At 38.1% G+C, this 216,558-nt stretch overlaps 2 protein-coding genes and 2 long non-coding RNA genes across 20 annotated transcripts; 3 read left to right on the top strand and 1 right to left on the bottom strand.

Moving 5' to 3' along the window:
- The first annotated feature begins 9,670 nt into the window (after window positions 1-9,670).
- Window positions 9,671-53,339, top strand: STAT1 (signal transducer and activator of transcription 1). Of its 7 annotated transcripts, XR_002338995.2 has the most exons (26): window positions 9,671-9,811; window positions 10,135-10,276; window positions 13,215-13,343; window positions 14,062-14,206; window positions 15,943-16,041; window positions 22,990-23,079; window positions 24,087-24,165; window positions 25,498-25,589; window positions 25,796-25,947; window positions 28,841-28,999; window positions 31,391-31,483; window positions 33,833-33,892; window positions 36,371-36,400; window positions 36,500-36,593; window positions 37,740-37,781; window positions 38,945-39,028; window positions 39,468-39,566; window positions 40,668-40,803; window positions 42,457-42,506; window positions 43,216-43,310; window positions 44,049-44,194; window positions 45,970-46,155; window positions 47,103-47,178; window positions 48,093-48,192; window positions 49,666-49,913; window positions 52,192-53,339. XR_002338995.2 is itself a non-coding variant. In XM_021074662.2 (25 exons), exons 3-25 carry the CDS (start codon window positions 13,216-13,218, stop codon window positions 52,204-52,206), a joined length of 2,250 nt encoding a protein of 749 aa, XP_020930321.1. In that variant the 5' UTR covers window positions 9,671-9,811; window positions 10,135-10,276; window position 13,215; the 3' UTR covers window positions 52,207-53,339.
- A 3,963-nt stretch (window positions 53,340-57,302) lies between these two features.
- On the bottom strand, window positions 57,303-142,172 carry GLS (glutaminase). Of its 11 annotated transcripts, XR_014829396.1 has the most exons (20): window positions 141,553-142,172; window positions 123,957-124,053; window positions 123,481-123,602; window positions 119,411-119,540; window positions 118,316-118,395; window positions 114,953-115,116; window positions 110,649-110,707; window positions 103,107-103,140; window positions 102,305-102,337; window positions 102,160-102,218; window positions 100,225-100,291; window positions 99,624-99,674; window positions 97,232-97,408; window positions 95,198-95,329; window positions 93,552-93,644; window positions 64,700-64,761; window positions 63,530-63,606; window positions 63,382-63,445; window positions 59,993-60,151; window positions 57,303-59,878 (listed from the first exon to the last, which is right to left on the bottom strand). XR_014829396.1 is itself a non-coding variant. In XM_021076050.2 (19 exons), exons 1-18 carry the CDS (start codon window positions 141,939-141,941, stop codon window positions 59,995-59,997), a joined length of 2,013 nt encoding a protein of 670 aa, XP_020931709.2. In that variant the 5' UTR covers window positions 141,942-142,172; the 3' UTR covers window positions 57,303-59,878; window positions 59,993-59,994. The 11 variants fall into 11 exon arrangements, 7 of the variants coding, with proteins under 7 accessions (XP_020931709.2, XP_020931708.2, XP_020931711.2 ...); XR_014829395.1 differs by having other exon boundaries at window positions 57,303-60,151; XM_021076050.2 differs by lacking the exon at window positions 103,107-103,140.
- Window positions 59,830-62,552, top strand: LOC146396050 (uncharacterized). The gene is made up of 3 exons (XR_014829422.1): window positions 59,830-59,963; window positions 60,569-60,670; window positions 60,782-62,552. It is a non-coding gene; the product is annotated as an uncharacterized LOC146396050 (long non-coding RNA).
- Window positions 142,173-142,375: 203 nt separating the features above from the next.
- LOC146396049 (uncharacterized) lies at window positions 142,376-214,954 on the top strand. Its single transcript, XR_014829410.1, has 4 exons — window positions 142,376-142,670; window positions 145,566-145,598; window positions 146,320-146,422; window positions 211,438-214,954. It is a non-coding gene; the product is annotated as an uncharacterized LOC146396049 (long non-coding RNA).
- The last annotated feature ends 1,604 nt before the right edge of the window (window positions 214,955-216,558 follow it).

The raw sequence follows: 216,558 nt of genomic DNA, 5'->3' as shown, positions 1-216,558 counted from the left end.
CTGTGGCTGTGGCGTAGGCCAGCAGCTACAGCTCTGATTCGACCCCTAGGCTGGGAACCTCTATATGCCACAGGTATGGCTCTAAAAAGACCAAAACAAAACAAAACAAAAAACAAAAAACAAAACAAAACAAAACAAAAAAACCACCAGCAGGAAGGCCTGATGGAAAAGCCAAGTGAGATAATGTCCTAATTTCTACCAGGTAAGAGTCCTCACATTAGCTACAAGATGGAGCAATGACGGGGGCATTAACAGCAGCATTTCACATAGTGTCCCAGAGTGAATTAGGAAGCCTTCTGATTGTCATGTCGACACTGTCCCAACTTCAGAATTCACAGCTACTGGTACTACTTGCAGAAACATCTCTCCTTTTAAGGGCATGTATCCACAGTCATTCCTGATAGTGTCCCAGGCAAATCATTCTGTAAGCAGACTAATGGGTAAAAATCTCAAGAAATGAGGACTGGAAGGAAAATAACAACACTGACCTTGGGTGAGCGATTTAATTCCTGGGTTGTATGTTCTTTTTTTTTTTTTTTTTTTTTTTTTATTTTCCCACTGTACAGCAAGGGGGTCAGGTCATCCTTAGATGTATACATTGCAGTTACAGTTTTTTCCCCCACCCTTTCTTCTGTTGCGACATGAGTATCTAGACATAGTTCTCAATGCTATTCAGCAGGATCTCCTTATAAATCTATTCTAGGTTGTGTCTGATAAGCCCAAGCTCCCGATCCCTCCCACTGGTTGTATGTTCTTCATCTCTAGAAGAGTTTGGGCTAGGTGGGCTATGGTACTTTCCAGCTCTAATAGTCTGGTCCCATGAAGCCAGCCTAAGCCTGGGGGAAGGAATTTAGGATAAGTTCCTGCCTGGTATACAGGAGGTAAGATGGTTTACTGAGCGGTGATGCACGCAAATGAACTGCAGGTCTACTTTGATCCTTCCCTTGCCTGGACTGGATGCTTACTATTGCCCAGCTCCCAGCTGCTGCCCTTAGTAGTAGTGGGAGCTCCCCATGTCTCAAGACCTAGAGCCAAGGCAAGGAAGTCATGATACCCAGGCCTCTGCCACGACCAGCCACAAAAAGTCCTGAGGCTGGTGTCCAAGGTGAGTCCTGATCACAGAGTCAGATGACAGTCCCCAGTGGAGTGCTCCTCTCTATCTTCTCTCACCCATCTCTCATCCTCCAGGCAGACCAAACAAGGAGAAGCTAATGTTTGATGGAAAATATTAAAAAAAAAAAAACTTTTAATATAACCTGCCTTCTCACTTAGAGAGATTCCATCCCCATTCATTATTCCCACCCACACGATCCTGGCTTGATCCTATCAGACAAACTCTGCACCTGTCCCAAGGCCAATTCTCTTACTCCTTTGTAAGCTCCTGACAGTACTCTTTGGGTGAAGGTGTTTGTCTGATTTAGGGCCATGGGCTAACTCCAGGTGCCAGTCTCTGCTTCTCTTCACAAGCCCAGTGTTCTGAAATTCAAATATATCCATTGATAGTATAAGTAGAGGAAATAATTTTAAACTTGGCTTAGAATTTTATATATTTTGATGGATATTTAGAACTATAAAATGATCATTATAGTTTTATCTTTAAAGAGGTAATTTCCTACCAGGAAGTGCTCGTAAACAATTGGATTTATATACCAAAAAATATTGCAGAAGCTTTTCATTCCCTGGAAAACGTATTAAAATTATGATGGGGAGTTCCCGTCGTGGCTTAGTGGTTAACGAATCTGACTAGGAACCATGAGGTTGTGGGTTCGATCCCTGGCCTTGCTCAGTGGGTTACGGATCTGGTGTTGCCGTGAGCTGTGGTGTAGGTCGCAGATGCGGCTTGGATTCTGCATTGCTGTGGCTGTGGTATAGGCCAGTACCTACAGCTCCAATTCAACCCCTAGCCTGGGAACCTCCATATGCCGCAGGAGCAGTCCTAGAAAAGGCAAAAATACAAAAACAAACAAACAAAAAAGTATGATAGACTTTTACTTATTTTAGCAGAAGTTTGAAAAGCCGGTCAATATAGAGCCTGACAGAAGCATGTCAAGATTTCATATGTGATCACAGCCATCTTTGCTATTTTTGGGTAGACAATACAAGGACATCTATAGTTTGTTTCCTATAATAGAGGTAGAGGCTTCATAGTAAGAATAAGAAATCAGTAAGTGGCTATTCTTTATTTAGATTCAGAAAATCAAAATCAAATCCTTGATCCCAGGGTTAAGAGTTATTTCCAAGGGTGTGAGTCTTGCATTCCAGAAACTATCTTTGTGGGAATAATGGGATTTTATCAGGGGATTCCTGGGGATACCTGTTTAGATCAGGATAAGTGTGCTGCATGAGATGAAAATGCAATGGAGGTGTTCCCTGGTTGCCTTGTGGTTAAGGATCCAGCATTGTCACTGCTGTGGCTTGGGTTACTGCTGTGGCCCAGGTTCAATCCCTACTGTGGCCCGGGAACTTCTGCATGCCATGGGCACAGCCAAAGGAAAGGGGATTTAGATCGCATTTCCACCAAATCCCACCCGAGAACATTTTTTTTTCTGCCAGCTAGTAGCAAGTAAACAACATTTAATGAAGCAAAATGTAGATGTATTTTCACAATATTAATCACATTTCCACATCTATCCTCACCCATCTAAGACCAATCACAGATGTCCATTTTACTAATCCTTTTCAAATTCTTTTTTAAAGTTTTTAATATAAAGACTTACTTTGATCAATTGTCTGAGTATTAATGTCTTTATCTAGAATAGAAGGTATAAGGCAATTGTCGGTGGATTTTTTCAAAGCCTTAAGACAGCAAGGAAAGTACCCCAAAGAGCCATAAAGAAAGAGAATACTTCTAGCAAACCCAAGGCATTTTTCTTTATCTCACACAGTCAGGAGGCCCATGTACTCCCTGCAGTAGAAAGAACAGAATTAGGGATCAAGGCATCCTAGTACCGTGCTCTAACTAGCAGATAACTGTAGTCTAGACTTAGCAAATTGGTCTCTGTGTGCAGACATACCACTTTCCTTTTATTTTTCCTTTTTGGCTATACCCGAGGCATGCAGAGGTTCCCAGGCTAGGGACCAAACCCACACCACAGCGGAGACCTGAGCCACAGCAGCAACAATGGTAAATCCTTAACCTACTGAGCCTCCAGGGAACTCCCAGACATTCCACTATCTAAGATGGAGATTTCTTCCTTTTTTCAGATAGACTGTGATCATTGATTGATTTGACTGACTACACTTCTAAAAGTCTGACTTATTGAAGCATAATCGATACATGAAAAAATTCATCCTTTTCTGACAAATCCATACAGTTGTGTTACCCCCAATGTAAGACACTGAACCTTTCTACCAGAGTCCTCACAAATGCAACAGATGATTCCATGTGGCTTCCTATGTAGACAGAGTGCACTATTTAAAATAAATCAGATCATTTTAAAATGCTTAAAATCTTTGAAGGGCTCATGGCAGTCTGGATTAGCAGTTCTTATCTGGGTCGTATGGATAGAATTGTGGAGGGTCATGAGTTTGAATGGCAAATGTTAGGGCTTTATTTTCACAAACGACAAACCATAAACCTCACTACAGTTTTGTCATATTACAGTTGTTACAGTTATCTCAAAATATTGCTTATGCTAAGCACGATTTTGAAATTGCATTCATCAGACCCACTGCTAGATCTTATTTAATGTCAATAATATTAAGGAGCACTAATTACTACAGCACAGAGTTGGTTTTAATATTGTGAACTCTGTATCTAATGTAATCAGTTTCCTTTTTAATCTTATGTATTTTATCCTTTGAAAGCATCCATAGGTTTCATCAGACTGCCAAAGGAGTCTGTGGCACAAAATATATCTAAGAATCCCAGTTTTGGATGAAGACCATAATTCTCAACAGATCTTTCCAAAGTCATACGTTATTTAGTCTCTTAGTCTTCATTTCTCAACACTTCCACAAGAGTAGCTCATCCTACAAAATATACACAAGACTGAACTACTTTCAATTTCTTTGATGGGTTATGCTCACTCTTATCTCCCTCCGCTGTATCTTCTCAAGTCTCCAACCCCAATCCATCTACCCTCTCACCTCAATAACATTCACACATCCTTTAGGCTCTAGAAAGCCTTTGTGCCCAACACGCACACATTGGGCTCAGGCCACTCATGCTGCCTCCATATCACCCAGCACCATTCTTATCACTTTGGTTGTATATGCATATCATGTGTCTTCATTAGACTCTATGTGTAAAGCTATGTATGTACAGGGACCAAGAAGCCCTTGTACACAGTTACCTCCCCAAAATTTAGCACAGTCTGCCTCTTAATAAATATGACAGTAATCAGTTCCTTTCTTTCCTTTGCTCCTTGATCTACCTGCAAGACTGAGCTAGACTTCCCTTTATAATCCTCCTAACTCTAAAATTACGGAACTGTCCCCAATATTATACTTCAAACTGATTAACCAAAACACACTTGGCATTGCTCAAACAATGCAGGAATTTCTTCTATGTCACCTCACTCATGACTTCCAAACTCTCTAAAAATAGTCTACAATTAGACTGTTCATTAGCTTACTCTAACTTCCCTTTTAGCATCTCATGTGTGGCTAACATTCCAGACATCTGGCCCACTCACAGATGAACCAACTATTCTTGAAATTTCCCCTTAACTCCTTCTTCATTAAACTCATTAAACTCATTGCCTTTACTACCATGGTAAACGTCCCACAGCATTCTCTTACTTTAGGCTCAGTAGCCATGCAGCCATCCACTTAGATGTCTCACAGGCTTCTGCGGATGGAAAGAACCCTAGAGGTCGTCCAGACATGAGGAGTCGAGGAGGGGTGTGGAGGTGCTCCCACTGAAGTTTTCCAGAATACGCGTGCTTTTAATCCTCCTCCCCCTCAATTCCACCTTAACAGGCCCGAGGCCTGTGAACTCTGAATGGTTGCTTTAACCTGTGGTTCCTGATCCCAGTTTTGTTCAATGATGTTATTCATTCATTCAAAAACATTTTTGAGACTACGTATCAGGCATTGCCTTTCTCTGACTGAGGTTCTCACCTGAACCACAAGACACAGAAAGTGATTTGCTTGACTGTTTTCTCAGTTCTCCCAAGGATGGTACATGGTGCCAGTCTAAATAAATAGTCTAAATATACAGGATAGGAAGTAATTAATACACAGATGCCTCAGTCATTAGGCTAAATTCTCTCGTGGAAACTGAGATGAAACAGAGTCCCTCCTATTGCGAGGAGAGATGAAAACAGACAAGCAAATAATGAACAGATTTAATAAGTGCTATGAAGAATGTAAGTGTGATACAGAATAACCAGAAAAAACAGGTCAGTAAAAGTCTCTGAGAACACTGGAGCTGAGACCTAAGAATGAGAAGCAAGTCCATGACACAGCAGGGAACACAGCATACTAAAAGAACAGCATACAGATACACAGGACCCAGGCTGGTAAAAGCCTGCGGTGACTGAGGAACAGAAAGAGGCCACGGGGGGGGGGGGGGGAACAGAGGGAAGAGAGTAGGACAAGATGTGTAGGAGAAGGAGGCAAGCTCAGATGCTGTAGGGCTCTAGAGGGAGAGCAGAAGGCTCTGGGCTTTTATGCAAGCACCATAGGAAGGAGTGAGGTGGTAATTTGTTTCTTCATTATAGTTTTCATTTGTTTTAAGTAAACATGTAACAAATTTTCTAGAGAAGAAATCTCCCCTCCCCCCAATCCCCCTACTAGGGACCTCACAGATGTGCAACATGTGCATTTGCACAAGGCAGAACACTCAGAGGCTCCATACTTGGTTTAGCCCTCTGCCACTGCCTTCTTGAAATTCTTAGTATGTTTGAACAAGGAACCCCTTGTTTTCATTTTGCCCTGGTCTCTGCACATTACACAGCTGATCCTGTCCTCTTCTTCTAAGAGGGGAAAATAAATGTCCACTTGCACTCTGGGAATTAAGTGCACTTGCAGCCCTGGGGACTGGTGCTCACTCCCACAAGGCTGGAGACTGGTCCAGTAAGGTGGGTGCCTTCACACATTGGAGGTCCTAGGTTGGTCCCCAGGTCACCCTAAGTACATAGAGCCCTTTAAGAAAAACCCAGCCCATGCCTTCAGGAATCATTCAGTAAGTCGCACAGAGAGCAGGCAGAGCCAAAACAATTTTTCCTTGGTCTGCCAAGCTTTTGCAGTCATGGTTTAGTGAGTAAACTATTGACAGTTATACTTCTTTCCCATTCCCTCTGGTATAATCACCATTAAGCAGGGAGGGGGAAAGAAGATCCCCAAAGAAAGAAGAAAGCCCCCTTTGCAGATCTAGAAAAGGACAGCTGAAGAAACAGCCTGCCACCTTCATCTCTAATAAGATCTGAGTTAGCAGATTGGGTAAACAGCGAAGTGAAGGAGAAAAAAGAGGTCGCCAGGCCACAGGAAGAAAAAAATAGACTTGTGGTTGCCAAAGGGAGAGGGAGGGAGTGGGATGGATGGGGAGCTTGGGGTTAATAGATGCAAACTATTGCCTTTGGAATAGATTAGCAATGAGATCCTGCTGTGTAGCCCGGGGAACTATGTCTGGTCACTTATGATGGAGCAGGATAATGTGCGAAAATAGTATGTGAACGTGTATGTGTAACTGGGTCACCACGCTGTACCGTAGGAAAAAAATTGTACTGGGAAATAAAAATAAATTTTAAAATAAAAACGAATTTTAAAAATTAAAAAAAAAAAAAAAAAAAAAAAAAAAAGACAGAAAAGAATGGGTAGGGTTTCCGGCACCTTAGGCAATCAGAAAACGTGTCCCATCTTCCCTCTAAAATTAAGAGGCACTCAGCCCGCCTCTGCCTTCCCGTTCAGAACTACTAATCTGGGCCTGCAGGATAGGGAAGGCGCAGGGCAGGCGCTAGCGGTCCCGGGCAAGCGTGCGGACCCCGCCCCCGTGAAGGCTTCGGGGAGGGACCTGCACGCGGGGCAGGCAGCCAGCGGGAAAACCCCGGGCCTGTGCCTGCGTACTGCTCCCTCTTGGTCTCTCCTACTTTCGCTTTTCGGTTTCCTCTCAATCCAATGCCTTCTCGCTCCCGGGCTGTTTCTCCGAAAACACGTGGGGCGGCTCTTCCGAGCATCCACGTCCCTCCCGCCGCGCGCCGGCCCAGCTGTTCGGAAACTTGACAACTTGACGATCTCCATCTGCTGGAGGGTAGCCCATCCTGGGCAGGCACGGGCTGCTGTTCTGAAAACAAAGGACTTCAAAAGGTGTTCGTGAAGGTGTTTGGATGTCGAAAGTCACGCTCCTAGCAGACATTTTTGGGAGGAAAAGAAAAAAAAAAAAAAAAAAAAAAAAAAAACAAGAAAAAAGAAAATCATAAAAAGTAACCCAACACCCCAAAACATGTTAGGGACATTCTGTAGAGGATCCAGACTAGCAGGCAAAGTTTGTGTTTATCATAAATGCAATGAGAATTGCCAAGACTTGCGCAGGCAAGGACTGTATAAGTATAGTGCTTTAGAGAATTTAATCTGGCAAATACAGAGAAGGGGAAAGAAACGGGGAAAAGGTAGTGTGACCGTTGTCTGTTGCAGCATTCCAGTTCTGAAGTAATGAAGGCCTACAGTGGGGTATTGTCACTGATGGGAAAGCTAAGAAGGATAAAAGCATAGGGAAGGAAGACTCCATAGAACTAGAGGACATCCAGAATGTGGCGATCCAAAGAGAAACATTCTTTTTGCAGATGTTAAGATTATTTAATTCCCCTGTTGGTACTGAAGGTAGTTTCTGTGCACAAAAACAAAAACAAAACCACAGAAGCAATGTGTTTAATATGTTATCTACTCTTCCTAGAGTCAGCTTTTCTCAAACATTGTTTGAGCCCCTAGTGCAGGTAAGTAGAACTGGAAGGGCTTTATTTATTTTTTTTTTTGGTGGCCTAGCATCCATTTTCACAGAAGGCTGCTACTTAAATACCAATGGTCATTGCTATCACCAGTTCAGCACTGCCTTTGTGTGGGTGAATATGTGACAAGAAGAAGGAGCATATAGATGTGAAAAGGGAAAAAAACACTGTAAGAGGAACACATATAAGCCCACCTCTCGGAAATTATTTAGATCCTTTTCCTACCCAAAGTTGCTTTATTTTTCTAGGTTGATTCAAGCCTCATCTTCTTGGAGAAATCAATTGTTTTTATGGGCCACACATTCTAAGAAGACCTAATCTAGGCTGGCCTCAGGGATTCCTACCTGGGGAAGTGACTTTTAAGCTTAGGTTTTAGCTAAGACATAAAAGATGAGTAGCTAGCAAAAAAGTTGGGGGAGGGGGATATTGGCTTAAGGGGCTTTCCAAATGGAGAACTGCTGGTGAGAAGGTTCTGAGTTTGGGGAAAGAGCTTGTCTTATTTGAAGAACAAAACTGCTGAGGTAAGGGAAGAGTGGCACAAGACGGGGTTAAAGAAAGTGACAGGGGACCAGGGCTTTGTAGGCTACGTTAAGAAATTTGGATTTTATAAGAAAAGCCATCAGAGGATTTTCAGGTTGGCAACATGCGATGTGCTTTGCAAAAAACACACACACAAAAAAAAACCAACCCACCGGAGCTGCTGTAGGGAGAACTAATTAAAAGGGAGTTAAGAACTGGAGTGAGGCAGCCATTTGAGGGCTGAAACGAATCCAAGTCTACTGAAAGAATCCAAACTGGGGTGGGGGAAACAGCATAGGAAATAGCAAGAAGTGATGAGACATTTAGGTGGAAGAATCAAGGAGGCTTGAGGGCCGGTGTGAGGGCTGAGAAAGCAGTGTCAAAGGTGGTTCCTAGTTATCTGGCATACACCATTTCTAGAAAAAGGGCAGGTTTGAGGAGGAAGATGATGAGTTGGTTCTGAACATAACTAGGTTGCAGAGCTTACCAGACATCTAAGTGGAGAGTCAAGTGCAGGCTGTACGCGTAGATGTGGAGCTCTGAAGGAGAGGTGTGGACAAGGTACACACGCAGAAGTTGTCCATATCTAAGAAGGACATGGAAGCTGTGAATGAGGTCATCACAGGAGAGCGTGAGAAGTGTAGGTAAAGTAAACCAAGATCTGGACCCTGACAACACTTAAGTTTGAACAGTTTGGTGGTGGAGATGGAGCAGAGATGGAGAAAGCATACTAGAGAGAGAGAGGAAGAAACCAAGACGTGTCGTCATCGTGGCCAAGGACGAAGTGTTAAAGAATGGAGGGGTCAACTGTGCCTAAGTTTCCTGAGTGGTCAGGTGAAGACAGAAAAGTGTCCCCTGGGTTTAGCAACATGTCAGCTGCTAAACTGACCTTCTATAATGACAAAATCTACACCTGTGTCGTCTGTCTTAGGTTCTTAGGATTGGGGCTAATATAACGATCTTAAAGTTTGGGCAGAGGCAAACACTGAACTTCCTGTTCTCTAAAATATGTGTAAATATAACCCGCAATTTACATCACGGAGCGAAGCTTCCCGTTCTCTACCAGAGAGCCCCGCCCAAAGGCTACGGACCGACCCTTCGGGTTGGCTGAACAGCGGCACCCCTGGGGGGGGGGGGTGGCGCGAGCGTGGAACAGCCGCATCTGATTGGTCGAGAGAGGTAGCCTCTGGGTGATTGGCGGGAGCGGAAGGAGGTGGGGCGTCTGGCGCTGCCTTTTCTCCCAGCAGGTACTTTCGTTTTCCAGCGTTGGGTTTGCGGAGAGACCCAGCCACACCAAGAAGGACGCTTGTCAGACCCTCAGATGGGACAGAGGTGACTCGGCGCTCCCGGGAGAGGTTGCACGGCCGCTCCCCGTCCCGTCCCTGCGGGATCCAGAGTACAGAGTGAGTGGGCGTGTGAGGTTCCTGGTGTCGGGGCGGGAAGTGACTGGACTGGCGTCGTCGAGGCCCTGGAGCCGGACGCCGGGCGAGGGGGGACTTTTAAGTGCTGACAGATTTAATCCGAAATCAGGGAAAGAACACATAATCTCAGGTGCTCGTTCTCGGTGATAGCAAGGTTGCCCCAGCCAGTCGTTCTCTGGCAGTAGAAAATGTCTTGTAAGATAGAATCCCCCCCGCCCCCGGAAACACTGCATTTTCCCATTTACTCTCGTTTTCCCCTCCTTCCTGCCCCTTTCCACCACAGTCACGTTTTCTTCTTTCTGCAGAAAGTTTTTGTTTGCGTGTGCCACCCCCAGAGAGCTAAGACGCTCGCACCCTGTGCATGCAAAACAGTCTTGGCTTCTGACGTGCTGTGTGTAGCCGCTGCTTGTGTGAATCATCAGCCCTTTGCTTGGGCACAAGGTGAAGGTTAGTAAATGTTCATGGAAACTAATAAATGAGTACATGGCTTCGGGACTTAATTATATATCTACGTTTAAAGGTAAAAGAGCTTAATTTGCTCTTGGAATGTAAAAGTGATAGTTCTGCAGACCTCCGAATAATAATTAGTCTTTAAAAAAATTCTAACTAATATCAAAGAGCTTGGGGGAAGAAAAATAAGTGTATGATTGCGCTTTGAATGTCGTTTTTATAAGTTGGATAGGTTGTTTTTATGGTTCAGGAATAAGACATGAGCTACCAGCATACTCCAGTTTGCAGTTTGGTGCAGGACTCAGATTTGTTGAATCATAATATGATTTTCCCTTTACTTTCTAATTCAATCTGAAATGTGTTGAATTTCAATTCAACAAACTGTCGAATACATACTATGTGCAGGACACTCTCCAAAGTGGAGATGATTTTTTTTTTTTAAAGACATAATTCCAGAAACCCAGGGTAGACATCACAGAGCTTTTTAAGGGAGAGAGTGACTGATGCTCTAATGGAGGTACAAAATGCAGTGAGGCGTAAAGTCAATGAAAGCTTAATTGTTTCTAGGTAAGTGTCAAATAGCTTATGGAAGAAGGGCATTTGTACCTACTTTTGGATGCTGGTAGAATTTAGAAAAGCAGAAATTTGTGAGGAAGCTCCTTTAAAGGGTGAGTGACAACTGGAGCAAAGCAGAAATGTTGAGCATAGCCAAAAAAAAAACAAAAAACAAAAAACAGTAACAAAAAAGTAGGTAATTTGGTCACTGGGTTGCTTTATTAAAGGATGAAAATAGGGTCAGGGTGGAAATCAGCCTGGTAATGGGGCAAACTAGCAATTTGGAGCAAGAGAGGGATGTGGCCAAAACCCATGTCAGCAGAAGACTAGCTTGGGAAATAGTGTTGGAGGCAGGGAGGAAGGAGACCTTGGGACTGGAGAGGAGGAAGTCAGGTGATTGGAGGATAGTCTTGCTACTCCCTATGTTGGTAACAAGTTTAGTGGGAAGATAGGGTGGATTTGGGATTTGTTAGCATGAATTTATTGATTGCTGGCCTTGTGCCAGGTGCTGTGTCTGTATTACCTCATTCAGTCTTAACAGCCAACCTGGTGATAGGGATGGGAGTCACCTGTGGTCACTCACCCAAAAAGGTGTTGTAGCTCCTGCTGGTTGACATTCTGGCCAGTATATTTGCTTTAGGCATATCCGTATTAGACACCTAGTAGGGAAGGAAAGTGCTGCAGATTTAGAGTCTTCTGCTCAGGTGAAATAAATTTGAAGTGAAAAATCAAATTGCTGCAGCAAGTGTACCAAAGGAGTGGACTTGGGTCCATTTTTGCTGGTATTTTGTGATGGTAACTAGCTTTGCAGTCCTACCACATCCTTTCCTTTCTTTGGAAGGAAATTTGTGGCATAGACATGGCTTCATGTCTTCATGCCCGCACCTGTGTGCTTGCTGCAGCATGCACACACGCTTTCATGCCCTGCTGTAATTTTAAAAATCCAGACTCCTTCCCCAGAGGCCTGGTAGGACAAGATTCACTTATACTCGTTCTGAATATTGTCAGCTGTGTGCTTATGTAAATCCTAATTTATGCTCTGGTGAAGGGAGGTTCTTTGTTTTCCTTGTGAATATTGGGACTTCTTAAAATCAGGTTTTTGTTTTAATTTTTTTATCTTCAAAACTGCCATGTAGGAGTTCCCATCGTGGCTCAGCAGAAATGAATCTGAGTAGCATCCATGAGGATGCAAGTTCGATCCCTGGCCTCACTCAGTGGGCTAAGGATCTGGCGTTGCCATGAGCTGTGGTGTAGGTTGTAGATGTGGCTCAGATCTGTCCTGACTGTGGCTGTGGTGGTAGGCCAGTGGCTACAGCTTCCTGCGATTGAGTCCGCACGGGGTTGACCAGGTGTCCCGGCTAACTCGGTCACTGGGATTGAGTCTGCACGGGGTCAACCAGTTGACGTACACCATAGCTCATGGCAATGCCAGATCTTTAACCCACTGAGTGAGGCCAAGGATCAAACTCACATTCTCACAGATGCTGTGTGGGGTTCTTAAACCCCTGAGCCACAATGGGAGTTCCCTATGAGAGCAATTTTTAAAGAGGTGTTACTTGTCCTAAAGCAAATCTAATTAGTATTTCCCATTTGTTTATTCGATAAAAGTGCAGATTCATTTTAAAGGCAGGTGAACGCCTACTATGTCTAGCACTGTTCTGAAGATACAGCAGTGAACAAAGCCATCCCTCCCTACCCCCCTCCACCACCAAACCTGCCTTCGTGTGGGGAGAACAGACAGTAATCAAAATAGAAAAGAGAATACATGCTAGGTCAGATAGTTGTAAGGGCAGTGGAGAAAAATACGTCAGGAAGGAGGGATACTGTTTTCCAGGGTGAGAGGTGGTGTCGATTTAAGGAAAGTGGTCAGAGAAGGCTTCCCTGATATGTTGGCTTTTGAGCAAAATCTGAGAATGTGTTTTTTTGGAGAAGAAAAAAATACCGACCCCAAACTCAATTAAAAAACAGGCTTTGGAATATAAACACCATTTTAAAAGTATGTTTCAGGAGTTCCTATCGTGGCACAGTGGAAATGAATCCGACGAGGAACCGTGAGGTTGCAAGTTTGATCCTTGGCCTCACTCAGTGGGTTAAGGATCTGGCATTGCCATGAGCTCTGGTGTAGGTCGCAGATGCGGCTCGGATCGTGCATTGCTGTGGCTGTGGTGTAGGCTGGTGGCTACAGCTCTGATTTGACCCCTAGCCTGGGAACCTCCATATATCACGGGTGAAGCCCCAAAAAGACAAAAAAAAAAAAAGTATATTTCAGAGACAAATTATGTTTTGAACTAAGCGAGATATTTAGAAGCAGCACAGTGCTGGACGGCTTTCTTTGGCGCTGTGGGCTTCCTTTCGTGATCTTTGTTCTGTTTCCCTATAGGATGTCCCAGTGGTATGAGCTTCAGCAGCTTGACTCCAAATTCCTGGAGCAGGTTCATCAGCTCTACGATGACAGTTTTCCCATGGAAATCAGACAATATCTGGCACAGTGGCTAGAAAATCAGGACTGGTAAGGAAATCACTTGACAGAAGAAGTTGTTTTTCTACACTTTGAAAATGACTTGTGGATTGAGTAACTTGGAGCCATGTTGATTGGAAGATGAATCTCACCGGTAGCTACTGGGAACATCTGTTGCAGAAAAGTGTGTTGGCTTGAGAAATGGCACCGGTCTCTATAAAGCTAAATGCATTAGTTGTTAATTTTATGTATTTGTTGATTTAGTTATAAATCCTCCTAAATACTTTGGACAAGTTAGATAATGCTAATACTAATTATTTTGAAAGAAAAAAGAAAGAAATTAGTGGAAATAATTAAAGCCAAGTTATGGGAAAACACTGATTAGAAGTATGAAGAAGGTAATACAGTTAAAGAAATATCTCTTAAAACCGATATGGTTTTGTTTTGAATTGAATTGTATTGTTCATTCATTGCAAATGTTTCAAATGTTCTGAAAGTGTTCGATATAGAAAGCGAAAGCCCCTGTTGGTTTTTCACTCCAGAGATAATCAGCGTTAACAGTCTTGGTGCTAGAATTTTTCATGGTAATTGAATATAATGGAAATATTGTACAAACTCTTGCCAAAAGCATTGGCAGTTTCAAAGAAAGAAATAAAACCCAAGAAAATACCTTATTTTTTAATAATTTCAGAACAGAAAGCAATGTCTGCTTTTGTGTGTTTTTTTAAAGTAGTATCTAAATGAAGTGTGTAAAATTTGAATCTCCTAGGGAGCACGCTGCCAATGATGTTTCGTTTGCCACCATCCGTTTTCATGACCTTCTGTCGCAGCTGGATGATCAGTACAGTCGATTTTCCTTGGAGAATAATTTTTTGTTGCAGCATAACATTAGGAAAAGCAAGCGTAACCTTCAGGTATTACTTGGTTTTTGCATTTTAGTTGAAATGTTCCCATGTTCACATAAGAGGATATTTTCATTCAACAGATACTATTGAGCACACGCCATTGGTATTTATAAAAGTACACAGACTATGTATAAACTGCCTTTTAGGTGGTTAGTATCTTATAGTAGAAGTGAAATAAAATATCAGTTCATTTTGTAGCCACACGGAGTGTTCAGGCTTAAGAGTATTGCTTCAGCATAAGTAATTCTGAGAGAAATTCAGTGTTACAACCTTGTTTTATTAAAAATTATTAATAGATCAAAGAAGAGTTATATTTTAAGAGCTGTGAATTTCTGAGAGAAATTCAGTGTTATAACCTTGTTTTATATTAAGTTGTTAATAGATCAAAGAAAAGTTATATTTTAAGAGCTGTGAGTTATATTTTAACATAAAAGTTATATGTTAAAGTTCAGAGAAACTTTAGTGATGAGTCCAGTCTAAGTGCTTGGTATACGGATAAAGATTAAGTCCAAAAAGGTTTGACATCTGTCCTTGGAAGCGAAAGTCAAGCGGAATCCCAGGCGGAGGAGAGTATGCTACAAAGCTGTAGTTCTTCAGAAGTATTCCCAGCATCCCTTAAGCCTGGGTACCATTTTTATTTCTGTATTAATGGAACTTTTCTGTTTGAATGGGAATGAGCACTCTCATTGTATGGTTTTACTCCTCACAATCAAACTGTTTAACTTGGGTAATTTAGAAGCTTTTTTTCCCCCTCTGGGAATGTATATGTGATGTTATAATACCAGTGAGTGGGAAAGCCAGAATAACTTTACAGAAATTTGCTCTCCTATGGAATTTGCTTGATTATACCTGTTACAAAGAGGCATGATTGGAGTTCTCTTGTGGTGCAGTGGGTTAAGGATCTGGTGTTGTCACTGCAGTGGCATGAGTCGCTGTGTGGCGTGGGTTTGATCCCTGGCCTGGGAACTTCCACATGCCCTGGGCCAAAAAAAAAAAAAAAGGGCGGAAGCGTGATAGTCAGTATTTTGCAAACCAGCTTTGACAAGAAAACAGAAAAACTGAGAAGAGTATCTGTGATCTAATTCAAAGCAGAGACCAACAGATAAATTAATAGAGGAATACCATGGATGATTTTAGTTATCATTTGTATTCTCTCTGGGTCCTAACAAGATAATTGGGGCCCCAAACAATAGAAATTAAAAATATTATGGAAACTATACAGGAGAGAATCTTATTTGATTTTAGGGCCATATCTGTGTCATATGGAAGTTCCTGGGCTAGGGATGGTGGAATCGGGGCTGCAGCTGCTGGCCTGTGTCACAGCCACAGCAATGCCAGATCCAAGCCATGTCTGCAACCTGTGTCGCAGCTTGCAGCAGTGCTGGATCCTTACCTCATTGAGCAAGGCCAGGAATCGAGTGCACATTCTCATGGATACTAGTCAGGTTCTTAACCCGCTGAGCCACAATGGAAACTCCAAGAATACTTGTTTTTTTAATCAAGAAGTAAATTAGGTACCTGCACTTAATTAGAAAGTTGAAGCAGTTTTTGTTATAATTTGTGAAAAGAATAGTTTGAATTTACCAAAAATAGCTTGAATTTACCAAAAATAGCTTATGTAGAGTTTAGTTTGTGCAGGATGAGGTTTCTTAATGAATACGCACAAACTCATTTCAGTGTATAAAACACAATGGTTTAAACGTTCTGAAATTTAATCAATTTTTATTCTGACAACCTTTGTCTAGGATAATTTTCAAGAAGACCCAATACAGATGTCTATGATCATCTGTAACTGTCTGAAGGAGGAAAGAAAGATCTTGGAAAATGCCCAGAGATTCAATCAGGTACTTTTTTCTCTTTACAATTGAACGTAAAGATAATAATGAAATAAAAACCCACTCCTTCATCCAGCAAATATTATTGAGGCCCTGTTTCAAGGCAGTGGTGACTAGTCCTCTGATCTTATAGCCCCAAGAAGTGGGAAAAGTCAGATACAGAGATTTTATAGACCCGGGGTTTGAGAAAGGACTCTGATCTAATGGAAGTCATTCTAGCGAGGAAGGTAAACAACACATCAAATCTTTTCAGATAGTGTTGGTTGCTGTGAAGATAAGAAAGCAAGATACTGTGTGGACAGTAGTGGAGTATAGCGGGTGGGGTTGTTTCTTTAGATCAGGGTCAGGAAACCCCCTGAGTTGCTGGGGCAGGAAAGGAAGCAGCAGATAGCAGGCTCTTGCAGCAGACCAAGGGAGCGGAGGGTGAAGTGCGTGAGATAGAGGCTCAGTCAGTAGAAGTGGAGAGACCTAGCCAGATTCCATTATGTTTTGGACATGGTACCAATAGGACTTACATTTATTTATTTATTTATTTTTGTCTTTTTGCCTTTTCTAGGGCCACTCCCACGGCATATGGAGGTTCCCAGGCTAGGGGTCTAATCGGAGCTGTAGCTGCCAGCCTGCACCAGAGCCACAGCAACGCAGGATCTGAGCCGTGTCTGCAACCTACACCACAGCTCACGGCAACGCCGGATCCTTAACCCACTGAGCAAGGGCAGGGACCGAACCCGCAACCTCATGGTTCCTAGTCAGATTCGTTAACCACTGCGCCACAACGGGAACTCCCCAATAGGACTTACATTGAAGGACGGGATGTGGGAGTGAGGAAGCCGGAAGAGTCAAGGATGACTGATTTTGTGGCTTGCATCATTTGGAGATGTTTACTGAGCTGGGAAAGACAGGAGTAAGGTTTTTGGAGGGCACTGTAGGTCTTGGACAAAAATGGATTGATGGGGAAAATCAACAGCTTTGTTTTGGATGGTACTCAAATATCTGTTGAACATGTAAGATATCCAAACAGTGAATGAGTCAGAGTTACACCAGAATTTTTCTTTTACCATGATTTTTCTAATACAAATACACACCTTCCTGGTGGTCAGAGTCCAGCAGGTTTTTGAAGTTGCCATGGCGTTTATTTGTGCTTTTCATTGAGTGATGGGGTGGTGGAAACAAGCCAGCAGGCAGGCAGTTGTGAGATTACTAAAGTATGAATTATTCTGGTGGAGAGCACTTATATATGGAGGGGGGAGGGTGGCAGAGTACACAGTAGAATGTGTCCTATGTGCCTTTCTCTGGCAAATAACTAAGAGAGTGAGCTGTGAGATTATGGGGTGGGGGCATCTAATTTGAGTGGTGGTAGAGAATGCTGTTCTCCATGCACTTTCTGAGCATTTGCTCCTGTCCTTGGTCCTTACAAATCAGCTGCTTCCCTGGCCATTTAGTTTCTGTCTCCCTGTCACACTGAAAGCACCTTGTGCACCAAGCAGGTAAAGATACATATTATTTGTGCTAAATTCAGGCTGACTAGTTCAGAATGTTTATCTTGGGCCAGCCTAGGAAACAAAAAGTGTCTCTCGGGAAGAAAACTGGCTATATTGTCTCCTGTGAGAGAGCTGTGCCTTCTTCAGTATGACCTGCACCTGGGAGATTTTTCAGCAGGAAATTTTGATTATTATGTGGGATTTTCATCTTAACGACGTGAGGCAGTGAGCTGCTCCTGTATCTTAGACTTGAGGGCACAGCCAGGAGCAGAGATGGGCAGAAGCATGAACTGTCCCCCTTGGTACCCAGGCATTTCTCTCCTTGCATTTAGCCCCTGGTCGGCAGAGTAGGTGATTTCTGCTCTCCCGGGTCAACCTTATTTCCTGGATGTGCTTTGGGTCTTGAAGGCTTGTCAGCCTTGGGCTCCCCCTTAAAAATGTGAGTTTCCTGGGGAGTGGTTCACTTAAGCCTCTCAGAGAATGCCTGCCTTATCAGTGAACCCCCCTGAGGAGGTTTAGTGGACTGCCCAGCTGCGAGCAAGAGAAGCAAGTCTGCCCTGGGGTTTGAGGGAAGATCCTGGATGTCTGGTGAAAAACGGAAAAGGCACCATAGGTGTCTCCTTTCCCAGGTTACCCAGCCCACTGCTGGCTGGGAAGTTTAGAAACATTTCTTGGCCATTTCCCCCCTTGTTGAAGTAACTTATTTTAGTCATGTATTTTCTATTCATACTGATGTATGTATGTATGGAATGATGTGATGTCTGTTACTTGCTTCAAAATAACCCAGTTTGAGGGCCAGATGAAACAAGAGTGTTCATGAAGTGATAGTTGAGGCTGGTTGATAGTTACATGGAGCTGCAAAAATTTCAACAAGTTAAAAACCTGCAAAATTCAGAGTTGGTTCAGAGTGTTTAAAGAGCACAGAATTCTGTAGAAATGTTGGTATAGGAAAATATTTTCCATATTACTACTTTGTTTTAGTAGAAGAACTTTAAGAAAATGTTTGAGAATATTATATGTAGATACTTCTTGGACTATAGGTATTTTATCTGCTTCCATTATAGCACCCTAAGCTTGTTTTTCTTTTTTCTTTCTTTTTTTTTTTTTTTTTTTTTTTTTTTTTTTGGTGTGTGTGTGTGTGTGTGTGTGTGTGTGTGTAGTGAAAAATCTTATTGTACATAGGGCCAAAATTTAGGTCCGGAGGGTCCTAAATCACTGGTGGGTGGTCATCGTTTCCTTCAGGTTTTGAAGGGAAAGACGTGAAGTAGCTCCAGTTTTCTCTTTTCTGTCCCATCTACGTGATCTTGAGTAATAAGTACTCAGCGTATGGTAACTCTTATGTGTCAGACGCTGTGCTGAGCACGTTTATAAGCGTAATTTCATTTCAATAAATGCTTTCAAAACTATCCCTGAGGGTAGATATTCTTATCCCCATTTTACAGATGAGAAAACTTAAGATTTAGAAATCAAGCACTTTACTCAAGTCACAGAGCTAATGAGGTTTGGCATTGAAACTTAGGATTGTCTGACCCTAAAGCCCATTCACTAGAAAAGTCACTCCGTGTCTCTGCAGTTTTGTGATCCGTGAGGTGAGACATGCAGGTATTCTGACTGGGGTTTCTGACACAGTCCCTGTCCTCTATCCTTGAACTTGGACAGCTGCTCATTCTCTTGAAGAGAACAGCCTCCTTAAACAGAAGGTTTTTCTTTGGGGTGTATAGTAACCGAATTCTAATAAAAACTCTCTAATACAGAGGTTCAGGTATGAAATGAGAAAATGGCAATAGATGATGGCTAAGGTCCCATCCAGCTTTAATGTTGGGTGTTCCTGTGGTTTCCTGATGTTTCCTGGTTTTAAAGAAACTTTAAAAACTTAAAAACTCCAGGAAGCCAATGCATGATGTTTAAAGGTGATAAATCAGTAACACTGGGATTTAGTGTTAAGTTTAGAAATACGGAGGTAACTAACCACTATTTAAAAACAAACAAACAAACAAAAAAAAACAGAAATTGCCTCTGTTTTTCATTTTACAAGCTTTTGTGTTCACTATTTTTAAACAATATCCAAGTATTATTTTGATAATGTAAACATTAATTTTAAAATATGAAAAAATATGTTGTTAATAGATAATATGGGCAAGGAAATGGGAAAAAGGTAACCATTAGGGGAAATGCAGATTGAGGTAAAAATTGGGACCACTGCAACTACCCAATTTAAACCTTCAAGGAGTGCCCGTCGTTGCTCAGCGGAAACGAATCTGACTAGGATCCATGAGGATGTGGGTTCAATCCCTGGCCTTGCTCAGTGGGTTAAGGATCCGGCAGTGCTGTGAGCTGTGCTGTAGGTCACAGACGCAGCTCGGATCCCGAGTTGCTATGATTGTGGTGTAGGCCGGCAGCTACAGCTCTGAATTGATGCCTAGCCTGGGAACCTCCATATGCTATGCAGACAGCCCTAAAAAGAAAAAAAAAAAAAAAAATCCTCTAGCCAGACACTTGCACTTTTAGGACTATATTGTATGAACACTCCCACAAATTTTCAAAGACATATACACAAGAATGATCACTGCAACACTGTTAAAAAAGAGAAGCATCAGAGCATACCAAATATCCACTAATAAGAGAAGAGTTGGGTGATAAAATATGAATAAATATACCCAACGTGATTTCAGCCTTGTAAGACCCAGAGCAGTTAACCCTGGGCAAGCCTACCTCACTTCTGACCTGTAGAACTATGAGATAAAAGTGTGTGTTGTTTTGGAGTTCCCATAGGATCTGGCATTGTCACTGCAGTGGCTCGAGTCACTGCTGTGGCATGGGTTTGATCCCTGGCCCAGGAACTTCTGCATGCCATGGGTGCAGCCAAAAGAAAAGTTGTTTTAAGCCTCTTTTTTTTTTTTTTTAATAAAGTTAAAGACTCACCGTGGACATAGTGTCAGAATCAAAAGTGTAGAGTGGTCACAGTGGTATGGTTACTTTTTAAGTGCATGGTGGTAGGGTATCAGCTAAGCCACTGCTTACTAGATGGGGGTAGGGAAGTGGAGGAGCAAGGGGAACAACAGGAAGGAGTAAGGGAGTACTGAAGGAATAAGGGAGTACCAAAGTGTTTGGGTAACTTGGATGTACTGTTGCTTAAAATTGAAGCAGATTTCTTTCCACCAAGCATCCCCCAGTGTGCCAGCAGGAAGGGAGTATAGTAGCTGGGAGGGCAGCTGCATGGTCACAGCCGTTATTGTTTATACCTCTGTCACTAAGCCAGCCACTGTGACCTGGTCCCTCATCTGAGTGAAGTGTCTCAGCTGTTACCAGAGCCAATAGGCCACATCCAGCTGCCTCAGAAAACAACAACAATTTCTCTGCAGAGACAGGAAGCCCCAATGCTCTGCTCAAGGTGACGCCTCATTCTGAATGGCCCCAGCAGCCCCATTTGTCACTTAGTGACTTGGCATCTGAGGATAACCATATTTTCATATATTTCTAATGCACACTTTATTCTGATATCATTCACATGCTTTGAATTTTACCTATATATATATATAGGTACGTATAAAAATATATAAAATACAGAATATTAAATATAGGAATATATAAAACATAGGGATAAGATATAGAAAATATAAAATATGGAAAATATAAAATATAGGAAAATACGTAAAATGAAGGAAACTTCCAGACATCTTCTGTGAACAAAGAATAACTTTGATTACCTAAACCTAATACGTAGAACAAAAAAGAAAATTGGGGATGAATTTCACCTATGAGTGTCAGTGTAAAAGCCCTAAATATTAGGGATCAGAATTAAATATTAATTAGGAAAATAATACATCATGACCAAATAGGGTTTATTTCAGATTCAAGCGTAGATTGTGACTGGAAAATCCATTAATGTTATTCATTGTATAAACATACATAAAGGGAGTTCCCGTCATGGCTCAGTGGTTAAGGAATCTGACTAGGAACCATGAGGTTGTGGGTTCGATCCCTGCACTTGCTCAGTGGGTTGAGGATCTGGCGTTGCGGTGAGCTGTGGTGTAGGTCGCAGACGCGGCTCAGATCTGTTGTTGCTGTGGCTGTGGTGTAGGCCGGTGGCTACAGCTCCAATTAGACCCGTAGCCTGGGAACCTCCATATGCTGAGGGAGTGGCCGTAGAAAAGGCAATACAAAACAAAACAAAAACAAAACAAAAAAACAACAAAAAACATACATAAGGAAAAAAGCATAAGCTTATCTCTATAGATGCTGAAAAGATATGACAGAATCCAACACCCATCCTTGATAAAAAATATTCAATAAAATAGGAATTGATGAATACCCTCTTAACATATTAAAATATACTTCTCTCAGTTCCAGAGATAGGATCTTACTTTATTGGGAAAGCGTCAATCACTAAGAACCCAAGCAAGGATGTCCACTATTTCCACCGCTTCTTAACATTGTATCAGTAGTATTACAGTTAGACAAAAGAGAACCAATAGAAGCATAAGAATTAAAAACAACATCATAAAGATATTGGCTCTTCCTGAGTTTACAATTTTAATGTGATCCCAGTATAACCAGATGTTTTCTGGCTATCAAGGATGAAGACTAAATGTACCCAGTGCAGTTGTGTTGATATTTATTATTGCTGTAGAGTAGCAAATATTAATTGATGTCCTACTGGCAGTACTGTTCAGTTTTTTTGTTGTTGTTTTTTTTTTTGTTTTGTTTTGTTTTTTTTGTCTTTTTGCCATTTCTTGAGCCGCTCCCGTGGCATATGGAGGTTCCCAGGCTAGGGGTCGAATCGGAGCTGTAGCTGCCAGCCTACGCCAGAGCCACAGCAACGCGAGATCCGAGCTGTGTCTGCGACGTACACCACAGCTCACAGCAATGCCAGATCCTCAACCCACTGAGCAAGGCCAGGGATAGAACCCACAACCTCATGATTCCTAGTCGGATTCGTTAACCACTGTGCCACGATGGGAACTCCAGTACTGTTCAGTTTTGATATGCCTCTGAATCCTCTGGGATCTTGTCAAAATGGGGTTTCTGATTCAGTAATTATATTAGGACCTGAGAGTTTCCGTTTCCAACAAACTCCCATGTGGTAAGATGCTGCTAGTCTGCAGAATTACATGTCTTTGAAGTACAGGGTTAATGAGAATAATCTTGTTTACAGAATTTGAGAAACCCTGAAAAAAATTTCTCTGTGGTCCCATGCAACTGTATGAGTTAATGGAAAATTCCAGAAATAATATTTATTTTAGGCATGAATTGACCCTAGTATTTCTGTAGTCTTGTTAACAGTTTGCCAGCATTTTCCAGGGCCTTGGGAACTGAGCTGTTTTCTTGTGCACACTCGTGTGGGAGGCCTTCGGGAGGTTTTGGAAGGTCTGGGAGTTAGGTGGGGCACAGGGTAAAGACTTGACTTTGGAGTTTCACCCGCAGGTAAATACAACGGAGAAAATAATGGCTGTTAACCATCTCCCTTCCATTACAGACTCAGTCAGGGAATATTCAGAGCACTGTGATGTTAGACAAACATAAGGAGCTTGACAGCAAAGTCAGAAATGTGAAGGACAAAGTTATGGTGAGTGTTTAGTAAATATATACATCTTCTCTTTAACTTTTTGTAGAGAAAAAAAATTTCATTTGCCCTAGTCTAAACGTTGTAACTGATTTCTGTCTTTTAAGTAGTTGAGAAGAAAAGTTTTGCTCAAGTTCCAAACCGTAAATAAACACATTGGGGAAACCAATGAGTAGATGGACATTTATGGCCCCTGTTATTACTTCCATACATTGAGCTTATCTTTTCCTTCCTTGCAAGATTGTGCAGTAACTGTTGACTTTGCCCCCATCACCCATTAAACAAGCTGTTGCCACTCTAAGTAGCCTTTTATGTCTGCACCTCTGAAACTGGGGCATTCCCGGGGTTACATAGAGCCCCAGGATAAACATGGCCCATCCTCCTCAAGCACCTGTCTTATTCTCAGACTTGCGGGGAAATAAAAACATATCAACAAAAGAAATTTTGATACATTTCTGTTCAGAATAAAATATCCACAATAATTTTAAGATACAGCTTCCCAGACCATTTATGGAAGTGGTGTCCTTGGTGGTGTGTGTTCACTTCCCTCCACGGTGGGGCTTTTGGGGGCAAGGGTGAGGAGTCCAGCTTTGCATCAGGCTGTGTCTCTGGAAACAGCCTTCCTGCTAAGGGACGCACTCTCCTTTGGGTGTCTGGGTCACACGAGCATGGCCTTGACTTTGTGCTTAGAAAACATCTTGCCACACTCCACATTCTTTGGAGCAACTTCATCTTGCTGCCTCTGAGGGAAACACGTCATTAACGTAGATATCAAGTGACCCAGTCCAGAAACAGCCATATATTTTTTTTTCTAAAAAGGTTATTACATACTTATTAATGAAATAGAAATTATTTCATGTTTGGGATTAGAATTTTGGAAGTCTGGTCCATCTTCGAGGGAGCAGGATTGTTTCCATAGTTTTCTGGGTCCTGTAGAAACAGTAATCTGTTTCCTAAAGTCTTTGTCCTAAATATAGTGGAAAACTTGTTTATTATGTCTTTATTTGTAGTGTATAGAGCATGAAATCAAGACCCTAGAAGATCTACAAGATGAATATGACTTTAAATGCAAAACCTTGCAGAATAGAGGTAAGAGTTAACATTTAAAGCAGGGTCCATTGGCTGCAATTTTTTTTTTTTTTTGGTCTTTTGCCATTACTTGGGCCGCTCCCGCGGCATATGGAGGTTCCCAGGCTAGGGGTCTAATCGGAGCTGTAGCCACCAGCCTACGCCAGAGCCACAACAACACGGGATCCGAGCCGTGTCTGCAACCTGCACCACAGCTCACAGCCACGCCGGATTGTTAACCCACTGAGCAAGGGCAGGGACCAAACCCGCAACCTCATGGTTCTTAGTTGGATTCGTTAACCACTGTGCCACGACGGGAACTCCGGCTGTAATTTTTCATATCTGTGCTAGATAACAAAGGCAAATACTCCTTCACGTTTGCCACATATTGTATGACTGAATTACTAGTCTTGGCTTCTTGATAACCCAGGCCAGAGTTTCTTAATAGTGCTGTTGACATTTGGGGCCAGACAACTGTTTTGGGGGCTGTCCTGTGTGTTATAGGTTGTTTAGCAGCATCCCTGACTTTTGCCCACTAGATGGCAGTAGAACTAGCCCCTGATCCCCAGTAGTGACAACCAAAACTCTCCAGACTTTGCCAAGTGATCTCTGGGGAGCAACCCCCACCCCCAGTGATACCCACAGGTTATGTATTACTCATTTTGCTTCCTATGCCTAGCCCACTGATTGACACAGACTGACAGGTGTGTGGCGTTCCTCTGCCCTAGTACTGAAAGTTCCTTCAGACATTCCAGCTCCATGTCTATATGTCACAGGTGAAGTTCAGCATTTCCCCCATATTTTAAAACAGTTTTGCTGTAGTTTGTTGTTGTTGCTTGTTTTTAATGATGACAGGACATCCACTGAAAAGAACCCAAAAGCGTGCATTGGGTACTGCTAGAACTCTGGTAGTCATTTGGAGAATACCATGGTTAAAATGAGAGATTATTAGTAATAATTTGAGTAAAAGTTTGAGAGAAAGAAACCTCAACTACTACTTTTGAATTGTCTGCTTCTGTTTCCAAGCCACATATGCTTTGTGTCAGTTTTTTATCTGAGATTTTGAATTTTGTCACTTAGGTAATATTCTAAAAGTGGCTTAAGAACCAGACAGTACTCTTTCCTGTTGACATGAGGGGGTCACTAAAAACAAATACTTTGTTTCAGTATGTCCAGTTTTTGTACTTATCTTAAAGTTTGGTCTTCTTTGATCATTATTAAACAAAAGAAAAATGTCCTATCTCCAGATAGAATTTGGGTCATATTTCTCCTAAATGTATGTGACTCTTGGCTTTAGTTGGTATATCTTCTTTTATACTTTTTAATTTATCTGCTGTCTCTCCCACTTCCCAGAACATGATACCAATGGTGTGGCAAAGAACGATCAGAAACAGGAACAGATGTTACTCCAAAAGATGTATTTAATGCTTGACAACAAGAGAAAGGTAATGATTCACTTTCCAGAGTAACACATTGCTTTTGTCACAGACTAAGTCATGGACTTGAAGTTTAGAATAGAGGCAGAATTATTTTTATAACCACTTGGCTTAGAGCCCCAGTTGAGACCAAAGAATATTTGTTTTGCTTTAAAAAAAAATCTTTTAAAGTTCAGTGATGAGTTTATTCACTTTGTTTCTTTCTCTACCTTTAGGAAGTAGTTCACAAAATAATAGAGTTATTGAATGTCACCGAACTTACCCAGAAAGCCCTGATTAATGATGAACTGGTGGAATGGAAGCGGAGACAGCAGAGTGCCTGTATCGGGGGACCCCCCAACGCTTGCCTCGATCAGCTGCAGAACTGGTGAGGGTCTCCAGAGTGGAAAGTTGGCAGCTGACTGGCTAATCATATAAGCTCGTAAAGTACACATTCCAACTGTGTTAGTTGAACAGACCCTGTCAAACCTTTGCTTTAGAGACTGACGAAGTCCAGCTGCTTCTTGACCTGGAAACCCTCATTTGAAAAGCACAGTCTTAATCACACCCATGGCTGCATTCAGTCACGTTCTGCTTGCTGTATGTGCACTGTGGGACGTGTCATTTGATTGTGTCAAAATACCAGCGACATGGTCATCACACACACATTTAACAGCTTGAGTCCCAGTGTTTTACTATAAACAGAAGGGCTTGAGGCAGTTTCCAGGCTTACATAAAACCGTAGTTGGTGGGCTCTTCATTCAGTCACCCATCTAGTAAATACTTATTAAATGCCGTATGCCAGGCACTGGGCTAGGACTTGGGAAATCCAAGGTAAATGATTCTTGGTTGTTGCTGGTTCAGAGCTCTCAGTGTGGAGGCAGGAAGTGGGCATTTTAATGACTGTGCAGTGAAAGGTTGTCAGGCTTGGACAGAGTCCGTCCACGGTTCATGGAGGATGAAGGAAGGGGTCACCAGGAAAGATTTTTATTATTATTTTTTTCTTTTTAGGACTGTATCTGCAGCATATGGAAGTTCCCAGGCTAGGGGATGAATTGGAGCTACAGCTGCCAGCCTACACCGCAGCCACAGCAACACCAGACGTGAGCCATGCCTTTGACCTATACCACAGCTCATGGAAACTCAGGATCCTTAACCCGCTGAGCAAGGCCAGGGATTGGATGTGCATCCTTATGGATACTGGTCAGATTTGTTCCCATTGAGTCACAATGGGAACTCCTTTTTTGTTCATTTTAAATTTTGGGGTTTTTTTTTTTTTTTTTTTGGCCACATCTGTGGCATGAGGAAGTTCCCTGGTCAGGGATCAAACCCTTGCCATAGCAGTAGCCTGAGCTGCTGTAGTGGCAATACTGGATGCTTAACTGGCTACACCATGAAGAAACTCCAGGAGAGATGAAATCGAGAAGTTGTACACCAACCTGAGAGTGAATAGGAAAACTTCCTGTAGACCAGGGAGGTGGGGAGGAGAGGTGAGCAGGGCCCACTGTCCTCCTACTGGAAGGCTGAAGAGTCAGGTGCTGGGGGGACAGGGAGAGAGTGGGGCTGGCAGGAGCTGGGGCCTGGTGGTGGTTACCCATCATGCTGGGAACTCCAGGACTTCACCCAGGGGCACTGGTGAGCCATCCTTTTATTTAAGTGGAGGTTTATTTTTCTGAGTCTTCATTTACATCACTCTGGATGCAGTCTGAGGATGTAGCAGACAGGAAGGAGTTGGTCTGCTCTGAGCGTGCTCTCAGAGTCCAGGGGAGGGCTGACAGCTGAGTGAGGAATCGAGCGGAGAGGGTGGTAGTCTGAAATATTTCTGAAGGGCGCGAGGACCGGAGGCCTCATGGTTACTTTCTGGAGTGCTTTTTGGGGGGGGGGCGGGTGCTATCCCATGGCCTAAGGGAAGTTCCTGGGCCAGGGATCAGATCTGAGCTGCAGTTGCAACCTATACGCAGCTGTGGCAGTGCCAGATCCTTTAACTCACTGTTCTAGGCCAGGGATTGAACCTGTATCCTGGTACTGCAGAGACGCCACCAATCTTCTTGTGCCACAGTGGGAACTCCTGGATTGCTGGGTTTTTGTTTTTTTTTTGTTTTTTTAATTCAGTTAACATTCAGCCATTTATTTTTATTCTGTTAGTCGCTACTCCTTATCCAAGTTTTCTCATGGACAGGAACGGAGCTTCCCAGCCCACTGCACCCCTGTGCGCCTTGTGTGACCCTGAACTCCATGCCCCCTAGGTGCCAGAGAGATGCCAGGCTGTTTGGGGCCCCCAGTGGGCACCTTAGGCCACAGGGTGCCTCTTGAGAGGTGAATGCCCTCCCCTGCCCCCCACCGTGCTGTGCAAGGATTGTCATTTTCTTGTGTCCAGAGGCTGGGAATCACTGGGTTAGAATTCCTCTGGAAGTCACAGCCCTCCCCCCACCGTTCTCCTACCTCTCACTTCATGACTAAGGGCTCTGCTCTTGGTGCTTTGTACTGGATTCAGGGAATGCAACCACTGAGTGCAGGAGGTGTTTTTTCAGTGGGGAGTAGATGTCCTTACTCCAGGCCAATAACATAGCACTTCTGCAGCCGGACTTGGTTCAGAGGCTACATCACCTTTGGTGTTTATTGTCAGGATGGAGGAGCCTGAAAGCGGTCACTGGGTTTCCTCCTTGGTTCATATATATCCTCTGAGTGTGTAGGTCATGCACATTGCCTTCCCTTTTCCGTTCGGTGGAGCAGTAACCCTTTTTTGCTCCTCTCCTCCTGACTTGGCCTGCACCCCACTCTGTACCTTGTTTCTTGGGCTCCCAGGCTGCCCTCTTGCCTCTCTCTGCACAGTGTCACTGTCCTGATAGAAAATCTGCAGGGGCCCCTCACTGCCTCCCATATCACCTCTGGTGGCATCTGCCTTGCCGTGTCCCCTGCCCCTCCCCCTTTGCCCTGTCTCTTTAAGTCCCAATTATCTTACAGTTCAGTTGAAGTCACAGATCCTCTAGAAGCCCCCATCCCCACCCATCTCTCTTCTGGCTCATCTCAATCATATGCTGATTTTTTTTTTTTTTAAACCTGAACTGTAATCGTTCAGCGCACCTCATTTTTTTCTTGAAAATCACAGCTCCCTGCACCAAGACAAGGTGTGTTCTCTGTTTCTCCTGGCAGTGCAGAGCTGAGCAGATAATGGCATGTGTTGTCTGTAAAAACGACTCGTGGGTTTCCGTGGTTCTCTGTAGTCCAGGCTGCTCTGGGACTGTTTCTGACGGAGACTCCTGTGGCTTGTACCTTCCTAGGTTCACCATAGTTGCAGAAAGTCTGCAGCAGGTTCGTCAGCAGCTTAAAAAGCTTGAGGAATTGGAACAGAAATACACCTATGAACATGACCCTATCACAAAAAACAAACAAGCGTTGTGGGACCGCACCTTCAGCCTCTTCCAGCAGCTCATTCAGAGGTAACTCAAGGAAGATGTTTCTGCATCTTTTGCAATAATTTTACCCAGAGGAAAATTCTATGGTAATTCAGGTAATCTAAAAGGGTTTAATAGCTTATGTAAAACTTTTTATGGTTTCCCTGAATCAGGGCTTCCTGAATTCCCTGTTTATGCCAGTGGTCTGTCATTCTTGTGGACACCTAGACTGCTGTCTAGTCTTGTTTCCCTGTGGCCAGTCTGTGACAAGACCTCTTGAGTCCAGTCTCAGAGTATTTGTTCTCCCTTTCCCATTCTGTGGCTGCATCACATTTCACACCCTCAGATCCTCTCTGCTGAACCCTTACATAGTAGCCTCCAAATGGCCCCTTTCCAGCCCCTTCTTCCTTAGTCCCTGTGACCATGTGCTGTCCCAGACCAGAGTTCAGTCTGTGTCGTCTGCTAATCTGAGGGGACCCCACCACACACAGCCTGGCCCTTGCCAGCCACCCCAGAATTAGCTTCTACAGGTACCCCATTTCTAGGCAGACCTGACCCTGCACGTTTGCTTCTCCGTGTCTCCCAGTAGTATTTCCTCTGCTCCAGAGCCTTTTCCTGTGCCTCATGTCAAAATTATGATTCCTGAAAGTTTCCGCTTATATCTCATCATGAAATCATCCCAGAGTTCCTAAGGAGATGTCTCCCTCCCAGATCTACATAATTCGTTCTTTATTCTTCTCCCATTCTGGGCTTTATTATATCATTGTCTGTGTATTTTTGTTTTCTTTGTTGTAAATTGGAAAATCCTAGTAGACAGAGACATGCCTTTGTCATCTTCTCTCCCCCCAACCCCTGGCCTATGCAGTGCCTTGCTCATGGCTGTTACTCTTTACCTTCTAAGCATGTCTGGGGGGGTTCCACACATGCTTAGTAGGTAAATCACAGTGGCATTATGTAGAAGAGTTCTTAATGCAATTTTTTAAAATGCTAACTTGACATAATAGAAATAAATACCTTTGGCTCCCTATGGCTAATATTCAAACAGGAGTGCCTAGATGTTGAATTTTGTAATAATTAAGGATGTTTACTTGGTTTTAGAATGCAAATTTCATTTTTTTTAAATGAAAAATTATTTTTGGAAATGTTTATTAGCTAATAAATACTACTAAACAGTTTTACCGGAAGAGCAATTTTCCAATGCATGTCGAAATGTCTGTTTCATATTATGGTGGTACACTGTTCATTTTCGACTATAGCAAAATTTATTTTGTTATTTTTTTAAAAATTTATTTTTATAGCCACATTTGTGGCATATTGAAGTTCCCAGGCCAGGGATCAAATCTGAGCTGCAGCTGTGACCTTTGCTGCAGCTATGCCAGATCCTTTAACCTAGTGCGCTGCACCTCTGCAGTGACCCAAGTTGCTGCAGTTGGATTCTTAACCTGCCGTGCCACAGCGGGAACTCTTTTTTTTTTTTTTTTGTCTTTTTGCCATTTCTTGGACCGCTCCCGCGGCATATGGAGGTTCCCAGGCTAGGGGTCAAATGGGAGCCATAGCCGCTGGCCTATGCCAGAGCCACAGCAACACGAGATACGAGCCGTGTCTGCAACCTACACCACAGCTCAGGGCAACACCTGACCCTTAACCCACTGAGCAAGGCCAGGATCGAACACGCAACCTCATGGTTCCTAGTCGGATTTGTTAACCACTGCGCCACGATGGGAACTCCGGAACTCCTGTTTTTAACTTGAGACATTATTGGTATGAAATATCATATGTTTCAGATTTACAACATAATGATTTGATGTTTATATATGTTGTGAAGTCATCACTGCACTAAGTTGCAGTGTTGATTGTTAATGCAGATTTGTAAATGAACAGAATCCAATTCAGGATTTTTACTGTGGAAGGGTATCGCAGGTCACTATGATTACTCTGATTTTGTTGAGTGCAAATTAGATTTGGGAATTTCTTTTCTTTTTTTTTTTTTTTTTTGTCTTTTGTCTTTTGTTGTTGTTGTTGTTGCTATTTCTTGGGCCGCTCCCGTGGCATATGGAGGTTCCCAGGCTAGGGGTTGAATCGGAGCTGTAGCTACCGGCCTACGCCAGAGCCACAGCAACGTGGGATCCGAGCCGAGTCTGCAACCTACACCACAGCTCACGGCAATGCCGGATCGTTAACCCACTGAGCAAGGGCAGGGACCAAACCCGCAACCTCATGGTTCCTAGTCGGATTCGTTAACCACTGCGCCACGACGGGAACTCCGGGAATTTCTTTATGACTAGAAAACCTGACTTTATTCATCCAACTTGTTAGAATCTTTCACACTATTTTTTAGCTTGTGCCGTCTGACCACCTCCCCTCTTTAAGGAAAATAACTTTTTACTCTCAAACGTTAATGGAAATGCTTATTTACTCTTTGCTGGGAATTTACAGCTCATTTGTGGTGGAAAGACAGCCCTGCATGCCAACTCATCCTCAGAGGCCATTGGTCCTGAAGACTGGAGTACAATTTACTGTGAAGTTGAGGTAATAAAGAAAAGAGGTAACTCCTATATCTCCCTTCTCAACAGTGTTATATAGGGTGCTTTAGAGGAAGTGGTTTTGTAGTAGGCATTTCAATATGAATTCTTATTTAGAATACCTGAGAATCTGTCATTTCTCTTCAAACTGGAAATATAAGAGAGATATGTGTGCATACCTGATTTTTTTTCCCCAGTTGTAATGGCATATATCCAGACAAAACTATAATTTAAAAAGATACATGCACCTTTGTGTTCATATCAGCACTGTTCATAATAGCCAAGGCAAGGAAAGAACCTTGATGTTCATTGACAGATGAATGGATAAAGAAGATGTAGCACATATATACAATGGAATACTACTCAGCCATAAAAAAAGAATGAAATAATGCAGCAATATGAATGGGACCCAGAGATTATCATACTAAGTGAAGTAAGCCAGAGAGATACCATATATATCACTTATATGTGGAGTTTAAATATGATACAAATTAGCATATCTACAAAAAAGAAACAGAGTCACAGACATAGAGAATAGACTCCTGGTTGCCATCATGGGTCGGGTAGGGAGGGAAGGATTGGGGGTTTGAGATTAGCAGGTACAAACTATCATGTGTAGAATGGATAAACAACAAAGTCCTACTTTATAGCACAGGGAACTATATTCAGTATCCTGTAATAAACATAATGGAGAAGAATATGAAAAAGAATATATGTATAACGGAATCACTTTGCTATACAGCAGAAATTAACACAAATTTGAAATTTTAATATGCAATGAATGCTTACTGTAAAAAGAATTCACAATTGCAGAACTGCATGTAGTAGAGGGTAAAAGTTATCAGCAGCTTTAATCCGTCTGAGCATAAGCTCATATCCTGAGCTTTACATACCCACCCCCAAAATGTATGCACTGTGTGTGAATGTGGACTTAGGACCATGTACATTTTTCTGGTGAGTTGTGTTCATAGTTCTCATCAGATTCTCAAAGTTGTATGTAATCTAAATATCTGTAGACCACCATGGTAAACAGCTTGGTGTCAGTCCTCCTTGAATTTTATCCATGTCCACACAAATATATAAACAAACATGTTGTGTTTATGTAGATGTCTTTTTTCATGCATAGACACACAAACATATATATGACATATAGTATTTCATTGCTAAAAACTAAGGTTTTGCTGACTATATTATTTGGCCACCTGTTTTTCTCTATAGTAAATCACAGAAGTGACAACATGTGGCTTTACTTTCTTCTGTTGCATGGCTGCATTCATTTAGCTCTTCCTCTGCTGATGAGCAGCTGGTATCAGAAGAGCTGGACTTGCCTTCAGAGTTGGCCCAGGTCCTTTTTTTCCTAGGGTGCTGCTGGATTAGGTCCAGGTGCTGCCTCTTGGCTGACAGTGTTATAGCACCACACCCTGGCACCCTCAGGGTCCTAGAACTCACAGTTGTCAGGGACTGGAAATCTAATCCCATCCACTGCTTCACTAAAGGGAGCCAACCAGTGAGGGGCTCCTTCCCCAGGTCTCCAGCCTCTTGTCCTAGCAGAGGGATGCAGTCGTCTCAGCACAGGGCTCCTGACTTCCATCTTCCCACACCACCATGGAGTGATTACAGATGTGACCCTCATTCTCCTGATCATGGGTGATACCTTTTATTTTCTCCCGACAGGACAAGCGTTAGGTACACATTTTAGTAAAAAGTAATGCTCACTGTTTTTACCCATAGAGTCAGCCCCGAAGTAGGCATTTTGATAAAACCAGTGTCGGCATGGTACACTCACTGATGGCTGGTGGGAATGTAAGATCACTGCTGCTCTCTGTCAGAATTTAATGTGACAGTTTTGTCCCAGCAGTTTCGCAGCTAGGAATTTATCCTGCAAATACATTTAAAAAAAAAAAAAATCCAAGTAGACATTCAAGGATGTCATTTCCATTGTTTGTAATAACCAAAAACTATGGAGTGGGGGTTGCTCTTCATTCATTGATAAAGAATTAGTTCAATAAACTGTGATGGATGTTTTTTTTTTGTTTGTTTGTTTTGTTTTTTGTTTTGTTTTGTCTTCTTAGGGCCGCACCCACGGCATGTGGAGGTTCCCAGGCTAGGGTTCGAATCAGAGCTCCAGCTGCTGGCCTATGCCAGAGTGACAACAATGCCAGACCCGAGCCACATCTGTGACCTACACCACAGCTCACAGCAACACCGGATCCTTAACTCACTGAGCGAGGCCAGGGATCAAACCCGCAACCTCATGGTTCCTAGTCGGATTCATTTCCGCTGCGCCATGGTGGAAATTCCCATGATAGATGATTTTTAAAAGTAATTACGACTTTTATTTTTTTTTTTTTTGCAGACTGTTGGTGAAGTTGCAGGAGCTGAATTATAATTTGAAAGTCAAAGTCTTATTTGATAAGTAAGATATCTTTAATATTACCTAAGGTACACGTACTATTGAAAATCTGCTTTTGTTAACACAAATGTGGACTGATGCATCAGAGCAGTTTGTGAGTGATCCCAGTAGATTTAAGTTCATAGCTCCTATTCTGAGTTTTGGGTGCTTCCCCTAGAATTAGTAACATGCCTGTACCTTTTTAGATGATAAATGAACAAAAGAATAGTGCATTTTATGCATATGAGCTTGTAAAGATCAGGTCTCCAAGCAGCTGCTACCTCTCCTAGGCCAGCCCCAGAGGAGGGAGCCCTCCATCAACACAGGCTGAAAATCCTGTAGGCTGCCGTGATTCTGCAGCCAGTATGGCCTTGTTTCTGGAGTGAAGCTGACAGCATTCAGGGGCCTATGTGGAGCCTGCTGGCTTCGTACCTGACTCTTCTGGGCAGTAGGGACCCAGGAATGGACAGGGTCTCCCACAGGGTCTAAATGGAGCAAGCCAATCCTATTTTGTCCTTAGATCTTGGACCTGGACTAGCAGTGACCTAGCCACTTATATTAAGGAACAAGATGGCTCAGCATCCTTCCAACCCCCCCCCCCCTTATATACTTAATGCTTTTGTTGGTATGCATAACATACTGGTTTACTAAGTTTCATAACCATTTATAATAATCTAAATCCTTTTCTTCTGGCTTTTTGTCTCTTTCCATTCCTCTGTAGCCTTCTTGGTAGCATGGTCTGTGCCTTTGTCTTTTCTCCCATCATCTTTGGTTTCTCTGTGTATCAGTTAGTTTTTGCTGCATAACAAATCACCCCAAAACTTAAGTGGCTTAAAACTAAAAAACATTTTACACCTCTTATTCTGTAGGCTGTGAGTGGTCCTTCTGGTCCAGGCTGGCTTGGTTGTTGCTGCATCTAGCATAGCCTTGTTAAATTCTGTGGTCTTGGATGGGATAACTGGGCCCTTCTCTGTGGGGCCCTCAAAGAGGCCAACCTGGGCTTTCTCACATAGCACCAGTGTTCCAAGGGGGTCAGAGCAGCAGCATGCTAAACCTGTTAGGCTAGACTTGGAACTTGTACAGCACCACTTGCATCCATTGTGTTTGGAAAAGCAAGTCAGAGTCCCTGGAGATTCCAGGGACAGGGAAGGACATTCTGTCTCTTGAAGGGAAGAGCTGCAGAGGTTTTATGGCCACTGCAGTTTAGCATACTCTGCTTAACTCAGTCTCTCTTTCAATTTGTTCTTGCTCTTTTGTCTTTTCTGTCTGATCCAGTCCTGAGTTTTCTTCTTGGCTTTGACAAGGTGGTTTTGTGTCTATAATTACACTATTCCTTTTATTGTAAATTCTTTTTTGGTGCAACAATGTAGTTATATTTAATGCTGTGGAACTGTACACCTAAAATGGTTGAAATTGTAAGTTTTGCATTATGTGTATTTTACTACAATTCAAAAAAAATGAGATGCCACATTAGAGAAACTCACATTGAAGGACATTCTGTAAAATCCTTGAGCAGTGCTCCTCATAACTGTCAAGAACTTCAAAGACAAATGTGAGATACTGTTACAGTCCAGAGGAGGCTAGGGTGATATGACAACAGATGTGTTTTGGGGTCCTGGCAGTCCTGGGACAGGAAAAAGACATTAGGGGGAAGCAATGATGTTCAAATGAAGTGTCGAGTTAGCTAATCATTGTGTACCAAGGCTGGCTTCTTGGTCATGAGAAATGTTCGTGGTAATCAAGTGTAATTTTTTTTTTTTTTTTTTTTTTTGCAAACAGGAAAATTAGACACTCTCATAGCTGATGGTGATTGTCATTCAAAAAGTGTTGAACCCGTTGAGCTGAGAAGCTAATTCAGCTGTGAGCGCTAATGATTTCTGACTGATGCCTACACCTAACAGAGGCATCATTTGTCTAGAACATGACATTATTGCTGAATTTACATGAGATACAGGGTCTCTCAAGATTTTAACCTCAGACTTAAATAATTGATTACTTAAGTACTTTCCTGAAAGCATTAAAAATAACAATAAAAATAAGGATCGAGCTGTCACTTTGGAAGGTCCTGTGGGTTCTGTAACCACAGGGCAGGGCTCTCTGCTTGGTTCCTCAGGGCTTGCTCAGCACTGCCCACACAGTGAGTAACTGCTCAGTGCATAGCAGTAACGCAGGCTTGCATTAGCTGAGGATGTGCTCCGTGCTCTCATTACCCGTTAGCTAGTTGACTCCTCCCCACATCCTGTAAGGTTGGTGCTGTTAGCGCAACATACAGATGAGGAAGGCGAGGCCCAGAGAGTTGATTTGCCCAAGGTCACTCAGCAATCCTTGGCAGTACTAGTGTGGGCAGAGTGAGTGAATGAAAGGGTTGCAAACCCACAGGTAGAGATTTGTTATTGATCTTTTACTTGTATGTTTATATTTTTGTTAAAACTCACTGCACATTTTAAATACACCTACATGATGGCATGTATATATGTGTTTTTTTTTTTTTTTTCCTTGCAGAGATGTGAGTGAAAGAAATACAGTAAAAGGGTACGTGACGTATTTTGTGCTCTATTTTGCCATCTTCTTTGTTGATGTGTTCTTTAACAGTTCCAAGCCTTCTAAGTGTGTCTACCCTGTGTTGTCTAGGTTTAGAAAGTTCAACATTTTGGGCACTCACACGAAGGTGATGAACATGGAGGAGTCCACCAATGGGAGTCTGGCGGCAGAATTCCGACACCTGGTAGGGGCGCCAGTTTCCCCATCTTCTGTTGCGCCGGGCTTATTAGGACTTGATTTGTGACCGAGAGGCATCGGGTACCTTGTGTTATGGGAAGGACGTCCCCGAGGAGACCTAGAGTTCATGGCTGTTGGCTTTGGCAGTCCCTGGGGAATCTTGGTTTCTCCTCCTCATCCAAGACTGTTCACTCTGTTTTCTGCCAGCCTGTCTCCCAGAGAGACTCTCTTTGAGAAGTAGTGATTTCAGTAAGATATTCCATAAACCAGTGTGCACGTAAGGTATCTGTACCCCAGGACTGCAGGGATCACTCTTGCAATCTTGCTGTTTTCTCGAAGGTTATTTTTGCTCCACATGCTGACCATTCCTTCTCCAGACCTCAGGAATCTCTGCTCAGCCCTTTCTTTACCTTCTTGGGGTCTTGCCCACAACCACTGTCTTGAGCGCTTTGTCTCAAGGGGAGTAGGGCTTGGGCACTGGGCAGTGACATCAGCAGAGAGGTTTTAATGGGCGGGGGTGGGGGGGATGCTTCTCAACTCACTCTGTAAAAACCCATGGCTGCCAATTCTGTGGGTTTATCGGTGCTGAGTCCTGTGTGTTCCCTGGGCCGGAGCCCACAGGAAGGTGCAAGGCACCCTTTCATTGGCAACCATCTTGTGAACCCCCAAACTCATAGTTAGGAAGCTAGGCCTTGTGTGAAAACCTTAGTCCAGCCTGGGAGCCTGAGGGTGTCCACAGCTGCTCTTGGGGCTCCACATGCTTCCTTAAAACCTCAGGGATTGAGGTCCCTGGAGGGTACTCTTTGAGGCCTGGAGTCACTGGGCACAGCCTGGGGGACTCTGCCAAGGGCAGTGGGAGGCTGGAGAAGCTGTGCCCTGAGCCCAGGGAGCACGTGCTGACGCAGGTGATGGGGGACAGGAGCCAGATGCCAGGATTCTTCTGAGTCCTGCCGTGGTCCCCTGGTGTCAGGCTGCTACAGAAAGGCCCCCCTCTCCCCTGGCTCACGAGCCCACACAGGGGTCACTTCATTATTCTGAAAATAATCTCACCTCCTTCAGTCTTCCTGAGTCCTCACTTGGGTTTGTTTTGTAGATGAAAATAGCAACTTTGGTGATTATTGTGCTGTTTACTAAGGTGGTTTCTTTCTTGTAGCAACTGAAAGAACAGAAAAATGCCGGCGCCAGAACCAACGAGGTGAGTCTTTCTCTGTTGTGATTGGCCTTGAACTAGCAGGTCTGTCCACTGAGGTTGGTTCAGTGCCCCAATGGCTATGGTGGGACACCTCGCAAAAGGGTGCAGACCCAGCAGAGAAGAGCAGCAGATGAGCTTTGGGTCGTGGTGTATCTGAGATAACAGTAAAACCACTCTGTGCTTGTGCTCTGTGGTTGTCAAATGATTTTGCACATCAATTTCCCGGACCCTCACAGACAGCCCAGCGGAGTAGGGGGCTGCGTTACTCAGCGTTTCACAGGTGAAGAAATTGCATCACAGGAAGATTGCAGGATGTAGCTTAGGGGCACAGGGAGTTACTGTCAGAGCAGGAACTAGAGGCCAGCTTCACGAATGCCCTGCTGAAAACGGTGTGTGCCGAGAGCGTTTTCCTGCCGTTGCGTCACCTACTCAGGGCCATCATCCTTCTGTCAGTTTCCTTTTCACAGTGGATCCTTGAGGCACTGTGTTTGTGATGCATTCAGATGTGAACGGTGGGCAGAGGACAGAATACCTGGAGTTGCTTTGGAAGAGTTTTCATCCTTTGTGCCTGCCCAGCACGCTGTCCTTCCTTCCCCCTGACAACCAGCAGAGGTCGTGTGGAACAGGGGGACAGGTACTGGCCTGGGCCTTCTTAGCCCTGGTTTGGATCTTTGGCTCTTCACGGCCTCCCAGGGACTTAGTTCCCACTCCCTCTCTGGTTCTGAGTTGCTGTGATACTCGCACGAGATGATGTGTGTAAAGGCACGTAGGGCACTGTAACATTTCTGCTGAAAGCAAGTCACTTTATGACTCACCAGGCTTATGCAAATTGGCCCTTCTGCTGAACACTCTCCACCCCACCCACCCCTGTGGAGGCCTCAGGTCATGAATTCCACTAGGAGTTGCTATTTCCTGTCGACATTTTTTTCCCCTTAATTCAAAACCCTTGCCATGATGTTAGAAATCTTATATTTGAGAGAACACTGAGATAGATACCTGGGGTAATTAAGTCTGGGATAAAGGGTCAAAAACGGGACTCTTTCTTCTGAATTGTAGTTGGTGGTTTCAGGCTTTCTGCAGCCCGTTGCCAAAAAAATGCTTAGTAGGCTCTTAAAAATTGCAGGGTCAGTCACTGTATTGCTTTCGTTTCCCTTTTCTCTGTTAAGGGTCCTCTCATCGTTACTGAAGAGCTTCATTCCCTTAGTTTTGAAACCCAATTGTGCCAGCCTGGCTTGGTCATTGACCTTGAGGTAAGACTTACATGTTCCAAATATGGGAAGCTTTATTTATTTTTACTGTAAACTGCTACATGTATTAATTTTTATTTTAGACACATTTACCTGATGGTTGGGGAAAAAATCGTCTTTTTTAGCCGATATTCCCTTGATGTTAATTTAACGGTTCAGGCAGAACCGAAAGGAACTTCAGATACTATAAGCTTAAATGTTCCAGTCGAGATGTTCTGTGTTAATTTTTTTTATATAAAGGATTGAAACATGTTCCTTAACTGAAAAGGTATATGAAAGATAAATTGTGAACACAAGAATGTAACTTGACGTTTTTAATTTTCAAGCATAAAATATGCGCACATGTATGATGAATCCCTTGTTTACTTGTGAGGCTGCAATAGTGGTCTGAAGGGGATATTTCTGTGATTCAGATGATTTCAAGGTCTCTGTCATCTTTTAGACCACCTCTCTGCCCGTCGTGGTGATCTCCAACGTCAGCCAGCTCCCGAGCGGTTGGGCCTCCATCCTGTGGTACAACATGCTGGTGGCAGAACCCAGGGTATGCAGAACACATCTACTTTCATACCAGGAGTTAACGAGAGACCCCCATGCTCTAGCTTCTGCATATCTGAAAGAGCCCCTAAGGTCCAGATACAGGGGGGCAGGGGGAGTGAACTAAGTCAAGGGGCATTGCTGAGGGTCTGAGTAATTCTGGGAAAATGAAGCGTGTGTACGTATGAGAAATGAGAATTAGGACTTTCCTCGCATGTGAATAACCTCAAACAGCAGATGATTTCTCATAACTTTTCTTGTGGAAGAGGTCCTTTGTAATTCTTTTTAACAAAATGTATACATCCGCTAAACAAATGTGCCCGTTCTTAGAGTGCGGATGCTCAGGGTTGATTAATTACAGTCGATTCTCTGCTTATGTTCTTTCAAGTCACTGTGAACACCACACTAGCCAATACTGAGCCATTGCACCCGCCACATTCAGGGTTTGGTTCCTGTGAGCCTCAGGTCACAGTCTTTGTATCAGCTGTTCACACAGCCATGTTTTGTTTAAGGATTCCTTATCTAGTACATTTGTTGATTCATTAACATCGAACTCATGGCCAACAGCATTATCACTCACATTCACGCCTGAACAAAGCTTTTGTATCTGATGCATTTTCTCCTTAAGGCACTTAGGAACACCAGACAGCACTTCAGCCCTACACTCAGGAGGGGGCATTTTAAAAAGGAAATCACCAACCAAAAACACACAAAAGTGCAAAAACCATGGCACTAGAGACCTCGAAAAGGACACCCGCCTATAGTATGATTATGAACAGGAAAGCAGAGTGTCGATTTGTTTGACCTCACCTGGAAACGCACATATTGAGCAGCTCAAGGTTTTCACCACTGTGTGCCTGGGTGTGTCCACAGATGACTGCAAAAGTGCCACAAGTATTGATTCTGGAGTTAAATTTTAGTGAGTAGATGAATTCACAAATGTGAATCCTCAAGTAATGAGAATCGACTGTATTTCTCTTCTGCTGCTGTGAAAATGTCTGTGTCACAGAGGTTAGCACTGAACTCTGGCACGGCTCCACTTTTCAATGCCAAGCTTGTGACTGGTGACTCATTAGTAGCTCTTAACTTCTGGGTGTTTTCTCTCTAGAATCTGTCCTTCTTCCTGAACCCACCTTGTGCACGATGGTCTCAGCTTTCAGAGGTGCTGAGTTGGCAGTTTTCTTCTGTCACCAAAAGAGGTCTCAATGTGGACCAGCTGAACATGCTGGGAGAGAAACTTCTTGGTATGAACATATTAACTTTTTGTATATCTAACCATTGAAATTCATAAAAATATCCTGACTTGCCCCCCTTTCCCTCTTTGCTCTCTATTTTGTTCAAGGTAGAAGAGTGCTAAAAATCTGTTGGCTTTTCCAGCTGCGGTTTGTTATAGCTGCGGTTTGTTATAGCTGAGTGAAAATTATGCCTCACCTTGGAAGGAGATACAGACCTGATAAAAAATTTTAAAAATGAATTATTTCAGAGTTCCCTTTGTGGCTCGGTGGTAACAAACCCAAATGGTATCCATGAGGATGTGGGTTCGATTCCTGGCCTCGTTCAGTGGGTTAAGGATCTGGCGTTGCCATGAGTTGTATAGGTCACAGACGTGGCTTGGATCTGGTGTGGCTGTGGCATAGGCCAGTGGCTACAGCTCCAATTTGACCCCTAACCTGGGAACCTCCATATGCCATGGGTACAGCCCTAAAAAGCAAAAGAAACAATAAAAAAAATGAAATATTTCCCCATTATCTCATATTAACATTTCTGAGCAGAGTTCCTAAGGGAAAGATTTCTGAGTTATGTAAAATGTATTATTTGTGGCTAGAATATTCTTTGATAAGAAAGATGAAAGTCATGTTAACCTTGGGGAGAAAAAAGCCCCCAGCATGGTAAGAATAAGGTCGTGGGGCCGCCCACACAGCACACACCCAGGTGTCTTGTGTCAGGTGGGCAGAGACACGGCCCACATCAGGAGGATGCCTGTCACCAGCAGTGCCTGATGTGGTCCCGGCCATGCTAGAAAATTCCCTGTCGGTAGCTAATGTCATGGGCTTTTTAGTCTTCCACACTAAGCAAATCCAAGACCTCTTGGCCTCAAGGTCAGATCTTCAGTGCATGGGAGTATCTGAACTATTTCTTTAAAAATCCATGGGTACCTTTTCTCTGGATTTGCTTACTGTATAGCAGAGCTTCATGTACTGCAAATACCAGTAGGCTTTTCCTAACCAAATGGCTCTCAGCAGTGCCTTCTCTTGGCCATGTAGCTGTCACAGTGGGGACCTTGTGCTGTTTTAGTAAAAAGTGAGAAATCCCTTATTTGCACCAAATTAAGACATATCTTTTCCACCTGTGATGGCTTATCTGTGGTTCTCTGTGAGGAAATGGTGGGCTCACTGCCTCTTACAGCCTGGGCCACTTCACTTTGTAGTGATAACCACTAGGCTTCCTTGCCCTCTCTCATTTCGCTAACTTGGCATTTGATTTGCATCGATCTCCCTGAGCCCGTGTCCTATTTGGAGGAGGGCTGAGGGACATGCCTATCATCTAAAATAAGCTTCTAAAGTCAAGTGTCAGTTAAATAGATCTCCTAGGGGCCCATCTTTCATCTTAGTTCAAACTTAGGAAAAAGCTCTGTAGGGTCCCTGGAAGAGGAGCCTACAGTAGAGGGAGAGGGAAGCAGGCAGTGGGAAACGATGCTGCACAAAGAGGGACCAGGTGGAGGTTCTCTAGAAAGTGCAGGTAATTAATATTAGTGCCTCTGGGAGTTTCAGCCAGGTACATACAACCTTCCTTTGTTGAATGTTGGCTTTCTGAGAGCAAATACAAGAGCCATCAGTCCAGCCAAAGCTTCAGAATCGATTTCCATTTCCTGAAAATGCTTATTTGTATTTGTTTAGGTCCCACTGCTGGCCCTGACGGTCTTATTCCCTGGACGAGGTTCTGTAAGGTGGGTACTGTCTGGGCTTTAGACTTTGGAGCTCTTTACACTCTGTGTAAAGGAGTTCTCGCCGTGACGCTGACCGCCCTGTGCTTACTTTGGCATATTCCTCTCTCACCCATGGAACCCCAAGGGCAAGTTGTTTACTTTCCTTCAGCTCCAAAGGTTAGTCTCCAAGTGTGAGCCTGACAGGAAGCACCTGCCTGTGTGATAACATTCTTTCATATCCGAAGTGAGTCTTCTGTTTGCTCACAGTGGCCCTTGGCCTGGCGGCATTTCAGCCCCATCCATGAGGAATGCGCTCTGTGCCGACGTGGCTGGCCTGCAGGGCCAGATGAGCTTGCCCGAGTCTGCTCCAGCAGTGAGACCAGTTGAGGGGAATAATCAGACGCCACTAGGGTCACCAGACAGTGTTGACAAGCTTGTGCTACTGGATATTAGTAGTGCAAATGAAGGCAGCTCATGTTCCGTGATTCACCCTGGAGGTCATTCCTTGGCCGGGTGGCTGCTGTTTGGAGAGGGAAGCAGAGCCCAGCTCAGGAAGTGGAGAACTTGGTGTCTGAATGCTGATAAGAGGGAGGGCCTTCTCTGGAGGGGACAGCCCTAGCTTTGGCAGCTGGGCAGTGTTTGCAAACTAAAATCCCACGGTGGGAGGAGGCATGGTAAGTCACTGTATTGGATTTTGTGGTTCATAATGTGTGCATTTGTATACTTGCAGGAAAACATAAATGACAAAAATTTTCCTTTCTGGCTTTGGATTGAAAGTATCCTTGAACTCATTAAGAAACACCTGCTCTCTCTCTGGAATGATGGGTAAGGGCCATTGATAGATGTATTCTTGAAACATGTTGAGCACACGCTCCCTACTGCAAGGCTGGGATAGGCCTGACCCAGACAGACTTCATTACTTGACAGGACTATGTGCATCTCACACACACAGCTGTTTTACAGGCTGTCCCTTCAGGTATTCATGATAGTGGACCCTCATAAGATTAAATCTATACCTATCATAGTATATGTCTATTTGCATTTTCAAAGCTAAATTAGAAAGCCCTGAGTGCAATTCATGCATTCATTCATTCTACAAAAATTTCTTGAGCACCTAGTTTCTTGCCTCTCAGAAAAGAAGAAAAACCTTTTTTAACTTGGTAAGTTGTTTCTAATTTGTTCCCAGGGTCAGTTGTTATTTCAGCAGAGGCTTTAACCTGGTCATAAGTCTTGGATATGAACATGGATTGTCTGAGCCTTCCTCTTCGCTATGAGATGCATAAATTCAGACATTTTTGTAGTAGAAAATGAAATTAATCCAGCAGGTATTTATTGGTTGTCTGTAGTATTCTACTGGCACCATATTAATGAGCTTGTCCAGGACTTTAGCATGTATACATATGAGTGAAATGTGAAACAGATTTTAAAGCATTTAAAATAGTTGATACATTTTTATTTTACGTTCATTTGTCAAGCTGCAGTCCTCTTGATTTGTAAGTTAACTTGAAAATTACAATCATGACTGAACTCAGAGTAGCTCCATCACTCCCTTTCCACATCCAGGTGTATTGTGGGCTTTATCAGCAAGGAGCGAGAGCGGGCTCTGCTAAAGGACCAGCAGCCGGGGACGTTCCTGTTGCGGTTCAGTGAGAGCTGCCGGGAAGGGGCCATCACGTTCACGTGGGTGGAGCGGTCCCAGAACGGAGGCGGTAAGCGAGGGTGCCTGCACACACACCAATTCCAAACACGAGTGCAAGCCCTTTTGCATTGTTGCACATCAGCTCATGCAAACAATGAGCTTTTGACAGAAAATCTTAGCTCCTATACTTACCCCCAACTGAGCCTCCCTATAGGATTTAATACATCATCGTGAAATTAGTGATTCGTTGCCTGAAACATATTGTGCAAGTGATGGTTTTTTTAAAGACAAGGATGAATCCTTTCATTTTTATCAGGTTTGTTACCTGTAGATGAAGGATGTGAGTCAGTTTGGGAGGAAACCCATCATGTACAAGTGTAAGCCTCCAGACCCACGGAGGGGAATCCTGCGTGGACATGTGCAGATGAGGGCAGGCTCTGCGAAGAGGTCCTGGGGCTGGGCACAGCCTTCCCCCTTTGTTCAGACAGAGCAGATGCACGTTTGTCTGGGTTGCTTACATCTTGAGTTTCTATTTAACCATTTCTATCCATGGCAAGATAATTCCAGAAAACCTTATCATTATGAAACAGGTTTGTAGGGAATGAGAAATGGGTTTCAGTAAGACGAGACAATGATAAAGACAGTTGGTAACTTGACTGTTGCTTAGAGTTTGCTCTGTTTGAAGGATTGGAGGGAAATATAATTCGTTCCAGTGATTTATGCTTTTTGCCTGGGAAGAGGCAAAAAGATGGGATACTTTTCTGGTTGTGTCTTTTCTTCTGGTGAAAAACAGGAGAGCTGGGATTATAGCCCAGTGTGGATGTTCAAGCCTGCCCTTCTCCTGTGGTAGTTTTCTCCTGAACTTGCTGGGAGATAGGGCCAGCAAACCAGGCAAAGATGAAAACCATTGGCAAGTGGAAAGTTCAAGCAGGGTAACGCCAGCTACAAAGCTTTAGTCTGAAGTTCTAGAGCTGAGTCCCCTGGGCACCTGGCAGCAGCCTCTGGAATGTGTGCCCCCGAAGTGAAATCCTGGATCAGCTCAGAAGCAGGATGTGAATGTAGTCTGGGACCAAGTCCAGGAGTGAATTAAACTGACTTTTTACATTACGGACTAGAGAGAAAGATAGCAGATAGTCTTTTTTCTTTAAAAAGTTGTTTTCCATGTATTATCATCATTTATTTTAATTTTTGAATATGAAAAGAAAAAGTTTATCTTCTAGTAAATCTATGGCTTGAGCCAAGATGACCCCCCCAATTAGTAATTAGTTATTTTAAAGGTGTTTAATCAATTTCTTTTGGCTAGATTTACAAATCTAAGTAAATCATGACAAATGCAGTGTTATTGAGAATAATGACTGCCTTTATTTTCCCTGGGTTTTTTTCTTTTTTTTTCGGTCTTTTTTGGGGAGACGGGGGGCAGCATCCATGGTGTATGAAAGTTCCCAGGCCAGGGGTCAAATTGGACCTGCAGCTGCTGGCCTATAGCACAGCCACAACAACACCAGATCCAAACCATGTCTGCGACCTGCGTCACAGCTCATGGCAACACCAGATCCTTAACGCACTGAGTGAGGACAGGGATCGAACCCGCAACCTCATGGATACTAGTTGGGTTCGTTACCACTGGGCCACGATGGGAAGTCCTTTTTTTTTTTTTTTCCTGTTTTAAAGAAGAGATCATAATTTATTTAGAAATAAAGCAGTCTGCTCTTGGTGATGTAACTCCTAGATTGTGGTTAGTTCTTAGCAGGTTCCACGAAATGCATAAACTCTGAAATGTTTTGTTTCTCTCCTCTGTTGTTCTGGGATATTTTGTGGGACTCACTTCGCTTTTCTTCCTTTTAGAACCTTACTTCCATGCAGTTGAACCTTACACGAAGAAAGAACTCTCTGCTGTTACCTTCCCTGACATTATTCGCAATTATAAAGTCATGGCCGCTGAAAATATTCCAGAGAATCCCCTGAAATATCTGTATCCAAATATTGATAAAGACCATGCTTTTGGAAAGTACTACTCCAGGCCAAAGGAAGGTGAGTGGGAGTGTGAGCAGGCGTTGCCCTGGTGAGTAATAGCACAGCCCAGTCGTTCCTGCGATTGTGTTCTCTTTCCAGCGTTATCTGGAGGTTTGCTGGCGACAGAGTTTAATCCCCCACGCTGCCCTTGCCCTCCTATAAATGCCAGGTGCCGGCACAAATGCCACCCGTGCTGTGTCACTCGACCACCTCTTTGGAATTGGTAAAAGCAGGCTTTCAAAACATCGCACAGTTGAAACATTACACTTTATTTGGCCTGATACAGCTAGGAAGAAATGAATAAGTGGTTTTTTATTCTAGGGGTGTTGGAAAAATCCTTTTTTGGTCTTGGCGTATTGGTTACACTTTTACTTCATGGAAGGGGTAAAAGGCCGGACCACTATGGTCACCTGTTTTATGCCAGCTCACTCCTGCAATTGAGGAAACTGAGGCCTGGGTGAAGCGAAGTGGTGCATGCATGGTGACCCAGTGACTGGGTCCCTTCCCTGAGAGCAGGTGCAGGCCTAGCACACAGGTTTCCCAATGCTTGGTCTTCCCTGAACCACATTTGAGAAAGTAGAAGTTAGACTGATCTGGTTTGGAACACGCCAACAGAGTTAATGACTTTTCAGGATCGATCATCTCAATATGAGCACAGTTACTCTGAGGAAAAGATGGGCCCAGCTCACATTGATGGGTCTTTTTAGTCCAACCAGGCCAAGACCACAAACTTCTGTAGGATCCCAAACCTTGGAAAGAGAACCCTCTCCACTTGACCTCTGTGCTGAACGCTCCTCCCCTTTGCTGCTGCTTGTTTCTGCAGCCCCACTGCAATTTCCGGGGACCCAGGCAGGGAGGTGAACCTAACTGCTGGGGAAAAGAGTCCAGTCTTGATCAAAGAAAGAGTTGGTTGTTCTTGTGTAATTTCTCCTAACGGAAAACGTATGCAATGTGTTTGCTTCTAGCCCCAGAACCTATGGAACTTGACGGCCCTAAAGGAACAGGATACATCAAGACTGAATTGATTTCTGTGTCTGAAGTGTAAGTGAACACAGAAGAATGACATGTTTAAAATCCTCAGTCAAGCCCCCCTTCTTGGTTGGGGCCAGTCGAAGATGCTTGTTCTTTGCTTTTCCATTGTAATTTCTCCTACTGCCTTCACAGTTGGAATGTTGGAAAGATCCTAAATAGAGATCCTGGTGTCACTGCCTATCAGCGTTTTACTGCCTTTATTAAAAACAAAAACAAAACACCCAAAATTCAAAAAACCAAAGTTGTGTTGAAGGTATACAGTTTCCCCTCAAATTGATATCTTGGAAAAGTGTGAATAAAATGAACAAAAATTGATCAGAGTGGGAAAGCAGTTCTTTTCAATCTAGAAAAGGCCAGAGTAAATGATTGAGATACTTTTTTTTTTTTCCGCTTGCTTTTATTTTGTTGTTTCATTTTGTAAAAGGTAGAAAAAATTTTGGAAAAATCATTGTCAGTTATTTGGCCTGCAGCACTGTCTTGGGGTGAATGGATGTAGCCTTCATGTAAAAACCCTCGGGAGCAGCTTTATCTGCATACAAACCTCAAGGTAGGGATGAGGGACTCCCCAGACATTTCTCTGGTGCTTCTTGGGCCAGGGTGAGCCTCAGGGTCATCATTGCAGGTGACATGCTGCACACGCTCACACCCAGGTTTACCCAGGCAGAAGCGGCGCAGGATCCAGACTGGTTATTTCTCACTCACCTCTCTATAGAGTCCAGTGTGTTTCCCAAGGGCTGGGCTGGGCACATGAACCTCTTGCAGTCTGTGTTTTTTCGAATGTATTTTACAAGTGTACACATTTCCCTGAAGTAAAAATCTAAAGCAATGATGCAGTCACAGGCCCACAATGAAATGGCTGAGTTTGCACCACTCCTTTCATAGTCAAGATGTTAACATTTCCTATTTTTTTCTCTCTGTTGCAGTCACCCTTCTCGACTTCAGACCACAGACAACCTTCTTCCCATGTCTCCTGAGGAGTTTGACGAGGTGTCTCGAATGGTGGGCCCTGTAGAATTTGACATGGTGAGTATGACACGGGGACGTTCTTGAAGAGCATGCCCACTATTCACTCTTTAAGGCAGGGAGGGCACCTGGCTGACCCTGGGCCTGTCTGTGAGCCATGGGAAGGAGCCCCTGGCAGAGCCCAGAAGGTTTTTTTTTAGATGAGTTGTGACAAGTTGGAGCCTACTGTGTTTAAACAAGCCACGTTGTCACCAGGATTTTTATGCCTGGCACTTAGCACTGCAAAAAATGATGACATTTCAAATATTTAAAAGTTCTCCACTCTGCCTTTTAAAGTTGTCCATGTAGAAATCTCATATTTTAGGGAACTAAGATTTCTCTGATGAGAAAATGTTTTCCATTGGCCTGTCATTTCAGCACTGTGTATAGGGGTGAGGAGGTGTTATTTTTAAGAAGTGAGGAGACTGATGCTTGGTAGGTACAGTGGTCGTAGAGACTCAGCCACGATGAAACAGTTTTACTTGCCTTATGTTTGAAAAGGAATTTGTACCACCAGCACCTGGAGCTGTGAAGGCTTGCCAGGAGTGAAAAGTTCAAGGACTGAACCAGATAATGCGAGTCTGGATAGGGATGGAAACAGGGTGGTCCCCAAAAGCATGAATCTCTCTTGAGGAGAATGTTTTTCAGTGTGTCAAGTAGTATTGTTTGCCTGTCAACCTGCAAGCCTTCCTCTTAAAGATTTTTTTTTTTTTTTGATGGGCTGAATTTTTGCTGATGCTGTTTAATTTTAAGCTCTTTTCCACATGAAGCTTATTCCAGTTCATTTTTTAAAATTTAATTTTGTTTAAAAATGCTCTGAGTCATTACTAGCCTTTCTTCATCACTGTGCCCAGTGCTTGGCACAGACAGTGTCTCAGTGATGAGGCAGAGGATGAGGGAGAGAGGGGGCCGTCCCCCGCCACCCAGGGTCACACATCCATGCATTCAGGGAAGGCGTTTGTGTGCCATCGGTAAGGTCTGCCTAGACTCAAATTTCTGATGTGTAACCTCTTCTCTCAGTCTTACCCCTCATCCAAAGTAGTACAAGCTAAAATCTTTAGAGACTGTACTTTGATTGTTGAATCTGAAAAAAACACTTAGAAAAAAAGCTTAGATAGTGTAATAGCCAAATAGTTATGTTCCTGTTGGCAAGTGAAAAATGAACCTTGTACATGTGTAAAGTGGCATTCTCTCTTGGAAAGTAGCTCCCAGCTCTTCTCCAAAGTGCTTTGTAAGCCCAAACCAAAAATGGAATAAGTGGAAAGCCCTATTCAGAAAACATAAGATAGATGGATGGAACCAGACAATGTCATGATCTTCCTCTTCCTCTTTCTTGTTCTTGAGCAAGTTACATCATCATCATGGTCATCACCACCCTTCGCAGGTGACACTTTTTAAGCACTTACTGTGTACTGGGCCCTCCGCAGGTAGTAAGTTGTTCCTCAGAGCCGCCTTCTGAGTTAGGTTTTTTTTTTTTTCTTTTCCGTTTTACAGACATGGAACAAGTTCTCTGGAACTATGAACCTTGACTAAAATCAAGCAGTTAGTAAATGAGGGAATGAATATTTGAATCCACTTGGGCAGTTTCAAGACTGAGTGTTCTTGTCCACTCTCCTGGAATGCCTCCCACAGAAAGCTGATCTCTGATTCATTCAAAACCTGCACCCCAGAGAAGCTATTTGCACTTGGTACTGAGTGTGTGTTATTCTGGTTTATTAAGACGAAGGCAGTGTAGCCTTTGGGTAAGAGGCCTTGTTTGGGATTTGAAAATCAGAGCTCCATTCTGTCATACCATTATTCCCTATGACCTTCCCTGAGAAAATAAGATGGATTAGTCCCTTCCATCTGTGCAAGCAGTGTGACTGCTTTCTCTGTGCTCTCGGAATGATACTGTGAGAGTAATTTAATTACTCTAAAGAAATGCCAGGAAGTGGCTTTATGGCTCTGGATCCCCTTCTCCTCCTGCCCAGGAGCCATCCATTCTTTTCCAGATGACTTCATTCATTTCTGTGTAGAAGAAAATTAATCTTTTTTTCACACACATGCACACACACATCTCCAGATTAAACCCATAGAAGATTTAAAGAGCTAAAACGAGCTGTAATGCGGGCACAGCACTAGTTGGACAAAATAAAAGTTGGATTAATTTCCGAAGTGGGTGGACTCACCTTGTCTGTCCCAGATTGTCCTCAGCCTTGGCCACAGTTCCCTTTCAGCATCTGCTCTGGGAGTTAGGGCGTATGCTCTGAAATAGGCCTTTCATGGAGCCGGCCAGTCTCAGCCACGTCTGGAGGTTGCATCTCTGGACCTGGGGGAGGGGGGCTGGGGCCAACTCCCAGTGCTGCCTCAGGAGCAGGAGGACGGCAGGCTCCTATGAGACAGAGCACCAGTGTTTTCTGTAGCCTGGCCTCAATATTTGCTCAGTCTGGATTTCCTGTACAAGTAACTTTTCCCTCTGGGACTACATGAGGCCCAGTCTTTTCTCCTTGAGGCCTTTGGGCAAAGCTGGTAATACTAGTAGGAACATTTATTAATTGTCTATTATTTTTGATCTACTATGCTAAGCATTCTACATATGCTGTACAATTTAATCCTTTCAACAAATCCTGTCTGCTGGGGACTATTAGCTTCCTTCGAGTAGTTGAGGACCTTGGGATTCAGAGCTTAATTAACATGGCTTCCAAAAAAAAAAAAAAAAATTGGAGTTCCTCTCACTGGTTGAATAATTTGACTAGGAACCATGAGGTTGTGGGTTCCATCCCTGGCCTTGCTTAGTGGGTTAAGGATCTGGCATTGCCGTGAGCTGCGGTATAGGCTGCAGATGTGGCTCAGATCCCGCGTTGCTGGGGCTGTGGCGTAGGCCAGTGGCTACAGCTCCGATTAGAGCCCTAGCCTGGGAACCTCCATTTTCTAGAGGCCCTAGAAAAGACAAAAAAAAAAAAAAAACCAACAAAACAAAACACATGGCTTCATCACACAGTTAGTAAGAGACAGTGACAGGATTTGAATCCAGGATTTCTCTCTCTCTCTCCAAAGACCACCATCTTTATATATTTTTCCTGTCAACGTGACTGAAACATAGGGGCAAAAGCTTCATTGTGCTTTTTAATCTAAAATATTCTCCTAAGCATCCACTCTGTACTACCCACTACTGAGTACTTGGGTTTGGGGAAAAAAAAAAAAAACAAAACTCAGTTCTCAAGAGGCTTATAGTCTAGAGCTGGGTCTGTTGGTCTGTTGGTGTTTGGGGCTGAATAGTTCCCTGTTGTGGGGCTCTCCTGTGCATGGCAGAATGTTCAGCAGCATCTCTGGCCCCTACTCACTAGATGCTGGTAGCACACCCTTGCTTTAAACCCCAGTCACGACCACCCGGAACATCTTCAGGTGTTGCGGGAGGACAGAACACCCCTGGTCAAGAGCACCTGGTCTGAGGGCTGAACCCAGTATGGAAATGAGACAGGAAGTCGGTGGTGGTCTGGTGTCCTTTGGATGAGCAATTCACTGCCCACGAGGGGCCCCATTCAAGGCAGCTGGGCAGGAGGCACTGCTGAGGGAAGTGTACCTCAGTACACTCTAGCCTGTACCTGAAACACATTCATTTATTATTCCTACTGAGTGGCCTCAAAGGAAAATTCATCATTTCCCCCACATCCCTCTCTCTCTCTCTCTCTGGCATACAGCTCAGCATTGCCTCACCCTTGTTTTGCATGAGATTTGCCACGTTGCTCTGTCTGCAGACTTGCATAACAGCAAAAAGCTTTATGCAGCCTGGATGAATTCACAGAATTAAGCCCGTAGGCTGCAGAGTAATAATCCATCAGCTTAAGAGATATAAAAGGTCTCAAATAGGCCAGGAAAAAGGATAGCACATGCTGAAGGCCCTCTAATCCCATGGTGAATTTTTTGTGGTGGGATGTCTCTTTGTATTGCTCTGTTAGAGAACACACAGTAATGTTAAATATTTGAGGCTGCATTTCACAAGATCAGGGTAATAAATGTAACCACATTTTGTTTTTACAGATGAATGCAGTATAGAGCATGAATTTTTCTCATCTTCTCTGGCGACAGTTTCCCTTTCCACCTGTGATTTCCTCCTGTGCTCTGTTCCTTCACATTCTGTGTTTCTAGGAAAATGAAAGAAAGGCCAGCAAATTCGCTGCACCCTGTTGATAGCAAGTGGATTTTTCCCTAATTCAGAAACATCTGTCACTCTGAAGGGCTTCATGCATCTTACTGAAGGTAAAATTGAAAGGCCCTCTCCACAGAGTGGGTTTTCAGATACACCGAAAATATCAGGACTAGAATGAGAGTCCTTTGAGAGAGTGAGAAGTTTATCAGCATCTAGCAAATGCCATGAGAGTCGGTGCCCAGCTATTCGAGGTGTTAGGATAGATCACACGGTTATTTAGACAACTGCTCGAGGAGGGATTGGCTGGCTTTGTTTTGGAAAATTCTTATTTGTTCTCTCTGCTTTAATTATGGCTGGAAGTTTTCCAGTGTTGACTGCGAAATAGTGCAAAGTTAAGTTTATATATAGGATTACATCAACTCTTTATGGATGGTAACCAGCCATCCTGTATCTGGGCGGGGCATAAAAGTTGTGTTCTCGATTTTGTTGTATCTTCCACACAGGCCATTGAAAGCTGTAGACAAATTCTCTCTCTTGGGAGAATTGACTTTTCTGTTATGGCTTTATGCTGCTGGCTACTATCATTTGAAGGAAGTAAACTTTCCAAATTGATGAGTAGTGTTTTCTGTTTAAACTTTAATCTTCAAAGCTGAATGTATTTTTCCTTCATCGTGGTCACTAGTAAATGAAATTGTCTTCACAGTTCTATCAAGGGAGCCAGACTATTAATGGCTGTCTTAAGGAAAATCCTGTTACTTTTCAAAAAGTTGAAGTTAATTGTAGATGGAGACAAACTCAGAAATTTAATGCATGCTTCTTAAATGTGTTCGCTTGTCTTTATTGTTATTAGCTAGTATTTAGTCATGGTCATAAAACTTTCAAAACTGAGGAGAAACCGTAGTAACTGACAAATCATTAACCAGAGATTATGAGAATCAAATAATTTGAAGACTCATCCTGTGTACCTGCATAAGAATTGAATGTTTTTCACTGATAAATGTGTTTCTGTCACAAATACATTGCAAACGATTCCACTGTCTCTCTTGTGCTTTTTCTAGACTCTTTTTGGAGTGGATGATGTTGTTGTCAGGTGTGTCTTGTTACTTACCTCCTCCTTTCATTAGCACTGACACACAATAAAGTGGGTTAGGGAGTGGGTTTGACAGAGTTCTTCAGGATGAACTTGCACAGACTACTGTCTACAGCTGCATCTTACTTTTCTAAGATCACCACCACAGTCATATTATGTCAATACTCTATTTTTCTGGTGGGGATGAAGTTTTCTTGAAGTCCCTTTTAAAATTAAAGCTCGAGTATATGTACTGTGCTAAAGATAATATGCACCTGGTACTTTCCTTGGTGCTGAACACAAATTAAGGCCTCCTCTCAGTTTTTACATGAGAAGATTGACATGAACCTGACTGGGTGTGCCTCGACTTTTTAAACTGAAATTATGAAGGAAGAAAGGAGACAACAGTTTAAAACACTGTTTCTAATTTCTGATATTGAACTATTTGGCGTATTTCTGCCCTCTTAAGAATGCTTTGGCATCGTTTCATTCTACTGCCCTAGCCAAGAGACTGTTTACTTTTAAAAAGTATTAGAATTATAAAGTTAGTCTCTTATAAATAATATTTGGTGTAAAGATTTTTAAAGTTACTGGCATTATGTGTAGGCTTGATGTTTTTCTCATCTCTCCTTATGATTAAATACAAAATATGTCCTTATTTTTAAGTAAGATTAACATTTTTCTAAGCACTGCCCTTTCTCGCCCAGATTAAGATAGGTCAGTGGAAGAGATCAGAGAGGAAACATTGGAGCAAGCCATAATGGGTACTGTAAAAAGCCAGACAAACAAAAGTCCTTTGGTCTGGGTGACCACAGCTGCTTCCAGATGCAGACATCATTTGGCATTTATTTTAAAATGAAGTTTAGTACTGCCATAATGTAAGTTTTTAATTTTAAAATACATGTAAAATGGGACTCTCTATTGTCTCCATAGCAGCATTTGAAATCCATATCTCCTTGATGAGGTAAGATATTACTTTCTGAGAAGTTACTGCACCCATACAGAAAGTTGACTTTTTTTTTTTTTCTCCAAAGATGTTATAAACTAGAAAGCTGTGACCTTCTCAAAGTAAAAGGCATTGTGTGCAAGAAAAAAAAAATAGTATGGTAAGACAGGATCACCAGGTTAGATGTACATCTGGCAGTTAGACTCAACTGTTGTTTGAAGAGTTATTATCAGGGAATAGTGGTACAAGGTTGAATTCTGGCCTCAGCAAATATGATTGTTCTCATCTCCCTGCCATATTTACATCCAGGAAATAGAGATTCCTTGTAATGAATATCAAGAGCTGTATTTCTCCAGGGAGTGAAGTAGATAATGCCCTGCCTAGCTAGTATAAGTTTGTATGCTTATATAGTTGATCATTACAAGAAGCCACCAAGTAAATTCTGGCTAAGGAATGTTCGTATGTTTTAGGAGGAGCATAAATGCTACAATGTTAAGTCCTACAAATTGTGGTCAACTTGAGCTATGTACATATATAGTATTTCTGGTAAGGAGTTTGTAATGTATTTTATAAGCATAGAACTTTTATGCACCACTCAGGACAAACTTCTCCTTTTTCTGCAGAGAATTTTCTGAGATGGCAGTAAATAGAGTTTGCTGTTTATTTGACATTAAGTGATAGAAGTCTATTTGTTGCATGTACGCTGAGGTGGAATATTAAGTTTTAATTGAATAAAGCACTCCGTTCATATCGGACTACCCAGGAAAAAACTAGGAATTGTTTTGAAAACTCTGGTACCTACTTTTTGAACTTGGATGGTGTTCCCAGAGTGTAAGGGGTGTTTACTGGAGTGCCTTCTTTTAGTTAGTTAGTTAAGATACATTCATTTATTAGCTCATCAGATAATATATTGTCATCAGATAATATATGAGCACCTGCCATGAGCCAGACACAACTTTAGATGTTTGGAAACTAAGTTAGTAAACTAAAACAAAGATCTCTCCTTTTGTGGAACTTAGGATGTACTGAGATACTGGATCATATATCCTACTACAAATATCTTAACGTATTAAAACTTAAGAAAACTTTTGTGAAGCAAACATAGGCAAAAGCTACATATAATTTAAAAGTTATACAAAAATATACACAATTTCAAAGTAATGGCATTTAATGAAGTTTTATCAAGGCAAAAAGATAATATTGTTTTTAGAACCTTCTAATAAGAGTTTATATAGCTCTTAAATGATACTGACTTAAAAGTACTCATCCTGCAGGTTTTGGTGAACTGACCTCAGGTTATGTGTCTGCTCTACTGAGAAATTAAATATCTTTACTCGGCCAGTTGAAAAAACTACACTTAAGCAGTTGTAAACTTATTAAATTTATATTGGGTATACAACAAATGTAAAGGTACCTAAAAGGTACTTTTGACAGAAAACTGTCAAATACCTCTTGTCAGACTGTGCAAATTCTGTATTTCTTAATGGTGTTATACCACTTTGATACTATAGTGTCAGTGTCTGTTTACAGCTTTTCCTTATTTCTTGTACATGAATGAAGTGGTCTTAATATTTCACTATTATGACTTCTTGTCGGACTTACTTCCTAGTAGACTCTTCATTGACTATTTGGAGAGCTAGTGAGAGGCAAGCCTGGGGCACATGGGGGCCTGGAGTTAAGTTCAGGCGCTAGAATGGAAGTAAAATACCCATTCTTTGCCCCTTTTTAATAACTGACTTAATTTTCTAATATTTCTCATCCCCAAACACACATACCTTCCCAATCTTATAGTAAATCACGTTCTTTCCACATGTAACTATAGAGTACCCCTTTCCCAAAAAGCCTTTTTTTTTTTTAGGGCCACCTGACATATTCTAGGCTGCTTCCTGTGATTTGTGAATTTGGTGATTTATGCATTTACTCATTTTACGATGAGGACTAGCAAGTGGAATTAGGGAGATGACCCCAGCCCCTTAAAAACACACAAACAAAAATGATTATATTGTATCAAGAACAAGTATTTAATTTTTCACTATTTGGGATTATGCATCCATTTCCCCTGCACTGATGACAGGCTTCCTCTGCAGGTATATATGTGCATAGCTTAAGTTGACCACAGTTTGTAGGACTTAGCATTGTGGCATTTCTGCTTCTTAAAACCCCACGGGGTGAGCATTTGGCTAATATGTAAGTAGCTGGATATTCCATCCATAGTGGGCACAGTGTGATAGGACTTGGCGGAAGAACACGTTACAAAGTTCTGTATCATGGCCCGTTTTTGAGTCTTAGCTTCACCTATGGAAGGGTGGGTTTAGATGAGAGATTTTGGATGTCCCTTCCAGTTCTAAAATGTCAGTAATGCAGACAAACATTGTTTCACTGCTATAGCAAAGCACATTACTGTGACAGGCAGCTTTGATAGTTGAAAATGCACAGCCATAGTATAAATGGTGTTCATGTACCTTCTCTGTTTAGAAAACCATACCCTAAACCTGTGGACTTAGGGGGTTTGGCATTGGGAGCAAATGCCATTCCACACACCCATGAACCAGACGGGAGCCACCATTACCAGCTGGTCCTACTCAGACCCTGGGTTCTGTGGCAGCACTGGGTTCAGCTCCCCAATTCAATGTCAAGGCTTTGTGAAAATATCCTCTCATCTTTAATGAGAAGCCTCCCAGTGAAAGATATGTTGAATGATTCAATGCAGCAAATATTTACTGAGTACTTTCTACCTATAAAAGGACAATGTTCACTTCTAGGGGATTAGAAACATGCCGGCCCATCTTCTCACTTCAAGGATGACCTGCTTACAGGATTTTGATCTTAATTATTGTGGTAACTCCCACTCGACACCATATATAGTACCTGTCACATAGTGTACATTAGAAATGCCTAGACATAGTCCCTGTGTTTGGTGGCGTTCCTAACCCAGTGATGTCAGAGAAAATTTTAGTTTAAAAAAAAAAATCATTTTTCACAGGTGGTTTTTTTTGATACATGTATTTATTAAGCTGTAAAAAGCAACACTACCTGATTTCATTTAAAATAAATATTTTCCAAATTCAGAATACTTACAACTTATAGTTTTAAGATTAGATTCACTTTGGGAGGTTCTGGAAGCAAATACATTCATAGCCGTACAATCCCCAGGAAGAATTTAAATCCAACATCAGGTCACTCAGTCCCTGCCAGGCAGACAACAGCATTGAATGGGCAATAGCTCATCCAGCTCTGCAGCTAAAGGGCAGCACATTACACTCAAAAGTGAGATAAGTAGAACTGAGACCAGCAGAATCAAAAATGTATACAAAGCTTTAAACAAACACTACCATATAGAGTGCTCATGATACAAAAGCGGAACATATGATCCTAAAGCCAAAACAAAAAGATCTTTGGAGTATACTGATGACAGGAGTTAACAGCCCAGTTAAAAGCATTTAAACCAATTATTACCAGCCAACAGCGAACAGAGCAGGAACCAGTGTACAGTCATAAATAACCTCAGGAGTAAATGAGGGCACATTTATCTAAACCACAAAGATTTCATGAGATAGTTTTGATCTGAGCAAAGATGAAATCACTTTGTTCCCAAATAGAACTCTTTTTACTAGAGAAAAGCCTCAAAATCATTTGTAGTCTTCAAGCTGCATAACTGAACCATCTTAATGTTTCATTTAAATCATACAAAGCAAGCTACTGTTTGAGCGGTTATTTCAATTGATTTCACTTAGAGTGTCTACCCCGTAATATCTTTGAGGAGAGTGCGCCTCCTCTGCAGCATTTTACAAACACTGCCTGTCCACATGGCTTGACAGACCCATGGGGCAGGAACACAGCATATTCCCCACAGAAGCACACATGAGGATGGCTTTGTGCCTGATGCAGCTCAGTTAAGGAACACTGGCCATGGTGCTACCAAAGGAGATGCTGTGTAGGTAGTAAGAGGGTGATTGCTGAAGCCACTGATTTAGACCAGAAGTGATAATCAACACACTTGGAGGCTGTTGGAGTAGGAAAGGAGCCACTAGGCATGATAAAGCTTGGAAAACAAGAGTGTGTGACAGAAAAGAGGAAAAAAGGGAATTTTCTATATTAGTGTAACAACCAGCACTCATGTAGTTGAGGATTCTGCTCATTTCACTAAACACAGCTGCAAAGAAGTCCATTTGTGTGTGTGTGTGTGTGCCTATATGTGCTTAATATCTGAAATCCTCACTAACATGCTCCTGTATCTCTGAGGTATGATAGGATAAAACATATGTGCAGTTTCTCCCCAAAACAAATGACGGGTCTCTAATTTAAGATGAAATGGCCTTTTTTTAAAGCTTATTACCATTTTATTGTTTTTTACAAGTTCACCCAAACTGTATCTCAGCTTTGTTAATTTTAAAAAGGAAAATAACTCTTGAATTAAGTGGCAACAACAACAAAAAAAAAACGGTATTCTAACATATGGATTTTAGAATTTTTTGCAGATAGCAAAAAAGCAGAAACCAAAATTCCATTAAAAGGATGAAATGACCTTTTCTAATTATTAAACTATAAAGTCCATCAAAAATAGAGAGTCAGGAGAAAACTGGAGTGATTGAGAAGTGATCCCCGAAACAGAACTGTATTGATGCAGACTGTTAAAAACAGGTTTAAAAACAAATATTATTTGTAGCAGTTCCCATACCTTTCATGGTAACTTTGGTAGCTTAGAGCACTTCTGGATTTATCTTTATCCTGAAAGCTGAAAATTATTTTCTTTAAGAGCTATAGTAGCATACCCCTTCTTTTTGTTGGCTGATGAATTTGACTACTTTGTACTTAGCTTAGTAATTTGTCTCTGGTTCATCTCCTGCAGGCAAATCGCATAGTTATAGCTTGGATGCCAGATACATGAGGCATTTTCTGATTTATTGTGGAAAACATCAAAACTGCATAGTATGCCAGCACCCTCTTTCCCAGCTAGAGGAAAGAGGCAAAGAGCTAAATATCTGAGAAGAGAGGCTGGACTAAGGGGATATAGAAAAAGGAAATTTTTTCAAAAGTATTGTAACTACATTCACACATATGTTTTGGTCACTGAACATATCTTAAACAGATTCCCTGATAAAGTCTAATCAGATCTGGTCTATCCTACTAACAGTTGTTAACTATTAGGATTTTTAAGAGTCACATCATGAAACTAGGATAATGGGAGACATTTTAAACACATACCCCTAAGTGCATATTGTTCAAACACTCACACTAACTCTATATTTGAAGTCATGAAAATCACACTATTTTGCTTCTAATGGCAGCCTTGACCCACTTGGACAGACTGTACAACAGAGTTTAATTTATAAATGCATATCAGCAGATCATTACTATAAGTTGAAAATTCACAAAATACACAGAAGTAAATCATCAAGACCACACAGTTAAGCTAGCATTGGTAACTATTTCTTTTACATCAAATTATACAATGCACGAGGTAAATATTGCTCACATTATGGAGGGAGTTTGTTTTATTTCTATTTTTTCCCAAAGAGATCAGATTTGTCCTGTGCGCACAAAGAAGATAACTCCAGTAACACTGAAATGACAAATGTTGTAAAATATACATCACTACCAGATAGAAATACACACGTTCTTCATAATCATTTTCCACAATTAAATAGGTAAGTGATTTAAATCTTGGGCTTAATACCATTATAACAATCCATCAAGATTTTTATGGACGGTTTGATTTTCCTTTCCATTGTCGGAATCTCCTTGAGGTGTGTACTGGACTTGGTACTCCTGGAGGATTTTAAATACATCATGGTGCCCAAAGTGCAGTGCTTCATCCATGGGTGTGTTATTCCACCTAAACAAAGTAGCACAGCATGGGCTGGGTCATTAGGTAACTTCTGTACAAAGAAGATAATCAAGCATTCTTAGATTTTAAATTCAAGTTAAAGGGCCATTCAAATTTAGCTATTTAAATACAACATTAAAGAAGTGCAGAAAGGGATTTATAATCCAGAAAGTGTTCTCAGAGACATCTTGGATATGAGGAGGAAGAAAAAACTAGCTTCTGCAAAAGGATCTTGTTCCCATTATCTAAGGATTATGGAGGGGAAGTTCTAGAGTTAACTCCTCTAATATTCCTGAATTTTGACATCATGAAAAGCCCAAAGGATCTCTCTTTAAATAAAATGTTCAAAGGAAATTCAGCTCTATTAACATCCATCACCCTAGGCTTTGATAGAAAATATGTCTTCCTTTCAATGCAAAATCACAGTAAATCTCAGAAGTTTAGAAACAACCATGATCTCATTGGAGCTCAAATATGCATTGGAGGAGCAAGATCAGCCCCGGAAGAACTGACATTTTCATCATCTCGGTAAGAATGGGACTCCAGGGGCTCAATAACATGACTGCACAACCAGAAGAAAAACTGCCCTTTCTATTATTGTAAGTGTGCTTCTGGCCTGTGCTCTTTCTGGTTGTATAGATGAAGCCTGACGAAGATAAAGGAAGAGTTGCCAGCAGCGGTTAATCAATCAGCTAACAGCCTTTTGAAACCGGAGACAACACTGTAATTCCCAAGTCCGTAACAGAGTGATAACTAGCTCTCCAGTACTTCACAAACTACTAAGCTTCTCTTCCCATCCTCTACTCCTGTCCCCTAATTTCTCCATGGCTACCACACTCTCTGACTCCATTTTTTCATGTACCACTCTCACCAGCTTCCAGTTTTCCGTCTTTCAGTCTTTCTCCTTAACATTTTATCTTCTCAAAAGAGGTCATGATGTAGAGCTGAAAGCTTTTTTAAATAGTCTCATTTTAAAAAATACTTTCAAATAAAGTTTAGTAACCTGTTCTTAATGTTTAAAATCAGGTAAGTAACATTTTACATATATCTTTTGCTTCTCAAAAAATGGCTGAATTAAGTTGCCTTTTACTTCTGCATTGGCTTTCACTGACTTAGGTAGTCAGTAGCCTGAAACTAGGATGTGGGGGACTTTCCAAACATCTACAGCATATAATTGCCTGTCTTTCTGGAAAAACTGAATCTTAATTGGAAGTTAACTTTTTTACAACTCTTTCATGAGATAATGCAAAATATCAATTCTAAAGAACATACTAAATTTGTTCAAGCCTGTTTTAAAATGTGAGGTGACACTGACGCTATGAAATAGAGGAAAGAGATGTCTTGGTCTAGCTTAATATTCTCAAATAGTTGAATACCCAGTTACCAAGTTAGTTACTGAGCTGACTTTTGCCTATCAGACGGATATTTCTACTTCCACATTCCTAGAGGCCAGTTTGGGGCAAAAAACCAAAACATTTTGATCCTTAAACATGCAAAAGCACAGTAAATATTTCCAGCCTGTGTTAAATAGCCTTTTACTTGGGATTATAAACCATGGGGGTAAGAGGGGAGCATTCCCTCCAGCTTCTTGCTCTAGAAAGAGCTGGTATGGGTATGACATTTGGAGATACAAAGGGAGGATTGTCATCCTAACATGAAGTTTTAGAATACTGCCAATAAAGGTCATGATTTTAGATAATCAAAATGTTACCACACTTACAAAGTTGCTAGCAATTTTCAGACACTGACGTTGTAACCTTTCTGCAATTCTTGGCAAGCTGAACTAATAAAACCCAATCTCTAATTTAAAACAGTAAAGCTTTACTAAAGTAGATCTAATAGCTAGAGAATAATCAACTTGCTCCAAACTTACTTCATTAGTCCTTAGATACCCAGTCCAAACTCCTAGTCAGACATATCAAACCTCTCCCACCAAGTATTTTTCCTTCCTTTTCTTCTAACCCTTTATTCTCACTCACTGACTCACCTGGTTACATAACTCCAGTTACATAATGTGCAAGTATGTGAGTACAGAACTTGTGTACGTACATGCTTAAGCTGCACTCGTCCCCCTCCCTCGACCGTCCATCTCTTGAACAGCATTTACTTCGGGATGAATGTCAGTTCATTAACTGTACGTTATCTTGTTTAAACTCTACTTTTCCATGAAATAATGCAAAATATCAACTTTAAAGAATACACATTTCCTCAAGCCTGTTTAACAATCTGAGGTGACAGTGCTTCTATGAAATAAAAAGATGCCTAGACATATTTCAGGCAGATTTCTCCCACTCTGTAGACAAACTGCCCTTCTCTTCCTGCTGTGTCCTCAAACCTCATCTTTTCCCAAAAGGCACTGACTAAAATTAAGCTTCCATAATGCTTTCTAAAACTGATTCCAAAAAATAAAGGGAGTTCCTGTTGTGGCACAGTGGAAACGAATCCAACCAGTATCCATGAGGACACATGAGTTCAATCCCTGGCCTCCCTCAGTGACTGGTCAAGGATCTGGCGTGGCTGTGGCAGTGGTGTAGGCCACCAGCTGCAGCGCTGATTCGACCCCTAGCCTGGGAACTTCCATATGCTGTGGGTGTGGCCCTAAAGCAAAAAATTTTTTAAAAAATGACTTGAACCAAATCCATGATTTTTTTTTTTTTTTTTTCCAAATGGCTGCACCCATGACATATGTAAGTTCCTGGGCCAGGCACTGAATCTGAGCCATAGCTATGGCAACACTAGATCCTTTAAGCTATAGCAGGAAACTCTCAAATCCAAAAATATCAACAAACTCAGTACATTCATTTTAATAGTTCTATAACAGCAATCTTATACATTTTTAATATGCTCCTACAAATGTTTATCTTGTCTACCCTTCATAGTCAGAAGTCCCATGAAGACAAAGTTCCTATTTTATCTTTCCAAATACCAGAAGTTATTTTCTTCATACAGTCTACTGAGTGACAGACTAACCTGGAAGATTCTAAGTAAGAGAAATTCCTTAGGTAAGAAAGAGGATGTAGGAGATGATCTACGGAACAGAAACAAGGTTTTGTTTGTTGTCTTTATAAGTCTCCATAGCAACTTCTAGAATGTCCCCAATATACACAGTGAGTTTAAATATACCACCATTTAAATATTATAGCCCTGTATATATATATATATATATATATATATATATATATATATATATAAACCAATGGCTTGCCAATTATATGTTAGAAAGTATTGTAAGTACTCACCTGTCCTTGGGGAAAGGATTTACTTTGCAGGCTTCTAGCAAAAATTTAACAACTTCAACATGACCTACACCCAAAATAAAAACAAGCAGATTTCAGTATTAAGTAGAAATTAAGTCTGAAAAAAAAAGATGAGTGGTTCATATATTACCCTCTGCAGCAGCTACATGGAGTGCTGTCCTAGAATCATAGTCTCTCTGTTCCATGTCCATGGCTGACAGAGCAAATCTGAAAATTTGCAAGCACAGCTCTTCATTATACATAAAATTTTACACTTGTAACATTTACTCTATCAGTTCAGTCTAAGGTCCTGTAAGACAGTGACCTCCTTCTCCAGGCTCACTAATGGAAACTTGAGACCCTGTTCACTCAGTACATAGGAGCCTTGGGTAAATGCCACTGCACCACTCTTCCTCCGCTTTGTTCTTCGGGAGAAGAGGAAACGTTCACCATCTCTCACAGACTTAAGCTTTGTTTCTGTCCAAAACTCGAGAATGATGGCACAATTATACTCCTTTAAGTTTATGCCTCAAAAGGACAAGAAACTAATACCTATAAAGTTAAATGTTTTCTCTAAGATTCCCATTAACATTTTATAGCCTACAGATTACAAGTACTAATCAGACTTTTAAAAAATTTCAAGTGCTCATTTTTATTGAGGTCTACAACATGTTTATTTGCTATATTAATATACTGCAAGGTGATTACCACTGTAGCCTTAGCAAATATCTCCCCCACTCACATCACATAATTATCTGTACTTTTTGGTTGTGAGAACTAACATCTAGTCTGAGCAACTCTGAAGTTTATAATACAGTACAGCTGAGTACAAGTACTAATCAGACTTTGAAACAAAGGTGGAAATTAAGCATAGACATTTTCCACCTTAAAGATTATTTGCAACTCTATCCAAGAGTTCTTATGTTAAGTATACAGGACTATGTGACCTTTCCAACCCTGTGGTCTACAGAACACCAAATGCCCCTATGTGCTCACGCCCTTCACCTCAAAGATGGGGAGTGGCAGACAGATGGATATTGAGAAGGTACTGTTCAATTGCAGTAAAACACTAATACCAATTAGCCAGATTAGCTGAACAGTTGCCACTTGGGAAAACAGAGGACTAGGCTTTTTATAGGAATAAAAAAGGAAAAGATTGTACAGCAAGACTAAGGCCCTGGAAGTGGGAACTTAAGATAAATTTGTTTGATTTTTATTAGAGGGGAGTGAAAGTGAGACTTCAGCCTTAAAATGGCCCTTTGCCCAGAAGCAACTTCACAAACATCTGTAAACCATATGCTAGTCCACCTTGTTAACATACCTTCGAAGTGCAGATACATCTCCAGTATATGCAGCAAATAAAAGGTTTATCACTGACTTTACCTGTGAAGAAAAGAAAGTTCAGGCATCTCTGGGGGAAAACAAATACATGGAATGTACAAGTGTCACCAGTGATTTCCATGTGCTTTCAACACTTCAGCTGGGTCACACACAAAACATTATCATAAGCAGACTGCTGTAACCAAAAAGAATGCCCATGTGTGATATTTGTTAGTAGAGGATTACATGAGGAAATTCAATGATAAAGATGCATGGGGGAAGGAACAGAATGATGATATTAATTGGCAAAAAAGAATGGAAATTTGTGACCTGTGAATCACATAGTTGAGGCAAATGAAAATCATTTGGAACCTTTCTCATTTAGTATGTTTCAGTGCTGTAAGCTGACTTGTAGACTCATAAAATTCACATCACATCATTATTAAAAACTAAGTCATGCTATATAAATGTCTAATCCCTGCCAACAATCACTGTTCTCACCAATCACTGGCTTCTTTGGAAATCTTCAGAGTTAGAGACAACATTCAGTATTATCATCTCCAACTTAAGAAAAGGACTCTCCCTTCACTGGAAAGGCAGTCTTCTTCAATGACCAGGCAGTACAAAGGGGGGCATTCTCAGAGCCTGTGACACTGCCCTTGGCTCAAAAGGTGGGTAAACTCCCCAAATATTCAGCCACTGCTACTGAGTGCTCCAAGACTTCAAAGTGTATCTTCTTTTGACATTATCCACTTTCTTGCCCTTCTTAAGGAAAAGGCTAGTCATCCTTAAGGCCACTGGACTTTGCTTTCATAAAAAATATCCAAATCTGTTTTTGAGAAACCAAACAACAGAACATACATTGTTTGTAAATACTTCATAAATCCCTGCTTTTGTCTTAAACTTTGCAACCTGAACATTCATATTGATGTGCCAATTGATACTGGACTCAATGTGGAAAACAGTTTATCTGGAGGCTTGGAAAGTAACCCAGCTATCCATGAACAAAGCCACGGCCCTGGGAGCTGTGCTTTCTAGATCTTAACCTGGACAGTCCCCATTTTCACTATGACTTGCCTTTCCTACAACCTGTGCACTTTTAAATGGAACTGAAACAAACCACTGCTGCATTTCTCTAATTCAGCATTTTCAAAGTGTGTTCTGCAAAAACCAGTCCACAAAGGCCCCATCAAAAAAAAGGGGCGGGGGGGTTCAAGATATTCTCTTAAAATATTACATCCACTTCTTAGAGATTCATAAGCATATGAAAGGCTCTGTGAAGTTCTGCAGTTAAGGACCCTAACCAGCTGAGCATGCCCTCCAAATTTTACTACTACCAACTATTATTGTTGAGATCACGCCAAAAAACCATACTCTTGTTCTTTCAGTCCATCAGCTTCCCTTCTGGCTACCCTTTACTACCCCTGCACTCTGTGGTCAAACTCCTACCAACCCCAAGTCCAGAACAGTTTTCTCAATGTGGGTGGGGAAATTAGCTTAATGGAATCACCCAGAATGTTCTAAAAGTACACACCTCAATTTGATACATTTTAGGGAAAACAATCTTGAAAAAAAGTCTCCAGGTAATTTTGATATGTACTCTTTTGGGTTATGAACCACTGTTCTAGGTGCCCTTAACTTCTTTTTAAATTGGATCAATTTGGAATTCTCAACTCCCTTGTGCTCTTGAGTCTACAGAAAAACACTGATGGGCTATTACAAATTATTCTCCGTATTTCTAACCCGTCTCTCATCACTGAGTGACAATTTTTTTTTTCTTATTGGTTCCCTTTCATACTTTCTTTAGGCCTCAATATCAATGGTGACCCCCAAACAGATGACCCTAACCACAACCATGCTAAAACAACAAATTGTTTTTGCCTCTCCTTCCTCTTATGCAAAATACTGGCTTTGGATACATACTCTCTCTTCCTTTGCTACAAACCTCAAAACAAAATTTATCCTTCCTCATTTCAGAGACTAATTTTACCCACTCCTTAAATATATGTCCTCCAGACCCCCTAGCCCTGCTCCCTCATTTACCCCTTTTGTCTCTAGTACCTTCTACTTTCCCCTCCTTCACTGGTTCCCTAATCTCTGTCTTAATAAGGACAAAACCATCCTATTTTAAAAAACCAATATATAACCCTATTGTTAACAATATATACTACCCATTGTCAGTGCATATCTTCTGAAAGTAATTTACATTTTTAATTTCCTGCAAATTACCTTCACACCCATTGTTATCTCTCATAGTACTCTCAAAAGCTCCAGCAACCTTCCTAAGCCCTGATCCTTTCTGACCTCTCCACTCCAAATGCCCCATAATGCTCATCTTCCACAATGCTAATTACCAGGATCTTCCTCCTGTTGGCTGCTTTGCAGAATCACTTGCCACTTTCCACTGCCTGACAGTATTCCAAAGGCAGTCTCCATCCTTCTTGTTTTTCAACATAATTTCCCTCAAAGGTTTCATACATCTCTTTGGGCAGAAGGACTTCTCAATCTACGTCTTTAAATCTTTGTTCCTAAACCTAAATTCTACAGCTCCACTTGCTTGTCATGTCATTTCAAACTCAAAAATAGCAAACCTCTCTGCAGTCCTATGGCTCCCCACCTGGCCTCCAGAAGTCCATATCCATCTGCCTATTTGACATTGCCTCTAGGATGTTTAATAGCTATCTCAAACTTATGCTCAAAATAGAATTTGATTTCTACCACCTTTCCTCATCCCAAGTAAGCTCCTCCCCTTCTAGTCTCTCATTTTGGAATTAACACTGCAATTTACCCAGTTGCTCAAGCCACAAAGCTGACTTATGACACAGGGCTGCTGCGTGTCATTGTGCAGCCTGCGACCCCAAAAGGATGCGTGGCCAAGTAGGAGTATTCAGACTGTGCTCCACTCACCCAGCTGTCAGACCCAGCACCCAAGTAACCTGTGGGAGGAAGGGAGCCTTTTTCACACAAATGGGCTGAGAGGGTCTGGCTGACACCAGGAGGCAGAACTAGCTTTTTCTAATTCACACAAACCCACCCCAAAGACCCTGGGGGTATTCCTGGGTTCTATTTCACACAATGCACATCTAGCTGTAATAAATTTGTTCCATCTCCATTATATAGTTGGAATCTCACCACTTACCACCTTTGACACTATCGCCATAGGCTCTGAGTCACCACCTTATCTCACCTGGAGGACTGCAATAACCTCCTAACTGTTCCACTTGTTCAACTCTGCTGCCACAGGAATCTTGTGAAAACAAAGACTGTGGCATTTGCAGGGTCTTTCTGTCAAACCTAGAATGAAATCCAAACTCTTTACCATAGCCTTCAGGACACTAGGTGCTCTACTCCCTGGTTACATTGTGTGTCTCATTCCCTATCACTCTGCCCCTTGCAGCTCTCTCCAGCCAGCCTGTCTTCTTGCTGGTCCAGAGGCACTCAGGGCCTACCCTTGCTGTGCTGCTGCTGGGGATGCTCTTTCCCCAGGTAGTGAGGGGGCTCCCTCCCTCACTTCATTCAGGGAGGGAGTTACTCTACTCAAATGTTATCTCAAGAAGTCTAAAACATTGCCTTCTTTTTTCTCTCTCCTTATGCCAGACCTTGCTTTTCCTTTTCAGAAGACTATCTCATATACCCACACATGTTTCTTATCCCCCCACTAAGCATAAGGTCCATGTGGGCAGAGACCCCGTCTTTTCTCCTCCCTACTATAACCCCAGTGCCTACCACACATAATAGGTACTCATTAAATATGTGCTGATTCAAATCAACACACTGTACACCTAAAAGTTATACAATGTCATAGTCAATTATATTTCAGTTAACGTGTTGACGGACTCAATGAATATTCTCTCTCAAAGTATCAAATATTCAAATTGCTACCACCATTTGGGGATTATATCATTATTTAAGAATCGTAAATTCTTCTACCTCCCTTGATTTTCAGTTCTTCAAAGATCATCACATTTATTCATTCCTAACTTGATGCCTCTGCTGCTAGTGTTTCTTCCACCCTCAAAACTTTTCCCATATGTCTAATCATCGTCTCAAAACATCACTGTGACCACTAAAAGTCCCTCAGCAAAGGAGTATCCAAAAAAAGAATCCTCATGAGAGTTCCCTAGTGGTTTAGTGGTTAAGGACTTGGTCTTGTCACTGCTGTGGCTCAGGCCCAGGACTTCCGGTCACATGTGTGGCCTAACTATCTCCAAATTGCTTCTGACAAAACTTAGCCTGTTCAAGATTCTTCAGTGTGGCTAGCTTTCTCTCAACCTCAACAGAATAAAATTGGTCTTACTACCCTTGTTTTTCTCCTAGTGCCTATGCTGCTTTCTTTCCTGCTGGGAACACCTAGACTCCTAATCAAATCCTTCCCCATTCCCTCAAGGGCTGGCTTGAAAGCCCCTTCCCCAGGCATCCCATGCTGCATTCACTATCCATGTAGCTTGCTGCCTGTTACCCACATAATGCTTTGTGACATAATGCTTCCCAAATCAGAAGTCATCTCTATTACATTTGTCACTATGGCACTACTACACATGTATCTTATCTCTCCCATTATGCAAGAGTCCTTGATATATCAACTATCCATAGTTCTTATTCTTTAAAGCATATTATCCTTCTAAGCAATAAATCCTTGACTTATTTTAGTGCCTGTATGCATGAACTACATCTTTTTAAAATTCTGAGTTTTAAACCAAGCCAACTGGAAGAGAATTTATTACATATAGTATGTATCACTTAGCCACTTATTTAACACTTCCAAAGCTCTATAAGAATATTCCTTATTAGTAATGCCAAATAAAGACTGATTGTAGAGTATAACCAGTTTCTTGAGGGTATACTACTAACACTTTATTCACAAGTATGTTTCAACTCGGAGAGAAATATAAAATAAGCATCATCCACTCCGAGACAGAAAAATACTAGGAGGCAGCACATACACAAGACACCATTTAAAATTAAAAACCAAGAGTTCCCCTCATGGCTCATTGGTTAACGAATCCGACTGGGAACATGAGGTGGCAGGTTCGATCCCTGTCCTTGCTCAGTGGGTTAAGGATCTGGTGTTGCCGTGAGCTGTGGTGAAGGTCCCAGATCCAGCTTGGATCCTGCGTTGCTGTGGCTGTGATGCAGGCCGGTGGCTACAGCTCTGATTAGACCCCTAGCCTGGGAACCTCCATATGCCACGGGAGTGGCCCTAGGAAAGGTAAAAAGACAAATAAATTAATTAAATTAAAACCACAAAAGCCTCTTCAGCAAATATCCACATATATTTTTAAAGTTTGCATAAACCAAGAAATGAGCTATGAGTAGAATGCCAAGAAAGAAAATAGAACAGTTTAGCAGTTTTCAGATAGCAGATGGATGGAGGGTTATTTCACTTAGTCCACTTCCTAGTCTGTTAAGAGTTCCATAAATTCTCCCTCAACTGACACACCCTCTGGAATGACTATTAAGACAAACCAAACTGATGGAGGAGGACAACCTTTAAGATGACTCATCGAGCTCCAAGCCAACTGCTGCAAAGGATGTAGGTGTGCTAACCACTGTTCAAGCCTCATTCTCCTAACTTCCCAATGGATACTTGAGTTACGTTAATTTTAAAATACTTGTCAAGAAAGCCCAGCTCCAGAAGCAGTGAGTTAATTAACAGTAACGGCCAGAGGCACAGATCCTGTGTTTTGATGAATCATTCCTCAGTACAAAGAAACAGAGCTTGTAAAACAGAAAAGTAGCCCATATAAATCAAGGACTCTAATCTTTAATGTATGCCTCCTCTTAGATAAACTTCACTTGGGTAGGTAGCTACTAAAAATTTATAAATTAAATGTTACAGTCTCCTTTCATACTGCAGATTTTCCAGTACTACTGCATTTTCCTTATCAAATCTCTTTATCAGAATCTGCCAGAACTAGACAATCTTACCTTAGGTTACTTGTATAAAGTCAGGATGACAATGGAACAAAAATGTTAACAGTTCACATGCATTCATTTTAACTCTGGCACACTTGGCATATCAAAATTATACTTTTTTCCCCTAAAAAAGCTAGAAGCATTTACAGATCAATTTTACAAGTCTAAAACATGATATTTCTAATTCTCCAATCCTGTCATTCTCCTATTCATTTTAAGCCAGTTTAAAAGTTAAATTTGCCGTGAGCTGTGGTGTAGGTGGCAGACATGGCTCAGATCCCACGTTGCTCTGGTGTAGGCTGGTGGCTACGGCTCCGATTCGACCCCTAGCCTGGGAACCTCCATATGCTGCAGGAACGGCCCAAGAAATGGCAGAAAGACAGAAAAAATAAAAATAAAAGTTAAATTGTGTGGCTTTTGTGTCTTCCTAATACCCTAATTCTGTATAAGTAGCAATTACCAGAATTACATAATCATATTATGTTGTATTTATACAGTGAATGACCTTGAAAACTTCAACATTCAAAAAGTTGTAATTGTTTTTAAATGTCTCTGACAGAATGGTTGTAAACTATAATTATAGATATATTTAATTTATTACTATGACTAAGGTTAAGGGCCTTGGCTCAAGGTCATATAGCATATGAATTAATAATGTAGCTTGGATACATTCCCAAGTCTGTACTAGACCACGATGATATGAGTGCTCAACAGATCTCAGAGTGTTAGCCAAAGGAAAGAAATAAACTAGAGGACAAAACAGCTATTTAGCTCCATTCCATAAAGATCCTTTGCTAAATATTGGACACAAGGAAGGAAATACGGGAGGGAAGGAGCAGAGAAGGAGGAGGTGGAAAGAGATGAAGAGGGAGGGAGGGAGGGAGAGAAGACTGATACCCTGCTTGACACCTTACTCCAAGTATTTTATTTCCAACTCTAGTGCCAACTGCAAAACTATGGTTTCCCTTGTTTTTCATCATTAGTTTCTTCATGCAAAGACTAATTCGCCCTTTTGGAAAGGCTTTAATGAAAAAAAAGCAGGTAACTGAAAAACATCCTTCTGTTTCTGCCACATCCAGTTGGACATAACCACTCTCTTATTTCTAGCTCACTAGGGTATCTGTTGTTGTGGAACGGATACTCTTCTTCATCTGCTAAATAAACCATTATCACTCCAGATCCTATTTTGGTTTAAAAGCTTCCCTCCAACTTGGCCTTTTAAAAGCCTTTAAATGAAAATTTTCAGCCTTCTTTCATAAACATTTTTCTTAAGGCGAGGTTAAAAAAACCACAGGCCTGCTGTAATGTAGCTGAAGAAAAGCTTTAAGTTTCCAGCAAATGTAAATTAAGGTCAGAAATATAACCCTGTGCAATGTGTGTGTAATCAAAGACATTCCCTCTTTCCCTGACTACGGAGTTTATTTAACATTCATATGGATGTGTACAACAAAATTGTAGTACTTTTATGAGTAGATAGTCTGAGTCTGATATCTTATTTTCCTAAGCTTCCCAATGACTTATTCAGACACGATTATTAGTATATAGTCGGCCTTCCATATCCACGGGTTGTGCATATGTGGATACAGAGGGCTGACTGTAAGGGTATTGAGCATCCTTGGATTTTAATATCTGAGGTGAGGCGGAGAGGGATCCTGGAACCAGTCTCTGAGGAGGGACACTGTTACTATACATAGACAAAACTAATCCAACTGACATGATCAGAGGATTAGAGAAAATCCTTTATGAGAACAATTCAGCAATTTCACGACCATATTCCCAAATTTTTACACAAATGCAGGAGGTTCTCATACTATAATTTTAGCAGAGATGAATAAATCAAATGGTAAATTTTAGTCTAAAAAAAAAAAAGAGTATAGAAATTGCACTTACAAAATACTGCCTCAAATACAATAGCTACAATATAGTACCTACTCTCCCTCCACTAAATAAGTGCTTTAAGTACGGTTATCCCTGTTTTTATTCAAAGGATAGGAAACTGAAGGGTAGCACATTTTAATTAACTTGAGCAAGGTAATAGTGCTGGAAAGTGGCAGAATGAGGGCTCAGGCCCAGTCTGCCTGACGCCAGGATCTGTGTTCTCAACCACTACTCAGTATCTACTGGGCGAAGAGATTTCCTAACAAAACCTGAGATCAGATTTCCTCACCAATAGAGTACCAAGACTAAAATATGTCATGGTAGGAAATCAGAAAATAGCAACTAAAAAACAATTTATAGGGAAATCAGAGATATTAATTTTCTACTGAGGTGCTAACCAAAGGATTCTTCTTTAAGAGAAAATAAGGAGACAAAAGAAATCATTCAATTCAGCATATCAATGCCAAAAAGGAAAAAAAAAAAAAGAGGTTATCTTCATTCTTTACTTTTAAGTCTCTAAAAATGAAATGTGAGTTTTGGTTAAGTGAATAGAGCCAGTATGACTGCCACAGCACTGGCAGCAAATAAACAACTTCTTATCTCAGTGGCTCATATTATTCTGGTAAATGCCAATGAATGGTCTAAAAAGATACCACTGGGCTCATAAGCAACCCTCCTTTTATATCCAAGTATAAAAGTAGCTAACAACCTATCTTTGTGTGGGCTGACAAAGAGTACTCTAATTAAGAAGCAAGTAGCAAATAGGAGAGAAACAGAAATGAGCAAGGGTAAAAGCAGCAATTCCTCTGAAGAACAAAAAGTGCATTTTCTATGAGGCTGACCTAAGAGTATCTGCCCTGCACTGACAACTACCAAAGTTTTGTATTCACTGTCTTCCTGGTTCTCTTCCTCTCTTATACAAACAAATATTCATAAAATCCCATGAAGATTAGTTAACAGTCACTAGTGTTCTGTTAGAAAACAAGGTGGCACACTTCTGGCATGATAAAGAGTCATGCTTATTTATAATGATTATTAATTTAAAAAAAACACAAAGACACTAAAAATAAAAGCAAAGAATAAGAAAACAGGAAAAGAAATTGGTCACCAAATTCTTATACATATTACTAAAAAAAAATCAGGATCAGGGCCACTGGAATTAAAAGTTGCTACACTCTCTGGTATAAATTAAAGATAAGGAAATATAAATAAGTTCCCTGAAAGATATGGGGTTCTTATTCTGATGAGAAACAAGCTTTTGGCAGCAATAGGGACAGAATCATTTCCGTTTAAAGGACATGTCTCTCCTTTGCATGCCCTGAATACTGCTACTACAACTAAGCAAGGCATGTGTATATGAGTAATCTACAGGTATTCCAACCACAATACATCCTTAGTGATTGCTTTGATTTTAGGGGGGAAAAAAATCATTTTCACTTGTCTCTAGAGAGCCATACTTAATTCTCTACATTCTCATATGTTCATTTCACAGTTCTACTGTGAAAAATCCAGTGTGTGCTTTATGGACAACACGCAGAGAATAGGTACATGAACAGAATCTCTCTCTCTAGTTCTATGTACTTTTCAAAATGCTTTCCTAATTTGATTCCTATCCAAGTTATGAGAACATATTCCTCCAATATATAAGAAGCTGCTGGAGAACAGGGTATTTTTAGGACCCTCAAAAATAAAGCAATGTAATATTTGAAGGAAAAAAAACATATAAATAAACCTTATCATGAGACTGCTTATACCTATTTATATTTAAACATTTATAATTCTTATCAGTAATATTTTATTCTGTGAAGCAAGGAGGATGGACATAGCATAATTACACCCAGAATTCACTTGCTAGTGTAATCTACATTAGTTGAAAATTCTTTAAGTAGAATGAAATTCTAAAAGGAAAGATGATTTTGGTCTAAAAGACCCTAAAAGCATACTTTCTATGTAGCAAGTGTCTAAAGTAGATTTCAAAGCCTCCTGTTAAAATCACTTTATGGTAAATGCTCTAAAAATCCCCTGCCTGAGCTTCTGCAGTTCTGAAACCCAAATTCAGCATGCAGCCATAGGATACCGCATGGAGTGGGCATGGGGTACAAGAGAACAGACTGTCATCACTATAAATCCACATTACCAACCTCAATGTTATTCTAACAGTATCACCATGTTTCCCTTGCTCTCTCCAGTCCTCCAAGAACAAAGCTCTCTATGCTCCAAAACCTCACAGGCTCACTCTGAGGCCACAACTCATTCTTAGCAGTAAGTGTTCTTTCAGATTCTTCAGGAAAATGGAAACCAATGGACAGAAACCCTCTCACCTCCTCCTATCAGGTCTGCAAACCTACCTGCCTGCCGCTCTTTATCGGAGGAGATGCTCATCCTCCCACAAAACCTAATCTTCCACTTGTGCTGAGAGTTCCATCTGCTTCCAGGGAGCTCACTTTATTGACCTTTCCCTTTCTCTTCTAGCTACTTCAAGCTGTCCTTCTTTACTGGATCTTTTCTATCAGCAGCCAAACCTGCTCTACCATCAAACAGTTCTCTGATATTTAAATCTCAATGTCAATAAAATTTTCTTTAAAGGTTAGGAAGGAAGTTACCAATATGGACTACCAGCGTTTTATTTTTTGAGTACAAGCAATGAAAACAACTCTACCATCCATTATCATTTACTAAACAAAGAGACATTTTAACATCAAAACAAAGGAAATTAAGGACGCCTCTCGTCTTACTCAATGCTTATCTGCTTTGGTACACTTGACTGCTCAAAACTTCTTGAAATATTCTTTGACCTCTGATACTATACTATGTTGGATTTCTTCTTCTCTGGCCACTTTTCCCAAGTGGGAGCCCTAATACTCTATCCTACTTTTAAAATCGGAGTTCCTTAGGATTCCTTCTTACTCCACATGGTCTCCTGGTGCAGTATCACACACCTCCCCAGAGCCTTGAATATACTCTTTCTCTGTTAGGGTTAGAGTGAACCCAATTAAACAACATTCCCCTAGATTCCCTTACATCTAGTCTGGGCAGTGAGTGTCAGATGGGTTCTGGGAAACTTCTTTTACCTGACTTAGGTATCACACTTTCTTCTTCCCCCTTGACTATATAATCAAGGACAAAAGTGGAACAGCTATCTTGCAACTATAAAGTGGCAGGCATGAGGTCTAACACCCACACACACTAAGGATGGTCAGAGTAGGATACCTTACTGATGGCATTAGTCCTAGAATGTCTACCCCTAGATTTGTTATATAGAAAAATAACCCCATTTGTCTAAACCACCATTAACCAACCTACTGATATCTATAGTCAAAGAGACCCTTAATTGTTACAACCAAAATTAACTCCCAAGGTTTGCTTCTTCAGCATTTCCCATCACGGTAAGTGCAGGAGCACCTGCCCTATTACTCCTACTAAAAACTTGGTAGTCAATTTGATATCTTTCTTTTTCATCCACTGAATACTATTACCAAGTGCTACTAATTTCCTCTCATAAAAATCTATCTGCCATTTCCATCTCTAAAATCCTATTCTAAGTCATAACCACATCTCATTTCCAGCCCCAAATTTCAACTTTTGCTGCCCTCCAATCTGTTCTCTACAGAGCATTGTTTAAAAACCAAATCATTTCATTCCTCTTCTTAAAAGCCTTCAAGTTTCCAACTGTACTTAAAATAGGCCAAAACTCTAAACATGGTATATAAAACCCTACATAAATGTTTCCCCAAGTGTGTTCAGAGGACTACCTGCAGCAGAAACACTTGGTTATTTAAAATGCAAATTTAAAGTGCTTATTTAAAATGCAAATTTAAAAAGCAATCTTTAGGGTTGGGCTTTAAGTTAGAACACACTAACAATCCAGATGCCCATTAAGATTAGAAAGCCTACCTTAACACACAGTGATCTTATCTCTGAGACTCATCCAGGGCCAATCTCCATGCACCGTGCCTCACCCTGCTCTCATCATATTTGTTTTCTTTCACCTTTTCAAATGTACTAAACTCCTTCCATTCCTGGGCACTTTAAGCCAGACTAACCTTTTAATCCTACTCCACCCTTCCTCTAACTCATTCAAAATTTACAACTTTATAGCAATTAAAATGAACTAGATCTACATGTATCAGTATGGAAAAAAACCACATATAACCACTTAAATATTTTAGTAATCATTTATTCATTATCTTTATCCCCCTCTAGACTGTAAACACCAAGAGCTGGATCATATTTGTCTCCTTAACCACTGCATATCTTAAGCACTTTGCAGTTTCTCGCCCGTAATAAATAAATAGGCAATAAATAAATACTGGTTGAATGAAGAACTACTTCATAAATGAATAATGAATGAGATAATGCTATGGTTAATTTATACAAAATCTGAGCTAATCCATCAAATTAAATTGGCTAAATATCTTGAACAAATTCTGTTGCATGCTGTTTTAATTGGTTTTTAATGGAAAGAAAAAAAACTTTAAAGGTTATATATATTAATTTATATGAAAGGATCTAATATTGGACATTGGTGGAGGATCTATATAATAGCACTAGAAAAGAAGGGAAAACACGAGAGGAAAACAAAATTCTTGGTATACAGAGGAGATGAAAAATTGGTAACTAAGTAAAACAAGGACTAAAGATAATGAAGAGGAAACCTAGGGAACCAAAAGAGTCTTAGCCACTTTCTTATAGCTATATAAAGTGGGAAAGCAAATTTATAGAAAGAATGGACTATCTGACCACTCTTATACCGTACTACATTATTGTAAAAGTAATTTTGGAAGAACAAGTGAGAAATGCATACATTTACTGCCAATCTGGCAGAATAAAGGCATTGAGATAGGCAGAAGTTATTTTTAAATATGCTCTAATAGCAAAATTGTGTTTATTCATAGTCCAGTATAAATGGCATATTTTTGTGATTTTGCTTAAATTTAACACTGTAATCAAAAAATCAAGTGTATACAAGGACAAATATAAATGGCTTTAGATATGGATAGAATATTTCAGCTTTTCATCACTGACTTATTCAGTTTTTGGTAGTTTCCAAAAACATTTTTTTTTCTTTTTTACAGCTGCACCTGTGCCATATGGAAGTTTCTGAGCTAGGGGTTGAATTAGAGCTGCAGCTGCAGGCCTATGCTACAGCCATGACAACACTGGATCTGAGCCACATCTGCAACCTACATCACAGCTTGTGGCAATACCAGATCCTTAACCCCCTGAGCAAAGCCAGAAATAGAACCTACATCCTCATAGAAGAAACACTGGGTTCTCAACCCACTGAACCAAAAGGTGAACTCCAAAAATATTTTTTAATACTGAAGACAGTATTATTAAAAAACAAAAACAAAACTGTTAGAGGAGTTCTTGCTGTGACGCAGCAGGTTAAGCATCCAATGTTGTCTCTGCAGCAGCAAGGGTTCTATCCCTGGCCCAGCACAGTGGGTTAAGGATCTGGCATTGCCACAGCTATGGTATAGGGGTTACAGCTGAGGCTCATATTCAATTTCTGGCCTGGGAACTTCCATATGCCGCAGGTGTGGCCAAAAAAAAAAAAAAAAAAAAAAAAACCAAAACAAACAAAATAAATGAATTCAGTGAAGTTGTAGTATACAAAATCAATACGTAGAAGTCTGATACATTTCTACACACTAATAGCAAACTATCAAAAAAGAGAATTAAGGAAAAACCTCATTTGCAATTACATCAAAAAGAATAAAACACTTAGGAGTAAGTTTAACCAAGGCGATAAAAGACGTGTATACTGAAAACTGCAACATTAACGAAAGGAAATGAAGACACAAATAAAGAAAAATATTCTGTGTTCATGGATTAAAAGAATACTCTTAAATATCTATACTACAAAGTAATATTCAGATTTGATGTAATCCCTATAAATATGACAATGGTATGTTTCACAGAAATAGGAAAAAAAATTCTAAAATTAATATGGAACCACAAAAAAACCCCAAATAGCCAAAGCAATCTTAAGAAAAATAAAGCTGGAGGTATCACACTCCCTGGTGTCAAATCGTATTACAAAGCTATAGTAATTAAAACAGATAGTACTGGCATTACATAGATCAACAGATCAGAACAGAGCCCAGAAATAAGCCCATATATATGGTCAATTAATTTACAACAAATGAGCCAAAAATATACAACAGAAAAAGGACAGTCATTTCAATAAATGGTGTTGGGAAACTTGGACAGCCACATGCAAAAGAATGAAACTGGACCACTATATACACCATACACAAAAATTAACTCAAAATGGAGTAAGAGCTTAAAGATAAGACCTAAAATCATAAAATGCCTAGGAAAAAACTTAAGGAGTAATATCCTTGACATAGGTCTTGGGGAGGATTTGTTTGAATCTGACACCAAAATCAAAACCAAAGATAAACAAGGGATACCACATCAAACTAAAAAGCTTCTACACAGCAAAGGAAACCATCAACAAAATGAAAAGACAACCTACTGAGTGAGAGAAAGTATTTGCTTATCACAATAAGGGACTAATATCCAAAATTTGCAAGAATTCATGCAACTTCTTAGAAAAAAAAAGTCTGATTAAAAAAGGAGGAGATAGATATCTTTCCAAGGACATATAGATAGCCAACAGGTATATGAAAATATGCTCTATATCATCAATTACCAGGGAAATGCAAATCAAAACCACAATGAGATATCACATCTGTTAGAGTGGCTATTATCAAAAAGACTAGAAACGAATATGGGTGAAGATGCAGAGAAAAAGGAAACCTCGGGCACTGTTGGTGGTAATGTAAACTGGCACAGCCACTAGGAAAAACAGCATGGAGGTTACAAAAAAAGTAAAAATAGAATTACCATATAATCCAGATATCTCACTTCTGGGTGTTTATTGAAGAAAATTAAATCACTAAGTCAATAAGATATATGCACCCCCATGTTCACTGCAGCATTATTTACAATAGCCAAGACCCAGAAAAAAAGTGTCCATTAACAGATGAGTGGATAAGAAATTGTGACACACACACACACACACACACACACACACACACACACAGAGGAATATTATTCAGCCATAAAAAAGAATAAAATCAGCCTTCTCACTCAAATCTGGTAGAAGACAGGGATGCTCACTCTCACCATTGCTCTTCAACATAGTTTTGGAAGTCCTAGCCACAGCAATTAGACAAACAAAAGAAATAAAAGGCATCCATATAGGAAGAGAAGAGATAAAACTGTCACTGTATGCAGATGACATGATACTATACATAGAAAACCCTAAGGACTCAACCCCAAAACTACTTGAACTGATTAATAAATTCAGCAAAGTAGCAGGATATAAGATGAACATTCAGAAGTCAGTTGCATTTCTGTATACCAGCAATGAAATATTAGAAAAGGAATACAAAAATACAATACCTTTTAAAATTGCATCTCAAAAAATCAAATACCTCAGAATACACCTGACCAAGAAGGTAAAGGACCTATATGCCGAGAACCATAAAACTTTAATCAAAGAAATCAAAGAAGATGTAAAGAAATGGAAAGATATTCCATGTTCCTGGATTGGGAAAATCAATATTGGAAAAATGGCCATACTACCCAAAGCAATCTACAGATTCAATGCAATCCCTATCAAATTACCCATGACAATTTTCACAGAACTAGAACAAACAATCCAAACATTTATATGGAACAACAAAAGACCCAGAATCGCTAAAGCAATCCTGAGAAACAAAAACCAAGCAGGAGGCATAATTCTCCCAGACTTCAGGCAATATTACAAAGCTACAGTCATCAAGACAGTGTGGTACTGGTATCAAAACAGACAGACAGACCAATGGAACAGAATAGAGAACCCAGAATAAACCCAGAAACCTATGGTCAATTAATCTTTGACAAGGGAGGCAAGAACATCAAATGGGAAAAAGAAAGTCTATTCAGCAAGCATTGCTGGGAAACCTGGACAGCTGCATGCAAAGCAATGAAACCAGAACACACTCTCACACCATGCACAAAAATAAACTCCAAATGGCTGAAAGACTTAAATATACGACAGGACACCATCAAACTCCTAGAAGAAAACATAGGCAAAACACTCTCTGACATCAACATCATGAATATTTTCTCAGGTCAGTCTCCCAAAGCAATAGAAATTAGAGCAAAAATAAACCCATGGGACCTCATCAAACTGAAAAGCTTTTGCACAGCAAAGGAAACCAAAAAGAAAACAAAAAGACAACTTTCAGAATGGGAGAAAACAGTTTCAAATGATGCAACTGACAAGGGCTTAATCTCTAGAATATATAAACAACTTATACAACCCAACAGCAAAAAAGCCAATCAATCAATGGAAAAATGGGCAAAAGACCTGAATAGACATTTCTGCAAGGAAGATATACAGATGGCCAGCAAACACATGAAAAAATGCTCAACATCGCTGATTATAAGAGAAATGCAAATCAAAACTACCATGAGATACCACCTCACACCAGTCAGAATGGCCATCATTCATAAATCCACAAATAACAAGTGCTGGAGGGGCTGTGGAGAAAAGGGAACCCTCCTGCACTCTTGGTGGGAATGTAAACTGGTACAGCCACTATGGAGGACAGTTTGGAGATACCTTAGAAATCTATACATAGAACTTCCATATGACCCCGCAATCCCACTTTTGGGCATCTATCCGGACAAAGCTCTACTTAAAAGAGACACATGCACCCGCATGTTCATTGCAGCACTATTCACAATAGCCAGGACACGGAAACAACCCAAATGTCCATCGACAGATGACTGGATTAGGAAGATGTGGTATATATACACGATGGAATACTACTCAGCCATAAAAAGGAATGACATAATGCCATTTGCAGCAACATGGATGGAACTAGAGAATCTCATCCTGAGTGAAATGAGCCAGAAAGACAAAGACAAATACTATATGATATCACTTATAACTGGAATCTAATATCCAGCACAAATGAACCTTTCCACAGAAAAGAAAATCATGGACTTGGAGAAGAGACTTGTGGCTGCCTGATGGGAGGGGGAGGGAGTGGGAGGGATCGGGAGCTTGGGCTTATCAGACACAACTTAGAATAGATTTACAAGATCCTGCTGAGTAGCATTGAGAACTATGTCTAGATACTCATATTGCAACAGAACAAAGGGTGGGAAAAAAATGTATACATGTAAGGATAACTTGATCCCCTTGCTCTACAGTGGGAAAAATAAAATAAATTTAAAAAAAAGAACAAAACCTTGCCATTATGACAGCATGAGTGAACTTCAAGGGCATTATACTATGTGATATAAGTCTGAGGAAGACAAATACTATATAGAGGAAGACAAATACTATATGATCTCTCTCAAATTTGGAATCTATTATTAAAAAAAACCAAGTACAGAGATACATAGGACAGATTGGTGGCTATAAGAGGCAAGGATGAAGGATGAGAAAAATATACAGTTGATCCTTGAACAACAGAGATTTTAATTGTGTGGGTAAACTTCTATATATATTTTTCAATAAATGTACCACAGCATTATAGGATCTGCCAATTGGTTGAATCTATAGATGTGGAACCAAGAATACAGAGAGCTTACCATAAAGTTACATGTGGATTTTTGACTGTATGGGATGTCAGGGCCCCAATCCTAATGTTATTCAAGTGTCAACTGTATACACATCTGGTTATGTTTTTGTGAATATATGACACTAAATTTCAAAAGATTCTGCTTGAGCCCCTAAACCAACTTCTAGAACATTAATGAACCTACGGCAGAATCAGAGAGGATCTTTGCAACTGGGCTGTTAATACCAGTATCATTTCTTAAAGTTTTTTTTGCTCCCTATCCTTCACAAAATTAACATTCCAAAAATTTACTTATCCAAGCTGTTATTTTCTGTGTTGACTACTGGGATATGCAGTGCATGAGACTGCATCTCACGTGACCTTGTCAGAACTTAGAATAGTTCCTGGCTTGTGACAGGTGCTCTGTAACTGCTGCATGAAGGCAGATGAACAAATGAACTTTTGCACCTACTTTCTGTTATTTGTAAAACATTTTAAACTTCTCTGGTAGTACCACCTTCCTCCTCCTTCTGTGCATCTCTGCAAAGGGAGCTGTCCAGGGCAAAATAAATTACAGTAATAATTGAATTTGGCACCAAGTGCTGTAAAACCTGTTTGCTTTTGTGTAGTTGGTCCAGCACCCAGCAAATACCTAACGAACACAAAAAATTGCAGTTTTATTTTTTTCCTTTTTCTTTTTTTCAATGGCTGCACTTGTGGTCAAGGGGTTAATCAGAGCTGCAGCTGCCAGCCTATGCCACAGCCACGCCAGATCTGAGCTGCATCTGTGACCTACGCCGCAGCTTGGGGGCAATGCTGGATCCTTAACCCACCAAGTGAGGTCAGGGATCAAACCCGTATCCTCATGGATACTAACTAGTCAGGTTCGTTACCAGTGAGCCAAAACAGGAATTCCTGCAGAGTTTTCTAATAAGGAGAGTGGCACATTGGTTATTATTTCATAGTCTGACTTAGTCCTTTCTCCTAGTGGCATTTTCTGCTGAACATCTACACTGCTGCCATGAACAGTTAACAAGAAGCTTAATGAGATGGTTTGTTTTAAAGTGAACTTTTAAAAATTGATATTTGTTTAGATTCTTAGCCTTATTTAGCCATCTATTTGGTAGAACTGAGTGAAGAGATACTGTTAATTGTACTTTAAACAAATGTTAGGATTTGAAGAGTGAATTTCATTAATTGATCAAATTGGAAATATTTGAGATTTTAAGAATCGTTCTGAAAATCAGTGGTAGATTGAGTCAATATACAAAATTTCCTTTATTAGACTTGAGCCTTAAATTTATGTCAAACTCATTTGGCATTATGTACATTTATAGATAAGTCAATGTCTATTATTATTGCTTATTGAAGCAAAGCTGGCAGTGACATCAAAATACTGGCTATGGTTCCCTGCCCCCCTTGAAACATATTTAAAAGGCTTTTTGGTTGCTATCCTTCATTTTATCTATGCACTCTTCCCAGGGATTGCTTGGTCAGTTATCAAATACCTAGCATTTTTTTTTTCCAGCTTCATATTCTGAAGTTTTCTGGATAAGAAGTGGAATACAAAAACAAAAACAAAAAACCCTCACCAATTTACCATATTTAGTTGACAGAGTAACAAGTTTGTACTAATACTAAACAATGGCATATTTCTGAACCTCTAGCTGTATGGAATTAAGTGAGCCAAACATACAACTGATGAAATTGAAATTTTATCCAGGAGTCCCAAGGCTGTTTAGATGCCAGTGATATTTAATGTGCTTGCTAGTTTATGGCACAGAAAACTTGCCACTGCCAATCCTAAAGTTATAGAACTGAAGCAGCCTCTCTGTCTCTACAGATGATTGTAACCACCACAGGGGGAACGGCCTTGCCTCTTTTAGAGCAGCATCTCCAACACCTAACATACTGCCTGAACACTCTGCATGTGTGTGTTTGTCAACTGGGAAATGAAAAGCAAAGCAAAACTAAGTTCATCCCCAGAGTATATCCCATCAGGCCTCCCACCAGGATCCTATGCCCAATCACCCAGCACTCACTATCTGAGTCTGAAAAGCACTAGGTAGACCAAGAGTTTCAATCTATTAAGAACTTTTGCGGAAGATCCCAAATTCTTAACACAAGATTCACAATGGCACTGAGTAAGAATTTTTACAAAGCAAAAACTACAAATACACAACACACAAACAACAGCAGCTCTCTATCCAAAAGCTCCTACAATACAAAGTAAATGTACAAACACATGAGTAAGTAGATCATAACATGACAAAGCTGAACATGTAAGGGATACCAAATAAACAGTGATGATTCTGTGGCAGACATACATGGTGGATGTAAAATAAAATGGCACAAGAGACAAGATAAAAAATAATACTTCTCAAGTTTTTATTACTTGGCCAAAAACACAGCAATTAGTTTTTTCTCCTTTGTTTCTCCTTCAGGTGAGAAAGAAAAAAAATGTCACACGACTGTTGTAATAGAATGTTTTTTAAACACTTCACAAACAGGTAATAAAAAGTTAAGCTTCACTTTCCTCCTCCTAAAAGCCATTCTCTTTCAGGTAAAAAGAAGAGACATTAAGGCAGGAATATTTTATTGGTATGATTAAAGAGAGTTAGTAGTATTAGTCACCATAGAATTTTAACAAAATCACTTGTCCTGTAATTCCATCAAAGGATGTCAATGAAGTTCCATTTTGCAGAAAATATAGCATTTATTCATTTCAACTCAAAGTAGAAACAATATTATTTAGTTCATTTCTTTATTTAAATTATGAATCTTGTGCATAGACCTGGACCCACAGATATATGTATTTAAAGTTCACTGTAAAATAAATAAGCTATATTATATTGAAAAAAGGAAGTTTAGACTTTAACACTTAAGGATTTAAGAAAAAAACTTTTTAAAGAAAATAAAAGAGTGGCAAAGGTCAACAATATTAAAAGATATGGAAATGAACATATCAGCAATATGAAGATTTGAAAATGAAAACCCATTTTATGAACAACTTTGATATAATTTTTAAAGTTACCTCATTTCTAGCCAAAAATGGACTATGATAGGAAAGGATGAAAAAAAAAAAAAAGAATACTTGAAATTAATAGATTTAAAAGTTTTCAGTTATGACCTTTAATTTTGAGTGACTGTGAGAAAGAACAACACAATGGACCTTGGACGTAGTTCAATTAATAATTTACACCATGGTTTTATATAACATTATCAATCTCACTTAACGGAAAAAGACTCAAATTTTATGTTATCCTCACAAAGGACAAACTGTAATTGTCCTTAATGATGATTTGTGAAAGGCACATACAAAATAATGAGAACTAGTAATTCTAACCTAAGGAAAAGTTTAACAAGAGGCTGAAGATCATCATTTTAATTTGGATTTTATAATGGAATATTCCAAATACGAAGTTATATTTACATAACTGATGCTAACATTTCAGCACCATTCTAATTTTAATACATATAATGTGAAAGCAAGCAGAGTTTATACTGAATAACAGCCAGTCCCTTAAAAATTCAAGTTCTCACCTACACAAACTTGTGGGGAGAAGAGCTTCCTATGACATTTAGATTTTGAGATTTAAAAACAGTACTTTTTTTTGACTAATAATATTTGTTTTAACATTTAAGTCAACTAAGTATTTTAAAAATTAATGCAGTCAAAAACAGTATTATATATTTCCTTCATAAACAAAAAATAAAAATCCCAGAACTATGAAAAAGATTGGTACTGAGGACAATATACACAACAGAGTAACAGACAAATAAGGAACCTTTTCTAAAGCCATTCAAAGACCCAACTATCTAAAATAAAAACAATGGAAGCAGCTAGATATTTTGTATGCTATGTGCTGGAAAAAAGCTAAACTGAAAAGAAAAAAAAAATTTTCTCAGAAAACATCTTGTTTATAACTCCAATAACCTTTTGGTTATTTAAAATCTTTTTACTTATATATTTAGCCCAACTCCAAAAGAATTTATTTTAAAAAGCCAATGGCGCAACATTTATTTTTAGTCACATTTCCGCTACTCTTTACTTTCTTTCAAAGGTTCTGGAGTAATGTTTTATTTTTAGAACTACTGTATAATTGCACATTCACTTCTAACTCTACTAGTCTTTATAAACATGGCATATAACTATATACTAGAAAAATACAATTAAGTAGTTTTTTTTTTCTTATAGCCACACCTGTAGCATACAGAAATTCTCAGGCCATGGGTCTTGAATTTGGAGCCACAGCTGGGACCTACACCACAGCTTACAACACCACCAGATCCTTAGTAGCTTAAATAAAGGCTGATGGGGCAATTAGTTTTCCAAATAATTTACAGTCATATTAACTAGTACTGCCAATTATGTATCTCAATAAAAATAAACAACCATCAAATAAAAGACTGTCTCAACAAAACGTGAAATAAACCAACCCCATCAAAAAAGAGGAAAAACAAGCTAATTGAGAAAGCAAGGTATCAACTGGGAAAGAGTTAGGAGGAACATGAGCTTGCGCCAGATAACCTTTAAGATTACTTTCCAGCTCAATTGTATGATTCTAACAAATTACAAGATTATGGTATATGGAAGAACATCAAAGATCTAGAAAGGTTGAACTATGATTTAAAAATAAAAACTCTTCAGCTGTTTACAGGATATGAATTAAAATTATAACTAAGGGTTCCAAGAGGAATTGCTAGGCCAATGAGATTTTTCATTATATAAATAAAAAATCACCAAAAATATGGAAACAGAAATTTAAAACTGTTTCAGGTAAGAATTTTTCCTTTCAAAAGCTAATAAGGGCTCCAAATAGATTGAAAATATTTCAGCAAAGTAAAGACTTAAGGAAATAAAAATCATCACTTTTAATAATACTATGTCCAGAAAAATCACCAGGTCCTCAGATATTAGAATTTGGCTTTAAAGTAAGTATACCAAGTTGTTCTTTACTACTGAGATTTTAACTAAAATACTTCTGAATTAGTAAATGAGATTCAGAGTTACAAGTCTAATAACAGTGTTAAAAATTCAACTGCCAGAATTTGTCATTTCATTACTCATTCCTAAGAGCCTCCATACTGGACTGCTTACGAGTTCGTCAAAGCACTTGGCATCAAGGATTATTACCTGCTCATTTTTTAATTTAACAAAAACGTAACAGTTCTCAGTAAGAAGTGTCTTGTAATTTATGCCAAAAATACCATATATGCCACCAAAAAAGCAATGTGCCAAGTGCTAATTAGAAGCTGTTTTAATTAAAAAGTTAATGGATTAGGAAGCTGTTATAAAGTTTTGATTAACACTGGTTTTTACACATTTGCATATCTTAATAACATAGGAGTTCCCGTCGTGGCTCAGCAATAACAAACCCAGCTAGGATCCATGAGAACTCCGGTACAATCCCTGGCCTCGCTCAGTGAAGATTAAGGATCTGGTGTTGCATGAGCTGTGGTGTAGGTCACAGACGTAGCTTGGATCTCAAGTTGCTATGGCTGTGGCATAGGCCATTATCTGAAGCTTCAATTCAGCCCCTAGTCTGGGAACTTAACAGATGCCGCAGGAGCAGCCCTAAAAAGCAAAAAAACCCCAAAGAAACCAAAAAATTAATATCATAGATCTACAACCTATGAGACAGAAATAGTAAAGTCAACTTTAAAATAAATTTCCTTTCATATGCTCATAAAATATAAGTAGAAAGGAACATTTTAAACCTACAGTGACAGAAATCAGTTCATTCAATAAAGATTTATGATCAGGCTACTTAACACCTTCTGTTTAAAAAAAAGGTCCCCTATTACTATTTAAGGACTCTAAAAAACATTGAATTTTAATTTTATTATTCACATTAATAAACTATGACTTGGGCAGAGGGAGGAGGAAGAAGAATAAAAGAATCCCTAATTCAATTTAATTCCTTCCATTTCTAAACAGTATAGGAAACAAATACGTGTTACTACCTGAAATAAAAGTGATTGAACTTGATATACTTGAATGTATATGTTCATATGTAATTTTGGTCTTGAACTACATGACAGTGAAAGGACTAAAAGTAAATTCTACTCTGAATAAGTTTAAATAAAAATCTGAGGGATGGCCCATGATGCATTGCGACAAGCCCCATCTCCAACATCTGATCTTAATCAAAAATTATAATATAAAAAAATGCATTCTAGCATTTTCAAGACCATCAAGGAGAAAAAACTAAATTTCTACAAACGAATAGCAAAGCATTCTCTCTCTCTTTTTTTTTTTCTTCCCCCTTTTCAGGGCTGCACCCTCAGCATATGGAAGTTCCCAGGCCAGGGGATGAATCGGAGCTGTGGCTGCTGGCCTACACCACAGCTCATGGCAATGCCTGATCCTGACCCACTGGGCGAGGCCAGTGATTGAACCCATGTCCTTATGGATGCTAGTCAGGTTCATTATTGCTGAGCCACAACAGGAATTCTGCAAAGCAGATTCTTAAAAAATTGCACACAATTTTTGGAATAAAACTATTTTATAAACTGTTCAAACTAAGTATATTAAGTTGAATATAATCCTTCTAGGTAATAATTTTGGAAACAATAAAGACAGCTTCCACATGAAATCTAATGTTCTTGCTCTCCCTTTTGTGCAGTTCTCCAATATCATTATCCTCCTACTCTGACAGTGCTGATAGTGAATGGGAGCAAAACAAAAACCACAAACATTTAAAGATAAACTGAACAAGTACAATATATTATATTTTACAAATTCTAGGGCAACATAAATGTTCAAAGTTCTCCTACAACAAAACTTAAACTAGATCAATGAACCAATTATACATGACATACTATGTAGCAAACACTGCTACTGATTTTTAGGATATAGATGGATAGAGAGGGATTAAAATATAAATACAGAGAGACATATTAGATATACACACAAACACATACATGAGATATAAATTATCAGTATATATATCAGTGGTTCTTTCTATATACATGCCTATGAAATTATACTGTCAGAACAAGATGTCCAAGCTCTTTGAGTTATTCTGTTTCAAATGTACTAAAAAGAGCAACAACAAAAAAACCCCAAATGTATCTTTAAAAGCAAGTGATAATAAACTTACATACTAAATATATCATGACAATGGAACTCCTTACTTAGTCTCAAAAGAATTTTATGAAAAAAATTCCGCAGATAAATACAAATTCCTATAAATAACAAAATTTACCTTTCAAATGGTTTTAAAACTTAAATATATTTGGGATATGAATGGCAGATTTCATCAAACAAAAATTTAAAGTACTATATTTGACCTACAATGCATAGAACCTCATTATAATTTGGACCATGCTGTAGAAATAGCATATTTCTAAGTTTCTTTGGAAAATCAAATTCCTTAAAAAATAATTAAGATGCATTTCAATATTATAGTTATTCAACTCAATTATCAATTCTACTAAGATTAACAGTTCTATTCTAAAGCAATGATACCCTTCATTTGATTTGGCAATGTTTTCCCTACTCTAGATAACAGATCCAACAACAGTTACATAGTTTATCAGTGATACTCTTCCTCAGAAAATAGAACCTGCAAATAGGGTAGCCTTTTTTTGTTAAGTTGTCAAATGGAAAAACAACAAAAAAAATTGGGAGAAAGGTCTTTATTCAAACACTTCTAGTACAACCAACAGAAAAACATCTTCCCCGCCAAAAACCCCACCAATGCTATACTGCATTAAAAAAAAAAAATAAATAAAGTCAAAGTCTTGAGTATTTCTAGCTTCGATTCACAGCAGCCTCAGAATGAATTAAAAGTGTAAAGCCTTTTAATAGTATCTTCATAAAGAACTTTTTTTAAGTTAAAATTCCAACTACTTGTACTTAAAATGCTGGAGTTGCTTTCATTAAAAAAAAAAAAAACAATATTTATCAGCTTAAAATAAATTTATTGTACAATACAAAAAGTAGGCATACTGGAAAATAAAAAGGTACATTAATATACAAAGCAAATAAAAGGAAGCTAAATAACACAAATGTTTTAATCCAAACACTAAGATAAAATGCACAACATTTATGCTAAAAATAAAGTATTCAGAAAGGATTTGCATTTCAAATGAAATGTTAATGATGGAAAAAAAAAGAAACAAGCTAACTTCAAAATGCTTGAATATCAAGAATCAGTAAGGCATAAAACATTAAATCCAACAATACTGGGTACTTTTCAAGAACTTTATTTGAAAAGATATTTAAAATACTGGAAGAAGAATCAAAATAATGTCTTTATGTCTGGCAAAGATTTTCCTTCTTGGTTTTTAAAGTAAAGTTTGGGAGCTTATTCACATCTTTCCTCTTCTTCCATTTATACCTTCCTACAAAAATTTGTGGATGCTCATCCACATGATTCTATAAACAAAGTAGTTCAGATAACCCTACTCCAACAGTAAGTGCGTATTTAAACCTTACCAACATAGTAAGTGGCACAAATTAACATAATTTTGAAATCTATACAAACATGGACACAAAATATTAAATTTTCATTTTATAAAGTAAAACTTCCAAATGAAACAGTAAAAGGTAACAATTAGAGCATGAAGAAAAAAATAAAGCCTTTTTTTTAAACTATCAATTAAGACATAGTTCCCCAAACTGAAAATAGCTCTGTGAAACTAAAACCATAAATGACACTGTCCCAAGGTATAGCACAGGTTATGCTTTCAGACACATCATTCTCCTGTAAATGGCCAAACCAGAAGCATCCAGTTAGGATATGCATCTGTCCATCAGAGGAACTTACAAGCAGCCATAAAATCCTTGGTAATATCCTCTAAAATTTAACATATAATTATTTCAATATATGTTTAATACGTCAGTCCAAAAGGCTTTTGACCAACAACTTTGAGAGGGAGCTTCTTTTTCTTAATATCACAGTTCCCAAACTCAAACTGTCCTATAATCAAGATTTTCTTTACCTATATTTGCATTAGCATCTAAATCATTCAATAAAATATTTTTGCTACACTATAATTACTTTTATAGACCTTATCACATGTATGCCACAACACTAAAAAACTATGAAGTTCTCCTTTTGACCCTATTGTTGCCCCTCCAAAATCTTGAAGCTGTGGGCAACTATGGGGAGAAACAGAGAGGTATATACGGAGGAAGAAAGAAGTGTGAATAGTCCTACAGAATTTTATCATCACTTTGCCAAGCCAGACTTTAAACACTGAATTATTTGAAATTAGTTGTGTAGAACCTATAGTTCTTCTCTTCAAAACAAGTTTTGATTCTCAATATTGCATTTTTATAACCGAACAAAAGAATTCAGATTTAACAGGTACTTTAGCAGTATACTTACTACCTTCACACTGAATTCATTTCCTACTCTAAGAGTTCAAATAGAACAAACTTTATCAGATGTTATAATTTATAATAGATTCATTAGCATTTGTAAATTATGATAATTATTAAAAGCTAAAAACCAACATTCACCATTCATACTTAAATATAACACAGTAAAAGTTATGTGGATATTATGAAAATAAAATTGTTCAGGTAAACATTTCACTTGAAGACACTCACTGTTGCTGTTCCTTCTGAGTAACCATTATAGCTTTTTTAACAATGAAACATGTCATTATCTTACAGCTGAAATTCTTTGGCTGGAATGTTTTAATAACATAAGACAGTCCTATATGTGACAATTCTGACAGAACAAATAAATTGCAAAGTGAAAAAGCAAAGACAGGACTTAAAAGTATCTGATAAAATTTTAAATGAATTCCTTAAAATTTAAAGCTAAAAAAATTAAAGCCAATCTATCACTACAAATGGCATAAAATGTTAAGCTAATTTTATAAACTACTGCTATATTAAATAATTTGGAATTCATTATTCTGCCTTTTTAGTTTTGTATTTAGCATAGAAATACTTTTTACTGTTACTGTAGACATCATCTCAGTTTTAAAACTGGGAAAGAAAAAATGTGATGAAATTTATGAGTTCTAAGTGTGGGTTTCAGAACCAATTATAATTTTCTGTTAATATTTTAAAATAGATTACCTGAATACATATATAGTTAAAATTTTAATTATACCAAGAAAAATTTTAAAGAAATTTTTCCTTTCATTTTTAAAAAATAAAGCAAATTTGCTTTGTCATAAATACTTTTTAAAAGACTGACAAATTCACCTTTTAATCTATTAACTTTACACAAAGGTTAAAAAAAAAAAAAAGCTTTATATGGTTCCAGCACCCAGGTTTGAGAACACAAAAAACTCAAATAAATATAGTATGCAAAAAAGACTAAGATGTTTGAAAGGTTAAATGAAGAACATTCTGAAACTAGAACCCATTTCTTTAGCTTTTCTCTCCCAGACTTTCCATTCTATATACTACAGTTGTAGAGATGTCCTCATTTGACTCAGGTGACACTTTTTTCCATACTGTCTCTTTTAAAGCAAGTTCTTGTTGGAGACTTTCATAGTCCAATGGTCCAAAGGAATGCTAGTTGTTCAAGCAACATACATAATTTATTAGTGCACTTGAGTGAAGAAAGGTCCAAGCTATAAAACGGTATTTTTCAATGAATGTTATTAAAATCTGCTAACATTTTCACCCACTACCATCTGATGTTTTGCTTTATGTTACTCATGTTGACTCCCATGGAAGTTTCTATTCTGTGGGTTTTACATAATTCTCATTTTATTAGAGATTATTTGGTTGGAACTAACAATAGGAAAATTGGTATATGTAAAACATATTTTCTACTTAATAGTGCTTCATACATGTTAGCTTCAAGTCTAATTAGGTAATTTTACTCTAAAACATTGTGCATTTCAGGTGCAAAGGAATTTAAATTCAAAACAAGTGCTCTAGTCCAGTGAACAATGAAAACAAACAAAAAAATCTTGTTCCTGAAATTTAAGTCCTGACTCCTTAAAAAAGGAGTGTATATGTGTAAAAATATGAAGCTAAACACACTGATAACAAATACTACTTTAAAATAACAGTATCAGGAATATTGCATCAAACACCTTTTACAGAAAAATATATTATCTACAGTGACCTTTAAAACTTATTATGAAGCTTTGTAAGGTCCTCACTAATACTACAATCCCTTTCCATTTACACATCCATCCATATCAAGATAAATTTTAGACTATAACTGACAAATATTAAGCATAAAAATTTTCTCTTTACAGCATGTACACTTGCCAATGTGTATTATTTTGACAATCAATTCTAAGAAATATTGCTTAAAATAGCAAAAAAAATAAGGGGAGGAACCCCTGTTCCTAGACTAACCAAATTCAATTTAAATAAAACAACAATATTTAATATCTATGTATTACTGGTCCAGGATGATAATATCAATAATTTATTTACCAGTAAAGATATGAGGCCATTAACAATCAAATTTCATTTAAATCTCATTTTCTCTTTAAAAATCTCTTTTTCTCTTTAAAAAATTACATAATAATCTAAATAAGAATTTTGCTTACCCTTTGATCACCACCTTCTCTTCGAGGATCAAGTTTTTTTGCAAAGTGTCTCAAATTATCATAGTTATGGAAATTACACAGAGAAACAAGATCCTGTAAATAAAAAGAAGTATGAAAAATTGGCTAGTCACTGGCTATTGTTCATATTTTAACAAATTACATTAATATTGTCCAATTTAACTCTATCTCATGCAAAGCACCACTACACATTAATAAAGCAGCATGATGTGTCAAGAAGAGTACTGATGCACCTTCTTCTTGCATCCTCTACCACTGTGTCTCAGCAGTAATGAAACCTGACTAGCATCCATGAGGATGCAGGTTCAATCCCTGGCCTTGCTCAGTAGGTTAAGGATCTGGCACTGCCATGAGCTGTGCTGCATACCACAGATGTGATTCGGATCCCAAGTTACCGTGGCTGTGGCATAGGCCGGATTGTACTCCTAGCTTAGGAACTTCCACATGCCGCAGGTAGGGCCCTAAAAAGCCAAAAAAAAAAAAAAAAAAAAAAAAAAGAAGACTGAAATCAGAATGAGAAGACATGGATACAGATTTTGAAAACACTGCTTACTAACATGTTCCTGGGGCTCAGCTATTCAAATTATTTAACTTTCACTTACTAAAAAATGGGCATTATGATAACAAACCATATGAAAGAATTCTTCTTTCAAATAACTATAAAGCACTATAGAAATATAAAGAAATCTCCCAGTTACAATCTATTTTAAGCTGTAAGAAATTTAATGTCATTCTCCAGTTTTTGTAAAATATGAAAAACTGAAAAATAAATCAGAATTTTAATTGAGAAAGTCTGCAGAAAAATTATGACACTCAGTGCAGACTCTAGGAAGTAAATGTATATAAACCTGGAAGATAAAATATTAGCAAGACTTGGGTAATAACATTAAATACTGAACTAGTTAAGAATAGTAATAATTTTAGGAGTTCCCATCGTGGCACAGTGGTTAACGAATCCGACTAGGAACCATGAGGTTGTGGGTTCGATCCCTGGCCTTGCTTAGTGGGTTAAGGATCCGGCATTGCACTGAGCTGTGGTGTAGGTCACAGATGTGGCTTGGATCCTGCGTTGCTGTGGCTCTGGTGTAGGCCGGCGGCTACAGCTCCGATTCAACCCCTAGCCTGGGAACCTCCATATGCCGTGGAAGCGGCCCAAGAAATGGCAAAAAAAAAAAAAAAAGAGTAGTAATAATTTTAAATTGCAGTGCTTATTTCCTCAAAAAAAAAAAAAAAAGCTTTTAAAGGTAGTTTATGAACAAAGATATTCAACCATGCACATTAAAAATGATACTATAACTGTAACAATCTTATTTATGTTGGGATTTAAATGTCTTCTCCATGTTTAATATTTTTTGCTGAGCTTTTGGAAACTGAAAATTCAATCATGAGAATTAAAATAAAACCATCAAGGAAAAAACCCCATCAAACAAATGTAGTTTTTGTGAAGATTATATGGGAGCTGTCTGATGGAGGAAATTTAAAGCTCCTCTATGAACACTTCCACCACAGCCAGGTAACTGAAAGGCAAAGTGCCAACAATCAATACACTATGGAAAGGAGTATAAAAGTAGAATCACTAGATGGCTCAACTTACATGATCATTATTTTCATTAAGAAAATATGCTTACATGACAGAAGTGAATTCCCTTAACACTGTTGCCCATCTTGTCCAGAGGAGGAGACCAGCACATCATGCCCATGACATTGGGGACAACTAAAAGAATGCCTCCAGCAACTCCAGATTTTGCAGGAAGACCAACCTGAAAATAATTTTTAAAAATGGACATTCATGTTAACATTTAAAATAAGAAAAGTTACGTCCAAGAATAAGAAAATTGGTTTAAAAATTATGGGATTTATTCACACAACAGAATTCGAACACTAAAAATGTTATAGGTAAGTATTTATCAATATGTTTCTAGGAAATGAAAAGACACTCACAAAAACAGTTTGGATATATTTAAATATACAAAAAGTTTTCAGGAGTTCCAGTTGTGGCTCAGTGGGTTATGAAACCAACCAGTATCCATGAGGATGCAGGTATGATCCTTGGCCTCGCTCAGTAGGTTTAGGAACTGGTGTTGCTGTGAGCTGTGGTGTAGGTTGCAGATGTGGCTTGGATCTGGTGTTGCCAGGGCTGTGGTATAGGGTGGCAACTCCAACTCCAATTCAACCTCTAGCCTGAGAACTTCCACATGCTGCAGGTGCAGCCCTAAAAAGCAAAAAAACAAAAACAAAAAACAAGAGAAAGAGAAAAGTTTTGAAACATATACTCTAAGGCATTAAAGCAGATTATATATCTAAATAGATGTAACTGTAGGGCTATGCACATTTTTATTTTATTCTTTTTGACTGTATTTTCTAATTGTTCTGTAATAAATATTGTTTTTAAGTATGAAAAGTTATTTTCAAAAAAACTTGACTAAAAACACTGAAAAATTATATCTTCTGCAAAGATTCTCTATGGTACATTGACAGAGAAATTCTAAAGAACAGAGATAGGATGGTACTAATTCAAATTAATCCTCTTCAAAACACTTAGGTTAACATTATGTAAAACCTGATAATAATTATGATAAAAGACAAAACTAATGTCATCGGGACAGTGTTCATTAATGGCTTACTAACATTCAGACATGAATGCCTCTTGTTAGAAGTAATCTCGCAGAAAAGTAAGCAATACAAAGTAATCACCTGAAGGAGACCTACCCATTTACAGAGAATACAAGGGACAACAGGAGGAATGTAATAAGCAAAATCTAAACTCTGAGAAACTATATGGGCAAAATGATTCAGTTTTTTCAACCAAAAACAACAAGAAAAAAGAGGTCAACGGGGAGACTATAGATTTAAAAAATAATAATAGAGACACAACTAATCGCAATGTATGGCCCTTATTTGTAATCCAAGTCAAAGAAATCATAAATAATTTTTAAGATAATCTGAACATTGACTAAACATTTTGATGCCATAAATGGTTAAAATTCTATTTAGATTGTTATACATAATGATGGTACTGTGGATTTTTTAAGAGTCCTTACCATTGAGAATTACATAATCAACTATGAAAACAGTGGGGTAGGTGTAATATAGGTGAAACAAGATTGGTCTTGTATTGATAATTACTGAAGTTGAATACTGTGTTTAAGTGCATCTATTTTTTGAAGTTTTAAAATTTTCAGAGAAATTTTTATGGCATTACGACTTGACATAAAATGAAATAAAAGTTTATAACATTTTGCAGATGGCAAGTGTACAATGGAGCTTAAAGAAGTACATTTTTTAAGCTTTAACTTTAATATACTTTAAGGCCTTTAAAACACCCATGGTTGTAACCAAAGATGTTAAACATCACTTATGCACTGTTTCTGAACTTAAAGAATTCTTGAGGTATGTAATCACCATAACATTAAACATTAATAACTAAAAGTACCAAAGCTTGTACAATGAAATGCCTTAAAAATAAATAAGTTCTATAAATTAAAATTGAAGTTCATAGACTGCTTTACTCATATTCTGTAACTCTATTCCGTAAAAAATTAACCTTGAAAACAAGCCTCTCTCTCAAAAACTAATGTACAGCAAAGTTCAAACTACATTCTTAAAAGAGCTAGTCCAAACTAGTTTCCTGCCAGAGAAGTTAAGATTAAACAATTACTTACATGGAAAGCAAACTGCCCTGAGAAATCATACATGCCACATGAATGCATCAAACTGAGTGTATTTCGAACTGCTTCAGGGCTCAGTACTCTTTCACCAGTAATTGGGCAGAAGCCACCATTAGCCAGTGTTGCTGCCATCACACTAGCTGATTCACAAGTTACTTCAATGGAGCATAGCTAAAAGAAAGAAAAAACTGAATTCTGAAAATTTAGGCTCATATTTTTAGTATTACAACTGACTCCTAAGATAATTTACTTTATCTGGTATTTCCTACAGAACTGAAATCTTTCTTCCAAAGGGATATTAATACACTTTGATGACCTCACAAAGATTTTAATTTGAACAACATTCTAGCCCATTTAAAGTTTATTCTAATTTGCCCAGTTATTCAGTCTTTTAATGGAAGAACTAAGATAAAAAGCAGCAGCCCCTAAAGCACCAAGTTTTGTTAATTGCCTCATGTGATATTCAAACATGCTTAAAAAATGAATGCTTTCTGAAGGATACACAAATATTTATTTTTAACAACAGGAAAAAAAAAGGAACTATGTTTAAAAAAAAAAAAAAAACTACGTTTTAAAAAAAAAGTTTAAAAAAAAAAATCAAAATTATGGAAACACCACACCAAACCCAAATTTACCCATAAAACTAAAACAATAAACAAATGCTCTATTTTAATTTTCATTAACAGCAACCAAAACTGAGGGGAAAGTGGAAGAGAAAGAGAAGGTAGGAAGGGGGAAAAGGGAGAAAAGACTGCATTCTCAATTTACAATTTTCCTTACTCAAACTTCAAAATCTACTTACTATGTATAAAGGTGATTTAATTATGAAAAGCTTTCTTAAAAAGATTTAAACTCCAATGACCATTTCCTAATTTACAATTAGTGGAAATTTTGTTTGTCGTAAGGTGATATACTTCAAATTTGACAAATTCCAATTTCAGAGTACTATCCTGGTACACTGATAGATGTTCAATTAGATGTAGCCTTTCTCCAAAAGAGCCAAGTAAGGTTTCTATGGCTACCTCTTGATTTGTGCCCTAAAGTATATAAATTCACAGTAGATCATTATTAGCACCTAAGTAATAGCCAAAGTTAAATATATATATCAAAGGAAAAGAAACTTTATATGGAAGAAACACATATGAACTAGGGAAAAATAAGGGCAAAATAAGGGATAAAAAGTAAACATGATGCTATATTCATATTTATGTAACACTCTATAGTTTCAAAGCAATTTCACACATCTCACATAATCATCAATGTAATGCAGAAAGTTAGGTCAAGCATATGCTACAGACAGTGAAACCAAGTCACATGGCTAAAAAGGGGCCAAGTCATACTTTGATTTTATATTGGTAGACTGGATTCCCAATTCACAGTTCTTCAACCGGGCAGCTGCCAAACTGTGACCTGGACTTCCATCAAATCAACTTTATTATCAATTTCTTTATATATTCTTTAAGATAACTAAAAGTTTAAAATGAAAGAAACTTCAAAAATAAGGACAGGAAAATGTAAGGTAAATTGGAAATGAACAATTATTGTTACTATGAGCTTTACATTACAGACTCGGAGGCACCAAATGGTATTAAATCTATAAGAATGAATTGAATCAAAAATATGCAGGGAGGAGAGGGATGTCTCGGAAGGCCACCTTAAATTGAGCTCTATACCACAGTAGATTATGTAAGTGACCCCCTCTCCAACGAATATGGAGAGCTCCTCTGAGAAAATCCACTATGTGACACTATAGAAATGAACTAAACAAACAGAAATAGCCACTTTAGAAGGCTGAATATGAACTGATAAAGAAATAACTCCTTCAAACACAATTTATTTATTTGCTTTTTAGGGCCATGTCTGTGGCATATGGACGTTCCCAGGCTAGGGGTCGAATTGGAGCTATAGCTGCCGGCCTACACCACAGCAATGCCACATCTGAGCCATGTCTGCAACTTACACCACAGCTCAGGCAATGCCAGATCCTTAACCCAATGAGCGGGGCCGGAATCAAACCCGAATCCTCATGGATACTAGCTGGGTTCATTTCTGCTGAGTCACAACAAGAACTCCCAAATGCAATTTAAAAACTAAGAAAGCAGGGCTCAGTTTGCAATAAAGAAAAACCAATTGTTGGAGCTCTACATTATTCTTCACACTTCTTAAATATAATGTTTTCATTTTAAAAAATTGTCCTATTATATTCTGAGACATGACTTTTTGGGAGATATAGACAAGAGATTGCCTTATATGAGGATAATTTTTCAAAAGTCAATGGGAAATGTGTTTTCTTTCAGCCCAGAGCCAAGATTTCAGAGACATCGATATTTTGCAAAATGTGACACACCCATTTATATACATAATGCATACAGCTGAAGTAAATTACCTGGAAATAGAAGTCTAATATACCAACCATGTCTGTGCCTTCTGGAAAACACTGAAAAAATGGAAAGGGAATTAAAAATACAGGCACATGGGGGAGGACATAGGTAAAAGATACATGGAGATTGAGTTAAAATGTACAAAAACATTTCATTTTAATTGAGAACGAAATAGGACACAACCTATAAAAGTATGCAGACATGAAATAATGAATAAGGCAAAATAACATCACATATAGATTTCTAGATACTAGTTTAACCGACAATGATAAACTAATTCATAATTAATCAACCAAGTTATTCTATCAGCCACTTAAAATTTGAAAATCAAGTGTAATCAACAATAGTTAAGCATTATATTTTTGAACATGGGCCAATCCTTAAGGAAAAATTGCATTAATATTACCAGTAAAATATTTAAGACTACCAAATACAAATCAATTGAATATTAACACTCAGACTTTAACTCAAGAGTGTTCTGGAAAAACTTCTGCACCTCAGTTGTATGCTGCTGCTTAAAAGCTATTGTTGAGTTCTTAGTATACATCTTCTAGTATTTTATTAAATAAAAGAATAATTTGAAATAAAAACAAAAATTGAAAATACCTTTTTTTCTTTTAAGTAATATCCTATTGCAAAATTTCGATCTCCACTTTCTCTTTCAGACTGAAACCTAGAAGAAAAAAAAACTGCTCTATTTACTTTCTGCAAAAGCATGATTGTTCTGTAGGTTAATATGTATAGCAAAGTGCAGTCTAAAGAACACTGACCTAAGAGTCAAGGCTGCTGGGTTCCAATCCCAGTTCTGTCAACAGGTTAGCTATGTGGCCTTAGGCAAGTCATTTAAGGAACAATTCTTTCTGCCTTAATTTTCTCAACTGTAAAAGAACTGAAATGAACTAGGCCCTTTCTAGTATTCATATTTTGTGAATAAAGAAGCTAATTTTTAAATTATCAAATATTTTACTATTAAAATATACTATTAGGAGCTCCTGCCATGGCTCAAGCTCAGCAGAAATCAATCTGACTAGTATCCATGAGGATGCAGGTTCAATACCTGGCCTTGCTCAGTGGGTTAGTGGGTTAAGGATCCGGCATTGCCATGAGCTGTGGTAGAGGCTGCAGCTCCGATTCAACCCTAGCCCAGAAACTTCCATATGCTGTAGGTATGGCTGAGAAAAATAATAAAAAGATAAAAAACACGTAACAAATGTGATGCATGAATGTTGATTTGTTCCTTAAAAAAAAGAAAAGACCATAAAAGGCATTTACAGGAGAGTTGAGTAAATGAGTCAATTTACATATTGACTAATATCATTATATTTTAAAATTAATGTTCTTAGTAAGTATGTGGCTGATACAGTTATAAAGGAGAATGCTCTTATTCTTTTTTTGTTGTTGTTCTTTCAGGGCCACAACTGTAGCATATGGATGTTCCCAGGCTAGGGGTCAAATAGGAGTTATAGCTGTTGGCCTCTGCCACAGCAACACCAGATCAGGGCTGTGTCTGCAAACTACACCACAACTTACGGCAACACTGGACCCTTAACCCACTGAGTGAAGCCTGGGATCTAACCCACATCCTTGATACTTGTTAGGTTTGTTTTTGCTGAGCCACAACAGGAATTCCTCTTATTCTTAAGATACATATATGCTGAGTTATTTATGGGTGAAGTTTCAAGAGGCCTACAATTTTTTTTTTGCTTTTTAGGGCCATACCTGCAGCATACGGAAGTTCCCAGGCTAGGGGTCAAATCGGAGCTATACATACTGGTGACGCCACAGCCACAGCAAAACAGGATCTGAGCTGCATCTGCGATCTACACACAGGCTTACAGCAATGCCAGATCCCTAACCCACTGAGAGAGAGGTCAGGGATGGAACCCGCATCCTCAGGGATCCTAATTGGGTTCGTTAATCACTGAGACACAAAGGGAACTCCCAGGGCCTACAACTTAATTTCAAACAGTTCTGGAAAAAACCCCACACATTTGCATATATGTACATGTATGTATGTGTAAAGACACACATATTTTAAACTATCCATCTAAAAAAGAGACAGGTTGAAAAAAAGCAAATGAGACAAAATATTAATCAGAAAATATAAGTGAAAGATATTCAGATTTTCATCCTCTATTCTTTCAACTTTTCTGTGGACTTGCAAATCTCAAAATAAAAAGTTGGGGTAAAAATTAAGTTAGCCAACCACAGAGAGATAACAAGAGGCAAAACAGGTATTATAGACAAAAAGAAAATTGAACAGGTGCCAGTCACTTAAGGTAAACTTGTGGTCCCTTCTAATTCTATGATTTCCCATAAGAAGCTCATTAAAATTTGTTAAAACATTTTAAGTGTTCTCCCTCAGGTAATTTGAAATCATACATTTCTCTCAGTTGACCAAATTCTAAATAATTATTTATTCCCTGAAGTATATATACACTGAGTCATAAAACAGTACTTAAAATTTTATAATCTAGATTTTAAAAATTAATTTCAAGAGATCTGACTTCTTATAAAAACCTAATCACAAATTAGACTCACGTTGCATTACTGAATCCAACATATTCATTACCAGCCATCTTATTCAAAAACTGCATTACCTATAAACCAAAATTACAAAGTATTAGTAATCAAAAAACAAATATAAAGAATGTAGCATGAAAGATGAATTCTCTATCATACTTACATAGTCAAATTTTTCAGCATTATTCACTCCTTGCTGCAAAGAAATGAGACATAAATATGTTAATATAAGCCCCATCCCAGTTAAGCTTTAAGTGAATAAAATATCCAAATTTCAAACTGCTACCATTATAATTAACATACTGTGCATTAGTACTTTTAAATCTAGGAAATACTTCTAAGGTAAAATAAGATTTTACACGTTCTTACATTGACACCCATGTGCTGAGAATGGATCTGTATTACAAAGGGAACGCTTTATTTTAAGTATAACTTTTCCCAACCCAAAGTTAGAGAAATTTTAAATACAAGTTCCTCAAATCCCCTTATCTTTCATAACACCACATAATCTGCTACAATGTATATTAATCATTTAATTTCCCATTTAAAAAAAAACTTAAAATAAAGTTTTACCCTTAGCAAAGAATTAAGTATACATAAATTATGGTTTTCAATTAAGAACGATCTACTTATTATATTTTTAAAATAACCTTAAACCAGTATTAGAGTTAGAAAATGAGTTATATTGCAAAACTAACTATTCTTTTACAATTCTAGTATATGTCAACATTCTGGATACATTTTATTCATGTAGAGAAAGCTCTACCTTTAATATCTCATTTGTTATAGCAATACTTGAAACTAAAAAACATAGCTACATTTGTATTTAGTGTTATGCCAATTCAGAGTACCGAAGATGTATTGTTTCATCACTTCTAGTTCTGACATGTTAGCTACTGCAAATGTCAATAGGAAAAACCTATGTAATGTAGATCAGTTCAAGTAGCCAAATGGTTTCATTTTACCTCGGCGAAGTTTACAAAGCAGTAAGGTGTAGATCTGAAATCAAACGTATTAATTGGTGATATGCACCCAAAAGAAACAATACATCTCTAATTTTTAAAACAGCTTTAAAATAATTTGACAACTAAAGTTTAAAAAAAAATTCAACTTTATCCTCAAAAAACCTAAAACATTACACTTTAAACTTGCATTGGGGGGAGGGGGAAAACCTATACCAAAGCATCATTCAATTCAATAAAGCCAGGTTCACTCTCCACTTTATAAGTGGATTAGGATGCAGCTGATAATCTGTGAAACTTTACAAATTAACTTGCTTATAAAGGAATATGTGATTACACATACAGTCAGTAGCTGGAAAGAGTACCACACTATTTCATCAAAATTAGGCATTAACGAAGCTTAAATGAGATAAGGACAATTCAGCTACAGCCGTACTATAAATGCTATATACCTATTTTCTCTAAAGCATCCTTTGATGTATTTTAAGTTTTCTTTCCTTATAATACACCCGAAATCAAAACGTAGAAATGTTAACTCCAAAGCTGTTCAATGAAAAATAATTAAAAGAAGAAATTACCAACTTCATTGAACTGTTGCAGTTGTCAAAATATTCCATAGATCCTAATGCTGTAAAATATGTAACAACATTTAAACCACAAAAACCTTTTTAACCTTTGAAAAAGCACAAAAAAACAACTCTTTCGGAAAAAGATGTCAGCATTTGCATTGGGATGTCACATGGATAATTACTGGTTATACAATTAGTGTAAAATAAACAAGTTAGATTTAATTTTCAATCTCTGACCTAAACTGTACAAATTTTCATTTAACTGCCATGTTTAATTTTTTAAAAAAATCAAAAACAGTCTCAATTCTTGACTATGGTCATGTTCTTGGTTACTAAAATTAAAATACAATTAGTTTTACTTCTATGATATTTTAAAGAAACAACTGTTATTTATCAATGTCTATCATTATATAACATTTTGGATAACCTACTCGAATTATCCTGGCAGATTATATAAATAGGCAAAATAAGATATGTGAATAATTGTGTTGACTCAGGAAAGTCTCTCAAACTTCCCCATTTAGATGTAAAAGTTCTTGATTAATGCTTTTTATTATCTGCCTAGAAATAGCACTTACATTAAGTTGATGAAATATATGTGCCCCTGTAATATCTTGGAAAGATTTCATGTATCCTAAGGATACGTAGGATCTAGTAATCATTATATCATGTCATTTTCATTTTGAAAAATTTAGAGTATGAAGTTTATTTGCAAAGATGTTATTAAAAAAAAACACACATACACATACAAAAATAACCTAGAATAAATCCCACCCCACCCCCGTCAAAGCAAAAACAAATTGTACAAACAAAAAAACAAAAACCATTATTACTTCTTCAGTAGTGGGATACAGAAGGGTGAAGGAACAGATGTTATGAAAATTGAGCCCAGGAAAGAGGTAGATGAGGGCTGGTTATACTATTCAGCTTATTTCGTATGTTTGAAATCTTTCATATGAAGTTAAGAGAAAAAGTTTACTTGCTAACAATTTTCTACAATAATTACAAAACTTCCTACAGAATATTTTTTCTTCTTTAAAATTATAACTGATTTTTAATTAGTTCATGTATCAGTGGATATTCTCTACTATTTGAATAAGGAATTTAATTCTCTTACTACTCTAAATTTTTACAGATATACAAGTTAAGAAATCTTGCAGACAACAGATGAGTAGATGGAAACAGGGAAAGGTTTCGTTATAACAATGTCAATCAATCCTTTACACATTTATCTTATCACGTACAAATGTTACACAGTAAAATGCAGCCTCGAAAATTACACCTAATACTCTTATTGACTAGTAACTTGATTAGATCCTCTATTTTACTAAGACCAAAAAGCTGGAAACAATCTGGTATATTAAGATTTGTTCCCAGTCATTACAGTGATTCACATCCTCAATACCCATGACTACAATATTTCAAAATGTTCTCTTTTGATGGTGCCCAAGAAGTTTTTACAACGTGAAGCAGTACTGCACCATAGCAAAATTTGGGACATGAGAAGCATGCCTTTCTTTGGGAAAGTTGGAAGAAAACTGGACCAAAGGCAAGCTAATTTTAAGAAAGGCACATATGGTAACAGATTTGGATACTGATAGTCTTAAAACTATCAATACCCTTTTATCTCTTGGAAAAAAAATTACCATGCTCAGGATTATTTACTCTAGTTTTAGATCACTGCACAGGTATTATTAGATATCATGTTATTTTAATCTTAAAATTACAGTAATTTACAGTTAAGTACAGTAGGAACACTTGGAAAAAATAAATTGGACAAAAATATTTACCAAAATTTCAAATCCATTTACCATGACTTTAAAAAAGCAGACTCGGTGGTTTGTTTGAAAAGGTTAGTAATCAGAATTGAGATTAGAAAATTACACAAATTTATTTTTCTATAACTATACCTATTAAGTTAAAGAATTTACATTCCTTTGAGGAAAGCTTTTATGAATGAATATTTAATAAAGAGGCACTGAGTTTTAACATTGGCTATTACAAGAATCAATATAACTATATTAGAGCAGTTTAAGAGCCTATTTTTACAATATACCCATGAACTGAATCATGTTAACATCATAACAAAGGTTAAAAACATCACTATTAACAGGGACATGTGCCAATAAATGTAATATTAAAATGACTCACTTGAAGTCAATGCATTAATCACAGTTGTTTTGTAAGTAAATCACTTGATTCCATTCATAAAGTATGGCGATGTAGAAGCCAATTGAAAGTTAGCTATCATAGAGGAAAAAGGCTTAGAAGAGGCAAAAAGAGGTAACTAAAAATGATCTTATAAACCACTTGGTTTAATCACACTAAAGAAAATGCTTTAAAGCTTAAATAATACATGGAGGATTAAAATAGATATTACAGGTAAAAACTGTTCTACATCTAGTATTTTCAAAGATTAACCCTAAAAATAAAGTAACAGAAAACTGAATTCTGACGACATTACCTGACTTTCATTTAAAAAAACAAACCAAAAAAACAAAAAAACCCTTAAACATATCAACTGATAAAAACATGAAGTAAATAAGCCAATACGATCCTTTCTCTCTCTCTCTCTCCCTTTTTTTTTTTTGGGCCATCATAAGCAGCACCTTGATGTGGGATCTCAGTTCCCAGATTGAACTCAGGCCGCAGGAGTCAAAGTACCAGTAGACTACTAGGGAATTCCTGCCAATATAACCCTTTCTTATGAATTTAACCAAGTTCAAGGAATCATCCATTGCTCCCCAGAGCCAAAAAATGCCTCAAAAATGTCCCTTATAAGCAAGTACAACAGGTTATTGCTAACATAACCAAACTGAACATTACAGAAATATTAACTAAATTTGTCTCAATTTTTTTGGAGCATGATTATTTTTTTTCTTTTTTTGGCTTTTTGGGCTGCGCCTGCAGCATATGGAAATTCCCAGGCTAGGGGTCGAATAGGAGCTACAGCTGCTGGCCACAGCCACAGCCATATAGGACCCAAGCCATGTTTGCGACCTACACCACAGCTCAGGGCAAAGCCAGATCCTTAACCCACTGAGCAAGGCCAGGGATCAAACCTGAATCCTCATGGAGACTAGTCAGATTCATTTCCACTGAGCCATGAGGGGAACTCCCAATTGCTGGGCTTTTTTTGTTTGTTTTTTAAGAGGGAAAAAAACCTCCAATATTTTAAACTCAAAAATATTTCTGATCAAAAAAAAATTGAGTTCTTTAAATGACAAATACCAAAACTACCACTAAAATAGAGACATAAACATAGAAGACAAAGCAACTTACTCTTTAAAAAAGCAGAAGTGTAACAATTACAACATGTTGTCCTCATTTTCCCACCCTAACCCTCAAGCTATAAGATCTTAACTTCTAAACTGAAGCTAGGTAAGATTAAAAAATTACATAAGGATACTGCTATTTTAGCCAGAATAACTGTGCTCCTTTCAGATTTATTTTTACTCTTTCCTTTATTTATTTATTTTGTCTTTTTGCCATTTCTTGGGCCACTCCTGCGGCATATGAAGGTTCCCGGGCTAGGGGTCGAATCGGAGCTGTAGCTGCCAGCCTACGCCAGAGCCATAGCAACGCAGGATCCGAGCCGCGTCTGCGACCTACACCACAGCTCACAGCAACGCCAGAACCTTGACCCACTGAGCAAGGGCAGGGATCGAACCCGCAACCTCATGGTTCCTAGTCGGATTCGTTAACCACTGCGCCGCGACGGGAACTCCTACTCTTTCCTTTAAATCAAGCAACCACATTATCATCATCAAATAAACTGCATCAAAAAGTATTCCTTTAAGTTTAGCAGCTACCACAGAGAAAAAGAACAGAAGTATAGTACCTTTATTTTTTTAATTATGTGCATTTTAAGTACAAAAATGACATTTGTTTTTATGAAGGTATTTACCTATATAGCTTTGTTTAAAATTTTAAATATTGGAGTTTTCCTACAAGTTTAGTAGTTAAGAATTTATGCAACAGGTTCCTTCTGTCCAAATCCTCCTTTTTTCCACAATCTGCTAATCCTTTTGAACATTTGCTCTGCCTCTTGCCCCATTTCCTGAGGATCACCACCAATCCTACAAGGAAAAAATATCAATACTACAAAATTATGAAAGAAAGAGTCTTACTAAAGACTCTATTAATTTTTGTATTTGTGTGGAAGGGGGAATAACACAAGAAAATTGTTTCAATAGCACCATAATAAAGTCCTGAATTTTTAAAGGACAAAAGTAGCCTTACAGTCATCAGTTAAAAGCTAAAAAACAGAATTCACATCTGACATGGTAAAATAGCCACACTTTGAGAACTCAAAATGCAAACTCCTTGAGAAGAGGCCTAGTTTCTTATAGATAGCAAGACAACTGACTAATGTCCAAAGAATGACTATATACCTCACTGAAAACTAGACTGACTTTTAATTCAATAAATTGGTTATCTTTTGTATAAGTTAAACTAGGAAAATAAAATTCCTGCCTTTGTACAATATAACTATGCTAGGTAAAGGTGAAGACATCATCAAGAGATATAGTTAACACCTACACTAAAAATGGCAAGAGTGAATTCTAAAAAACAGCACATAGAAAATCCAGATTTAGCTCAAGCCCAATTCTACTGCTGTTAGAACCAATCCAGTCTGTTTCCTCATCGCACCTATTTATAGAATAAGAGGGCTGAGCTTGAAGACCCCTTTAGCTATAGTTTTATTACTTCAACTACCAATTAATAAATAGGTGATCATAGAATCTGCAGAGATAACAGGTATTTATAAAAGTTTTGAATTCTTTTTTAAAAAGAGTTTAAGGGAAGTATTACATTCTGGAACACTTAATTTACACAAAGTATGTCAGGCTTACCCCTCTAATATTTAGACGAACTTCATTTAAAACAAAAAAACCCTCCAAAACTTGTGAAACACTTTCTAAAAATAAAACAAAAAATTCAAAGAAAGTGCCCTTAAATATGAGCCACAGCCCAAGACCTCATTTCCAACTTTGTCAGTAAATTTAAAATGTTTATAAACTTAAAATCACCAATCAAATTTGTAAATACAGGATGTCTCAGTTAAATGTTTGCATAGTTGGACACTGAACCACACTTATGTTGTGTATGTGTGTGTTTTTTTTTTTTAACTGCTTCTAAGTGCTCATAGTAATGTAGCTCAATATACAGTTTATGGCTTGTGACTGAACATGGTAAGTGAAACTAAAGTAATGATGTGATATGATCAGACATGCATTTCCCACATGCAGCATTTCAGTGTAGTACATTAAGCCCACGAATCATTAAACAAAAGATGTTTAACAGCATGCAGTTAAGCAAGACTTCTATTAATCATTTACATATGCCCTTTCTTGAAAATACTATTGTTGTGCCTTGTAATCTTTCTCCAGTGTAAGAGCTCTTAAACTGAGCTTCATGATCAGCTTCAAAAGGTCTGTGAACTTGCTACCATTTATATAAAATCATGGTAGGTGAACATTTTTTTCTGGGAAGACCCCAAAAAAGGTTCAGAACCATTCTAGTGGTTTTTCTCACCAATCACTAACATATACATTTTATTATCATAACTTTCCTCACCTCTAATTTAAGTTACTTGTTCAAATCTGAATTATTAATGAGACTTTTTTCTCATCATAGTATGTATTAAATTTCAATGTAAGGACCTATTTACTGGTGTATACTCCACACTATACTGTAAGTTATCTGAAGACATGACTACGTCTAGCTCATATTCCTATTCTATTTTTTTATGATAAACAAGTTTCTTTCGCCTCAAAGTGACAATTTTTCTCGTATGTAAAATAGTCATGAATAACTAGATGATATGCTGGGCAAAAAGAAAATTTCCATAGTCTATTAAAATTAGTTATGTTAAAAAATAATACTTGGCTATAATACCTACATCACTGGAGTTACAATGACTACGTGGGCCAGTGCTTACAAAGCATCTGCCCTAAAATAACAACATACATATTCTTACGATAGTACTCCTCTATTTTAAAAGCTTTTTCTCATGAACAACAACAATAAAAAAATTCATGAAAGTTAAAAGAGAATTTTTAGCATACAAATTAAATAAATTATTAACTGGGTCAAGGCTTTAATTTATATTCAAACATTCTTTATGTAACCAGGGTATCCCATCCTCAGTAATGCATCTACAAAGCCATGTAGCTACGTTTTTTTCAAGCATGGAACAGATTTACTGAAGAGATATATAAATGTTCCAAACACAAATGAAATATAATTGAATAGAAACGAAACGAATTAAAAATTAAAAATCACACAATGGAACCATTTTCAAATACGTATTTCAAAACATTAACATTTCCAATTATTAAGTCAAACTAGACACTTAACCAAAAAAACTGAAATACACAATGCAAACCAAAGAGTAGGAAAAATAATATAACAATAATTAGAATAAGTCTTATTCTAGTTATTATATGATTCAAGTAAAACAAATGAAACAAGTTCAAATGAAAACTGTTGATTACAGCTCATGAAAGTACAAAGGACTTGAGAATATTCAAGAGTAAATGTACTTTGTCTTAACACAAAGTACTAGAACATTTGTCCCTACATATGCTGATGAGAAACATCAAACAGTAAAACACTTAATTCTATTTACATCTGTTCATTCTAGAAGAGCCAAAAAGAAGAGAAAGAAAAAAATATTAAAACTTTAAGAAGAAAAACTTCTGTGACTACTGTTCAGCAGACTTCTTTTCTGAATTTTTGCCAGATCTTCAGGTCAAGAGTAACTGCTGGAATTTATAGCGAGTCATCTGTTTTTAATTTTGCCCTTGAAATTACATTATTTATTTTAAAGTAAATTAAAATCCTAACCATATACCATTAAGATTAATTTAATATCAAAAGAAAACTTCACAGTTCTACATAAATAAGATTCAACTTTATGTCTTATTATTTAAAAATTTTACTAGAATAAAAGGAAATGTCAACATTTTACCTTTATTAATGAAGTTACAACAATTGCTCCAGCATTTACCATAGGATTGTGTGGTTTATCTGAAAATACAAAAGCAATAGCGTTAGGTACATGATATTATTTTCTGTGATACATAGGTTATTCCCACCAACCTATACCTATTTTCCTTGTGTAAGCCACTGTTAACAGTTCTTTTTTTGAGGTGGGGGGAGGGTGGATTAGAAAGTGAAGGAATGCATTTAAGTCACTTACATATCAAACCAGTAACACATTCCTAAGAAGCTGTTACAATTACACAGACAAACAGATTCAAGTACAGAAAGGCAGTAAACAGTAGTGTTTGGCACATCCAAATTTCCTAACTCTGCCATTTATTTACTACCTATTTGACCCTGGGTAAGTAACTGAACTTCACTGTACCTCAATTTTCCCATATGTAAACTGGGAGTAATAACAGCACCAATACTTCAGCAAGCCAAAATATTTGAGTGAATTAAAAAACGTGAAGTGTTCAGAAAGTACCTGGCACATCCTTAAGCAATCAAATAATATTACTATTAAAAACCACCTTGGAAAAGGTATATCTGGTGTAGACCCAATTTTCCTTTTTTTAAAGTATTTTATTTTTGTGTTTATGTGTTTCTTACACAATTAAAAAATTACTTAAAATTTAAGTTCATCCAAAATCCTACCTCTTCTCCAAATTCTTATAACAAATAGCATTTCAAATCTCAACTGATTATATGCTCATTCAGAGCATAAATGCCCAACACAAAACTCTTAGGGCACTGAAAACATTTTTTTTAATCTTTTTTTTTTTTTTTACACCCATAGCATGAGAAGGTTCCCAGGAGAGGGGTCAAACCTGTGCCACAGCAATGATAAATGTCAGATCCTTAACCTACTAAGCCACAAGGGAACTCCCTGAAAACATTTATTTGAAAGAATAATTCCTCATCTGTTTGTGGTAGTAATATACCTTTTTGGGGAACAAGTTCTTATTGAACTTGACAAATCTAGCAGAATTCTTAAGTTACTGCTACATTATTGTCTCTTTGAATTTTAAGCAAGTTACCTTCTGTCAGATGAGCCTACAGCTAAACAAGGAAATTCTTCAAACTTCTGAAGAGCTACTATATGATCCAGCAATTCCACTCCCAGGTATATAACCAAGAGAGTATGTGCACACAAATTTTATATACAAATATTCTCAACAGTATCACTGACTGGTTGTCAAAAAGTGAAAAATAACCCACAACCCAAACATCCTGCCAAATGATGAATGGGTAAACAAAATGTTTTTCTGTTTACCCATTAATGTTCCATACAATGGAATATCATTCAGCAATAAAAAAAATGATACCAATACATGCCACAACATGAAGATACCTTAAAAACATTATGCTAGAGGAGATCCCATTGTGGCTCAGCAGGTTAAGAACCCAATATAGTGTCTTTAAGGATGTGGGATTAATCCCTGACCTAACTCAGTGGGTTAAGGATACAGTGTTGCTACAAGCTGCAGATAGATCACAGATGCAGCCCAGATCCACTGCTGCCTTGGCTGTAGCGTAGCCCTGATGCTGTAGCTCTGATTTGACCCCTAGCCTGGGAACTTCCATATACTTCAGGTGCAGTCATAAAAAGAAAAAACAACATTATGCTAAGTAAAATAGGCCAGTTATAAAAGACTAAATATAATATGATTCCATTTATAAGAAATGTCCACAAGAGGCAAATCCATTGAGACACAAAGTAGACTAGTTTCCAGAAGTAGAAATCGGGACTACTATGGGCACAGGTTATCTTTTGTGCATGATAAAAGTGTCCCAAAATTGACTATGGTCATTGTTGTACAACTCTATGAATATACTAAAAGCCAGTAAATTGTAAATTTTGAATGATGTGTAAATTATTTGGTAGGCAGGTCAATTATATCTCAATAAAACTTTAAAAATGTTCATTGAAAAATCAATAATGTATGAGTGTAGCTGGGTCACTTTGCTTTATAGCAGAAATTGACAGAACATAGTAAATCAATAAAAAAAAATTTAAATCAATAAAGATAAAAAATTGGGTAACTTACAGTATACTACTTTCCATCAATGTTAAGATCAACAATGTGATTTAGTAATCACATTGCACATTTGGGGCTGCCCATGACAATGACTAGTTCCAAAAGTTAAAATAAAAACTTAGTACAGGTGTACTAACCTATCCAGTAGTTAGGATTTCACCTATTCCAAATTATGCTAAGAAAAGTCTGCTTTCTTTGAGAGCATGGAAAATAACAGCAACACTATCACAGAAAAATACTACATGGTAAAAAGGGAATCAAAAACCAAAATATTTCCAATTATTATCCATCTGAAAGAAAAACCATATGCAGACAAAAAGCAAAGTAAGGAAATCAGGCTGTGCTAAATTAGTTTATAGTTGTATTTGTATATATTCATGTATCTGTCCTTTTTTTTTTTTTTGACATTATCAGTCATTTTTTTTGTTCCAATACAACACTAAGTCAACTATATTCCAATAAAAAATGGGCTAAAAAAATAAAATTATAAATTATAAAATTTTAAAACAAATTTTAAATAATATGTGTGTGTGTTGATTAACAATTTCTACTATAAGGTAGAAAAAATTCACTATATTAATTTACATATTCATAATATTTACATTAATAATATTTATCATCACGATCTTATAAAGCTAACATTAATACATTTGTTTTAGTTTTATAATGCTAGGTACAGATACATCAGCACATATACGAAGTGCACAGTTCACCACATACCTACCCTTGAAAATTTAAATACAAAAAAGACCTACAAATTGTTTTCTTGTTGGGACTAGTCAAAAACGAAGACTTTAGAGCACAGAACCTATGCAGGACTCAAGAAGGAGTGTAATACTATAGTGAAGCCTTCATTTTCCCATTAGTTCTCAAGATTCCTGATACTGGCTCACGCTTGGGAAAAAGTCAAAGAATAAATATCAAGGCAAAACCTCTTGTTAAACTTTACAGTCACTTATAAAACAGTGCTAAATTCCTGAGTTCTTATGTGATTTTTTTCTTACAGACTTAATAGTCACCAAAATGTACATGGCAAAAAACATACAACTTATAATGTTAAATTCATTTACTCCCGAACCCATTTTACATATTTTTTGTTTCTGAAATACTTCCTCACATTCAAATTCCTATAGTTGTTAATTTCTACTCTTTAAATACCTCTCTCAAAACTATCAATTCCCCAGAACCCCCTTGTTTATTCAACTTTGTCTTTTTGGGAAAATAATGATTTTTCTCGTAAAATGTTTAATCTTGTTAGAACAAAAATATTAATTCTTTCCATATTAAATCTAGATGTCAATGAGTTTAATAAATAAGGTACTCTTCTGTACTTATTGAAGTTGGTAGTTTACAGTAATCTCCATAAAATCAAGTGTAACATCAGGATGCAAAGATTATGGTTAAAGAAGAAAATGCCCTCAAAGAAGCAGCAGCATAAGAAATACCAGTCTTATAACTTCATTAAAAAAAAAAAATAAGAGGTATAAGGCACATTTCATTTTTTATCCAGCAGAAACAAAAAATAAAAAAGCGTATTTCTCACAATCATTATTGAAACCACTGAATTCCTTCACTCCTGCAAGATTAAAAAATAGAAACCAATCTAGAGATTGATATTTAGATTTAAAACCTCTGGCAGATCAAATGCACTAACTACCTTTGCCCCCCCCTTTACTTTTGGATTCCTATAAAGTAATAAAACTTCTGAGTTATTCAACTATTTAACACATATTTCTTTCAAATGCTCAATGTTATGAAAGAGAAAAAGCAAAAACACCATCTCAACCAGGGCCACCATAAAAGCTTTTTATTATGGAACTTTTCAAGAATATACGATATACAAAAGTAGAAAGAATATAAGCACACACGTAACTCACAGCCTCAATGACTACCAACATACAGTAAAAATCATACCCGGCACTCCCAACTACAATCCACTCAATTACCTTAGAGCAAATCCCAGACACGCTAAGATTTTATATATTTGTAAGATATTCCCCTATAGGTTGTCACAAAATGAAAATCTTACTTCCTGAGCCATCTTCTCTCCAGTCCACTTTCCAGAGCTGTGTGATGCCTAAAATAACTATTTTTTAAAGTAGTTGATTAAACTATCTCTATGGGTTTCACAGAAATCCCATGAAAAATAACACAGTGTGAATGCTTTTAATTTTCTTAAAAAAAAAAAAAAACTACTGAAGTAAAATGAAGTACTTCTTTTTCCCAGAAACTTTTATATAATTCTTACCATCTTCATTTAAAAAAAGTTTGTTGAATCTTAATCCACTTGGCTCTTTCCCAACATATCGATGCACATACTCTGTTCCAAGGTCATTAACAGCAATGGCATATTTCAAAGGTTTTACACAGGACTGAAGACAAAATGGAACTTTGGTATCTCCAATAGAATGCCTATTTAAAAGTAGATTTTAAAAATTAAGATAAAAATATAATGATTGGAGTTATTACTTACATGTTAGTTCTCATTTACAACAGTTTTCTCGTAATTCAACAAGTTTACTTGGAGATTAAAGAATAAATATGTTTAAGGATACTGCAATAAAAAGGCAAAAGCTTAAAAGTACTCAGGTTATAGAATGGTTCAAAATTAGACACTAAGTTATGTGGAAAAAATTGCCTCCGAGGGCAAGAGGGTATGACTCCCCTTACCCTCTGTATTCAATCATAAAAAATGAACTAGCCCTTTCAGAAATTAGTCAACTTTTTTACTCATAGTTTTAATCATGGCTCAACTATGGTTAGTTTTTAAATGGAGCTCAGTTTGATTCAATACCATTCCCTGAGACCCTGTCTATAAATGCCTCATCTTGTGAACCATAGCTTTCTACAACCGCAGCCCCATTAAAAGAAATAGCATCCAGTTTTACAAACCTGACAGACCGGTTACTAATGGCAATCATCATCACCATGTAGATATACAACAGAACAAACCGGGAGGCACGTGAAGTAGAGGACAGGTTTGAAAAGGAAAAAACTATGACCGGCCCCATTATAACGTAAGCTTCACAAGGGCCCCATTATAATGTAAGCTTCACAAGGGCAGTATGATATTTGTTTTCTTTGCTCAAGTATCCCAGGTGATCCAAACAATGTCTCAATATAATACAGGGACTTGTTCATTCAGAGGGAAATTTTTTCATAGTGAAACTGGGCACTATAATAACTACCCCTGGACAAACAGAGGTTAATGGAGACCTCAAAGGGCCACCTCACTTCTATGTATATGATGGAAAATAAACATGTACAAATACCAAGAGTTTATATTTTTCCTATCAAATTTATGTATAATTGCTAAGCCTGACTATAACTTCAACTTGGCAATCATTCTAAAACTTGACAAAAGCCTGTCTTACTACCTTTGTTTTTTTGGGGGCCACATCTGTGGCATATGGAAATTCCCAGGCTTGGGGTTAAAACAGACCTATAGCTGCTAGCCTACACCACAGCCACAGCAATGCAGGATCTGAGCTGCATCTGCAACCTACACCACAGCTCATGGCAACACTGGATCCTTGACCCACTGAAGCAAGGTCAGGGATCAAACCCGTGTCCTTATGGATACTAGTCAGATTTGTTTACACTGTGCCACAACAGGAACACCAGGCTTTGGATTTTAAATACCTATGTTCTAATCCAAAGTCAAGTTTTAAATTCTGTAGATGAGGAAATTAACGAAGTATGTTTGAAAAGAAAAAAAGACATATGTAAGAATTAGGTGATAATAATTTCCTCCAAATATAAAAATGTATAGTACAAGATACACCATTTCCTCTAAATATAAAACAGGAATATCACTTCCTACTGGAATTTGCTCCATAAGAATAAGCCATATCTTCTCATGCATTTGTGTCCATTCATAGCACCCAACATTTATTTCAACACACTAAATGCTCAGTACCGTTTCACAGGCCCAGATGAAGATAAAAGTCTGTCATAATGGAGGGAACAACAGGCTAGAAGTTAAGAGACCCGAGTAGTACTAAGTTTCCTACAACTCGGGGCCTCAGATTCCTTATCATAAGACTGAATGAGTTAAACCACATGTTTTTTTAAGTATAAATACTTGAGGAGGACAAGCAGTAAAAAATAAAAAGATTTACTCAGAATGAAGGCACTTAAATTGAGACATTATCTTGAAATATGAAATATAAAATTATACGACTAAATGACTTGTAGTTTTAACAAAATTTAGGATAAAATTACATCTCTGATAAAAATTCATCAAGCTGTGTATACCTAAGAATTGTATACTTCATTTTATGTAAGTTATATTTTAGTGAAAAAAGAAATGCTTATCTTAATAAAAAAACAAACAAAAAGCCAGAAAGATTATTTATACCTCTGAGCTAAAGTCTTCAACTAAGTGAAAAAATATTGCTTTTTCTTTTTTTGGCATAAATTTTCTCACCTTTAAAACAAAATTCAATATGATAAGAAATCTTTATGTTCAACTCAGAGCTTAAGAAGAAATCATTCTTAAAAAAATATTTCAGAGTTTTATCCATTTTTCAAAGGACCTCTCTTGGTGATCATGATACCTCCTTTGCCAGGCAAGTATCCAAGGACTTCTCTTATTTGACTTTTTAAACATTTTCTTTGAAGTGTCCTCACATTGTTACCCTTTTCATAATTCTGCTGGATCCTCATATGTCAGTGGTTATGCCTGCAGTGTGAGCACATTCCAGGGATGGCTTTCCCGAACTTCATGAAATATTGCATATTTTGCAAATAACTGACAGGTAATAGACTATATTATGTTTTACTGTCTTAACTATCATGCTAATCCTATCAGCAGCAAAAGGAACAAAAATAACAGGTTAGGTAACTGATCTCAAACCAAGAAAGGGAAAATAATTTTATTAGTAGTTTATTAGCAAATAATTTCATGTTCTGCCAAGTCTACTTTTCCTAAGCAAATTCCTAACTGCAGTTTCTTGGACAATAAATATTCAAATAGCAAGACTACAATTGTAAGGTAGATGAAACACCTCGCAAGATTTAGTATAAGGTTATTGTCTCAGGTTTGTTTTTTTTTTTTTAAATGGCCGTACCCAAAGTATATGAAGTTCCCAGGCCTGGGATTGAATCCGAGCCACAGCTGTGATCTACACCTGCTGTGCTGGGCCAGGGATCGAACCCAGGCCTCCATAAGAACCCCACAGAGACCCAAGCCACTGCAGTCAGATTTTTTTTTTTTCTTTTTTGGCCACTCCAAGGCATATGAAAGTTCCCGGGCCAGGAATCGAATCCAAGCCACAGTTGCGACCAACACCACAGCTGTGGCAACACCAGATCCTTAGCCCATTGCTGGGCTGAGAGAACTGAGCCTGGGTCCCTGCTGCTGCTGAAACACCATCAATCCTGTTGTGCCACAGCAGGAACTCTTGCAGTTGGCTTCTTAACCCCTGTGCAGAAACTCCTCAGTTGTGTTTTTTAAATTAAACAAAAATCTAAACTTCTTGGCCTTTTGAATTTATATCATGGTAAAGGGCTAATTTCTATTATGGATTATGTTCCTTTCTACCTCATGCTAATTACTGTACAAAATTCAAGGCTTAGGGTTGTTCTGATAGATCTGAAATAAACTTACCTCTGTCCATCTACTGTACAAACAGACACACCCCACAAATCAGGACTGAACTTGGCTAGTTGAGGAATATAATCTGCAACCTATTCAAAACAGTGGGAAAAAAATTAACAGATATAATATGGGCAAATAGTATTTTCTTCTACCAAAAAATTTATCTCCGTTTAGCTTCCACCAGTGAACATTTTATAGAACTCAGTGGCTTTGCAGTCTACCTTTTGTAACAATATTATAAAAAGGGCACAACAGACTTGAGGATTACAAGATCTAAAAGACTTCTCTTATCTCCACACTACCCCACATCCTGTTTTCCAATGCATTCTCTCTTACTAAAAAAAAAAACAAAAAACAAACAAACAAAAAAAACATACTCTAAAAGAGGAACCAGGACTTGATTGATTTCTTTTTTTTAAGGGAACAGAATAGCGAAGGGTCATGCTGATAGGGTTTCATTATCTAAAAACTTTCAATGTGGGAATATAAATAAAACAGCCCATATATTATTAAGTAGAGGATTTTAAAAACCAGAAACATTTTATTTAATGTTTAAGGCTATCATATCTGCAGAAATTCCTAAAATACTTTTTTAATTAAAAATTTAAAAACCATCTCAATTTTGAAAATCAAAAAGAATTCTCGTTTATATTTTGTTTTAGCCAAAATAACAATTATGTTAAATATTTGAAATATTTTAGAATCCACTGAATTCACTTAATTTTAAAGAAAATTTTTTCCCTTTATTTATTTTTTGCTTTTTAGGGCCGCACCCATGGCATGCAATAGTCCCCAGGCTAGGGGTCGAATCTGAGCTACAGGTGCTGGCCTATGCCACAACCATAGCAACGCAGGATCTCAGTCTGCGAACTATACCATAGATCACAGCAAAGTCGGATCCTTAACCCACTGAGTGAGGCCAGGAATCGAACCTGCAACCTAATGGTTCCTAGTCAGATTCGTTTCCACTGTGTCACTACAGGAACTCCCTAATTTAAATTTAATTAGCAAAACACAAAATGTACAATTTTACTCTCTATACCTCAGGTTGAGCTGAATTTATTAAATGACTGGTTTACGAAAATATTCACATCAAAATGTTACCTTTCCTCCAGACTGCTTTTTAGCACTTTCATATAACTCATCGATATGTGATGTAAAAGACATAAAGTCAGGAATGACAAACTTTCTTCTAAAGGCTTGTGTCAGCAAAACAATGTTGCTTTGAACACATCTGCAGAATGAGAAAAAATTAACAGACTGGGTACCTTTCAAGTTATTAGTACTTGCTAATAATAACAATATTAATTAGGAGAATATTCAAACAGAAATTCATTTCATACAAAAGAAATTCTATAAAATATGCTCTTTCTATATGATTTTCTTCCTTCAAGCAGTCTTTCATGCAGTTGCTTGTAAGCTGTTGAACAAGTTAAAGAAATAACTTAGCCTAGAAATTGTGTCTAAGATTAAAACAGTAGAGCATTCCACCAGGTTAAGTATCAAGACCATCTACAAACAAGTTTTTTATCCTACCAGAGTTGATAAGCATTCAGTATGACATTTGGTTAACAAAAATCAGATTTTAATATGAAATAGTTGAGATGCTTTATTTTTCCACAAAGTATCCTCAGACATGTATCCCTTAGTTTGTATACAACTATTACTAGTGTTTCATAAAAACTGAACATTTTGTATGTTAACATATTTTCCCTAAATTACATTTTGAAAAACCTGTACTTTTAAGATAAAAAATGGAAATATCCACTTTGTTTAGTCAGATTTGTCGCATATGAAAAACGTGTTAAAATGATTTTAAAAGTAATTTTAAAAATAATATATGCTAATTATAAATGGAGAAGTAGACACTCATGGTACTTTAATTCAAGTTGTCCTAAATGAAAAATCAAATTAGAATTAAAAGCTAGACATTACATTTTAAATATTAATAAACATTCAGAATATATACTCACTTGGTCAACATAATATTAAATACTGATTTAAAAATAAAATAGGCTATTTTCAGTGATAAAGATGTGCTCTAATTACAACACTAAAAAGTTATAGTCCAAATTTCTAATATTAACCTAAGGACATAAAAATAATTAACATCCAAGAGATAACAAATTATTTATTTCAATAAACTTTCATATATTTTCTGAAAGTTTCAATGTTGATCTAATGTTGTTTTGCCATTGATTTAAACATTTAACATGCTTTGAAAAGCAATTTAAGTTGCACAGAGTTGTAAGTAATATATATGAAAAGACATATTTTTCAGCAAAAAAAGTTAAGACAATTCCTGATTTTAAGTACTGTATCTGTATCAAATCTACATCCTCCTTTTTTCAAGCATTACATGAGAAAATACCAGGACTGCCAAACAAATATAAATTATTAACCTACTACTAACTATGTAACTACTCAAAATTAATCAGCACTTTTAAAAGGAGGCTTTATCATTAATAAAATTGTACAGCGAAACTGAAATTTTTTAAAATTAATTAATTTATTTATTTATTGCTGCTGTATCTGAAGGTGCTGGTAAAGCTGTGCTAACAGCCTTCACTGGTAAACTGCTGTGGCCAACCAAGGCAATCTTCCCACTCAGAAGACTACCTAGATGCATAATGATGAGCACTCCAAATTGTACTGTTTTTCCTGGGAATTATTTTAATACAGATGTCATGAATTTAAATAGAAAATCAGAAGTTATATAAAATGAACTGAGGAGGAAGTACTTATACTTTTTAATAAATCACACCTTCCTCATGTTTTGTTCAATTTTCTCATCTGTAATCTAGTAATAATTTTTCTTTTATTCTTTTTTCTTTTATTCTTTACTTAAATGTTTATGATTAACAACTGTAATGCATATCAATGTTTTACGAAATATCTCACATATAATTTTTCAATAGTAAATAACATAGTGGGTAAGAATTTTTTAAGAAAAATCACACAATATGTAAATACAAAGACTACCATTCATTTTCCTCCAAAACAGAAAAGGTCAAAAAATCATGATCACACATAAAAATAGTTCTAATACTTATATAGCTAAAAAAGCATGAATAAATAAGACATTCCTTTTCAAGACAAATTTTCTACTTCTATTAAGATTATCAGCATTAAAAACAATCAACTATCTACATGGGTACAGGCAGTCTCCAACTTTAAATAGATTACACTTGAAAAATATGCATAGAATTCATTTTCCCATTAAAAAAATTTTCTACATAAAACCTGCTTCTCAGATTACCCCAAAGGCTAAATATATTAACCAAGAATGTATTTTACATAAAATATCAATACACTGACTTCAACCAAATCCTTCCATCTTTATAAATTACTTCTCTAGGAAAATGAATTCCACTGTAACATCTCTTTCTTATTTCCATGGAGGTGAAATAGTTTATTTCTGGCAACTGTAACTAGAAAATTTCTTATTTTGAAAATAGAGAAAAAACTTCTCTGGAGCAATCACCTTTCCAGGTGACCTAAAACAGTCAGAGGTTTTTAATCACCTCATCCTAGTGATGAAAAGAAAAATCATTTGCCTATAGACATGAACTTTTCCATGGCTTGCTCACATACACCACTAAGTATTTGTCAGGTTGGGAACTGCCTATATTACAATCATCAATTTTTAAAAAAAATTCATTAGGGTTTAAAACCATCCTAATTGTTAATTTTTAATATACGTATGGGTGGAAAACGTTATGATTATGTTTTATGACTTCATAATCAGTGTATTTACATTTCTTTTAATTTCACATTTTAATGTAGCAATATGTTTATGAACGACAAAAAAATCTAACCCATACTAAAAAGGTATAAAATACTGCTATCACTTAGAAATTCCAAAGCAATTTCTAATATCCATTATCAACAGATCTACCTACCATCTGACAACTTCATTCTCAGATATATCAAAATAACTCCCCAGAAGTCACCAAATTAAGATACTTTGCATACAAAATTCATGAACACTAAAAATAAAATAATCTTTACTGCAAAGTCACAGCTAACTAGAAATGATTTCCCTTCCTTCACAAAGAAAAAGGTTCTGAAGATTCAAAATTCCTAACATCAATTTCAACATAGACCTAAAATCCACACTTTATAAGGTCAGCTGAGTCAATAGAATCAAGAGCCTTGTGGTGAAAAGACAGAAATCCAAAACTGCCAGCAGTACTTTACAATATGCCAAGAACTTGGGAGGATCTCAGTTAAATATTTATACCTTCAGATGACTTAATACTCCAGGATATTCCCAGGAGATACCTAGAACAAATCATCTAGCCCCCAAAAGATGATAAAAGAAAAAATAAATAAAAATACATATACACAAGTAAGCTTTCAAGGTAGATGCTGGAATTCTTTGGATCTATTTCAACCTAAGCCTATGGCCTGGGAAAAGCAAACGTCTTACGTGTTTACAGTTTTATATGCCAGTTTTCACTCAGTTTTAGAAGTAAAATACCATTTCCCTCTTTGGGATCCATGACAAACATGATTTTATCTGTTAAATCAGCAAGAAATCAGACTAGTAGTAACATATTAATAAAGATAAATAACAAAGATAGGCAAATATAATAAAATCAAATATTCTCATTTAACCAAATTCAAGGCATTAATATCCCAAGTTGGCATTAAATTTTTAAATATTCTGAAAAAAACAGAAATAGCCAAAATGCTATACAGTAATATAGCTGAAGAGAAGAAACAGACAATAGAAATATGTAAATCTAAGGAATATATTCTGAAGCCTTCTCATTTATGATGTCATCTAAATCACCTTGTAGGAAAGGAACAGAAACCTTGCTAAGGAAGACTGCAAGATATGCAGATGAATTAGGGATCAATTTAAGCCATGAAAAAATAGTGTGCTGTATTCAAATGAATGCAATCTCCAGGTACTATAAAGTAGAAACATCCATGGCTACATTTCCTCAGAGTAGTTTCAAAGTATACTCTTAGGCCCAGTGTATTACAGAACCTTAACCATGCACAAGGTTTTCCAAACAATCGATGTTTATAAATCCTCCTCCCCCTCTTTTTTCCTTTTCCAGTTACACTGGGGCACTGGCCTTCAAAGATGCAATTTTGTTTTAAAAGTAAAATGACCATATAACATAGCAAATCACCATTAAAGGTTTGGCAGAAATTTTTACTTTTTAAAAAGATCTTTGTCTAGCATGACACCATCTGATGTTGTTTGAAGAGTTAATCTTAACATATCCATACACTCTTTCAACCTGGGATCAGACGTTCGCAATCCTGTAGATTTGAGTGCCTGTTTTTAAAAAAATAAGAGTTTGTAAATATATAGTGCAAATAATGTATATGCATATTCCAACTCTAAGTTTTTAATTCCTGTATATAAACACTTCTACCCAAGACCTGAATATGTATATGGCATTTTAGTGTCACTATTACCCACTTTCTGGACAAGTTTCTCATTGATTCTTTCATTTTCTTTCACTGATTACCTTGAAATAAGCATGATAAAAATTTAAAAATAAGAAACAGTGTCAGTCAGAATCTATGTGTCCGATGACCTTTAAGACTACATTTTAATATTACCATATTATTGATTCAGTACTACCGATTTAAAATAAAATTAATTTAAAAAAATATATAAACTTACTGTAATAAATTTATGAACAGGTATTTTCTCTTGTCCTTCGGCAATTGTATAGAACAGCAAATCTTCCAAGCTAGGTAACAGACCCTGTTTTATTTTACTAAAGGGGGAAAAAAAGAAGAGAAAATTAACCTTTATGTATACATTCAAGTGGATTTTAGCTATGTCCATTTTAAAATAACCACTGAACCAGACTACCATTGAGCTGATCTATACTCATCACAAGCTACTGTCATAATACTCATTTATCAAAATCAAACCAGTATTACTGAAACCACACTGAAAAACAAGTTTTAAAAATGTTTCATTAATTAATACAGATATTTTTAATTCTAGGTTTTAAAATCTTGACTACCATTTCTAGTGGTGCTAATAATGCCTAGCTATCTGTCTTGGTGATACCTTCCTACACAGCCTAATATAAACACCCAATATTAATTACAGAGCCTAGAAAATGTTCTGTTATTGTTTTTAATATGATGACTGTAAATATATATTGTTCAAACAGTTAACCTGATTTTAAAATTTGGGGGAGAATGTAACCTAAGTATGGACAGTAAAGATGAGTACACAAAGTTCTTGAATCCTGGCTATAATACTAGCTGAATCTTTTTGGGTAAATTAGTTTATCTTTCTATGATTCAGTTTCTTCATCTGAGAAAGGGAAATAATAGCGCCTACCTTGACCTAATACATTCAATACCTTTAGAATACTGCCTGGCAGAGGATAAGTACTCAATTGTTGGTAGCTGTAGTTATTTTTAAAGTGACAGGGGCTTACATTTATAGATCAAATGCCACAAATTCATAAAAAATGTTGGAATAAAAATTTTATCATAAAAATACATTAAATCTTAATTGATTAATAAGCTAGTATAAGATGCTATGATTAATCAAACTTTTTTTTTTTTTTTTTGCCACTCTGAGGCATATGCAGTTCCCTGGTCGGGGGTCAGATCCTAGCCACAGCTGCGACCTACACCTCGGCTGCGGCAACACAGGATCCTTTAACCCACTGTGCCAGTCCAGGGATCAAACCTGCCTCCTGGAACTACAGAGACGCCACGGATTCCATAGCACTTCAGTGGGAACTCCCCAAACCTTTTTTTTTTTTTTCTTTCATTTTTTGCTTTTCAGGGCCACACCCACAGAATATGGATGTTCCCAGGCTAGGGGTCAAATCAGAGTTACAGTTGCCTGCCTAGACACATCCACAGCAACTCAACATCCAAGCTGCATCTGTGACCTATGCCACACTCCACTGCAACGCCGGAGCCTTAACTCACTGAGTGAGGCCAGGGACTGAACCCCCAACCTCATGGTTCTTAGATTCGTTTCCAGTGCGCCACAACGGGAACTCCTCCTCAAACTTTTAAACAAGAAAAATTTTTTCCTGTTCATTAAAAAGCTTTCAGATAAATGAACTATAATGAACCTATTAAATGTCTTTGGGGGGGGGGGCTCTGACACTGAAATGAACACATTTTAATCTATAACTATCCTAAGTATTATAATGATATTGTAAGAATTATACGTCTAGGGCAGACCAACCCCCTCCCCATCCATCACTATTTAGTAAAATCAAAGGTAGAAATATATACACATGTATATGTACAAAATATTTGGAAAAGACTTTACCTATATTTCACAGAAAGGGAGAAAATTAGAGAGAAAGGAAGGAGGGAATACTTGTTTTCTTAAATTTAGAATTTAAAACAGTCAATTCTGGACTAGCCATAGATGTAACACCAACTCTCACAGGAAAATTGTATACATTACTTTTGTAAACTAAACTGTCAGAGTGTAATACTGTTGTTTTTATACAGGTAAAAGAACTTTTCTAGGTATTTTCTCGGTCTAAATATTTCCTAGACTATCCAAATATTATATAATACTTCCATACTTTAATAAACCACATGTATTTAATTATTTCCCAATATAACTATTTCCTTATTATTAGTGGTCCACATATTTCTATTTTGAAAGACAACAAAGGGAGTTCCTGTTGTGGCTCAGTAGGTTATGAACCTGACTAGTGGGGAGCTGCAAGCATGAAGATGCAGGTTCAGTCCCTGGCCCTGCTCAGTGGGTTAAGGATCTGCCATTGCCACGAACTATGATGTAGGTCACAGATGCAGCTCAAATCCCACATTGCGGCTGTGGCTATGGTGTAGGCCGGCAACTTCAGCTCCAATTCAACCCCTAGCCTGGGAAATTCCACACGCCACAGGTGCAGCAAGAAAAAGCAAAAACAAACAATACAACATTGCAGTTCCCACTGTGGTGCGACAGTATCAGTGGGCCATCTCTGCAGTGCTGGGACACAGGTTTAATCCCGGCCTGGCACAGTGGGTTAGGGATCCAGTGTTGCTGTAGTTGCAGCTTGGATCTGATCCTTGGCCTGGGAACACGGCTCTGGGGCAGCCAGAAAAAAAAAAAAAAAAAAAAAAAGACAATAGAATATATACTGTTGCTTCACAGAACAGAGCATGTACATTTACACACACATGCACATATATAATTTCTCTTAAAAGAAACATTAATGTTGGCATTAATACCATTCATATTTGTTTTCCAAGCTATTATACTAATCTCTAAATCTTTTTTTTTTTTTTTTTTTTTTTTGGCCATGCCCGTGGCATGTGGAAGTTCCCAGGCCAGCAACTTTCAAAGTTAACCCTAAAATATAATAATTTCATGTCGATGTTTTTGGGAGTTCCTGTCACGGTGCAGTGGAAACTAATCTGACTAGGAACCATGACGTTGCGGGTTTGATCCCTGGCCTCACTCAGTGGGTTAAGGATCTGGTACTGCCGAGAGCTGTTGTGTAGGTCGCAGATGCAGCTCAGATCCTGTGTTGCTGTGGCTGTGTTGTAGGCTGGCAGCTGTAGCTCCGATTGGACCCCTAGTTTGGGAACCTCCATATGCCATGGGTACAGCCCTAAAAAGCAAAAAAAGAATTTCATGCCAATGTTTTTAAAAAACTAACACATAGAATTACTGTAATTCAGTGATATATCTTGGATATATAACTACTCTCTGAAGCAATTCTGGCTCTTGGAGAATTTTTAAAAATTTGAGATATTTTAATAATAAAACCTAAAATGTACTGACCACTTCTGCTCTAAGTACTCTGCCAAGTGTTTTCACATGCATTCTAATTTAATCCCTCCAGTGATCTTATGACAAAAGATATTTCTTATTATCTGAAATACAGTATGGTTACTGGCACATATCAGAAGCTCAATATATTTATTATTTTCTAGAATAAAACAAATGACTTTATCCCCACTTCAGAGATGCTTAGACAGGTCAACAAACTTCCTCAGACTTCACTGTGATAGAAATGTATTTAGAACTCCCGTTTCTCTGCATCCAGAGTTCAAACTATTTTCCATTACAGTTTTACTGGCTCTCAAACTTACTAGCTAGTTACTTTAATAAGGTACAATTTTTCCAGGTCTTACCTTTCATCTAAAACCATTAAATAGCATTCAACAATACTGATTACTTAATATTTAAAGAAAATTGAGCCAGCTATCAAAAAAAAATCAGTGGAAAATAACATACCAATTATTTACAGAAAATGGTTTGTCAAATTAACTTCAGATAGTGTAGTTTATGACTTTAAAAAACTGCAGAATAAGCTTTCTATGTATTTATCGCACCAGCAAATGGTATTTACTTTGTCTAAAAGCTACGTAAGTAACATAAAATATACACTTCTCAAGCTTATGTTACTCAGAGCAAAAAAATTAATGTGACCGTATTTCCACAGCTAGCAAAAAAGGTAAATATTTACTTGCTTTTGGACAAGAGATCTCTCGCCTATGGATAAAAATTAGTCTAAGTCATCCCTAAAAAATGTGCTCACAAAATAAATGGACAAAATTGATTTTTAAAAAAGTACTACCTATCTCAGCATTGAAAAGCTCAGACTCTGATCCAAGAATGAGTTCACTTCAACAACTGGTGAACAAATGTAGATTCTCCCCAAACTTTGAAACAAGCAAAAACTACTTCAAAGATCTTTCTTGATGTTGCCCCAATTTCTTTGCCCCAATTTAAAATGGCTTTGTGGCAACGCTTCATGATTAATTTATTTTGCTATTAAAACTCAAAAACTAAATATTATAGTTTTCAGACTATATACTAACTAGGAAATTCTTCAGAAATATTTAAGTTTTAACAATTAAAAAATAGACTATAATAGGCTTACAAATTGTTAATAAGCCCTCAGACTCCTTAGGGAAACACATAAAATGGTTATGACACTCAGCAACCAAAACAGGATATATGTAGAAGATTAGCAAATCCAAAGAAAAAAAAAACTTGTTTCACACTTTTATTCCTTCCCTTTTATTCCCATTTCCTTTCTAATTTCTGCATTTAAGATCTTTTCACTATTATTTTCTTCTCTTTTACTCATTCCTTCTCTTACTTTACCCTTACAAATACCTGACTAAAAAGCAGAAATGATTTCTTTAAAAAGAATGAAAAACTCCATGTATTTAACTGACATTTATAGCATAGACAGCATTGTATTAGTCACTGCTTACAGTCTGAAAGGGAAATAGAAAACATAGATAATGAGGAATTACAAGAAACAATGGGATCCAATCATGGGAAAACTACTTCACTACAGACTAATTTGTTTCAGAAGAGGTGGAATTTGAGCCACACTTGAAAGATGGGTAGAAGCTAGAAATATGGCAAGGCAACAGAAGAGGATTTCCGGCAAAGGAAACAGAATGACCACAGCTGTGAAGGTAACCATTCACTGGGTACTTACAAAGAACAGTTAACAGAGCATAGGATATGTGAATTAAGGTGCCTGTTTCCACCCATAAGCTGTTAAAATACCTAATTTTCAGGGCTGAGAGAGATCTATATAAATCAACCAATAAATGAGTAAACTACCAAGAAAATTATGTACAGAGTTTAAATTCAGGGCCAATTTCTATAAACATGAAAAGAGGCACTGTCTTTGTTTAATCACTTTTCCCAATACCAGTGGACAAATGAAACTCCTTAGAAAATTACTCAGTTTATAATTTGGATCCATACTATCTATTCTATCAAAACTTATTACCAAAATTTTCTAAGTAAAAAAATCTCTACTACCAAATCAAAGAAAGACAATGACAGTACGTCTTTATTAAGAACTGCAAAATAAGAGAAAAAAAAATGGAAACCAACTATACTACCTTATTTTGTTAAGTAAGGTTTAATAATACTAGACCTTTCCAAAATATAAAGACTTGGAGTTCCTGTCATGGCGCAGTGGTTAACAAACCCAACTAGGAACCATGAGGTTGTGGGTTCGATCCTTACCCTTGCTCAATGGGTTAACGATCTGGCGTTGCCATGAGCTGTGGTGTAGGTCGCAGATGTGGCTCGGATCCCGCGTTGCTGTGGCTCTGACGTAGGCTGGCAGCTACAGCTCCGATTGGACCCCTAGCCTGGGAACTTCCATATGCCGCGGGAGCAGCCCAAGAAATGGCAAAAAGACAAAACAAACAAACAAAAATATATATATAAAGACTGGGGTAATGTCTTTTGGGGGGGGGGTCAACCCTATGTAACTCAAAGGCATAATATAGTATGGTCAATCTATTACATATGCAGAAACTTTTTTAACGAGGTTAAAAAAAAGATGCACATTAACAGAATATTTTGAATGATTTGGTGTTTCTACTGATGTCTTCACTTTAAAACAATGATATTTAAAATATATGTGGAGTTGTTTTTAAATCAGTTTATCATTTTGATTTTAGAGTAATCTGGTAGAAAGCATCCATCAACACCAGTAAATTAGGAGAGCAAATCTATGAGACTGAAAATTGAATTTATGGTGTTTGACCATTTACTATTACACCACAGTGATAAATTCTGCTCATCCTCATAATAACTTTGCCTCAAGGCTAATATTGGAGAATTTAAAAACACATCTTAAATCTTTTAAGGTTTTACCTTTACAAAGGACATTCTGTTTTATCTTAAAACGCTCTGTGATAAAGCAAGGTAAGTAAACTGTTCCCAATTTACAGATAAGGACAGAGTCTCAAAGTCAATAATATGTCCAGTGTCACACAACTCTTAAGTGGCTGGACTACAATTAGTCCTGGAAAGCCAGTCTTTTGTACCTTGTCCCACATTTTTCCTGCTATATCACATCAACTGTGCTCAGCTGTCATACTGGATTTTAGAAGAATACCTGGAGTTCATTCAGAATAGCAAAAGATGAGACTCCTTATATATTAAGGAATTTCTACTAAAGCGCTTATAGAGGAATTACTTATGTTAGATGACTAAATTTTCATTTTGTCTTGTTAAAACCACATCTTGTACAAAGCAAGAATGAGATTATATTAAATCAGTGCTGCTGTCTTGACTGGACTTTATTTATTTTTTTTTTTTTTTTATCTTTTGTCTTTTTGTTGTTGTTGTCATTGCTATTTCTTGGGCCGCTCCCGCGGCATATGGAGGTTCCCAGGCTAGGGGTCTAATCAGAGCTGTAGCCACCGGCCTACGCCAGAGCCACAGCAACGCAGGATCCGAGCCGCATCTGCAACCTACACCAGAGCTCACAGCAACGCCGGATCGTTAACCCACTGAGCAAGGGCAGGGACCGAACCCGCAACCTCATGGTTCCCAGTCGGATTCGTTAACCACTGCGCCACGACGGGAACTCCTGGACTTTATTTAAATTTATCCAAGACCGAGTCAAAGTAAGAAGCACAAAAGTCAACTTTACATGAGGAAGTGGCCAGGCTGTCCACATCAGTTGATGGCCATCTGTCCATATGTACAGCTTAGAAGTCTATCCCAGAGGGACAGTCTGCCCAACTCAGGATGAAGTCCCTAATGTCCAACTCTGTTAGTCCCTCCAATCATGTATATGTTAATAAATCATGAAGTTATAAAAATACAGACGTGATTTCTGTCACTGCTATCACTTTGATATCACACTAGGATGACTTCAAAATAACTAAAATACGTAAGTAGAAGTTAATGAAAGGCAGACTTCAGCTACACATTAGGAAAAACAAAACAGGTCTGAAAATGGAATAGGCTGCCTTCAAAGGGAGTGAATTCTCTCATCAAGAAGTATTCAAGCAGAGATGAATTAACAACTTGTAGAGAGTATTACAGGAGAAAAAAATATCAGCTGGGGAACAGGTTTTTAAGGTCTCTTCTAATACTGAACCTAAAAAAGGAATCAATTCAATAAAGTATATCATTAATCTCCTAATATAGGAAGAAAAACAAAAGTCCTGTTGTACACTGTACGAACTTGGTTAGGTCATTTAATATCTGTAACAAGTTTATAAAATATGTAAAATGAGGTGGAATTAGATGTTTTAAAGTCACCTCCAACTCTAAATTCTCATTTTTTGAGCTCCTAAAAATAGATATCCTCCAAATTCCTATAAATCATAAAGTTTACTCACTTAGGACCTATACTTACACATTTTACATATAAAGCTTAATTACCTGGGTCTTTTTTTAATAAGGGGGAGTACTTAATACAACTGAACTGTATACTTAACAATGGTCAGATTAGTAAATTTTATATTGTATATTTCACCGCATTTTTTTAAAAGCTAAGGGATGGCTCCAAAAAGATACTGAGGCGATTTATATCAAAGAGTGTTCTGCCTATGTTTTCCTCTAGGAATTTTATAGTATCTAGTCTTACATTTGGGTCTTTAATCCATTTTGAGTTTATTTTCGTGTATGGTGTTAGAGAGTGTTCTTATTTCATTCATTTACACACACCATTTATTGAAGAGACTGCCTTTACTCCATTGTATATTCTTGCCTCCTTTGTTGTAGATTAATTGACCACAGGTGCCTGGGTTTATTTCTGGGCTTTCTATCCTGTTCCATTGGTCTGTATCACTGGTGTGTGTGTGTGTGTGCACCCATATAGGCATGTGCACATGTGCACCAGGACCATACTGTTTTGACGACTGTAGCTTTGTAATATAGTCTGAAACCAGGGCACTTAATTCTTCCAGCTCCCATTTTTCTTTCTCAGGACTGCTTTGGCTATTTGGGGTCTTCCGTGTTTCTACGCAAATTAAAAAATTTTTTTTTGTAGCACTGTGAAAAAAGGCCATTGTTTATTTGATATGGACTGCTCTGAATCTGTACATTGCCTTGGGTAGAATATTCATTTTGACAATATTGATTCTTCCAATCTAAGAAGATGGTACAAAGAAAAACATGAAGAAAACAAAATGACAACCTACAGAATGGGAGAAAATATTTGCAAATGATGTGACCAACAAGAGATTAATTTCCAAAACATACAAACAACTCATACAGCTCAATATCAAAAAAAAAAAGGAAAAAGAAACCCAATCAAAAAATGCACAGATCTAAATAGACATCTCTCCAAAGAAGACATACAGACGGCCAAAAGTCACATGAAAAGATGCTCAACATTGCTAATTATTGGAGAAAAGCAAATCAAAACTACAATGAGGTATCACCTCACACCAGTCAGAATGGTCATCAAGTCTACAAATAATAAATGCTGGAGATAGTATGGGAAAAAAGAAAGCTTCCCCTATATTGCTGGTGGGAATATAAGCTGCTACAGCCACTATGGAGGAGTTCCTGAAAAAACTAAAAATAGAACTACCATATGATCCTGCAATCCCATTCCTGGGCATATATCACAGAAAGCATTAATTTGAAAAGATACATGCACTCTAATGTTCACTGCAGAACTATTTACAATAGCCTAGACATGAAGCAACCTAAATGTCCATGGACAGATGAATGGGTGAAGAAGATAATATATACAATGGAGTATTACTCAGCCATAAAAAGAACAAAATAATGTCATTTGTAGCAACATGGATGGACCTAGAGATCATACTAAGTGAAGTCAGACAGGGAAAGACAAATAACATGTTATCTCATATGTGAAATCTAAAAAGAAAAAAGATAACACATGAAGTTCAATACAAAACAGAAAAGGACTCACAGATATAGGAAACAAATTTATGGTTACAAAAGGGGAAAGCAGGGGGGAATAAATTAGGAGTTTGGAATTAACAAATATACACTATATATAAAATAGATAACTAACAAGGACCTGCTGTATAGCACAGAGAATTGTTCTCGATATTTTGTAATAACCTATAAGGGAAAAGAATCTGAAAAATACCTGTGTGTTTTATACACATATAAAACTAAATCATTTTGCTACACACCTAAAACTAACACGACCTTGTAAAGGAACTATACTGCAAGAAAAAAAATTTAAATAAAAGAGATTGGGAGTTCCCGTCATGGAGCAGTGGAAACAAATCTGACTACAAACCATGAGGTTGCAGGTTCAACTCCTGGATTCGCTCACTGGGTTAAAGATTTGGCATTTGTGTGAGCTATGGTGTAGATCGCAGATGGGGCTTGGATCTGGAGTTGCTATGGCCGTGGCATAGGCCAGCAGCTGTAGCTCCGTTTCAACCCCTAGCCTGGTAACCTCCATATGCTGTGTGGCCCTAAAAAGCAAATAAATAAATAAATAAATAAATAAATAAAAGGAGAGAGAGAGAGAGAGAGAGAGAGAGAGAGAGAGAGAGAGAGAGAGACAGAGAAATTGTACATACCCTCCCCAAATGAAGGGGAACTGACTGAATTTAGAAGGTGAGAGGGAAAATAGCTAAAGGGAAGACATGAGGTCCAAGAACAAAATACAGCAACTAAGATAAGATACACAAATCCACAGAAGAACAAACCATTCAAAGCAGAACGAATCAGAGGAGAGAACACCTTACACAAATAAACAGTTTAGTGCAGGGGTCACTGACAACAAACTATAGCACTGGCCACCTGTTTTTTGGGTTTCTTTGTTTTTGTTTTTTAAGTTTTACTGCAAGACAGCCATGCCTACTCATTTACCTACTAACTATGGCTTTTTTGCTAGAACAGCTAATTTGAATAATTTTAATAGAAACTACAGAACCTGGGAAGCCAAAAATATCTGGCCCTTCATTGAAAAAGTCTGCCAACACTTAGCCTTAGAGCATCATCACTGTATTTTAGCACAGTATAGTAATGCACCCTTACAGTAAACATAAGTTGAACAAGAAATGTTAAATCCTATTCATTATGTTATAAAATGGCAGAAAAATAGGCAACTTTTTTTTTTTTTTTTTTTTTGCTTTTTAGGGCCGTACCCACGGCATATGACAGCTGCCAGGCTAGGGATCCAATCAGAGCTACAGCTGCCATTCTACGCCATGGCCACAGCAACACAGGATCCAAGCCGCACATCTGTGACCTATACCACAGCTCACTGCAACGCCAGATCCTTAACCCAATGAGCGAGGCCAGGAATCAAACCTGCAAACCTCATGGTTCCTAATCGGATTCATTTCCACTGTGCCATGATGGGAACTCCTAGGCAACATTTTCTCTGGAGACTTTTCCCTCCATTACTTTTTCTAAGAATTGTTAAAAAGCTTAAAACCACTTTAGATCAAGCTACATAGAAAATTCTGTATTATTACTTTCGACTTAACATTATATTCTTATATTCCTAAAAAGCATGTGCATTCATTTTAAATGAATGAATAAGAAACTCTCATATGGATGTACCACATTTACTTAGCCATTCCACTTATGCTGAACTCAAGTTTTTCTGCACTTTTCTGTAATAATCATAATACTATGCCAAAATATTAGTGAATAACTCTTTTTACACCTCAGTTTGTTTTGTTAGCCTAGACTCCCAAAAAAGATACGAATATAGTTAAAGCTTTTCATAGAGTTTAAAAATTGTCCTGGGAGTTCCCGTCCTGGCGCAGCAGAAACAAATCTGACTAGGAACCATGAGGTTGTGGGTTCCATCCTGGTCTGGCTCAGTGGGTTAAGGATCCAGCGTTGCTGTGGGCTGTGGTGTAGGTAGCAGACGCAGCTTGGATTTGGTGTTGCTGTGGTGTAGGCCGGTAGCAACAGCTCCAAATGGACCCCTAGCCTGGGAACCTCCATATACCAAAGGTGTGGCCCTAAAAATTACAAAAGACAAAAAAAAAAAAAAATTGTTCTGTACTTTTAATAACTCCTACAAAGAAAATAAGTGCCTACATCATTCAAAATATCCATATCAAGATGACAATTTAAAAATCTTTGAGGTCTGGAGTTCCCGTCGTGGCACAGTGGTTAACGAATCCGACTAGGAATCATGAGGTTGCGGGTTCGATCCCTGCCCTTGCTCAGTTGGGTTAACGATCTAGCGTTGCCGTGAGCTGTGGTGTAGGTTGCAGACTCGGTTCAGATCCTGAGTTGCTGTGGCTCTGGTGTAGGCCAGTGGCTACAGCTCCGATTGGACCCCTAGCCTGGGAACTCTGTATGCCGCGAGAGAGGCCCAAGAAAATGGCAAAAAGACAAAAAAAAAAAAAACCTTTGAGGCCTATACCAGATATTAGTAGGCAAAAAAATATGTATTTCTTCCTTTTTTTTTTTTTTTTTTTTTTTTTCCTTAGAGCTGCACTCATGACGTATGGAGGCTCCCAGTTCACAGGCTAGGGATCAAATCAGAGTTGTAGCTGCTGGCCTATGCCACAGTTACAGCCACACCAGATCCAAGCCACAGGTGTGACCTACACCACAGTTCATGGCAATGCCAGATCTTTAACCCACTGAGCGAGGCCAGGGATCGAACCTGCATCCTCATGGATACTACTCAGATTCATTTCCACTGAGCCACAACAGAAACTCCAAAAAATATATATTTCTCAGTCCTGAAAGCTATCAATCTTTTGTTCATTATGCAACAGCAATAGTTCATTGTTTTAAAATAGTGCTTTTGCTATAAATATTTCTTCAAAAATATCCAACCAGAGAATACTTCCCCAAAGAAGCCATGACGCATTAACATTTTGCTTCTATTACAACACTGTAGGTAGTCGAAAAAATCACCAAGTGCAGTTCTCAGTCATATACACCCATGTTTCATAACCAAAGCAATTTCACACCTGAGTAGATTCCAGGATAAAATCAGGGTAACTGTCTCTACATGAAAGTTATTTACCATACTTAGAGATATTTATAGTTAATGACTGTTTTTATACATATAACTGTTTTATAAAGATTTTATAAATCTTTCTGTTCATTGAGCTTTAAGCATTCCTCTTAGTATCAAATGACTTAGGTGAAATGGCACAGAAAAGCAACTCTTTGATTTATACAGGATTCAAAGGCTGAGGTACTTAAAGAAGGCAAATCCTGTAAGTAGACTTTCAGTTTCTACAGTCATAATTTTTCTTCACTTAAATATCACAAGTAAGAAGTACTACACATTTTTCTTACTAATTTTTTTTTTAAAGCTGAAGAAACCCAAAAATATCTTCAACGAACATCTCTTCAAGGTGACTTTTTATCTTTTTCAGAGTAAAATAGTGCCCCCACCTTTACTTTTCCCTACACACAAACCTTCACAAAGAAAGACCGAGCTCTATTTGGTAGTCATTTCCCGGGTTAGCTGACTTTTAGGCAGACTTCTTTGCAAAAATGTAAAGCCTGGAAACAACTAAAACTCAGAGACTAATAAACTTCAGGATCTAATTCATGTTCCTTCAGTGAAGTTCATCTAAGTATTAATTAAGAGCACCTAGTTTATTAATTATAGATTATATACAGATATTATCAATGGATAAGCATATGCATGTGGCTTAAAGGAAACATTGTGCAAAAAAAAAAAAAGATTATGTGTGTTATGACTGGCCATTTAAACAAAACTAAAATTCACTGATAACAGTAATCTCAAAAAAAAAAGTTTACTATTGAGGAAGTCACAAATAAAATGACCAGGGGTTCACTGAGAAGCCCTACCTCCCAAATCAACTATATTTTCAATTTTGATTTTAATGTAAGTGAATTGTAAATATGTTCACTTTTAAAAATTAAAAGCAAATGCATTACTAAAGGATCATAACAGAATTGGTCACCTATTTCAACAGAAGTTCTCTTTCAATTCCAAAATACATTATCTTTATTTGCCAAACACTGTTTCAACTTCATTATCAGTTCTGTTCTATAGACCTAATTCAATGTTTGTCAAATGTGTAAGTACTGACTCTTACTTTGAAATTCAATTCCCACAGCCTAGAAGTAATGATTTTTTCACTTGATTTCCATTTTTTTTCTTTTTTTGGGGTGGGGTGCACCTGCAGCATATGGAAGTTCCCCAGCTAGGGGTCAAATCAGAGCCGTAGCTCCTATGCCCCAGCCACAGCCACTGCCAGATCTGAGATGCATCTTCAATCTACAGCATAGCTCATGGCAGTGCTGGATCCTTAACCCACTAAATGAGGCCAGGGATCAAACCCATATCCTTGTGGATACTAGTCACATTCATTACCACTGGGCCACAGTGGGAACTCCTGATTTCCGTTTATTAAAAATAAATATGAACTACCAAAACAAAGTCATACTATCTGAAGCTAACAGAAGTCTTTACATTTTCACTTTTAATATATTTTTCATTATGATTAATTAAAAATATACTTTAAAAATGCCATGACTTTGTGTAGATAAGCAAACATACAATTACTGCATCATGGGAATGCCATTTTTAACAGATATTACCAAAGTAATATAGTTAAAATTTATACCTCTACCAGCAATGTAAGAGTTCTTATTTCCTATAACTTTTGCATCACTTCATTTAACATTTGCCAATCTGTTTGGGGAAACATGATCTTGTTTTAATGGAATACTTTAAATACTGTACCCTGTATGAATTACCTGTTTCCTAAGGAGCATGCATGTGCTGATACTTTTCCAGCATCATCCTCCACCTTTTCCTTCCTAATTAAACAATAAAATACCCCTCATTCCCACCTGCCAACCCTTCCCAGGGGTCCTTCACTAAGATAAAACATACACTTCTGGGTTTACAGAAATGAAGTATGGCAATCTTGAGAGAAAAGAGACAGTGTGATAAAAAAAAAAATTCATGTTGGATAAGTATTGACATAAAATAAAGGTTAATCAAGAATTCTGAATGCTACACGGCATGGTTTGATATACTGGTTTTCTGGAAGGAATGGTATTTTGAAATTAAAACTCTATATAGAATCCTGAAACAGCATACAAAATAGATTGAAATGAGACAGAAGGATGGATGCAGGGGGAGTTATATATTTTAATTCTGAAGACATCAGCTATATGGAGATAAATGCGACAACAAAGCCTGGATGAAAGATGAAATATTATCTACACAAAGATGAAAGTCACAGCTGAGAGAAGGATATGCTATTGAGATGGCAAATGTGAAAGAAGCAAAGGCCTCTCAATCTCAGGGTTTACCCCATGAGCAAACCCAAAAAGAGCCTCAGAATAAGAAAGAACAATTTTAAAGGGGAGTTCCCATTGTGGCTCAGTGGTAACGAACCCGACTAGTATCCATGAGGATAGATGCAGGTTCAATCCCCGGCCCTGCTAGTTGGTTAAGGATCCAGCATTGCTATGAGCTATGGTGTAGGTCACAGGTGCATCTCGGATCTGGTGTTGCTGTGGGTGGGGTGTAGGCCAGAAGCCACAGATCTGACTGACTCCTAGCCAGGGAACTTCCATACAGCATGGGTGTAGCCCTAAAAAGACAAAACAAAACAAAACAAAAAAGATGAAGAGAGCCACACAAAGTGGTTTCCAATGGAATGACAGTCACAAAATTGAAGGAGAGCACTGCAGGGAAAACAGCAAAGACTGTTACACTTTTCTGTAAGATATTTAGGATAGCAGTAAAATCATAACTTAAACCAGGACTGAAGGTGGTTGAAGGAGATGGCATAGTCTACAATGAAACTGGTTCAAAGAGTTTGACTATGGGGAAAAAAAGAGGATAATTCGCTTATATCCTGCCTCCTCCAGAATATAGTAAAATTTATACATAAAGTTAGACTAAGGAAAGTTGGAAAAGTAAGTATCCCAGCCATAAAACTAATAAAATTGCTATGGCTAATATTAAATTCACTCTGAGCTTACTGGTAAGCGGGGTAAAAGGTCAAAAGCACAAATAACTTAATTTCACTTCAGTACAACAATCTCTCCAGAGAAATTTTTTCTGGAAACCAAAAAAACAAAAAGAAGTTTTTCATTTGAGCCTAAAATTCAAAGGAAGCCAATGTCCTTGTAAGGTTTTGCAATATATACAAAAATGTTTTAAATTAAGAGTTATGTAGTATTTAACACATGCCAAATATTATCCTGATAAGCCTTTTATAAAATGTTAACTCATTTAATTTTCACACAGCTTTTTCTTTTAATAATCCTCTACAGAACCCAGTAAAGTCCTGAGTAAGTGCTGGCATTCCAGGTGGCTTGCTGATTGAGGCTGACCTATGCTTTGGAAGCTGAACATTAGAAAGGATAACAAGATCAGTTGGAATCTTACCTACCAGAATAAGAGAAATATTTATCACATAAGGATAAAATGGATACAGTCAAAGGAGGAAAGCTACATCTGGAAACCAGATCATTCAGGAAATACAATTTTTAACCAGATTAAATTTTTTTTTCATATTTTTGAGGCAGGTGCTCCCCACTTACATGTGAACTAGCAACAGCTGGGATTCACTCTTAAAATCCTTGATTGAAAGCTCTCAGGTGTATCACATACTTAGATGGCTCCTAAGCCCGTCTAGCTATTACTCCAAATTTTGGTGGCAAAAACAGACTCCCTTGAATAAGGTAAACATATTAGCCATTCAAACTCCCAGAGCAACTGAGCAAATATTCTTGAAAGATTCCGCCCCTACACTGTTTTTCTTTAGGGGCTGGGAGGGACAGGACAGGTCATTTTTTATGTAGAGTTGACAATAAGTATTAGATAAAACAGCATTTCAAAGTTATTGCTACGAAATGATTTCTTATTTAGATGGCAATGGAGCTAGAAGCTTCTGGGAAACAAGCAAATTGTGAAATGCTCAATTTTCTATCTGACAAAAGGAGGGAAAAAAGAGGGACACTAGAGCCACTGAAGAGACAAAAGGTATTTTCAATAGAAAGCAGTTCCCATTATATATCCTTTAAGGACAACTTTTAAATGCTATTAATTGCATTTTTCAATTCTGTAATTCTGGGCACGTTTACTTAAATTAGTTACATGCCAGGTAATTCAAATGATGTTAAGTGAATACCAAATGAAGATTAAGCATACACATCCTAGTCACTAAAAAAACTAAAAATCCTAGTCACTAAAAATTTAAGAGGTAGAAATTTGACCAAAGTCTAGCTTTTTAGAACTTGAACGGATCTGAGTCATCCAACTAAATTAAATGACCTGCCCAGAGCCATAATGGTACTTTGTGGCACAAAATCTTTATCACAGGATACCACAAATTTTGCCCATCACTAAGTGCTTTTTTTTTTAAAATAACGTTTTTCAGTCTGGGAAAACAACTTTTGCTTGGAATGTTTTAGGAAGGTGCCAATTTCAATTACAGGAAACATTAAGCTAGGTCTGAGATTGAAAGTATAAGAATCACACTTTCAGTTTGACTTAAAATATTCTTGGGCAGAAGATAATAATGTAAGTAGAGGAAGGCAAAACAGGTCATATAACGTCAGTACAAGGTGAGAAAACCAGTAAGGTATAAAGAAAACAGGTAAATTTTTACCTACAGTGAGAAAACAAAGTTTGTGTTCGCTTCTATTAACTCAAGACGAAATATCCAGGAAATTGCCTCACAGACTGCGTAGGAAAAGTCAATTTTAAGACTAAATTGCTGTTCGGAATAGATGGCTTAACACCCTCTCACAATATAAATCACAAAAGCTACTTAACTCCGTTTTTCCAGTGTTTTACCCCTCACATTTCATCTTGGTTATTTTGACTTTTATCTTTTTTTTTTTTTAACTTTTATTTTCAAAAATTCACCCGTCTCATGAAAGATGTCAGACAGGCCAAAGCTGATCCCCAGTGAAACAGGTGGTCTGTACTGCACGGCATGCCCCATCTTCTCAGCCACATGACCCTTTTCCTCTTAACCTTGTTTCGGAAATATTATTTCCGGTGCCGCAGATGGCCCTACATACGTCTGAAAAAGCCACTCCAGAAATATTGAGAATACTTTGCCACATTAGACAGGGTGGTAGAGATCGAAGGAGGTTAGGGAGAGAGGAAACTCGAGCCCGGAAAAGCAACGCGTCAGGAAGGCAGAAGCTCTGCTCAACGCCCACCGCTTAAATGTCACTCGGTCTGTTCGTGTGCTATCACCCACGAAGGGCTAGGCGGGCGGCCAGGCGCTGCCGCCGGGAGCCGGGCTCGGAGCACGCGGCGCGGGCCAAGCAGCCACAGCTTCCAGCGCTGGGGGGGTGTGGGGGGGTGGACCAGACTGACCCCTCGGCGGCTCCACCCCGCGGCGGGGAAGGGAAGTAAAGGCTGAGCGGTGAGGCACAGGCGGGGAAGGCGCGGGCGGGGCTGGGCCTAATCACATGGCGCAGACGGCGCAGGCCGCCCGGCATCTCTTTCTTTCTCGAACCTCCGTTCCCATCCCGCCCCACCGCAGGCCCCTCCCGGGCATGGGCCCCACGCAGGATGAGGCCTCCAGCGCCTCGCAGAGACACTCACTTTTCGCCGGAAGCCACCAGCTCCTTGCCCTCGCTGTTGCCGAACCCGTCCGTTTCCCCCGGGCTGTCCTTGGGGCTGGGCGCCGGCGGGGCCGCGGGCGGCGACGCCCCGGGCTGCTGCTGCTGCTGCTGCGTGCCCCCTTTGCCCAGCTCCTGCAGGATCTCCGAAGGGGAGCTGGACAGGCCCCTCGCGAGGGGCCCCGCTGGCCGGCCGCCCCCGCCCCACCACGGGTGGAGCCGCGCGGCGGCCGCAGGGCCCGTTCGTCCCCCGCCCCGGGAGCGCCGGCACAGGGTGGCGAGGGGCTGCGCCCGCCTCAGAACCGCGCAGGTAGCGGCGGGCGGCCGCAGGAGCAGGTTCCGCAGCATCGCCGAGCCTCGCAGCCGCATCATGCCGCCGGGTCCGTCAGCGCTCGCTCAGCAAGGGAGGATGCTCCGGGCGTGGGCAAGCCGCTCTCTGAGAATGCGGTCTCCGACCGGACGACGAGAGGGCAAAAGAGGACAGGGGCAGTGACGTGGGTGTGGTTCCGGCTCCGGCAACCGCCGACGCTGCTGCTGCTGCTGCTGCTCCGGAGACTACCCGCAGCCACTTCTGCTCCCAAACGAGGAGGGACCCGCACTGAGACTGAGGCGCAGGGGCGGGCCGGGGACATTCCGCGCTCACCCTCCCGGGGGCGGGAGGACGCTGGCGGCCTGCCCCAGTCGCCGGTCCCGATTGGCTCAGATCCTCGACCTCGCTTCTGATTGGTGGGTGTAGCAGTCACATTTCTCTCCCCGCCCGTTGCGCGGAGTCAGGCGGGGACTGGCGGGGGGCGGGGAGAGGGATCAAACTGACGTGCGAAGCAGGGTAGCCAGGCCGGGCTCTAGAGTAGCCCCTTCCTCCTCGCCTCGTCAGCCCTGAGGCTACCCTCGTGGGGAAAGTGGGGGCTCAACGGTCTCGTCTTTTACGAAGCAGATGGACTCCTGGACTCTAGGGCCTCGAACTGTTTGGGAGACTGATGGGCAGCAGCCTTATGCAGCCGGAGGGCCGGCGGTCAGTCAGTGGGCTTGGCCCGCGCTGGCGTCTGGCCCAGCTGTCGAAGCTCGGCTGGTCCAAGCTTGCTGCTGGCCCGGAGCTAACTGGTAAGGGCGTGTGGCGACGCCTCTGAGGGCATCGATCCCCAGAAGGCAGACCCAGACGAGCTTTGCTCTCTGCCCAAATGTTCCTATGGTTGGCGACTGCCCAGATGTGAAATGTTTTGGAAAAAATGAGCAAAATCCTTTCAGCTATGCGACTTAGCCATTTGGAGGGCTGGAGTTCAGGGGAGGACCAAGAGAAAGGGGGAAATTCCTGAACACCACTGCTTCCCTTTTTAAAAATTACTGTTTAAAATGTACACCTACATCTCAAAAAGATTTTTTAATAGCAGCGATTCCCTTAACACTCGTTTGCTTGAAAGCAAACTTGTAGACACTTTTCTATTCTAAAGCTGCTTGATTGTCATAAGATAGAAGCATCCAGATACTAGGTCTTTAAATCGTTTCAGCTGTTTTGATCCATTTATCTTTGAGGACCGGTAGGAAAAGAACCAAGGAGCTGATAAACTCTGAATTTTTCTTTGAACTTACATCTACAGTCCACTCCACGCGAAAAGAAAAGCTTTTAGAGAGTTTACCAAAACAATTAGGTTTATATGCATAGATTCTTAAAGGTTAATAGGATGATTTTTATGAAAAGGGAAGGGTGTATGACAGGTGCATCATTAACTGATCATCAGATTTAGTAATCTGATGAATCTTAAAATACTGCACTAGATTAGTCATTGGAAATCTGACTGTACCTACAGGTTATGTGACCTTTTGCATGCCACAGTCTTGCCATGTTTAAGTTTTTTCTATCTTTAACTAGAAGCACGTGGAAAAATCTATCATATGTAAAGCAAGTAATCACACTTATTAAAAGACTTGCAAATTGTTTAGAGGATTTACTACTACTTAATGTTACCTGTCACTAAAATTTGTTAAAGAGTCAAGGTAACAATATCTTCAGGAAAAGGAACATTAAGATTTGGAGGAAAGGTAACAAATACTTCTTCTCCATAACCTTTCCAGTCTGACTTATCAATGACATAAACCTGAATATTGTCCCATCTCTTAGATATAACCACTTATCAGTTTCTACTGCCTCCTTACTCTCAACCACATTCAAGCTATTGACAAATCCAGTTATTATTTTCTGCTGGTTTTTCTTAGTTTCTTTAATTTCCCAATGAAAATTCCTTTCAGCGTTCTAAGGTTTAAGTGTAGTATACTTAACAATATAGAAAGCAAACCTAATAATAGATTATTTTCTAGAGTTTCTGCTTCGAAGGATGAGCTAGTGAGAATGGGCAGATATTATTCCTAACATGTAGGAGAATTTACGAATCTGCTGAAATTTAACCCCTTGTTTTAGAAGACCAGTGAAAAGTTAGCAAATTGAAAATAATGTAAATTGAATTAAATACTTTCATTTAATACTTTCAATTATTTTCTTTACCTTATATAATTTTTAAACATCTTTAGTTTTTTTAATCAAATAAACTTTTGAACTATGAACTAGAATTAATTACTATTTTGTTAGGTTAATTATGCACCTATTAAATAATAACATCATATAAAATAAAGTCTATCCCTATACAAGCATTTTATATCATACAATAGTCTATCAAAATATGTGCAAATAGAAGACAGCTCTTCTGTTTATCATGTACTTGGGTTGTCAGAGCCACTCTTAGACTTCCTCTTTACTGCTAGATAAGTGTAGCGATCTTACAATGGATTGTGGTTTCATAGCCACTGAGAAGGTAATTAGCTATAGAAAGGAAAAATTGGAATTTATGCTCTTTGTTTTCATCCTAACTAGAAGAACAGTTCCTGAGCTTCTGTGTTCTTTTGAAGATTTTTAGAAAAGGCTAATGTTTCAAGATGACAATGTAACCTGGGTAAAAGTTCCAGATCTTACCCTTCAAAATAACGAAAAGAGTATTATTATTTTTTGACCTAGAGTTAAATAGAAAATAATTCTTCTTTGACTAACAGCTTAAAAGAGTTGCCTAGGGGTTTTTGTTTGTTTGTTTTGTTTTTGGTTTTGGTTTTGGCTTGTTGGAAGTTCTTTTATTTAGAGAATAGAGTAAGATTCAGGAAAATTCTAAACAAGCTTCTGCTACTACTTCCCTTTCTTCTGTTGGTTTCCTGCTTTAACTGGCCAACTTCCTAGCCTCGCTGATAAGACCTGCCAAACATAACTTATTTTTCCAAAGGTGAATTTAGATCTTTATTCAAGTATTAAAAATATCTCATCTATAAAATTGGAATAATATTGGTTACCTTTAAGATTGTTGTGGGTATTAAATGAATTAATGCATGTCAAGCATTAGAACAGTCTTAGTAGCACTCTATGTGTTAATTGTAATAATTATTTTTCCATGAATGCATAAATTTTATTGTGCAGTGTGATTAGTTGTCACATCTATTATTGAAGGGTCAAACTGGGAACTTTTTAAAACCATCTAATCATAAAATATTTAAAAAGAAGATAGCTTCCCCAAATAAGGTAATTTTCTTCATTTTTAGAAAACCAATAATTTCCAATTTTTTGCCATGCCTGCCACATGCAGAAGTTCCTGGGCCAGGAATCAGACCCATGCCACAGCAGTGAAAATGCCAGATCCTTAACTCACCGAGCCACCAGGGAACTCCTCCAAAGTGTCTTAAAAAAGAAAGAGACTGCTGTAAAGACAGATTAAACAAAGTTGGGCTCAGTGCACAAATACCTTTTAAAAAAAGCACTTAGCAAAGAAGAATTACTAGACCAAAAAAAAAAAAAAGCTGACCCAAATGTACATGTCATATACAATTAAACTAAAAAATATCATTTGCCATCTATGTAAATTAAATTGAACCTCTGTTTCTTACATTATCACACAAAAATGGCAAGAGAGATTTTCATCAAATTTGACAAGACTGAAATACTAACTATATGAAATTCTTTTCAAGGGTCCCCTGATGGCTGGGATGAAGAGTGCAATGGTAATCATTTATTTTCCTTCATTCAGAGTAGTATGGTAAAGATTTCAGTTGGTTCAGTTTATAAATTAATTTTAGACTTAGATCACAATTATATGCATGAGGCCTCCTGATATTAATGGATTTTTCAGACTGTTTTAGTTTGTTTTGTTTTGCTTTGCTTTTTTTAGGGCTGCACCCATGGCATATGGAAATTCCCAAGCTAGGGGTCTAATTGGAGCTACAGCTGTCAGCCTACACCACGGCCACAGCAACACGGAATCCCTGACCCACTGAGCAAGGCCAGGGATCAAACTCATATCCTCATGGATACTGCTCAGATTCGTTTCCACTGAGCCATAATGGGAACTCTCATTTCAGACTGATTTTAATCTCTTTATTTTTTGGAGGTTCAAAAAAATTTAAATTGGACGAAATATTGGAAAGTCTTGTATATTAGCAAAACTTTAAAATTTTTGATTTTATAAATTGTCTAAAAGTCAGTCAGAAGGATGCCTGTTTGAGAATGAAAACAACCTCTGTGGCAGATTGTAATATTCTTCCCAAATATTTTTGTCTCTCCCAGTGAGGACTTTGCTTCCTCACCTTGTTGAATGGCAGGCTTGGCCTTATGCCTTGATTTGTTCAGTGAAATGTGAAAGGAAGTGGTGTAGGCCACTACTGAGCAGAAACTGAGTCATCACTTGGTTCTGTCATCTCTCTTTTCCTTTTGATACATGAACAGCATGTTTCAAAGAGGGCATGCTTCCTTCACCTGGGTCCCAGGATGGTGGAACAAAGCTGAAGATGACTGTGATTGACAAACATGAAGAGAAATAAACCTTACTGTAAGTAATTTCAACTGGGGGGGTTATTACCTTAGAATGACTTAGGTTGATCAGTGTATTGCCCAAACTGAATGAAGACAAACCATGAGACTAGTATTAATTACGAGTATTTGAGAACTGTAAAAGATAGGCAGTTGACCTCTAGAGCAGTTGAAACTGAATACCACTGAAAGGACAATCAGAATATTCTCATATTCAGAATAGGCATTCTCTTTCAGAGACGATGAAAACCAGAGTTCAAGTAAGAGATGTTTGATTGGTATTTCAACATGCCATACATTTTGGGACACTCTTAACTGTAGGAAATCATTGGTGGTTAAATTATGAGCTCCATATAAATTATGCTATGTTGGTTTTATGTTACTAAATCTAATATTGGGTTAACATTTGAAATTTGTCATATTTTCTAAGCTCTGAAAAAGAAAAATGAACCTGGATTTTTGTCTCTATGCTCATCAAATGGTAACATCATATTGCTAATTTGGGAAATAATTACTAAACTCTACTAAAATCATTGTTCATGGAGCTAAATCCAAAATTCAGACATTTGGGGAAAAAAAGAGTCCACAGCAATGTATTTTGATGTTCTTGGGTAAAGAGGAATCAGTATTCATCCTCAGTATAGATTGGATTCCTTCAAACTATCTTTACTTTTCAAGCATCTAACATTCACAGTTAGCATGTGAGTCCCTCTATCTAATAAAAAGTCACAAGAGGCAGCTCTACACAAGAAAGATTGATTTGTGATATGCTGCTTCTCATAATGACACCACCATGTGGTATGTTCTGAGGTGGAGCTTTATTCATATGCACCCCAGATAGTAAAACAAACAGTGTAATGTATAAAAAGAAAATCTCTTTAGAAACAACCTAAATGTTTATCAATAGGAGAATGGATCAAAATAACGTGATATTTCCACATAATGGGGTAAAATATATTATGTAAAATTAATGATCCTAAAAGTATCACATATTAAAGTGAATGTTCAAAACCAAGTTATAGATGTATACATATATACACACACACACACACACACATATATATATAATGATACCATGATTATAAAATTGTAAAACATGCAAAATGAACATTATTTATGAGTTTCATATATGGTTTAAAACATTTCAAATGTGTATAGGAATGATTAACATCAAATTTAGTGCAGTGGTTATTATCTTTGGTTATATGTAATAGCGAATGGGATTGAAGAAATGTACACAGAGCTTCAACTGTATCTATAATGACTGATTTTTTAAAAAAATAACTTTAAAATCTGAAGTGAATATGGTACCTGGTTACCTTGATACACAGGTGTTTGCTATATTCTCTCTCTTTTTCTCTGTGTTTGAAATATTTCATGGGGTCCTATTGTACAGTACAGGGAACTGTGTCCAATCTCTTGGGTTAGAAGATGATGGAAGATAGTATGAAAAAGAAAAAAAATGTTAAAAAAAGAAATGAAGCTTTATTATAATGTTGAAAAGACATTACTTTTCTCTAGTGATTTTAAGTATAGTAAATATTACAAGTCCAACATTCAGTTTTTAATGTTTCCTTTTAAACTTTATTTAATTTTGTCTAACCAATGATGGGTGATACAACTAGTGAGCAATGTAACGACGCTGTAAATATATTTCAAAAGTGTAACCAAGAAACAATATCTTGAATTAAGGTATTACCAAAGATACAAATGGCTAATTAACAGAAAAACTTATAGAAAAAAACTATTGGTTTTTTAAAAAATTTTATTGGGATATAGTTGACTTACAAACTTGTGTTAATTTCAGTAATACAGCAAAGTAAATCAGTTACACATATACATACATTTATTTCTTTTCAGATTCTTTTCCCATGTAGGTTATTACACAGTATTGAGCAAATTTCTCTATGCTATACAGTAGGTCCTTGTTACCTATCTATTTTATATATAGTGGTGTGTATATATCAATCTCAGCCCCCTAATTTATCCCCTCCACCACGTTTCCCCTTTGTTAGACATAAATTTGGTTTCAAAATCATTGAGTTTTTTCAGTTTTATAAGTTCCATTGTATCATTTCTATTAGATGCCACACATTAGTGATCTCATATGATATTTTTCTCTGGCTGAGTTACTTCTCTTAGTATGAGTTTTATAGTATCCAGTCTTACATTTAGGTCTTTAATTCATTTTGAGTTTTTATTTTTGTGTATGGTATTAGAGAGTATGTTGATTTCATTCATTTACATGCAGCTGTCCAATTTTCCCAGCACCACTTATTGAAGAGACTGTCTTTACTCCATTGTATGTTCTTGCCTCCTTTTTTGTAGATTAGTTGACCATAGGTGCGTGGGTTTATTTCTGGGCTTTCTATCCTGTTCCATTGATCTATATTTCTGTTTTTGTGCCAGTAACCATACTGTTTTGATGACTGTAGCTTTGTAGTATAGTCTGAAGCCAGGGAGCCTGATTCCTTCCAACTCCATTTTTCTTTTTCAGTATTTTTTTTGGCTATTTGGGGTATTTTGTGTTTCCATACAAATTAAAAAAAATTTTTGTCCTGGTTCCAAGATCACGATATATCTTTCCATCTGTTTGCATGGTCTTTGATTTCCTTCATCAGTGTCTTATAGTTTTCAGAGTACAGGTCTTTTTCCTCTTTAGGTAGGTTTATTCCTAGGTATTTTATTCTCTTTGATGTGCTGGTAAATTTATTGTTTCCTTGATTTCTCTTCCTGATCTTTCATTGTTGGTCTATAGGAATGAGATTTCTGTGTATTAATTTTGTATTCTGGAACTTCACCAAATTTATTGATGAGCTCTAGCAGTTTTCTGGTAGTACCCTTAGGATTTTCTGTGTATAGTATCTTGTCTACAAACAATGACAGTTTTACTTCATTTCCAATTTGGATTCGTTTTATTTTTTTCTTCCCTAATTGCTATAAGTAGGACTTCCAAACCTATTTTGAATAAAAGTGGTGAGAGTGAACATCCTTGTCTTGTTTCTGATCTTAGTGGGAAAGCTTTCAGCCTTTTACCATTAAGAATGATGTTAGGAGTTCCTGTTGTGGCTCAGTGAAAATGAACCTTACTAGTGTCCATGAGAATGCTTGTTCAATCCTTGGTCTTACTCACTGGGTTAAGGATCCAGTGTTGCCATGAGCTGTGGTGTAGTTCACAGACTCAGCTCAGATCCTGCATTGCTGTGGCTGTGGCAAAGGCCGACAACTGTAGCTCTGATTCCACCCCTAGCCTGGAAATTTCCTTATGCCGCATATGCAGCCCTAAAAAAACAAAAAAGAATGATGTTCATGGGGTTCCTGTTGTGGCTCAGTGGGTTAAGAATCCAACTAATATCCATGAGGATGCTGGTTAAATCCCTGGCCTCACTCATTGGGTTAAGGATCCAGAATTTCTGTGGCTGTGGCATAGGCTAGCTAGCACCTGTAGCTCTGTTTCAGCCCTTATCCAGGGACATGCCGCAGGTACAGCCATTAAACAAAGAAACAAAAAAGAATGGAGTTCCTGTTGTGGCTCAGCAGAAATGAATCTGACTAGTGTCCATTAGGATACAGGTTCGATCCTTGTCCTCACTCATTGGGTGAAGTATCCAACATGGCTGTGGCTGTTGCGTAGGCCAGCAGCTAAATCTCTGATTAGACCCCTAGCCTGGGAATCTCTATATGCCACAGGTGTAGCCCTAAAAAGACAGGAAAGGAAAAAAAAGAATGATGTTAGCTATGGGTTTGTCATATATGGCCTGTATTATGTTGAGGTAGATTACCTCTATGCTCACTTTCTGGGAGTTTTTATCAAAAATGGGTGATCATTATATAACTACAGATGTGATAAATTTGTTTGAGTAATTTAAAAAAATTCTTTAAAAAAAACCCCAAAAAACCAAAAAAACTCACTGAGCAGGGCCAGGGATCAAACCTGCATCCTCATGGATGCTAGTCGGGTTAGTTACTGCTGAGCCACAGTGGAAACACCTGGTTAGTGTACTGTTAATACTTTTGTGAGGTTTGAGAAATCTTTACCTTTCCAAGGGCACAAAGATATCCACCTCTCTTTTCTTCTAAGAGCTTGATTGTTTCCCGATAATAACTTTAGTGAAATTTGAATTCTACTCGAGAGTCAAGGAAAAGCGTATTAGATTGAGGAATGAATATTTTGTGTTCTACTGAGGGTGGAGCCCTTCCCTTGCCCTATATATGGTTTTTCTTTATTTTTTTCCCCTGCTTTCATTGGGTTTTTGAGAAAAGGGGCAAATAATAGTAATACTTTTACTTTGCTCCTTTCAATCAGTTTCTTTTATTGTTCAATGTTTTTAGCTTTTAGGGAATTAGTATAATTCCCTAACATCTTTGAAATTACGTGAATTCATCTGAACTAATTAAGATTTTAATAACACTCTTCCAGTTTTTATCAACATAAAGGGAATTTAAAGTGGATGATTTAATCCTAGTGTAAATGTTGTCAGAAAGGAATAGGGTGCAATTTTTAAAATGTAATATGACTATATCTATGGCTCCAGAGATTTTATTGATTTTACCTCTCTCATCAGTCAAATTCCAATTACATGGTCCAGTCTAGATTCATATGAAGCAATCCATTTATTTTTTGTGTTACTGGCCAGATCTGGTTATTAGAAGAAAAAATCAGTCATCAAGATATTTGGAATAAAAATATTTTAGCCTTAAAAAAAATGGGTGTTGAATTTTGTCAAAAGCTTTTTCGGCATCTATTGAGATAATCATATTTTTTTTCCTTCAGTTTGTTGATGTGAATTGGTTCATATTATGTCAAACACAAATATGAAAGCAATTCTTTCATTAAAAATGTGAATAAAGATAAATCCTTTCTTCCTTTGAAGTTAAAAGTTATTTATCTTTGTAACATACTTGCTGGGGATAGTTGTTAATTATTAAATTTTATGGCTATAGAAATTATAAGTTAATGCGGTCACACAGCTAATTAAAAATAGAGTTGGCAAAGACATGCCCTCCAGCGAGATGTGGCCCTTGACCTCATCTCTTTTGAACCATTGGACAAATGCCTCATATTTATTGATACAAAAATACCACATGCCAGAGTTCGCATTGTGGCTCTGCAGTAACGAACCCAACTAGTATCCATGAGGATGCAGGTTCGATCCCCAGCCTTGCTCAGTAGGTTAAGGACCCGACTGTGGTGAGCTGTGGTGTAGGTTGCAGACTCAGCTTAGATCCCCAATTGCTGTGGCTGTGGTGTAGGCCAGCAACTGTAGCTCTGATTCAACCCCAAGCCTAGGAACTTCCATATGCCACTGTTGTGGCCCTAAAATAAAAGACAAACAAACAAACGAAAATACCACACAGGTCTTAAAAGTCTTTGGGAGTAATTTCCCCAATGAGAAACTTGGTAGTTAATGTGAGTAAAACACACCAGGTTATAATATTTTAGGGAATGATGAAGCCCAGTAATTTAAATAGATCCTTGGATTCTTTGAGATAATCCAGAAATAGAATTTTTAAAAATAAATAAAATTATCTAAATTCTAAACACAGCTCATTCATTATTTTTAACACTGCGCTAGTGGAACGAAAAATCTGCAAGAATAATTTGGCCCTTGGGCTATTATGTTTCCAATTACCTGAACAATCAGATGATGATAGCAATGTAACATTCTTTGCGGTTTATTTCTGGTACAGATTCTACTCCAGACCATTGGTATTAGCTAGTCATGGAAATTCTGTTTCCCTTGAAACTGCTGCAGCTATGTTGCTACCAGGAGAGGAACCAGTCTTAAGGCAAACCCAGCGTACCAAGGCCAACACAATAGAGACATACAAAGAACCTGGAATCTCTGTGACATTCATGGGCTACTGTTTCAACCAATTCTGATGTCTGCCCTCCTTTGTTACATGTAATACATTTCTTTTTTTATATTTTAAGAATTTTACTTTTTCTATTGTAGGTGATTTACAATGTTCTGTCAATTTCTGCTGTACAGCAAAGTGACCCAGTCATAATTATATATATACATTCTTTTTCTCATATTATCCTCATCATGTTTCATCACAAGTGACTAGATATACTTCTCTGTGCTATACAGCAGGATCTCATTGCTTATCCACTTGAAGTGCTATAGTTTGCATCTATTAACCCCAAACTCCCAGTCCATCTCACTTCCTCCTGCTCTCAGTTGGCAACCACAAGTCTGTTCTCCAAGTCCATGAGTTTGTTTCTTTTTCTCGATAGGTTCATTTGTGCCATATATTAGATTCCAGATATAAGTGATATCATATGGTATTTGTCTTTCTTCTTCTGATTTAGTATGAGAGTCTCTAGTTCCATCCATGTTGCCACAAATGGCATTATTTTGCTCTTTTTTATGGCTGAGTAGTATTGCATTATGTATATATACCACATTTTCTTAATCTAATCATCCATCCACGGATATTTAGGTTGTTTCCATGTCTTGGCTATTGTGAATAGTAATGAACATAGGGGTGCATGAAAGTTTTGTCCAGATAGATGCATATAAGTCTTTCGCCTATTTAGTCAGGTTTATTCCTAGGCATTTAATTTTTTTGGTTGCAATTTTTAAAAGGCATTGTGCTTTTATATTCCTTTTCTAATATTTCATTTTTAGGATACAGAAATGCAACTTATTTCTGAATGTTAATCTTGTTACTTTGTTAATCTGCTACTTTGCTGAGTTCATTGATCAGTTTGAGCAGTTTTTGTGTAGAGTCTTTAGGGTTTTCTATATATAGTATCATGCCATCTGATAGAGTGCCAGTTTTACCTCTTCTCTTCCAGTTTGGGTACCTTTTATTTCTTTCGTTTGTCTGATTGCTGTGGCTAGGACTTCCAATGCTCTCTCGAATAAAAGTGGTGAGAGTGGGCATCCTTGTCTTATTCCAGATTTGAGCTTTCAGTTTCTTTCCATTGAATATTATATTGACTGTGGGTTTTTCATAAATGGCTTTGATTATGTTAATATATATTCCTTCTATATCCACTTTAATAAGAGCTTTTATCATGAATGGATGTTGGATTTTGTTAAATGCTTTTTATGCAACTACTGAGATGATCATGTGGTTTTTGACTTTTCTTTTTTTTAATGTGGTGTAATGACATTGATTAATTTGCGTATGTTGAACCATCCTTGTGAACCTGGGATGAATCCCACTTGGTTGTGGTATATAATCTTTTTTATATGTTGTTGAATTCGGTTGGCTAAAATTTTGTTGAGAATTTTTGTGTCTGTGTTCATCAAAGATATTGCCCTATAAGTTCCCTTTTTGGTAGTATCTTTGTCTGGTTTTGGTATTAGGGTGATGGTGGATTCATAGAGTTCTTTGGGAGTGTTCCTTCTTCTTCAACCTTTTGGAAAGTTTAAGAAGGATGGATGTAAGTTATTCTTTGTATGTTTGGTAGAATTTGCCTTTGAAGCCATCTGGTCCTGGACTTTTGTTTGTAGGGAGTGTTTTTATTACATATTCAATTTCATTTCTAGTGATCAGTCTGTTCAATTGATCTGTTTCTTCTTGATACAGTATTGGTGGGCTGTATGTCTCTAGAAAGTTGTCCATTTCTTCTAGGTTGTCAAATCATTGGCATATAATTGTTCATAGTATTCTCTTAAGGTTTTTTGTATTTCTGCAGTATCCATTGTGATTTTTCCTTTTTCATTTCTTATTTTGTTTATGTGAGTTCTTTCTCTCCTCTTCTTGATGAGTCTGGCCAAATACATTTTTTTAATTATTTAAACCATTTTGAATCTGGGTTTTCATTAAGACATTCTGGCTGATTCAAAATCACAGTATTGGAGTTCCTGTCGTGGCACAGTGGTTAACGAATCCGACTGGGAACCATGAGGTTGTGGGTTCGATCCCTGGCCTTGCTCAGTAGGTTAAGGATCCGGCATTGCCGTGAGCTGTGGTGTAGGTTGCAGACTTGGCTCAGATCCCGTATTGCTGTGGCTCTGGTGTAGGCCGGTGGCTACAGCTCCAATTAGACCCCTAGCCTGGGAACCTCCATATGCCATGGGAGCAGCCCAAGAAATGACAAAAAGACAAAACAAAACAAACAAACAAAAAACCAAAATCACAGTATTGATTTTTTTCTCTGTGTCTATCTTTCTCTTTGCCCTGGGTACAATTTATTAATCTTCTTTTTCATCTCTTAACCCCACAAAATTATATAACTATATTTTAGCCTATTTAAATATTATATGACTTCCTCAGTTGTTTGGGAGCTATATATGATAGCCTTGCATTATTTAAAATAAAGGGATAGATTTGAAGATACATCTCTTTAAGCATTGAGGAGCCTGCCCCAGCCTTCAGTTTGGACCTGAATAATTTCTATAATTTTATATTTCTTTCCCTTTCAACCCAACAAAAAATATTAGGCCATATTAAGAAAACCAACTTTCTCCTTCCGCTAAACTAGACTTCTCTACCTGTTCTAGTTGGTTAGTGTTGAACCTTAACTTGCTCTTCATTATTTTTGCCAAAATGATCAATTTTCTTTTACTTAATCAACTTTCCTCCTTGGAGTCTTTTCTTACACCACTCTTATCACTGTATATGTCCTAAGCCCCTTTCTCTACCCTTTAAAATTGCACTAACCCTTCAAGGTCCCCATTTTCCATCTTTGTGGTATTCTTCAATTTCTTAAATAATAATCATTTACCTTCATAATAGCCATTTAAAAGGCAGGTAGGTATAGTCTCACTTTGCAGGTGAGAAAATTGACACAAAAACGTGAAATAATCTATTTAACATTTTAGTGACATGGAGTTCCTGTCGTGCACAGCGGAAATGAATCCGACCAGGAATCCTGAGGTTGCATGTTGGATCCTTGGCCTTGCTCAGGGGTTGAGGACCCAGCATTGCTGTGAGCTGTGGTGTAGGTTGCAGATGGGGTCCTGATCTGATGTTGCTGTGTTATAGTGTAGGCCAGCGGCCATAGCTCCGATTGGACCCCTAGTGTGGGAACCTCCATATGCCACTGGTGCAGCCCTAAAAAGCCAAAAAAAAAAAAAAAAAATTTAGAGACTTGTCTTAAAAGTACCACATATTTCTTGGTGGCTTTTACTCTTACTATTACCCCTTACCATTCCCATCTAGATGTACTTTCTGTTTCCTAGAAACTCAGCTCAAATGTTGTCTCCTCTGGGAAGCCTTCCTTGACCTCTCCAGGAAGAGTCAAAGGATTCTCTCTATGTTAATGTATCAAGGCTTATCCAGTAATATCTTAATTTATTCTATTACTCTAATTATTTATGTACCTCTCTCCCAGCTGGACAGGAGGATTTACATTTTTGAGCTTTTGACATATCATTTTGAATATCACAATTTTTAGCAACATAATTGAGGTTGTTTAATGTAACATAGGAATTTATAAACTGGAAAATAAAAGAAATAGAACAAATAAAACTTTGACAATTTTATCTGAATCTTGAATAAATTTCTTCTCTATTATATTTCATGAAGAGGGGATGTTTATTAAAAATTCAGACTGCAAAAGGACTTTATGGGCACCTTGTTTTTTAGTGACTGTCTACCTGTGCCAACTACTGTGATGGGAACTAAGATTATAAAGATGAGTACGACACGGTTTTTGATTTAAGGAGGTAGATGAAACACAGCTACGTAAACTACTAATTACAATTCAGTATTCTGGATGCTATAAACATTATGTATGTATGTATATTCAGTGGATAAAAATGATATAAAAATAATTGTATCAGGGATATTATGGAATATTCTAGAAAGTAGGTGATTTTGCCAGGTAGAAAACCAGTGTATGAGGTTAACAAGGTCACTCTTACAAGAACAAAAAAGAGTGAAATTAAATGGCAGGTTCAGGGAATTACAAGCAATCTGGTGTGGTATTATTAGCACTCTCCACTCGATATTTCCTGTCTCCTTCTGTATAGGATTGCATTTTAGAAGTTGGATTGTATCTGTACAGCTTTCTGTGGCCAGGGAAATGTGATTATCTGTTTAAAAAAACAGTGCATAATTTTTTACTCTCTTTCCCTATGCCAGTCTAACTGTTAATTCTTAAAGCTGGTGGCTGCTCTGTCTACCTGGGTCTCTGAGTTCAAAGAAAGAAACTTTGTCATTTTAAGCTTCTGTGCTTTGGGGACTATCCTATCATGATTGATCCATCTAACATGAGAGGAAGGTAGGAGAAAGCCCTGGATCATACAGAAGCCAGTCCTATTGGCAGCATATATAAAGGTCAGCCTATAAAATGACCATTAACCTAGAAGTGTGTGCCTAAAATATTTGAATCAGCAAATTCAAGTAAACATATTTTATGTTTTTTAAACTAAATGCCTCTTATGCTTAGCTCTTCTTATTTCCACAACTAATACCAAAGTTGAAAAATATAATTTGAATCAAGAAAAAGAAGTCTCGTAATCCATTCTTGATATATTCTCACAGTTATTTAGTCACTGACCTATGCCATCAGTGTTCCAGATGGAGAAAAAAGTATCCAGAGATACCTGCAGACTTGGTATATATTAGATACCCTTGACATTGAACACTGGATGCTATTACATTTCTACTGCAAGAGGCATGGTACTAAGGAAAATGCTTACAACTTGGAGAGCGACAGGTTTATTTATTTATTTTTTTGGCTGCTTCCACAGCATGTGGAAGTTCCGGGGCCAGGGATCAAACCTGCACCATGGCAGTGACAATGCCAGATCCTTAACCCACTGCACTACCAGGGAACTCCCAGGCTTATGTTTTCATTCCAGCAGGGGTATATTGCCTTCTTGGATTTTACCTACCAGCTAACATTGATTGCATTTTAACAGGGGTTTCTAAAAATAGTGTTTGAATACAGGAGAGTGACTGACATCTCATGATAGGCAAAAACAGGAGAACCTTTGTATTAATGAGCATATGAGCTTTGCTAACATACTAACTGAAAGGAGGAGCTAAGAGGATAGTGTATACTGTATAGGTAAATTTATACAGGCAGAGGAGAAAATGAAGTAGGAAGAGGTATGAACAGGAAGAGGTATCCTAAATTATAGGTATGGGCCCATGAACAGGTTGGGATGCATATCTTAAGATACTAAGAGCACCAAGAGGAAAATCTAAAGAAGAGGATGGGGAACAAAGAAGACAACTCTGGAGATAAACTTAATTTAATTTCCTTACTAACTGTTGTTTTTCTTAAGTAATTTGTGACATAGGCTAAAAGAAATGCCTCAAGTGTATATACTTGCTAGGATCTGCCCAAATATTGAGAGGAAAATCAAGTTCTTGTATAGTAAGAAATTCAAGAAATAATTTTTTTCTTATTTTGAAAACTAAATTTATGTTTGTTTATTAAAAAGTTTAATAAAAGAGCAAAAATAAACCAGTGGGACCTAATCAAACTGACAAGCTTTTGCAGAACAAAGGAAACCAAAAAGAAAACAAAAAGACAACTTACAGAATAAAAATAGTTTCAAATGATGCAGCAGACAAGGGCTTGATCTCTAGTATATACAAACAACTTTACAACGCAACAGTAAAAAAGCCAACAATCCAATGGAAAAATGGGCAAAAGAACTGAATAGACATTTTTCTAAGGAAGATGTACAGATGGCCAAAAAGCACATGAACAAATGCTCAACATCACTGATTATTAGAGAAATGCAAATCAAAAGCACCATGAGATACCACCTCACATGAGTCAAAATAGCCATCATTAATAAGTCCACAAATAGCAAGTGCTGGCAGGGGTGTGGAGTAAAGGCAACCCTCCTAAACTGGTGGTGGGAATGTAAGCTGGTACAACCACTATGGAGAAGAGTATGGAGATACCTTAGAAATCTATACATAGAACTACCATATGACCCAGCAATCACACTCGTGGGCATATATCCGGACAAAACTTTCCTTGAAAAAGACACATGTACCTGCATGTTCATTGCAGCACTATTCATAATAGCCAAGACTTAGAAACAACCCAAATGTCCATCAACAGACAATTGGATTAGGAAGATATGGTGTATATACACAATTGAATACTACTCAGCCATAAAAAAGAATGAAATAATGCCATTTGCAGCAACATGGATGAAACTAGAGACTCTCATCCTGAGTGAAGTAAGTCAGAAAGAGAAAGAAAAATACCATATGATATCACTTATATCTGGTATCTAATATACAGCACAAATGAAACTTTCCACAGAAAAGGAAATCATGGACTTGCAGAATAGACTTGTAGTTACCAAGGGGGAGGGGGAGGGGTGGTTGGGGAGCTTGGGGTTAATAGATACAAACTATTGCCTTTGGAATGGATTAGCAATGAGATCCTGCTGTGTAGCACTGGGAACTATGTCTAGTTACCTATGATGGAGCATGATAAGTTGCAAAAATAGAATGTGTACATGTACTTGTAACTGGGTCACCATGCTGTACAGTAGAAAAAAATTGTATTGGGGAAATAACTATTTAAAATTTTTTTTGAATAAATAAAATAATATATTTGGTACTCTAAAGAGAGTCAGGTACCTGGAATTTAGCTCCAGCCTGGCCATTACCTTACTGATTGACCTAGGCAGTCCCTTGATCTGTCAGTGCTTTAGTTCCCTTGTCTGTAAAGTGGAAGCTTGGCCTAAGTGGTCTCAAATGTGCTGCCTGGGTCCAAAATCTGATTCTGAGCATGGGTCACAAACAGTTGGGGCTTTTGTCTGGAGATTGTTAGTAACTTACTGATGAAATCTCATGTCTATCTGAAAAACAACAGATATTAAGGTAATTGCAGGTGACATATTGTAAATATCAAACAAGGTTAAAGAATGTTTTAAGTTCAGTGACCAGACAAAAGCTATAAAGAGCCTAGCATATGGTAGTTTTGCAAGAGCAATAAAGGGTTCACACACCTTTAGGTTAATAATCAAAGATTCTTTGAAGGATGATATGAAAAGGGGCAAAGGAATACACTGCTCAGAACCTCAGGGCCTCCATGTGTGGAACCAGGGTCTCTGTAACCTGGATGGTACAACTTCAGTCTTGATGGGTTTTTCCCCAGTGGTGGACATTATCAGAATATAAAGACAACTATATTCAAGGGTAATTCATGTACTGTGCAACCAGCTGCATTCATACTCATAGCAGGGGGCTCTGTAGTCACTCGGCGTGCACGTGCTCACTGTCATTAGAGGCAGCTGTTAGCCCTGAAAAGCCCTGCAGACTCCTCCAGCAGTCTCCAGGAGAGTATTTTGGTGCAAACCTTAGTGTGTGCTTTCAGAGAATCATTAGCAAAAGTAGATAACCACAAGTAAATAGAAAGCAGGTGGACCGGTACAAATGGTGTTGCAAAAATACTTTTCCAGTCAATAAATCTAGGGTTTTTTGTTTTGGGGTTTTTTTTGGGGGGGGTACTTTTTAAGCACATGGGATATCTAGGCTCCACTTATCTCTAAATAATAAAACTTTTTACTCCTAGCAACCACTTCCTGGAAAACAACCTGACAAAAAGATCAAAACACTGAAAAGAGGTCTTTTGCACATTTAACAATGATAAGAGAGGTTTTAAGAGCAAAGTCCTGTAATAGCTTCAATTATACATGGCTATATCCACTATCAGATGAAAGCCAGGATCAGGAATACCCTTGTGGAAAAAAAAAAACTATGTATTAACCCTTCCATTATCACTGCACTCTGGATGTGACTATAAACTACCTACAGAATTTTATGACATAACAGTTATTGAGATTTTATGATGTGTAAAGTCAGCCCCATGCATTAGCTGCATAAAGTAAAACAAATTGCTCTCATTTCTTTGCTTCTCATTGTGCTATGCTGGGCAGTTTATATAACCTCAAAGGGCCTCAGTTCCCTTACTTGTAAAGTGAATATAATAGCACCCACTTTGGGGGGAGGTACTGAGAATTAAATGATTAAGGCATGTGTATTGTTTAGGCACAGGCCCACACAGAAATTCAGCAGATATTAACTCCTTATCCCTTGCAGTTCATTTCTATCCAGAAGCTGGAGTGATCTTCTTAAGCTATAAATCAGATCATGTTAGTCTCCAACTTAAAACTCTTAATGACTTCCCACTACCCTTAGAGTAATATTAGAAATTTGCAGTCTTCCCTGCAAGACCTTCTTGGCTTTGCCTAAATTTTAGATACATTTTCAGCCAGTCTTCAACTGAAGTTTATGCTCTGGCCAAAATTGCCTTCTTTCAGGTTTTCAAATAGGCCAGACTTATCTCATGGCTCCTGCATGGTAGTAGCACAAGGGGAGAGTTAGGGGGCTTTATCTTTCATCTTTTATTATGCATCAGTGCCATATTTTCTTTGATATGAACACTTGATATTTTATAAATTTATGTGAAATAATATGCAAAAATAGCATCTAGCCCACCACTCTGTCAAATTGCTGCCTCTGAGGCCCTCCTAAATTGTAATTTGGACACAATTACTACTTCTGTACATGCTGCTCCCTCTGCCTGAAACCCTCCCCTTTCCTCTTTGTTACTGGTGAAATCTTACTCTTCAGGTCTCAGCTTAAATGTCCCTTACTCAAATACACTTGCTTGTTAAAAACTCTCAAGTCACCTTTTCCTTTGTTTAAAGCAAATGAATAATCCTGTGTGATTTACAACCCCCTATTGAATTGTAAGGTTATTCATAAGGGCCAGGATAGCATGGCTGCTTCCCTCATGGCCACGGTCTGGCATAGAGAAGGAATCTAGGAAATTCTTATTGCTGGAGTTAAAGATTTACTAACTAATAAAGTCAACCCAAAGATATAGCAAAAGTTCTGCCCCTGAAATGAAAAATTGTAGAATATTACTCTAGCCAGCCTGATGCGAAATTTGGGGAGTCCTTCTTAAGCCAATATCTATAAGCAAAAGAGAAAGAAAATGCCTTCATTGAAAACTGTGCTTTTGTATCCTGGCTTCTCTACTTTCTCTTTAACTCACTGCCTTTCTTCCATCCTATTTACTTCATTTCAACACATAGTTCTAGAGCAATACTAAACTTCATATAGAAGGAGAGATTTAAGGAGGAGGAAGTGCAGTGGCCACCAACCATGAACAGAAGAAATAAGCCATGACTACTGCCTCAAGGCATTCCCTCTCCTGACCTCTCAGCAGAAAAGACCTTGCCAGATGTATCTTTGTACCTCACTTCTAGTCTGTGTCACAAGTACTTTAGATCATTTACCAATGGCTAAGCTACTTGCTTTAATTTCCCGAGTTGTGCTTCTGCATAGGTCTCTGAAGGGAAGTACTTTTCTGTTTGGAGTCTAGTTTTGGTCCCATTTGTTTTATTACTCACATCAGCACACTTTATAGCCTGCCACCTCTTCCAACAATTAGGAAGCTTTTACTAGGAAACCCTGTCTTCCCTCCCTTCCTTCTATGATACTTAATGAAATGTCCCTCAGTGCCAAGCACTGTGCTGGCTACCATCCTTTATGCATTCTCTCTCTCTCTCTCTTTTTTTTTTAATCTTTTTGACTTTTCTAGGGCCGCTCCCATGGCATACGAAGGTTCCCAGGCTAGGGGTCTAATCAGAGCTGTAGCCACCGTCCTGCACCACAGCCACAGCAACGTGGGATCCGAGCTGCGTCTGTGACCTACACCACATCGCCAGATCTGTAACCCACTGAGCAAGGCCAGGGATTGAACCCACAACCTCATGGTTCCTAGTCAGATTCGTTAACCGCTGAGCCACGATGGGAACTCCCTTTATGCATTCTCTTGCCTTGGTAGTCTGTCTAGATTGACAGTATCTCCAGCATTTTCACGTCCATTTTGAGCCTTCCCTCCAATCTGTCTTTGATTTTTCTCTAAGGTTCCTCTCCACAGCCTCACATCTTCCTTTAAACCATCCCCATTTGGAAACTCTCAGTGTAGAAGGTAGGTTCTCGGAAGTTCTTAGAGAGATTTCCATATCTATTTTTAAATAATGTATTTACCACTACCCCCAGGTCTGAGGCTCCTCTAAGTGAAGACCAGAGGCTCTTCCTCTAAAGTAGGAGACCACAGTGGCATCTTTGTCAGGGCCCTTTGTGCTTTAAGTTTACTCAGAATTGCTATCCTTCCATTAGTTGACGTAGTCAGATCCTTGTCTCCAGAATTCTGCTATGTTCCTTGCCTACTGAATAAGATAAACAGAATCAGAACAGTCATGGTGTCAGTGATCTATTTTTTTTAAATACTCTAGTTAAGTAGCTTTGTTTTTCCTCCTCACCCTTTCTATGGCAGTTTTCCTCCTCTACATTAAAAACACTTTCTGGAAATTTTCATGGAAATTCGTTGTGTATAATATTGTGAATTTAAGAAACTGTCTTCTAGTCAGATACCTTTAAGGTTTTTATCTCTACAGGGTTTGAGGCTTTGGCATTCAGCCACCTTAACCCCTATAAAGAAATTTCATACCAAAATGTCTTTGTTTCCTCTAAAAGATCCATCTGTTCCAGAAGTGAGCCCTGCCCTGTCCTGATGTTCCAAACCCTCCCCTTTGGTTTTTAATGCTCACCTCAGTTCTCAGGGCACATTCCTCCTTTGCTCCTATTTACAGAAACTACTCACTTCTCTCCTAATCTTGTAAAACCAAGCAAACTGCCCAGAAAGTAAGAATGGGGAGAGACTGCAGACATAGACTGTGGGTTTTACTTAGTTAGCAAAGAATAATTCCCCATAAAGTTACCAATACTTCTATTTATACATTTTCTACATTTTAGCACAACCCTTCATCTTGCAGAAGCTTCGGTGGGGAGAAAAGATGCTGAGAAGTCTCTCCATACTATGCCTAAGTACAATGGATTCACATGTATTCTATATAATAAAAAAAAAGTGCAGAATTATAGAATCATAGAGGTGAGAAGGAAGGGACTTGAAAAATATGGCTCACTGCCCTGTTTCTTAATCCCCTCCAGCATTCCTCAAAACTGGCCATCCAGCCATAGTTTTAAGAAAAATATTTTAAAAATAATAATGAGCCCAATTCTAAAACCCTAATCAATATTTCTTAAAGAATGTTCTTCAGACAGCCTGCATCAGAATCATTTGGGTGCTGCTGAAGAACCCCTGGGATCTAACCTAAATGGACAGAATCCTAGACTCTGGAGGGTATATCCCAGAAATCTGCACCCCAGGAATTTCTCTTGCATGCTAAAGTTTGAGACCCTGCATTCTAACAAGGATCTGCCAAGGCAGATTTACCAAGCCTGGAGAAGGTTTTTTTGTGTCTTGAGTGTAGTAGTCTGTGCCTGCAGGCATTTTTACAGGAATGTGGTAAAATAGCTTCTACAAACCTACCCTCAACATTTTTTCCCACATCACACTCAGAATGGCCAAGAGCGTTATGAAGCTGGCAGATGCATAGTTTTCTATTTTTCCAATGAAGATGAGGAAAAGGAGCCATTCCCTGGATGGACTAGGGAGAGAGAGACTGAGCAGAATATTAACATTGTACTTGGTACTGGCAAAATCACGTCCCGGGCCCTCTGGCAGTATATATAGGCAACCACACTAAGGGAAAAGGTTTGAACATTAATGGCAATCTGGAGAAACTGTGATTTATAAGGAAGCATAAGTGAAAGATTCTAAGCCATGTGGAGCAGATCATGGTCAGTTTGTTCAAAAAACCAGAACACAGGAAGTAAAAAGGAAAATAATGAAAGTAATTTAGATACAGTTCAAGGTATAGTAAAACAAGCCTTAATTGTTTAACCATTTTAATAAAAATAGCATATTTTTAGAAGAAGCAGGGCTGTGCAACTCTCCCTTTGGAAGAGGCTCATGTTTAACGTTCCAGAAAAACCACAGTCTCTCAGCTTAGTATACAAGGGTCGGTTGTGTTGAAAATGCAAGAGCCAGAAATGACACATACCAAGCAGATGACCAAAAACTAAGGGAGAACAGAGAAATCCATTCTTTCACTTAGAGAGGAAAACATTTCATACTACATCTCTCTTAACCACCTTTTCCCTCCCTCCCCAAAGAAAGAGCATTAGACTAAGAATCAGAAAACCTAAGTTCTAACTCTGGCTCTGCTACTGCTATATGGTTCTAACCACAAAACCTAATATTCCCAACTCTTCATGTCCACATCTAGATGTCATATTGTGTCCTGGCTGAGACTGAACTTTAGAATATGTGAACTTTTGTGTGCATGGTTTTGGTTTCTGCAAGTAAATATTCATTCACCTTTAATGTAAACTGTTTCTTTGTTTTATAGGGGGAAAAATGGTTTATTTTAGTTACACAAATATAAAGCAACTACCATTAACCTGATCAGGACATTAAGCATTCTGGTTTGGTAAGGGAAATGGCTGATTGTGTAGCCCTGAACTAGATTTCTATCTCTAAGTCCCCGTGTGAGTACGTGTATATACATGTTTGCTTGAATTTCAGTAGTAGGAAAAGAAAATATTTTTCTTGGAAGCATGTAATTAGGATAGAGGATACATAGAGAACGCTGCTTCTTTCTGTTGAGACAAGTTTATGCTTAAATATGATAAAGAGGGCAAGGAATTCTACTGTGAGAGACACTACGTGCTAGTATTGGGGGTCTTAGAGACCAGTCGACTCTAGGGAGGGGCTCCTCCCACCTCCATGGCTCTGCTGGGTAAAGGCAGAATTAGGAGTGGCATCCCTGACATGCATCATGCTTAAGTGTTAGCTGTGGTGGCAGCAGGTTCCTTAAGGAAGCTTTAGTTGCAATGAACATTGTCAAGTGGGAACCCAAATAGGAGAGGAGAGACTTGATTTGTCTCTCCATGTGAGGTACCCCTTTCAGTGACTCTCAAAAATAACAGGGAGAAACTTTTCAAGTTGGGAATAATGTGTGTAGTATAGCTATCATACAAGAATTGTTTTGGGAACATTTGGGGTAACCATTGTCTCAGCAGCACTGCTCAGTATACACTGGCTGGCCTGCTGTACAAAGCTGCCTGAAGAGAACTAGGGCCTGGGGGCAGTACTCTTTGACACCCGGTCATGATGGTTTTGCTTGCCTTATATAACTTGCTTGCCTGTGAATCTAACTATGAATCCTTCCATTCTCCTATCATCATAGGATTCACTCCTCCTTAAATTCTGCTAGTAACCACCTTGTTACTTCCTCTGCTATAGCCCATTTAACGGTGAATGGAATGCCTTCCCCCTACTAGAGGGTAGAGACTTATAGAGTCTCTATCTCCTGGTATAATGCCTCACTTCTGCCAAGCACTCAGTAAATAGACCTAGGTCTTAGAGACCTAGATTTGCAATGCAATTCAGTGCCATATTATCCCCTGAAAATTACTGACCTCTCTAAAATCCAGCTTTATTTGAAAATGTTGGTAATAATGCTTGTGCCATAGGGTTGATTTAATAATCAAATGAAATAAAAGTTATCTTGTGCCTGGAGCACAAGTGCCGAATGATGAGGTCTTTTTTTTTTTTTTTTTTTTTTCTGCACCCACAGCATAAAGAATTTCCTAGGCTAGGGGTCTAATTGGAGCTGTAGACACTGGCCTATACCACAGCCACAGTAACACTGGATCTGAGCTGCATTTGCAACCTCCACCACAACTCATGGCAATGTTGGATCATTTAATCCACTGAGCGAGGCCAGGGATTGAACCTGCATCCTCATGGATATACTTGGGTTTGTTACCACTGAGCCACAACGGGAACCCCAATAAGAGGTCTTATTATTAACAATCAGAGTTTGTTGAATTGCACATAGTTCAGTGGGAGACTCACCAAGGGCTATCGATGACTGTCACACTAGAAGAAAGGAGTTAATATTTTTTAATGCATCTATTCCTTCAAAGACCTTCTATGTGTTAGGCACTGTACTAAGGCACTAGTGATAGAGTATTATTAACATGGCCCCTGCATTCCTGAACTTAAAGTAGAGTCACTTTATTTTTCTAAATTGGTATCTGACCAACACATGGACCATGAATGAAGAAATATAATTGACTTTCTTATCCAAGTAATCAATTTGACCACATATATCAGACCAAATCAGCATTATTCTGTCCCAAATGTCCAGTATTTAAAATGGAGGCCAACAATCTTGATCCTTACTTTGGAAATAACCATTAATATTGTGAGAACATATCCATATTCTCAAAAGCCAAGTCCCTACTTTCCATCCTCTCAAAGCTACCACAGATATTATATATTTTACTTTTAAATAAATTGTTCTAAAATTTCTTTTCCATATGATTTTCTTACTAATCTTTTTCTTTGAGCATTATTTGATAAAATTGCACTATTGCCATTCATGAGCCTTCAACACATATATCTTATCTAAAGGAAAACAAAAGGACCTTACTCCCCTAATTAAACTCTTTATGGCCGCTGAAACTTTGATCTACCCACCATAAACTAGAAACATGTTTTGCTATGATGTTATATAGTTCTTATTCTTACCCATATCTTTAAATCATTTAATGCTAAGATTGTGAAACATTAATGAAAGTAATAGAAATTGACTTATTAAAATTGTGATAAATTTTTTTAAAAAAAATCAGTATTTTAGTGTGTTACCATGGCATTTGAGACAATGGTACTTCCATTCTCATTTTTCCTTATGTACTAATTCTTTAAAAATGATCTTTTGAATGAAACTGACTATGACTCTAACTGTAGTTAGAAGAAATTCTGAAGTTATGTTACCCCAAGGGAACAGTTTCTTCCAGGGATGCTGTCATAATATTAGAAAGAACAATGTCAAACCACTCAATGATTCCTCATTAAACCACCATCTGAAGAGAGCCTTTATTTTCAGAAAATTTCCCATCCTTTTACCCTGAATTTCTGATTCATGATGAGATAAACGACTGAAATTAGTTTGAGAATACTGAGGGGAAATTTTATATCAACTTTCTCCCATTCATACAGTGTATTCCTGAACAGAAATACGTTCACTGGAGGTCCAAGGCAACTCAACCCCATGGAGGGTGTGGTGATAGGGCATGTTGTGTTTCCCGTTAGAGAAGGTTCTAACTGGCACCAAAAAGGATGGGCTAAGAGTTCTCACCAGGGTCATTCCACACATTTGGAAATGTGTGGGAGGCGTGTTAGTTGTCATTGTGACAGGCAGGTGGGGTGATAAGGGAAATGCTATTAAGATTTAATAGATTGAGACCGGGGATGCTAAAATAGCCTGCTATATATAATATCATTCTATTAAAAAAAAAGAATTGTCTTGCTTGCCTCCCTTTTTTGAGATGTAAGTTTTCTACTAATTGGAACTGTGGAAAACTGGGCTGGGCTTATTAAAACAGAGAATCATACAAAGACAGGGAAGAAACCACCTGCATCTCACGGGTTTTGGTAAGCACGATATTAGGAATTCTTCTAGGCAATGCCAAGACTTAGCCCATTTCTTTTTTCCCAGCCCTCAGGACAGGGAAACACTGTTGGCAGCCCTTCAGATGATTTATTTGAAGGACAATAAAAGATCAATCATTTTTGATTAGTGGAAAATCCAATGTTAAAACCCTGAAAAAAAAGTAATTTCTCTGTCTGTAGAGGATTTCAGATTCCAAATTGGCTCCCTTTGACTCCTTTTCCAGATAACTTCCCCCATCAAACTAGTCCTAATATTAACCTGTGGGGAAAAATATTTTTAATCAAACCTGTTGGGGGCAAACATTCTACTATATATATAAAATTATATATATATAATTTTTTGGCCTTTTTTTTTTTTTTTTTAAAGGGCTGCACCTATGGCATATGGAAGTTCCCAGGCCAGAGGTCCAATCAGAGTTGCAGCTGCCAGCCTGTTCCACAGCCACAGCAATGCAGGATCAAAGCCTTGTCTGCAACCTACACCACAGCTCACAGCAATGTCAGATCCTTAACCCACTGAGCAAGGCCAGGGATCGAACCTATGTCCTTATGGATGTTGGTTGGGTTCGTTACTACTGAGCCACTACAGGAACTCCTGCTTAATATTTTTAAACCTAAGAAATTTTGTTTAGTTTATCTGCCTGTGAAGAATATCTGGACTTCATTATGGTAATAATACATTTGTGCCTCACTGCGTTAGTGGCAACAATGAAATGTTGACTCTGAGCTTTCCTTTTCAGTTCTGTGGGACCATTTCAAAATGTTTTACACATTTAAAATTGTTTCTTTTTTTTTTAAGTATCCAAGTTATTTTTATTTTTTTAATGATTTTTATTTTTTTCCCATTATAGCTGGTTTACAGTGTTCTGTCAATTTTCTACTGTACAGTAAGCTGAACCCAGTCACAGATACACATATACATTCCTTTTTCTCACATTATCATGATTAATCTTAAGTGACTAGATATAATTCCCAGTACTATACAGCAGGATCTCATTGCTTATCCATTCCAAAGGCAATAGTCTGTGTCTATTAACACCAAATTCCCAGTCCATCCCACTAAAATTAGCTTTTAGGAGTTCCCGTCATGGCGCAGTGGTTAACGAATCCGACTGGGAACCATGAGGTTGCGGGTTCGGTCCCTGCCCTTGCTCAATGGGTTAACGATCCGGCATTGCCGTGAGCTGTGGTGCAGGTTGCAGACGCAGCTCGGATCACGCGTTGCTGTGGCTCTGGTGGAGGCTGGTGGCTGTGGCTCCGATTAGACCCCTAGCCTGGGAATCTCCATATGCCACGGGAGCGGCCCAAGAAATAGCAAAAAGACAAAAAAAATAAAATAAAATAAAAAATGAGCTTTTAGTTGCAAAATGTTTCTCATATTTCATACACAGATCAATTTCTTTCCATTTGAGTTTAATTAAAAGTATTAATAACAAAATAGCTTAAAATGTTTGTGAACCAGATGGGACAATGACAATTACAACTGAATAACATAGAGACACTTTTTATTTTTCTGTTTTAGGGCTGCATCTGTGGCATATGGAAGTTCCTGGGCTAGGGGTCTAATAGGAGCTGCAGCTGCTGGTCTACACCCACAGCAATGCCAGATCCAAACTGCATCTACAACCTACACCACAGGTTGTGGCAACACCAGGTCCTTAACCCACTGAGCGAGGCCAGGGGTCGAATCCACATCCTCAAGGATGCTGGTTGGATTCTTAACCCACTTAGCCACAACAGGAACTCCTGTATCATTCCAATTTTAGTATATGTGCTGCCAAAGCGAGCACACAGCAGGAGCTCCTATAGGGACAATTTTACACTCGTTATACTGCAAGAAGAAAAATGAAGATGTCAGAATTTCATTTTTTTTTGGCAGTGGTAGGTTTCAGAATTCAGGTGTTTGAGTTCCATGCACTTTCTCTGTTTGGGGATTGAACTAATCACTCAAAAGCACAGCAAGATCAGTTCCTGGTATTCTAGCAGTTAAGGTCTCAGTGCTGTCATTACAGCAGCTTGGGTCACTGCTGTGGTTCAAGATCAATCCCTGGACTGGGAACTTCCATATGCTGTGGGCATGGCCAAAAAAAAAAGATTACAGACCACATAATTGGAGAATTGGCAGCATTTTAAGGACCAGTAACTATCGTTATTATTATCATTATTATTATTTTATAACAGCTTTTTTGAATTATAATTTCATACCATATAATTCACCCATTCAGTATTATTCAGTTTTTTTTTAGTATATTTTGCAGAATTGTGCAAACATTACCCCAGTCGCTTCAGAATATTTTCAACACCCCAAAAAGAAACTCCATTAACCCTTACATTTCCTAAGCCCTCATTATAGAATTTTTTTTATTGTGGTAAAATATGCATAATATAAAATTTTATCATCTTAACTATTTTTAAGTGTATGGTTCAGTGGTGTTAGGTAGTAAGTGGTGTTAAGTGGTATTGTTGTGTATCTACCTCCAGCCATCCACTCCAGAGCTCTTTTCATCTGTGAAAATGAAACTCTATACTCATTTAACAATAACCCTTCATTTCCCCCTTATCCCATCCCCTGGCAACAGCAAATCTATATGTTAGGTCTTTATGTTTTTGACTACTCTAAGTAGTGAATCCACACACTATTTGTCCTTTTGTGAACACCTTATTTCCCTTAGCATAAAGTTTCATCTACATTGTAGCATATATCAGAATTTTCTTTCTTTTTAAGGCTGCCTGATGGGAACTTTTTTTGTGTTATTTGCTATTTGTTTTCTACATGCTTTATAGCTTTTTTGTCCCTCATTTCCTGCATTAGTGTTATCTTTTGTACTTTGTTTTTTTTTTACTGACTGCTTATTGAGGAATGTCTTAATTTCTCCCTCACTTTTGAAGGACAGTTTTGTACATTACACCCACCCCACCCCCCCAAAAAACCCCAAAAAACAGAATACACATTCCTTTCAAGTGCACATGAAACATTCTCTAGGATTGACCACTTACTAGGGCATAAAACAAGTCTCAACAAATTTAAGAGTATAGAAATTATTTCAGGCATCTTTACTGACCACAATGGCATGAAACTATAAATCAACCATAGAAAAAGAAACAATAAAAACTGATTACATGGAGATTAAGCAAAAGGCTACTAAAAAAAAATAGTCAATGATGAAATCAAAGAGGAAATTAAAAAATACCTTGAGACAAATGACAATGAAAATACAACCATACAGAATCTATGGGACCCAGCAAAAGCAGTTCTTAGAGGGAGGTTCATGACATTACAGCCCTCAAAAAATGGAAAACAAACAAACAAACAAAAAACCCTCAAACAACCACGTAAACGAACTAGAAAAATAAGAACAAGCAAAACCTAAAGTCAGCAGAAGGAAGAAAATAATAAAGATGAGAGCAGAAATAAATAAAATAGAGATTAAAAACAATAGAAAAACATTAATAAAAATAAGAGCTGGTTCTTTGAAATGACCCAAATAAATGAAATAAGAAATTGAAGGACAGTATTGCCAGATATAGGATTCTTGGTTCTTCTTTTTTTTCTTTTAGTACATTGACTATATCAGCCCATTGCCTTATGGTCTTCAGAGTTTCTGATGAGAAATCTGCTAGTAATCTGATTGAGGATCTCTTTTATGTGATGAGTCGCTTCTATCTTGCTGCTTTCAAGAATCTCTCTGTCTTTGACTTTTGTCAGTTTGATTATAATGTCTCAGTGTGTACTTCTTTGAGCTCATCCTACTTGAGTTTCATTACTTTTTAAAATAGTCTCTCTACCATTTTCACTCTCTCTTCTCCTTATGGGACTCCCATTATCTGTATGTTGACTTGCTTTATGGTATCCTACAGGTCCCTTATGCTCTGTTCAGTTTTCTTCAGCCTTTGTCTTTATCTTCCTCAGGCTTAATAATTTCAATTATCAAATTTCTTTATATATATATATATATATATACATATATATATATATATATATATATTCTTTTTTATATTGTTTTCCATCATGGTCTATCATAGGAGATTGAATATAATGCCCTGTGCTCTATAGTAAGACCTTATTGTCTATCTATTCTAAATGTAATAGTTTCCATCTATTAACCCCAAACTCCCAGTCTATCCCACTTCCTCCCCTCTCCTGCTTGGCAACTAGAAGCCTGTTCTCCATGGTTGTGAGTATGTTTCTGTTTTGTAGATAAGTTCATTTGTGCCATATTTTAGATTCCATATAGAAGTGATAGCATATGGTTATTCGTCTTTCTCTTTCTGACTTACCTCACTTAGTATGATAATCTCTGGTTACATTCATGTTGCTGTAAATGGGTTTATTTCATTCTTTTTATGGCTAATTAGTATTTCATAGTATATATGTATCACATCTTAACACATTTATCTGTTGATAGATATTAGTGTTGTCTCCATGCCTTGGCTATTGTGAATAGTGCTTCAGTGAACATAGGGGTGCGTGTATCTTTTTCAATGAAAGTTTTGTCTGGATATAAGCCCTGGAGTGGGATTGCTGGATCATATAGTAGTTCTATATTCAGTTTTCTAAGGAAATTCCATACTGTTTTCCATAGTGGTTGTACCAATTTATATTCCCACCAACAGTGTAGGAGGGTTCCCTTTTCTCCACACCCTTTCCAGCATTTGTTATTTGTAAACTTATTAATGATGGCCATTCTGACAGGTGTGAAGTGGTACATTGAATTTATCTAATAATTAGTGATGTTGAGCATCTCTTCAAGTGCCTACTGGCCATCTGTATGTCTTTTTTGGATAAATATCTATTTAGTCTTCTGCCTATTTTTTGATTGGGTTTTTTTGTTGTTGAATTGTATGAGCTGTTTATATATTTTGGATATTAACCCTTTATCAGTTATATAATTTGCAAATATTTTCTACTATTCAGTAGGTTGTCTGTTTATCTTATTGATGGTTTCCTTTGATGTGCAAAAGCTTTTAAATTTAATTAGGTTTATTTGTTTATTTTTGCTTTTGTTTCCTTTGCCTGAGGAGATAAAGTGAAAAATATATTGCTACAATTTATATCAAGGAGAGTTTTGCCTATATTGTTTTCTAGGACTTTTATGGTTTCCAGTCTTACATTTAGGTCCTTAATCCATTTTGAATTTATTTTTGTATATGGTATGAGAACATATTCTCATTTTATTCTTTTTAAATGTAGCTGTCCCACTTTTCCAGTGCCACTTTTTTTTTGTTTGTTTTTTTAGGGCCACACCTGTGCGATATGGAGGTTCCCATGCTAGGGGTCGAATTGAAGCTGTAGCTGCCAGCCTACACCTCAGCCACAGCAATGTTGGATCTGAGCTGCATCTGCGACCTATACCACAGTGCATGTCAATGTCAGATCCTTAACCCACTGAGAAAGGCCAGGTATTTAACCCAAGTCCTTGTGGATTCTAGTCAGGTTCATTAACCACTGAGCCACTACCAGAACTCCCCCAGTGCCACTTATTGTAGAGAATTTCTTTTACTCATTGCATATTCTTGCCTCCTTTGTTGTAGATTAATTGACCCTAAGTGCATGGATTTATTTATTTCTGGGCTGTCTATTCTGTTCCATTGATCTGTGTGTCTGTTTTTGTGCTAGTACCATACTGTTTTGATAACTATAGCTTTGTGGTATAGTCTGAGGCCAGGGAGTGTGATCCCTCTGTCTCATTTTTTTTTTTTTTCCACCCAAGATTGTTCTGACATTTTGGGGTTTAGGATGTATGGAATGATAGCTGCTACTTTTCTAAGAGCTGAATTTATCCAAAATTAACCACAATTTACCATCCAAACCTTCCCCTGGAAGTTGCAAGCCTTCAAAAGACTCTAGAGTTTCAGAATAGTTACATCAGACAGATTTTGTGAATGCAATTATTGTCTAACTGCAGAGACAGTTTCCTCATGCTTCCTACTCTGCCACCCTCCTCAAAGACTGACTTACTAACTTTTTTAATTTATGAATTTAATTACATTTATAGTTGTACAATGATCATCACAACCCAATTTTATAGCATTTCCATACTAAACCTCCAGCCCTTCCCCCCACCCCAACCTGTCTCATTTGGAGACCATAAATTTTTCAAAGTCTGTGAGTCAGTATTTGTCCTGCAAACAAGTTCATTGTGTCCTTTTTTTAGATTCCACATATAAGTGGTAGCATATGATGTTGGTGTCTCACTGGCTGACTTCACTTAGCATGATAATTTCTAGGTCCATCCATGTTGCTGCAAATGCCATAATTTCTTTCCTTTTAATGGCTGAGTAATATTCTATTGTGTATATGGACCACATCTTCTTGATCCACTCCTCTGTCAATGGACCTTTAGGTTGTTTCCATGTCTTGGCTATTGCATATAGTGCTGCAATGAACATTGGAGTACATGTATCTTTTTGAGTCATGGTTTTCTCTAGATAGATGCCCAGGATTAGTGTTGCTGGATCAAATGGTAATTCTATTTTTAGTTTTCTGAGGAATCTCCATACTGTTTTCCAGTTTTTGCACCAATTTACATTCCCACCAACAGTGTAATAGGGTTCCCTTTTCTCCACACCCTCTCCAGCACTTATTGTTTGCAGACTTTTGGATGATGGCCATTCTGGCTAGTGTAAGGTGGTATCTCAGAGTGGTTTTGATTTGCATTTCTCTAATAATGAGTGATGTTGAACATCTTTTCATGTGTTTTTTGGCCATCTGTATGTCTTTTTTTGGAGAATTGTCTGTTTATATCTTCTGCCCATTTTTTGAAGGGGTTGTTTGTTTTCTTTGGTATTGAGCTGCAAAAGGTGTATAAATTTTGGAGATTAATCCCTTGTCAGTTGCTTCACTTGCAAAGATTTTCTCGCATACTGTAGGTTGTCATTTTGTTTTGTTTAGGGTTTCCTTTGCTGTGCAGAAACTTTTAAGTTTAATTGAGTCCCATTTATTTTTGTTTTTATTGTCATTACTCTAGGAGGTGGATCTGAGAAGATATTGCTGTGGATTATGTCAGAGAGTGTTTGGCCTATGTTTTCCTCTAAGAGTTTTATAGTATCTGGTCTTATATTTAGGTCTTTAATCCATTTTGAGTTTATTTTTGTGTAGGGTATTAGGGAGTGTTCTCATTTCATTCTTTTCCATGTAGCTGTCCAGTTTTCCCCAACACCATTTATTGAAAGGGGCTGTTTTTTCTCCTTTGTAATTTAATAGGGATTGAATTGAATCTGCAGATTGCCTTGGGTAGTATAATCATTTTGATAATATTGATTCTTCCAATCCAAGAGCATGGTATGTCTTTCCATCTCTTTGTGTCATCTTTGATTACTTTTATCAGCATCTTATAGTTTTCAGAGTACAAGTCTTTTGTCTCTTTAGGTAGGTTTATTTATGCCTAAGTATTTTATTCTTTTTGATGTGATGGTAAATGGGATTGTTTCCCTAATTTCCCTTTATGATCTTTTGTTGTTAGTATATAGAAATGCAGTTGCTTTCTGGGTATTAATTTTGTATCCTGCAACTTTGCCAAATTCATTGATGAGCTTTAACAATTTTCTGGTGGTGTCTTTAGGATTTTCTTGGTATAGTATCATGTCATCTGCAAATAGTGATAGTTTTACTTCTTCCTTTCCAATTTGGATTTCTTTTATTTCTTTTCGACTTAGTAACTTTTGACTAAAAGTCTCTTTCACTATGAGGATCTTGTTCATCTGCATTCTAATTTTTTAAATCCTCCGGATTAGAAAAATAACTTCTTTTGGTCAGTTTATCTCCAAAGCACTTTCCAAATTATAATATATAATGTTCGTTTTTATCATATGTATTATTTTGATTCTTTACAATAACATGGGGGAAGTAGAAGGGGCAAATAGTGCTTTCCCTATCTTATAGTCAAGAAAATTAAGCCTCGGGTACAAGTCAATAGTAATGGATACTCAGTGAATGATAAAGTAACAATTTGAACCAAACTTTTTTCACTCCAAGAACTCTGTCTGACACCCCAGACTACCTCCACAGAGCAACAGTAACTTCTCTATAAAATCAGAAAGTTTGGCTCTGACTAGTGAGCATAGTGAAGAGAAATATACTCGCTGTCAAAGCTGCCATTGACCTTGGAGACCATCAGTCGCTCTCGCTGCCTATTCTGACTGTGAGTGAACCACAGAAGAGTAAGGAAAAGGCAGAAAGGAAGAGGACACTGTATTTCTTATCTTATCCAGCTTTTTCACCTGCTAGGGAGAGAATAAGATAGGTAAGAAGTTAGGAAACTGCATCTAAGCATGCTTCTCATCACAGCTATACAATTCTTGCTTTTACTTGCAACTAGGAAAATAACCAGATACCAAATGAAGTAACAAAATATCTAGCTTCTCTAGAAGGTCCTGATTCCTTTAGGAAGTGGATTGAGGATGAATATCCAAATTTCTGTTTCAATGAGAGGATAAGAACAGTTAGAATAAGATGACTTAAAGTATTTAAATGTTAGTAAAAAGCACATAAAAATATACCTAAAATTTTAAAATACGTTGATTTTTGCATTAATGTTTTATTATTATATCCCTTGATGGCACAATGTTGTTTTTAGCAACAAAAATTAAAATTTTTACTTAAAGAGGCCTTGAAGGTTAACACATATAATCTTTCTTGTAACTCTATTTCCTGCCTTAGCCTGATTATTTGGATGAGGAGTTCACCCACTAAAATGTCACAGAGGCCAGGCAAGTAACCTGAAGCAGGCTGGATATAAGCACATGTGCATATATTATATTAATGATGGAGTGCTGGAGACATCCTGGCTATCTAAATGGGACAGTTAGAGTCAGCTACAACCAATTATTTCCTTTAGGAAACCCAGAAACAGTAATTCCTAGGTATTCTTATTTTTCCAGAAAAATTGAAAATCCATATTTTTATGTGAACACTCCTGATTCATTATTAAAAGTTGACTTAATTTAAAATGAACAAGTTGGAGTTCCCGCTGTGGCTCAGCAGTAACGAACCCTACTAGTATCCATGAGGATGTAGGTTTGATCAATGGCCTCGCTCAGTGGGTTAATGATCCATTGTTGCCATGAGCTGTGGGGAAGGTCGAAGACATGACTTGGATCCAGCTTGCTGTGGCTGTGGTGTAGGTCGGTGGCTATAGCTCCAATTAGACCCTTATCCAGGAAAACTTCCATGAGCCGCAGCTGCAGCCCTAAAAAGCAAAAATCAGTCAACCAATCAATCAATCAATCAATCAATAAAATGAACACGCCAACAAACCACTTGAACCAAACAAAATATGGCTTCTGGCCACTAATTTGTTATTTCTAGTTCTGACCATGTGATAAGATATTTGTGGCCCCCTGGTGGTAGCTTTCCCCAATTGTAGCTTAAATTTTAAAAGATGATGTGATAGCACATTTCAGTGTTTGGCTTATTTGAGTGAGGAGCATGGTCCTGCTGGGTGGGTGAATTGCCCACTTCCAGTATGCATGCCAATTCTTCCTTATACTGGCATAAATGGCCGAAGTGAAAATCAGCACTGAAATAAGAGTTGATGATTAAAATACTGAAAATATTCATTAACACAGATATTTATGTGATAATCAGTACAATATGGAGTATCTTTATGCCTGTATTATCAAGTATTCAGAGTGTATGCTGGGTACAACTAAAGCAAAGAAAGTCAGAAACATGGGGTAATTGTCTTGGGCCTTCGTGGCTGCGAGATTGAGCATCTGGACCATGACTCACTCAGGCAGTTGGCCAATTCCCTAACTGGTGCTAAAAAAGACCTGAAATACAGTTTTCTCATCTGCAAAATATGGGGGTAATAATACTACCTGCCTTACAGGGCTATAAAAACTCAATGTCCTCAGCAAACTTTTTTGGGGGGCAGATTTTCTTATATATTAATGCAGTGAACCCAACCTATTGTCATATTCTTGGTGAGCAAGGCAGGCAGCTAAGACTGGCTTATCTCCTTTGCATACTCTCTGCTCAGACTGGGAGTGACTTTTCTGGAACTTCCTCATTTCCTCCTTTAAGGTTGATTTCTTTTAACCTGATTTTCCCATATAAAAATGTTTGAAGCAGAAAATGGGAGAGTATGGTGTGATTTGGTCTCGTTTCCACCCCCACCTCAAGGTCAACCATGTAGTTAGAGCATATGAAAGATGTGTCTGCTTAAAATGGCCTTGCATACTAATTTGTGATGGAAAATCACAGGAGCCCATCAGAAAAGAATTATTATAAAATACCATCTTTCACTGAGAGTTGAGAGTTGAGAGTGCCTTCATATGCACTTTGCTTACTTTTGTTTTTTAATTGGAAGACTGGAGCAGTAGAAAAGTCCCTAAAATTCCAAACAAATAATTTAAAACTGTGAATTATTGGATCCATGAGTTAAAATATATATGTATACACACACACACATATATATATATATCTCACAAGAAATTCCTCTAATTAAAAAAAGCTTTATAGATTTTCACTTTCACTTTTCTTTCTTTCTTTTTTTTTTTTTTTTTTTTTTTTTTGCTTTTTATGGCCGCATTTGTGGCATATGGAGGTTCTCAGGCTAGGGGTCAAATCAGAGCTACAGCTGCCAACCTACACCACAGCCACAGCAACACCAGATCTGAGCTGCATCTGTGACCTACAGCATGTTTACGGCAACACCAGATCCTCAATCCACTGAGCAAGGCCAGGGATTGAACCAACAACCTCATGGCTCCTAGTTGGATTCATTTCCGCTGAGCACAATAGGAACTGCAGATTTTCACTTTCATGTCTTTCATATTTATTTATTTATTTATTTTATTTTTTTATGTCTTTCATATTTAAATGTGAGAATGTACTGAAGGAAAACAAGAACTGCTAAAAATTTAAATCTACCCACTTCTGTTATGAGAACTATTAATGTGAATATTAAAACAAAGAGCTGTCGAACTCCAAAGAGAAAACAATATAGCGTATTAATACCAAATATGAAGTGAGAGTATAAATAGTGTGAATAATTTTGTAAATACATAATACAGCGCATATATTCAAGAATTCAGCAGAAAAGAAGTTATGTGCTTGTTCCAATGCTGAGATTTGTCAAGTTCTTTTTCTTGAATTTTCTTCAGTTTTTGTTTACTTTGAAAATTATTCACATTGGTTTTAGTTATGCTTCATATTGAAATCACTTAGGTGATGGTTAGGTTTTGTTTCTTCATTACATAAAGGCAATAATATTTTAGAGGTGACCTTCACGGGCCAAAGGTCAGGAATAAACAAGAAGTTACACAAGAATTGAGGAGCGTTTATCCGGGAGACAAAGAAAGCAGATGGAATCAGACAATCTACAACAAATCAATCAAGGCATTTAAAAAGTTACATAAATATTTATATAGCCATAGAGATGTCATGTAATATTTCTTTGTGACAAAATATTTTTTCTACCTTAAAATAATACTGTAAGCAATAGAGCGGGATAATGGTTTTTCAAATAAATGTGGTATTTTAATAAAAGGGGGAAATGAAAAAAATATTTGCTCTCATGCAGAAACTCCAAAGTACTGATAAAGAAATATGAAACAAAGCAAAAGCAAGTTAAACTATTAGAGAGAACAGATGGAAGCTTCCCCCTGAGATAATCCTAAGCAGAATCCTCAGTACCTTCCTGGAAATTTTTGAGTCTATCCATCTTCTCAATTTTTTTTTAGAATAGAGAAATATTTATGAAATGAGTTTGTATGAGATTGGCTGCAGTTCAACTTTTGCAGAAACAGGCTGCTTATCTAATTCCTGTCTGAAGGGCAATTATTTTTGTTATCAGAGATTGTTACCAGCTATCCAAAGCCTTGCCCTTTCAATGGGTAAAAAAAGATCTTGAGGGTCTCCTGAAGACTTTTAATTATACCTCAAGTAATTACATATTTGTATTACCAAATGTATACACATATATACAATAGGGAGAAAATGTCTGGATAAAGAGATGCACACATCTTTATATAAAAACAGGAAAATTTATTAGCATATTCATAATAAAGACCTTCTAAGTAGTTCTAGATGAATGGTATTAAATTTAGGTTTTAAGACTTTGTCTCTAGTACAAATATATACGGAAATATTGACTGAAGGTAAAATCCTGCTATAAAATGCAGTATGAAATACAGTTTTGAAATTCAAGCACCCTATCCTTCACTGAAAAGAATGGTTTTAATGAACATAAAGAACTTTAGTTCAATCATGTAAAAGGCTCCAATAACATAAGAACTATAAATAAGAATTGTACTTTCTGTGCAGATTTGTACCTTTCTGAAGCCATCTTTCCAGAAGGTCATGGCTGGTACCCTGGAGACCATTACCCTAACAATGGTATTTAGATTTTTGTCCTGAAAGCATCTTCAATCTTGTCCTTGAACATTCATCTGCCACTTCTCTGCCTACTCACCCGACATACATCATTCTCCAGTTTATTCTATTGACTTGTCATTTTACTAATTGGAAGTTTCATGTCTTATGCCATTTTGGAGATTTCATACATATGCTCACCTCTTAATCATTTACCAAACTGTTTCAGAAGAATGGCTTAGATCCAAACCTTGGTGTATCCTGCTGTTTAAATCTTTTATCCAGTGGAATGGAATGTTTAAGTGGAAGTTTCAGCTGAGATCCTAAGGTGCCAGGTACCTAAGTGAATTGTGAACTTATGAAGTGTAGAGTTACAACACTGACATCAGGGGCATAAACTGATGGTATATTGTACATTTGTAGAAGTAATTTTTTAAAAAGAGAGATAGAGTTGTGAAGTATTACCTCCCTCTTTATCTCAAGAATGACTCAAAGTGAACCAGCAGAGTGAACTCTCATGTAAGGGTAAGAAGAAAAGCCAAGTTCTTACAGAGAAGCAGGGGAAAGGCCAGATCCACTGAATAAATGTAAGTGGGCAACTGAAGAGAAAAAAGTAAAACTGTTTTTCTGTGTACATTCCACAAGTTAGTACCTGTTTAATGTGCTGATTATACATGCAAGTGCCCATTTATTCTTATCCTTTGCTTAGTGCTTTTAGAGCAGTTGTTTATCCACTAAATATTTTCCATGATGGTTTTTAAAGTGTTTTTAGTATAGAATCTTATCAAAGACTTCTAAAAACATTACGTTTATTTTTGTGCTCTCAGTAAGATATTTGATTTTTTTGAAAGAAGTCAACACAGTATTTAGATGATTTCGCCATTACTGAAATAAAATATATTTTATTTTGTGCAAGTTTTCAATGATCTTACACTCCAAAGTAATTACATCATTAAAGCTTAGATGGAGGTGAGACTATGCTGCTCTTCCTGCCTTTTTATAATCAGTAAAAGACAGGAGTTCCCGTTGTGGCTCAGTGGAAATGAATCTGACCAGCATCCATGAGGACACAGGTTCAACCCTTGGCCTCATTCAGTGAGTTGAGGATCTGGCATTGCCATGAGCTGTGGCATAGGTCACAAACTTGGCCCAGATCTGGTGTTGCTGTGGCCATGGCATAGGCTGGCAGCTACAGCTCCAATTCGACCCCTAGCCGGGAACCTCCATATGCCACGGGTGAAGCCCTGAAAAAAAAAAAAAAGTAAGAAAGAAAAATCAGTAGTAGACAGAATAATAAGCTAAGAAAGAGAGGTCAGAGAGATAGAGGTCTCCAATAAACCAGTGGCAGAGAGGTAAGATGAGGTACAACACTGAGAAGGCCGAGGAACAAATGAGGGGTGTAGAAGTGAGGATAAAGACTTACATATGATGCTTTTTTGAAAAGTTTTGACTTTTTCAAAAAGTGAAAAGGTTTATTGTTTTTTTAAGTCAGTAGACTGCAGATGAGAAAAGTAAGCCTTAGAAAGCATAGGAGTAAGGGTGTGAGCATGTAAATTGGTATAACTGGGCCCTGGAAGGGGAGAGGAGGAAATGCCCAGGAGGATAGAGCAAGTGTGGAAAGAATGTATCTTCCAGACATGAGGGAATATAAATCTGAGGTGGAGAAGAAGTTCCTGTTGTGGTGCATCAGAAATGAATCAAACTAGTAACCATGAGGTTGCAGGTTTGATCCCTGGCCTCACTCAGTGAGTTAAGGATCCAGCATTGCTGTGAACTGTGGCATAGGTTGCAGATATGGCTCAGATATGACATTGCTGTGGCTATGGCATAGACTGGTGGCTACAGCTCCAATTCAACCCCTAGCTAGGAACCTCTATATGTTGCAGGTGCAGCCCTAAAAAACAAATAATAAAATAAAAATAAAAATAAATCTGAAGTGGAGAAGGTGGAAAATGGAGTTCACAACTCATGGTCTTAATTTTCTTAATGATTTGGAGATAAGTTCACCCACTGAGTGAGTATGTGAGTGGAATAAGTTTGTGCCCTTCACAGGGTAGAGCAGAAGCTGAAATTCCTGAGAGGATGCCTTTTTCTAATTCTTACAAAGGCATTGTAAGCACTAATCATAGCCTTTTGTAGGAGCCATAATAAGAGTGGTGAAGTGTTGGAAAAATATATTTCTAAGGAGTTATTCTGCAAATGGTTGGCTAATTAGTTATACAAGATGTAAGCATTATCACAATTTTATCTAATCACTCTAACTTGGTTGTTCAGAAGAAAATTTGGGCTTAGAAATCCTCTGATGTCTCCTAAAGGAAGACATTAACTAAATTTGTACTTGTTATATTTTAACTAGGCTCTCATTTAGGGATTTTAAGGAGTCTCTTTGTATTGATCTTTCAGTCCCTCAAAACAGTTGATTTCTCCTTGAGGTTTTGTTTGTTTTATATCTAGGTTTCAGTTGTTACATTTATCACCCACTCTTTTGAGATATTTTGTGAAGGCAAACTTTTCACTTTTTGAAAGTTGTCTTTCCTTCCACAGTAACCACTTTTGTATTGCCAGTTGGGCCTTTAGGCTTTTTATTTTTTTTTACTTCATGAAGAAACTGATCTTTCTGTCCTTGATTTAATTTTTTCTTGTGCTTTACTGTTCCTTCATTGACCCATTGTTTAATTTTTTTAACCTTTCTCATAAACAATGATTATATCCTGTGAGTTTTTTTTAAGTAAATAGCTCTGTATGAAACAATTGGGATTCTCTTTTCCTAAAAAGATGTTGTATCATTTAAGATTTATTGGGTACCTTGAGACATCCAGTAGGGAAGTCATTGAGTTGGGCACTTTTCTGAGCTCATTTTGATCTTCTTCCCACCTTACAAGGAGAAAACAGGTGAAATGTATACAAGGGAAGAGGACTTTGGGCTTGATCCCCTAGTGTAAAGTCCCCACCTCTATGTCTTGGGTTACTCTGACAACTCCACTCATCTTCCTTGCTTTAATGGTACACTTCTCAGTTTTTTTGAAATGGGTCCTTTTGTATGTGTGTGTGTATGTATGTGTGTATGGGTGTGTGTGTACTGAGGACTTATGGGGAAGAGAGGTGAAATGAAAAAATGTTGCTGATCATCTGAATTGATGGCTCAGTTTGAAGTATGCATATATTCTTATATATGCAGTGTTTGAAAGGATTATAGAGGGTATGTTTGCCCAGGCCTTTTGAGAAGAAGACAAGAAGATATTTGTTGAAAATTTTTATTAAAACAAAACAAAACAACCTGTAAGGGAAAGAGGAAGATGGGAGAGGTCAAGAGGGGCATCAGATCATGATGCAGGTCTACCTCTAGATAAATGAGAAAGAGAAGGAAGGAAGGGGGCTAGAAACATCTTATACTGCAATGCAGTTCTAAGAAAGCTAGGCAAGACCTGTGAGGGAAACAGAAGTTGGGAGAGGTCAAGAGAGGCATCAGATCATGATGCAGGTCTACCTCTAGGTAAATGAGAAAGAGAAGGAAGGGAGAAAGGAAGCAATGCAGTTCTAAGAAAGTTAGGCAAGGCTGTCAGGATTCCTTGAACCAGAATCATCTTATGGGGAGTCCTGTGCTCTTCTGGGCATGTACCTGCCTTTCTCAGTCATTGTCTCTGAGCAGCCTGTGAGAAATGTAGTTTTAGTGCAAATGCAGTGATAGATTTCAGAGCACAGCAGCTAGGGCTGTTGGTCATTTATGCTTCCCAAAGTTAGAAATCTGAAAGTCCAGTTTTCATGGCTATTACTCTCCACTCTACTCACCAAACAGATCTACTTTCCCACATAGGTTCAGGGAGCAGCAATACCTTGGTAACCATGGACCTGTCTTCCTAGGGGTAAACAAAGAAGGAGGAGGTTAGTGAGATAAACTACAGGCCTTATTAGAAAAGCAACTGGTATGTATCCTCTTACTTCCTCAGATAGTGGTGCTAGCTGAGGCTCTGTGAGCAGGAAAGGCAGACCCTGACCTAGACTAGTTATGGATTCCTTGAGGATGAACCAAGGCTCCAATGTAGTCAGTGTTAACGAGCAAGCTGACAGCTGGTTTCCTTGAGTAATAAATACTGCTTTATTGAGGGCTCAGAATCGGTCTCTGTTGCCAACAGACTGGACATTCAGAGACAGCAGTTGGAAAATCAGTTTCCATATGTGGTAGGTGATACTGTTGGGTCCCTATATATAGTGTCCATATCTGCCACCATGGCTACTTCATTTATGTACCCATTGTGACAATTATGGTATGACTGAAGACAAAGACTGGCTAACAACAAGCAGCTAGTCATTTTGTCTATTTATTGAGTACTTCTTTCATGGTAGATGCTTTTTTTGAGCATTATGTACAATACACTTCATGTCCCCTCCCACATATTTGCTCACATTCCTCTTTCCCATACCTCCTTATCTCTAATCTTCCAATACTTTTCTTTCTAGATCTCTGATAAGATTGCCAGGCCATTGGCTACTTCCCAGAAACTTGTAAATATTCTCAATTTCTATATAAAGTAGATGCCAGGTATACTGCTCATAGCCTCTGCTCACTGGGAAGATTTTCCCTCTCCGCTGTATTTCAGGGCCACCCCCAATATGGCTGAATGCAGTCTATGTTTGGCTCACTGTCATGTATCAATCAAGCTAATTTCAACCAAGCTCAGACTTTTTCCGTCTCTTTTAGTTTTTAAACCAGATTCCTCCATAATGTTATGGGGCTGGTGAAGGTGTATGATGCAACTATGGTGGGTAACAAAGAGTCTGGGCTATGTAATCATGGCCTTGTTCCATACCTCAGAGTCCCCCATTGTGAAACTCCCATTGAGGTTTGTCACAAACACCATTTTGCGTATTTTCTCACCACTGTCACCTCCAACATCATGGGGTTTGCCAGACCATATGGCTTAAGAAGCAAGGCTGCTTGCATCACAGCCTTGACTTGAATCAGGACACTTTTCTGCTCTAGGCTCCACTTAAAGTTGACCTTTCATGTCACCAGGGCAATATTTCTAGGTGTTGAATGTGTTGCCTATAGAACACAAAGAAGCCTACTGGATATTATGCTTTCCTCTTTATGGTAGAGTATGAAAGATTCATCAGGCTGTTTTTTATTTTGGGAAGAATCTCCCAGTATATCCCTGACCACTGGATCCTCCCAAATTTCACTAAAGTGTCATGTCCTGAATCTTCAGACAGTTTATCTCTCACCTTCTGGAGCACATGTCTTACTAAGGTCTTTAATGTGCTAGCCAATTCTTCCTTTCTTGTCCTATCATTATGATGTCATTGATGTAACAAATCAGTATGATGTTCTGCAGGATGTGCAGGTGATTCAGATTTTTTTCAAGCAAAATTATGACAGAGGGTAAGAGTACTAACATAATCCTGAGACAAAATTGAAAATTAATGTCATTGTCTATTCCATATAAATACATTTCTGATCTTCTTTTCTAAGTAGAATGAAAAAGAACACATTTTCCAATCAATGGCTGCATACCACATACTTAAAGTCTTATTAATCTGCCTAGAACAGATTCAGGTTTGGCGTAGCAACTATAATCGTGTTTACTACTTGATTAAGTTTGTAACAGACCACAGTCATTCTCTAGGACCCATCTCCTTTCTGCAGGGGCCACATGGGTGAATTAAACAGAAATAGAGGGCTCACCACTTTTGCATCATTTAGATCTCTAATGGTAGGTAGCAACAACTTTCACCACATTTACAGGATATAATATTGTATTTTATTTACTGTCTTGGTTGGGGGCTGGGGGCACTTTCAGAGGTTTCCACTCAGCCTTTTCCACTACTATTGCTTTTACCCATAGCCCAAGGACCTAACACGGGCTTTAGTCCAACTTCCAAGAAAGTATTCTCAGGAACTGGCTAAATGACCACCTGAACTCAGGATCCTGATCTCAGGATCTGGCAGGCCAACTATAAGCCAAACTCTAGCTGACTTATGTATTACCTGATCCCTATGCTCCCACACTCATAGGGGGCCATGCTGATACTTCGGGTCTCTATATGTTTTTGTATAGCTGTTTTAAAAATGCTTGGTTGTTTGTAGGCATCGTTCCCTCCCTCCACCTCCCACTGCTATAAATTTCATATGTCTGCACAATTGTACTTGCCATAGCACTCCTCTTCACCAGGATATTTTCCTAGGTCAGCAAGAGTGAAGTCTTTAGCAATCTTAAACCGCTACAGCCTTGTGCCAGGGACAACTCATGTCCCACCTGCCAACCAGGGTCACATCTCTTCATCCCCCAAGTAAACCAACCCCAATCTCCCATTTTCTCACCTGTTTTCTCAATCTGTTCTCAGTACCACTTGCATTAATCTGGGTCATCCAAGAGTCAGATTCCACAATGAAATTAGAAGAGCAAGAGATTTATTAGGGGCAATATCTGTGAGGTAAAAATAAGGCAGGAAAGAGGTAGGGAAAGAAGGTCAGGAGAATCATCAGACTGCAACACAATCTGACCCTGGGTCCATAAGAGAGAGAAGAAAAAGAAAAGTTGGAGAAAGTATTTTATGCTTCACTTTAGTTCTAGGGTAGTTTGGCAAGGTCATTGGGAAATCCTAGAGTCAAAGTTGTTTATCCGAAGGTCCTGTGCCTCTCAGGAAGAGCTTGGGCTTGCCTCAGTATTCCCACCTTGTTCTGTTATTGGCTGGAAGTAGCCCATAGAAAGCATGATTTTGCTGTACAGTAGAAATTGACATAACACTGTCAATCAACTATAATGGAAAGAAATAAAAATCTTAAAAAAAGAAAACATGATTATGGCTTAGATGCAATGATGGATGTTAGAGACTGCCCACAGTCAGGAATCTGGGAGACACACTTTCATGGCCACCATAGAGTAGAACAATTGGAGGATAGTGAGGAAGAATGATAATTTCTCTGTATAGGAAAAAGATAATATAATAAATGCAGGAGTTCCCATAGTGGCTCAGCAGAAACGAATCTGACTAGCATCCATGAGGACACAGTTTCAATCCCTTGCTCTGTGGGTTAAAGATCTGGCATGCCATGAGCTGTAGTGTGGGTTGGTTGCTATAGCTCTGATTTGACCCCTAGTCTGGGAACCTCCATATGCCATGGGGTGGCCCTAAAAAGCAAAAAAAAAAAAAAAAAAGAAGAGATAGTAAATACAGAAGAAAAAAATAATGCTCTCTAGTGAAACAAATTATGTTCTCTTCTTCTCTAGTTGACCTATTAGAAGTTCATTAATGTGGAGCTATTTGTTGAAAGCTGATAAACCAGCAAGTGTCCACCACACATATGGATACACAGAAGGTAGCAAATACAGACAGTTGTACCAGTCCCCTACAGAAAAGAAGGTGGAGGCAGAGAGCAGCTCTGCTGATTCAGCTTAGAAGAGACTGTTCAGCTATCATCAGAGTTTGGTTTATGTTTTAGAACCAGAGTGAGCAGATAGTATATCCCAGTAAGTGGGTGCTCTTCTGAAATTTAGCCCTGGGATATTTCTGGAAACTGCGATGTCCATGAAGAGGGAAAACTGTCCATTTTAAGTGACAAGAGTGTTTTGTGTTCCTAAATGTGGTGTTTATTGTCTAGTTTTGGAGAAAATCACTACCTGTTTTGAGAAATAATCACTGTATTGGATATGTATGCAAAATTAAGCAAGCCCAATTTGGAATTGAGATATTTGAGACACCGAAGCATTATAATACCAAAATGAAAATTTGTCTTTGTAAGGATAGAGATGCATTTCTATCCATTAGGAAAATTTTCTTCTGTAGACATGAACTTGAGATTTCATTGTCTCTGAAAATTGTTTTTGAATAATGCTTTTTTGTCATCCTGGGCAAACATTCAAAGACGAGGTTAAGAGTGGAGAGCAACTTTGGCAGAAAGGATTTAGGGGTATACATTTACCTTCTGCTGAAAAAGAGACCCTAAAGAGGAGTGAGCTGGCCTTGCAAATTCCTTTATTAAACCAGACTTTTTTGGGGGTGGGTATTCTGAAATAACTGAGCTCAGGAAATGTATCCATTATCGAATATTGATTAATTTTTAAATAAAAACAGGCCATATTATTCAATCTTCCAATTATTATTGAAGGCTTACTCTGCCAAGGCCTTATTTCAGTCACTTGGAATATGTCAGTGATAAAACCGACCCAAAAGTCCCTGCCCTCTGCAGCTTATTATCTTTTCTCTCTTGGAGGTACTATCACTGGAAAAGGAAGTCTTAGAATTGGAACTAGAATAAGGATAGTTTTCTCTCTCTTGGTCTTGGGCATTAGGGTCTCAGCTCTAGAAAAGATCAGAGTCCTCAAGAAAACCTTCAAAAAGAGAGTAAATCAATTCTGTACCATGTAGGCAGGCCAGGAGCCAATTTGAAAGATGTCTAGTGGGAAACTCTTGACTTGTGGACTCTCAGAACTGCTACGACTGGCATAGGCTTTTAAGATATTATGGAAGTTCCCCACTATTGCTCACTAAACCTGTAGGCAAGTCTTGTCAAGGATTACAGCCTGGTCTTAGATACCACTCTGCAGATTTGAATGAAAGGTCTGAGATCTCTATGAGAGCAAAGTGGTAGAAGAGGAAGTTTCACTGAATGACAATAATAAACTTTGACCTGTAGAAGAACAGCACAGCAGTCCAGAATCAGCTGATGGGCTGGAATGGCAAGTGAGGGTATATTTGTGGAAAAAGAAAGTCCTGTCTGGGAATTATCAGAGATACTTGGGAAGCAGAAGCTGGTAGAAATTGGACTTCCTGCAATTAAGAGGGATTAGAGGCTTGAACTATTGTTAATACCCCAAAGAAAAGAATGACTTCTAGGCTGGGAATGACTGGGCTTCTGTGTTATGACCCCGAGAGCTTCAGGCAACACTAAAGATGGTTTTACACTAGAACTCATATCACGGAATAGGGTGTGAGTGAAAGTTTTCAACATAAATATGGAGAATAGGATTTTACATTAAGGGTACTTAATGTTCTGTGACTAATTGTAGCCACACATATTTTAATTCATAACTGATAAATGTGTTATCCAATATTTCTGTTAACTGTTTTCTCCTGGTAAAAGCAGCCAACATTTCAGATCATCTTAAGAGTAATATGGAGTTGAATACATCCCCCTAAAACAATCTAAGTGACCAGTTGCCCCAAAGAAATGGTTACCCTGAAGAATCTCTCCTTGAGAGAGATTTCCAAGTATGGAAAAGTGAGAAATGCTAAGTTATGCAGTGCCCAATCCTCACCCATTCTTTCCTCCCTCTCAGATACTTGTGAAAATACTATTACATCCTTACACATATTGCCACAGAAACAAATACACCAAACACGGTCATGTACATTATACAAAATATATCACCCAGGTGATAGCAGTGGGAAACTCACAGAACTACCTAAGATATATTTATTATTATTTAGCATTTTCTGTTCACATCATTGAAGCTTGGTACTTCCACAATGTAGAAGGACAATGTAGGGCAGTATACTGGAGACCATACAGATCAATAAGCACTGACAATCTGCTCAATATGATGTACCTATAGAAAGGTTTCATATGACAATTATAATGCTATAATCTCATACATGCTAAGGTCTAAAGTCTGCAGCTAGACCTCAGCCATTTCTGTTGCTCTTATTATAATTCAGGCGTCTGGTTTTGGATGTAAAAGTCTTTCTTACAGGTCACATACAATTCAAATTGGATCAGGCCAACTGAGAAAAATTATAATGGTCACCAAAATTGTGAAATTTGACCAAAGTTCAGAAAAGAAGTAAGAAGGGTTTAGATAAGTAATAATCTTTTTTCCTTCTTCCTTGTGGTTGATTGCAAAAATATGTGAGAAATACCTTGAGTTTAGTTCCCCATCCTTAAGATGAGGTGGGCAGCTCTGGTCACTTGCTTTGGGGAAGAGTATGATGGAAATGGTATTTCGTGAGGTTTTTGTTTTTGTTTTTGTTTTTTTGCTTTTAAGACCGAACCCACAGCATATGGAGGTTCACAGGCTAGGGATTGAATCAGAGCTGTAGCCACCGGCCTATGCCATAGCCACAGCAACTTCAGATCCGAGCTGCATCTGCAACCTATGCCACAGCTCATGGCAACTCCAGATCCTTAATCCATTGAGCAAGGCCAGGGATCGAACTGCGTCCTCATGGATGCTAGTCATATTTGCAAAATGCTGAGCCACAACATGAACTCTGGTATTTTGTGAGTTTTGAACCTCAGCCTCTACAGGCTTCTCAGCTTCCTCTTTCATGCTTTTGAGACTCTGGCTGGATAGCCTAAGCATCCTGAGAGACCATGTGGAGAAGAAGGCTATTCTAATTGAACCATCTTAGACCAACCAGCCCTAGGTGACCTGCCAACTGACTTCAGACACATGAGCAAGCCTAGCTGAACAATCATGGCCAGCTTGACCTGGTCAAGGCCAGAACCTTCAAGCTGAGTCATTTGTTTTAGTATCACTTAAGCCAGTGCCATTAAAAACGATGATCACAGAGAGATAAAGAACTTGCTCCAGAATGTAAATCTATATACCACTTCCTTCATCAAGAAAGTCTTGATGCAAAAAGAACATCAGCTTAATTCAGTAGTGTGCATAGTTGGTTTCAATTTATAGTTCATGTACGCTCCTCATGTTACTCCAGATTGGTAATAAATAGTACATAGACCAGTTGCAATCTATAAACAGCACTTTTGGTAGCAATAATGCAGGGCTTGGGAGTAAACAAAAAACAATTTTTTTTTCCTGTAAAGAACCAGGTAGTAAAAATCTTAGGGCCATACAGTCTGTCAACTTTGTCATTATAGCAAGGAGGCAGCCTTGGACAATAAGTGAATGAATGGGCATGGCTATATTACAGTAAAACTGTTTAAAAAACATGCAGCAGGCTAGATTTGGTTTGTAGGCTATAGTGTGCTGACCCCTGCATCCTAAGCCATTTCTGAGGCTTATTGCCATCAAATCTCATTATCAGGTCTTTTTTTTTTTTCATTAATCTCTTTTTGCCAAGGCAAAAAGAGAATTGGAGATAGCCTTCATTGGAGGAAGGAAGACAAATGCCTGAAATAGTTATTTCAGATGTTCTAACAGAGAGCCACCCACAGGGTTAAAATGAAATGTGGAACTATGCACATAATTTTTTTTTTGGCCACACCTTGGGCATGTGGAAATTCTGGGGCCAGGGATCGAACCCGCATCACAGCTGCAGCTCAAACCACAGCAGTGACAACACTGAATTCTTAACCCACTGTGCCACCATGGGAACTCCCACATAATTATTTTTTAAATACATGGGAAAAACTGTGAGCAAGTGCAACCAATCAAAGCCTTTGGCTAAGTCTTGGGAAAAACAAATGTTCCAAGAAAGTTTCATTTTCAAAATGTTGACATCTCAAAGGTACAGGACTGTTTAATAGTAGGAAGCTGAGATATTCCTTCCCTCATTTTTTCCTTCTCTCATTCTCTTCCTGTTTGTTTCCCTTTTTTCTTTTAACTAAACCTTTTCCTTTTTCAGACAGGAAGGAATTTCCAGGCACCATTAAAATCAACCAGGATTACATTCTTGAAGAGCTTGCTCATAAGAGCAGCTGTTAATGATTTATGGTTGCCTCACTTGATTCTCCTTCAGTGTAGTTCAGAGAGAACACATTTCCGTGTCATTAAGGTGTCAGACAACAATCTGTCTTTAGATTCACACTGAGCATGGGCAAAGTATGCCCCTGTGAAGGAGTTTCAGAGACACAAAAGAAGAGATGTCAACTATCTCCATCCATTTCTCAAAAAGCATACTAGGCAGATTTCCAAATTCCTGTTACATTCTGTTTTTTTTTTTTTAAATGCAAGATGATTAGCTGCTTTTACAAATATACTTCTCCCCAATTCACAACAGCTGCTATCAAAATCATTAGAGTGAAACAAAAATCTGAAGCACTGTTTATTTTAATACAATATGAAATGCAAAACTCAAGCTCCTTAAGAAAGAGACCTCCATTTTAAAAGATTTAGTGTGGGTTAGCTTTCCAAATGGGTTCCTTTATTTAGTATTTAATATTCCTTCACTTTTTGATTAAGCCACTGGAAATCTCTAGCAGAATACATGTATGGGAAGAATAACACATGAAGAACCAAAGCCATTGTCAGTTATTAGCAGTTTGGTTCAGCTCTTCCTTTTTACAGCTATCATTGAGGCACCAGCAGCCAAAATAAAGCTCAGTCCCTTTGTGACTTCTGACTGAAGCAAGAATGGGAAAAGGCACCTTCCCACATTCACAGAAAGATTGTGTCCCCCCTTCTTTCTAAAGTGCTGAGACAAAATTTCAATATAGAATGATAAGTGCAAATTGGAAGTATGTACAAGGTACTGTTGTGTTCAGTGGGAGCAGCCAAGGACTCTGTCAGGCTGAAAAAGAAAAGGATTCCCTGAAGAGGAGAGTTTGAGCTGAGTGATGAGAAATGATAGAACTCACAATGAAGGGGGAAGCAGGAGCAATCTCTCTAGTAAAGTTTTCTGTGAACATGAAGTTCATGTAGAGAATTGTTAGATTTTAGCCCTAGTGGCAGCAGAACTAAAACTAGGAATGGATAAATATGAGAGATTTTTGAGAAAGTGGAATAACATGTATAGTTTAATAAAATGGAAGAAGGTAAAGATGACTTTCCAAGTGTGGAAAGAACCTTAGGTCTTATTTACTCCATTTCTGACCCACACAGGAGTCTCATCCACAGTATTCCCAAAAGGTGGCCCACTAGCCTCTGTTTGGGCCCTTCTAAGAGGAGATGCTATTTGCCTCAAGAAGCAGTGGTTCGGACAGCTTGGATTTTAGAGAGAGATTCTTTACATTGAACTGAAATCTGGCTGCCCTTAAATTCTACCCATTGGTCTTAATTCTTTATTCAGCAAAGACTAGATCTATTTTCTTAGGTCTAAGTTTGACTCCTCTATATTCTTAGAAACAACTATTTTGCCTCTCTTTAGTCTTCTCCAATATTCTTCCCTCAAAATATTCCCAGGCTTCTGAAAAATCCTAATGAAATCTCTATCAGGGAATTTCCACTGTGGCTCAACCAGATCTTGGTGTCTCTGCACTGCCAGGATGCAAGTTCTATCCCTGGCCCATTACAATGGATGAAAGGATCCAGTGTTGCTACAGTTGCCATGTAGGTCACAACTACAACTGTGATCTGATCTCTGTCACAGAGAATTCTCTGGGAATTCCATATGCCATGGGACAGCCCAAAAAGAAAACAAAAACAAAAAATCTTATCAGTTACAATGCTGACATACATAAAAGGCAGCTTTTCATATTTCTCCAGAGGTTGGATTTGCTGTCAGAAATGTTTAGTGCCATTACCTTAAAATATGAAACTCTCTGACTAAAGCTCCTAGCTATCAGTCTTTTGCACAGCCACAGTGAAGAAATAAGTGGACGAAGCAAATGTTGGAGAAATAATAGCATATATACTTAAAATATCATTCACCAAAGGATTGTGCCCTTTTCCTGGGGTTATATGATCTCTGCCTTATTCTTTTGAAGTAACACTCTTGCTTTTATTACTACAAAATGGCTTGATTCAAATAAAGTCAACATTAGACTTAAAAGAATAAATTAATGTTAGAACTGAAAGTTATGTTAAGATGATCTTGTCTAAACCCTTCATTTTATAGACTAAGCAACAGATGACTAAATGTTGGTGACAAATAGTAAGATTACTTGTTAAAAACATTAGGAGAATATTTGATGGGCAACCAGACATTCCTATCATGCCACACAGATTATTTTCCACTCACAAAAGAAAATATCTGGGATCTGGTGGTCATCTTACAAAAATGAATAGTTAAGTTTCACCTCTAATGATGGTTCACCCAGAAAATATTTTTGATGGGATTTACCTAACATCACCTATCATGTAATCTAGGCAAAAATATCCAATACCCAAAGTTCAAAAATTGATACTGGGACAACTGGATATCCGCATTCCAAAGAATGAATTTGGATTCTCTTCCTCATACTACATGCAAAAATTAACTCAAAGTGGACCAAAGACCTACATATAAATACCTAAAGCCATAAAACTTTTAGAATGAGCATAGATGTAAATCTCTGTGACTTTAGATTAGGTGGTTGTTTCTTTTTTTTTTTTCTTCATTTTTTAAAAGTTTTATTAAAGTGTAATTGATTTTCAAGGTTGTGAAAACTTCTGCTGTACAACAAAGTGATTCAGTTGTACATGTACACACGTCCATTCTTCTTCAGATTCTTTTCCCACATAGATTATTATAGAACATTGGGTAGATTTCACTGTGCTATAACAGCGGGTCTCCATTACCCAGTCATTCCATATACCACAGTGTGCATATGCCAACCCCAAGCCTCCAGTCTATCCTTTCCCCATCTCCTTTGGTAACCATAAATTTTTCAAAGTCTCTGAGTCAATTTCTGCTCTTCAAATAAGTTCATTTGTATCCTTTTTTAAGATTCCATAATATCATATGATGTTTGTCTTTCACTGTCTGATTAACTTTATTTACTATGATAATGTCTAGGTCCATCCATGTTGCTCCAAATGGCATGATTTCATTCTTTTTTATGGCTCAGTGATATTCCATTTTATATATGTACCACATCTTTTTATCCATTCCTCTGTCAATGGACATTTAGGTTGCTTCCATGTCTTAACTATTGCACTGCAGTGAACATTGGGGTGCTTGTATCTCTTTGAATTATGGTTTTCTCTGGATAGATGCCCAGGAGTGGGATTGTTGGATCACATGGTAGTTCTATTTTTAGTTTTTTGAGGCACCTCCATTCTGTTTTCTCTGGTGGTTGTCACCATTTAACATTCGCACCAATAGTGTAAGAGGGGTCCCTTTTCTACATTTATTGTTTGTACACTTTTCTGATGATGGCCATTTTGACTGGCGTAAGGTGGTAGCTCATAGTAGTTTTGATTTGCGTTTCTCTAATAATTGGTGATGTTGAGCATCTTTTCATGTGTTGTGGGTTTTTTTTTTTTTTTTTTGGCCATCTGTGTGTCTTCTTTGGAGAAATGTCAATTTAGATATTCTGCCTATTTTTTAATTGGGTTGTTTGTTTTTTTTGATATTGAGCTGTAGAATGTGTTTGCTTTTTTGGAAATTAATCCCTTGTCAGTTGTTTCATTTGCAAATAGTGGGTTGTCTTTTTGTTTTGTTTAGGGTTTCCTTTGCTGTACAAAAACTTTTAAGTTTAATTAGGTCCCATTTGTTTATTTTTGTTTTTTATTGTCATTACTCTAGGAGATGGGTCTGAGAAGATAATTGCAGTGGTTTATATCAGAGAGTGTTTTGCCCCTGTTTTCCTCTAAGAGTTTTATAGTTGCTGGTCTTACATTTAGGTCTTTAATCCATTTTGAGTTTATTTTTGTGTATGGTGTTAGAGAGTGATTTAATTTCATTCTATTGAATGTAGCTGTCTTGTTGCATGTAGCTGTCTAGTTTTCCCTTTCTTATTGAAGAGACTGTCTTTTCTCCATTGTATATTCTTGCATTCTTTGTTTTAGATTTGTTGACCATAGGTGTCTGGGTTTATTTCTGGGCTTTCTATCCTATTCCATTGAGCTGTGTGTCTGTTTTTGTGCCAATACCATACTGTTTTGATGACTGTATCTTTGTAATATAGTCTGAAGTCAGGGGGCCAGCTCCTTATTCCTCCAGCTCCATTTTTCTTTTTCAATATTGCTTAGCTATTTGGAGTCTTTTGTTTCTATACAGATTTAACATTTTTTTTTGCTCAAGTTGTGTGAAAAATGCCAATGGTAATTTGATAGGGATTGCATTGAATCTAAAGATTGCCTTGGGCAGTAATACTCATTTTTACAATATTTATTCACCCAATTCAAGAGCATAGTATATTTTTCCATTTGTTTGTGTCATCTTTGATTTCTTTCATCAGTGTCTTAATAGTTTTCAGAGTACAGGTTTTTGTTTCTTTATGTAGGTTTATTCCTAGGTATTTTATTCTTTTTGGTGCCATGGTAAATGGGATTGTTTCCCTAATTTCTCTTTCTGATCTTTCATTGTTAGTATATAGAAATGCAGTTGATTTCTGGGTATTACTTTTGTATCCTGCAACTTTACCAAATTCATCGATGAGCTCTAATAGTTTTTTGGTAGCATCTTTTGGATTTTCTGTGTATAGTATGTCATCTGCAAAAGGTGATAGTTTTACTTCTTCCTTTCCAATTTGGATTCCTTTTATTTCTTTTTCTTCTCTGATTGCTGAGACTAGGACTTTCAAAACTATGTTGAATAAAAGTAGTGAGAGTGGACATCCTTGTCTTGTTCCTGATCTTAGCAGAAATTCTTTCAGCTTTTCACTAGGCAGTGGTTTCTTAAATATGACAGCAAAAGCACAAGAAGCTCAAGCAAAAAAAAAAAAAAAAAAGAAAAGAAAAAAATAGATTAATTGAATTTCTTTAGAACTGAAACCTTTTTTTGTGTCAAAGAAAGTTAAAACAGGAGTTCCCATTGTGGCTCAGTGGGTTAAGAACCTGACATAGTGTCCATGAGGATGCAGGTTTGATCCCTGGCCTCACTCAGTGGGTTAAGGATCTAGTATTGCCACAAGGTCTGGTGTAGGTCACAGATTCAGCTCAGATCCAGTGATACTATGGCTGTGGCATAGGCTAGCAGTTAGTTATTAGGCAAATGCAAATCAGTATCACAATGAGATATTTTACACCCCCTAGGATGAATGTGAATTTTTTTTAAATGGAAAATAACAGGTGTTGGTGATAATATGGAGAAACTGGTTGTTGGAATGTAAAATAGTGCAACTACTATGGAAAACAATTTGGCAGTTCCTCAAAAAATTAATGATAGAGCTACAATATGATACAGCAATTTCACTCTTAAGGATATTCCCCAAAGAATTAAAAATCAATGTTCACATAACAATATGTACAGGAATGTTCATATTAGCATTATTGATAATAGTCAAAAAGTGAAAACAAGTTAAAAGTCCATTAACTGAAGAGTGGATAAACACAACGTGGGACCACTACGGAATATTATTCAACCATTAAAAGTAATTATGTGCTGATGCATGCTACAACATAAATGAACCTTGGAAACATTAAGCTATGTGAGGGAGATGGGATTAAGATGGCAGAGTAGAAGGACTGGAGCTCAACTTCTCTCCTAAAAACAACAAAATTCACAACTAAAGTCTGAGCAGTCTTCACCCAAATGGACCGGAAACCTTAAAAAAGATATCCTACTCCAGAAGAAAAAGAGGAGGCCACATCGAGAGGTGGGAGGGGCGATTTTGTGATATAAACAACCCCATAACTTCCAGGTGGGAAGCCCCACAGACTGGAAACTAACTGGTTCACAGAGAGTCACCTACAGGAGTGAGAGTTCTGAGCCCCACATCAAACTCTCACGTGTGGGGATCTGGCACTGGGAGAAAGAGCCCCTGGAGCATCTGGCATTGAAGGCCAGTGGGGCTTGTGCACAGGAGCTTCACAGGACTGGGGGAAACAGAGACCCCATTCTTAAAAGGCACACACAGACCTTCACATGCACTGGGTCCCAGGGCAAAGCAAAGTCTCCATAGGAATCTGGGTCAAATCTGACTTCAGTTCTTGGAGGACATCCTGAGAAAACAGGGGTGAATGTGGCTTGTTGTGAGGGAAGGACACTGAAGGCAAAACTCTCGGGAATATTCAGCAGCTGCCTTTCTCTGGAGGTGGCCATTTTGGGAAAATCTGACCCCACCTATCAGTCAGCTGCTGAGAAGCCCCAGGGCAAACCACAATCCAGGTGGGATCACAGCCCCACCCCTCAGTAAACAGTCTACCTAAAGACCCCTCAGGCACACAGCTGCATCTAATCCCATCCAGAGACTAAGCCCCACCAACCAGAGAAATTAGAATCAGCTCCACCTACCAGTGGGCAGGCATCAGCCCCTCCCATCAGGAAGCCTACAGCAAGCCCCCATACTGACTTCAGCCACAAGGGGGGCAGCCACCAGAAGTAAGAGGGGCTTCAACCTTATTATCTATAAAAAGGTCACCACACCAAAAACCTATACAAATGAAAACACAGAGAACTATAACTCAGATGAGGGAGAAAGGAAAAACCCCAGAAAATCAGCTAAATGATCAGGAGATTCTCAGCCTCCAGGAAAAAGACTTTAGATTGTTGATGCTGAAGATGATGCAAGACATTGGAAATAAACTGGAGGCAAAGATGGATAACATACAGGAAACACTGAGCAAAGAGATACAAGATATCAAACTTAAACAAGAAGAGATGCAAAATACAATAACTGAAATAAAAAATTCACTAGAAGCAGCCAACAGCAGAATACAGGAGGCAGAGGAACAAATAAGCGAGGTGGAGGACAGATTAATAGAAGTTATGGATGCAGAACAGAAAAGAGGAAAAAGATTGAAAAGAAATGAAGAGAGTCTCAGAGAACTCTGGGACAATGTTAAACACACCAACATCTGTATTATAGGGGCTCTAGAAGGAGAAGAGAGAGAGAAGGGGACAAAAAATATTCCAAGAGATAATAGCCGAAAACTTCCCAAACATGGAAAAGAAACCACTCACTCAAATCCAGGAACCACAATGAGTACCATATAAAATAAACCCAAGGAGGAATACACCGAGACACATATTAATCAAACTGACCAAAATTAAAGACAAAGAGAAAATCTTGAAAGCATCTAGGGAAAAGAAACAAATAACATACCAGGGAATCCCAACAAGGTTATCGGCAGATCTTTCAGCAGAAAGTCTGCAGGCTAAAAGGGAGTGGCATGATATACTTAACGTGATGAAAGGAAAAAACCTCCAACCAAGATTACTTTACCCAGTAAGGCTCTCATTTAGATTTGAAGGAGACATCAAAACCTTCACAGATAAGCAAAAGCTGAGAGAATTCAGCAACACTAAACCAGCCTTACAACAAACACTAAAGGAACTTCTCTAGGCAGAAAAGAAAAGACAGCAACAGGAAACAAAAATTCCACAAATGACAAGGCTCACCAGTAAAGATATATATAGTAAAGATACAAAATCATCCATGCACAATTATGCCAGCAAAAACAGAAATTGTGAGAAGATGAGGGTACAAATGAAGGACACTGGAGATGCACTTGCAATTAAGAGACCAACAACTTAAAACAATCTCATGTATATATAGATTCTTATATCAAAACTTCAGAATAACTGCAAACAAAAAATCTACAATTGATACACAAACAAATAAGTAAAATCAACTCAAATACAACACTAAAGATTGTCATCAAACCAGAAGAGGAGAGAACCAGAAAGCAGGGAAGAAAAAAGAGCAACAAAAACAAATCCCAAGCAATTAATAAAATGGCAATAAGAACATACATATCAATAATTACCTTAAATGTTAATGGACTAAACGCCCCAATCAAAAGACAGATTGGCTGAATGGATACAAAAACAAGAACCATATATATGCTGTCTTCAAGAGACCCATTTCACTTCTGGGGACACATACAAAAGTGAGAGGATGGAAGAAACTATTCCATGCAAACGGGGATCAAAAGAAAACTGGAGTAGCAATACTCATATCATACAAAATAGACTTTAAAATGAAGAATATTTTAAGGGACAAAGAAGGACATTACATAATGATCAAAGGATCACTCCAAGATGAAGATATAACAATTTTAAATATCTACGCAACCAACATAGATTCACCACAATATATAAGGCAACAGCTAACAACCTTAAAAGGAGAAATCAACAATAGCACAATAATATTGGGGGACTTTTAACACCCCGCTTACAGTAATGGACAGATCAGCCAGACCCTATGGGATGCAGCAAAAGCCATTCTAAGAAGAAAGTTTATAGCAATACAAGCCCACCTCAGGAAACAAAAAGCTCAAATAAACAAGCTAACTTTACATCTAAAGCAGCTCGAGGAGAGAAGAACAGACAAGACCTAAAGTTAGGAGAAGGAAAGAAATCGTAAAGATCAGAGCAGAAATCAATGAAATAGAAACAAAGAAAACCATAGAAAAGATCAATGAAACAAAAAGCTGGTTCTTTGAAAAGATCAATGAAATTGATAAACCCCTAGCCAGACTTATCAAGCAAAAAAGAGAGAGGACTCAAATCAATGAAATTAGAAATGAAAAAAGAGAAGTAACAATGGACATCACAGAAATACCAAGGATCATAAGAGACTACTATATGCAACTATATGCCAATAAAACAGAAAACCTAGAAGAAATGGACAAATTCTTAGAAAAGCACAATCTTCTAAGACTAAACCAAGATGAAATAGAAAAGATGAATGGACCAGTCACAAGAACTGAAATTGAAACTGTGATTAAAACACTTCCAACAAACAAAAGTCCAGGACCAGATGGCTTCACAGGCAAATTCTATCAAACATTTAAAGAAGAGCTAACACCTCTCCTTCTGAAACTATTCCAAAAAGTTGTAGAGGAAGGGACACTCCCAATCTCATTCGATGAGGCCACCATCACCCTGATAATAAAACCAGACAAAGATACCACAAAAAAAGAAAACTACAGGCCAATTTCACTGATGAACATTGATGCAAAAATCCTCAGCAAAATACTAGCAAACCACATCCAACAATACATTAAAAGGATTGTACATCATGATCAAGTGGGATTTATCCCAGGGATGCAAGGGTTCTTCAGTATCCGCAAATCCATCAGTGTGATACACCACATTAACAAACTGAAGAATAAATACCATATGATCCCCTCAATAGACGTGGAAAAATCCTTTGACAAAATCCAACACCCATTTCTGATAAAAACCCTTCAGAAAGTGGGCATAACGGGAACATACCTCAACGTGATAAAGGCCATATATGACAAACCCACAGTGAACATCATTCTCAATGGTGAAAAGCTGAAAGAATTCCCGCCGAGATCAGGAACAAGACAAGGATGTCCGCTCTCGCCACTACTCTTCAACATAGTTTTGGAAGTCCTAGCCATGGTGATCAGTGACGTAAAAGAAACAAAAGGAATCCAAATTGGAAAGGAAGAAGTAAAACTATCACTATTTGCAGATGACATAATACTACACCTAGAGAATCCTAAAGACTCTACCAAAAAACTGTTAGAGCTCATCTGTGAATTTAGCAAAGTCGCAGCAAACAAAATTAATACACAGAAATCGACAGCATTTGTATACACTAACAATGAAAGAGCAGAAAGAGAAATTAGGGAAGCAATCCCATTTACCATTGCATCCAAAAGAATAAAATATCTAGGAGTAAACCTACCTAAAGAGACAAAAGACCTGTACTCTGAAAACTATAAGCCACTGATGAAAGAAATCAAAGATGACACAAACAGATGGAAAGACATACCATGCTCGTGGATTGGAAGAGTTAATATTATCAAAATGAATATATTACCTATGGCAATCTACAGATTCAATTCAATCCCTATCGAATTACCAAGGACATTTTTCACAGAACTCGAACAAAATATTTTAAAGTTTGTTTGGAAGCACAAAAGGCTCAGAATAGCCAAAGACATCCTGAAAAAGAAAAATGGAGCTGGAGGAATCAGGCTCCCACACTTCAGACCATACTACAAAGCAACAATCATCAAAACTGTATGGTATTGGCACAAAGGCAGACATATAGATCAGTGGAACAGGATAGAAAGCCCAGAATTCAACCCACACACCTACAGCCAACTCATCTATGACAAAGGAGGCAGGAATATACAATGTAGAAAGGACAGCTTGTTCAATAAGTGGTGCTGGGAAAACTGGACAGCCACATGGAAAAGAATGAAATTAGAACACTCCCCAACACCATACACAAAAATAAACTCCAAATGGATTAAAGACCTAGATGTGAGACCAGACACTATCAAACTCTTAGAGGAAACCATAGGCCAAACACTCTCTGACATAAACGACAGCAACATCTTCTCAGATCCACCTATCAGAGTATGGACAATAAAAACAAAAATAAACAAATGGGACCTAATCAAACTTCAAAGTTTCTGCACAGCAAAGGAAACCCTAAACAAAACGAAAAGACAACCCACAGAATGGGAGAACATCTTTGCAAGTGAATCAACTGACAAGGGATTCATCTCCAAAATTTATAAACACCTTCTGCAGCTCCATACCAAAAAAACAAACAACCCCATCAACAAATGGGCAGAAGATCTAAACAGACAGTTCTCCAAAGAAGACCTACAGATGGCCAAAAAACACATGAAAAGATGTTCAACACCACTCATTATTAGAGACATGCAAATCAAAACCACTCTGAGATACCACCTTACACCAGCCAGAATGGCCATCATCCAAAAGTCTACAAACAATAAGTGCTGGAGAGGGTGTGGAGAAAAAGGAACCCTAGTACACTCTTGGTGGGATTGTAAATTGGTGCAACCACTGTGCAAAGCAGTATGGAGATGCCTCAGAAAACTAAACATGGAACTACCATTTGATCCAGCAATCCCACTCCCGGGTATCTATCCAGAGAAAACCACAACTCGCAAAGACACATGTACTCTGATGTTCACTGCAGCACTATTTGCAATAGCCAAGACATGGAAACAACCTAAATGTCCATCGACAGAGGAGTGGATCCAGAAGATGTGGTCCATATACACAATGGAATATTACTCAGCCATTAAAATGAGTGAAATATCAGCATTTTTAGCAACATGGATGGACCTAGGAATTATCATGCTAAGTGAAGTCAGCCATACAATGAGACACCAACATCAAATGCTTCCACTGACATGTGGAGTCTGAAAAAGGACAGACTGAACTTCTTTGCAGAACAGATGCTGACTCACAGACACTGAAAAACTTATGGTCTCCGGAGGAGACAATTTGGGGGTGGGGGGATGTGCTTGGGCTGCGGGATGGCAATCCTGTGAAATCGGATTGTTATGATCATTATATTGCTACAGATGTGATAAATTCATTTGAGTAATAAAAAAATTTCAATAAGGAAAGCAAAAGGAAAAAAAGACAAAAAAACATTAAGCTATGTGAAAAGTGATAGATACAGAAACACACAAAAACACAATACACTATGATTCTGTCTATGTGAAATGTTTAGAACAGGCAAATTCATAGAAATAGAAAGTAGGTTAGTGTTGCCAAAGGTTTTGGGGGAGGACAATATTGGGAGATATGTGGTTTCTTTTTGGGGTAATGGAAGTATTCTGTAATTAGTGGTGATAGTTGTACAACATTGTGAATATACTAAAACCCATGGAATTGTGCACTTTAAAATGTTTAAAATGGTGAATTTTGTTATGTGAATTTTATCTCCATAAAAATTTTTTAAAACAGTACACCAACTTTTATATGTGACTTCCTCTAACAATTAATTAATTAATTTTTGTCTTTATTTTATTTTATTTCTATTTTTTTGGTCTTTTGAGGGCCACACTCGTGGCATATTGAGATTACCAGGCTAGGGGTCTAATCGCAGCTGCAGCTGCCAGCCTACACCACAGCCACAACAACGCCAGATCTGAGCCACCATCTGCCACCTACACCACAGCTCATGGCAACGCCAGATCCTTAACTCACTGAGCGAAGCCAGGGATCGATCCCGCAACCTCATGGTTCCTAGTTGGGTTTGTTTATGCTGAGCCACGATGGGAACTCCTCTAACAGTTAATTTAGACAATAGGAAAACAAGGTAAAAGGTATCAACTGAGCAATAGGACAACCCAGAAAGTGGCCCAATCAGTAGAACAAATGGACTGATGTTTTTGTTTTTTGTTTTTGTTTTTGTTTTTCTTTTTCTTTTTTTGGCTGCCCCATAGCATATGGAGTTCTTGAGCCAGGGATCAGATCCAAGCCATAGTCTCTACCTAAGCTGCAGCTGCAACAGTGCTGGATCCTGAACATACTGTGCCGGGCAGGGCCTCGAACCTGCATCCCAGTGCTCCCAATATGCTCCTGATCCTGTTATACTACAATGGGAGCTCTGGGCTGATTTTTTTTTAAATAATAACGTGAAATATGTGCCATTCTAGCATGTGAAATATATGGCAGAACACCTTATGGAGTGTGTGATCTGTAGTAGTAAGAATATAGTGTTTTGTTTTGCTTATTGCTATTTTATTATTTTCCAACAGGCACATATACTACTTCTATAATGAAAAGTATATTTAAAGTGCTAACCTGAGGTCATATAGGTAATTTAAGGAACTAAAACAATTCAGAAAAAGACTGAAAAATACAGGATGGGGTTTATACCTTAAATATTAGCTCCAAGGGAGAAGTTATAAATGATTGGGTTTGGAAATGGGAATAATATCCATCTGTTGGTATAACATGAAGATTTTACTTTTTGCTACTGCATTTTTTTTAATATTCCTTTTTTTGGCTCCTCCCCCCAACCATTCATCTTCCCTTTTTCTATCTTAATATTCCGTATACATCTCCTTTTTGTTCTCTTGCTTTCTTTCTTTGGTTCTTTTTTACAGATCTGTGTCTTCCCTGTCTCTTCCCTGCCAAGCTGTCTTTACTCGAAGAGCAAGCAGTAGTTCCCAGAATGAGAACTTGGTTTATCTCTGTCTTGGATCACAGAGGTAGTTACTCTTTCCAAGCACAGGCAGGGGAAGTCAGTGTTCCCCTCTCAACCCTGAAATCATCAAGGTTTGTAAGGCACCGAATTATAAGGCGATAGTGGTTGAAACCCTTGGCTCCGTCTGTAGTTTAGATGATGGAACCTTAAACATACTTGGGAGGGAATGTGGAGCAAGCAGATCATTCTTGCTTTTTGTTTCTTTGAAAAGAAGGCAGTCATAGCCCTACAGGTAGAATTAGTCTAGACTAAGGTTTAGCTCCTGGGTTGACCTGGCATTGTTTGATATCATAATTTATCTATAAATTACTTCAGCCTTTGAGAGTCTGTGTGGTAGGTCAGGAGTCAGAGGTGGAAGTTAGAAGGGTGTGGAAAAACTCAGGGAGACTGATAACTTTGATAGTTTTTGGTATTTTATAAATAACAATGTATTTTATTAATTAGAAGGAAATTACTATATTATAAATTTGTTGACTGGTACATAGATTTTTAAAAATCTATTTATTTAACTACTTAGTCATCTGTAACTTAAGTTTCCTCAGGTCTTGTGAGCCTGTAGTGTGTGCAAATGGAGTTAAAGTAAAAGTATATTCTACTTATGGTACAACATTATAAATCAATATACTTTAATATAACAAAAACATTTAAGTATATTCTTTTTTTTTACAGCGTATTACCCCAAATTTACCCCATTTGCCTATGTAGGACCTCAGATTTCTGAAACAGTTGCCCTAAAGTATTCCTAGGAATCTATAGAGTATCCAGTCAGCTGTAAGGCATCCCTCTGCTTTGTCCCTCTGCTGAGCAGAACTGCTCTTTCCGCCAGTCTTGCCTCATTCTCTACCAGGTTATTCTGCCTTTCTGTCTGTCACCCCCACTGATTCCCCATCACACCACCACTTTTGGTCAGTACCTGAGTCTCTGTGATGATTAATTTTGTAAGTCAACCTGACTAGGCTAAGGGATGCCCAAATAGCCAGTAAAAGATCATTTCTGGATGTGTCTGTGAAGGTGTATATGGAAGAGAATAGCATTTGGATCAGTGGAAGAAGGATCTGCCCATGCTAATATAGGGCATCATCCAATATGTTGAGAGCTCTAATAGAACAGAAAAGCAGAGGAAGAACAAGTTTGCACTGTCTCTTTTTGAGTCGGGACAACCATCTTCTCCTGCCCTCAGACATCTGAGCTACTGGTTCTTGGGCTTTTGGACTTGACTGAGTTACACCACCAGCTTTCCTGACTCTCTAGCTTGCAGACAGCAGATTGTGAGACTTCTCCACCTCCATAACTGCATGAACCAATTCTATGATATCTATCTATCTATCTATCTATCTATCTATCTATCTATCTATCTATATATGTTATTGGTACTATTTCTCTGGACAACCCTGACTAATACAGTTTTCTACCCTTGGGAGGCCAAACTTATGCTGTGATCTGTGGCAAAGTAGGCAGAGACACTTCTTTCCATCTTACTTTAAGGTCTTAAGAAGAGGAGCTGCTTGTGCCTAAATGTCAGCAAGTTAGGAAACAACTCTTAGCTTTAACAGATAGAAATCCGAGTGCTTTAACCAGGGCTGAATGGGTTGAAATCACCTCTTTCCTCATTACTCTTTTTGCAATGACTATATATGAATACACACAAAAAAACCCATTAAGATAACACAGAGAACAAATATACTTACACTTTTTACGTAGTAGAATGACCATATTCTATAAAGTTATTTCAAATTAAATATCTACTTATTCTTATTTGCATGGTCATGTAGTAATCTGCTGGTGGATGTGCTGTAACTTAATTAACCAGATCCTTTTCAGTGGACTTCCATATTGTTTATAGTTGCCTGACTATAAACAATGCTGTTGTAAGCATCTTTGTACACACATCTATTAGTTCAACAGGAGAACTTCTGACTGTAGGAGAAATTCTTAGAAGAATTGGCGAATCAATGGTGAAAAGATGTTACAATTTTGATGGATTCAGAAGAGAATGATTCCTTTAGAGTTTGTATTAGTGTGGAGGATAGGTTGAAGGGTCTGAGACCCTCTGTTGGCTGTAAATAGGGCTAGCTATTTTCTCTCATCTTCACTAGATTATATCCGTATTGTCAGTCTTTTTTATCTTGCCAATCAAAGAGACTTAAATTATTCTGCATTCTTGTTTTCATTTGAAATTTTTAAAATTTTAGTGAACATTGCATATTGTTAATTTTTCTCTGGTTTGCCTGTTCAACTAATTTGAACATTTACATTGGGGTTTTCAATTTTTAATTGATTTTCAAGGGATATTTATATTAACATGTATGTAAAGACAACTTTTAGGCCTTCCTCACCAATTTAATAGCTATGCCCATGTTATGCTTGAATTCCTCTGGGATTCCTGCTGTATATCCATATAATAGATGTGTCAATAAAATGTGTAGATCCTAATTACAGTATTAGTTATTACAGCCTATTTTCTAATGGAAAGACATTCAAAACAAGAGGAGTATGTCCTGTTATTAGGTAATCAATTTGGAAGAATGGCACATGTACAGAAATTTACTCATCTAAGCCTAGACATTTAAAGGAGAATCCTTCAGTGAGATTTTCAAAAAGAAAAAAACACACACAATATGTCTGTCTCCCTGCCCCTCCAACATAAGCCCCCTCCGTACCCATATATCATAGTGGTTCTTAAATAGGCTGTGCATTGGAATCATGCAAAGAACTGTAAAAACTACTCATTCCTGAGCTCTACTTTAGAGTTTCTGAAGTGACTGGTTTGTGATTGGGATTTTTAAAAAAAACCTCCACAGGTGACTTAATGCACACCCAGGGACTCAGCACCTTCTATGGCTTTGGGAGTAATTAAAGCTTAGACTGAAAAACTGTGATGACTTCTAATGCAGAGAATACTAACTTTGCTGCTTACCTGATTTTATAATTCTAAAAGCTGTGCTTCTGCCTTTTTCCCAATACAATGTGCCTCAACTTAATTTTTTTTTTTAAATGTGATCTTGCCTCCTTATTCCTGTGGGTATTGCTGCTACATAATAATGTTTTCCTTCTGGATATTCACAAATTACTTAATCTTACATTCAGTCATGTATTTCTTGGGACCACTCTGATGCTTAACCCTACCTTGGGTTACCTCTTGTTGCTTTTCCCTATACTCTGCACATCATGCTCTACCTGCTCAGATAGTTATTCAGTTGTTTGCAGATGGATTCTTCCTCCTGGTGCCTGACTCATCCCTGGGGCCATGACCCACTCCAGATCTCAGCCAGCACTACCCTCTCCTAAATGAGCAGTTTGTTTTTCTTTGCCTGAAATGTTATAAGATCTATAGTTAATGAATGTTGTCAGAGGAGTATATGAGAAACTTCCCAGGCCAATGGTTATGAAAAGTACTTCTTTAAAAGCATTAGGGGAGTTCCCATTGTGTCACAGCAGAAATGAATCTGACTGCAGGTTCAATCCCTGGCCTTGCTCAGTGGGTTAAGGATCCAGCATTGCCGTGAGCTGTGGTGTAGGCTGTAGACGCAGCCCAGATCTGCCTTTTCTGTGGCTGTGGTATAGGGTGGTAGCTTGTAGCTCCAGTTCGACCCCTGGCCTGGGAACTTCCATATACCATGGGTGTGGCCCTAAAAAGCAAAATAAAATAAAATAAAATTAAATTAAATTAAATTTTAAAAAATTAAAATAAAAGCATTATAGGGTGAGACTTCCAGAGTAAGGAGTTTGGCAAATTCTTCCTTAGCAAAATGACTATGTAACTAGTGAAATTATTTTTTTAAATTATCTAATAGCTCTGGAAATTGTCCTAAGTGCATAGAAAAAAAAAAAATGGAGAAACGTTCATTCAGGAAAATCTACTAAATCTCAGTATGAATGTGAGAGTCTGTATCATTTGAAGCATGATATGCTCCTTCCTCTGCCCTGGCTCCATGTTATGGAAACTCTTCTCTAGGTGAGCTACTCCTGGATGGTGTGGACAAAAAGGTGGTCACTCCTTCTCCCCACATCTCATAGTCTAGAGCTGCAATTTCACCCTAACAGAGGCAAGCCACCAGCATTTCTCATACCCTCAGTCCTGTGTCTTAGAGGTTCTATTTTGGACAGGTGCACCTGAAAGGACTGAGAATTTCTTCACCTACTCAGCCCCTATAGGGAAGAAGATCTACTCCAGCTTTAGCAAGCCCAAAATACTGGGGCCTTGATTACTCCTTCCAGAGCTCGCTGATAGTGCAGAGGTTTCACATGAGAAGATCAGCTTACTATCCTCCACTCCCAGCAACCACATGTATTACTAGAGTGTCATTCTGGAAAAAGCAGGCTACGTCCCTGCCCCTAGTCCCTGCTGAGTTTTTTAGAGATTGTGTTCGGGAGAGAAGCAGGCCATAAGGACAAAGAAGTCCATGCCTCTGCCTGAGGGGACTGATTTATTTTTAACAGACTGTGGACATTCCATGCTTAAGGGTATTGTTCAAAGCAGGGAAGATTTTGTTGGAGAACAATTAAGAGGGGGCTGTTAGCTCCATGACACTAGTATCAATAAGCAAAATGCCAGAACAGCTAGGTACTTAACAGAGAGAAACAGGAAAAGAGACAGCCAAGAACAGCCCCCCTCGGATTACAGGAAACATCAGAGATCAAGAGTGTATAAATGTGCTAAGCCGCCCCCATTCAGGAGCAACCAGAGCAGGATATGGAGCAGAATTGAAAGCATTTCCAAGTCACACAGAGATCCATCAACACAGAGCAGAAGCATCACTGGTACAAAGGATTTAAGCACAGCTTCTACATAAACATTGACTGGACAGGGGCAACTCTCATGAAGCCAGAATTGAAAATAAAATAACATCCTTGTTAGTCTGGAAGACTGTATACCTACCCAAGTTTGTACCTTCTCAAGGGTGATATGAAAGAGAATTTCTAAAATACTAATCCTTGACTGAATTTGAACATGAGGTTGTAGGTTTGATCCCTGGCCTAAGTCAGTGGGTTGAGGATCCAGGTTGCTGTGAACTGTAGCGTAGGTCACAGATGCGGCTCAGATCTTACTTTGCTGTGGCTGTGGTGTAGGCCAGCAGCTACAGCTCCAATTCAACCACTAGCCTGGGAACGTCCATATGCCATGGGTGTGGCCCTAAAAAAAGCAAGCAAACAAACAAACAAACAAAAAACCTATGGGAGTTCCCTTGTGGCTCAGCAGGTTAAGGATCTGTCATTGTCACTGCTGGTTCTAGACAAAGCAATTAGGTAAGAGAAAGAAAAAAGAGACACCCACATTGGAAAGGAAGAAGTAAAACTATCTCTATTTGTAGATCACATGGTCTTAAATAGAGAAGATCCTGGAGTTCCCGTTGTGGCTCAGCAGTAACAAATCTGACTAGTATCCATGAGGATGTGGGTTTGATCCCCAGTCTCACTCAGTTGGTTAAAGATCCGGCATTTCCGGCATTGCAGTGTAGGTTTCAGATATAGCTGAGATCCACCATTGCTGTGGCTGTGGTATAGGCCAGCAGCTGCAGCTCCAACTCAACTCCTAGCCTGGGAACTTCTATATGATGCAGGTGCAGCCCTAAAAAAAAAAAAAAAAAAAAAAAAGATTCTATATAATCCATTAAAAGAGTATCATTTAAAAAAATTTTATTGAGGTAAAATTTATGTAAATGCTACAGAGCTACAGTAATCATGACAGTGTGGCATTAAATCAGAAATACAGATCATTGGAATAGACTTGAGAGCCCAAAAATTAAACTTTAATTGTGGTCAGTTTATTTTTGACAAGCATACCAAGACAATTCAATGGGGAAAGAATAATCTTTTCAACAGACTTTGCTGGGACAACTGGATATCCACAAGTAAAAGAAGAAGTTGAATTCCTACCTCATACCATATACCAAAATTAGCTCCAAATGGACAAGTAAAATTACTAAAACTATAAAATTCTTAGGAAAAGCACAGAAGCAAATCTTAGCACCCTTATGATTTCTTTTTCTTTTTATAGCTGTACCTGTAGCATATGGAAGTTCCTAGGCCAGGGGTCGAATTGGAGCTGCAGCTGCAGCTGCTGCCTATGCCACAGCCACAGCAACACTGGATCTTAGCCATATCTTCTGTGACCTATGCTGCAGCTTAAGGCAATGCTGGATCCTTAACCCACTGAGCCAGGCCAGGGATTGAACCTACATCCTCACAGAGACAACATCAGGTCCTTCACCCACTGAGCCACAATGGGAACTCCTGGCACTGATTTCTTATATATGACTCCAAAAGCACAAGCAGCAAAACATAAAATAAATAAATTGTATCTCATCAAAACTAAAATCTTTGGTGCATGAAAAGATTCTATCAACTAAGTGAAAAGACAATCTACAATATGGGAGAAAATATTTGCAAATCATATACCTGATAAGGGTATTGTATCCAGAAAACATAAAGAACTCCTAAAACTAAACAGTAAGAAGACAAATAATCAAATTTTAAACAAAGCACTTGAATAGACATTTCTCCAATGAAGATACACAAATGATCAATAAGCACATGAAAAGATGTTCAACATTATTAGTCATAAGAAATACAAATCAAAATCACAATGAAATACCCTTTTAGACCCACTAGTATGATGTCATGGGTGGAATTGTATCCTCCAAAATTCATATGCTAAACTTCTAACCCCAGAATGTGATCTTACTTGAAAATAGTCATCATAGATATAATTAGGTAAAACGAGGTCACACTAGAATAAGGTCTCCTAATCCAATGTAGTTGATGTCCATTACACAGGAGGCAGATTTGGACACATACTGCACACAGGGAGAACACCATGTGAAGACTGGAGTTATGCTGTCACAAGTCAAGGAATTATCAGAAGCTAGAAGAAAAACGTGGAACAGATAATACCATATAATCTTCAAAGGGAATATGGTCCTGCAGACACCTTGATCTTGGACTTCTAGCCACCAGAACTGTGAGACAATAAATTTCTGTTGTTTAAACCACTCAGTTTATGGTACTTTGTTTTAGCAGCCCTAACAAAACAGCACAGATGGATGTAATAAAAAAAGATGGACAATAATAACTGTTGGTGAGAATGAAGAGTAATTGGAAGTCTTATAAGTTACTGATGGGAATACTAAGTGCAATCCTTTAGGAAATAGTCTGGCAGTTCTATTTCCAACTCAACTCTATTTGAGTTGAGTTCCTCAAAATATCAAACATATAGTTGCCATATAACTTGGTAGTTACATTCTTATGTATATACCCAAAAGAATGAAAACGTGTGTTTAAATAAATACTTTTTCCTGACTGTTTATAGTAGCATTATTCAAAATAGCCCAAAGGTGGATACAACACAAATGTTCATCAAATGTTGGGCAAATAAACAAAATACAGTGTATCCATACAATGGAATATTATTCTTTTTTTATGGAGCAACATTTATTTATTTTTTTATTGTTATTTCCACAATACAATTTTTTTCTACTGTACAGCATAGTGACCCAGTTACACAGACGTGTATACATTCTTTTTTCTCCTGTTATCATGCTCCGTCATAAGTGATTAGACATAGTTCTCAGTGCTAAACAGCGGGATCTCATTGCTAATTCATTCCAAAAGCAAAAGTTTGCATCCATTAACCCCAAGCTCCCAATCCATCCCACTCCCTCCCCCTCCCCCTAGGCAACCACACATCTATTCTCCAAGTCCATGATTTTCTTTTCTGTGGAAAGGTTCCTTTATACTGTATGTTAGATACCAGATATAAGTGATATCACATGGTATTTGTCTTTCTCTTTCTGACTTACTTCACTCAGGATGAGAGTCTCTAGTTCCATCCATATTGCTGCAAATGGCATTATTTCATTCTTTTTTATGGCTGAGTCATATTCCATTGTGTATATATACCATATCTTCCTAATCCAGTCATCTGTCGAAGGATATTTGGGTTGTTTCCAAGTCTTGGCTATTGTGAATAGTGCTGCAGTGAACGTGCAGGTTCATGTGTCTTTTTCAAGGAAAGTTTTGTCCGGATGTATGTCCAAGAGTGGGGTTGTTGGGTCATATGGTAGTTCTACGTATAGTTTTCTAAGGTACCTCCATACTGATCTCCATAGTGGTTGTACCAGCTTATAATCCCAACAGTGCAGGAGGGTTCCCTTTTCTCCACAACTCCTCCAGCAATTGTTATTTGTAGACTTGTTAATGATGGCCAATCTGACTGGTGTGAGGAGGTAACTCATGGTGGTTTTGATTTGCATTTCTCTAATAATCAGTGATGTTGAGCATTTTTTCATATGCTTGTTGGCCATCTGTACATCTTCCTTGGATAATTGTCTATTCAGTTCTTTTGCCCATTTTTCCTTGGGTTGTTGGCTTTTTTGCTGTTGGGTTGTATAAGTTGCTTGCGTATTTTAGAGATTAAGCCCTTGTCAGTTGTATCATTTGAAACTATTTTCTCCCATTCTGTAAGTTGTCTTTTTGTTTTCTTTTTGGTTTCCTTTGTTCTGCAAAAGCTTGTCAGTTTGATGAGGTCCCATTGGTTTATTTTTGCTTTTATTTCTGTTGCTCTGGGAGACTGTCCTGAGAAAACATTTGTAAGGTTGATATCAGAGAAAGTTTTGCCTATATTCTCTTCCAGGAGTTTGATGGTCTCTTGTCTTATATTTAAGTCCTTAAGCCATTTTTAATTTATTTTTGTGCATGGTGCATGGGTTCTGGTTTCACTGATTTGCATGTAGCTGTCCAGTTTTCCCAGCAATGCTTGCTGAAAAGACTGTCTTTTTCCCATTTTATGTTCTTGCCTCCTTTGTCAAAGATTAATTGACCATAGGTGTCTGGGTTTATTTCTCCATTCTTTATTCTGTTCCATTCATCTGTCTGTCTGTCTTGGTACCAATATCACACTGTCTTTATGACTGTGGCTTTGTAATAGTGCCTGAAGTCTGGGAGAGTTATGCCTCCTGCTTGGTTTTTGTTCTTCAGTATTGCTTTGGCAATTCTGGGTCTTTTGTGGTTACCTATAAATTTTTGGATTGTTTCTTTTAGTTCTGTGAAAAATGTCATGGGTCATTTGATAGGGATTGCATTGAATCTGTAGATTGCTTTGGGTAGTGTGGCCATTTTTACAATATTATTTTTTCTAACCCAGGAGCATGGAATATCTTTCCATTTCTTTGAATCCACTTTAGTTTCCTTGATTAATGTTCTCAGCATATATAAGTCTTTCACTTTGGTCAGATGTATACACAGGTATTTGATTTTTTGGGGTGCAATTTTAAAGGATATTATATATTTGTATTCCTTTTCTAATATTTCATTGTTAGTATACAGAAATCTGACTGATTTCTGAATGTTCATCTTATATCCTGCTACTTTGCTGAATTTGTTGATCAGTTCAAGTAGTTTTTGGGTTGTGTTCTTAGGGTTTTCTAGATATAATATCATGTCATCTGCATACAGTGACAGTTTCACCTCTTCTCTTTCTATTTGAATGCCTTTTATTTACTTTGTTTGTCTGATTGCTGTGTCTAGGACTTCCAATACTATGTTGAATAACAGTGGTGAGAGTGGGTATCCCTGTCTTGTTCCAGATTTTAGTGGGAAGGCTTTCAGCTTTTCTGCATTGAGTATTATATTTGCTGTGGGTTTGTTGTAAATGGCTTTGATTATGTTAAGGAATGTTCCCTCTATACCCACTTTGGTAAGAGTTTTTATCATGAATGGATGTTGGACTTTGTTAAATGCCTTTTCTGCATCTATTGAGATGATCAGGTGGTTTTTGACTTACCTTTTGTTAATGTGGTGTATCAATGGAATATTAATCAGCAGTAAAAATGAAGTACTGATACATCTACAACATTGATAAACCTTGAAAACATTATGCTAAATGAAAGAAGCCAGTCACAAAAGGTCACATATTGTATGAATCCATTCATATGACATGCCCAAAATAGGCAAATCTATAGAAACAGGAAGTGGATCAGTGGCTTCCTAGAACACAGTGGTGGTAGGATTAAGGGCGTGGGAAAGGTTGGAAAGAATGGAGTATGACTCAACAGATAAGGAGCTCCCTTTTGAGATGATGAAAATGTCATAAACTTAGATTGTGATTATAGCACAACTTTATGGATACACGCAAAACTACTGAATTGAGCACTTTAAGTGAGTTAATTTTATGATATGTGAGTAAAGGTATTTTTTAAAAGCAGGCCCTAATCCTGAACTGTCCACCTGAGGTCTTCCTGAAATCATGACATAGGAAACTAAGAGAAAGAATAAAATAATGTTGATTTAAAAAAAATAGAAAGCAAACTCCCAAGATACAATAGTTATGGGAGGTCTGAACTATATATATATATATATATATGGCAATGGCAGTCTTTTAAAACAGAATATTATTGTCTTGCCTTGATATTTTTAGTAATGTGTGTTAGCAAAACATATACTTTGCAGTTTAAGCACATTTTGTGGGTGAAAAATTCCTTAGCTCTTGGAACCCCTCAGAAGTGCTAACATATCCAATCTGAGTGACTCTGAGCCAGTCGTTTGATATCTAGGGATTACCTTGTCCTGTGTGTGAAGGAGAGCCACCCTAGATAACGTCTAAGGCCAGTTCTCGTCCCAAATTTCTGCAACCAATGCCTTGTGTCCTATACATCACTCTGACAAAAGAGTTCACAGAAGGAGAGCTGGAGGCATTAGAATCACCTGGTTGGAACATGTTTGAAATGGAGATGCTAGGTTCTACCCTAGGAATTGGCACTTTGTAGAAGCATGCCAAGCAGTTGAGAAATACTGGCAGTGAGTCTTTGGAAACTAGTTGCTCCAAGGAATAATAGGCCCTCTTTATCTCCTGTGCTTAATGAGGCAAGATAGACACCTCAGTTGCGATGTGTTGTCTCAATCTCCAACTCTTAGACTAAAACTTCTTTCTTTTCTTTAATTTTTTTGTTGTTGTTAGGGCTTCACCTGTGGCATATGGAAGTTCCCAGGCCAGGGGTCAAATCAGAGGTGTAGCTGCTGGCCTATGCCACACCCACAGCAACACCAGATCTGGGCTGCATCTGTGATGTACACTGTAGCAATGTACAATTAGCACATGCTGGATCCTTAACCCACTGAGTGAGGCCAGGGATCAAACCCACATCCTCATGGATACTGAGCCACAATGGGAACTCCTATTTAATCCTTTTAAAGTTAGTTAATATCATCATTAATTTGCTTCTCTTTATATGCCAAACACATAGAGTGCATGGTTGAGATTCCTGCTAATTCCACTTAAGCTATGTGGGTATTACTGATCAAGAAATAGATACAATTTCACTTTTCATCTTTGAATGGGTGTCATCAGAGATCGGGGAGGTGATAATGTTGTTATAGTTAGTAATATGATGCTGTGATTCTGCTCTCTCTGAAATTTGACCCTGTGGGGAGCATAGCACTCTGGACAGGGACAGAGACGATATGTAAAGAATTAATAAGTATAGAGAGATACCAGTAATAACACTTCCATTGGCTGAAATAGCTTTCAGGTCTCCTTAGGGGTGGCTCTGTTCAGATGTCAGAAAAAGGAGATTCATTTTCATCTGAATCACTCTTTGGATTTGAAGAGAAGGGATTCAAGTTCTATTTATCCTTGTACCCTTAACAATAACTCACATGGTGTTTACCATATTCCAGGCACTGTTTCAAGAGCTTTAGCTACATAAACTCACTTAATCTTCATTGCAGGTCAACAGGCAATGATTATCTCTACTTTCAACATGAGGAAATTGAGACAGAGAGGCTAACTAGATTACAAAGATTACAACTAGGAGACTGAAGAACAGGATGTGAATCTAGAAAACAAGGCACCAGAGTTCATGATACTTGAACACTAAACCTTAGCCTTGTTCACCAGAACTA

The sequence above is a fragment of the Sus scrofa genome, chromosome 15 (genome assembly GCF_054392235.1).
Source record: "Sus scrofa isolate SSC_HxYL_T2T_F1_AM1 chromosome 15, Sscrofa_HxYL_maternal_Yorkshire_Landrace_v2.0, whole genome shotgun sequence".
Classification (NCBI taxonomy): domain Eukaryota; kingdom Metazoa; phylum Chordata; class Mammalia; order Artiodactyla; family Suidae; genus Sus; species Sus scrofa.
The sequence above is the reverse complement of the archived record's forward strand: the minus strand, read 5'-3'. Positions and strand labels throughout refer to the sequence as shown.

What these genes read in the sequence shown, in the direction of transcription:
- STAT1 (XM_021074660.2), top strand. Translation starts at nt 13,216, where the DNA reads ATGTCCCAGTGGTATGAGCTTCAGCAGCTTGACTCCAAATTCCTGGAG. An exon ending in TGCTTGACAACAAGAGAAAG is followed by an intron (nt 25,590 to 25,795) that starts GTAATGATTCAC and finishes CTCTACCTTTAG; the next exon opens with GAAGTAGTTCACAAAATAAT. An exon ending in GTCAAAGTCTTATTTGATAA is followed by an intron (nt 33,893 to 36,370) that starts GTAAGATATCTT and finishes TTTTCCTTGCAG; the next exon opens with AGATGTGAGTGAAAGAAATA.
- GLS (XM_021076049.2), bottom strand. Translation starts at nt 141,941, where the DNA reads ATGATGCGGCTGCGAGGCTCGGCGATGCTGCGGAACCTGCTCCTGCGG. An exon ending in ATGCTGAAAAATTTGACTAT is followed by an intron (nt 102,219 to 102,304) that starts GTAAGTATGATA and finishes TTTGGTTTATAG; the next exon opens with GTAATGCAGTTTTTGAATAA. An exon ending in TATTAGACTTCTATTTCCAG is followed by an intron (nt 97,409 to 99,623) that starts GTAATTTACTTC and finishes TCTTTCTTTTAG; the next exon opens with CTATGCTCCATTGAAGTAAC.